Here is a 213,734-nt window from a genome sequence, read left to right as displayed (position 1 = left end):
TTTGATATTCGTAAGAATGGATGTCATGAACTGCTATATATATTATGACTATTAAGGTAAATACCGTGTTTGTTCTCTATTAAAATCTTTCATTTGCTAACTATGCCTATCAGTAGTTAGTGCCTTCCGTAGTTTGAATCTTTTATTTAGCTGGCAGTAGTGGCGCTCGCTGTATTGCAGTAGTTCAAGTAACGAAGATTTTTGGTGAGGTAAGTGATTTGTGAAAGGTATAGGTTAATGTTAGTCAGGGCCATTATTTTGTAGGGATTTTTGAAAGTCAGATTGCGTTGCGCTAAAAATACTGTGTGTCAGTTTAAGCACAGTCATGTATAATTGTTCTAAGGGGACGTTTCAAGTTCCTTATGGCCATTCTTATTTGTGCAATCAACAGTAAATGGAATGCCCAATAAGTCACAATGCGACTCTCTTATTACGATTTTGGCATATTAAATTTTCTTTTTGCTAACACAAATTTGGAATACTAATGTGCATGGTAGTCTGCGGCTTGCATTTATACCAAATCTACATGACTTGATTCTGTGCCAATGGCCTGTGCCCTGTCAAATTATGTTGTGAACAATTTACTTGCTTTAACCACTCTGTTGCTTGGTAATTTACTTTAACTTCCTGTCCAATTCTGTTTATCTCTCCTAAACTTCTGCAGCCTCTTTAAGCTTATTTTCAGGCACTACCTCAAAAACTCATACTCTCTTATGTGTATGGCTGTCTTTCGCTATATGTACTAGTCTTCCACAACTACAGCATTTTAAGCACTTGCATCCATCAGTCTCAGTAATATACTAACAGTCCACAATATCAGATTTTTCTCTTGCTGTTGCAAAGGCGTTCTTCTCTGTGAAGGGAAAATCAGCTGATTCAAAGAGTTTTGCACTGTCTTCTCTCATCCTCACTATCGTTTTAATTCAGTTGTTGTGAAGATCCTGTACAATTATCACTTTACCCAGTTTCAACACTGGAGAAATTCTACCAGCTAATTCAGTTTCCATTATGTTTCCTGAAACACTCGTTCTAAAATGATGGTGTAAAGCCCCTCTCACGTGGAGTAAGATTCCCTGCAAACTCACTTGCTGGCTCCCTTGAGGGAGCTAGCTGGTTGCCCTGCAGGGAGCTGTGCACGTTTCCCCTGATAGGTCCGGTGCTATTTTCCTTGTGAGGCCTGGTCTGGTTCCCTGCATGCTATCTGCACTGGACAGGCAGGAGTCCCATTTGACAACTGACGTCACAGCCTACAAGACAGGTACTCTCAGACAATGTCAGTTGACCCTCAATACTGAACAGAACGTCACATGCCTGCAGGCCGACCTGTGAAATTTTCAAACTGCTGTCTTTATTTATCAGCTTCGTAATGAACAACAGAATATTTTGTTAATGATTATATTTATTGTGATATTTTAAGATTAAGTAAACTACTGCAATAAGTTCAGAAAGTATGCAGTGAAAAATATAAATCGGAATGAATTTGCGTTTGGTGCGTGTTAGGTCATATGTTACTACAAATGAAAGGTAACTAACATATTAAATTTTCGTTTAAGCTTTGAAGGATATTTCTATCGATCACCAATCTTGAGAAAATGGATCACATGGAAAGTGCTTCATCCCGGCTCGCACGCACCAGTGAAAAAGCCAGAATGAAATGTTCCCAAAATTCCTCACATCTCATGAACAGTTTCAGATATCGAAAAAAGATTTTGGCAAATGGCAGTATGCAAAGAGGAGACTATTTCACCACATGATTAATACACGCAACTTCTTTATCTACTGTGATATTCAAGCGACTACGGATTTTTTCAATGACGTGATATAATATTTAAGCAACATTGATAGCTGGCAAAATGAGAATTACTGTAAGTATGGAACAATACGTGTGAAGAAATTACAGTTTATTTATATACTGAGAATGGGCATTTACATAAACTTCTGACATGTCTTAACATCAACTGCTGCTTTGTGATTCTGTCACACTTTCAGCTGTATTAGAATGTTAGTGAGATAAATCTTTATAAATTCAGGTGTATTTTGGTGAAAGAAACTGATTAATGTGGCAACAAAGAGACATATACATTGCTGAAAACTTGTCACTGACAACGTTTCTCTGAAGAAAATAAAAGATGTTGGTCATAAGTCTGGGGAAAATAAATCATTATTTCTGTTGAAATTTCGGCAAAATCCTATACCCCAGTATATTTTAATAACGAAAGACATGGATTAAACAGGGCAACGGATTTTATTTCACATCTCATTAATTTAAGAAATATGAAACCAATTAACAGTGCATAGCATGCCATTCTTTCTTTCCTATCCCTGAACTGTACTTTTTCATCATAAACATCTCTTAGTTTGTCAAAGATATTGTCAGTTGACTGGATTTTGTAAATTTAAATGTTTTCATATTCCTCAGATCATTGAGATACAGAAATGAATTTCTTTGGCCACTGTCAGTCCACATCATTCGTCACTGAAAACACACTGGGGTACAGGGTTCCATTAAATTTCAACTGAAGTATTGATTTATTCCCTTTAATTTTGTTCAGAGACACATTATTAGTGGCGAGTTTTGAGTAATATAAAGTTTCCTTGTTGCCACATTCAAATTTGCTTCTTTCATCAAAAGACAGCAGAGTTTGTAAGTATTCATGTCACTAACATTTTAATGTAGTTGAAATGGCAACAGAATCATAAAACAGCAACTGATGGGAAGACATGTCAACAGTTTATGAAAACACCAGTTTTTTGTATAAAAATAAAGTGAAATTTATTCTCATATGTTGTTCATAATCTACAGTAATTCTCATTTCACTGGCTATCAACAGAGCAGACTTAGAAGTTTTGCATATTAATCATGTGGCAAAATACTCTCCTCATTGAATTACAAATTGACAAAATATTGTTTCAATACCTGACACTATTTACAAGATATGAGGAATTCTGTGAATATTGCATTCTGGCTTTTTCGCTGGCATGTGAGTTTGGGATGAACCACTTTATATACGATCCATTTTCTCGAGATTGGTAATAGACAGCAATAGCTTTCAAAGTTTAAAGAAAAATGCAATATGTTAACTACATTTCATATGCAGCAACACGTGGCATAATGTGCGCCAAATGCAAATTCATAGCAGCCTCTATTTTTCACTGCAAGCTTTCCAAAATTTTTTCAGTAGTTTATTTAATCCTAAAATATAACAATAAGTATGATCATTAACGAAATGATAGGCATTTCAATATGAAGCTGACAAATGAAGCAGTAAGATGTGTGAAAATCAAATTTTTTTACCAAACAGTTTCTTTACAATCATTTGAGAAATATTGCAGTTTGGCTGGCTTGGGTGCCCCCATGTTCACAGAGCCAAGCCAGCCAACTAGCTTCAGTGCAAATCATACACTGTGTGAGAGGGTCAGCATGTGAGCTGTCAGCCCCATCGCCTAGCCTGTAATCATGTGCCCCATCTAGCAAACTTGTGCAGAATCTTACTCTGCGTGAGATGACGTTAAGACGTCCATACTTGAACCCCTCTGCACAATTCTCTCATCAGCTTAGAGATACTTAACCTGCATAGAGGTCTAATGTCCACTAGCAACATAATTTTCAACTAATATAGAATGTACAAAGGACCAAATGGTTCTTAGAGCTCTAAGAACAGTTTGCTTCTGGTACCTCCTATTATTTGTGCTTTAACAAACTTAAGCAAAAGCTCAGCTAATGAACTGTCTGATTGGTGGGATTGTGTAACATTACTGCCACTTGAACCTATGTATTCATTTCATGGCATGTTGTTCTGACAAGTTTTCTCACCTAGCTTCAGTGTCTTAGCAGTCTGTGCTGCCCTTCTGTTTTCCCATGCTTCCAAGACACACAGTCTGCACAGGTGGCTTCGCCCCAATTGCCACTTTGGGCATCTTGTCATATGACTCAGATTACGTTATCAATTCCTTGTGGGAAGTAATTTTTGTAGGCTGTTTTCATTTTTGGAATAAACACGTTATTTCATACTTTTGCTATTAGCTATATTTGCCTCCTTGGGCATTTTCAAGGTACCTTTGTTATTTGTGCTGCAGTGAAAAATGAGGCGCGTGCCACCAGACTCCAACCGCGTGCTGATGTAGTCGACGCCGTAGAGCTGCTACTGCCACAGCTCTCGTGGCAAAGTAGAGACACAATGCGATATAACGTCAGTCCCCGTAGATTAACGGGGGAAAAAACCTGAAAAACTTCCGAAAGGCGTTCCTCGCTTAGTCGCCGTATCTCAATTACAAGTCCGCAGCTTTTCCACTTATTCGAACTCGTATAATTGATGCTTTTTATTATTAATATTGTATTGTTAATTGCCCGGATTTGCAGTAGTTATTAATTCTTCTCTCGTTCGCATAGCACACACCACTGATTGCGAGGAAATATTTTGGTTAACAGTTTTTTTTTACGCTGTTGTCTCGTTGCTACGGAAGTGTTGTGCTGGTATGCACCGAGATCCAGAGATACTCTTTGATTCAGTCTTCGTAAGATTGCGTCGTAATACGAAAATATTTTAAAGTTCACTTCTCAACTAATGACGTGAATATTTGCACTTCAATGAAATAGTCTTTCATGAGTAGTCGTTGATTTAGTCATTTATCAAACTATTTAATGATGTAGTCCACACCGGGTATTTAACTGGTAACGAACAGTTTATTGTTATTTTGTCAGTAAATACTTATAACTCCCGCACCACACGCACACGGAATAGTTTAGTTAAGTCAGTCCGATTAAGTTATAGCTCCTTAGCAATTACCACAACTCATCACTTTAGCGTAATTGTTTTATCTTCATGATGTCGTGTACTTGGGTCCTACTCAAGACTAACTGTGTGTATTCTTTCATAGAATGTTCACTTCTCCTTAAGGCCCAACTAATTTAAAGTCAAGTCCAATTCCGCTATTAGATTTCAATTAACTCGTAGTGCATGGTTAAATGAGTCTATCTGTTCCTGTCTCAGTTCATAAAATCAGTTTCTTAAGCCGTGAATCCCGTCACACAACAAACACTTCTAAACTCGAAAACAATCTCGGCACGATTCGCAATCTCAATAATTCAGATCAGAACTGCTCTCGCACGTCTGCACTGGATGAGTTCTAGCAAGCGACTTCTTCTGTGGAAGAGCATTGTAGGCACATTGAATTTCTTTGTTGCGCTTACAACTCTCTTCCACATAAAAGTTATCTCTGATATTACTTTGAACTTAACTTTTGAGATATTAATTTCACATTTGTCACATGGATATTTGTCCATTGCTGAAATACGATCTTTCTTCTTTCTCTTTCGCTAACAAATATGCTCAGTGGTGTACAATGTAGTTGTTGACAAAACTCTTTCGTGTTAGCTCATCGGCAAAGATGACGTAACTGCCAAGATAACTTTCCCTACTTCATGTTCTTTCTTAATTGACTTTAAGATGGTCGTTGGGGCGTTACAAAAACTATGTTAACATAATATCTTACCTTCCACAGTTGTGTGTGTAGGAAACTCCATCTAATAGTGGCCTTAATAACTTTCCTATTATATTTATACTGCCTAGCACAGTGACGGTGAACTTTTGTACATCTACATCTACTCTGCAAATCATATTTAAGTGCCTGGCAGAGGGTTCATCAAACCACCTTCACAATTCTCTATTATTCCAATCTCGTATAGCGTGCGGAGAGAATGCACACATATATCTTTCCATACGAGCTCTGATTTCCCTTATTTTACCTTGGTGATCATTCCTCCCTATGTAAGTCGGTGTCAACAAAATATTTTCGCATTCGGAGAAGAAATGTGAAACTCTCTCCCGTATTTCGCGATAATACAAAATGTGCTGCCTTTCTTTGAACTTTTTCGATGTACTCAGTTAGTCCTATCTGGTAAGGAACCCACACCGTGCAACAGTATTCTAAAAGAGGGCGGACAAGTGTACTGTAGGCAGTCTCCTTAGTAGGTCTGTTAAATTTTCTAAGTGTCCTGCCAATATAACGCAGTCTTTGGTTAGCCTTCCCCACAACATTTTCTGTGTGTTCCTTCCAATTTAAATGGTTTGTAATACCTAGGTATTTAGTTGAATTTACGGCTTTTAGATTAGACTGATTTATTGTGTAACTGAAGTTTAACGCATTCCTTTTAGCACTCATGTGGATGACCTCACACTTTTCATTATTTAATGTCAACTGCCACTTTTCTCACCATTTCGATATTTCTTATAAATCGTTTTGCAGTTTGTTTTGATCTTCTGATGACTTTATTAGTCGATAAACGACAGCGTCATCTGCAAACAACTGAAGACGACTGCTCAGATTGTCTCCCATATCGTTTATATACATATGGAACAGCAAAGGGCCTATAACACTACCTTGGGGAATGCCAGAAATCACTTGTGTTTTACTCGATGACTTTCCGTCAATTACAATGAACTGTGACCTCTCTGACAGGAAATCACAGATCCAGTCACATAACTAAGACAATTTCTTCCAAAGAAATATTTATGTCATGATGTGCCATCATACTAAGCGTAGAACTAAATTTTGACACTGCAAATTAATCTTTTTTTCTGAAGTATTTTGTACATGCTTAGAAACACAAAGTGCACGAATGTTAGATATTTTAAGATTTATGGTGGACAGAAAGTTGGACTCTACTGATTGATGTAAAGAAAAGTCCATATGGTTTCGGAAAGTGTTTAGTTTTCTGGTATCTACACCCAATTCAAATTTCAACAGATTTGTTCCCTCAAAACGATGGCGATGGAATGCAGAGCCATACAGAATTTCGGCTGGGTACTCGGCTCCGAATGTGTGGAGCGCCACTGGAGACTTCTTTATAACAAAAAAGTTCTGTGAAAGTGAGCGCAGTAGTGCTGATATTTCTGTGACATTGCAATAGACAGTCTATTTTGATAAATGTATAGTTTTATTTGGCATTTAATTACTATCCGCAATTCATAATTTATGTTAGATATAAGTTTCTTTAAATTTAAAGCATGCTGCATCAACACCATTTCAAATAATTACACTATTGATCTGGAACTTAGGATATTTATGTTATTGTATTATGAATTTGTGTCTTGTAAATTTGGGTGTTACTTCATAACATATATGGCACGCCAACAAGTTATGAAGTGGATGTGTGAGGGTTAACGAGCATTTCCCTCATTTAAGTATATGGCCGAAAGAGTCAGCCTTCAGGAATTATGAAACAAACACTGTCGTCCAGGACTGTGTGCCACAAAGAGCGCAGCTTCGCCATCAGATAGGGAAATTCACAGGCGTCTATTGTGCTAAATGAGGCCTAAGCGCTGTAGTGTGCAAGAGAGACAGACGAGAACCTACGTCACAAGGAAACCCGGTAGAAGCTGTTTGTGGCCACGGAGTAGTAGCAGTTTTAAATATGGCGGATCTAAGATCGGCCATAAAGGGAAACATCTATGAAAATTATTTAATTCTGTAGTAATTCAGGGAATGAAGGCACAGTAATTTTAATCCACCATCCTTCATAAATGTTCATGGTGATCCCAATAAAACTTGAATATTAATCATATCTACAATAGTTTAGGATTTACTGTTAAAGTGAAGTTAACAAGTCTTATAACAAAGACCTGAATGCTAAAATCTGAACGCTTTGCTCGATCGTCACAATCGACATTTCATATAGAAGCGCATCATTAAAATGACAAATGTTGTAAATAGCAACTCTGTAACATTTGTTTAAAATATATAGTAAATTTAAATTATCAGTATTTTCATTTACGCGGTCCTCCACACAAGACATATTAAACGATGACAGCATGGCACCTTATTGAATCATTAGGTAATAGAATATTTGTCGTAAAGTTTAGTGCATAATAGTTACTTTTGTTCTTTATTTATTTATCAGAAAGCACATTGGTGCAAGGCTACTGGTCCTGACATTCCAAGTTAAGAGGAAAATTGTATTGTTCAAATAACTTACGGGTTTGTTGCCGGGTGACGTCGTCGAACACCGCCGATATTTCGACAGGAGCACACCCTGCCATGCTCAAGGCATTTGTGCTTTGAGAATGGCAGGGTGTAGTCCTGTTGAAATATCGGCGGTGCTCGACGACGTCACCCGGCAGCAAACCCGTATGTTATTTGAACATTTGATTCGCCGGTAAAAGTTAAGGTTTCAAAATTGTATTGGTTGTATGTAAAAGAATTTAACGTATATTATGTAATGGATATTATTGTTAATTTATTTAGAACGTGAAAGTGGTCAAGCTTTGATTATTTAAATATGTTAAAATGTAAAATAATATAGAATAAGCTGTAGCCAATCAGATGGATGGCTTCAGGAAAGGGAACTGCACTAGTCAGTTGACCGAGAACGTTTGGCACGCGAGAAACGCAGCCAGGCACGGGCAGGGGGACAGTGCTGGTGGAGATGCGAAAGTGGACGGTCGGTCTTTAGTTAGCTAGGGAGTGAAACAACTTAGAAAATTTCACGTTGTGTGCTATCGCGGGACTCAGTCTGTGAGCGGTGAGCAGCCGCGCGTATGGTGTGAACTCTTGACTTTTCGCGTAGTTGACGAGGTGGAGTATTGGTCTCGTAATTCGCAATGAGATTATGAATGATTGAACTGTCTCAAATGGGTATGCGCTCGAGTGTAATAGTAATTCTAAATACGACTACTTTACATTATTCTAATCGAATCACAACTGCATGGCCTACATCATTTATGGGTCGTTAATTTAGCTCCCGATATTATTGTTACTAATGTTGAGTGTTATATTAATGTTGTATGTTTCATACAATTTCACAAACATGCCATCAGTCAGACAATTTAACCAAAAATTCAGAAGTGTCTAATTTAGGACGTGTAATGCGGCATGTGCAGTTCAAATGGACGCCTTTCAGCCAAGACATTTCGATGAGGAGGAACCGCATGTGAGCCCGAACATCTTTGGGATTTTAGCTTGCAGCATACAAATAAGTTTGTGGCGTGGCCATGGGCACCCCCATGGCACCCTCCTATGCCAACTTTTGTATGGACCATCTAGACGAAATATTTCTAGCCTCCCTAAATCTTAGACCTTGTCTGGTTCAGGTTCATTGATATCTTTTATTTTATGATTTGGCCAAGACAACGTATCCTCATTTCTCCAAAATCTCAACACCTTCTCTCCCAATGCTTCATCTAGTTCTACTCAAACCAACACATCACCTTCCTGGATGTTGACTCCACCTCCCTCCACGTCTGCCCATATTAAACCCACTCTATTAGGAGCGCCCAACCAGTGTGATTTAGGAGCACAGAGTGAGTGAGTGAGTGAGTGAGAGAGAGAGAGAGAGAGAGAGAGAGAGAGAGAGAGTGTGTGTGTGTGTGTGTGTGTGTGTGTGTGTGTGTGTACATGTTCTGGCTCGGGTTTCTGTCCCTTTCATTTGAATCTGTTGACAGTTTAACACTTCTACTGTTCAGTGAGTAGTCTCCTTTGCTGCTTAATTATTTAGGACCGTAATGAAGGTTTCTTATGATTATTGCAAATGTGGATTCTATATGTGAAATGAGAAAAATCCAACCCTTATGCAGATTTAGTCACTGTGCCAGCATACACCACATTTAAATAGTGTGATGTATGCTGGGCACAGAGAGTTTTGGACCTACTCCTGGCCCCTTTGACTCTCATTTATAGAGGTACGATTGTACTCAGCCTGGAGCTACCTGAAATCGATTTATTTTTTCGGTGGTATCTGTTACGATTGAATTGTCAGCAACTGTCACAATAACCCATTTTGATGTATTCTGAATACTGTTCTGAAAAAATTTAGTACAGTATGATGACACTTTTAGGTTCCCAGAATTAATTTTTTCCACATGTTGAAGACATTTTTTATTGTTCCTGTCATATGTACTATGTTCACAATGTTAATTCACACCCAATTTTGTGATAATATATTTATGATTTTCTCCCTATTTACACTTCATGAGACAATGTTCATGGAAAAACACCTGATGTAACTGACATAATATGATGCTCACATGGTGTTGGCCTTCAAGTAGTGTTTACAAACATTATGTGGTTAAGTTTCTTGACACCACTGAGCTTTACTCAGCAATCTGAGTTGGTAAAAGTTGGAGCAATTCAGCTCTATTTCCTGCAACTGTCAAGATTTGCTCAGCGTGGTGGTGATGGGAGTAATTAAGGCTTTAAGAGAGGTAAAGATTCATAAAGCAAGTGGAATTGATGGATTACCAGCGAAGTTGTTTAAGAGCCTTGGAGTAGTGGTGTGAAAGAGCTAACTTCTCTATAAAACAATATATATATGAAAAAGTTGTATGGTGGGATCACTGTCTCTCAACAGTAATGACAGCAATAGAGAAGAAAAGTAATGCCAAGAAATGTGAGGATTTGAGAAGCACAAGTTGAATTTCTCATGCAACAAAAGTTCTACTAATTTTCATTAACAGAAGACTTCACAGATGACTGGAAAAAGGTAATGCAGAGGAACAGTATAGATTTAGAAGAAGGAAAGGTACTAGACATGGAAATAGACTGTTGAGAATTATATAGAAGATCTACAGGGAAAGAGAAACTAAAGTTTATACTCTTTTGATTGAGCTGTAGAGAACCTCTGACAGAGTACAGTGGAATCTCTCACAAATAATGTTTAATATATATGTAGAGTATATTATTTACAGATGTTTGAAATAAAAAAAGAGGAATGCGGGTAGGAGGTAAGAGGTTAGAATATATTCAATATGAGGAAAATACGGTGTTACTGGCAGAGAGTGAAAGAACTATCATTGGAATGTTAAAAGACAATAAAAACTGTGTGGAATTTGGAATGAAAATTAATAAGAAAAAGACAAATGTATAAGTGCAAGAAAAGTAAGAACAACTGTAAAGTTAGGATGTGAAGATATAGAACAAGTTAATATTTTCAAATATCTGTGAAGCATAATTGTGGTGTCACCGCCAGACACCACACTTGCTAGGTGGTAGCTTTTAAATCGGCCGCGGTCCGCTAGTATACGACGGACCCGCGTGTCGCCACTGTCAGTAATTGCAGACCAAGCGCCACCACACGCCAGGTCTAGAGAGACGTACTAGCACTCGCCCCAGTTGTACAGCCGACGTTGCTAGCCATGGTTCACTGAGAGTTACGCTCTCATTTGCTGAGACGATAGTTAGCATAGCCTTCAGCTACAGTTGCTACGACCTAGCAAGGCGCCGTATTCAATTGCTATAATATTTCTGTATCATCAAGAGCAATGTTCTACAAATGTGGATTAAAGTTAAGTATTCCAGAAGCTACGTACTTTTCTTTATAGCATTCATTACGTATCCTGTTTCAGACCTCACACCAGCCTGCGTGAGCTTATAGCGTGCAATTCGGCCTCCTCTAAAAACAGTGTTGGCAATTCTGCCGACACTTCAATAATAATGGAAGACATTAGATGCAATAATGAGGTGAAAATGTGTACAACAATTGCCAAGGAGGCATTTGAAAAGAGGAGGAGGCTTCTATGTGGTTTCACAGATGGCAATCTGATGAAGAGACTAGCAAAGTGCTTTATATGGAGTGTGACATTATATGGAGCTGAGACATGGGCACTGAGGAAATAGGAAGAAAGAAGAACAGAAGCATTTGACATGTGGATTTGGAGGAGGATGGAATGTATTCTTCTACTATCCTCCTCATACAGTGCGATCACAGTGTCCTTCTATAGACTATCATGGTTTGATACTGAATGCAAAATAGTAACTGAAGAAAAGAACAAATTTTTCTTCAGTTATTATTTTGCATTCAGTATCAAACCATGATAGTCTTACTTGTCTTGTCCCAATTCCGAGTATCTCTCTTGGCGATATCTCTACCGTCTTTTCTGTCACTTCCCATTGATCTTCGATATTGTTATATTCTCCAACATTTTCCAGAATTCGAGTTATCTTCTCCTGATACTGTTCTCTAACTTCCACTGATTCTAAAGTTGTTATATTATATTTCTGTGCCCTGGGTCAGACTCCTTTCGCTGCATTAAGATATCCTCGCCTTCACCCGTGACCATTCCAGAACATGATCTGTATCTATGTTTGGGCCTCTGAGACTCCTCACGTCCAATAGGTCTGATTTGTGTCTCAAATCTATCAATGCGTGGTCGATCTGGTTTACTGTATTTCCATCTGGTGAGTTCCATGTTCCCTTATGTATTTCTTTATGTGGGAACAGTGCTGATCCTATTACCATATTTCTAGATGCCGCAAACAGTATAAGCCTTGTTCCGTTCTCATTAAGTGTTGCATGTTTGCTGTGGGGGCCAATTATCGGTCTATAAATCTGTTGTTTCCCCATCTGAGTATTTTGATCTCTGGCTATTATTTTAATATCATGCCCTGGGCACTCATCATATACTCTTTCCAAAGATTCACAGAATACAGCTCTCTCTTCTTCTTCGGATTCTTCTGTTGGTGCATGGGCATTAATCATGGAATAGTTAAAGAATTTCCCCTTTATCCTGAGTGTTGATAATCTTTGACTAATGGGTGTAAATCCTATTACGAAATGCTTTAGTTGATGGTGTACAACAAATCCTGTCGCCAGCTCATGATTTCTTTCACTGCAGCTATAGAATATATTCGACTCTTTCTTTTCTAAAACTCCACTCCCTGTCCATCTAATTTCTTGTAGTGCTATTATACTTTGTTTCATATTCATTATTTGATCCTGCATTACTGTCAGCGCTCCTGACTGGTATAGGGATCTCACATTCCAAGTACCAATATATAGATCTGATCTATGCCGTACATTTTTCTTCTTCCTTATTTTCCCTCCTTCCTTTACTCGTATTCCATCCTCTTTGTTCTTTTCCATGGCAGGTCCGTCTTCCTTCATCCATCCGACTTTACTTTGTAGAAGTTTCGTAACAACTGTTTTTTACAGAGCGGGCTGTCAACTCTGCGTCCAACCCCTACTGGGGGATAGGTGACTTTTAATCAGGGTTTTCTTCGCTAGCCTTTGGAGACCCAACTCCCAACTGCAAGGCAGCAGTTGTTGTTTTGCTAGTTTTGATCAGCCTCAGCTATTTTATTTCCCTGGTGTCCACCATACCTGGTGAACATTCCCCAATCGCCACCTGGGGAGGCGCCCGAAGGGAGACTAGCAACTTCACACGGTAATGAAACGCTGCACCAATTACAAATTTTTTCACGCTTATCAAGATGTGTTTCAAGAATTTATTTTTGCTGTCAACTGTAAATATTTGTAGAAGTATTTTTGTGATGTTTCACAAACCAACAATGTAAGTTATGGTTTACGTGTGTGTGGTTTTCTGCATAATGGAGGAGGTACAGTGCATTACAACGTCAAAAGACGTCCACAGTTGCAATAGACACAGAACAACATATATGAAAATATCACACAAAATACTTACGTAAATTTGAGAATAAATTTTCAAAACACAGTATGTTGAGCATTTAAAGATATGTTACTGGTGCAAAATTTCATTATTCAAATAATGAATGACACAGCTGAAGGATTTCCACAAACATCTATTATGATGAACGAAATTAAGTTGAACATGTCTACTTTCCAGTTACCACTACCACTTACGTTAGCAGATGAACATGGTACAAAATTCAGATAACTTTTATTTGATAATACATAACCACATGATGAGTGTTTGGATGCTTATCATGTACATATATCATGTATAAACAACAAAAATTCAGGAGGAAGGGGATCCTATACATAAGTTTTTACCACTTAAAACATTATTTCCCACATTTTACACCATTTTTATAAAGTCCCTTGAAAAGCATAAAAGCAAGATTTCACTGTATTCTGTGAATTTTTTTTCCCTTGAAAGATGGCTATTTCCATACATTCTTTAAAGATTATGACTGGAACATTCTATATTACCTTCCACAGAAGGTAGGTAATTGCATTCTGCAAAGGAAAGTGTAGCACCTGCAAGTTGGAAAACTACAGATGTTACATCCCAGGTGGGGAGAGGGGAAGAAATATGCACTTTCTTTCAAAATACTAATCCTGCAACACCAAACAACATAGTTTAAAGTTCTTAGTACTGGTAACCTTATTTCCTCCAAAGTAAAATAAATAATCATTGGTCGGAAAACAGAAGAAGTGCAATATATTACTGTATATCTTATAATAAAAAAACAAACTATTGAAAAAGTATATGTATTGTGTACAGGTCTTTTTAATAAGTTTAACATTCTTTTTCTTTTGCAGTTGATACAACTGAGAAGTTTTGTCAAAACATAACAACTGAGAAGTTTTGTCACAACATATCTTAACAATGTTCATGTCCACTTTCTAGAATAGCTGAACACATGTCATCTGTTCATATTTTTCTTCTTTTTATTTTTTCCAAACATTCCTGTTTTGCTATTCTTTGCTCCCAGTCCTGGTTTTGTGCCACTTTTCTTTTGTTTCATCTGACCAAATACTTTGCCAGGTTTCTTTTTATTCAGTTTGTCCATTTTCTTCTGGAAGTTAGCTCTAGAAAAAATAGCAATAGTGGTATGTTCAAATTTAATTTAGGTGTCACTATACATAATTATCAATGTGTAATTACAGTAAGAAGATTGGTATAACAGCCAGAATTGGTAAAAAATGTGTGACAAACAAGGATACTTACTCGTAACGTAATCGTTTGGCTCCTTTCCTGCTGACATCTGTCAGGTCTTCAGCAAATGATGATTTTTTACGTTTCGAGGAACCTAAATATAACAAAATTCAGCTGTTGACAAAGTGCTTATGGACACAGACTATTTATTCTAATATGATTATTGTAATTGTATTTTCAATAAATTCAGAACTTAACAAATTACATAAAATATACAATTCACTTTTTAATCAAAGTGTATAAGATGCATTTCTTTAGCGCTCTCTCATACAAAATTCTCTGCTATCAACATAATATACCTCCCTTCATTATTTCTTATAATCTAAATGTTTTGCCTTCCCTGTGAAATTCTGTCAGTGGCTAAATTTGTTGACATCACTTTAATAGTTCCATTCCTAAACATCTACTGGAGCCAACTGACGACAACATGGCCAACTTAGAGTTTATGAGGAAAGGTGATCTTCAAAGGCTGTGGATCAGTTTCAGATCATGTTAACGACTTGTGCAAAATAAAGTCTCAGTGAAACAAATTGCTGTGTATAACTTGCTTTCCATGTAGTAATATCACAAAAGTGACAAACAAGGGATGAATTTATCTCTCTGAAAACTAATTAATATTGCAAAGAAAAATAATAGAAAGACCAGCAAGGAATAGCAGCAATATGTAAATGATAGATTGCTACTCACCACATAGAAGAAGTGTACATATGCAAGCACAATGAAAAAGACTCCTAAAATATCTAAGCTTTTGGACAAAGTCTCTCTTCTAAAATACAGGGTGATTCAAAAAGAATACCACAACTTTAAAAATGTGTATTTAATGAAAGAAACATAATATAACCTTCTGTTATACATCATTACAAAGAGTATTTAAAAAGGTTTTTTTTTCACTCAAAAACAAGTTCAGAGATGTTCAATATGGCCCCCTCCAGACACTCGAGCAATATCAACCCGATACTCCAACTCGTTCCACACTCTCTGTAGCATATCAGGCGTAACAGTTTGGATAGCTGCTGTTATTTCTCGTTTCAAATCATCAATGGTGGCTGGGAGAGGTGGCCGAAACACCATATCCTTAACATACCCCCATAAGAAAAAATCGCAGGGGGTAAGATCAGGGCTTCTTGGAGGCCAGTGATGAAGTGCTCTGTCACGGGCTGCCTGGCGGCTGGTCCATCGCCTCGGGTAGTTGACGTTCAGGTTTCATAGCTAACCTTTTTTGTAGGACTCTCCATACAGTTGATTGTGGAACTTGCAGCTCTCTGCTAGCTCTGTGAGTCGATTTTCCTGGGCTGCGAACAAATGCTTGCTGGATGCGTGCTACATTTTCATCACTCGTTCTTGGCCGTCCAGAACTTTTCCCTTTGCACAAACACCCATTCTCTGTAAACTGTTTATACCAACGTTTAATACACCACCTATCAGGAGGTTTAACACCATACTTCGTTCGGAATGCATGCTGAACAACTGTCGTCGATTCACTTCTGTTGTACTCAATAACACAAAAAGCTTTCTGTTGAGCGGTCGCCATCTTAGCATCAACTGACGCTGACGCCTAGTCAACAGCGCCTCACGCGAACAAATGTACAACTAAATGAAACTTTATAGCTCCCTTAATTCGCCGACAGATAGTGCTTAGCTCTGCCTTTTGTCGTTGCAGAGTTTTAAATTCCTAAAGTTGTGGTATTCTTTTTGAATCACCCTGTATATAACACACACACACACACACACACACACACACACACACACACACACACACACACACACACTAGCACAATTCACACACAAATGGCCATTGCCTCCAGTCGATGGAACATGATTGTGTCTGATGTAAGCAGAAATCTACTGGGGTGCGGATGGTGGTGAGAAAGTGGCATGAGGCAGGACAGCAGGACAGGGGTTGGGGAAGATGTTGTGCTGCCTCTGGGAACTTGCTTGGACATGGTGGGGACAGGACAGAGCTGCTAGGTGCCGTGCTTGGAGGCTGTGCTGGCAGAGAAAGGGGAGGGGGGAGTAGAGAAGAGGGGAAATAAGAACACTGGTTGGAAAGAAGGAATGTGTAGTGCTCAAGTGGGAACAGGGAAGGGGATAGGTAGGTGGATGGCAGGGACTTACGAAGGTTGGGTCTAGAGCAGTTATGGAAACAAAGGGTATGTTGTAGGCAGAGTTCTCTCCAGCACAATTCAGAAAAGCTGGTGTTGGTAGGAAGAATCCGGATCTCATAGGCTATGAAACAGTCATTAAAACAAAGCACATTTTATTGGGCAGTATGTTCAGCAATTGGGTGGTCCAGCTGTCTCTTGGCCACAGTTTGGCAGTTACCATTCATGCAGACATACACCTTGTTAGTCGTCATGCCCAAAAAGAAAGTGGCACAGTGGTTGCAGTTTAGTTTTTAGGTTAGATAGCTTCTTTCACTGGTAGTTCTAACTTTGATGTGGTAGGAGATGCTCGACAGGATTTGAGTAGGTGGTGGTAGGAAATGTATGAGACAGACCTTGCTTCATGGTCAACTGCAGTGATATGAGCCATGAGGCAAGAGGTTGGGAGCAGATGTTGAGTAGGTATGGACAAGGATATTATGTAGATTGGGTTGGCAGCAGAATATCACTGTGGGAGAGGTGGGGGGAATACTCCTCAGGGCATGACAAGAGGTAGTCGAAACTCTAGCGGAGAATATGATTCAGTTGCTCCAGTCCTGGGTGTTGCTGATTCAAGAGGGAAGTGCTCCTTTGTGGCCAGATAATGGATATGTGGGAGGTGAGATAAGATATGGGAGATCTGTTCTGGAACAAAGCTGGGAGGGCAATTTCAGTCTATGAAGGCCTCAGTGAGGCCCTTGGCAAATTTGGGGAGGGACTGTTTGTCACTGTGTATGTGACAACCAGGGTTGCTAGGCTGTATGGAAGGGACTTATTGGTACGAAACAAGTGGCAGCTGTTGAAGCAGGGGTATTTTTGTTGGTGGTTGGTGGGTTCGATGTGGATAGAAGTACCGATTTAGCCAATATCAAGGAAGGCGGTGGCTTACTGTGTTGAGTAGGGCCAGGTGAAGTGAATGGGTGGAAGGTGTTGAGGTTCTGTAGGAACATGGATAGGGTGTTCTCACCCTAAGCCCAGATCACAAAGATGTCATCAATGAAGCGATATCAGGTAAAAGGTTTGGGATTCTGGAGAGTTAGGAGGGATTCCTCTACATGGCCCATGAATAGCTTGGTATAGGATGGTGCCTTGTGGGTGCCCATTGCTGTGTCATGGATTTGTTTGTAGGAATCTTTTGTAACTTCCCAGAATCCCAAACAATAAGCCACTGCCTTCCTTGATGCTGGCTACATCATCAGTACTTCCATCTACACCAACAACAATAGGATGCTGAAGAAATGAATTAAAATATGTGCCATGGCTGGGACTTGAAACCGGGCCTCCTTGCTTACAAGGCAGTTATGCTAACCATTACACCACAACAGTACTATGGTTAACATAGCTGCATGCACTACCCTAGTCCAGTGCCCTCCCTAACACAAACTTCAATTCACATCTTCAGCTTCTTTTCCCCTTCTTAGATAATCACTATTGCCGAGGCTCTCCGGTATTGGAATAGCGCACCAGTGTCAGGTGTAATGGGAAAATTCTGCCTGTATCTTAGGCATAGCTGATCTATAGATCTGATGTAATTATATCTTCCTTGAGACATTATTGTAGATAAAGATGAGCCTCAAATGCCTCAAGGAAAATTTTATTAAATCAGATCTATAGACCAACTACATCCCAGGTACAGGCAGGATTTCTCCATTACGTCCAACATTGGGATGCTATTCCAATACCAGAGAGCCTCGGCAATAGTAGTGATCTAAGAAGGGGAAAAGAAGCTGAAGATGTGAACTGAAGTTAGGGAGGGCATTGGACTAGGACAGTCCGTGCAGCTATGTTACCTGTAGTGCTGTGGTGGTGCAATGCCTAGTAAGCAAGGAGTTCTGGCCATGGCACAGATTTAATTCATTTCTTCAGCTTCCATCATTATTGTAGATAAAATCCAAACTAATAATAATCAAAATCAATGGCTGTAAGATCAGAAGGATAAAACTGGCAGTGAGTCCAACTGGGAAGAAGTTGTTCCTAATGATAACCTACAGCTAGCTGTAAAACTTCAATGGTCTGAGCGTACAATGAGAAAAAAAGGAAAATTAAAGAAAAAATGACTAGAACTTTGAAAGCAGCTTTGGGAGGAGAAGTCTCCAGTTAGATAAAAGTTCAGAAAAAGAAAATGTGGAATCTCAGTCTATCCATATACTTATTGACCATGAAACTCTGCAAAATAGAAGAAGGAAATCACAAAACAAATCCTACTTTTAAATGTCACTGGAATGTGACTATAACATAGAGAAATACTTGGGGCTGGAATTAATAAACACTCAAAGGCCCTTCATAGCATAAAGGTCACTGGACCTGATATGGTACCTACCAATATTAAATACAGAAATGAACTTTCCCTTCATCCAGCATCAATCTATTATTGATCACTAGAACAAAAGTCTCGTGTGAACAGAAAAAGGCGCAAATCGTTCAATGCTTTAACCCTCCAGCTGTGTGCAATGCACACTTGTTTATTCAGATTTTTCTACACGATTCCCCTGGGCATGCTGTTACTGCGTAGGATATCATTTCTGGGCTGTTCGTATATGTTATAAGTCAGAAGACACTATTTTCCTCCCAGGTCTTTTTCTGATTCTTTGGAACACTGGAAATCATGTTTTACATGTTCCCAGGACTCACCCACCTCACATACAGATCTTCTCATGTCAGCAATTTTGTAACCATTTTTGTGAGCTTGTGTATGGAAACACACTTCAAAATGACAATGACATTTGTCAATTGTCATTCTCGGAGCATCCAAACATAGACACATCCATTGTGATATTGTAGACAAAACAGGAAATTCTCTGAAAGGACAACATGGTGACATGCCTCTAGGTGCATCACTCTCAACAAGCATCTCTTGTCTGAAATGATGACATGGTGACATTCCTCTAGACACACCACTCCCAACACACATTTCTCTGCTGCTGTGTCCAAGGAATCCTTAACAGTGGTCACTGTTCTCACAGTCAGAAAAATTTAAGTTTCTCCTCCTTTTATAATATTAAACACATTTTTACGTTTGCCACATTACATATGTTAAATCTCAATTAAAAATCACTTCTATATTCTGTTTTGGATTTCTTGTTACATTCTTTTAATACAATCCTTAGAACTATTCATTTGTTGTCGAATAAAATTGGTCCATGGTAATATAATGAAAAATCAGTAAATGACTCAGTTGCAGAGTAAAGAAGGATCAAACTGTAATTACAAAACATATTTTGTGCTTGTGAAAGGGAAATGAAACAATAGAAAAGACAGTTGCTCAACTAAATTCTCTCAGTGCACAAGCTCAAACCCAATTGTTTTGTGTGTCTCCTGCTCAATGCTTCCTCTGTATTATGAGTGGTAGTCCTTAGTCATTTCATTGCTTGTAAATCAATAATAACTCTCTTTATAGCATGTTAATTACAGCCAAACATCACATCATTTCTTGATTTTTTTGTGCTCTCTATTTCACAATGTGGCTCTCTCAATCTGCACTTCATCTCCATTATAACTGCTTCACAACTCCAAAGACAAGAACTAGTTTCAATACATACTTAGCACTTGGACATTTTTCATATTATTACTTACTACTGCTGCGTATCTTTCATTTCCATGAACTCTCTTTACAATATTATATCTTCTACTGTTTGTGTTTTGTTTCTACTCTGGCACTCATGTCACATAATTTACCTTAACCATGGAAATTCCTCACTTCACTGACTTTTCATGCCTGTCCTCTCCGTTTTCTTTCACTTCCAACAAGGCTTATTATTGCTTTCACAGGTTTTCTTCTTTACTACCCATTATGATGCTTAGGGAGCCAGCACCACATAAGAAATTTCCCACATTTCATTCAGCAGCTCCGGAACTTAGTTAAAAGTTCTGGAGCTGCTGGGCCAAGAAGACCCGTGGTGAGCATTGATGTGGTATCTCTTTTCACGGGGGTGCCTCTATGAGACTCCGTAAGCTTCCTAGGAGAAAAGTTTGGGCCTGCACTAACAAAGCTGTTTGAATTTGTGTTTACATCAACTTACTTCCTGATCGACAGAAATTATTATGAGATAGCAGACAGAGTATTGACGGACTGCTCACTGTCACCAGTGGTGGCCAATAAGTTTATGAAGGCATTTGGAGAAGAACAGAGTCGGCTGTCTACAAGATCTCAACTGCTACATGTGAATTCGTTGCACCAGAACATCAAATACATGATGACGATAAAGGAAAATCGTCAACTTTCATTTCTAGATGTGCTCATCACGAAGACCAGATAGCACACTAGGTCACACTGTCTACATAAAACGACACATACAGATTTATGCTTGCATGGCTCCAGCTGCCATGCATCTTCACAGTGAGGTGTCCTAAGCACTCTAGTGAACAGAGCATGTGAAGTCTCAGACAGTGACAGTCTAGCAGATGAAATGCAGCACTTACAGGCCATGTTCCGTACAAATGGTTACAGCAACTGCCAGATACAGTGTCCCTTAAAACCAAAGAAGCCACGACCACAGCCAGCTGAAGACGATAAAGTGGTCGCGACAGCGATTATTCCTTTCATCGCGAACACACCAGCAAAAACTGGAAGAGTACTCTGGTTATACAACATCAAGTGTTTATTCCACCCACCATCTAAGACAAAAACCTTATTAGGATCAGTCAAGGATGACCTAGGACTTTGGAAACTGGGAGTCTACAGTATCACTTGACAGTGTGGAAAAATGTATGTAGGCCAGGCTATCCGAACAGTACAGGAGAGATGTACTGAGCATACATGCAACGCAGACAATATTCAGCCAACAAAGCCCACTGTGGCAGAGACCTGCATCCCCCACAGACATACCATGAATTAAGATAGCACCAAGTTGTAGCAACAATCCTACAAATTCTGGGATTGTTCCTACAAATTCTGGGATTGTATTCTGAAAGAAGCTATAGAGATCCAAAAGCATGATGAACTAATAAATAAGGACAGCAGGTTTCAATTAAGCAAGGCTCTAGACACAGGCTTGAGCACCATGAGAGCATAGTGGCAGGCCCTTGACTGATGCCTGACACTGCGCTTCTCCACCACGTCTGCACCCAGAGTACTGGCTGGAGGAGCTGGAGAGTGGGGACTATAAACACAGATATCAGCAAAACATCACTGTCATCAGGAGTGCCTGAAGATGCCAAGCAGCCGCCTTACTGAAATATTGTGTCTTTTAGACACATCTGGCTGAATACCCAAGAACTATTCATGACATTATCTCATTAACAGTACACATACCTGCATATAGCCCATCTTCATGGATGGAAGGAAGGAAGATTAGAGTTTAACATCCTGTCAGCACCAAAATAATTAGAGATGGAGCACAATGTAGGATGGTTTCAAAGATGGGGAAGGAAATCAGTCATGCCCTTTCAAAGAAACCATCCAGGCATTTGCCTGGAGCAATTTAGGGGAATTATGGAAAACCTAACTCAGAATAGCCAGCATCTTCATAGAGATGAATTCAGATAGTTTAAGTAAATATTATGATTCCTGGCTGTCTTTGTTGTGTAAACTGATCCTGCTGCCTACCATAACTGCATGTGAGGAAGAGGTAATGGCCATTTCTGGCTGTAACTTTGAATATCTACAACTGTATGAAGCAAATCCAGTCATTAAATCACACTTTGAGGACAATCCAAAGACATCAGTCACCTACTAGCTTCAATCCCACCAATGGCTTGCCATGTCACAAGTTTTTGAAACTATTTTGCTGAAAAATTTCACCATCTTTACTTGCATCCGAGTGAACATCAGCACTGAATGATGACGATTTCTGCTACTCTGTTCCTTAAGTAAAGGCCTATTTACTAATGGTGGTTACGTGAAAGAAGACTGTATTACCTCTTCCTTTAACAATACCATCAGCTTTACCCATTGTAATCCCAGGCACAATATTCGTTCCATGATATATCTGCATGTTTTGACCAATTCTTATGATGCAACATGAAGTCAAGCAAGTGGCCTGCGACTATACAGTAAACTTGAGGAGACTTATGCCACTGCTGAATAGGTCGCTAGAGTAACTGGTCACTTGCTGTTCAAAAATTCTTATTTGTTGATGCAGTTCTGGCACAGTATCATCAGCACATCAAAAAGAAAAATTGTCATACAATATATGGAATCACATGTGTCAGGCATCATTATCTGTACTCAATGGACACATGGCACACATGACTCCATATATTGTGTAAAGAATTTTCTTCTTGATGTTCTGGTGATGAGCTGCACCTGAGAAGTTTCAATAAATAAGAATTCTTGAACAGCAAGTGACCACTTCTTCTAATGACCTATTCAGAGGTGGTGAAAGTTCTCAAGTTAACCAATTTTCCAGCTGTTCAGACCAGAGTGTATCAATAAATTCCAATAAACACAGGTATTGTAAAAGGCGTGATCTAAAAAATTATCTCTGTCGTGATGCAGCTGCAAGAGCAGTTATCACCAGCCGCAAGTCATTCCACTTTAATAACTGTCAAAAAAGGGATACAATCAATAAAGACTACAGCCACAGAAGACAATAAATAATTTTTTTCACGGGTCCTGGAATCTAGAAGCAAAGAGTTATCAATGATATTATTATCGTTTTTGTGCATTAAAGTAAAAAAGATGAAGTTATATAAAATAATGAAAAAGAAACCAAGTAGCAATCTATATGTTTCATACTATTGTCATTACTAAAGCATTGATTTTGGAAAAAGCGGGTTCCCAGCTACTTGAGAACCATAACAGGATGCTGCATTCAACCCACACAATTATAGCTTAAGTTTTAATCAGACACCTTGGATTCAGATATCTCCAGTTTCTCAGGAGTTAACTGCAGAATGAAACAGTGGATTAGATTGGGAATCAAACCTTAATTTGTAACATCACCCTTTTACAAACTTCATACTACTACTAAACTATACCCAAGGAAAAGTACAGGCTTTTGATCTAATATCTGAAGATTTAGTATCCTATGTTAGCACAAATTTTGCACATGTAAACAATAAAGCACAGATACAACAATAATTGTAAATATAAATCAACTGAGATTCATTTGCCAAATACATACTATTTTTTTGACCAATGGGCTGGCTTGGTGTGTCAACCAGAGTTCTTAGCTTTCGTGGACGGCTTTTCTTCTTTGCTAAACGAGCTTGCAGTGCTGCAATCTTACTCATCTCTGCCTGAACTCTGTCTTCAGGAGTTTCTTTCCGTTTACCCTTCTTTGCTTTTTTTTCAGCCTCATTATTAGCATTAATCTCATGTTCATCATCACTGTCATCTGCTTTTCGTTTGGTTCCTCGCTTTTTCTTTCCTCCTTTTGGATCAGTCAGTCTCAGCCTCTCTAAAACAATTGTGTTGTTTGTAGATCAGCACAGACTTCACAATATTGATTTTATATGAAAGCATGATTCAAATAGTAGCATGAAAATAAGATGCAAACTGAATGAGATTTTCACTCTGCAGCGGAGTGTGCACTGATATGAAACTTCCTGGCAGATTAAAACTGTGTGCCGGACCGAGACTCGAACTCGGGACCTTTCCAAAGATACTGGGAGAAGTAAAGCTGTGAGGACGGGGTGTGAGTCGTGCTTGGGTAGCTCAGTTGGTAGAGCACTTGCCCGCAAAAGGCAAAGGTCCCGAGTTTGAGTCTCGGTCTGGCACACAGTTTTAATCTGCCAGGAAGTTTCAAGATGCAAACTCCAGTTAAGAATACTTACTCTAGAAGAATACTAATGTTCAAGTTGCATTTTACGTAAGAGCCAGAAGAATCAACAAAAAAGACATTAACATCACACTCCATGCAAGTATAAAAAATGCCATTAAAATTAATTAATAAAGGATCATTTCTTACTTCATTGTCACAAAAGTATAACTTTTGCTCATTTGTATGCACTAGACTATTAAAATCATGGGAAAATTTTGCATGTACCGTGTGGCTAATTCACACAAAGGAGCACTCGTCTCATGACTCAGTAGCACCCAGAACTGAATCACATTCTCCAATACCTCAGGCTGTGCCCTGAAATGTGGAATACCCTACCCACTAACATTCCCACCCTTCCTATAGTGGTATTCCACAATCCACTTAACTTACGCAATATCCTTGTCCATCCCTACTCCATCTCTGCATTAATCCCTTGCCTCACGGCCCATATTCCTGCAATAGACCTACTCGCAAGGCCTGTCCCATACATCATCCCGTCACCACCACCTATTCCAATCCAGTTGCAGGAATCTCTTATCCTGTCAAAAGCAGGGCTACCTGTGGAATTAGTCATGTGATCTACAAACTAAGCTGCAAAAACTACGCTGCTTTCTAAGTGGACATGATGACTAACAAACTGTCTGGCACATGAATGGACACTGACAAACTGTGGTCAAGAGACAGCTGAACCACCAAGTTGCTGAACATGCTGCCCATCACAATGTGCTTCACTCCAATGACTGCTTCATAGCCTGTGCCATTTGGATCCTTCCTACCAACACCAGCTTTTCTTGAATTTTGCATGTGGTAATTCTCCCTGCAATATATCCTACTTCCCCATAATGCCCCTGGTCTCAACCTTTATTAGTCTCTGTCTTACAATTACCTATTCCCTTCCCACTACACTTTCCCCCACATCACCCTGCTACTCCCTCCCTCACTGCCCCATGCCTCCTCATTCCCTCCACCACCAGACTGCTACGCCCATCAGGCTCAGATATGAATCAGTCCAGCCACAGTGGCCAGAGACAGTGCTCAGATGTTGTGACTTGTGCATGTGCATGTGTTTTCTACTTCAGAAGAAGGCCTTTTGGCTGAAAGCTAAAATGCAGAGCAATCTTTTATTATTATCAGCACAATTTAAACAAAAACCAATAATGACACTCTCACCACACTAGCATTTAATATTAATGATGTTTTAAGATTTTATTTTTATCATTGTTTGTCTTAATATACTTCACAAATATTTATTTCTTTAATCACATCCACTGCTAATTAAATAGATTATTAATTCTTTATTTCATTTAACCTTAAGCTAGTGACCAAGTGTGCTAAAAAGGCACGCACATAGTTTCAGGGAGAGGGGAGGGAGGGAGTGGACATCTGTATTTGCGCTACTTAGCAAAACACTCGCCAGCAGAAAACTCAGCAGAATGATTACATTTACTACTCTATGAGTGATTACATTTTTATATTGCATCCAGAACTTTCCAGTACCAAAGCCTAATATCACCTGGGGCTACAGGTGTATCATGACTCACTTTTTTCACACTTCATTTTATTCACATCCAAATATGTTTAATATCTTAGGATTTCTTTCCAAAATTCTGCCTTTTCTCTTTCATTAAGAGCAATAAATTATAGTTGATTGCTATCAGAATAAGCTCCTTAAAACATATTTCAAGATTAAAAAATATTCTACAATCAAGGATACAATTTCAGTAGCCTTTAACTTTTTGTTTTGAATGCAATCTTCTTTTCAGACAGTGAGTTGATGTGGCAGAAAGGATAACGCGGAATGTGTCTAATTAAATTCAGTGCAGAGAAACAGCCACGTGAATCTTGACCTAGCTCTGTCATGTAAATGCAGTGGTGATGGTAAATATTCTAACACAGCAGTTTGCAATCTCCTTTTTTCAGCTTCAGAAAATGGAGAAATAATGCTAAACATATTAATCTGATAAATAAGATAAGTAGTCAAAAATGGAAACCTTTCTCTAGTCGGCGGTCCTTTTCAGTTTGAAACCATGAACGCTGTGATTTATCTCCTTTTCCTTCTTTCAAGAGCTTCTCGGCTCTGTTTACCTGATTCTCAGTTTTTTGAAGTTCCCGTTCTTCTCTTTCTTCTTGTAGAATTTTTTGAATGTCATCCTCAAGAGCATTAACACGCTCACAATACTTGCTGATTATGTCTGTAACAAATTGCATAGTTTATCATAATACTTGTTAACCAAAAAATCAAACTGTAATAGAACAAATATCACATTTCAAGCCCTGTTACCAAATGGTAATTGAATATGATAATGCTAACTTACCTGGAGGAATAATTCTATTTTTGGGGGGAGTACAAGCATTCTTGACAACTTCTTTGACTACTTTGTATTCTGCTTCACCAGCTAATGATACAGACACACCTGCACGACCCGCACGTGCAGTACGGCCCACTCTATGAATATAATGTTCCACTGTTGCAGGCATCAGAAAATTTATCACCTAAAAAGTAATTCATTATGGAAATGAAAATGATGTTACTATGGATGATCCAATATAACTCTCATGCCAAAAGATTGTAAGAATTAAATGGACTAGAAGCAAGGCAGCAACACATTTTTATTTACAAATAATGGCACAAATAGAAGCAAATACTATCCAGAACGTGTCAAAGGCTTCACTGCTCCAAGACTTGTGTCACATTAATGCAGAAGTATGACAATGCCCAATGTAGTAAATATATGAAGAATTTATATCAACATAATTTAATGCCATCTGCTGTTTGTGGGAAGACAGAAATGAATGACATTTCACACTGACACAGCAATAAATAATCATGTCTGAAAATTCGCTCCACCTTCTCAGTAGTATCTATTCTTTGCTGAACAATTTTTGCTGCTATCTGACTGCTGGCTCCTTCACCTGATAGTATACCCTTATATATTATTATCCAAGAAAGAAATACATGAATCGATATAAAAATAGTGTCAATTCAGACTTCCTGCTTAAAATTGTAAATATGAATGACTCAATAGTTATAAAACAAGAAAAATCAAGGTAGGAGCACGTATAGAAAGAAAGATACGGACCGGATTAATATGAAAATAGATAGCAGTGTGAATTTGTTCAGCTGAATGGTAACTGCTCTCTGTCATTATGATATGACAACAAATGCGGCACACTTCAAACGTAAGGGTGAATTAACTGAAAATAAGATTGACTGCAGAGAACAGTTTACACTTCCACAGTAGGTTGATGGACCCCCTATATGTGAGTAGCTGAAGCTATTCTACAACTTTTGCTTTTTCATTGTGTGCTAGCATCACAGACACACGAGGTATATTGTCAAGCACTTTTGGACTGACACAATTTAGGACTGATTTTATACTGGAGAGTCATTGTGTAATCTTACAGGGGGTAATAAGGCGACGATTTCAGGACTTAGTCATATTTGGTACATGGTCACCTACATGTCTTAATAGTAAAACTGCCCAATAGCACTGCCCTAACTCTAGTCATTTTTGATAAATATGTGTCTGAAGGGTCAAGGATGTGTAATTAATCATTAGTCAGGCATTAATTTCTGTATTTTCAGAGAGCAATTACTTAGTAATGAGTTGACCTACATACTTCAATTTTTAATGCATCTTGTATGTAGGCCACTAAGTTGATATAACGTATAATAAATATGATACATCATTCAGACTTTTTATGAAAAACACTGAAAAACATACTTGTTTCCATGCTGTGCTTTAAATTTGTGATCTTTTAAAAAGGCATAACTTTGTACAGGTTAATAGTACCGACCACAACTTGCACACTGTAACTCTGTAGTACTACTATTAAGTATAAACAATAACGAAAAGTGTTTGGCATTGCAAATAATAGTTCTTACCTTTACTTAAAGGTGAATCCATCGGGAAAAAACATTGAATTTTATAGCAATTTTAGGTGCAAAGAAGACTATCCTAACTCACTTTATGAAAATGCCACTTGCACATACCATCCACACTCGACACTACAGTGTACTAGGTAACAAAATCCATGTGTATTTCTTGAAAAATTGTACCTAAAATATATGCGGTTGACTTGTGTGACAGAATTGAAAACAGTTGTGAGCTGAAGAGTGTTAACAATCATTTTTCTTAATGTATTTGTTGTGTTTCACTGTTAAATGTCTTTTCAAGGTAAAGAATTACAAGAGACACCATGGGTGGACAAATGTGGTGGTATATCCTTATTCAGTTACCCTAAATTCTAAAGTATTTGCAGTCGACTTGTGTGACAGAACTGTAAACAGTTGTGAGCTGAACAGTGTTAACAATCATTTTTCTTGATTTATTTGTTGTATTTCACTGTTAAATGTCTTTTCAAGGTAAAGAATTACAAGAGACACCTTGGGTGAACAAATGTGGTGATATATCCTTATTCTGTCAGCCTAAATTAAAAAGAAACTTCACTGAAATAAAAGAAAAGATGCAAGCAATAATGAGTGATAGCAATAATTTTTTACACATATATCAGTGTATATAGACGTAAAAATTCTGCACAGAACAGTTTCATAAATAAATTCTGACATGTTTTTCTTGTCATCTTGATCGAAAAACAAAATAATTTTACTTAAATGTACAAGATAGAGTCTTTTTAATTCATTTATTGTAAAGTTTATACAACCATGCACTGTGACTTCATAATGATGGGACATCCACCTTGCAGATAACATTAGAGAAGAGGACACAAAAAGCATTTTGCCTACTGGGCCATGGAACGTATTGTGATTCAGCAGGAGACACACAGTTAATTTTAACGTTTTTAAATTCATGTGACAACTGGGAAATGTGTCGTACGTAGCAGATTTCATCTTACTTGAAAGCTACATACTGCCCAAACAACAGTGGTCTCATCTGTTACCTGTCGAAAGTCTCTTCATTAGAAAAGTGTTATCAGTAGTGACTAAAAATGCGTGGTGCGATAGTGTCCTGCAACTGTGCTCACTGTGCAGTACCTGTGTGCCAAGAAATTTTCATATGATTTGATACCCTACAAAGAAAGTAGAAAAGCCTTGTATTTTGTGGGGTGCCCATGTGAACAACACAGAACATTTTTCCAACATAATGGAGCTCCTCACTTAAGAATGAAGATGTTCAACTCACAGCAAGGAGATTCTAGTTTCAACACTAGTTCCACTTTCATGACTAGCAGCTACTTTCGGTGTCACAGAGCACATGGTATGTGTAGCAAGAAAAGTTAATGATATTAGAGGTGTAACTGCTTCTGCAAAATGGATAAGTGATTAAAGATGTTAACCTGAAACTGTGAAACAAGACATAGTGACATTTTATGAAAATGACAATTTTTGAAGACTCTGTGCAGGAAGGAAAAATTATGTTTCCACTATGGTAGATAACAAGGAGGATCACATGCAGAAAAGGGCTTATTATGAGTCATCTGAAAGAGCTGTCCAGAAAATACATGCCAACAACACATTCTTTGTTTCTTTGCAAGTTATCAAACCACATTACAGTTTATTGGAACAGAGGTAAACAATCACACCATGCACTTCCAGTCACTACTATTAACACCTTTTTAATGAAGAGACTTTCAACAGATGCAAATGGGACCACTGTTGCTATGGCAGCTCATCAAAATACTTTGTTGGAACAGCTGCATGCGGGATAGTATGTGGCTTTCAAATGAGATGAAAACTGCTATACAGGACACATTTCCCAGTTATCACATGACTTTAAAGATGTTGAGATAAACTGAATGTCTCTTGATGAATCACGATTACATCCATGGCCTAGTAGGAAAGATGCTTGTTGGGTCCCCTTTCCTAATGTTATATGCGAGGTGGATTCTCATCAATACAAAGTCACAGTGAACGGTTGCATGAACTTGACATTAAGTGCTATAAAAAGATTGCAATTCTTACATTTAAGTGAACTCATATATGTTTTTGGATCAAGATGTCAAGGAAAACAATATTATATGCAAGGTGGAGTTTTAAAAATACAATTTCCACCTTTACATTTGAATCTGTATATGTCTACATACACTGGCATACACGTAAAAAATTATTAATGCCTCTCATCGTTGCTTGCATCTTTTCTTTTATTTCACTAAAGCTATCTTTTTAATTAATTTATTTCACCACATTTGTTCGCCTTAGCTGCCTCTTGTAATTATTTACACTGAAGAGACATTTAACAGCAAAATACAATATATACATTCAGAAAATTGATTGGTAAGTCTTTTCAGCTCTCAACTGTTTACAGTTCTGACCCACAAGTCAACCATAAATATTTTAGGTACAACTTTTCAAAGAATGCACATGGATTTTCTTCACCAGTTCCCTGTAACATTGAGTGTGGGCAGTATGTGTAAGTGGCAATGTGAATAAAGTGAGTTAGGATATTCCTCTTTGCTCCTTAGATTGCTACCAGATATGTAAACATTTCAGCATAAAATTAAACTGAGATTCAATTGTCTATGCCCCCCCCCCCCTTCTTGAACTTAGAAGTTCATCACATTCGATATTTTTTCCCGATGGAGTCATATTTTAAGTGAAGGTAAGACTGTTAATTGCAATGCCAAATGCTGTTCATTATTATTTACACTTAATACTAGACTAAAGAGTCACAGTGCACAAGCTGTGGACTGTACTGTTAACCTGTACAAAGTTATACTTATTTTTTAAAAAAATCACAAATTTAAAGCACAACTTGGAAAAAGTGTGTATTTCAACATTTTTCATAAAAAAACTGAATGATGTACGCTCTTTTTTATATATTACATCACCTTAGTGGCCCACATACGAGATGTAAAAAAGGGAAGTCTGTGGGTCAATTCATTACTAAGTAGTACTTCATGTACCACATATGACTAATATCTGAAATCGTTACCTTAGGATCCATCAAAATATCTATGTTTTTACGTGGAATGACCCAGAACATAATCACTGATCATAAGCAGGCAATTATGGTGAGTGTGAGAGTTATTTCTTTGAAAAGAAGATGGTCACTTTTGTTCCTCATCCATGTTCTACATGAGCTTGTGTACAGTCTCCTGAGACCTTGTTGTAAGCTTTATAAAAATTAGTGAGACATCACATAAGAAGATTAATGCGAAAGAAATGTACTTCATATACAAGGTGCAGTGTCTTTGCAGTGAAAAGGTTCTCACATCAGCAATACCCAAACATTAAAAATATTCATTACAGATAGTTAAGAATTTAAACTTTTAAGCACAGAATGGAGACAAGGAAACTAAAATACAAAATTCCTTGAAGACACTTACAGTTTTTACTCCTCGAATGTCTAGACCTCGAGCTGCAACATCAGTTGCCACAAGAACGTCCAGCTCTTCATTCTTGAAACGCTTCAGAGCTTCCAAACGCTGAGGCTGTGTCAGATTTCCATGCAGTTCTCCAACCTATCAAAACCATAATTTAAATGTATATCAAACTGTCCATAAAGTTGGAATACTGGAATTACTGGCAATAAAACATAAGTACCATATGCCAAATAATAATGAATGGTCAACAGAAGGTAAAGTTTTCCTATCGGTGTTATTCTCCTAATACCTACAAAACAATGATAATGTCTGAAAATGAAACTTGCTACATGAACACAGATTCAAAATTACGACTCCAGTTGATACAGGGCAAATCTGTGTTGTGACTTGCCGATCATTCAAAGCGCCGCCGCACAATTACGTGCGTCCTCTACGTGCGGCGCTGTCTGCCAGCCATGCAGCAGCTGCGCCACCTAAATGGCCAGCTGAGCAGCGGCCGCTAGACTGGGACTCAGTGCTCTTTCAAATGCTAACGTGTACACATGTCTTGCTTGTCAGCTTACTCTGTGAATTATATGTGTTGTGTCGTTCTGAAATATATGTGTTAAACTTGACGTTATAAAAATTGGCGACGAGGTAGTGGATTTTTCCTCTTCATCGTTGACCCATAGGGTTCCATGGCTACTGTCGAGCAACTATTGCAAAATCTCCTTGAACAGCAAATGCTTCTAACAGCGGCGATTCGCAATTTCGTCGCGGCGTCAAATGCCGGGCGTTTCTTGTCGTTGGCTATACCTCCTTTTCCTCCTTACATCTACATCTACATCTACATCCATACTCCGCAAGCCACCTGACGGTGTGTGGCGGAGGGTACCTTCAGTACCTCTATCGGTTCTCCCTTCTATTCCAGTCTCGTATTGTTCGTGGAAAGAAGGATTGTCGGTATGCCTCTGTGTGGGCTCTAATCTCTCTGATTTTATCCTCATGGTCTCTTCGCGAGATATACGTAGGAGGGAGCAATATACTGTTTGACTCTTCGGTGAAGGTATGTTCTCGAAACTTTGACAAAAGCCCGTACCGAGCTACTGAGCGTCTCTCCTGCAGAGTCTTCCACTGGAGTTTATCTATCATCTCAGTAACGCTTTCGCGATTACTAAATGATCCTGTAACGAAGCGCGCTGCTCTCCGTTGGATCTTCTCTATGTCTTGTATCATCCCTATCTGGTACGGATCCCACACTGCTGAGCAGTATTCAAGCAGTGGGCGAACAAGCGTACTGTAACCTACTTCCTTTGTTTTCGGATTGCATTTCCTTAGGATTCTTCCAATGAATCTCAGTCTGGCATCTGCTTTACCGAAAATCAACATTATATGATCATTCCATTTTAAATCACTCCTAATGCGTACTCCCAGATAATTTATGGTATTAACTGCTTCCAGTTGCTGACCTGCTATTTTGTAGCTAAATGATAAAGGATCTATCTTTCTGTGTATTCGCAGCACATTACACTTGTCTACATTGAGATTCAGTTGCCATTCCCTGCACCATGCGTCAATTCGCTGCAGATCCTCCTGCATTTACGACGAGACGGCGGAAGACTGGTCTGATTATGAAAAGCATCTTCGACAGCACTCCTTGGCATTTCATGTCACGGATGAACAACCATGTAAGTCTCTGTTCCTTTCCTGGATTTCACCTCAAATGTATCAGTTGTTGTCGCAATTGGCTCCTTTGAAGGATCCTGCGTCTTTGTCCTTTGCTGAAATGTGCTCACTTCTGTCTGTCTATTTTCAAAAGCAAATGCATATGGTAGCCTCTCGTGTTGCCTTTTATCGTTGTCAAAAACAGCCACATCAATCCTATCGCACTTGGGCTGCTGAACTTCACGGCCTCAGTCGAAAGTGTCAATTTGTTACTGACGTTCACAAAGAATCCTATGCCGATTCCATGGTACGGGATGCTATTATCCAGTCGGCGCCCGACAAAGAACTTTGGCAACGTGCCCTTCAGTTGGCGAATCCGACTCTAGATGAAGTTCTCTCCATTGCGCAGTCTTTTGAAATTTCTTGCGCCACTGGGGCGCAAATAGAGGCGTGGGGTGATGTCGAGGAAATACAACCTCTGTGCGCTGTTGACGACGCATGCGGCGCGTCCCCGCCGGCCGACGTGGCCACAGTGCGCTCCCACGCAGCCTCAGCCTAGCCGTAAACAACCCGCTAAGAAACTGCAGCAAAACCCCTGGCAACTTCCTTCATGTATGCAGTGTTTTACGAAACATTCACACGAGGATTGTCTTCCGTTTGCAAATCCGACCGCATACATGATGTTCATGAACATGACGCTGATTCTGATTCTGTGTTGTCTGTCAATTGCACTTCTTCCCTTTCAGGGAAGTTATTCCTCACTGTCCAAATCCTTGGTCGAGATGTTCACATGCAAGTGGATACTGGTTCTGCTGCCACTATAATTAATTCTCAGACGTATCGTCAGTTGGGTTCTCCACTCCTGTCACCTGTCACTCGGCAATTACGGACGTGCAATAAACAGAAGATTTCTCTCTTGGGACAGTTTATTGCTGAGGTATCTTACAAATCCGTCGCTCGCACTGTTCCCATATTTGTGGTCGACCAGAGCAACGCAGAAAATCTTTTTGGTTTCGATGCCTTTTGCGTTTTTGGGTTCTCCATAGATGACTCTGTCAATATTGTCTCTGATGCTATTCCTTATGCTCAACTGGATTCCTTGTCGACGACATTTTCGTCCCTTTTTTCTCCTGGGTTAGGCCGTGCAAACGACTTTGAAGCTCATATCACACTCAAACCCACTGCTCGGCCTAAGTTTTTTCGGGCTCGGCCCATTCCTGTGGCCCTTCGTGATTGGGTAAAACGGGAGTTGTATCGTCTCACTACTTCAGGGGTCTTGCTTCCTGTCACTTCCAGTGAGTGGTCCTCTCCTGTCGTTGTCGTTGCTAAGCCAAATGGTGATATTCGTCTCTGTGGCGATTTCAAAGCCACTGTAAATGCTCAATGCCTCATCGACACTTACCCTATGCCCCGTCCTGAAGAACTGTTCACTAAATTTGCTGGAGGCCAGTATTTTTCTAAAATTGACCTGTCAGAAGCTTATCATCAACTTCCTCTCGACACTGCTTACCGGCAGTTTCTGGTCCTTAAAACGCCTTTCGGCCTCTATCAATACCAACGCTTGCCATTCGGGGTTGCTAGCGCCCCTGCTCTCTTTCAGCGATTCTTGGAACAATTATTGCTCCCTGTCCCCGGGTGTATCAATTACATGGACGACATTGTTGTCACAGGCTCCACCACTGAAGAACATCTTCAAAATCTCCGCACACTTTTTCATGTCTTACAGACTGCTGGTCTTAAGTGTAATCTTCAGAAATCACAATTTTTTCAGGCATCTATCACGTACTTGGGGTTTCAACTCTCTCGGGATGGTATTCGACCGCTTCAGCAAACTGTCGCTGCAATCGATGCCCTTCCTCGCCCTACATCTGTTAAGGAACTGCAGGCCTTCTTGGGGAAAATAGCATACTATCACAAGTTTTTACCGTCTGCGGCTTCGGTGGCTTAGCCGTTGCATCGCCTGTTGCATAAAAATGTGCCTTTTCACTGGTCCGCGTCATGCGAGGCAGCTTTCCAGAAATTGAAGACTATGCTGAAACAGGCCCCGTGCCTGGCTACTTATCGACCTAGCCAACATCTTGTTCTTGCCACAGACGCCTCTCAATACGGGGTCGGTGCAGTCCTTGCGCACCATTTTTCTGCCGGTTCGGAACAACCCATTGCTTATGCCTCCAAAACGCTACGGATGCCCAACAAAATTATTCTCAAATTGAGAAAGAAGCTTTGGCCATTATTTATGCTCCTCCTAAATTTGGTGTTTTTCTCTATGGCTCCAAATTTCATCTTGTTACGGATCACAAACCACTTGTTTCCTTGTTTCATCCATCAACGTCACTTCCCGACAAGGCTGCACACCGCCTCCAGCGTTGGGCTCTTTACTTGTTTCGTTTCAATTATGAGATTCATTTCCGGCCAACGGCTCAACATGTAAATGCTGATGCTCTGTCTCGCCTTCCCATGGGTCCTGATCAGGCATTCGATAGGGACGAACTTTTGTGTTTCCACCTGGATGTTGCCGAGCAGCGGGTTGTGAACGGGTTCCCCATCACTGGGGACCGGCTGGCGGCTGCTACGGATTCTGACCCTACCGTCTCCCGGGTTTTACGTTTCAGAAGGGTTGGCCAGATCGCCCGTCCGCTAAGACTTCTGATCCGTTGCAGAACTACTACGCTTTGCGCTACCGCCTCACGGCTAGGGATGGTGTTATCCTCCTCTCCACTGACAATGCTTCGCCGCGTGTTGTGGTACCTGCGTCTTTGCGTGCTTCGGTCTTGCACCTCCTTCACCAAGGGCACTGAGGTGTGTCTCGCACATATTCTCTGGCACGCCGTCATGTGTACTGGCCTGGCATCGACTCTGAAATAGCACACATGGTCGCTGCCTGCGGCCCTTGTGCGTCACAGGCCGCGGCCCCGAAGTCATCTTTGTCACCGTGGCCTTCGCCTGAGAAGCCCTGGGAGCGCATTTATGCTGATTTTGCGTGACCCTTTTTAGGTACTTATTGGTTCCTCGTAATTGACGCCTACTCTAACTTTCCTTTCATTGTCCGTTGCACGTCGCCTACCACTGCGGCAACCACCAGTGCTCTCGCCCGCATTTTTCCTTTGGAAGGCCTCCCCTCTACTCTTGTTACTGATAATGGTCCGCAATTTGCCTCTTCCGAATTTGCGGATTTTTGTGCTCGTCATGGCGTTATGCATGTCACAGCCCCGCCGTTCCATCCACAATCCAACGGGGAGGCTGAACGACTGGTCCACACATTTAAGGCTCAGATGCGGAAACTTCTGACTTCTTCTGCTGCTGATGATGCGCTTCTCCAGTTTCTGGCGTCTTACCGTTTCACCCCCATGGGCGACCACAGCCCGGCTGAGCTCTTACATGGCCGACAGCCTCGCACGCTACTTCATCTTCTGCGGCCTTCCACCTCACGGCCGCGGGTGCCTTCACTTGGCCGGTTCACCGCCGATGACCTCGTCTGGGTACAGGGATAAGGCAGGCGGCCAAAATGGAGCCCGGGCCGCATCTTAAGACACCATGGCAGACGCCTGTATGAAATCCAGACGGACACGGGTGTTGCAGTGCGTCTTTCAGACCAGCTTCGGCCTTGTGTGCCAGCAACGCCTGTTCTGAATGCCGCTACACCACCTTTGGCTCTACCTGATGCTCGGGATCTTTGAATCTCTCAATACTCACAACGCAGCCCTCTCACCGTCATCGCGATGCCAGCACAAGAACTGACGGAACATGGAGACGTGCCCATGCAGGAACCGGATGACCATCCTCTGTCAGAGCAAATCTACTCGCCTCCTCCTCCAACGGACACCGACACATCGCCCATATCTCCTGTCATATCAACTGGACTTGCCGCAACGGGCAGATTGGTGCTTGGGGCCCCAGCAGATTCGACCCCTACATCTCCTGTCATCTCGACCCGTTATCATCAGGTACACTTCCGTCCGTACGGGAAGCCTCCTCCTCGAGACTTTACGGCGAGTCAAACAACGCCTATGGACGTTAGCCATCTCCAGGACACCTCCATCAAGACCAGTGCAACAATTTCAAAGGGGGGAAAAGTGTTGTGACTTGCCGATCATTCAAAGCGCCGCCGCGCAATTACGCGCGTCCTCTATGTGCGGCGCTGTCTGCCAGCCATGCAGCAACTGCGCCACCTAAGCGGCCAGCCGAGCAGTGGCCGCTAGACTGGGACTCAGTGCTCTTTCGAATGCTAACGTGTACATGTCTTGCTTGTCAACTTACTCTGTGACTTATATGTGTTGTGTCGTTCTGAAATATATGTGTTAAACTTGAAATTATAACAATCTGTTCATTAACTAAAAATTTTGAGGAAAACAGTATGACAAAATATCATTTTCAAACCTCTCTTTTACACAGGGTTTCTATCCTACTGTCCGTCTTTCTGTTCAATCTCCTGTCCTCACACACATTCACACAAATCCACCAGCCTGTTATTTTAAATGTGGCTACATTATGCACTACTAGCTGTGCCACTCAGAAGCCAAACCAACTAACTCCAATTTTACAATTTTTCTACTTGTGATTATGAAACTTTCACAAACATTTATATTTTCAGTATCCAAAAATGTTTAACTCTATTAATTAATTCTTGCACCAGTAGGTGGCAATACTTTCTATGGCAACTTAATATTTCATTACAGCTTTGAGAGATCAAAGTTACTAGCTACAATTTTCAAACAATGGAGACTCCAGGTAGTAATATCAACAATGTAGGAAAAGACAGATTGCTACTTACCATAAAGAAGACACCTCAAGTTGCAGACAAGCACAATTAAAAGATACTTACATACAGCTTTCAACCACAGCCTTCATCAGTAAAAGAGAGACACAGCATTCACACACATAAGCAGGAACACCACACACACACACACACACACACACACACACACACACACACACACACACGTCATTCCAGTATCTTGTGCCAGAATGCAACATCATGTGGAATACAAGCAGCAATCTGGAGGGGGTTGGGAAGGGGAAGGGATTATGTACTGATGGGGAGAGAAACGAACACTGTCTGGTGGAGTGTGCACAGACTAGAATTCCGACAGGCGCAGAATCAGGAGGTTAGGGGGCAGGGATGTGAGGACAAATGGAGCAAAAATGGAGAGGAGTGAAGAAAGGTGGGTGGATGCATTGGCAGACAGCTGCAAATAAACAGGGTGAGAGATAAGAATGGGGATAGAGGAGGTGGAAACTGTTGGGACAGTATGTTACTGTAGGTTGACACCGGGATAATTATGGGAGTAGAGAATGCGTTGTAAGGATAAATCCCATTTGCACAGTTTAGAAAAGCTGGTGGTGGAGGGAAGAATCCAGGTGGCTTGGGTAATGAAGCAGCCACTGAATTCACAGGTGGCCTGGCCCCTATGGGATAGGATAAACTTGTGACAAGACTGGAATAGGAAGTGCTGGATGGGTGGATTGGGCAGGTTTAGCACCTGTGTCTTTCACAAGGATATGATCCTTGTGGCAAAGGGTTGGGACTGTGAGTGGCATAATGATGGACTAGGATGTTGTGGAGGTTGGGTGGGTGTTGGAACACAACTTTAGGAGGTAAGTGAAGTGTCTCAGGTAGGGTGTCCCTCAATTCAGGGCATGATGATAGGTAATCTAAGCCCTGGCGAAGGATGTGATTCAGTTTTCCAGTGCGGGGTGGTACGGTACTGTTTATTTGCAGTATTTGAAGTATTTGTGAAGGTTTTTAATTCCTTATGGTGAATCTGAAGAAATCTACAATAGGTAGCCAACCAGAATTTGTGAACATAAACACAGCTTTCCTATACTAAGTATTCGGCCCATCTGCCCAGAAAAGATAGCAGATCTCACATCCCTCCTAAAATATACTCCTTCTGTGAAGCATGACTGCTAAAAAAAGCTAGCAGTCACTCAACAGGAACACAATACTCAGCTGTCAGAGAGCTGTGATATCATTTATAGTGATGATTACATACATTAGAAGTTAAAGTGAAAATAACAAGTGAATTTTTTCAGTCAAAAATGTGACTAACTCCTGAAAAAATACAAATGTTATGTAGTTCTCAGTTCAGTTACTATCTATGTTGTGTTTTCTTCAAATTTGTACACGCACAAAATTATAATTATCATAAAATATTATGATGAATAGAAATTTGAGTCATAATTAAAGCTGATTGGAGCATCCAACGTGTAACTGTATGTGACATCTGATTTCTTGAAACCAAACATTGTCTATGAAGCATGGGATTTAATGTTCACAAATGTTTTCATCAGAATTGTCTTGACTGCAGAAATCAATAACAAGGTTGACTGGTTTCCACAGCTAAGCAAGTACCATCAGAACTAAAGACCAACTGAATACAGAGAATGGAAACAGTTACTTTAAATATGAGACAAAAGAGTGTTGTATCTGAAAGTGACACACAATTCATGATTTAAATTAAAAATAAAAAAATAAAAAAAAATGTTTTTAGCAGGATAAATATATCGCAAGTAAAAATCCTGTCAGGGACAAATATCTTCCTTTAGATGAGGTCTACTGTCATTTTATTTCCACATCTCTAGTCCATATTTGTCTGGTTCTCTCAACTTATGTAAGCTGAGCATGGTTCTGCAGCCTCTACTGATATTATTTTTACTGGTGTTATAAGTATGACAAGAAACACAAAAGATATTTTGTATTTTGTGAACATTAGTCTGACACATTATTCTGTAACGCTGAATGGGTATATGTAGCAACTTTTTATCTCATATTTTACAGTAAGTTTTTGAGAGATCCTCATGTGCCAAGAGGGATCTCCAACCAAAGGCAACTGGAAATTGTACAGCTCTTCTGGGTATTCCTCAGCAAGGTACAGATGAATGTGCACCTCTGGATGTCTGTTTCACATGTTGACGTACACGCCAGGTCATAGAGGAAGATAACCTGATGTCAACTAGCTTGCTCCTGTCAGTATTCACGCCCCCCATGGAGTGATTGGTGTTCATGATTCAGTGTCAACAATAGTAGCAATAAGACTGTGGAAGATAGGACTGGATACTGACTGTAGACATCTAGTGAACTTTCACTGTATTTCACTATTAACCATTGATTCTACTCTTATTATTCCATTTACGGGTCATCACTGACTGTTGTCACAGTATGATCTGTGTTTGGTCTTCACTTAACCAATAATGTCACAACGACATGACAGTGCTGGAGGCTCTTCCTGTATCATCATCAATTTCTGCCAAAAGGCAGGTTTTCACATGGTAGTTCTCCTGGCTGTCTGGTCTTCTGCCATCCTCTTCAGGTCTGCATAATTTCCTATTCCCTTTATGCCATCTATCATCTTGTATCTCCTTCTTCCTCTCAGTCTTCTCCCACAAACCAATCCTTCCAAAGCATTTGCCTGTAAGCACTCCCTTCTCAATGAATGCCCCAATCAGTTCTTTTTCCTTTCTCTTACAACCTTCAGCAGACATCTTCTCTCACCAACCCTTTCCAATACTCTTTCATTACTCACTCTTTCCATCCAGCTTACTCTCTTCCTGTATGCTTGGCAATTTGATATTATAATAAACCAACTACTTGAAACCAAAACAATATGCTTCATTCAAAGTCTATGAACTGTTCATAATGCACTCCCATAACACACTTCTCTTATTCGTACAAAGCAAAGTGTAATACAAAAATCACTCTTGCACCTGAGAATTGTCCATACATTGTTTGTAACTCCTCCAAGGGGGCTATTATATGCTATCTATATTTTTATTTGGCTGTCTTGAGGCGGTGTCAGGAAAAATGTAGAGAATACCCTCATCTCACAAAATGGGGGATATGTGCAGTTTAAACAAGGTTACACCTTTCTTATGTAATGGTAGCTAATTTCTGTGCTACATATTAAGCCAGCTGCCATGATAACAACAACTGTCAGAGCTAATCCACATCTACATATATACTCCACTAGCCATCAAGCAGTGTGTGGCTGAGGGCACAATTTGCGCCAAAGTCATATCTCCCCCCCCCCCCCCCCCCCATTCCACTCGCAGATTGCACAAGGGAAAAACGACTGTCTGAACGCCTCAGTACGAGCTCTAATTTCCCTTATCTTTGAATGGTCATCATTGCATGATTTGAAAGTTGGTGGTAATAATATATGTTCTACATCCTCGGCGAAGATCGGATTTCAGAATTTAGTGAGCAGCCCCTACCATTTAGCATGTCGTCTATCTGCAAGTGTGTCCCACTTCAAACTTTCAATGAAATTTGTAACGCTCTCGCGATGGCTAAATGTACAAGTCACAAACCTGTGGTTAATGCACTCAACTCACATTCAGAAGGAGTGAGGCTGATATCCTCATCTGACCATCCAAAATTTAAGTTTCCTGGGGTTTCCCTAACTTGATTAAGCCAAATTCCAGGATTATTGCTTTAAAATGCCAAACTAGTCCAAACAAAAAAATTGAAACTTCTTCCCTGATGCATACTACAACCTGTACTGCTTTTGGTGGCAGAGGGATTACTTCAACACTGTTTTTCAAAGAAGTGAAATAACAGCCTAGCAGGTCAAGAGACTGCTGTTGCTATGCAACTGCATACACAATAATATTAACTATGGAATGAGAAATATCCTTGATATGAGTTTGTGTTATTTCCAGATATGTTGTGTCTTGGGTCCTGTTAGGGATGGCAAGTGAAGGGGACAGGAATATAGTACCAGAGAAAGTTCATCCTGGCGCAGATAAACTGCACACGGAGGAATAGGTCACAGGGATTGGTAAGGAGTGTGAGACATCAGAGGGAAACTGCTATGAGAACAGTGTAAAAGAGGAGTCATAGTCTTACAGACATGTGCAAGGACCAGACAGAAATGGTGAGGAATAAGAGAGGAAGGAAGATAATGCTTCCATTAGTGGTGAGGCCTTGAGAGGTAAAATAAAGGGTCGGATTAGACAAGGACGGGGAAAGAAATCACTCATGTCCATTTTAAAGCAATAATCCTGGAATTTGGCTTAATCAAATAAGGGAAACTTAAATTTTGGATCGTCAGATGAGGATATCAGCTTCACTCCTTGTGAATGTGACTTGAGTGCATTAAGCACAGTATATGGTTGGAACGAGCACAGAGCTATGCAGGGCAAGGAGGGAAGGATGATGTCTTTTCTATGGACACAGTTTGGCTGTGGTCATTTATTTGAGTGTATAGGTGGTTTATTACAACACACAAATAAAAGAATGCACAGAAGTTGCGGTGGAGTTAGCATATGACCCAGATGCTCTTGCAGATGACCGTGGCTCTTAAGTGATGGAATATATCTGTCACAGGACAGGAGCAGCATATACTGGGTGGATGTAGCTTGAGATTGGCTTTGACATGGGTCAATGACACACATATGACCCTTGTATCAACAGGTCAGAACCAGAAGTAGCATAAGAATGAATATGTATATTTCGTTGTCATGTGAATTCCAGAATATCACTTTACAAAGTTAATACTGAATTTACATTTTCCTAAGAAGTAATCTTAGGAAAATGTAAATTCAGTATTAACTTTGTAAAGTGATATTCTGGAATTCACATGAGAAGTAATCCCCCCCATGAACCATGGACCTTGCCGTTGGTGGGGAGGCTTGCGTGCCTCAGCGATACAGATGGCCGTACCGTAGGTGCAACCACAACGGAGGGGTATCTGTTGAGAGGCCAGACAAACATGTGGTTCCTGAAGAGGGGCAGCAGCCTTTTCAGTAGTTGCAGGGGCAACAGTCTGGATGATTGACTGATCTGGCCTTGTAACATTAACCAAAACGGCCTTGCTGTGCTGGTACTGCGAACGGCTGAAAGCAAGGGGAAACTACAGCCGTAATTTTTCCCGAGGACATGCAGCTCTACTGTATGATTAAATGATTATGGCATCCTCTTGGGTAAAATATTCCGGAGGTAAAATAGTCCCCCATTCGGATCTCCGGGTGGGGACTACTCAGGAGGACGTCGTTATCAGGAGAAAGAAAACTGGCGTTCTACGGATCGGAGCGTGGAATGTCAGATCCCTTAATCGGGCAGGTAGGTTAGAAAATTTAAAAAGGGAAATGGATAGGTTAAAGTTAGATATAGTGGGAATTAGTGAAGTTCGGTGGCAGGAGGAACAAGACTTTTGGTCAGGTGATTACAGGGTTATAAATACAAAATCAAATAGGGGTAATGCAGGAGTAGGTTTAATAATGAATAAAAAAATAGGAGTGCGGGTTAGCTACTACAAACAGCATAGTGAACGCATTATTGTGGCCAAGATAGACACAAAGCCCATGCCTACTACAGTAGTACAAGTTTATATGCCAACTACCTCTGCAGATGATGAAGAAATAGATGAAATGTATGACGAGATAAAAGAAATTATTCAGGTAGTGAAGGGAGACGAAAATTTAATGGTCATGGGTGACTGGAATTCATCAGTAGGAAAAGGGAGAGAAGGAAACATAGTAGGTGAATATGGATTGGGGGGAAGGAATGAAAGAGGAAGCCGCCTTGTAGAATTTTGCACAGAGCATAACTTAATCATAGCCAACACTTGGTTCAAGAATCATAAAAGAAGGTTGTATACCTGGAAGAATCCTGGAGATACTAAAAGGTATCAGATAGATTATATAATGGTAAGACAGAGATTTAGGAACCAGGTTTTAAATTGTAAGACATTTCCTGGGGCAGATGTGGATTCTGACCACAATCTATTGGTTATGAACTGCAGATTGAAACTGAAGAAACTGCAAAAGGGTGGGAATTTAAGGAGATGGGACCTGGATAAACTGAAAGAACCAGAGGTTGTAGAGAGTTTCAGGGAGAGCATAAGGGAACAATTGACAGGAATGGGGGAAAGAAATACAGTAGAAGAAGAATGGGTAGCTCTGAGGGATGAAGTAGTGAAGGCAGCAGAGGATCAAGTAGGTAAAAAGACGAGGGCTAATAGAAATCCTTGGGTAACAGAAGAAATATTGAATTTAATTGATGAAAGGAGAAAATATAAAAATGCAGTAAATGAAGCAGGCAAAAAGGAATACAAACGTCTCAAAAATGATATCGACAGGAAGTGCAAAATGGCTAAGCAGGGATGGCTAGAGGACAAATGTAAGGATGTAGAGGCTTGTCTCACTAGGGGTAAGATAGATACTGCCTACAGGAAAATTAAAGAGACCTCTGGAGAGAAGAGAACCACGTGTATGAATATCAAGAGCTCAGATGGCAACCCAGTTCTAAGCAAAGAAGGGAAGGCAGAAAGGTGGAAGGAGTATATAGAGGGTTTATACAAGGGCAATGTACTTGAGGACAATATTATGGAAATGGAAGAGGATGTAGATGAAGACGAAATGGGAGATAAGATACTGCGTGAAGAGTTTGACAGAGCACTGAAAGAACTTAGTCGAAACAAGGCCCCGGGAGTAGACAACATTCCATTTGAACTACTGATGGCCTCGGGAGAGCCAGTCATGACAAAACTCTACCATCTGGTGAGCACGATGTATGAGACAGGCGAAATACCCTCAGACTTCAAGAAGAATATAATAATTCCAATCCCAAAGAAAGCAGGTGTTGACAGATGTGAAAATTACCGAACTATCAGTTTAATAAGTCACAGCTGCAAAATACTAACGCGAATTCTTTACAGACGAATGGAAAAACTGGTAGAAGCCGACCTCGGGGAAGATCAGTTTGGATTCCGTAGAAATGTTGGAACACGTGAGGCAATACTGACCTTACGACTTATCTTAGAAGAAAGATTAAGGAAAGGCAAACCTACGTTTCTAGCATTTGTAGACTTAGAGACAGCTTTTGACAATGTTAACTGGAATACTCTCTTTCAAATTCTGAAGGTGGCAGGGGTAAAATACAGGGAGCGAAAGGCTATTTACAGTTTGTACAGAAACCAGATGGCAGTTATAAGAGTCGAGGGGCATGAAAGGGAAGCAGTGGTTGGGAAAGGAGTAAGACAGGGCTGTAGCCTCTCCCCGATGTTATTCAATCTGTAAGCAGTAAAGGAAACAAAAGAAAAATTCGGAGTAGGTATTAAAATTCATGGAGAAGAAGTAAAAACTTTGAGGTTCGCCGATGACATTGTAATTCTGTCAGAGACAGCAAAGGACTTGGAAGAGCAGTTGAACGGAATGGACAGTGTCTTGAAAGGAGGATATAAGATGAACATCAACAAAAGCAAAACGAGGATAATGGAATGTAGTCAAATTAAGTCGTGTGATGCTGAGGGAATTAGATTAGGAAATGAGACACTTAAAGTAGTAAAGGAGTTTTGCTATTTAGGGAGTAAAATAACCGATGATGGTCGAAGTAGAGAGGATATAAAATGTAGACTGGCAATGGCAAGGAAAGCGTTTCTCAAGAAGAGGAATTTGTTAACATCGAGCATAGATTTAAGTGTCAGGAAGTCGTTTCTGAAAGTATTTGTATGGAGTGTAGCCATGTATGGAAGTGAAACATGGACGATAACTAGTTTGGACAAGAAGAGAATAGAAGCTTTCGAAATGTGGTGCTACAGAAGAATGCTGAAGATAAGGTGGGTAGATCACGTAACTAATGAGGAGGTATTGAATAGGATTGGGGAGAAGAGAAGTTTGTGGCACAACTTGACTAGAAGAAGGGATCGGTTGGTAGGACATGTTTTGAGGCATCAAGGGATCACAAATTTAGCATTGGAGGGCAGTGTGGAGGGTAAAAATCGTAGAGGGAGACCAAGAGATGAATACACTAAGCAGATTCAGAAGGATGTAGGTTGCAGTAGATACTGGGAGATGAAGAAGCTTGCACAGGATAGAGTAGCATGGAGAGCTGCATCAAACCAGTCTCAGGACTGAAGACCACAACAACAACAAGAAGTAATCCTGCTGTGTGTGTTTTGCCCCTTTTATTCTTATGTTGAGTGATGAACTGCAACGGTGGAAGGAAATTCGCCCAGTGCAGGTCATGAACTGGACATTATTATGCCTGCCATGCCAGCCAAAGACCCTAAGAAGAGGAATTTCAAGATGCTCCACAGCTGCTGCTCTTCAATTCACAACACTGTTTAATAATGTAAGACATTTGTAAAAAGGTCAACATTCATACTGATGTCCACAGAGCACAAGGTAACATTAGTGAAAGTATGATATTAAATTATCATGAAAACAAGAGATTTTAAACTAAGTCAATAATAAAAATTCAAATTTGGTGTTTTCAGTGTTGGCTGCTTTTTGAAAACAGTCACTAATCGTGTACTCAAAAATAAAGAGAAAGAAACATTTCACCATTTTACTGGGCCCAATGAATGACAGTCAAACTTCGAAATAGACGTGTTTTGACTGTTCTAGTATGTTGGGATATTGGGGTGCTAAAGAGGGCAGGGATTTCAAAGGGGAGGGGGGAACAACAGCAATCCTTTAAAATAATTTTAGCACTGTAATCATTTGCAAATCACTATTGCAAATCCTAATACATAAAGTTCATGCTTCACAACCTGCTCCTGCGAATTTTCACAAAATGCACAATATGTATGAGAACCACAGAAAAAAATACTGTAGAAGTTACGTCACACACCTTAATACCCAAAAGACCAAGGAGAATGTGCAGACGGTGTGCTTGCTTTTTTGTCTGAACAAATACTATGACATGGTCTCTGAAGGTACGACACACAAGAGCTGCCAAAATCGCTTCACGATCTCCTTCCCGTTCTTTTCTTATCCTGCATAAAATGCAAGGTTTAGAGTAGGATAAAACCCATCAATGTAAAACAATGAGATCACTAAAAAAATACTACCTTACAAATTCTTGGCGTAGATTAAAAGCTACATTTTGATTACTATCAACAAATATCTTAACTGGCTTGTTAAGAGAGACAGCAGCCAGATCTTTGACTTCCTCTGTCATTGTAGCAGAGAACAGCAATGTTTGTCTTGTCCTAGCACACTGCTGTATTATCTCCTTCATCTGTTCTGCAAAATTTTCATCCAGCATTCTGTGAAGAGTAATATCATACTGTATCTAAGGAACACAAATTAATTACAGATGTATCAAAACATAAAATCTACTGTATTAACTTACCGATCTGCTTCATCAAGAATCAAGACTTCAATACTGTCCAAGCTAAATGATGGTGTATTCTTCAAATGATCGATAAGACGTCCAGGGGTAGCAATTACAATATCTGGATTTTTTCTCAAAACATTCTCCTACAAAAATAATGCTATGTTTTTACAAATATGAGGACAATGGAAAATGCTAAAAAATAACAATAAGTTGATGACACAGATTTGTTACCTGTATTTTCAAGTCAAGACCACCAACAGATAATCCAACATCTACTGTAGTGAACTGTGCCAGCTGCTTCGTTACTTGATATACCTGCCAATAAATGTAAATATTTTGTACACTGCTGTGAAGATTAATCATGGAAGATTGTGCTGCATTATAAATTTTTTGCAGGAAAGCAGAGGGAAATATTATTATAACAATTCAAAGTGGAAAGAAAAAGCTGATGCTATTGTTATCTTCAGTTCGAAGACCGGTTTGATATAGCACTCCATGATAGTCTACCCTGTGCAAGGCTTTTTTCATCTCCGCATAACAACTGCAATCTAAATCCTTTTGAGCCTGTTTATAGTATTTAACCTTGTCCTCCCTCTACAATTTTTATGCCACACACACTTCCCTCAAGTACCAAACTGACAATTTCTTGATGGCTCAGGATGTGTCCTGGCAGCCAAATCGTTCTTTTAGTCCAGATTGGACATAAATTTCCTTTCTGACCAATTCAATTGAGCACCTACTAATTAGTTATTCGATCTATCCATGTAATCTTCAGCATTCTTCTGTAGTATCACATTTGAATAGGTTCAATTCTCTTCTTGTCTAAACCTGTTTACATTATGTGTTTCATTTCTTCACAAGGCTATTCTGCAACCAAATACCTTCAGTAAATATTCTGTGACATTTAAATTTATGTTGTTGTTGTGGTCTTCAGTCCTGAGACTGGTTTGATGCAGCTCTCCATGCTACTCTATCCTGTGCAAGCTTCTTCATCTCCCAGTACCTACTGCGACCTACATCCTTCTGAATCTGCTTATTATATTCATCTCTTGGTCTCCCTCTACGATTTTTACCCTCCACGCTGCCCTCCAATGCTAAATTTGTGATCCCTTGATGCCCCAGAACATGTCCTACCAATCGATTCCTTCTTCTAGTCATGTTGTGCCACAAACTTCTCTTCTCCCCAATCCTATTCAATACCTCCTCATTAGTTATGTGATCTACCCATCTAATCTTCAGCATTCTTCTGTAGCACCACATTTCGAAAGCTTCTATTCTCTTCTTGTCTAAACTATTTATCGTCCATGCTTCACTTCCATACATGGCTACACTCCATACAAATACTTCCAGAAACGACTTCCTGACACTTAAATCTATACTCGATGTTAACAAATTTCTCTTCTTCAGAAATGCTTTCCTTGCCATTGCCAGTCTACATTTTATATCCTCTCTACTTCGACCATCATCAGTTATTTTGCTCTCCAAATAGCAAAACTCCTTTACTACTTTTAAGTGTCTCATTTCCTAATCTAATTCCCTCAGCGTCACCCGATTTAATTCGACTACATTCCATTATCCTCATTTTGCTTTTGTTGATGTTCAACTTATACCCTCCTTTCATGACACTGTCCATTCTGTTCAACTGCTCTTCCAAGTCCTTTGCTGTCTCTGACAGAATTACAATGTCATCAGTGAACCTCAAAGTTTTTATTTCTTCTCCATGGATTTTAATACCTACTCCGAATTTTTCTTTTGTTTCTTTTACTGCTTGCTCAATATACAGATTGTACACCATCGGGGATAGGCTACAACCCTGTCTCACTCCCTTCCCAACCACTGCTTCCCTTTCGTGCCCTTCGACTCTTATAACTGCCATCTGGTTTCTGTACAAATTGTAAATCACCTTTCGCTCCCTGTATTTTACCCCTGCCACCTTCAGAATTTGAAAGAGAGTATTCCAGCCTACATTGTCTAAATCTTTCTCTAAGTCTACAAATGCTAGAAACGTAGGTTTGCCTTTTCTTAATCTAGCTCCTAAGATAAGACGTAGAGTCAGTATTGCCTCGCGTGTTCCAATATTTCTACGGAATCCAAACTGATCTTCCCTGAGGTCGGCTTCTACCAGTTTTTCCATTCGTAAAGAATTTGCATTAGTATTTTTCAGCTGTGACTTATATTTTATTAAAAAATTCTCTTTTGCAGAAATGCTTTTGTTGCTGTTACCAGCTTGCATTCTATATCTTCCCTAATGTGATCTTTATCAGCTACTGTACTGCCCAAATAGCAAAATTCATCTACTTCTTTTAGTGCCTCATTTCCTAATCTAGTTCCCTTGGCATTGCCTGATTTACCAATTTACCCAATTATAAGACACCCCCCCCCCCCCCCTTTTTTTAAGATACTTCTTGAGAAAAATTTTCTTTTTAACATATTCTGATTAATCAAAAGTACAAACTTTCTCTTTCTAAACAGTTAAGATAGCCTATTCTAAAATTATGCCATTTACTGATTGTCTACATTTTGATAATACAAGGAGAAATAAAAAAAGCAAAAAGAAACTGTTTACATTAATTGTTGTCTTCACTACCTGTTTTGTTTACTTCAACTACCATCTGTGGTATCACCATTTTTCATCATCATCATCATCATCATCATCATCATCCTTACAGGACATCTGTGAAACTTACATCTTCATTGTCACAAATATTTGGCTGTTTCTTCTAAATATGTTGCAAATGCTGCGGTTCTGATTCTGGTAGGACCTGAGAACACTACTGTCTTTTTCTTTTTTCCCCCCTGAAAATATAGCGAATTATAAAACATTACAATATCTCTTGCTTCCAAACATATTGTCTGCCCACCATCTCTCATTGGCTTTGACATGTCCCCAATTGTTCCCATCATACCACATGGTGAACATCGACAACATTGCTGCATGAAACATGTATGTACACCAGTGGCCCCAATCTAGACTTTTAGCAAATTTTACTGAAATGTATGTTACCGTTGAGCATTTGTGTAATTTCCAAATGCAAATGGATTCAGGCAAACTGCAGATTAAACATGCTAGATGTTAATAAAAAAACTGAAGTATGCGGTACACATTCCCACTGTTGGTAACGCTTGTTTCAATCTGTACCATTTCGTAGTGCTGTGCTTGAGCGACAGTGAAATGTGAACAGCTATATCTTCCAGAGTACAAGTCATACATAACAGCAGCAACTAATACGTAAACAAATGATTGCGATCACAATTCATTCCAATTCTCAAACCCGTGATGCAGTTACGTCTGTTGATAATATCTCCAAAACAGATCTGTCCACTATGATTTAGTCTTGCGATAACAATTCCAGTCAATATAATGTGATTTATTTCATTTTTTGGACATTTAATTCTGGATTAATTTTCTTTCTCATTTTGTCCAAATGCCATCAACTTGCTCCAAAGCTGATTAACAGCTGGTAACGTTTTTCCACGGTATTCTAATACCTGAACAGCGATCAAATTTCTTATTTGCAACTCAAGTGGCAATTAATTATAGTTTCTCATAAACAAATAAAGCTGACTTCGGTTCAGAATCAAGTAATGGTTTTTGAAGGAGAAGATTTTCGCCTCTGAATGTTGCCATTATTTAAAAAGCAGCATAAATGTTTATATATTGTACCCATATGTATGAGAAATTTTATTAAAAACTTTCTCAAATACCAACAAAAGTTTGTAAGTTGATAGAATTTAATATTATTTCCTCCAGTGTTTCACAAATTGTATGTTTTAAGCAGAGCATTAGGTTGTTGTACTCGCTAGTACAGAGTTTCTTGCATATCCCTTGTACTAGCGCCATGAGTGAAATGTCACATAACTGGTTGAGCAAGGTCAATACTGTATCGAGTGCTTCAGCGTACTGGGAAATCTTGAGCCTATTTGAAGGCTTGCATTGTTTGCTTCATGCTACCCTTTGTGATTGTTCAACATAAATTTGTATGAAACATCAATAGCCAAAGCTTCAGCCATAAATGTAATACGATTCGTATATTAATCTATTACACATTGTAAAAACATTGACCTCAGCAGCAATTGCGTAAACTGTGATCATAAGATGACATCATATTTTTTGAATGATGAATTGGAGGAGAAACCTCATCTTATAATCAGGTAAATATAATTTGACTACATTCAATTTTCTTTCTTTTACTTTCGTAGATGTTTATCTTATAGTCACTTTTCAAGACTAGTCATTCTGTCGAACTGATTTCAAGTCAACTGCTATCTCCCACAGAATTACAATGTCATCAGCAAATCTGAAAGATTTTATTTCTTGTCCCTTTACTACCTTTACAAATTTTCCTTGGTTTCCTTTACTGCTGGGCCAATGTACAATCTGAATAACACTGGGGAGAGAGTAAAAGTATGTCTTACTCCCTTGCCAACTACTGTTTCCCTTCACATCCATTGACTTTTAAAACTGCAGTCTGGTTCTATACAAGCTGTATATGACCTTTTGCTCCCTATATTTTACCCCTTGCAACTTCAGAATTTCAAATAGTGTATTCTAGCCAACACTGTCAAAAACTCTCCAAATGCAGCAAATGCAATAAACATATTGGTTTACCTTTCTTCACTCTACCTTTTGGTTGGTTGGTTTAAAAGAGGGGGCTAGGGACCAAACTATGAGGTCATTGGTCCCTTGTTCCTAATAAAACAATGCCACAAGTGTGAGAATAAAATGGATGAGACATATAACACAAAACGGAAAGAATGGAAAGACCACAAGAATGAAGGAAAGGCAACGAACACTAAAATGAACAAAAGAAGACAAGAAAACAACAGAGAGATGCAAGAAACAGTTAGAAGAGAATAAAACAAGGAATCAGATTACAGTGGCTGGCTGACAACAAAAATAAGAAGGAAAAGCCAGCCACCCTGCAACACATTAAAACCTCCATCCTAAAAGCACTAGGGTGGAGGACACAGAGGGGCAAAGGACATGCGTTAAAACTCAGATCGAATAATAAAACCCACCCTCACAGATGAAATGTAAAACTAAATCAGCCGATGAGGCATTGTCTGTTAAAATCAATAATAAAAAGTCCAGCAACCGAAGATGAAGTCACAGGGCAGCCGAAAAAGGACAGAACAGAAGAATATGGGCAACTGTCAACTGAAAACCAGACCTAAGGATTGATATGTCTTCCACTACAGTGAGTGAATCGTCATGAAGGTAAAGTTCTGGGTCTGGATGAACAGTACGACGTTGACAGAAGTGCACAACACATGACTTTGCGGCTGAAAACTAGAAGCCGTAGGCTACAGCCCATGAATGCGCCTTGTGGATGTCTCACTGTAGGTGACACTCAGAAACACTGGTACTGGAGTAGCAGTACGAAATGTAGAAGTCATCTGCATACCAAGAAGGTGAGACGGAGGGCCCTGTGGGACTCCATTCCCCTGGATATGGACAGAACTATGAGAGGCACCAACTTGGACATGGAAAGTACAGAGCGACAGGAAGTTTTGGATAAAAATCGAGAGCGGTTCCCGGAGACCCCACTATACAATGTGGCAAGGATATGATCTCGCCAGGTGGTGTCATATGCTTTGTGTAGATCAAAAAAGAAAGCAACAAGGTGTTGGCATCTGGAAAAGGCTGTTCGGACAGCAGACTCGAGTGACACAAGATTATCAGTGGTAGAGCGACCCTGGCACAAGCCGCCCTGACGTGGAGCCAGCAAGCCACACTGCAGGACCCAACCCAACTGCCGACATACCATACATTCCAGCAGATGATGATTAGTGTTTTAGGGCGCAGAACAATGAGGTTATCAGCGCCCGTTCCCAAAAGAAATGTTGACGAGTACAACCAAGATCTGTTAAACAAGGATCAATTCAGAGCCGATCTTTGCGAGAACTGGAAATGTGCAAATTGCAAGATTGGACACAGCACATCAAAACAGGTAGATAAAACTAAAAATAAAATAGCAGTACAAAACATGGTCGGACAGAATCCTTCACCACTCGCAACTTATTATCCCTCACTTCCAGCCACTGAGCCTCCCACCAATGCATGACCTTCCGAGTCACGAATGATGTTATTGCCTGCAGGGGGACGGAACAGCGAGCAGGAGGTGGGATGGAGCAAGCCTCCTTGGCAGCCGCGTCTGCAAGTTCATTTCCAGGAATCCCTATGTGCCCTGGAACCCAGCAGAAAATTACATCTTTACCCTGCTTTTGCAAGAACAGGAGTGTGTCCTGCACTTCCTGCACCATCCGATCTGCTGGGTACATCTGTTCAAGAGCGTGTACAGCACTTTGGGAATCGGAGCGGATGATGAATTTCGTGCCATGATGTCGTCACATATGCCCTAATGCTTGCAGAATGGCAAACAGTTCTGCATAGTAAACTGAGAACTGCTCTGGGAGCCCTATCCTACGGACAGTATCGGGAAACACAGCAGAGCAGCCCATAAAATCCCTGTTTAGACCCATCCGTGAAAACAGTAATAAAATCTGAATGGCGGTCTAAAATCTCAGTAAATTTAATTTTAAAAAGGTAGTCCAGGGTATAATACTTCTTGTAAGCAGCCAGATCAAGAAGTAATCTTGGCCTTTGTAGTAGCCAGCGAGATCCCCTACTCCATCCCTGGTGGATGACCTTAATGCCCTCCGGGTGTACTGACTCGAGACACTCCTTTGCACAGATGCCAAACGGCTTTGTTGCCTTCAGATGGTGGCAGAAGAGACGTTCCAGTGCCAGCTGTGAAAAGGTGTTGGATGCCAACGAAAGAGGAGTGGACTTAGCCCTGTATGCTTGCCGTACCACGAGGAGAAGACGCCAAATGGACAGCGGAGGCTCTCCAGCCTCGACGCATAGACTAGCAACTGGACTTGTGCGATAAGCCCCCGTTGAAAGCCTAAGACCCTTGTGGTGAATCACATCCAATATTTTGAGGTACGAAGGCCTTGCAGATCCATAAGCTTGACATCCGTCAGCGCCCCAGGACCTATGACTGACGCATTTAAGGACGTTTAAAGCCTTGAAACAGATCATTTAGGTATGGCAACCATGTGAGCTTCTCATCAAAAATAAGCCCGAGATATTTCACTTTTTGTATAAAGGTGAGAACAGTGTCTCCTAGTTTTAAAACAGGGAGATTAAAAAGAGAACGGGAATGGTTAAAATCTACACAAACAGTCTTCTCCAAAGAGAATTTAAAGCTTGTGGTCTTAGACCATTCCTCCAATTGCAGGATCGTCAGCTGTAATTGGCGTGTGGCAGTTGTAAGGGAGGAAGACGCACAGAAATGGAGAAATCGTCCACAAACAAGGAGCATTGTACGGGCCGTTGTACCGTGGACGCAATACTATTGATTGCAATTGCGAATGCTGTCACACCGAGGACACTTCCTTGAGGGACACCGTTCTCCTGCTTAAAACGGTCAGACAGGATATTCCCAACCTTATACCTAAAATACCTGTCCGACAGAAAGGATCTGATGACTGTGGGTAAACGCCCACGGAAACCCCACTCATAAAGCTGCCGCAAAATGTTATGCCTCCAGGTAGTATCGTACGCCTTCTCGGGGTCGAAGAAAACCCCGATAAGGTGTTGCTTACATAGGAAAGCATCTTGTATCAGAATCCACACCAGGCACCTATTGACCATACGCTCAAATGTCTTTCCTACGCAGCTCTTGAGACTAACGCTACGATAATTACTGGGATCGGTCCAATCCTTCCGTGGTTTTAAAAGTGGAATTAAAATCGATTCTTTCCACAAACTAGGAAAGTCACCTGTCTTCCAAATTTCATTAAAAAGTTGAAGGAGGACTTCCTTTGACCGCAAATCCAACTGCTGCAGCATGCTATACGATATCAGGTCTGGACCAGGTGCAGTATCCCGAGATACTGACAGTGCAGAGTCCAACTCCCACAAAGAGAAAGGCTGGCTGTATTCCTCAATGTTGTTTGAACGGGAATCAAAACCAGCCCGATCCTATGTACCCCGATAGCGATGAAATTCTGGGTCCTGGCTAGAATCGGCCGTAATAGTTTGAAATGATTCTGCCATTGCCCGGGCGATGTCTCTTGGAGATGTTAGGAGAGACCCCCGCTCACGTATAGCTGCTATTGGCGGTCGAGAGTATCGCCTTGAGATCCTCCTAATGGCTTCCCATACTTTTCTTGAAGATGTTGACCTATTGATGGAGTTCAGGAACTCTCGCCAAGACCTCTGTTTGCTCTCTCTAACGATTCTTCTCGCCCGCGCCCGTGCTATTCGGAAAGTTGCCAGATTCGCATCAGTAGGGCACCGATGGAATCTTCTCAAAGCCACCCTTCTGTCTCTGATTGCAGTATGACAGTCGTCATTCCACCAAGGGACAGGCTGCCTCACAGGTGTTCCCTTTGACTTTGGTATGGATACATCAGCGGCATGGTGCATCACCGCCGTAATGTGATCCACCCAATCCCGGACGACTTCACACTGTTCAAAAACAGCCAACTGCCTGTAGAGCGTCCAGTTTCCATTCCGGAACAACCATTCTGGCGGCTTTGCGACACGACCCATTTCAACTAGCAGATGGAGCCAGATAGGATAATGGTCGCTGTCATGAAGGTCGTCGTCTACGACCCACAGAGCAATGTCCGCAAGCACAGACGAACAAATAGAGAGGTCTATGGCAAAGGACGAACCTGAAGCGGTGCTAAAATGCGTGGCCTGACCTGTGTTCAGCAGTATGATGTCGGAAGTCCTGATCAACTGCTCTATCATCTGGCCTCTGCGGCAGGTGTTGTTTGAACCCCATAATGCATTATGAGCATTAAAATCGCCTAAAATGAGAAAGGGACGGGGTAGCCGATCAATGAGCTGTGTGAGGGCTTCACTGTCAATGAGCTCAGCGGGTGGTAAATACAAGGAGCATACTGTGACATTAACATGGGCCAGAATCCGAGCTGCAACCGCTTGTAGCGTTGTGGTTAAGGCCACAGGTGAGGAGTGGAATGTGTCTTTAATGAACACTGCCACCCCACCCTGCGCTCTATTACCAGTCAGGTCGTCTTTCCTGTACAAGTGATATCCTGTAAGTACAGGTGTGTCATTCTCTTTAAAATGTGTCTCTTGCAAAGAGATGCAAAAGGGGTTTTCCTGTACTAACAGCCACAATTCTTCAAAGTGAGTTCTGACTCCATTCAGATTCCACTGAAGTATGGGAGCCATATCAGCATTTTGGATTAGATTTCCCCCTGACTTTGCGCCGCACTGGTGAGACACCTGTGGAGCGAGTGGCAGCAGAGGGGCTGCCAGGTTCTGGGGAAGAGGTATCAAACTCCATGACGATTTCCTCCTCATCAGTCAGGGATGCCATGACGACATCCGATGGTGCCTTTGGCAGGTTTGACGCCAAACATCGTGCCCCTTTCCCTGGTCCCTTTTTCTTGGTGGAAGTCCGGGATGGGGGAAGTGGAGAGGCACTCGGGTTCTGGAGGGCCTTCGAAGTCTTCACTGTAGCTTTCTCTGCAATAGCATTTGGTTCAGCTGGAGCAGCCTGAATAGCTATATCTTTATTGGTTGTGCTCTGGCAGGTACAAACGCACGTACAGGTATTGGTGGAGAATACTGCTATGCTGGACATGGTCTGCGTCGAAGCGTCTACTTTTGACGCACTTTTTTGCACCAAGCAGGCATAGGATGTGGCAAAGACAGGGGTTTTGTCGCCTTATACTCTTTTTTGGCTTCCACATAAGGTGTCCTCTTAGTCACCTTTGTCTCCTGAATTTTTCTTTCCTCTGCAAAGATGGGGCAGTCTATGCTCCAGACGGGATGGCCCCCAGAGCAGTTGATACACAGTGCTGGAGATGTGCACTGGGTCCCAGCTTCATGAGCTGCCTTGCCACATATACTGCAGGTCGGTTCACCCCCACAACTCATCGTTGACATTTGAAACATCGCATAGGGTTAGGTATATAAGGGCTAACCCTAAGTCGGAGGAAACCAGCCAGAACGTATTCAGGCAAGACAGGCGAATTGAAAGTCACAATGAAGGTGGCAGATTTCTCAACAACTCCATTATTCCTACGTGTCTGTTGTTCCTCCACGTCTACAATCCCCATTCTTGCTTCAGCTCTTCTACCTCGATATCCATTAAATCACGGCAGGTGACAACACCTTTACTGGAGTTGAGGGAATTGTGCAGCTTGACAGTAATATCATACTTGCCTAACTTGGTTGACTTTCGAAGCAGCTCCACTTGCTTTGCCCTAGTAGTCTCAAATAACAGGGTACCATTCCTCAGGCATTTGATAGATTTCAGTGTACCTGCGAGTCCTTCTAAACCTTTATGTATATAGAAAGGAGACACTTTTTCAAATGAGCCCTCCTTCCTCTTAATCACGGTGAAAACATTGTCATTTATGACTCCATGAGCCCTGTTACTCTGTTCTTTCTGCTTATCTGGAGGACTAGCCTCCGTCATGCGCTTTACTGATTGCGAAGTTGGTGAAGGGAAATACGTGGTTGCCATGTGCGTCCCACGAGCAGCTAGGGAACTAAATGTCCGCCCAGATAGAGCCCCGCATGCCTGGGTAAGCCTTATACAACTGAGGTGCGGCAGGTTCCTCAGAGGTCGCCCGCTAGCGACTGTTCCACCTCAACAGCCATGCATCTTATCGGCGCGCAGCACACCTTAAGATTGAAGGTTTTTTTTATACAGGTATGTACCATCCTCGCGATCCAGGCAATCAAGCCAAGATCCCCGGTCCCTGTGACACACAACGTTCCAACGTTGCGCCACACGGTGATCGCTGAAGCATGCCCAGAGCTTACGGTGTCAGAGGACTGGCGGCGCACACCAGTCCACAGCTCGGGGACGCCAGGTTCGCCAAGCCTGTACCCAGCAAATGAATGCTGAGTCCCCTGAGGGGACATTCCAGCAGCTTACAGAGACCATTGGTGAAGCTGATGAGCTGATAGCTATCCACATCAATCAGGTTTTTACCATGTTTGAGCACCGGAATGGTGGTGCTCTCCCATCATTGTGATAGAAAGATGCCATCGCACCAGATCCGGTTGAAGATGAGGAGATGTCACTTGTAGTCAGATGAGAGATGTTTAATCATCTGGCTGTGGATCTGATCAGGCCCAGGAGCTGTGTCGGGCAATGTGCAAGAGCACTGAGGAGCTCCCACTCTGTAAATGGGGCATTATAGGATTCACTGTGGCGTGTAGTGAATGATAGGACATTCCCTTCCAGCCGCCATTTGAGAGTGCGAATGTCTGGGGGATAATTGAGGTTCGAGCAAAATGCTCAGCTAAGTGCTCGGCAACCGCATTTGTGTCGGTAGATAACACACCATTTATGGCTAACACCAGGAACACCTGTTGGGGTCTGGTTCACGAAGACGTTTGATCTTTGCCCAGACTTGGGAAGGTGACATATGGCACCCAATGGTCGAGACGCATCTCGACCAACATTCCTGCTTCCATTGTTTGAGTTGGTGAATGCAGGCACAGAGCCATTTAAAGGCTATGAGATGCTCCAGGGAAGGATGCCGTTTTGGAACTCGCTGACACTCCTTAATCGCTTCCAGCAACCACCAAGAGACTGCCTTACACCTTGGGCACCCTAAAGCGCGAAGGATCGTGTTTTCTGCCGCAGACACAATTGTTGTAGTCACCTGCTCAACCATCACATCGATGTTACCGTGTGGGGGAGATTCAATGGTGACAGCAGAGGTGAAAGTTTCCAAGTCCACCTCGTTTAAAGCCCATCTCGGCAGACGTACGTGGACCTGACGCCGGGGCAGTGACAGGGAGATGAGGAAGTGGTCGCTACCTCACAGGTCATCATGTGCTCTCCAGTGGATAGATGGGAGAAGTCCTGGGCTGCAAATTGATAAATCAATGGCCAAGTAACTATCATGAGCCACACTGGTGTGGCAGCCCCAGTAGTTAATAGGCAGAGGTCAAACTGAGACAGTAAAGTTTCGACATCTCTGCCTCGGCCAGTAAGCATGGTACCACCCCACCAGGGGTTATGGGCGTTAAAATTCCCAAAAGTAGGAAAGGTCTAGGGAGTTGATCAATCAGTGCAGCTAATACATTCAGGGGTACTGCACCATCTGGAGGAAGATATACACTGCAGACAGCTATTTTCTGTGTCGTCCTTATTATGACATCCACAGCTTCAAGAGGGGTTTGAAGGGGCACAGGTTCACTACATATTGAGTTTAGGACATAAACGCAAACTCCACCTGACACTCGATTATAGTCACTACAGTTCCTGTAATATTCCTTATAGCTGCAGAGGGCAGGGGTTTATAGCTGCGGAGGGCAGGGGTCCGCACTGACGGGAACCAAGCTTCCTGAGGCGCAATGCTGATAGCAGGTGTAAAGCTTAACAGTTGCCATAGCTCAGCCAGATGGATGAAAAAACCACAGCAATTCCACTGGAGGATGATGTCATCGTGAGACTGGGAAGACATGGAACATTCAATAAGGCAGTTTACACCGCAGGGTCACCTGCTACCACTGACATATTGCCTGAGCAGTCTATATCCATTGTGTCTGAGGGTCTGGCGAGATCTAGGTCCTCAGCGGACACCAGAATCTCCACCCCATCCTTAGACGCAGAGCTTGTATGTAGCATTAATGTGGGTGCCATTGCAATTTCCTTGGTCTTAGGGGTCTTCTTTTTGGACTTCTCTCGCTGGTCCTTGGCTTTCCCTGGTTGGGAGGACTTTGCTGGCTCAATCTCTGGCCCTGAGCATGAGCATGAAGCCCTACGACCAGCTGCTTTTGAGCTCTTCAGCCACTGGCAGGTGTCTTCTTTCCCACCAGCAGAAATCTGGAAAAGGAGTGACCCAAGGGACCCTTCCTAGTGAGAGAAGCTGAAGAAGACTTATGCTTCTCTGGCTTAGAAATGGGGACAGGCATTGGGGGTGGGGGTGGGGGGGTGGGGGGTGTTGCTCCCGAAGTAGGTGGTGCGGGAGCAACAGGGAGGGGATTGCCCCCCCCCCCCACCATCAAGGGGGCAGGTGTAGTCTTTCGGCTCTGAGAGGTGACTACTAGGGTTGGCGGAGCTGATGGTGCCAGAATTGTTGTAGCAGCGGCATAAGATGATGTCATACGTACAGGATGCAGGCGTTCAAATTTCCTCTTAGCCTCAGTCTAGGTCAGACGATCCAGAATCTTGTACTCCATGATTTTCCTTTCTTTCTGGAAAATTCTGCAGTCTGGTGAGCAAGGTATGGTGCTCTCTGCAGCTGACACAGATGGGACGTGGGCACATGGAGTATTGGGATGTGATGAGCGTCCACAATCTTGACATGTGACACTGGAAGTACAGCAGAAAGACATATGGCTGAACTTCCAGCACTGCATAGGGGTGGGGAACATAGGGCTTTACATCACAGTGGGAGACCATCACCTTGACCTTCTCGGGCAATGTGTCACCCTCAAATGCCAAGATGAAGGCACCGATGACAACGTGATTACCTCTCAGACCATGGTGGACAGGCCGGATGAAATGTACACCTCGCCGCTCTAAATTGGCGCGCAGCTCATCATCAGAATGCGAAAGAAGGTCCCTGTGAAATATGATACCCTAGACCATATTTAAACTCTTATGGGGTGTGATGGTTACAGGAACATCCCCCAGCTTGTCACAAGTGAGTAACATTCGTGACTGGGCAGAGGATGCTGTTTTGATCAAGACTGACCCAGATCTCATTTTGGACAATCCTTCCATCTCCCCAAACTCGTCCTCTAAATGTTCAACAAAAAACTGAGGCTTCATTGTCATGAAAGGTTCCCCATCAGCTCTCTAACATATAAGGTACCGGGGAGAATAAGCTTCACTGCCATCCTTAGCTTGGCATTCCTCCCATGGGGTGGCCAGGGAGGGGAATGGGGTTATTGGCACTGAAGATTGACTTTGCTCACTTAGAGACTGCTGGTGATTCACAACCAGCAAGAGATGATGGACTACGTTTCATCGCAGGTCATCTGCCCTGATGCCACCCACTCCGGCGAGGGGCCCTACCCATGGGCGCCACCCAGCTGCAGCAAAGGCCACCTGGTAGGAGGGCCATTGCCGGGAGACCCGATGCCCCAGAGGAATGGGCATCTACCCCTTGGCATATGTGGGGAGTTAACTGCACAGGCATCAGCAGAGTGATCCCTGTGTGGTCAGGGGGCTACAACCAACAGGGTACATGGAAGCCCCACCACAATGGACTGGCTACCATGCTGGATATCACGAGCAAAGAAGTCCATGGTCATCATTGATGCAGATAGCGACACTGCATAGTGTATGGTGGAAAATGCACCCAGGAAGGTGTCCTGGTCCAAGAGATGGAGAATGAGCAGGACTGAAATGTGATGACGAGAAAGTGGGCTAAAGATCTCAATGCACACTGGACCATGTAAGGCGCCCTTCCCCAATTGGCTTGCTCTTCAGGAAAATTTTGAAAAATGGAGGTCACACCCTACATGGGACCATCACATAAAGGCCGAAACATGTCAGACTCATTTTAGTTGCCTCTTACGATAGGCACGAATACCTCAGGCCTATTCTGACCCCCAGACCCATAGCGGGGAATCTACCTTTTAAAGTAAGTCATTTGGATCAGTTTTGTCTCACTTGTTCCTGAAATAGGAAATTAAAGATGATGTTTTTCACTGAAAATACGAAGTGAGAGGATGATATAACGATCAAATGTGTCTACATGATATTGTGAAATAGAACTTAATATAACTTGGAGGAGGACACGGACACACACACACACACACACACACACACACACACACACACACACACACACACATTCATAATGAACCACAACAAACAGGCCAATTACTCTCTGTCCAAGCTCAAAGAAACAGATCAATCACTTTCTCTGCCAGAACATGACTATCTTTTGCCAAGAGTTAAAACGAGAAATATTCTTCACAGGATATTTTTTTCACAGTTTGCTCGACAGGTATACTTCTCAAACTAGAAAGAAGGGTGGTTATGTTTAATGTCCCTCAAGGTCACTCGAGATACAACACTGGCTTGGAGTTGAAAAGATGATGGGAAAAAGTAGCTGTGCCAGTGTTGAAGTAATTCTCCAATCATATGCCAGAACTCATCTACAGACATCACAAAAAACATTGATCAGTATGGTTGGACAACGAATTTAATCTCATTCCTACTGAATTCAAGTCCATGTCATAAATGCTGTGCTATCTCATCATACTTAACAAACTGTATCACAATGTGTGGCAGTATGAACCTCTTATCAGTATTAGCTGCAGTGCTTCCCATTCTAATCATGAATGACATTTGGAAGGAATGAATGCCTACACACATATGCACTTACCTTCATGTTTACAATTTTATCACGTTTACAATTTTATCACTATGATTTCTACACAGTTTCTACAAAGAGGAGGGGATAGTTTGTTCTTACCATCTTCTATGAGGGCATGTCCCCAAAATTTTAAAAGCAACCTTTCACATCAACATGTAACACTAAACTCCACATGCACCTATTGTCAACAGATACAATTAAGACCTTTTGAAGGAAAGGTGCCAGTGTGCACGAAGGAAGTAAAACCTTTCCAATTAGGGTGCTCAATCTATCACTGTGGGCCTTCCAGCCAAATATGCCATATGAGTTTAGGTTACATTCATTAGAATACTTTTCTTGTAAAGTATCCTACTGGAGTTGCTGTATGTATCAGTAATACTTTCTTATGACTAAGTAAACAAGTTATCAAACACTTAACACTTCTTAAGTTGAATTTCTTTGGTTAATCCAACCCTAACACCCCCCTGCGGGTTCGGGGGTTAGAATAGGCCCGCGGTATTCCTGCCTGTCGTAAGAGGCGACTAAAAGGAGTCTCACATGTTTCGGCCTTATGTGATGGTCCCCTCTCGGGTTTGACCTCCATCTTTCTAAATTATTCCGAAGAGCGAGCCAATTGGGGAAGGGCGCCTTACATGGTGCACTGTATTCGTCGTGCATTGAGACCTTTAGCCGGCTTTTTCGTCGTTGCAATGGTCTCCCGCTCGTTTTCCATCTCTTGGGCAAGGATATGTCCCTGGGTGCGATTACCATGCTGCACTCTGCAGTGTTGCTTTTAACTGTGACGACGACCTTGGACATTTTTGCACCTAAGATCCAGCACGGTAGCCAGTCTGTTGTGGTGGGGCCGCCATGTACCCTGTTGGTTGTAGCCCCCTGACAACACAGGGATCGCTCTACTGATGCCTGCGCTGTTAACTCCCCATGTATGCCAAGGAGTAGATGCCCATCTCCCTGGGGCATCAGGACTCCCGGCAATGGCCATCCTGCCAGGTGGCTATTGCTGTGACTGGGTGGCGCCCATGGGGAGGGCCCTTGGTCGGAGTGGGTGGCATCAGGGCGGATGACCCGCAATGAAGCGTGGTACATCATCTCTCGCTGGCGGCCAGCCACCAGCAGTCTCTAAGCGTTCGAGGGCTCATTTTAAAGCTAACGTTTATGACCCCAAATCGTTCCCATCCCTGGCCACACCATGGGAGGAACGAAAGGCAATGAATGACAGTGATGTGTATTCGCCCAGGTATCTCGTCTGCACCAGAGCTGATGGTGACTCGTTTCTATCCATGAAGCCTCAGTTCTTTGTAGAGCATTTAGAGGACAAGTTCGGGGAGGTGGAGGGTTTGTCCAAAATGCGCTCTGGGTCAGTTTTGATAAAAACGGCATCCTCTGCCCAGTCACGCAGGTTACTTACTTGTGACAAGTTGGCCTCACATGTCGCGATTGTGGACGCCCATCTCATCCCGATACTCCATGTGCTCCGCCTCCCGTCTGTGTCAACTGTGGAGAGCCTCATTCCCCTTGCTCGCCGGACTGCAGTATCTTACAGAAAGAACGCAAAATCATGGAATATAAGACCCTGGACCGACTGACCTACACTGAGGCTAAGCGGAAATTTGAACGGCTACATCCCGTGCGCATGATGTCATCTTATGCCTCCTCTGTCACTCCTGCTCCAGCTCCTTCAGCTGCAAGACATACAGTCAGCTCTCAGAGTCAGAGGACCTCACCTGCCCCCTTGACGATGGGGGCCACTTCTCTCGCTGTTGCTCCCACACCATCTACCTCGGGAGGAGCACCCACTAAACCACTGGGGGCACCAGTCCCCACTTCTAAGCCGGAGAAGCGTAAGTCTTCTTCGGCTTCTCTCGCTCGGAAGGGATCCTTTGGGTCATTCCCTTCCCAGGTTCCTACCAGCGACACAGTAGACACCAACCAGTGGCTGAAGAAGCCACAGGTCGCTGGTCGACGGGCTTCGCGATCCTCTTCGGTCCCGGAAACTGACTCCAATAAGCCCTCTCAACAACGGCAACCAAAGGAATAGCGAGAGAAAACGACTTTGAAGACCCGTAAGACCAAGCCACCTGCGGTGGCACCTACTCCACCGCTACCTAAAAGCTCTGCGTCTGACGATGAGGTGGAGATCCTTGTGTCCACTGAGGACCTCGATCTCGCCGGTCCCTCAGATGCAATGGATAGCACTTGCACGGGTGCTCCATCGGAGGCAGCAGTTGACCCAGCGGCGTAATCTGCCTTCCCAGTCCCGTCATGCCTTTCTCCGCCATGGACAATACCATCCTCCAGTGGAACTGCAGCGGTTTCTTCCACCATCTAGCTGAGCTCCGCCAACTTATCAGGCTTCACCCCTTCTTCTGCATTGCTCGTCAGGAAACTTGGTTTCCAGTAACGCGAACCCCCGCCCTCCCTGGCTATCGGGGTTATTATAAGAACCGGGCAGCATATGAAAGGGTGTCTGGTGGCGTCTGCCTCTATGTCCTTCACACTCTGCACAGTAAGTCTGTCCCTCTCCAAACACCTTTAGAGGCTGTCGCTGTTCGGGTGTGGACGCCACAGGCTGTTACCGTCTGCAGTCTTTACCTTCCACCGGATGGTGATGTCTCGCAGCATGTCCTGGCTGCGCTGATAGCCCAATTGCCGCCACCTTTCTTGCTACTGGGCGACTTCAACGCCCATAACCCTCTGTGGGGTGGGTCAGTGGCAACAGGTCGAGGCGCCACCGTTGAGCATTTATTGTCGCAGCTCGATCTCTCGATTTTAAATGGCGCATGGCACATACTCCGCCATTGACCTTTCAATCTGTAGCCCTAGCCTCTTACCGTCTGTCCAATGGAGTGTGCATGATGACCTGTGTGGTAGTGACCACTTTCCGATCTTTCTGTCACTACCACAGCGTCACTCTTCTGGGCGCCCTAGCAGATGGGCTATGAATAAGGCTGACTGGGACTTGTTCTCCTCCACTGCCGCTATTGAGCCTCTCTCTAATGATGAAATTGATGTGGTGGTTTAATCGGTCACCACCGGCATCGTTACTGCCGCCGAATCTGCCATTCCCCGTTCCTCTGGGTGGTCGCCTCAGATCGCTGCAGCGATTAAAGATCGCTGGCGGGCGCTACAGCGTCACAAGCGACATCCCTGCATTGAACACCTCATCACCTTCAGACGGCTGCGTGCGCGGGCCCGCCGCCTTATCCGCCAAAGCAAGCAGGAGTGCTGGGAGCGGTATGTGTCCACCATTGGCCTCCATGTCACTCCATCGCAGGTCTGGGCCAAGATTTGATGCGTCTACGGCTATCGGACCCCTGTCAGCGTCCCTGCGCTCTCACTGAATGGAGCAGTTTGTACTGACTCTGACGTCATTGCAAACCGCTTAGCCGAGCATTTTGCTATGAGTTCCGCTTATGCGGATTACCCCCAGGCCTTCCGCTCCATTCAAGAGCGGATGGAACGTCGGAGCCTTTCGTTTCGCACCCACCACCCAGAATCTTACAATGCTCCATTCAGTGAGTGGGAATTCGCAGTGCCCTAGCCGCTTGCCCCGATACCACTCCTGGGCCAGATGGCGTCCACTGTCAGATGCTGAAACACCTTTCAGTGGACTGCCAGTGACGCCTCCTCAACCTTTACAACCGTCTTTGGGTCGAGGGGGAGTTTCCGTCGCAATGGCGGGAAAGCATTGTCATCCCCGTTTTGAAACCTGGAAAGAACCCTCTGGAGGTGGACAGCTACCGTCCCATTAGCCTCACCAACGTTCTTTGCAAGTTGCTTGAACGGATGGTGAGCCGGCACTTGAATTGGGTACTGGAGTCTCGGGGCCTTCTGGCTCCGTCTCGGGGTGGGTTCCGTGAAGGCCGCTCCGCCACCGACAATCTGGTGAACCTGGAGTCGGCCATCCGTACTGCCTTTGCCCGCCGTCAGCACCTGGTCGCTGTCTTTTTCGACATGCGGAAGGCATACGATACGACATGGCGTCATCACATCCTTTCTACGCTTCATGGATGGGGTCTTCGGGGTCCTCTGCCGATTTTTATCCGCAATTTTCTGTCGTATCGTACCTTCCACGTGCAAGTCGCAGCCTCATATAGTTCCTCCCACGTCCAGGAGACCGGTGTGCCACAGGGTTCTGTTTTAAGTGTCTGCCTGTTTTTAATAGCCATTAACGTGCTCGCTGCGGCCATGGGAAATTCCGTCTCCGCTTCCCTGTATGCTGACGACTTCTGCCTTTACTACAGTTCTACTGGCATTGCAGCTGTTGAACGTCAGCTACAGGGCGCTATCCGCAAGGCGCAGTCTTGGGCTGTAGCTCATGGGTTCCAGTTTTCAGCAGCCAAGACCTGCGTTATGCATTTCTGCCGGCGACGTACTGTCGACCCGGAGCCGAGGCTTTCTCTTAATGGCGAACTTCTTTCAGTGATGGAATCACACAGGTTTTTGGGGGTGGTTTTCGATGCCCGGTTGACTTGGCTGCCTCATATTCGGCAGCTTAAACAGGCGTGTTGGCGGCATCTCAACGCTCTGCGATGTTTGAGCCACACCAGCTGGGGCGCCGACCGATCTACCTTGTTACGGCTCTACCAGGCGTTAATCAAGTCCCGTTTGGATTATGGGAGCCTGGCTTGTGGCTCCGCTTCCCCATCTGCGTTGCGGGTACTGGACCCAATACTACACAGCGGGATACGACTTGCCACTGGTGCCTTCCGCACCAGCCCTGTGGACAGCATACTAGTGGAGGCAGGTGTCCCTCCCCTGCGGTTACGGCGCCAACGTTTGCTGGCCGCTTATGCTGCCCATGTTTTTAGCTTGCCCGGGCATCCAAACTATTACCTCCTGTTCCTGCAATCGGTCGTCCATCTGCCAGAACGTCTGCCCCGGTCTGGTTGTACGATCGCGGTCCGCGTCAAAGAGCTTCTCTCCGGGCTTAGGGTTTTCACTGTTCCACCTCCTTTCCGGGCCACTTTGCATACATCCCCATGGTGTGTTCCTCGCCCTTGCCTTCGGCTCGACTTGGCACAGGGCCCGAAGGACTCAGTCCCTCCAGAGGCCTTCCGCCGCCGCTTTTATTCCATCCTGGCCACGTATCAGGGCTCTGGCATTGTTTACACTAACGGTTCGATGGTTGCTGGTCGTGTCAGGTATGCGCTAACTCTAGGGGACCATTCCGAACAATGTTCCTTGCAGGATGGCTGCAGCGTTTACACTGCTGAGCTGGTCGCCATCTTTCGTGCCCTACAGTATATCCGCTCCTGCTCAGGTGAGTCCTTCATTATCTGTAGCGATTCCCTGAGCAGTTTACGAGCTCTCAACCAGTGTTTCCCTCGTTCTCGTCTGGCGATGGATATCCAAGAGTCCCTGCATACTCTTGCCCGTTGCGGCCGCTCTGTGGTCTTTGTGTGGACCCCCAGTCATGCCGGTATCCCGGGCAATGAACATGTTGACCGCCTGGCGAAAGAGGCCACGAGTCAACCATCTCTGGATGTTGGCCTCCCACAGACTGATTTGCGGGCAGCCCTCCGCCGAAAAGTTTTTGCGCTTTGGGACACTGAAGGGCGCGATCGGATCACGCCCAATAAACTCTGTGCCATTAAGGAGACGACGACTGTGTGGCGGTCATCCATGCGAGCCAACCACAGGGACTCAGTCGTCCTTTGTCGGCTCCGCATTGGCCACTCCCGGCTGACACAGTTATTTACTGCGCCGGGAGGACCCTCCTCTATGTCGCGGCAGGGCGGCTTTGACAGTGGCCCACATTTTGTTGACCTGCCCCCTTTTAGCTGTGGCCAGGCAGACATTTGCGCTGCCTGATACGCTCCCTGCCCTTTTATCTGATGCCCCTGTTATGGTTGGCTTAGTTTTACGTTTTATTCCGGCAGGGGTTTTTTATCGTTTACTCTGAGTGTTTGTTATGTTCTTTTGTGTTGGTTCTGGCCATTGGCCTACAATTTTAATCTGAGTTTTTAATGCGTTTCTCGGTGGTTGGCTTTTCCTTTTTTGTTTCTATGGTCGGCCAACCACCTTCACACTCTGTTTGATTTTAGTTTGTCTTGTCTGGTCTTTGTCTAAGTCTCTCTTGTTCTGTGTTGTCTGTGATCTATTCTGTTACTCATTTTTATTCTCTGTGGGTGTTTTTAGTATTTGGAAAAAGGGACTGATGACCATCGCAGTCTGGTCCCTTTAATCCCACAAACCAACCAACCCTAACAGATAAGCAGCATTCAAATGCTGGTGGCACAAATGTCACATAAAATACTGCCTTCAGAGAGAAGCTACACATCCATGAATTCTTCCTATGAACCACACCCTATAATCTTTGCAACAACTACATAGCACTGTATATGTGCATGACAATCTATCAGATGTCATCTGAGTGGCCAGTGTCAAGCTGTTTCAGCAAACTAGACCACTCTACTGCACAGCCTATGGCTCTGCACAACAGTATCTGCTTCAAAAGTTCTCAAGTTATATGCACCATCCTCCAGCTCCGCACCAGATACTAAGAGTTGCCAAGGTGAGAACGGTTTGTTCAAGACAATACTTCAAACTGGTGGTCCAGAATCTCTGCTGATTCCCTTGTTTCTAATGCATTTACTAATGTTCCACTATTCTTCCCCAGACCCTCAACAGATTACTCTTCCTCTTTCGTTCCACTCTGCTACACAGTGTGCAGCTCTGTATGACACATCCTGTTTTGATAGGTCTCAGTTTATATGCTTGATCCTCCAACTCTACATCAGATACTCTAAGGCAACAGGTAAGTCACTCCCAACCTATGGACTAAGATGCCTACACCTCTTCTTCCTTTTCCAATCTTCCCCAACCGATCCTCCTTTCCACTCAGAAGAAGGAACTTAAAAGTTTGCAAAGACAGGTTTAGTATCTTCTACTTCAAGCATTTCTTCTTCAATCCCATTAGAATTATTTTTGTTTGTAACACAACATACACTGAATTGCAAAAATAATGTTTTGTTGCACACAGAAAAACAAATGGACAAAAATTTTGTTGTAGGCATCACAAACTTACCTGCACACCAAGTTCTCTTGTTGGTACAAGAACAAGGACTCTGGTTACTGTGGTTGCTCCTAAAGGTCTGTAAAGCAACCTCTCCAGAGTTGGCAACATATATGCAGCAGTCTTCCCTGTTCCAGTTGCTGCACAACCACATATATCACGCCCCATTAGTGCAATAGGAATGGTTGCTGCCTGTATTGGTGTTGGGTGTACAAATTTCAGTGCTGCTACTGCCTGTAAGTACACATAAATTATATTCACTGCAAAGCTATTATATGTAATTAAGAGATCAATGTGGCACTATGCCACACATTTAGTATAACAGATGTACTTAAGGTGGTGTCCTCTACTATTTAATATCATTCATGCTTATGGAGGCATTCAGAGCTCTAAGTCAGATAGCAAACTGAACACTGTTGCAAACAACAAATGTGGTTGCCATTGGAGTGGGGTGCAACAGTATTTTATTGTTTTCATTCAGAACTTGCTTAAATGATAAGTTAAAAGATTATGATAAAAAACAAAAGATATGCAGTGCAGATTATAGGAATAATGCTTGAAACCTACAACAGAATTATGTAACAGCAGCAGTAAAAGGGGGAGAGGGATGAAAAGGAAGAGGAGGGGCAGAGGGATAACAAGAGATCATGGGGGAAGTGGGTTGAGAGGGAGTGATGGAGAAAGTGAGAAGAAGAAATGATGGGAGGGAAGACAAACGGCAGACAGGGGTGAAGGAGTGCAAAGGAGGGTGAGTGAGTGAGTGAGTGAATGAAGGAAGATAGGAAAATGAATGAGGGTTGGAGGTTGGGCGAGAGATGGATGGTGAATGAGCATGGGAGGGTGGATCATGATGGGAGTGTCACTCAAATGCACACTAGCCACTTGCAATATCCAAAGTTAAGGACAGGGAGTAATTACCATTTACAAGACCTAGTGTATGAAGGAAAGTAGGTGCCATTATGTAGATATGCAGAAGATAGGCAAGACAGAGTTTGCTGAAGCAGAGAATTTTGCGTAATATTCTTCTTCCCCCCAGACCCGAGCATCTGCCTGTTGCAATTTCCCCTGATGTTGACGAAAACTTGACAATGTTGGGCTCTATAATAGTGGCATCTGTTCTTCACACTACAGGGCAGCATATTTTGGAGAGTGTAACTGGCTGAGTGGGGATAGAGCCAATGATTAAGAGTTTTAGTAAGTAAAATAATTGGCAATGTATTTCAGTAGTGGAGCAGTCTTGGAAAGAGGCTCACTCTCATAATGTAAGGCCAGCATGCTTAATATTAGGACAAGCACACATGGAGTCTTACTCAGAGGAATGAGTACTTGACAAAATCAATCTCGTGGGACAACAGAGTTTAAATTTGGCATGCACTATGTAAAAAGTTAATCATATTTTGAGTCATGCAGTGGGAATGAGCTGCATGTATTAGTCAGTACTGAGAAGAGAATTTTAACCTTTGTTCATAAAGAAGGGTTGTTTATAACTGCAATTTGAAACTATTTGCTAAGACTTGAAGTGGACACACAGATTATTATTTTTAAGTCAAAAAATATTGGCAATAATTAACAGTTTTAATAAAGGGGCTACAGAAATACTAATTCTATGGTCTCAACCACCAGTCACATGTTTTTTGTGTTGTGGTGGATGCACATGTGTGTTGTTACAATGGGACTGGAGTGGGATACGTGTGAGGTTAGTAATATAAAGCAGGTGCAAGGAGACAGACGATCTTGAACACTGAAAATGCTCTGTTTTGAATACATAGCTTTCTCAGGATTAGGATAAGTACATTAAGCTCCAAGATTGATATTTCATTTCCCGATGTTACTAATGTGATTGTGAGATGTAGGGTATTCAGCATAAATGGAATATACCGATCAAGACTGCTGCTGCTGAATGCTGTCTTTCCTAAAGGAAAGGCTGTTTATAAGAGCCAAGGAGCAAAAGGGCTTTTGCTACTCACCTGACAGAGGCAGTGTTGAAACGGAGACAACCACATTTAAAAGAAGATTAAGCTACTGGACAACATTTTCATCAGATCTGGAAAACCACCCATACACTCACTCACAACCCCCCCCCCCCCCCCCCAACACACATATTTATACATTCATACAATGACATCTCTCACACATATGGCCACTGTCATATCGAGATGCTGAATCGGGCTCCACTGCCTGCAGACGACAGTGGTTTGTTTGTTCGTGTTTGTGATTTGTGTGTGTGTGTGTGTGTGTGTGTGTGTGTGTGTGTGTATTTTTCTAAATTTGATGAAAGAATCTTGAATCATGAAAGACATGGTTTAATAGCTTAGTCTACTTTTTAATATGCCTGTCTGCTGCTCAACACCTATTTATATTGTGAGAAACAAATCTGTCCTAATTCAAATTGTTGAAATCTATAAAATTTGCTATGAGAAGCAAATTTTTTGTGGTAGGATTAATATCAGAAGATTCCAATAATGCATTGTGAAGCACTTTTACTTGGATTCGCACTTGTTACATTAGCGAATAAATCTGAGCAATCTATGCAGTTGTCTACTGTTTAGCTTATCTAACATTGTTCTCGACTGATGAATACCAATTGGTTTTGATAAATGGATGGCAATTACAATTTGAAAATTGCCAGTGAAATATTTCACCAAATTCAAAAAATTATAAAAGGAATTACAAATATCTTATGATTGCAAAGACAACTTCGAAAAATAATTTATAAAAAATACAGAACGAAACATCACCATGACCTTGTTATGCAGCCAACTCCAAATTACAGCATATTTCCAAAAAGCAATAGTATTGTTCACAAGAACTATTAGTGCTGCATTGTGTACCAACACTTCCCATGGATAAGTAAAATGGCAACAATTGTCCTCATACTTATATTTATTTGTTTATTAATTTGCTGTCCCTATAACAATGAGGTATGGATTTCTTCCTCCCAAGAACTACTGGTCAGGCTGGCAACAAATTTTTGACATTATTTTCAATAGACTAATTTACAACTATCAACCACATTTCTTAAACCCAGAAAAAATTCTCAGAACATACACTTAACATCAATTACAACTAATTTTGCCTCCTTTATGACTCATTAATATCTGCACTTCCCACAATAGCCACTTTGATACTTAACATAAGAGCCCACTTAATGATTACTATTTTTGTCCCAACGTTTGCACCTCTCTTCATTCATATTATTTTGCATTTGAAGTCTGTAAATCTTGCAACTTATAACAACACTTTTTGTGGTGGTAAATGTCTCACAACCACGGCAATCCCGCCTATTTTATGGAGACTTGTTTTATTTGGAATTAAAGATTTTACTGTTACTTATTCTCAGCTTCAGTTAGATTTCAGTTCCAAGCACTATGTGGGCCCATGGTGTGAGAATTCTTGTCATTTACCCTGAGCACTTCCGGAGTTACCAATGGGATAAAAAGCTTTTGCAAACTGTTAATACATCTGATGTCATAACAGTTTATATCTAATACTGGGAAAGGTATGAAGTCTGCAAGTATTTCATATGGAACAAACCCAAATAAAAATTTAAATTCATAAACAAAAACAAACAGTAAAAACTTTACCTTTAAAAGTGGGCGTGAAAGGTTCATTTGGTAGAACGAAGCATTCTCTTCAAAGGGTGGGGCATCTTCAAAGAACTCTTTCTCTGCTTCCTCATCAACTTCAATATCTGGCTCCTGTTTCATCTTCTTCTTTCCTTTCAATTTCTTTTCTTTAACTTTTATGTCATCTGGTTAAAGAAAATGTTTCTTGTCAAATAGTAAATATAAAATAAATAATTTGGAGTAAAGATATCAACACACTGAATAGTAGAAATACTGTATCATTGAAAGGCACATAAACAAGACTGAAAACTTTGCTAGCTTTTGAACAAATCCTTTTTCAAGCTAGAGTATGAAATACACACACATGCACAGGGAGAAGGATAGCAGGTGCACGGGATAGGAACATGGCAGGGAGATGTAGCAGGTGCGCAGAATAAGAATGTGACAAGGGCACTGGCATCACCGAATCCTAGCTGTGTGCGATAAAAACAGCGTGGAGGAATGATCGCTGGCACGGGGAGACAAATAAGAGGAAGGGTGCACTGTGGGCGAGACATTGTGGGAGCTTAACAAGTGAAGTTAGGGTCCTGGGACAGAGAGGAGGCGGGCGTGCGGAAGGCAAATGTAGAAGTTTGATATGAAGACTCCACAAATGAAAACTTCACAATTTCACGGATTGAACTTCCAGAACCAAAACTGTTTTCCCTAAACACATTGCCTGAAATAAGTAAATAAATAAATATTTAAGCACCCAGAAGGGAAGAAGGAAACAAAATGAAACTTCATAGGTTGGGAGAGTATGTGATGTTATTGCAGTGGTGAAAATAGTGAGTCTAATTTGTAAAGAACTTGGCAATATTGTAAAGAACTTGGCAATATCGGACCTTGTCAGTATGACGTTGTACCCCCTCTGGCCTGGACCAATGCACTGATTCAATTGGCAAGGATGTCATAAAGCTACTGTATTATCTTCTGAGGCAGGTTGGCCCACAATTATTATTGTAATTCATCCTTGATATCCTGGATATTGACACTGCCACAGAGTTGACATCAGAGCTGGACCTATGCAAGTTCCATTGGGAACAGATATGGGGACCTTTTTGGCCATGGCAGAACCTCAGCATCACACCGACAGTTCATAGGTACACACAACACATATGGATGAGTACTGTCCAATTCAAAAATGGTACCACCATTTGCATTACGTTAAAGGCAGTCTAAACACGGGACACAGAATGTTACAGGAACTCTGTTACTTGTTCTTGGATGGCAGGTGCTCGGCTACCTCAGCTGTTAGTTATAGGTCATCTGCATATGACCATTAAAGTCTGTAATCTAACTGTTTGGAGCACAACATTGCATGGCAGTGAAGCATGGACTGTGGGAAAACCAGAACAGAAGAGAATTGAAGAATTTGAAATATGGTGCTATAGAAGAACGTTGAAAATTAGGTGGACTGACAAAGTACGGGAATGAGGAGGTTCTCCACAGAATCTGCAAGGAAAGGAGTATATGGACAATACTGACATGAAGAAGGGACAGGATGGTAGGATATTTGTTAAGAGATCAGGTGCTAGAGAGAGAGCTGTAGAGGGGGAAAAACTGTAGAGGACAACAGAGATTGGAATACATGCAGAAAATAATTGATGGCACATGTGAGGAGTTCGTGCCAGGCTGCATCAAACCAGTCAGAAGACTGATCACTCAAAAAAAAAAAAATCTAATTGTTGAGTTTTGTTATTGTCTACTTCATTTTTCTATGCAGTATGTCTCTTTCGAGGAAAGTTTGAAGATAACTGTGAAATTGCTTAGGAATGTGTACATTAACAGGGAAGTTATGAACATACTAATTACAGAACTGCACAGCTTATACTGACAGTACCAGTACACATTTTACATTCTGTTGCTGTCTGTGAGACTTCTTTCAGCTGAGATGAATTTTGTTATTCAAACACGCCCCCCCCCCCCACTTTTTTTTTTTTTTTTTGCAAACTGTATGTTGGTAAACTTATCACTTGAAAATGCCATACACATCAAAACTGCAACTGTGAGATAAATAAATCAAATGAGTTCCTTTACAGTGAAAATTGGTAACATAATATAGCATTGGTTTCCATCAGTGGCAGGCAATCATCATGTGCTAGCACACTGTAAATAATGCACTAAAATTATGCCATTCTGCTTTGAATGCGAGCTAGAAATTGCACTAAAATTATGTCATTTCTCTTCAAATATGAACTGGAAGTTGCATAAAATTATGCCTTCTCTCTTCGAATACACGATGGTATACAAATAAATTAGACAGAAAAATGTTTCGCAGCACTCTCTCCACAATAATTAGAAACCAGTGTCAAGTGCTGAAATTACAGTCAACCGTGCTACAATCAATGCAGAGAAGCGACACAGCTGTCTGTTCTTTTACTGTGCCTGTCATCCCTTCTGGCACTACAAGTGCTACATAGCTCACAGGACCAGGTGAATATATTACTTTGAAATTGCATGTAGCATATATGGTGCGAACCTGAGCATGGAGGACTTTCTAAAGAACCGTTGTCATGACAGCACTGTGGGCGAATGGTCTAAAGTGCAGACTTGTAATTTGCAGACTAGGGTTCGATTAATGATGATTCCAACATTTCTCTTTTTTGTCCCCCCCCCCCCCCCCCCTCCTTCCCCTCATAATCTACATCTACATCTGCACCTATACTCTGCAAACCACTGTTAGTTGCATGGCAGAGTGTATGTTCCACTGTACCACTATTAGGGTTTCATTAGGGTTTCTACCTGTTCAATTCACATATAGAGCACGATAAGAATGATAGTTTAAATGCCTCTGTACATGCAGTAATTATTCGGGTCTTATCCTCATGATCCCTAAGTGAGTGATATGTAGGCAGCTGCAGTATACCCCTAGAGTAATCATTTAAAGCACATTTTTGTCCAATGCAAGACAGATAGGTATGATCCACACTTAAGACATTAAACGAGTCATACCAGGACTATTTGCAGTCAGTCCATACATCACTGCCTAACAAAAGAAGAAAGTTTTGTAAGCAGATACTTGATACACTTGTAACACCAACGCCGTATCTCATTCCTTATTTTCTGCTGTGTACAAATGTTTTGCAGATGTTTTATGCATATTCTGTCATTATTTATGTTGAATTCAGTTTTTGTGCCAAATACGAACCATTTCCATACATTATACAGTCTCTGAAAATATTGTATGGGTCACTCTTTGGTCCACTTATAAGATCAATAGGACTGCAATGATAGGACAGGAGAAGCTGGAATAAATCCCTTAGTGTTAATGACACAAATGTGTGATAATGGAAGAGGTGGAAGATGCACAGAGAGTGTGACAACTGAGAACAAAGCACCAGTCAGTATTCTTTGAAAGAGTACATAGTGGCATATTCTTTCAAAAAATACTTTATCACTGTGGTTCAGCATAACTGAAAGTCAGTTGTCAGCCCTGATAGTGGACATTCAAGGTTAAAATCTATAAAACTCTATGAAAATATAGCCTAAGTTCATTTATGTTTACTTGGGTTTATGGGACGGTATGTAAAGTAGGGCTGCAGATTAATTTCCTTGGTTATTTCAGATGCAGCTTAGCTCAGAACCAAACAGAATATAATTGTAATCATTATTGTGAAATTTCAAACATTCGTGAGTGGCACGAGAAACTAGCACTATTATCATCGACTGTAGGCTTAAACTAAAGTGTGTCCTCCTAAAGTTTTTGAGAACAGTAGCCTATCCTCATTCAAAACAACTGTTCTCTAATTTCATTGTACAATTACATTAGAAATATGTTAGTTTGAGAATTTCTGGGCACTTACAAAACTGTGCACAGTTTAGCCAAAGAATATATCATTCCTAATATTTATTGTGTATCAACACAAATAAATGCCCATTCTTGAGAATTTTTGTAAGCTACCACTGTTCTCTGCATTATCTATGAGCAATTTATAGCAAAGAAGTGTTTGTGATTTAGTTACTGTAGCATACTGCACCAACCAAAATGCAGCCCTACTGTGAATGCTGTTCTGAAACATAGGATGAGTTGGTTGACATTTGTAAGCAGCTGGAAATCACCCTAAATACTGTTAAATGATTAGCAGCTGCTGTGAACCGGTGTGTTGGGAGAGCTCCTGTGAGTTGTGTACTCGCAATACCTACCAGAGGTGCCTCAGGTACTATCCTCTCCTGTTGATCTTGTCCCCTCTGCAGAAAGTACAGGATCTGTCAATACTAGTCCTCTTGACTGTGAGTGGCATGTGAGTGGTAGATCTAGGCATACTGTACAGGGTGGGCAGGGACCATGGAGGATTAAGGGTGTTGTAGAGATTCCCCTAACCAACAAGTCTGAAGTTCTGTCTTTCATTGAAACTGAGTCAGTGCGACTCTCATCACCTATTTTGTCTGGTGTCAGGAGGAGGCAAATGCAAAAGGGTAGAGGTCTATTAATTGTTGGCAGTTCAAACACACAGCGTATGCCGGAAAAGACACCAGGTGCACTTAGTCTGTATGCTTGCGGGGCCTCATTCAATGTCAAAGAGGCTATTTCGGCAGCCACTGACGGAACAGGGTAAAACCAACTGCAGCTGGTGTACATGTTGGAACAAATGATGCCTGTTGTCTTGGCTCTGAGGTCAATCTTGCTTTTTCTTTGTTTTGTTTTAGGGTGCAAAAACAACTTGGGTAATACGCGTCCATATCAAAACTGTACAACACAAAGACGAAGAGAGGAGTTAAAAATGACTACACGTAAATCCCAATTGATGGATGAGAACACAGCTAAAAATAGCGACGTGGAGAAAGGTATGTAAAATACGTCATAGAGAACAGAGGTCCTGAACTAAAAATTGTATGGCCTTTGCCATATTGCTCTGACAGATAAAAAGTAAAATGCGGTCAACAGCCTGTGCTTCGTTCACTGAAAAGTCCGATAACTCAGACAGCACACACACACACACACGGGAATGTACGCGGTTAAAAACATGACACTCTATCATGAAATAGCAGACAGTCAAACGTTGAGCGCAGTGTGCACAAAGTGGAGGAGCAACACTTAACAAATGGCAATGGCTAAAGAGACAGTGCCCAATAAGCATCCTAGTTAAAACAATCTCCTCACGGCGAGAGGGTCGAGAAGTGGTCATACAAGCCGCTGGGGAAGGCTTAATAACCCTCCATTGGAAGAGAGTGGAGGAGGCTCAGACGATATCCTCCTCTTCTCCAAATCATGAGTGCTACAATACCGCCTTTAGTATGAAGGAGCTAGATCATGCCCTCTCACTTTATCCCAGTCCTCCACCCCAGTGCCTGATGCTGTTCACATTTAGATGTTACAGCACCTTTCCCTTGCAGGCAAGCACTTTCCGCTTAATACATACAACCGCATTTGAGCAGAGGGCACATTTCCCAGATACCAGCGTAAAGCCACTGTCATAGCTACACCTAAACCCAGTAAGAACAAACACTTTCCTTCTAGCTACCACCCCATTTCTCTCACCAGCTGTGTTTGCAAGGTGATGGAACATATGTTTCATGCCCGGCTGGTATAATCGCTCGAGTCTCGCAATTTACTAACCACTGCATTTCACAACCAAGGTACTGAATTTTAGGATGCATGTCTATGTGGCCATGTCCTTCCTGGGGCAAGATGTAACAAGAACAGCACTGTAGGTGCCAGATGGTAGAACGCAGGGTTTCCGACTAGCCAACTTCCGAGCGATCTTCTGGATGGTTCGCTCTCGAGATACATGGGACAATTGCAGGAGGCGGTGGGATTGACGCCATTGCAGTTGATGCAGTGGGAAGAAGGAGGTGGACAATCGCCCTCCTGAGTATCCCTACCACAGGTTACACATGTGGCTGGGTGACAACAGGACTCTCGGGTGTGGTTGAAATGATGACATTGGTTGCAGCACATCGGGTTCAGAATATACGATCGGACTTTGATAACATCAGAACCTGCTTTGACCTTTGACGGAAGAACCATTCTATCAAAAGTGAGCAAGAGAGTGCGCATGGGCACTAAGGAGGCACCTACTTTATTTATCACCTGATCGACGACAATAACATCCTGATCTGAGAGGTACATTTGGATTTCTGCCTTCATGAGACCATCGAGCAGTCTAGTGTAAATAACACCACAGGAAGAATTCAGCATTCAATGGGCATTGAGATGAACAGGATAGCCATGGAGGAGTGAACTCTAAGCAGTTATTATGCTTGAGAATCAGTAACAATCTCCAAAAGCAAAGTCCCATTCCGTAAATTAGAGGAGGATTTCACAGGGATATCAATTGCATCAACACCTTTCTGAATAATAAACGGATTTACCGGAGCGAAGGACTGACCATCTCCAGTATGTGTAACCAGGAGGAACCTCGGTGCAGGCTGAGAGGGTCTTTGAATCGTTAGCCTCATTCTGTTTACGTTTCATAGCTGTTGACTGTGAAGATGATTGGCTCATTGCAAGAAAATCCCCTCTGATTGCCAGCACATCCGATGGCGTCATCCTTCCAGTTGTGGGCCCCCTTCAGAATTGGATGCGCCCACTTCAGATGATAGTTCACACCACAGGTTACACCTCCAGGACACCAGACAGAGGGACCAATCGACAATCACCCCTCCCATGAACCTGGTCTGTACCAGGGGATACTTGTGAACCCTACCTGTTGACTCAGGGCTGGGAATTAAGTGTTATCTAGTCACCTGTTATGCGCCAGATGTGTGGACCAGCCTTCAGGAGTGCACAGGGAAGAAGAAAAGGATGATCCTCAATCACTGAAGTGTTGGAAGGATTGGAGAAGGCGAATGAAGAAAGAAAAAAGGAACATTGGAGAGCATTCTGATACTGACTACCAAAAATGCATAATACATTTCCAGAAATAGCCCAGAAATGTTCCGCAAGTTGGGGAAATAGGACAGCAAGAGGATAGAGATGCAGCACGGAAGGGAAAGGATGCTGCAAATGCTGAGGCCCTGTGGCAGCCAAGCACGAACCCATCAAAGAACAGTGAGGCACTTGGGGGGTCATTTTGGCATCATTTCAGCGACTGACAGAGAAGGCTGACAATACCAATCTTGTGCACAGAGTTTCAACGAATCTCATAATTTGCAGTATTGTCCCCATAAATGACCATGGCCCTTTGTTTCTGAGTTGGGTGGAAGGACTGATCCAGTGACTTCAAAGGTTCTGTGACACACTAAGCTATGACTTCCTAGATTTGCGCCATAGGGTTGAGAACACGTGTGCACTACACGTTAGAGGCTGCTACTCAGGCAGATGACTGTGTGTGGGGTGCACACAAGAGTTTTTTTTAGATTAGGCAACTCTCCATCAAACCCAAATAAGGACAGCTGTAGGAAACATAGAAGTATCAGTATAAGATTGAAAGAAATGCCACACCTGGTGAGAGTATTAAAATCCTAATGGTTAACTGCCAGAGCATTCACAACAGAGTACCAGAGTTTGAAGTGCTCTTGAAAAGCAGTGAAGCTCACATGATACTAGATACAGAAATCTGGTTGAATTGATAGCAGTTAGATTTTTGGGGAAAATTTAAGTGTGTATCAAAAGCATAGGCAAATGGGAAATGGAGTTGGTGTATTTGTTGCAAGAGACAAGAAACTCACATCCACTGAGATAGAAATTGAAGCTGCATATGAGACTGTTTGGGCAAGACTCGGTATCAGGGGTGGGCATAAAATGATAATTGGATCCTCCTATCACCCAAAAGACTCATCTCCTGATGTAACAAAAAACTTTACAGAAAACCTCAGTTCACTTGTACGCAAGTTCCCCGATCATACTGTAATCACTGGAGGAGACTTAATTCATTCCACAACCTGTAGAACTTCACTAAACGCCTTCTCTAGAAACTACCTAGAACAGATTGTTAGTAACCCCACTCATGATGGAAATGTATTGGATCTAATGGCAAAAAACAGACATGACCTCATTGAGGATGTCCACATAAAAACTGGTATCAGTGACCATGAAGCAGTTGCAACAATGATTACCAAAGTACAAAGGATAACTACAACAAGTAGAAAGATACATATGTTCAGAAATCTAGATTAAAAAAAAAAGCAACAGTAGTGTCCATCTCATTGAGGAACTTGAAACTTACAGCACACGTCAGGAGCACATAGAGGAACTCTGGTTCAAGTTTAAAAGACTAGCTGACCATGCACAGGATAGACATGTACCCAGTAGGGCAGTTCATAATGGGAGGGAACCTCCATCATATACAGTCACTGTAAAGGAACATCTAAAGAAACAGAGATTACTGCATAATAGGTGCCAAACAAAGTGTAGGGCTAAAGATAAAGAGATACTGAATGAAATGCATCTGGCTGTCAAGAGAGCAATGCGTGATGCCTTCAGTGACTACTGTAGCAGAATAGTGCCAAATGATCTTTCACAGAACTGAAAGAAATTCTGGTCATACGTAAAGGCGGTTAGTGGCACCAAAAATAGTGTCCAGTCCCTAGCGAATGAGACAGGAACTGAAACTGAGGGTGGCAAAGCAAGAAATGAAATGATTGATTCTGTTTTAAAATGCTCCTTTCCAATGGAAAACACAAGAGAACTGCCCCAATTTAAACCTCATACTACTTAAAAGATGAATGAATAAGTATTAGTGTCAGTGGTGTAGAGAAGCAGCTGAAACCGTTAAAACTGAATAAAGCTCCAGGCCCCAATCGAATCCCTGTCAGACTCCATACTGAATTTTCAGTTGAGTTAGCCCCTCTTCTGTCATAGATCCCTTGAACAAAAACCGCGCGTAGTTCTTGGAAAAAGGCACAGAGCACACCCTTCTACACTCCTGGAAATTGAAATAAGAACACCGTGAATTCATTGTCCCAGGAAGGGGAAACTTTATTGACACATTCCTGGGGTCAGATACATCACATGATCACACTGACAGAACCACAGGCACATAGACACAGGCAACAGAGCATGCACAATGTCGGCACTAGTACAGTGTATATCCACCTTTCGCAGCAATGCAGGCTGCTATTCTCCCATGGAGACGATCGTAGAGATGCTGGATGTAGTCCTGTGGAACGGTTTGCCATGCCATTTCCACCTGGCGCCTCAGTTGGACCAGCGTTTGTGCTGGACGTGCAGACCGCGTGAGACGACGCTTCATCCAATCCCAAACATGCTCAATGGGGGACAGATCCGGAGATCTTGCTGGCCAGGGTAGTTGACTTACACCTTCTAGAGCACGTTGGGTGGCACGGGATACATGCGGACGTGCATTGTCCTGTTGGAACAGCAAGTTCCCTTGCCTGTCTAGGAATGGTTGAACGATGGGTTCGATGACGGTTTGGATGTACCGTGCACTATTCAGTGTCCCCTCGACGATCACCAGTGGTGTACGGCCAGTGTAGGAGATCGCTCCCCACACCATGATGCCGGGTGTTGGCCCTGTGTGCCTCGGTCGTATGCAGTCCTGATTGTGGTGCTCACCTGCACGGCGCCAAACACGCATACGACCATCATTGGCACCAAGGCAGAAGCGACTATCATCGCTGAAGACGACACGTCTCCATTTGTCCCTCCATTCACGCCTGTCGCGACACCACTGGAGGCGGGCTGCACGATGTTGGGGCGTGAGCGGAAGACGGCCTAACGGTGTGCGGGACCGTAGCCCAGCTTCATGGAGACAGTTGCGAATGGTCCTCGCCGATACCCCAGGAGCAACAGTGTCCCTAATTTGCTGGGAAGTGGCGGTGCGGTCCCCTACGGCACTGCGTAGGATCCTACGGTCTTGGCGTGCATCCGTGCGTCGCTGCGGTCCGGTCCCAGGTCGACGGGCACGTGCACCTTCCGCCGACCACTGGCAACAACATCGATGTACTGTGGAGACCTCACACCCCACGTGTTGAGCAATTCGGCGGTACGTCCACCCGGCCTCCTGCATGCCCACTATACGCCCTCGCTCAAAGTCCGTCAACTGCACATACGGTTCACGTCCACGCCGTCGCGGCATGCTACCAGTGTTAAAGACTGCGATGGAGCTCCGTATGTCACGGCAAACTGGCTGACACTGATGGCGGCGGTGCAGAAATGCTGCGCAGCTAGCGCCATTCGACGGCCAACACCGCGGTTCCTGGTGTGTCCGCTGTGCCGTGCATGTGATCATTGCTTGTACAGCCCTCTCGCAGTGTCCGGAGCAAGTATGGTGGGTCTGACACACCGGTGTCAATGTGTTCTTTTTTCCATTTCCAGGAGTGTAGAAGAAGGGTGGTAGAAGTGATCCACAAAACTACTTTCTAATAATACTTGACATCAATTTGTTGTAGAATATTAGAATATATGAGCTCAAATATAATCAGGTATGTTGAACAGAATGACCTCCTCAATGCCAACCAGCATGGCTTTCAAAAACAACGATCATGTGAAACCCAACTCGCACTTATATGAAGTCTTCATGGGTTGTCAGCCAAGTCAGGCAAAGATGATGGAGACGCATTCCATCGAAACGTTGCTATGAGACGACGACGCTACTTGGCTCACAACCTGTGAAGTCTTCATATATGACATTCGCCGAGAAAGCCTACACTCACCAACTCGCACTTTTCTCACATGACCTACTGAAAGCTTTGGATCAAGGCAGTCAGGTAGATGCATTATTTCTTGATTTCTGAAAAGCATTTGATTCAGTACCGCACCTAAGCTTATTGTCAAAAGTATGATCATATGGAGTATCAATTGAAATTTGTAATTATATTAAGGACTTCTTGGAAGGGAGGACACAGCATATTATCTTGGATGTGGAGAGTCACTGTCTGATATAGAAGTAACTTTGGATGAGCCCCAGGCAAGTGTGTTGGGACTCTTGATGTTCATGTTTTATATTAATGACTTTACAGACAATATTAATAGTAAAATCAGCATTCTGCAGATGAGGCAATTATCTACAATGAAGTACTATCTGAAAGAAACTGCATAAATATTCAGTCAGTTCTTGACAAGACTACAATGAGGTGCAGAGATTAGCAACTTGCTCTAAATGTTCAGAAGTGTAAAATTGTGCACTTCACCTCACAAAACAAAAAAATGTTAGGATCCTATGACTGTAATATGAATGAGTCACTGTAGAAATCAGCCAACTCATACAAATATCTGGGTGTAACCTTTGTAGGGATATGAAACGAAATAATCACATAGGTTCCGTCGGTTCTTGTTATAACAACATTATAATAAACGAAAAGTGCTGGTTTAAAATGATTGATTTTCATTTAATCTATTAACAAAGTTTCAAGAACTGACTTTAATAATAATTACTCTAGAATATACGACAACCCATATGTATCATTCACATAGGGATCGTGAGGATAAGATCAGAATAATTACTATATGCACAGAGACATTCAAACAATCATTCTCCCTGCACTCCATATATGAATGGAACAGAAAGAAACCCAGATGACTGGTACAATGGGACATACCCTCTGCCATGCACCTCACAGTGGTTCACAGAGTATAGATGTAAATGTAGATGAAATGTGTGTGATCTGAGGTTAGTGTCTCGTAGTAAAGTATGTGACATGTAAACGTTGATTCAATAGCTTTCTCATTCAACAGTTCATGTTGTTGTTGTTGTCTTCAGTCCTGAGACTGGTTTGATGCAACTCTCCATGTTACTCTATCCTGTGCAAGCTCCTTCATCTCCCAGTACTTACTGTAACTGACATCCTTCTGAATCTGCTTAGTTTATTCATCTCTTGGTCTCCCTCTACGATTTTTACCCTCCACGCTGCCCTCCAATGCTAAATTTATGATCCCCTGATGCCTCACAACATGTCCTACCAACCGATTCCTTCTTCTGGTCAAGTTGTGCCACAAGCTCCTCTTCTCCCCAATTCTATTCAATACCTCCTCATCAGTTATGTGATCTACCCATCTAATCTTCAGCATTCTTCTGTAGCACCAAATTTCGAAAGCATCTATTCTCTTCTTGTATAAACTATTTACTGTCCATGTTTCACTTCCATACATGGCTACACTCCATACAAATACTTTCAAAAACGACTTCCCCACACTTAAATCTATACTCGATGTTAACAAATTTCTCTTCTTCAGAAACGCTTTCCTTGCCATTGCCAGTCTACATTTTATATCCTCTCTACTTCGACCATCATCAGTTATTTTGCTCCCCAAATAGCAAAACTCCTTTACTACTTTAAGTGTCTCATTTCCTAGTGTAATTTCCTTAGCATCACCCGACTTAATTCGATTACATTCCATTATCCTCGTTTTGCTTTTGTTGATGTTCATCTTCTATCCTCCTTTCAAGACACTGTCCATTCTGTTCAACTGCTCTTCCAAGTTCTTTGCTGCCTCTGACAGAATTACAATGTCATCGGCGAACCTCAAAGTTTTTATTTCTTCTCCATGGATTTTAATACCTACTCTGAATTTTTCTTTTGTTTCCTTCACTGCCTGCTCAATATACAGATTGAATAACACTGGGGAGAGGCTACAACCCTGTCTCACTCCCTTCCCAACCACTGCTTCCCTTTCGTGCCCCTCGACTCTTATAATTGCCATCTGATTTCTGTACAAATTGTAAATAGCCTTTTGCTCCCTGTATTTTACCCCTGCCAGCTTTTAGGTTTGCCTTTCCTTAATATTTCTTCTAAGATAAGTCATAAGGTTAGTATTGCCTCACGTGTTCCAACATTTCTATGGACTCCAAATTGATCTTCCCCGAAGTCGGCTTCTACCAGTTTTTCCATTCGTCTGTAAAGAATTCACGTTAGTATTTTGCAGAATTCACGTTAGTATTTTGCAGCTGTGACTTATTAAACTGATAGTTCGGTAATTTTCACATCTGTCTACACCTTGTAACAACGACAATGCTGTACTATTGTACATATAAGTAATTTTCTTTCCGTCCGATTTTTCGTTAAACTTGTGTAATTGATGTTCTGATTTCATTTCTTTTTTGTTTCATGCCATTGTGTTAAGAAAACTGTAAACAAGTTTCAATGTGAAGCTTAATGTTTATGTGAAATGTCAAGTAATATTGTGATAGAATTAAAATGTAAAAAATTTTGGAACTGTTGTAAGATGTTTAAAATTGTAACTGTGCGTCTGGTCCATACGTAGGCAATGTGTTAGGATATGTAGAGTGCAAAACCTTGGGTGAATACCTTGTCTGTAAGGGAGTGGTAAAAGGTGGATGGCAGGCGAGTGCGGGAAAATGTGCATGAGCACTGCACGGCGCAACGGGCTCAGCAGCCGTAGTAGTTGGAGTTTGGCATTGGTCAGAGTAACACCTTCTGGGGCGAGGAGGCTCTCCTGGAAGACGTAGTTTCACTGAGCCTCGGGTATGCCGTTCCAACGTCCACACAGCATGGCAAAATTCCATAGGCACTAAATGGAAAAGTATTGCGACGCTAAGAAGAATTAAAGTGCCGATACGTCAAGAGCCATAGCTGTTGTTGTATGTGTGCTCTGTGCCTCGCCATCTCGCCGCCCGCCAACCGCCGCATCGATACAAGCAGGTTGAAACTTTTAGCACTGTATTGGTATGGACCATAGAGTGAACTGTTCAATAATAACCTAAATTTTACCAGAACTTTCCCATCATTTAATTATCCTCACAACTAACCTAGACAGGGTCCTTTCCAAATGTTGTGCAATCCGAGTGTCCCGAAATGAAAAATTAAATTTTGTGTCAATAATAATTACTTGGAGACCTAGCTATGTTAGAATGGTGTTTAAAGAACTGTTTTGTTAATGAACCAGTAAATGAATAACGAAGGTCTAACGAAGTTGAAAGATAACTTTAATACTGATATAGTAATGAAGTTTAATTATTTCGAGACAGATATAAAGGTATTTAAATGAGCAGTAAATAAGATGAAAAGAGTAGTAACTTATATATTGGAAATCTTGAACGCATAATAAATTCAGTAATCAATTTTTTTAATTCAGTGATCGTAACAGTTTCAGGAAACCGCCACCCCCCCCCCCCCCTTTTTATTCATTTGAATTCTGAAGTGTTCTAAATTGGTTTGACCAGCAAAAGTTAAAGTCAATATAAAAGTCAAAATTTATCAGTATTTTATCTTTATCAAAATTGACATTTTGTGTGTGTCACGAAAGTGCTATTGCTAGGGTAACCTATGCCGAATTTTAATCAGATTAATAGACAGTATAAAGTTTTGTAGTATACATTCTAGTGTAGGGTTAGGTATTCACGGTTTTTCCATATCAGTACAGAACGTGAAACTATCAGTTCAATAGATTTTCCTGGTTCTAAAATTCTACTATATTATGCAGTGTTACTACTTGTTGTTTTGCATGAATATCTACCAACTTATACAGGGAAGAAACTCAGTTAATGCCTAATTAGGCTGGCGACCGTATTATTATTAAATTGGTAGCATCTTCAGTGTTGCTTTTGGTCCATCCTGACGTGTAATTGCATTTCGGACTTGCTTGACGGATCATTGTTATTATAGGGTGGGTGTAAGTCTGATTTGCCACCATTTAGGTACACACGGTCGATATCTGTAAGAAAATCCTTTCTCATAAGGTGAACCCCGTTCAGTTACCATAGCACAGGCTTTAACGAGTATTGTGTGCCCCACGCGCACGTTACAACCTGCTTTCTTTGGGATTGGAATTATTATATTCTTCTTGAAGTCTGAGGGTATTTCGCCTGTCTCATACATCTTGCTCACCAGATGGTAGAGTTTTGTCATGACTGGCTCTTAGCTCTCCCAGGCCGTCAGTAGTTCTAAGGGAATGTTGTCTACTCCCAGGGCCTTGTTTTGACTCTGGTCTTTCAGTGCTCTGTCAAACTCTTCACGCAGTATCGTATCTCCAATTTCATCTTCATCTACATCCTCTTCCATTTCCATAATTTTGTCCTCAAGTACATCGCCCTTGTATAGACCCTCTACATACTCCTTCCACCTTTCTGCTTTCCCTTCTTTGCTTAGAACTGGGTTTCCATCTGAGCTCTTGATATTCATACAAGTGGTTCTCTTTTCTCCAAAGGTCTCTTTAATTTTCCTGTAGGCAGTATTTATCTTGCCCCTAGTGAGATAAGCCTCTACATCCTTACATTTGTCCTCTAGCCATCCCTGCTTAGCCATTTTGCACTTCCTGTCGATTTCATTTTTGAGACGTTTGTATTCCTTTTTGCCTGCTTCATTTACTGCATTTTTATATTTTCTCCTTTCATCAATTAAATTCAATATTTCTTCTGTTACCCAAGGATTTCTACTAGCCCTCGTCTTTTTACCTACTTATTCCTCTGCTGCCTTCACTACTTCATCCCTCAGAGCTACCCATTCTTCTTCTACTGTATTTCTTTCCCCTATTCCTGTCAATTGTTCCCTTATTCTCTCCCTGAAACTCTGTACAACCTCTGGTTTAGTCAGTTTATCCAGGTCCCATCTCCTTAAATTCCCACCTTTTTGCAGTTTCTTCAGTTTTAATCTACAGTTCATAATCAACAGATTGTGGTCAGAGTCCACATCTGCCCCTGGAAATGTCTTACAATTTAAAACCTGGTTCCTAAATCTCTGTCTTACCATTATATAATCTATCTAATACCTTCTAGTATCTCCAGGATTCTGCTATGTATACAACCTTCTTTTATGATTCTTGTACCAAGTGTTAGCTATGATTAAGTTATGCTCTGTGCAAAATTCTACCAGTCTGCTTCCTCTTTCATTTCTTAGCCACAATCCATATTCACCTACTATGATTCCTTCTCTCCCTTCTCCTACTCTCGAATTCCAGTCACCCATGACTATTAAATTTTTGTTTCCCTTCACTACCTGAATAATTTCTTTTATCTCATCATACATTTCATCAATTTCATCATCATCTGCAGAGCTAGTTGGTATATAAACTTGTACTACTGTAGTAGGCGTGGGCTTCGTGTCTATCTTGGCCACAGTAATGCGTTCACTATGCTGTTTGTAGTAGCTTACCCGCACTCCTATTTTTTTTATTCATTATTAAACCTACTCCTGCATTACCCCTATTTGATTTTGTATTTATAACTCTGTATTCACCTGACCAAAAGTCTTGTTCCTCCTGCCACCGAACTTCAGTAATTCCCACTATATCTAACTTTAACTTATCCATTTCCCTTTTTAAATTTTCTAACCTACCTGCCCGATTAAGGGATCTGACATTCCACACTCCGATCCATAGAACGCCAGTTTTCTTTCTCCTGATAATGACGTCCTCTTGACTAGTCCCCGCCCGGAGATCTGAATGGGGGACTATTTTACCTCCGGAATATTTTACCCAAGAGGATGCTATCATCATTTAACCATACAGTAAAGCTGCATGCCCTCGGGAAAAATTATGGCTGTAGTTTCCCCTTACTTTCAGCCGTTCGCAGTACCAGCACAGCGATGCCGTTTTGGTTAGTGTTACAAGGCCAGATCAGTCAATCATTCAGACTGTTGCCCCTGCAACTACTGAAAAGGCTGCTGCCCCTCTTCAGGAACCACACGTTTGTCTGGCCTCTCAAGAGATACCCCTCCATTGTGGTTGCACCTATAGTATGGCCATCTGTATCGCTGAAGCACGCAAGCCTCCCCACCAACAGCAACCATGGTTCATGGGGGGCAACAGTTCATATAGATTGTTAATCAGCAATTGACATTTAGGGTTCAATTATTCCAATTGCTTTCCTCATTAAGATGCTTACCTGACAGGGACTGGCAAACATAATTTTACCTTTCTACAACAAATAATTGCAGACTTGTGTAAACTAATAAAAGACTTGCAACCCACATTGTTTTGCACATTGATTATGGTATGTTTTGGGGAAAGCGACCTAATTTTGAGTCTGATTGTCAACATTAACCATTATTAACAATCATGCTAAGACAGCTTCTTGTAAAATGATGTCACACAACTTGTCTAGTAGTGTTGTGTAAAAGAGAGAGTGTTACACGCTTAATTCCCACAGACCAAAGTCTTTCTTTAAGCATGATACCTGGTAACAACATAGCAGAATTAATTTGATCCAAAATCACAAAATTGAAGACAGCAAAAGGCATTTCTTAACTGTAACAGAACAAGGCCACACATCCACTCTTGAGGACGATAGAACAACAACCACATCTGTATTTTCTGCAGAATGTCTTTAGATGGGCCACTAGGCTTGATCCCACAGAGATTTCCTCAGAGTAATGTCACGTTTCATATAAGGTGTCATATGTACTCATAACATATGTTACTGCGCAGAGACAACACATCTTATGATCACAAACTGTAAGAGATGGTATAGTTTACCATCCATTGACAAACAGGTCATTAAGAATGGATACAAGTTCACATGCACAAGAAGTTAGGAAAGAACTGACTCTGATATTTTTCAACAATGCATCCTAACATTTTCCTGGAGGCTTGGATGCAGATTTTAAGCCAGATTCTCCTAAATAGTTGCCTAATGCCTTGACAATTTTAACCATTGTGACACCTCATTTCGTATAAACAAATGTGTCTGCCCCCTTGGTCCTTCTGTCACTTTTATGACAACAAGATGACAATTTTGTATGTCCAACACTCACTATCTTTGGAATAAGTATCACTATGTTGCTATGAGGATGCTTTGGAGGGTTTCGACATGTCAAAAGCATCAAAGAAAATTGTAATAATTTGTTGCCAGCTACATAAAAGATTTAATAACAAGCAAAAATGTGATTTCATGTGTGTGTGTGTGTGTGTGTGTGTGTGTGTGTGTGTGTGTCATACACAGACTTGATTTTCTGTATGTGAGTCTATAATTTTTGAAAACAATTTCTGCATTTACCCCCGTCACAGCTGTTTTCCATCTTTCAGTTTTCTTGGTTATGAAGAATATTATTGTGATGTCAAACTGCTCTTCAAATAATAAATATGCCTAACTGATCTACATACCTTTCTTCAGATCACTATCAGACAAGGAAACATCAGAATCGGTGTCGGAATCAGAATCTGAATTTTCTTCATTGTGTTCTTCTTTGTCTTCCTGCTTTATTTCAGCATCTGTCTGGAATGAAAAACGAAAGGAAGAAATCGAACTAGAAGAAAGTCCCACACCATTAAGTCTACAGTCAATTTCAAGATCTCTACCGTTCACACTTTAATACGAATTCCAAACAATACGTACCTCTTTTTTTTTCTGTTTTCGAACCTGCTGAATTTTATCATCAACCTTACTTTTTGCTTTCCGCTTAATGTACTTAGAGATATCATCCCATTTATCTTCTTCAGTGTTAACCTCATTTACTGTGAATGAGAAATCTGTGTCAAAATCTATCTTTCTCTTCTTCTTTTGTTTGCTTGGTTGAAACTGAAACATAAAGTACACAAACTGTATACAAAAAGCATACAAAACGAATTGTTTTCTAGTAAAAGAAAAAAAAAAGGTGCAAGGAAAAAAGGAAAAGAGACAATGTCAGTGTAGTATCCATATTAGATGGTTATCAGCACACACGTTAGAAACCCTGACAAAACACCTGACGCTGCAAAGTGGAAGGGCCACTTGCAAAAGAGAATATGACATCAAGCAGTAGCCAAGCTAAATATGGCTGATTGATGGCGGACAGTACACAGACAAGGAGTAGACCAAAGCAACCTACATAAACATCATAGTGCAAAGTGGAAACCTTCACCACAATGATGTCAACAGGCCAAGAGCCAAGAGAGAGACAATCTGAATTGCAACCAGAGAGAAAGACCAAGGGACAAGCGAGGTGTTATCCGATAGTCCATAGTACAGTGATGATAGTAACTGACTTTATCAGACACAAGTATGGAACTGACCGTTTGCTGGGTGGCCGTATTTATATTGACCACGATGAACACTATTGGCTAGCGTATTCACGTGCGAGACAAGTGGCATGCTCATGTTGCAAGTGCAGCCACCTAACAGCCGTCTAGATCAAATACCTCTGGTGGGTTGGTTGGTTGCATTAAAAGAGGGGGAAAGGGACCCAACTATGAGGCCATCAGCCCTTGATCCGAATAAAACAATGCCACAAGTGTGAGAATAAAACAAATGAGACTGACAACTCAAAATGGAACGAAAGGAAAAATCACAAGAATGATGAAGGGCAACAAAACATGCAAATGGACAAAAGGGACAAGAAAACCAAAGAAACGCAAGAACCATGATGAAGAGATTAAAACAACAAAGCAGATTACCATGGCTGGCTGACCATGAGAACAGAAAAGAAGAAGCCAGCCACTCTGCTACACATTAAAACCACCACCCTAGAAGCACTAGGGTGGAGGATACAGCAAAGGACATGCGCTAAAACTTAGATCAAATGATAAAACTCACCCTCACGAATAAAACATAAAAATAAATCAGCTGATGAGGCATTGTCAGATAAAATTAGTGGCAACAAGTCCGGTAACCCAAGATTTCATCGCTGGGCAGTCAAACTGGGACAGTGCACCAGAATATGGGCCACTGTCAATCGGGCGCCGCGACAACACTCAGGCGGGTCTGCACGGCACAGGAGGTAACCGTGGGTCGCCCAAGTGTGGCTAATGCGGAGCTGGCAGAGGACAACAGATTTCCTGCGAGAGGCCTGCATGGAAGTCTTCCGCACATTCGTGGTCTCTTTAATGACTCACAGTTTGTTGTGTGTACCATTATGCCATTCCGTCTCCCAAAGCCGAAAAACCCTACAGCGTAAATCAGAATGCAAGTCAGGTTCAGAGATGCCCATCTGCTGAAGCGGTTTCTGCATAGCCTGTTTGACCAGCCTGTTGGCAAGTTTGTTGCTTCGGATGCCGACGTGTCCTGGGGTCCACACAAACACCACTGAACGACGGGACCAGTCCAGGGCATAGATGGACTCCTGGATGGATGCTACCAAAGGCTGGCGAAGGTAGCACTGGTCAATAGCTTGTAGACTGCTCAAGGAGTCAGTACACAGAACAAATAATTGCCCAGGGCATGAACGGACATACTGAAGTGTGCAAGAGATGGTCACCAGCTCTGCAGTGAATACACTGCAGCCACCGGGCAAGGAATGCTGTTCAAAATGGCCCCTGTGGACGTAGGCGAAGCCAACATCTCGATCAGCCATCGAGCCATCAGTGTAAACCACTTCAGAGCCCCGGAACACGTCAAGGATCGAGAAGACGTGACAGCGGAGAGCAGCAGGAGTAACTGAGTCCTTAGGGTCATGCGAAAAGTCCAGACAAATCTGTGGCCTAAGTGTACATCATGGAGGTGTATGCGGACAGACCTGGATGGGAGGTGGTAAAGGGAAAGACTCCAGTTCAGACAGAAGGGATCGCACGCGAAATGCAATCGTTAGCCCTTACCTGGGCTGGGCCACTGATGCAAGACATGATCTGCTGTGGGTGGAGAAAGGGGACAGTAATTCGGATGCTCAGAAGAAGTACGAATGTGTGCAACCTAACTGGTGAGCAGTTGTGCACGTCGGATCCGCAATGGAGGGATTCCGGCCTCCACCAGGACACTGGTCACCAGACTCATTCTAAAAGCTCCTGTCGCTAGGAAAATGCTACAGTCGTGCACAGGGTCGAGTATCTGCAACGCTGAGGGTGCCGTCGAAGCGGAAACCAGACTACCTTAGTCAAGGTGGGATTGAACAAGGGCTTTGCAGAGCTGCAACAGAGTAGAGCGATCTGCACCCCAGTTGGTGTTTCTCAGGCAGTGGAGGCCATTGAGGTGCTGCCAACACTTGTGCTTAAGGTGACAAAAGTGAGGTAGGCAAGTCCTAAGAATTGATATGTCTCCACTACAGTGAGTGGATCATCATTGGGCTAAAGTTCTGGTTCCGGATGAATGTTACGACGCTGACAAAAGTGCATGACACATGACTTATCGGCCGAAAACTGGAAGCCATGGGCGAGAACCCATGACTGCATCTTGTGCATGGCTTCCTGAAGGCACCGCACAGCAACATCAGTACTGGTGGAGAAGTACGAAATGCAGAAGTCGTCTGCATAAAGAGAGCGGGCCTACAGCTGCTGCTAGACCTTTAATGGCCACAAAAATTAGTGATACACTCAATACAGAGCCCTGTAGGACCCCATTCTCCTGGATATGGGGGGGAGGGACGACTATGGGAGGCACCAACTTGTACACGGAAAGTATGGAGCGACAGGAAATTCTGGATAAAAATTACGAGCGGGCTTCAAAGACCCCACCTGTATAATGTGGCAAGGATAGGATGTCGCCAGGTGGTGTCATACGCTTTGTGTAGATCAAAAAAGGTGTTGGCATCTGGAAAAGGCTGTTCAGATGACTGACTCAAGGGACACTAGATTATTAGTGGCAGAGCGCCCTGGCGGAGGCCGCCCTGACATGGAGCCAGTTGGCCACGTGACTCCAGGACCCAACCCAACCACTGACACACCATATATTCCAGCAGATTACAAAGAATGTTGCTGAGGCTGATGGGCCGATAGATATCCATATCAAGCGGGTTTTTACTGGGTTTGAACGATGGAGCTCTCCAGCCATTGCGATGGAAAGATGCCGTTGCACCAGATCCGGTTGAAGATGAGGAGGAAATGGCTCTTATAGTCAGACGAGAGATGTTTAATCATCTGACTGTGAAACCGATCTGGCCCAGGAGCTGTGTCGGGGCAATGTGCAAGTGCGCTGAGGAGCTCCCACTCCATAAATGGGACGTTACAGCGTTTATTGTGGCATGTAGTGAATGAGGACTTTCCTTTCCATCTGCTGTTTGAGGGTGCGAAAGGCTGTGGGGTAGTTCTCTGCCGCGTCGGTACATAGCATGCCATTGATGGTAACGCCATGGACACCTGTTGAGGTCTGGTACCCAAAAAGATGTCTGATCTTTGTCCAGACTTGGGAAGGTGACATATGGCACCCAATGGTTGACACGTACCTCTCCTAACACTCCTGTTTCCATTGTTTTATAAGCTGGTGTACGTGGGTACGGAGCCCCTTAAAGGCTATCAGATGCTCTAGGGAAGGGTGCCGCTTATGTCACCGTAGAGTTCACTGACGCTCTTTAACTGCCTCAGCAACTTAAGGCGACCACCAAAGGAATTTCTTTCGCCAGGGGCACCCTAAAGAGCGAGAGATCGCGTTTCTGCCACAGAAACGATTGTGGTAGTCACCTGCTTAAGCATAAAATCGATGTTACCATGTGGGGGAGAGTCAACAGAGACATCAGAGGTGAAAGTTTCCCAGTCCACCTCGTTTAAAGCCCATCTGGTTAGGCGCCCGTGGGCCTGACGCCGGGGCAGTGACAGGAAGCGGGAAGATGGGAAGTGGTCACTATAACACAGGTCGTCATGTGCTCTCCAGTGGACAGATGGGAGACGTTCTGGGCTGCAAACTGATAAATCAATGGCCGAGTAACTACCTCGAGTCACGCTGACATGTGTGGCGGCCCCAATCTTTAAGAGACAGAGGTCGAACTGAGACAGTAAAGTTTCAACATCTCTGCCACGGTCAGTAAGCATGGTGCCACCCCACAAATTTTCGATGCCATCTCCAATTTGGGATTCTCTAAAAATAACAGAACTACTGATTTAATTGTGTTCCAATGAAAGCAGTCTGTCACCCTCAACATATAATACCAGCAAATGAGAACAAGAACAGACTTTCATTTGTGGCATTCTGGGAAGGAATAAAGGAGTCAGCTATAACTTCATACAAGAGTGAAACATAGTTTAGTTAACAAAAGAGATGGTAAAGGGTACTGTAGTAAAAGTAATATGGAAGTGTCATGGACCCAAGTTGGGCACCAAAATGGAGTAATACTATGATGGATATGACAGGATCCCATTTTGAGTGTCAACAATGTAATAAATTCAAACTGATAAAGCAGGGAAAAAATACATTTATTATAATTAGTCATAAATCATTACTCGGTAACTAGGCATGCATGTGGGTTTAATCAGTTTACCCCACGACGGAATCAGTTGTATATGTAGATGTGGGCAGCTGGTGTGATGTTGGCACAACATGTCTATGTCCTGACAAATTGCTTATTATTGCGTGGTTTTTGATTGACAGCCAGCAGCTTTTATCTTCATATACTGCAGCTCCGGGGCACCACTCAGAGAAGCTGGATTTGTTTCTTGTTTCTCACTTCCTGCCTAATTGTTCGCCAAATAAAACCACCATTCAGAAGCTAATTCAGTTCTACTGTACTCATCACAGGGACCACTTCCAAGCTCCCAATGCACACATGGTGTCTACTGTCTGCAATAATTAGGTAGTACCTACATCAAAATATTACTCTGCAAGTTAAACTTAACTGTTTGGTAGAAGATTTATAGAATCACTTTCAGACTATTTCTTGACCATTCCACTCTCAATTTAAAGTTTGCGAGAAATATGAACATGTAAAGATTTGAGTGTGACCTTTGATTTCTTCTATTTTATTGCAATGGTGAGAGTGACAAAATATTTCCTCACTTGGATGACAAAATATTTCCCCATTTGGACAAGAAAATTGGGAATTGAAATTTCACAAAATAATTTCGCTGTGATGGCAAACTCCTTTGCTCAACAGTAATGAGTGAAAATCTGCACCAGACCGGGAACCGGAAATGGATTTCCCACTTTATGTGAGACTTAATCACCTCTGTCATCTGGATACGCTATTCATCTGACCCAAATTCTCAAATTGTGATATGCTCATGGTGACCACTGTCCATTAATCCCTTCGCTCACTACAAGCACAGGGGGTAAAGGACAGTGGACCTATTAGTGTGTGCCAAGTTGAGTATTTGTTCTGGATGGGAAGCATGTCCAGATGGCCAAGACCGTTATGGCACCTGCTCACATAAAGCAGGAAATGCGGGACTAACTCCCGGTCTGATACATATATTTTCACTTGTCACTGTGGAATTTATTTCACACACACACACACACACACACACACACACACAAGCGCGCGCGCGCGCCCACGCAGCCATTGTGATGCCCGTTCTGTCGAACACGCCTATATAATAGTAAAGTCCTTTGTTTTATTGATTACCACCCCAACACTTGCATTATATCTAAAACAATATCTCTGCTATTTTGCAATAATACAAAATGAGCTCCCCTTCTTTGATTTTTTTCCTCACTTTCTCCGCCAATCCTGTCTGGTAAGAATCCCATTCTGAGCAGCAATACTCCAAAAGAGGACAGACAAGTGTAGTGCTGGCAGTCTGTGGGTAGATTTGTGGCATTTTTCAAGTGTTCTGCCAATAAAACACAGGTTTTGGTTAAATTTCCCTCCAGAATTTTCTATGTTATTTTTCCAACCTAAGTTTCTTGTATTAGGAAGTTGAGGTCAGAGGAGGGGAACAGTCGGATGCTTAAAGATCTGAGGCTTGGACAGCAATAAAGACCCTCTAACATGGAATGGGAAATGATGATGTCACAAATGACAATGCACATCAGAATATAGGGTTGCCACAAGTTTCCCGAAGTGAAATTTCCTGATATTTCCCTGATTTTAGCATCTCTCCCTGACAAATTTTGAGATCTCAATGATAAGTTATGGCACAAGTTGACAATCTGTCTTTGCAGCTATGGTACAAGAAACAATAGTGCAAACGAGGAAATGTCTAAAAAAGACTTGCAAACAGTTGGCGTTTCCTGATGCAAGCAAAAATCTTAAGTACTAATATCAACATCTTTTCTAATGAACTGTTGTTAGAGGGAGAAAGCAAACCAAATGGTATGTGTGTTTCATTAAGACAAATGATATTATTTTATTTCAATAACATGAAACACATTTGGTAACAAAAATATGCAGCGAGACAGGTTTAAAATACCTTCACTGATTTCAGTAATAGCCTTAGAAAAAAGTAGGTATCTTCAAAGAAGTGCATAAGGCAGGGAAGAAATGTGTAAACCAACACTGTAGGTGACTGGTAACAAAATGTTGGTTCTAATATGTTTGTTAATGTTGATTATGACCCACTGTGTTATATATATTAGTTTACAGGTATTGTGTAATTTTTCTTTCAAGAAATATACCAGTAGATAGTGTTCAAACTGCCAGCGACTGACACAGTTTCCTTCTTCTTACTGTCCATACTTTCTAACATACAAACTACTTTTGAAGCGCCAAAATGTACTAGAACAAATAAAATGTCTATAAAACGCCACAGTGTACAGTGTATTTGTGGTGAGACAGTCGCAATTCCTGAAATCCATCATCCATGGTCTCTGGCGTGCTGAGGAGCACCACAGTCCTGCATCCATGGATAAACCATGAAAATCCGCTGCATTACGCCACAAGCAAACAGACCCGCCCTGAGGGCAGATCATTGTGGCTAGATCTGATGGGCCGGGCCTGCACATTAATGGCTTCGGATTGGCAAGCCTAATCCATTACAGATACCTGCAGAAACAGCCTGCGGTTTTGGTTCATCATGGAAATCTACTCATGTGGCCAGCTATTCATGAGCCACACACAGCATGTTAATGAAATGAGACCATAGTGATCAATCCATGGAACAGGTAACTTGTTCAAATACTCTGAGAATCAATAATAATGAGAATAGACAGCAAGTTATCATAAAGATGATTTCTGAGCCACAGAGAGGCATGTAGAAAAGACAATCACATTCTCACAACTAAATTTTCAGGCATAACTTTTGTCAGAAAACGAGAGCACACACACATTCACACAATCACTCAGACACAACTCACGCACAGATGCCCGCCGCCTCCGGCTGCTGCGTCTACAGTCTCTGAGAATCAGATCCAAACAAACCACTCCTCATTTCTCCCTGCCTCTCGTTGGCTGCTGCTAGGCTAGCTGCAAGAATTGGGGGCAGCAAGCTGAGGAGAGTGGTACGAAGGCGAGAAGCAATAGGAATGAGAGAGAAGGTAAGCGGTGCATGTACTTAGCTGCACCCAGCCAGCAATGATGTATGACACCTCAGTAAACAAATCACTTCATCTAATGAGACAAATATGAGAATTTTCCTGTGTTTTCTTTTCTATTCTTTTTTTTCAAATTTCCCTGGCGTGCTTGAAAATCCCTGAATATTTCCTGATTTCCAGAACCTGTGGGAACCCTGAAAATAAATGCAGGGATCACATTCAAAGTCTGAAAACTGAGTACAAAGTACACTAACATGACTCCAGGAGGCAAAGTCAGAACTCTCTGCATGAAACAGCATGCAAATCACTTAGCACATGACATTTTGTAATGAACCCCAGAAGTCGAAGAATGTTTTTCTGATCACTCCAAATGAACCACAATGAACTTCAAATTATCTCCAAAACACTTCTAAATCTGAACCAGAATGAATCCCAGCCTGCCTCTGCTAAGTAGTTTTGTTCTTCTTCCCTCATTCTGTCCCTTAGAGTGCTGAATTTCACATCATATTGTCTCTCAGCTCGGTTTCCAGTGTTACCCAATGAACGATTGACACTGTATACCTCTCCCTGCCAGTCTTGATACATGGTGTCAACTTTTCAAATCTTTCTTTCAGAATTCCCTGGCTAGTGTGGACTGCAGGATTCAGGTGAGAAGGACACAGCTTAAAAACAGGCCCATTTCTTCATAATTAGAAGGCCCTTAAGCCTGCCCAGCTCAAGTGTTTCAGGTCCTTAGAACTCAGCAGCGTCCCTCAGCTGTCAATCAGTCTTCACAAGAGATACCCCTTTCAGAGTGAAGCACAACACTTAAAAACTGAACTTGCTTGTCTTTTGTGGCTTTCAGGAGAGTCCCTCAGTAACCTAGTGCAACTTAACTACAAACCTGTTTGTGCAGAGCATCGGGTGACAATGTATTACAGAAACTCTCCTATGGGAATACGCTAAGAATTCATTCATTGACGGGTGTCAATCTACTGCAAGGATATACAGTAAGAAAATAGGCCACAAGTTTCAACAAACTCTGAATGTCTTATTACTCATTCTTACAGAGTAACTGCCAGTTCTTCCAACTGTTGAGTCCTGCATCATCATCATCATCATCATCATCATCATCATCATCATCATCATCATCATTTAAGACTGATTATGCCTTTCAGCGTTCAGTCTGGAGCATAGCCCCCTTATAAAATTCCTCCATGATCCCCTATTCAATGCTAACGTTGGTGCCTCTTCTGATATTAAACCTATTACTTCAAAATCATTCTTAACTGAATCCAGGTACCTTCTCCTTGGTCTGCCCCGACTCCTCCTACCCTCTACTGCTGAACCCATGAGTCTCTTGGGTAACCTTGCTTCTCCCATGCGTGTAACATGACCCCACCATCTAAGCCTGTTCGCCCTGACTGCTACATCTGCAGAGTTCATTCCCAGTTTTTCTTTGATTTCCTCATTGTGGACACCCTCCTGCCATTGTTCCCATCTACTAGTACCTGCAATTATCCTAGCTACTTTCATATCCGTAACCTCAACCTTGTTGATAAGGTAACCTGAATCCACCCAGCTTTCGCTCCCATACAACAAAGTTGGTCGAAAGATTGAACGGTGCACAGATAACTTAGTCTTGGTACTGACTTCCTTCTTGCAGAAGAGAGTAGATCGTAGCTGAGCGCTCACTGCATTAGCTTTGCTACACCTCGCTTCCAGTTCTTTCACTATGTTGCCATCCTGTGAGAATATGCGTCTTAAGTACTTGAAACCGTCCACCTGTTCTAACTTTGTTCCTCCTATTTGGCACTCAATCCGTTTACATTTCTTTCCCACTGACATTACTTTCGTTTTGGAGATCTAATATTCATACCATAGTCCTTACATTTCTGATCTAGCACTGAAACATTACTTTGCAAACTTTCAATCGAATCTGCCATCACAACTAAGTCATCCGCATATCCAAGACTGCTTATTTTGTGTTCACATATCTTAATCTCACCCAGCCGGTCTATTGTTTTCAACATATGACCCATAAATAATATGAACAACAGTGGAGACAGGTTGCGGCCTTGTCTTACCCCTGAAACTACTCTGAACCATGAACTCAATTTACCGTCAACTCTAACTGCTGCCTGACTATCCATGTAAAGACCTTTAATTGCTTGAGAAAGTTTGCCTCCTATTCCATAATCTCACAGAACAGACAATAACTTCCTCCTAGGAACCCGGTCATATGCCTTTTCTAGATCTATAAAGCATAGATACAATTCCCTGTTCCCCTCATAACACTTCTCCATTATTAGCCGTAAGCTAAAGATCTGGTCCTGACAACCTCTAAGAGGCATAAACCCACAATGATTTTCATCCAATTGGTCCTCAGCTAATACTCGTACTTTCCTTTCAACAATACCTGAGAAGATTTTACCCACAACGCTGATTAAAGAGATACCTCTGTAGTTGTTACAATCTTTTCTGTTTCCATGTTTAAAGATTGGTGTGATTACTGCTTTTGTCCAGTCTGATGGAACCTGTCCTGACTCCCATGCCATTTCAATTATCCTGGGTAGCCATTTAAGACCTGACATTCCACTGTATTTGATGAGTTCCGACTTAATTTCATCCACCCCAGCCGCTTTATTGCACTGCAATCTATTGACCATTTTTTCCACTTCCTCAAATGTGATCCTATTTCCATCGTCATTCCTATCCCATTCTACCTCGAAATCTGAAACATTACTGATCGTATTTTCACCTACATTGAGCAACTCTTCAAAATATTCCCTCCATCTGCCCAAGGCATCCATAGGATTCATCAGCAGTTTTCCTGACCTGTCCAAAATACTTGTCATTTCCTTCTTACCTCCCTTTCGAAGACTGCTAATTACACTCCAGAATGGTTTTCCAGCAGCTTGACCCATAGTCTCCAACCTGTTTCCAAAGTCCTCCCAAGATTTCTTCTTGGATGCTGTAATTATCTGTTTGGTTTTGTTTCTTTCTTCAACATAACTTTCTTTGTCTACCTGAGTTCTAGTATGTAGCCATTTTTGATACGCCTTCTTTTTCCTTTTACAGGCTACCTTGACTGTGTCATTCCACCAAACTGTTTGCTTCATCCTACTTTTACACACTACTGTTCCAAGACATTCTTTAGCCACTTCAAGTACTGTGTCCCTGTACCTTGTCCATTCCTTTTCCAATGACTGTAATTGACTACATTTAACTAACTGGTACCTTTCTGAGATCGCTGTTATGTACTTGTGCCTGATTTCCTTATCCTGAAGTTTCTCCACTCTTATCCTCCTACATATGGACCTGACCTCCTGCACTTTCGGCCTCACAATCCCAATTTCACTGCAGATTAAATAATGATCAGTGTCATCAAAGAATCCCCTGAATACACGTGTGTCCTTCACAGCCTTCCTGAATTCCTGATCTATTATTATATAGTCCGTGACAGATTTGGTTCCCCTGCCTTCCCAAGTATAATGGTGAATGTTCTTATGTTTAAAAAAGGAGTTTGTGATTACTAAGCCCATACTGGCACAGAAATCCAAGAGTTGTTTCCCGTTCCTGTTGGCCTCCATATCCTCTCCAAATTTACCCATAACCTTTTCATATCCTTCTGTTCGATTTCCAATCCTGGCGTTAAAATCACCCATGAGCAGAACACTGTCCTTGTCCTTTCCACATCAGTCATTTGTTTACATACCTTGTTGCAACTACGCTGGGTTCCATTTATTTCCTGATGTAAAGCCCTACACCCCATTGTGCTATTCCTGCTTTGACTCCTGACAGGTAGACCTTGTATTCTCCCACTTCCTCTTCTTTCTCACCCCTTACCCGAATGTCACTAACAGCTAAAACGTCCAGCCCCAACTTACTTGCAGCCTCTGTCAGCTCTACCTTCTTCCCAGAGTAGCCCCCATTGATATTAATAGCTCCCCATCTCATTACCATTTGTTTGCCAAGTCGTATCTTAGGAGTCCCTGGTTTGTCAGTTAGAGGTGGGACTCCGTAACCTCCAAAGGTCCGAAGCATTTTGCTCTGATTGTTGCCAGCATCATATTTAAAGTACCAGGGAAGCAGGTTGCTAGCCTTACTTGCCCCGAGTCCCATTGGGTTTTACCCCTAACGGTTGAGGGACTAACCGGTGGATTTGGTAGTCTTTGCTGTATGAGCACAAAGGTGACCACGACTCAGAATATGTCCGAGATGCCCAGCCTTATTCCAAAGTGACTGGTATCCCGACTGTCGGGACCACTTACTTGGCCACTCATACGTTGCCCGTGGTTCATGAACTAGGACATGACTACAGGAACCCACACCATGAACCACGTTGAGTCCTGCAAATTAACATTATTTCCTCACAAACTGGAATTGCATCATCTGTATGGGGACAGGATACTGACTGCTTTGAACAGGCATAGGATTTTCTGATAAAAAAAGGGCAATGTAGGTTTGCACTTTTTGTGAACCATACAGTTCTCTCGGTGAATTTTACATTGTAACACCACAAATACATCACTGTGGCACATTTTGCAAGGTAGAAATCTTTATTTTGTTTGTTGTTTTGAGACACAGGGAATCTTCTGTCCGGGCTGCAAGAAGTTTGATAAGCTTCTCCATAAGATGACCAACATTTGTCCTAACAGTGCAATGAAATCTAACAAAGTCTACAAAAATTTTTTCCAACAAATAGTGTTTTGGAGGATGAGACTTCACAGCAGTTGGTTCTTAAGTCCACACATTGAAATTATGACCACTGCCCATTGCGAGAATGAATGCCACCTGGTGGCAGTATGGGCATACGACACAGTGTGGAAAGTATGTAAGTAGCAGAAAAAAAAAGAGTGGAATCACTCCAGCATTGATTGATACAGGTGGGTCATAAATGAGGAAATCCTCTACTTTAACAAACGGCAGATTGTTGTGGCCAAGTGCCTAGAAATGCGCATTTTGAAAACAGCACAGCTAGTTGGCAGTTTGCTTGCTGGTGTTGTCAACATCTATGAAAAGTGGTTGAAGAACAGTGAAGCTACAAACTGGCAACAGAAAGTGAAGATTTAGCCCCCTCTATAAAGCAGAACAGATGGCAATATGTGGCAGATCTGACAACAAAGAATGAAGTGGCACAGACACATGAGCTCAACAATCGTGAACATGGGCCTCCATATAAGAAGGTCCCTATCTGTTCCCAACAACATTATCAATTACAAGTGCAGAGGGCATAGGATCGTCCATATTGGACCACTGAAGAATGGAAATGTGTCACACTGTTGGATGCTTCATGCTTCTTGTTACACCAGATCAACGGACTTGTCCAGAAGTGCTGTCGTCCAGGGAACACCAACTCAAATCGTGCACTGCATAACAGATGCAAGTCAAGGAGACTACTACACTACAGAGGACAATCTCGGGTTTCCGTGAGACCTGTGGAGTAACTGAAGGCATCACGATGACTGTGTTCCATGTGAATATTATTGCGGACCCCCTGCATCCCTTCATCCTTTATTTCTTCCCTGACAGCAAAGGCATCTTCCAGCAGAATAACTATCTGTATCACAAGGTCAGAATTGTACTATGGTAGTTTGATATACGTGTGAAGGGCTCCTTGAAACATGCACCACGTGTGCAAGTGGCAAAAATTCGCTGCATCAGACTTGTTTCTTGTGTTTCAGATTTTGGACATATGACTTTTTCAACTGACTTCAGTATAATCCTGCAGAATCAAACACCAATATAACTTTGGATGGGGTAAAACACTTGAGATCACAGACTTAATAAACAAAGAGCCAATTACTCCAAAATCATTGTTTGAATTTACAATGATACCATTCAAATTGCAGATGACAAGCACCTCTGAGAGAACCACAGACATCTCATATCTCACTTAAATAAGTAGACAATGTGTTTCTTTCAATCACTGGAAAATCTGGGATGGAATAATGTATTTATTTTGCACAGAAGACACTTCACATTCTCAAAAACACTGACAATGCTTTACAGAGGTTGTGAATTTTTGTGTTTGAATTACCTGTGATTGAACTAAAATTAGGATGTATGTTATCTGACATTTATTACATGCCATTACAGAGCTTGTGAACAACTTTGTATTCGTGTTACCTGTGGTCAAATTAAAATTACCTGTTAGTTGACACCCATCGCATGCCATTACAGTGTTACAATGGTTGTGAGTTCCCCACACATTTTAGCTTGGCAAACATCAGAAAAGCAAAACGTTAGTGTGGATAAATTCCACTGTTATCTTATGGCAACAGTCAGACAATGAGCTACTGAATGTATCAGTTGCTGTGTACTAATTGGACACTGTAAGTGAACTTATGATTTATTGTTCTTTACTCATCTTAATAATGGAGTGTTATTACAGAATGGAAGAATGAATTAAAAGTAAATTAGGAGAGGACTGGTTTCATTTCAGGAGAATGAGGGGCACAGGTGAAGCAATTTTATCACTGTAGTTAATAATAGAGATGATTTAGCAGAAAATATGGGCTCATACATTGCTTTCATAGATTTGTAGAATGATTTTGATAACACTGAGAAGCAGGCAGGTGCATCCAGCGCTGACAGAGTGATACAACAGAAAAGCTGTAAAGACAAAGATCCTCACTGTCGCCACTGATATTTCACTTATGTATTGAAGACGCAATAAGGGAAGTACAGGACTATCTCAATGTGTGGGTTGTTTGTCACGGTCAGAAAATCAACATGACACCATTGTTAACAATAAAGCAGCGGTCATTGAAAGTGAACAGTAACTAAATCAGTGCTTAATGAAATATGCTACTTGTAAAGAAACAGAATGGGACAACATTTAACAGAGAGTATGACAAAGACCTGCCCAGACCTGATACTATCTTGGAATGAATATGCTAAGGTCTGTAACTACATGAGCACACATTGTAACATTAATGGTTAACTAAATTCATGAAACTAGGGTACCATGTGCATAATGATAATGGAACTGTGGTACTATGCCCACAATAATAATGAAATACAATAAAATTATGATGAAATATATCCAAAAGTATGTATAAAAAATAAAACCAAATGTTAAAACTTGTATGCATAAAATTCGTGCAGAGAAACCTGATTGTAACTATAATGAACCTGATTGTATTATTCAGTTATGTATAAGAACCCAAGATTTATGTTAGTATATCAAAATCAAATCTGTATTTAAAAAGTTATAAGGATTTCTAAAGTAAAAATTATTGTGGAAAGGTATTTCTTGTACACCCTAAAATAAGAAAAGGACACAATATGAAGAAATTATACAAATAGCACAGAAATCGGTAGACGTGATATACATGTACTGGCAAACAAAAAGGGTTCCTCGTCTGAGAATTCTAGGGTGGCCACTCAAGAGATTGTACTGATTATTTTTGCCATTTCTCCTGTTTTTCAGTATGTGTGCACACGTTTCTGTGTTGAGCCAACTTGGATTTGTGTGGCTGCATTTGGATAGTAGGGGTACATGTGTTTATACTCATAACTGCGTATTTCCTGTATTTTGAGACTGGTGATTCTTTTTATAAATTTTTTGGATGTGTAGTTAGTTGCATGTAATCGTGTTGGATTGTGATTGGTAGATACTGTGGAGTTTGTTTTACCTACGTTGATGAGGTTACATTTTTGGAATTAGGTATATGAGATAGTTTTGGTGCTGTCATTCTGCAGACTTCATTTTGGCAATATAGGTAAAGTGAACTGTTTGATACTTTGGAGCCATATGCGGGTTAATGGAACTGTGGACTTTGTTTGAGCTATATAGATCATGTTAAATTTCTGGTTCCTTTTTCTTGTTGCTTTGTTTTGGTTTGTTATATCACATACTTACTTTGACTTGTGTAAGTAAAGCATTTCCAATACCAGTTCTTATTAAGTTTTGTTGACCATTGAGGATTTCCTTTGCTTTATTTTTGTGGAAGTACTTGTTTTGTCACGTTTTCATTATTAGGATTATTGTACATTTAGTTTGTTCCTGCCTAAAACCATTTAAGTCCTGCACTTTTCCCGTTGTTTCATGTTATTTTTTCCAATTCAATATTTTTTGCAGTGTTTGTGCCTTTTCCTGTGCGTAACGTTCCCATATTGTATAAGCTTGTAACAGGGGTGTTCACCATCTTGAATACATCCCAAGTCAAAGCAAACAGGTGGCGCCACGAGCTCCAGAAATCCTCAAAGGCATTTTAATTTTTATACATCGTATTAACCAATACATTTGTGGATTAGTGGAGATAATTATCAGGTGTTAGTCTAGTTTACAGGTGCTAGTTAACAACACTAGCCATCTGTACATGCTTGTAGAATCAAACTTAGATATGTTTCTACGAAGTTTTTGTTTATGTGTTTAAGTTGCAGATGTAACTCATCTGTTTGGATTGCAACATATGTAGGTCAAATGAAGATGAACAGTGTAACGAACATTGTGAAGCTGACATCCTGTTTTGCCCAGTGACATCACTGTTGGCACCTGTTTTTAAAAATTGGAGATAGATGTGTACAGTTGCCCAAGTCCTATCTTACACTGGAAGGTAATGAATGTCACAACAAAATCTACTGTTACTAAACAAAGATTGTCTAACTTGAGTATTACAGTATATTGGCTTAGAAGGTGACAACTTGGTTGTGAAATGATGAAAACAACAAAAATCTCCTGACGATTTCTCTCTCTCTCTCTCTTGTGTGTGTGTAGATACATTTACATTAATGTATTCCAATTTTTTGAAGTTGTTGAGTATTTGGTACACAAATTTCAATATCTACTAAGAAAGGAATTTGGTGGAAAAATCTGGATTCTTATTTACATTAAGACACTGTTCACTTATCACACTGCGCTCTACATCTGATCAATGCTTGTTACAAAGCAAAAGCTCAGTGACGTATGAAAATATTGTACAAATCAGAAATTTGTAGTACTAGTATTAGAAGAAGTAGAAGCAGAAGTAGTAGCAGTAGCAGAATTATTAACCCCTGGACTGCAATTGCAAGGACTTTGGGCATGGTGTATTACAATTTAAGAACAAAATGTGTGAATTCAAATATACATGCATTTACATAGTTGAAACTTCCTGGCAGATTGAAATCTCATTATATTTACATAGTTACTTGTCTAGTTCGACAAGGTAGGGACTGTCTGTTCGCAATGACATCATAATAAGAACTATCTTGGCATCTGCCTGAAATAACTTACGAAAATCACAGAAAATCGAAATCTGGTCGGTCAACAAGGCTTGCTGCCTCCACCCTTTACAAATTAAAAAGCAAGAAAAAATTTTCAAAGCAGTGGAATAATTAAGTACTCAAGGTATTAGTCCAGATTTTGTTGCTGATTGTACACTTCGCTTAGCGCCAGGTAAAATAAGATGACAAGGAAGTTTAATACTTGTTTAATGTTCCACTATTGATTAGTGCATTCCATTGCGATTCTCAACTGAAAAAATGTAGTGCAATTTGGAACATATTTAGTACATCGAAATATGTGACACCATGAGAGATAAAACAAACGATATAGGAAAATCCTTTTATTTACTGGAAATGTTTTATTGATCACGCAGAAAAATACATACCTCTTCCTCTTCATCAGAATTTTCCGAAAAATCCGGTATCTCTTCATCATCACCAATCGTTTTAATTAAATCGTACATCTCTTATGTTTTTAACCACGCACGTGCTCCGTCAAAACAATAACAAACAACACATCACACAACCCACCGTAGTATCAAATACCAATATCAAAAGTTGTATTGAAACAAATGACTGCACCAGACTGTGGTCGTACCAACCGGTTCGTAAAACATACAAGATAGTATTCTTTTCCATGTACCTTGCAAATTTTTACACGGTTTAGTTAAAAAAATTGTTTGGTAGAAAAAGTATTAGGCAGAAAAAGTAATAATAAATCTCTCGTCAGCAGATTTCTAGCTTCGCAACGTAACATCGATGTCAAATCGTATTGATATTGGTCGTCGATATTTCAGTCGATATGTAGAAGTTCCCGCGCTCATGTGGGTTTGTTTACTGTCAATTAAACGTGAGTTAAAGTAGCAAGAATGGGAATTTTAGGATTAGCGAAAGTTATTGCTGATATCGCACCTAATGCTGTAAAGGAGAGTGAAATTAAACATTATTTTGGTACGTATAATTAGAACATATTCATACCTGATATATTTGTTGAGTGAAACGCGTTTTGTGAGGTTTACATCGAAAAATTCGTTGCAGGTAGGAAGGTGGCAGTAGACGCGTCTATGAGCCTATATCAGTTCTTAATAGCTGTTAGAAGCGAAGGAGCGCAGCTAACCTCTATTGATGGCGAGACAACAAGGTAATTCATTCATCTTGTGTATAGTGCGTTTTGCGTTCACTTTCTTCACTTCCCCGAAGCAGTAGTGTTCAATATTTCGCTTTTAGTATATCAGAATATTGGCTTCTAGTTAACTATAGAAGAACGTAATAACGTTTTATGTTACTAACACTGTCTCTAATGATACAAGAAAAATGAATTACAAAGGGGAAGTGCTATGAAAACATTGCACTCTGGAAATGCGCAGCGAATGACAGTAGAATGTATATCCTTTTTAGTGACGATCATCTTGACAGGTGAAGCCACAGAAAATGTGAAAGGAAGAATCAATTTGTCCTGTTTGTATTATTTCAATCATCCGAAAACCATAGTCACTTGCCACTCAAAATCTCTTGTTTATACACTGGACGAAATACGTAGTTCACATCATCTCACTGAAGTTGTTTAACTCCCTTTAAATATACACAATAATTTGTTGCAGTTAGTCTTTTTTGTGCCTGTATTTAATGTTAAAAAAGTCCATGTGTATAGAATACGTTTTCTGGCAATGTTTCAAGGGACCCAATTTCAAAATACAGTGTGCACTTAACCAATAGTAACCAGGTGTACTTCAAATTAGTTAAACAATTTTTTAACAGCAATAAATAACAACTTGAAAGGCCATTATGTGAAGTTAAGTAAAGTGAAACTCTTTTCAACATGAAGGTTGGTTTGAACACTCAAGTGCTTTACAAACTGTGATCCTATTGATGTGATACCGTTTCTACACTGTTTCCATTCATCGACAGTGAGCAGACTTACTGGGACAGTTGCAGGACCATCTAAACAGTTTAACCTAGTGGAATAGGTAACAAGTATGAAAAAAGTGTTCTCGGAAGTTCAGGTGAATGGATTTATAATCTACAACATATGCACGGTCACATTAGTGCATTAGAATAGACTGGACGGACAACCACAGAGGAAGGGGTGAAAATTGTATTGGTTAAATGAAACAGGAATGGAGATTATAGCGTGTGCTGAGGACCTGGATCTCGCCGGACCCTCAGACACAATGGATATAGACTGCTCATCTACATCCATACTCCGCAAGCCACCTGACGGTGTGTGGCGGAGGGTACCCTGAGTACCTCTATCGGTTCTCCCTTCTATTTCAGTCTCGTATTGTTCGTGGAAAGGATTGTCGGTATGCTTCTGTGTGGGCTCTAATCTCTGATTTTATCCTCATGGTCTCTTCGCGAGATATACGTCGGAGGGAGCAATATACTGCTTGACTCTTCGGTGAAGGTATGTTCTCGAAACTTTAACAAAAGCCTGTACCGAGCTACTGAGCGTCTCTCCTGCAGAGTCTTCCACTGGAGTTTATCTATCATCTCCGTAACGCTTTCGTGATTACTAAATGATCCTGTAACGAAGCACGCTGCTCTCCGTTGGATCTTCTCTATCTCTTCTATCAACCCTGTCTGGTATGGATCCCACACTGCTGAGCAGTATTCAAGCAGTGGGCGAACAAGCGTAATGTAAACTACTTCCTTTGTTTTCGGATTGCATTTCCTTAGGATTCTTCCAATGAATCTCAGTCTGAGGCAAAAAGTCAGTGGCAGCAGGTGACCCTGAGGCATAAACTGCTTCCTTGAATGTTCCATGCCTTCTCAGTCTCACAATGACATCATCCTCCAGTGGAATTGCGGCAGTTTTTTCCACTGCCTGTCTGAGCTACAGCAACTGTTAAGCTTTACATCTGCTTTCTGCATTGCCCCCCCCCCCCCCCCCCCCAGGAAACCTTCTTCCCGGCAATGTAGACGCCACTTCCCCATCTTACTGTAACTGCCCTGGCATCAGGCCCATGGACAACTTCCCAGATCGGCTTTAAACAAGGTGTACTGGGAAACTTTCACCTTTGCTGTCACTGTTGATTCTCCTCTGTAAGGTAACATCAATGTGATGGTTGAGCAGGTTACTACAACAATCGTTTCTGTGGCAGAAAACATGATCCTTCGCTCTTTAGGGTGCCGACGGTGACAGGCAGTCCTTTGGTGGTCGCCGGAAGTCGCTGAAGCAATTGAGGACTGTCAGTGAGCTCTACAGCGGCATAAGCAGCATCCTTCCCTGGAGCACCTCATAGCCGTTAAACATCTCCGTGCCACCGTTTTCCAACTTACAAATGACGGAAGCAGGAGTGTTGGGAGAGATAAATCTCGACCATTGGGTGTCATACGTCGCCTTCCCAAGTCTGGACCAAGATTAAATGTCTTTTCGGGTACCAGACCCCAACAAGTGTCCCTGTCCTTAACATCAATGGCGTGTTATCTACCAATGCAAATACGATTGCTGAGCACTATGCTCGAGCCTCTTCGTTGGAGAACTACCCCCCAGCCTTGTGCACCCTCGAACGGCGGATGGAAAGGAAAGTGCTCTCGTTCACCACACGCCACAGTGAACCCTATAACACCCCATTTACAGAGTGGGAACTCCTCATTGTCCTTGCACATTGCACCGACACAACTACTGCACCAGATCAGTTCCACAGTCCGATGATTAAACATCTCTCATCTGACTACAAGCGACATCTCCTCATCATCTTCAACCGGATCTGGTGCGATGGTGTCTTTCCATCGCAATGGCAGGAGAGCACCATCATCCTGGTGCTTAAACCTGGTAAAAACCCGCTTGATGTGGATAGCTATCGGCCCATCAGCCTCACCAACGTTCTTTGTAAGCTTCTGGAACATATGGTGTGTATTAGCGTTTGGGTTGGGTCCTGGAGTCACGTGGCCTACTGGCTCCATGTCAGGGCGGCTTCCGCCAGGGCTGCTATACCACTGATAATTTTGTGTCCCTTGAGTCCGCCATCCGAACAGCCTTTTTCAGATGCCAACACCTGGTTGCCGTCTTTTTTGATTTACGGAAAGTGTAAGACACCACCTGGCGACATTATATCCTTGCTACATTATACAAGTGAGGTTTCCGAGGCTGGCTCCCGATTTTATCCGCAATTTCCTGTCGCTTCGTACTTTCCGTTTCCAAGTTGGTGCCTCCCATAGTTCCCCCCATATCCATGAAAATGGGGTCCCCCAGGGCTCCATATTGAGTGTATCTGTATTTTTAGTGGCCATTAATGGTCTAGCAGCAGCTGTAGGGCCGTCCATCTAACCTTCTTTTTATGCAGACAACTTCTGCGTTTCATACTGCTCCACCAGTACTGGTGTTGCTGAGCGGCACCTACAGAGTGCCATCCATAAGGCGCAGTGAAGGGCTCTAACCCCAGTTTCCAGTTTTTGGCCGTAAAATCATGTGTTATGCACTTCTGTCAGCATCATACCGTTCATCTGGAACCAGAGAACGTTACCTTAATGATGATCCACTCACTGTAGTGGAGACATGTCAATTCTTAGGAATGGGTTTTGACACCCGATTAACTTCACTTGCTCATCTCCGTCAGGTTAAGCAGAAGTGCTGGCCGCACCTCAATGCCCTCTGTTGCCTGGGCAACACCAACTGTGGTGCAGATCACTCTACGCTGCTGCAGCTCTACAGAGCCCTTGTTCAATCCTGCCTTGACTATGGGAGTGTGGTTTATGGTTCGGCGGCATCCCGAGAGTTGCATTTACTCGACTCATTGCACCACTGTAGCGTTCGCCTAGCGACAGCTGCTTTTAGGACGAGTCCGTTGACCAGCGTCCTGGTGGAGGCCGGAGTCCCTCCATTGCAGGTTAAGCGTGCACAATTGCTCTCCAGTTATGTTGCAAATGTTCGTAGTTCTCCTGTGCCTCCGAATAACCATCCCCTTTTCCTGCTCACAACATTTCATGTCCCTCATCGGTGGCCCAGGTCATGCATTACAATTGCAGTTCGTGTGCGATCCCTTCTCTCCGAACTGGAGTCCTTGCCTTTACCACCTATACTTGAGGTTCATTCATGAACACCTCCATGGTGTACACCTAGGCCACGGCTTCGTCTGGACCTTTCACATGGCCCGAAGGACTCAGTTAACCGTGCAACTGTCAACTGTCATTTCTCGACATGTACCGGGGCCATGAAGTGATTTACACTGATGGTCACATTGGCTTTGCCTATGTTCATGGAGGACATATAGAACAGCACTCCTTGCCAGATGGCTGCAGTGTATTCACTGCAGAGCTGGCAGCCCTATCTCGTGCTCTTGAGCACATCCGCTCATGCCCAGGTGAGTCATTTCTCCTATGTACTGACTCCTTGAGCAGCCTACAAGCTATCGACCAGTGTTACCCTCGTCATCCGTTGGTAGCGACCGTCCAAGAGTCCATCTATGCCCTGGAACGGTCCAGTCGTTGAGTGGTGTTTGTGTGGACCACAGGTCACATCGGAATCCCAGGCAATGAACTTGCTGACAGGCTGGCCAAATAGGCTACGCGGAAACCATTTATGGAGATCGACTTCTCTGAAACTGACCTGTGTTCAGTATTGCACTGCAAGGTTTTGCAGTTTTGGGAGACGGAATGGCATAACCACAGTACGCACAACAAGCTGCATGCCAGTAAGGAAACTACGAATGTGCAGAAGGCCTCCGTGCGCGCCTCTCGCAGGGACTCTGTGGTTCTCTGTCAGCTCCACATTGGCCATACGTGGCTGACGCATGGTTACCTTCTCCGTCGCGGGCACCCACCTTGGTGTCAGTGTGACTCACGAATGACAGTTGTCCATCTCTTACTGGACTGCCCACTTTTAGCCCCTCTGCGGCAGACTTTTAACTTTCCCAGCACCCTACTTTTGGTGTAGGGCGACAATGCCTCAACAGCAATTTTAGTTTTACATTTTATTCATGAGAGTGAGTTTTATTATTTGTCCAAAGTTTTAGCACATGTCCTTTGTCCCTGTGCGTCCTCCACCCTAGTGTTTTCAGGGTGGAGGTTTTAATGTGTTGCAGAGTGGCTGGCTTTTTCTTTTTATTCTCATGGTCAGCCAGTCATGGTAACCTACTTTCCTGTTTTAACCTCTTCTACTTGTTTCTTGCGTCTTTGTGGTTTTCTTGTCCCCTTTTGGCCATTTAAGTGTTTGTTGTCCTTCAGTTATGGTTGTGGTTTTTCCTTTCATTCTGTTTTGTCTTATTCTTACCCTTGGGGCAATGTTTCCTTCAGAACAAGGGACCGATTACCTCATAGTTTAGTCTTTTCCCCCCTCTTTTAAACCAATCAATCAACCTCCATACTGTCTACACATGGCGCTTCCGTGCCTGCATGGCACATTTCCTTCATGAATTTTTAAGAGACAGAATTTTCAAGTTACATGTTGTTTCTGCATCGTTGGACATCCTTGTCCAGGAAAATGGTGCACCTCGGGCTTCCGTCCTGACTGTCAACCTCTTTACTATCACCATTAACCCTATAATAGCCTGTCTCCTGCTGGGCATCTCCAGCTCTCTTTTCATTGACGATTTTGGGATCAATTGCAGTTCTCAGTGGACTTGTCTCCTCGAGTGGTGTCTTCAGCAATGTCTTGATTGTCGTTACTCCTGGAGCATCAACAATGGCTTTCACTTTTCCACTGTCAGAACTGTTTGTATGTATTTCTTGTGGCATAACTGGTTTCTTCCACCGTCTTTCCATCTTGGGCATGTTGCTCTTTCATTTGTTAGAACTATGAAGTTGCTGTGGCTCATGCTCAATAGGAAACTTCCTTGTTTGTCCCTCGTGTCTTACCTGGCTGCCCACTGTACACGATCCCTCAATGTCCTACACGTCCTCAGCGATACTTCCTGGGGAGCGGATCGGACTACCCTCCTCCGTTTGTACCCAAACTATACTATGGGTGTTTTGTTTATGCATCTGCACGTCTACATTTCTTTCTCTGTCCCTCTTCTGATGTCTCAGTGCTATCCACCGTCTTGCAATCTGTTTGGCCACTGGCACCTTTTGCATTAACCCGATTGAGAGTCTGTATGCAGAAGCTGCCAAACTACAGCTGCCATACCCCTTTACTTTCGCCTCAGAAGATACACACTCTGTCCGTCTGCCATGCCTGGCCACCTATCCTATGCCTCCTCTTTCAGTGACTCCTTTGGTCGCCGGTATGGGGTGCGTCCTTCTTCTCTGTTACCTCCTTGAGTTCACTTCCGACTCTTGCTCCGTCAGCTTAACTTCATGCTACCTGCCAGTTTCCCGATGTGTGTGAACCCTTCACCACTTTGGCTTCATGCTGTAGTCCATGTTCACTTTGGCCTTCATTCGCTTCCTAAGAACACTACTCCAGCGTCACTCTCTCTCTTTCACAACCTTCACACGGAACTTTGTGCTGGTACATTTGTGTTCACTGACGGCTCTCGGACTGACTGTGGTGTCGGGTGTGCCTTCGTCATTGCTCCAACGATTTTCGGTATTGGCTTCCAGAACAGTGCTCAGTATCTACTGCACAGCTCTTCACACTGTATGAGGGCATGCAGTACATCTAGTGACACGGGCTTTTCAATTGCTCATCTGCTTCAACTCTCTCAGTGCATTTCAAAGCTTCTGTGTGCTGTACAAAGTCCATTCCTTAGTGCAACAGGTCCAGGAAAGCTGTCACTTGCTCACTCTTGATGGAGACACTGTGGTGTTTATGTGGGTTTCTCGTCACATTGGTCTGATGGAGATGAGGCCACTGATGCTGCTGCCAAGACTGCAGTCCTCGTACCTCAGCCCGGCAGTTCTTCCATTCCCTCCATTGATCTCTGTATTGCCGTCTGTCAGCAGGTGGTGTCACTTTGGCATCACCACTGGTCCTCCCTTCATAGGAACAAGCTCTGGGGAATGAAGCTTCTCCCAGTGGCTTTGATGACCACTTCTTGGCCCTCTCACCGTGAAGAGATTATTTTAGCTCGGTTGCGTATTGGAGGCTACCTCTTTAGCCATCTCCATTTGTTAATTGGTGCCCCCCCCCCCCCCCCCCCCCCAATCACTTTGCATTCATTGCCCTCAACCTTCTATGGTCCGTCATTTCCTGATGGAATGCCTTTTTTTTTTTTTTTTTTTTAAACCACTTACATTTTCCTTTATGTTTGCTGTCTTAGTTATCGGCCATTTTAGCAAATGACGCATGGGCTGTTGACCATGTTTTGCTTTTTATCCTTTGTAGCAATATGGTGAAGGACATCTAATCTTTAGTTCAGGACCTCTGTTTCTCTATGGCGTATTTTTTTGGACCTTTTTCCAGATCCCTGTTTTTAGCTGTCCTTCCGTTGATTGCGCTTAACATGTAGTCATTTTTAACTCCTTTTTTGTCTTTCATGTTCTACAGTTCTGACGTGGGCGTGTATGACCCTAGTTGTTTTTTGCGCTCTATAACAAAACAAACAAGTGAACAAATCCCCACCAGTGCGCCACATCACCCACTGCAGACCATCCTCCAGAATGCACGACACAATCAGTACAGTGTGTTCATTTCCCTCCATGCTTTGTGGACAGTAGTCTGGTTCCTCTGAGGGGGCTGATTTAGCATCTGAGATTACGGTCCTTTTGCAGTGTCTTGTGGTCACAAGCACATGCTAGTATGTGTGTGTGTGTGTGTGTGTGTGTGTGTGTGTGTGTGTGTGGGGCACACATGTTTGTGTGTTTATTTACATCACAGCTGTCGTGTGTGCTGGGGGTGTGGGGCACACATGTTTGTGTGTTTATTTACATCATAGCTGTCAAAACATTTTTCGTGGTAGCTGCCAGAGGCGCTGTTTTATTTCTGTTGGGAATATACTTATTCTTAGATTTGTTATCTGTTGTTTTTCAGAAGTATGTTCATGACTTACTTGGTTATGCACTAATTTAGATTTATTCTTATATCTCAAGAGTAGAATCTATATGTTCATAAATCTTCTCTGAAGCTGCTGACTCTTAATAAGTTTCCATTTTCTGTGCCATGCAATAAAGCTTGTTCATTCCCTGCACGAGTGTTTATATTTTGTATGCCAGCCAGTCTGGATCTCGACATGCAAAACTTAAACAGTTGGACGGCGGATAAAACAGTCAGCCTGACAATTTAAACAGAATGAATAGTATGTTGAAAAATGGCCATACGATGAAAATAAACAAAGGTAAAATGAGGGTAATGTGTAGTCAAATGCCGAGGGGCTTAGATTAGTAAATAAGACACTAAAAATAAGTTATGTGAGTTTTGCCATTTGGGCAGTAAAATGATGCTGGCTGAAGTCAAGGCATAAATCCATTCTGGCAGTGACGAGAAGGGCATTACTCAAAAAGAATTATTTTAACATGTATTAGTTTTCTGAATGCATTTGTGTGGAGTGTAGCTGTACATGGTGTAAAATGTGGATGGTAAACATTACAGGCTGTAAGGGGGGAGTAAAGCTTTTGAAATGTGGTGGTACAGAATACCGAAGGGTAGATTGGTAGATTAGGTAGCAACTGAAGAGGTGTTAAAGCACTTTGCAAAGTTACAAATTTTGAGGCACAACTGGACTAAAACAAGGTATCTACTGATAGGACAGATCTTGATGGCATAAGGAATAATTTGATAATGAGAGATGGGACAAACATTGCTAGGAAAACCAAGGCTTGATTATACTAAGCAGGTTAAAGTGGATGTAGGTCGCAGAAATTATGCAGAGATGAAGTAGCTTGGTGAAAGTATTCTTACAATGTCAGCAGTGGTTGCATTGCATGCCAATGTTGGTAATAATTTGTATGGTGAACACTGGGAAGTAAATAGAACAAACTGTGAGTCTGTTGTTGGTAGGGAATCAGAATGCTTGTTCCTAATTTGTATGGTTCCTAAGTAAAGTCAGGTGATATTTTGTTCTATTAGATTAGAATTTGTTCACATCTTTTTTTGGCAAGATCCGAAATAAGACATACAGGGAGAAATCAAATATAAACAGGGTTTTTGTTCCTGAACATCAACAGTTAGAGGACTGGCCTCACACTTAGGTGGGACCATTAGAAGAGACGAGAGCATGCTGTTAGATATTTCTCGTTGTTTCGTCAGTAAAACTCACAAAGTATGAGCAGCAGGTGCACCCCTCCATTGTGCAACTCATAATTATCAAATTTCTTGCTTGTAAAAGAGTTACAGTGGCAGAAAAGTGCCAAAGATTGACTGCACAGTTCAGTGATAAAACATTATCAATAATGCGTGTGTTTGCCTGGCATAAAAAGTTCAAGGAAGGGCAACGTGTGGAAAATCAGCAACATGATCGTCGTCATCGGACGAGCATCACAGACAAAACCATTTGTGCGGTTAAAGACGTTATTGATGTTGATCAGAAATTGCACAACAAGTCGGAATCAGTTATGGAACCTGTCAAGCAATGATCACAAATGATAAAGTTTCGTAAAGTGTGTTCCAGATGGGTCCCTAAACTTTTGACAGAAAATCTGAAGTTGAGACATTAGGAGGTCTATCAGAGGCTTAAGGTTTGCGGAAGAAGGTGATGCATTTTTTAGTCGGTTCATCACCTGGGATGAAACATGGGTTCACCACCACACTCCAGAATCCAAACAAGCCAGTTAGGAGTGTTGGAGGAAAGGGGAGGCAGCACCAGTGAAAGCCAAGACTCAACTGTCAAGTGGCAAGGTTCTTTCAACCGTATTCCCCCCCACCCCCATCAGCGAGGCATTTTGCTGATTGATTTTTTGCATGAGTAACGTACAATCAGTGCTGCTTACTGCGAACTGTTGAACAAGGTGAGAGTTGCATATCGTCGCAAAAAACAATACCAATCGATTCGACAGGTCATCCTCCTCCACGACAATGCGCAACCCCATACTGCAGCTCTAACTGTCTCCAAGTTACAGGAAATGCACTGGACTACACTTGATCATCTTCCTTACAGCCTGGACTTATCACCCTGTGATTTCCATTTATTCGGACCGCTTAAAGAAGCTCTTAGAGGGCGACGATTTGAAGATGACGAGAGTGTGGAAGACTTCATGCGCAATTGGCTGGTGACACGACCCAGTTCTTTTTATGATGAGGGCTTTTTTTTTATAGTAAAGACAGCCCACTGGTTTTATAGTCGCATTGACCATGGTTTCGACTCCTAAACTAAGGAAGTCTTCATCAGAATTTATATTACATATGTAAGAAGTTGAGTATAACAGCTCTCGTCACACAATTTTAATATCAAAAAGGCCACATTGGCGTTAAAATTGTATGACGAGAGCTGTTATGCTCAACTTCTTACATATGTAGTATAAATTCTGATGAAGACTTCCGTAGTTTAGGAGTCGAAACCATGGTCAGTTTGACTATAAAATCCATTGCAACCAGTGGGCTGTCTTTACTATAAAAAATATTTTCATGGTTGTTGCACACAGCTATGTTTAAAGTTGTATATGAGGGCATCAAAAAGCTACCCATACGCTGGGACAAAGGTGTTTCCAAAACAGGAGACTATGTGGAAAAATAAATTATAATTGCCTTGAGTTTTTCAATAAATGAATTTAAATAAAAAATAAAATCCCATTTATATTTGATCCCCCCCTCATACAGATAGGATATTGTAGTGATGGATATTTATCTGGCTACACTGTATATCAGTGTATTATGGCTATCATATTTTAGTGTTGAGATTTGTTTGCTTTACCAGCTCGCAGCCAGGTTGTCACATTCCAACATAACCTAGGCCTCTGGCTATGCTACAGGTTACTGTGTCAGCACATTTTGTTCATTGCTGCCTCCTTTTAGTAGAATTGTGTTGTCATGTATCATGTGATAGTTTTATGTATATCAACATTTAAGTTTAGATCATTTATGTACACAGGAACATAAGGTGTCCCATAACGGATCCTTCAGGTACATCACGTTTAATTTGTCAGATAAGTGTTCTGATACAGTTTTTAGTTTGATATTTGTGTGCTTGATGCACACTGCTTATGATTAGTCAGGAAGGAACTGGTCCAGTTGTTGGACAGACCTCGAATACCATATCTTTCAAGCTTTGATAGCAGAGTTTTATGATCCACCATGTCAAAAGCTTTTGACAGGTCAATAAATACTTATTTTCCCCCCATCCGGTTTAGGATGGACTTGATGCACTCATAAATAGCAGTTGTCATTGACCTGTAATTTCTGAGTACATGTTGTTCATTACATAGGATGTTGTTTTTATTAGTAAATTTCTTAAGTTTGTCATAAATAACTTTTTCTAGTACTTTTGAGATGCAGGAGGAAATTGTGATGGGACTGTAGTTATTTACATTATCTTTCTCACCTTCTCTATATGCTGGAATAACTTTTGATGTTTTCAACACATCAGGGGAAGGGCCTGCCTGAAGTGAGCAGTCACATAAGAATGTGAGTATTTCAATTAGGTTTGATGCACTCTTCTTTAATATTGTTGCAGGTACACCATTAATGCCTGCAGAGTTGGAATTTTTTATTCCCTTTATTACTTTAGTTACTTCACTTGTGAAACAGTACTGATTTACATTGATCCACTACATGCACTTATTTTATATTCATTTCCTGGGTGCTCTAATGTCAGTTTGATTGTAACATATTAACAACAACATCTGTGAAAAATTTGTTAAATGTGTTGGCTACTTCTAAGGGGTTTGTTACTTTTTTATTTTTGTGTGATAGTGTTATATTTTTGCAAGATTGTCTGTATCCTCCAGATTCTTTTTTTTTATAGTACTCCACATAGCCTTTGATTTATAAGCTGAATTATAAATGTATTCATCAGTGATCATTATTTTAGGTGTTTTTATTACTTTTCTTAATATTTTGGAGAATTTTTTTATAGTATGTGTGTACTTCAGGTGAGGAATTTTTTGAGTTGCATATTTCATGAAGTAGCCTTTTCTTCTGGCATAAAACCCTTATTCCTCTTGTGATCCAGCTATTTGTTCTAGAGTTCCTGCGTATGGCTACAGTTTTCAGTGGGGATGGAATTTGAAAGAAATGGGTTAATGTATCAATGAAGGTGTTAAATTTTTCATTTATATCATTCATTTTCTCCAGTTCCGACCATTTTTCTTTCTGTAATAAGTTGTTGAAGTTGTTTACATTATCCTGATTATAACTTCTACAAGACGTTCTTAAAGACATGTTGTTAATAATACTGACTTTTGCTTTGATGCTTAACATTTGAGCAAGATGGTCACTTGAATCTGCATTGAAAATTTGTAGTGAAGTGTTGTGTAAACTCTTCTTGACTAGAAATTGATCTAGAGCTGTTTGGCAAGTTTCTGTTACTCGGGTAGCAGCTTTTACTTCAGCCTTTAAATTATAAGATGTTGCAAGGTTCAAAAGGGTCTCTCTATTTTTATTATTTGTGAGTGAATCATTATTGAAGTCACCGCAGATTAACAGTCACAGTCCATTTTATTTACTTTATTTAGCAATGACTCCATTTTGTTTAAGAAAGTTCAAAGTTTTCAGATGGTGAAAGTCAGGTAGGGCAATAAAATCTACATATTCCTTCGGGCAAACTGCCATCCCCACCCTGCTTGCTGTTTCCCCTGCAGTAGTAAGAAGCCGAAATGAATTTTCGTATTCTGGATTTATTTTGGGTTAAGCCAGTCCTCAAAAATGCATAACACTGAGATATCTTTAAGTTCACCTGCTAGCAGTAAATTAATTTTATTGATGTTATTACACAGGGATTGCACATTATGGTGAAAAATTTTTAGACGGACGTATTCATGATTTGATAATTGGGAGTCATATTTACAGCGTCACATATCTTTAGTTTAAGTTAGGATTTTCAGTAGTGTTGTGTTACAATTGGTAGTGATGTGCACCTTCGATTTGTTCAGAGGACTGATCAGCATGAGGTTAGACCATGTAGTGTGGAATTTTGTTGTTAGCACCACATTGGGTACTGTTTTATGTATTGATACTTTTGTTTACCCTTTAACTGCTCTGGACATGTTAACGCGCATCTTCGTACCTGTCCCTGTGTGCTCTGGACATCTTTACGCGCGCCACCAGTCCTTCTACCTGATACTCTGAACGTGTCTACGTGTAGACACATTCAGAGTACCAGGTAGTAGGACTGGTGGCGCGTGTTAACATGTTCAGAGCACACAGGGACAGGTACAATGGCGTGCGTGTTAACATGTCCAGAGCAGTTAAAGGGTTAAAGGAGCGCATGGAAGGAAGCAATAAATGATGTGAGTTATTTGTTAGTCCCACTTTAGAAGTTAAAGTGATGATGGGTTTCACATACTCTTTGGCTTGAAGGGCTAATTTATACAAATTATGTTTGTTAATGAAAAATACTTGCTCTTGAGTGCACCATTTGCAGTCTCACATAAAAAGTATTAGATTCATGAGATGTAGGAAAGTAATTAAAGTACATTTAAATCAATTTTTGTTTTCACAAAATTTATCTTATTCTGGACCGCAGCTCTGAAACAGTCAGCATCTTTCCATACACACAAAGATTTTTTTGTAAAAAAAAAAAAAAAAAAACAGTTTTTCATTGTATTCATAATAACATAAGGGTACCACTTATTACTTTGAAAAACATGGCACATTGGCAGTCAGACTTACTATCCCCAGATCCCCAGCCCCCCCTGCGGGTCCGGGGATTAGAATAGGCCCGAGGTATTCCTGCCTGTCGTAAGAGGCGACTAAAAGGAGTCCATCCCCCTCACGGGGGTAGTTAGCGCCTGCGTCCGGAGACGGACGGTTCCACGACCTATAATTGTGGTCTTTCTGGTTTTTCACTTCTCGTTTCTTCCTTCCTTTTGTTGATTCCTTTCTTTGCTCTTCTCCACCTCACTGTCTTCCTTACTCTTTCCCTTGACTTCACCTTGCCTTCTCATTGCCTTTTTCTCCTTGCCTTCTCATTGCCTTCTTCTCCTTGCCTTCTCATTGCCTTCTTCTCCTTGCCTTCTCATTGCCTTCTTCTCCTTGCCTTCTCTGGTCTCCGCCTCGGCGTTTGAGACAGTCTGTCCTCTTTCTCCCTCTCTCTCCTTTTTCCTCTTCTTCCTTCCTCCCTGTGCGTGCCTGAAGGCCGACCACGCGTTCGCACGCGTAGCCGGTGACGGGGTAACGCGTAAGTCCCCGCCCTGGGTAGACATGTAAGGCACGCGCGTACCCCCTGGTAAAGGCCAGGCCCGGGGAGGGGTGATTGCCTGAGCTGATACCTTCTGACCATGCCGATTGGTCCCTCCGTCTGTTTCTCGGGAGGTGTGACCTGAGGTGTAAACATTCACCTAAGGCGGGAGTGCCCTCTGAGAGGGTCCCCACAAGGAAGGAGCGCGCCATCGGAGACGCTGGCAATCATGGGGGATTCCTCCGCAATGGATTCTACTCCATCGCTTTCGACTTCTGCCCAAAAACGGAAACGTGACCAGCCACCAGTGACAAAAGTACTACCGCCTGCCCCACAGTTCCTCGTCGTTTCTCGATCTGAGGACGGAAAGGATTTTTCCTCTGTCAACCCTTTCGTTATCCAGAAGGGCGTAGATGCCATAGCCGGATCTGTCAAATCTTGTACCAGGTTGCGTAACGGTACCTTATTACTAGAAACTGAGAGTGCCTTTCAGGCACAAAAACTGCTTCGGGCCACACTCCTGTACATGTTCCCTGTCCGGGTGGAGGCCCACCGAACTTTGAATTCGTCTCGTGGTGTAGTCTATACTAGCTCCCTCGACGGATTGACTGACGAGGAGATTCAATCTTTCCTCGCTGAGCAGGGCGTGACGGCTGTACATAGGGTCATGAAAAAGGTCAACAATGACCTTGTACCGACCCGGACACTTTTCTTGACCTTCGATAGTGTTAAGCTGCCATCGCGCATCAAGGCGGGCTACGAGGTTATTTCTGTTCGCCCCTATGTCCCGACACCTACGCGCTGCTACCAGTGTCAGCGTTTCAATCACACTCGACAGTCTTGTTCCAATGCGGCTAAATGTGTCACTTGTGGCAGGGATGCCCATGAGGGTGACTGTCCACCTCCGTCTCCTCGTTGTGTGAACTGTCAGGGTGACCATGCCGCATCCTCCCGCGACTGTCCTGTCTATAAGGAAGAACGCTGTATCCAAGAAATTCGGGTCAAAGAGAAAGTGTCCACCTCGGCTGCTCGCAAGCTATTGGCTAGTAGGAAGCCCGTGCTGCTCCCAGCGGGGAAATACAGTACTGTCCTCGTCTCTCCTCGGACTACCAGGGAGGTAGCAACCCAGACATGCGATCTGACCTTCAGCACCACGGTCGTCCGTTCGGCCAGTGCTAAGATCGCGCGGTCGACGTCTCCTCTTCCTCCCATCACCCCACAGACACCAGCCCCTTCATCAGCTTCTGCTAAGACGAAGACCCCGAAGTCAGATGCACGGGCCTTCAAGAAGGAACCATCCCGTGCAGACTTCCTACGTTCCTCGACATCCCAGCCTTCGACCGGTACTTCCACCAAACGTCCTTCCAAAAAGGCTCATAGGAAGCACAGTTCTCCTTCTCCGCCACGGCGCATTTCTTCTCCTGCGCCACCCAGCGGTTGCCGCCCCAGGCCGTCATCTGTTTCGCCTGGCCGCACCGCTGGTAGCCGTACATCTGGCCGTTCACCGGCGGAGGAAGCTCCCCCTCCCGGCCATCCTCCCGAGATGGCCGATGAACCTATGGACCCAATGGACGATGACTGTCCGCCTACTGATAGTGGCGGCGGTGCTCGCTCGAAGCCATGCCCTCAGCGGCCTTCGAGGTGACCCCTTTTTTCATCTTCCTTTTCTTATGATGGCACTTATTCACTGGAATATTCGCAGCATTCGCTCCAACCGAGAGGACTTGCGCACTACACCTCTGTGCGTTTTGACCTACCCCCTGTGGTAGGTGTCCCAGCTCATGGAGGGGTTATGTTGCTGGTCCGGGATGATATTTACTACGATCCCATCACGTTGCACACCGGCCTGCAGGCAGCTGCCATCCGCATTACTCTCCCCACTTTTACGTTTTCCTTTTGTACCGTTTACACTCCATCGTCATCTGCCGTTACCAGGGCAGACATGATTCAACTTATTGCTCAGCTACCTGCACCATTTTTGTTAACTGGAGACTTCAGTGCCCACCATCCCCTTTGGGGCTCTCCAGCATCCTGCCCAAGGGGCTCCTTGTTAGCAGACCTTTTCAACTAGCTCAATCTTGTCTGCCTCAATACTGGCGCTCCTACTTTTCTTTCGGACACATCTCACACCTATTCCCATTTAGACCTCTCTATATGTACTCCCCAACTTGCACGCCGGTTTGAGTGGTATGCACTTGCTGATACATATTCGAGCAACCACTTCCCGTGTGTTATCCATCTTCTGCAGCATACTCCCTCTCCGTGCTCCTCTAGTTGGACCATCTCCAAGGCAGACTGGGGGCTCTTCTCTTCCAGGGCGACCTTTCAGGATCAAACCTTCACAAGCTGCGATCGTCAGGTCGCACACCTCACGGAAGTCATTCTCGCTGCTGCTGAATATTCCATCCCTCACCCTACTTCTTCTCCACGTCGCGTACCGGTCCCCTGGTGGACCGCAGCATGTAGAGACGCTTTACGTGCTCGTCGACGTGCTTTACGCACCTTTAAACGCCACCCTACAGTGGCGAATTGTATTAATTATAAACGATTACGTGCTCAGTGTCGTCGTATTATTAAAGAAAGCAAGAAAGCCAGCTGGGCTGCTTTCACAAGCACCTTCAACAGTTTTACTACTCCTTCTTCTGTTGTCTGGGGTAGCCTGCGCCGGCTATCTGGCACTAAGGTCCACTCCCCAGTTTCTAGCTTGAAGGTCGCAAATGACGTCCTTGTGGCCCCTGAGGCTGTCTCCAATGCCTTCGGCCGCTTTTTCGCAGAGGTTTCGAGCTCCGCTCATTACCACCCTGCCTTCCTCCCCCGCAAACAGGCAGAGGAGTCTAGGCCACCTGACTTCCGCTCCTCGAATTGTGAAAGTTATAATGCCCCATTCACCATGCGGGAACTCGAAAACGCACTTGGCCGATCACGGTCCTCCGCTCCAGGGCCTGATTCTATTCATATTCAGATGCTGAAGAACCTTTCTCCTGCGGGTAAAGGTTTTCTTCTTCGTACATACAATCGCATCTGGATTGAGGGACATGTTCCCGCATGCTGGCGCGAGTCTATTGTTGTCCCGATTCCTAAGCCAGGGAAGGACAAGCACTTGCCTTCCAGTTATCGACCTATCTCGCTTACCAGCTGTGTCTGTAAAGTGATGGAGCGAATGGTTAACTCTCGATTGGTTTGGCTGCTCGAGTCTCGACGCCTACTTACCAATGTACAATGTGGATTTCGTAGGCGCCGCTCTGCTGTTGACCATCTGGTTACCTTGTCGACCTTCATTATGAATAACTTCTTGCGGAAGTGCCCGACCGCGGCTGTGTTCTTTGATTTGGAGAAGGCTTACGACACCTGTTGGAGGGTGGGCATTCTCCGCACCATGCATACATGGGGCCTTCGTGGTCGCCTCCCTCTTTTTATTCGTTCCTTTTTAATGGATCGACAGTTCAGGGTACGTGTGGGTTCTGTCCTGTCCGACACCTTTCGCCAGGAGAATGGGGTGCCACAGGGCTCAGTTTTGAGCGTCGCTCTCTTCGCCATCGCGATCAATCCAATAATGGATTGCCTCCCAGCTGATGTATCAGGCTCCCTTTTTGTGGACGATTTTACCATCTATTGCAGCGCGCAGTGTACACGTGTCCTGGAGCGCTGTCTTCAGCGTTCTCTTGACCGTCTTTACTCCTGGAGTGTCGCCAATGGCTTCCGTTTTTCTGCCGAGAAGACGGTCTGTATTAACTTCTGGTGCTACAAAGAGTTTCTCCCACCGTCCTTACGACTCGGTCCCGTTGCTCTCCCAATCGTGGAGACAACCAAATTTTTAGGCCTTACATTTGACAGGAAACTTAGCTGATCTCCACATTTGTCATATTTGGCCGCCTGTTGTACCCGTTCCTTAAATGTCCTCCGTGTTCTTAGTGGTATGTCGTGGGGAGCGGATCGAACTGTCCTACTTCGTCTATATCGGTCGATCGTCCGCTCCAAGCTGGATTATGGGAGCTTCGTATACTCCTCTGCACGGCCATCCATCTTACGCCGCCTCAACTCCATACAACATCGGGGTTTACGACTTGCGATCGGAGCATTTTATACTAGTCCCGTAGAGAGTCTTCATGCTGACGCTGGCGAATTGCCACTCACCTACCGGCGCGATATACTGCTTTGTCGGTATGCCTGTCGGCTACTGTCAATGCCCGACCATCCGTCTTATCGTTCCTTTTTTGACGACTCTCTCGACCGTCAATACGGGTTGTATGTCTCTGCCCTGCTACCCCCTGGAGTTCGCTTTCGTCGCCTCCTTCAACACCTTAATTTTTCACTCCCTGGAACCTTTCGAGTGGGCGAGAGCCACACGCCACCTTGGCTCCAGGCTCAGGTCCGCGTTCACCTTGACCTCAGCTCGCTCCCAAAAGAGGTTACCCCCGGTTCGGTCTACCACTCCCGTTTTTTGGAACTTCGTTCGAAGTTCATCAACATGACTTTCATTTATACAGATGGCTCTAAGACCAATGACGGGGTCGGGTGTTCCTTTATTGTCGGGGCACAAAGTTTCAAATACCGGCTCCATGGCCATTGTTCGGTCTTCACAGCTGAGCTCTTTGCCCTCTACCAGGCTGTTCTTTACATCTGCCGCCACCGACATTCTGCTTATGTCATCTGCTCCGACTCCCTGAGCGCCATCCAGAGCCTCAGTGATCCGTACCCGGTTCACCCTGTCGTACACCGGATCCAACGCTCTCTTCAGCAGCTGGTGGACGTCGGTTCTCCGGTTAGCTTTATGTGGGTTCCTGGCCATGTCGGTATCCCTGGGAACGAAGCTGAAGATGCCGCGGCCAAGGCTGCGGTCCTCCAGCCTCGGACAGCTTCTTGTTGTGTCCCTTCGTCCGATTTTAGCAGGGTCATTTGTCGGCGCATTGTGTCGCTGTGGCATGCCGATTGGGCTGCACTTACAGACAACAAGCTTCGGGCCTTAAAACCTCTTCCCGTGGCTTGGACGTCCTCCTCACGCCCTTCTCGGCGGGAGGAGGTAGTTTTGGCCCGGTTAAGAATTGGACACTGCCGGTTCAGCCATCGCCATCTGCTGACGGCTGCGCCAGCGCCGTTCTGCCCATGTGGGCACTTGCTGACGGTTCGACACATTTTAATGTCCTGTCCATATTTTAACACACTGCGTCTAGATTTTAACCTGCCAAGTACTTTCGATGCCATTTTAGCGGATGACCCACGAGCAGTTGCTCGTGTTCTTCGTTTTATCAATTTGACAAACCTCTCTCAGGACATTTGATGATGCTGTTTTTTAATCCTATGCCTGTCAGTCTGTCTTTTATCGTGTTTTCCCTTTTAGTTGTTGTTGTCCACTTGTGCCTCACGGTGCATTCTTAGAGTAGTCAGGGCGCTAATGACCATTGAAGTTGTGCGCCCTAAAACCACAAAAAAAAAAAAAAAAACCCAGCATTAACAGGAATTATTCTGTGTTTGCCCCTACAGCAAAAAATCACAACCAACCCCTGAGCAGGCATACTAGGGTTATGCCAGAAGTTTTCAGCAGAATATTTTTTTTATTTAGAGTATAATTGTTACAACTTTTCAATCTACTCTCCATGTGCACCTACACATTTTTGTATCCATTGGAGCCACTTCAAAATGTTCCAGTCCAAGCTTCTAGAGATAAGTCACTTAGAGCACTATTGAATGCTGTGATAGCCTCTTCATTGAATGAAAAATACTGCCCTTGAATTTTTTTCCTTCGTCTTTGGGAACAGAAAGAAGTCACACAGAGCCATGTCATGTCCATAGATTGGGTACATAACACTCGCACGTTTTCCTCCTTCAAGGAGTCCGTTGTCTGGCAGCTGTGTGTGCTGAAGTATTGTCTTGATGCAGAAGAAGTTGCCTGCTCCTCTGCTTTGGCAGACATTCAGTCACATACTACTCAATATTGATTGTGCAGTATGTGTCCCAGGTCACATAGGTGATACCACCCAGCTTGGTGAAAAAAGCTGCTCCTCCAAACTTTTGGTGGTGGTGCTTCACCTGGAGAGCACCATACTGAAGACTGTCTCTTTGTTTCAGGATCGTAATTGTAAACCCATGTTTTGTCACCCGTGCTGATATTGTAAGTGTCTTTGGAGCGCTCTTTGTTAAATTTTTCAAGAATAAAACAGTACCAATCCATTGCTGTGTTTTTTGGGCTTCTGTCAGGAAATGTAGCACTCAATGGGCACATCTAAATGATCGTAAATGATGATCTGCACCACAGTTGATCCAATGTTTAGGATCACAAAATCTTAGATGAGACATCTTCAGTCATTTACCTCACAGTGCCAATGTTTTATAGGGTCACAGCTGTTGATTGTCGGCTGAGATGAGGTTTGTCTTCAAGAGACTCCGGAACGCATGAAAATTTAAAATCCAATTTCGAATAGTGGACCTCAAGAAGCAGTCAGCATGATAAGACTGCTAACTTGCATGTCGTGCTTCTTTTTTTGCTGGAAGACTTTTAAGCATTTTAATATTCAAATTTTGATTGTTTAGTAATTATTTGGTTTGCACACTTGAGTGCAACAATGGGAATTGATGATATGAATTAGGAGCGTTTTGCCATTGCAAGAATGTATTGCAGATACCATATAATCACCATTATTTCACATTAATAGTTCATTTAATAAATAGAAGTGTTGAATTTTACGTGACCAAAATTTAGGATCCAATGCTGATCATGTCAAAATAATATTGTATACAGAATGTGGTGTAAAGGGAGAAGTATGATATCTACTCCTATGTCTTTGGATTCAGCATTTCATCCCATTATCTATGTGCCAGTGCTAAAGACAATTGCTTGCATTTTCTGTGGTGCACCATGACAGTTGTTTCCTGTCTGGCATGGTTCTTCGCAGTGTTTACTACATTGTGTAATTTTTATTTACAAATAAAATTTTTTGGATTTTATGTGCCTGGTGCCGCAAATAAGTTGTTTCTTTTCAGGAAGACATTATTAAGTTTAAATTTTAAGTAGCCTGCATCCTGCAGCTTTACAGCTTCAAGAATGTAAAGAGCCTATTCTGATTGCAGATGCCTGTGATAAAATACAGTTACAAGTGAGACTGCAGGCATTGTTTGTGCCCAATATTGTAAAATCTTTTTACATTTTCAGTTCCATTTTAATGCCAGTGACACCTGCCTATTTGATTTATACATTGATGTCATAAGATGTACTACTTCTGACTGCACATCATTAATTTTTCCATTGACACAAAGACAAGAAATAAACCGTTTTAGAGAAAATATATGTATGTTATGTAAAGTTTCACATTTTCTCTTGTTTTCTAGTGAGTAGCTGATCAATGTTTCTGATTTGAGGTTTTATGATAAATCTGTCACACTGTTCTGTAATTGTTTTATTGTAGGTAACTTTGAACAGTAGAATAAATGAAGCATGAAAATCTGGGTAGAAATGTATGGTAAAGTCATTCAGTTGTGTGTGTGTGTGTGTGTGTGTGTGGGGGGGGGGGGGGGGGTGGACAGAGTGAGTACATAATAAATTGTGAAAGATACAATTTCTGTAACTATTTCCTTCACTTCTTATCATATTCCTCATTCTCTTTCTATTTCTTACTTTGTAATTCTGGAAAAGCACAAACGCACACTAGAAACGTTAAGATTCTTCATCTAGAACTGTGACAGTTTCTGCAGCATTGATAAAGAAGTGAGTTATGTGAAACTCGTATGTCATCTGTCTTTTTGTTGTTTTCCTGTCATTTGTGAAATTTGTCTTTGTTAGTTTTAAAGACAGTTAATTTTTTCTAGCCATCTTATGGGAACATTTTATCGTACAATTCGTCTGATTGAAAATGGTATAAAGCCTGTATATGTATTTGATGGTAAGCCACCGAATCTGAAATCGGGAGAGCTTGATAAACGTGCTGAAAGAAGAGAACAAGCACAAAAGGAATTGGAAAAAGCTGAAGAAGCAGGTAATATGCCACACAGTCTTGTCAAATGTTTCTTTTATGCTAATGTTGTATTTATATGCTGTTAAAATGTTCTTGCTTTCTTTATCAACAGGCGATGTTGAACAAATAGACAAATTTAACAGAAGATTAGTGAAAGTGACAAAAACACACACAGAAGAATGCCAGCAGCTTTTGAAACTGATGGGGATTCCTTACATTGTGGTACTTTTGATCAGTTTATTTGTTTATACACATTAATGATTTTGTTGGTAGATACTTGTACTGCTGAGTTCTGTCAACTCTTAGTCTGCATTACTCAAGCACATTGAGAAAATGGTGACTTTCAAGTTGATAGTAGATAGGGATGGGGAAAGGATAGTTTTTAGGATGATCCCAGTCACAGACAAAAAAATTATGTATCTTAAATAACAGTAGTCAGTGGCAAAGTGTGTTATTAGCTCTTGCCAACTTTGATCTTCCATTCATTTGATGATGTCAAATTCACATTATTATTGAAAAGTGTGCGGTTAAAGATAAAGCTACTATGAACCTAAAGGTTTGAATACCACAATGTTTCACAATCATTCTCCTCCTCCTCCTCATCCTCATCATCATCATCATCATCATCTTCTTCTTCTTCTTCAATATATATAAAGTCTGCAGCCAACTGGTTGCATAAGTTTAATGTAAAAACCTTGACCAGGTTTCAATACCATTGAAGGTATCTTCAAAATGGTTCAAATGGTTCTGAGCACTATGGGACTTAACATCAGAGGTCATCAGTCCCCTAGAACTGAGAACTACATAAACCTAACTAACCTAAGGACTTCACACATATCCATGCCCGAGGCAGGATTCGAACCTGCGACCGTAGCAGGCGCGCGGTTCTGGACTGAAGCGCCTAGAACCGCTCGGCCACAGCGACCGGCAGGGTATCTTCTTCAGAAGGAAAGTCACCTACAATGTTTTAAACATGTTGTGAAACAAATGTCTAAACATACTTGACAACATTGAAAAGGAGAACATGGTAAAACTGGTACTTGCATAAATTACATTATGTTAAAATTGTAAACATAGAGCTGAGGAACTCAGGTCACAGTGGAAAATGTAGAATGAGAAACAGTAATAATAATAATAATAATAATAATAATAATAGTAATAATAATAATGATATTGTAAACTTTCGCATGAGGTAAGTTTTTAAAATATAAAATATATGTATTAGGAATAGTGTTCAAGGCTGCTTATATGTCGCGCGTAAGTGACAACGTGACAGATTGCAGTAAACCGGTGCTTTTTACCTACACACTGCAGTATTGGTGATTTTTATGAATGTCCTTAACCGCAGACCATCTTTGTCACTTCTCAAAAAGGACAAGGTTGATAACACACATACTACATTTAAAATGTTTACTCAGTTTTTAATGTCGATACGAGATGCTGCCCAAAATATCTGAGATTTTCCATTGTACCGGTCAAACCAGTAGCAGTAAGACCTTCCGCCATTCGCTATCTTGAGGTACATGTCTTAGCTACTGCGGCAAAAAGTTGTGTTATCTTTGATGCTTGCAGCTGCGAGTTGTAGTGGTGCGTGTCACGATGTGTTTAAGTGCTTCTGCGAATTGTGAAATGGATGACATGAAGGAGCAATGGATTTACATGAAATTCTGTTTCAAGTTGAAGAAAACTGCAGCTATAAACCATCGCATACTGACAAAGGCATTTGGTGAGAGAGAACTGAATCAAGCAAGAGCATTTGAGTGGTTCAAGCACTTCAGGGAAGACTGAGAATCTGTGGAATACGACAGACATTCTGGTCAACTGTCAACACACACACACACACACACCAGAAATGATCATAAAAGTACTTGACGTGACTGACAAAGACCGAAGACAATGTTTCTAACAGGCTTGGGCTGTTGTATGGCACAAGTCAACAAATTCTAGCTGAGGAACTAAACATGAGACAAATTTCAATGAACCAGAGAATTTGAGTGTCCGGTACACTTATCCAGAGTCATAGCAGCTAATGTGTCTTGGATCTACAGCTATGACCCTGAAACAAAGCAGCACTCGTCACTATGGGAAACACCATCTTCTCCAAGGCCGAAAAAACTCTTATGAGTTTGCAACAACATGAAGTCAGTAAGTCAGTGCCCCCCCCCCTTTTTTTTACGTTTGGGGATAATGAATAAGGAGTTTTTTCCACCTGATCAGACTGTCACAGTTTTCCTGCAAGGTTTTTTGAGGCAAATGAGGGAAAATGTTCGGCACAATTGGTTAAGAGGTGTGGAAGAAGAAAGACTGGTTAGAGCACCATAACAACATGCCCATGCACATCTTGCACATTGTGAAGGAATTCCTGGCCAAAACCAGCAGGGCAGCATTCCTGTACCCTTCCTACTTGCCAGACCTAGCCCCGTGCGACTTCTACCTGTTCCCAAAGATAAAAAGCACGTTGAAAGGGCAATGTTGTGTCTCAACTGAAGACATCCAAGTGGAATCGTAAAAAGTCCTGGACACCTTTAACCCTGCGGAGTGCTTCCAAAATTGGAAACAATACTGGGATTGTTACATATATGCCCAAGATGACTATTTTTGACGATGACCGAGGACATTAGGATGTAGGACATTAAGGCTTCACAAATAAAAAAGTGTATCACACTGTGACTGTAATATCAATGAGTCACTGTTGGAATCTGACAACTTGTCCAAATATCTGGGTGTAACACTTTGTAGGGATATGAAATGGAATAGCAGGTGGTAGACTTGGAGTTATTGGTAGAATACTGGGGAAACGCAGTCAGTCTACCTAGGAGAGAGCTTACAAATCACTCGTGTGTTCGCACATGGAGGAGATACTGAGAGACAGGAACTGTTGATGACATGCCTCGCTCAAGCAGCTACTGCTGCAGTGGATGACCGTTACCTGTGGATTGTGGCTCGGAGGAACCCTGACAGCAACATCACCATGTTGAATAATGCTTTTCGTCCAGCCACAGGATGTCATGCCACTGCGCAACTTCACTCCGAATGTCCATGGTGAGGTCCATCTTTGCAACCACAACACCATGCAGCGCAGTACAGATGGACCCAACTATGTGCTGAATGGACCGCTCAGGTTTGGCATCACATTCTCTTCGCTGATGATTGTCGCTTATGCCTTCAACCAGACGATCGTCAGAGATGTGTTTGGAGGCAACCTGGTCAGGCTGAACGCCTTAGACACACTATCCAGCGAGTGCAGCAAGGCGGATGTTTCCTGCTGTTTTGGGGTGGCATTATGTGGGGCAGATGTACGCCACTGGTGGTAATGGAATGCGCAGTAACGGCTGTACGATACGTGAATGCCATCCTCCGACCATTAGTGCAACCATATCGGCAATATTGGCGAGGCATTCGTCTTCATGGACGATGATTCTCGCCCCCATCATGCACATCTTGTGAATGACTTCCTTGAGGATAACGACATCGCTCAACTAGAGTGGCCAGCATGTTCTCCTGACACGAACCCTATCGAACATGCCTGGGATTGATTAAAAAGGGCTGTTCATGGATGATGTGACCCCACCAACTGCTCTGAGGGAGCTACGCCGAATCGCTATTGAGGAGTGGGACAATCTGGACCAGCAGTGCCTTGATGAACTTGTGGATAGTATGCCATGACGAATACAGGCAAGCATCAATGCAAGAGGTCATGCTACTGGGTATTAGAGGTACCAGTGTGTACAGCAATCTGGACCACCACCTCTGAAGTTCTTCCTGTATGGTGGTAGAACATGCAATATCTGAGATTTTCCATTGTACCGGTCAAACCAGTAGCAGTAAGACCTTCCGCCACTCGATATCTTGAGGTACATGTCTTAGCTACTGCGGCAAAAAGTTGTGTTATCTTTGATGCTTGCAGCTGTGAGTTGTAGTGGTGCGTGTCACGATGTGTTTAAGTGCTTCTGCGAATTGTGAAATGGATGACATGAAGGAGCAATGGATTTACATGAAATTCTGTTTCAAGTTGAAGAAAACTGCAGCCATAAACCATCGCATACTGACAAAGGCATTTGGTGAGAGAGAACTGAATCAAGCAAGAGCATTTGAGTGGTTCAAGCACTTCAGGGAAGACTGAGAATCTGTGGAATACGACAGACATTCTGGTCAACTGTCAAAAAGGGTGGAAATGATGTTTATGTTGATCTCTCTTCCAATTTTCTGTACAGGTTCTGGAACTCTCGGAACCGAGATGACACAAAACTGTTTTTTTGATGTGTGTATAATCCCTACATATCCTCACATAGGGATCATGAGGATAAGATGAGATTTATTACTGCAGGCACAGTGGCATTCAGTCAATCAGTTTTCTTGCACTCCATATGTGAATTGAACAGGAAGAAACCCCAATCACTGATACAGTGAGACATACCCTCTGCGATGCACCTTGCGGTTTTTTCAAAATGTTCATATAGATGTAAGCATAGTTTTCTGATTTTTACTATGAAATTCTCGGATATTTTGGGTAGTGCTTCATATATTATCGTTCTTTGCCTTCAGTGCCCGTATCTGTCAGTGTTCAACAGAGGCTTTCTGCTCTTGTCGCTGTTGTTGTTGTTGTTGTTGTTGTTGTTGTTGATGATGATGATGATGATGATGATGATGATGATGGAATGATTGATGAATTTCATTTCAGTTAGTTATCTATGTTGGTGATGAAACTCACAGTATTTGTTTGATTTCAGATCTAATATTACGGATCTGTATGAACATAGTTTTTGTGTGTATGTGTGTGTGTGTGTGTGTGTGTGTGTGTGTGTGTGTGTGTGTTCATCTATAGTATCTAGCTATTTATCATGAACTGTTAGTAAACTGGTGTTTTGCATATGCAAGAATATATTCTCATATTCTCCTCTTAGTCACTGGGTTGGGTTTTAGGCACCTTGTGAAGCTGAAGCACAGTGTGCAGCCCTTGTGAAAGCAGGTAAAGTGTATGCGACAGCAACTGAAGACATGGATGCTTTGACATTTGGATCAAACATTTTATTACGACGGATGACCTTCAGTGAAGCACGGAAAATGCCAATTCAGGAGATTCATTTAAACAAAGTTTTGGAAGGCTTGGAACTCTCACGGGATGAGGTATGTATTCCATCAGCTGATAGTCAGTAGCATATCATTTAAAACTCTTGAGAGATGTTCTTCACTTCTCCATTAGACATTTGTTTTGCATCTGTTTTTAATAAATTGGTTTGTTGTTGGTAATAACTTGCACACAGAACTACTCGGTCTTTGAGAAGGTGGTAACATTTCTGTAACCAACAGTTGTGTTGTTAGAGGGGGATTGAAGCTCAATCCCTTAACAATGGAGATCCTCCATGTTTGCTAGCAGAAAAATTTAGTCATATGATATGTTTAAGTTTTGGAGAATGTAATTTGTAAAAGGAACAAACAGTATGTGCAAAATGTTTGTTATAGGTCAAAGTATTTGTTTGCAGGACAGTCTCGGCTAAAGCATTTATGGTGGTAGCAACTTTCCATAGCATACTGCTATCGGCAATTCATTATTGTTGGTCATAGCCAATCAAGTGATAGTAAACGGTAGTGAATGAGATTTGCTCACTGTTATAATCTTGGGTATCAATTATTTTGACATTTTTGTTTTAATGAATGTGTCACGATCTCCGAGTGTGTATTTAGGTTGGGACTTAATAGTACAACTGTAATTGCTGGGAGCAAAGCAAGCAGCAATAATATTTATAATGGTTGCCACAAATATTTGGCTGTTTTTTAAATATCACGACTTCTGAGTTGGGGTTAGGTAGGGACATAATAACGCAGCTTAAATTGCTACAAGTGAAACAATGTACCAGCTAACACCATCTACAAAGCAAAGGTAATTACAAATGAAAATATCACTGGCATTAAGCAAACTTTTTCATTCTCTCTTACAATTTATTATTGTACTGATGAACATGACATAATACCTACAGCACAAGGTATTGTTGTATAGTCGGGAAGTTGTTGGTCTCATTACGTACCTAGAAATGTATCTTTTTTTTCCATTATAAATTAACTTGGGTTCTTCCTCCTTTGACACTCTTCACAGTATTTTGCACCATTTCCTGTTTTCACCATCTACCCTTATACAGGTTGTCCATAATTAAAGTTCCAGTTTTGAAACATTTTAGAAAGAGAAACAGTTCTCAGATTGAAGACAAATTTGAACATCATATTATTGTCATGTGGGGAAACATCATGTAGCAACAAAAATTTAACAGACTTCTGCCATTAGGTGACAGTGTGAGCGTCATAACATAAATGGGGTTGGCTACAAATGACAGATGAATCACAGTATGATGCATATGCTTTGATTTGCACAGTACACCATCCGTATTGTTCAATGTGCATGACTGTAAAAATTCAGCAGTCAACAGTTGTGGCACTGTTTGTTAGGTAAACTCATCTACCACAGCAAGATTGTGCCATATCGGATTTTTAATTGCCCTGGGGCCAGAAACTGCATAAAAAGCACGCTGGCATCAATTTCTAAGTGTCATGAGATTGGCCCAAGACATGTTCAATATGAAACTTCCTGGGAGATTAAAACTGTGTGCAGACCAAGACTTGAAACTTGGGATCTTGGGTATATGATAAATCGCACAAATCTAAGGGCTGTCAATTCGACTAAATACCTAGAAATTACAATTACGAGCAACTTAAATTGGGGAGACTACATAGATAATACTGTGGGGAAGGCAAAACAGACTGTGCTTTGTTGGCAGAACACTTAGAAGATGCAACAAACCTCTAAAGAGACAGCCTACATTACACTTGTCTGTCCTCTGCTGGAATATTGCTGCATGGTGTGGGATCCTTACCAGGTAGGATTGACGGAGGACATCGAAAAAGTCCAAAGAAGGGCAGCATGTTTCGTGTTATCGTGCAATAGGGGTGAGAGTGTCATTGATATGATATGGGAGTTGGGGTGGCAGTCACTGAAACAAAGGCAGTTTTCTTTGCGGCAAGATGTATTCATGAAATTTCAATCACCAACTTTCTCTTCTGAATGTGAAAATATTTTGTTGACACCCACCTACGTAGGGAGAAATGATAATCATAATAAAATAAGAGAAATCAGAGCTCGAACGGAAAGATTTAGGTGTTCCTTTTTTCCTCACGGGAATGGTAGAGTAGTAGTATGAAAATGGTTTGATGAACCCTCTGCCAGGCACTTAAGTGTGAATTACAGAGTAACCATGTAGATGTAGATTTAGATCTTTACCTTCTGTGAGCAAGTGCTCTACTGTCTGAGCTACCCAAGAACGACTCACGACCTGTCCTCACAGCTTTACTTCCGCCAGTACCTCATCTGATACCTTCCAAACTTCACAGAAGCTCTCCTGCAAAACTTGCAGAACTAGCACTCCTGCAGGAAAGGATATTGCGGAGACATGGCTTTGCCACAACCCGAGGGATGTTTTTTATCTAAAATGAAATTTTCACTCTGCAGCAGAGTGTGTGCCAGTATGAATCTTCCTGGTAGATTAAAACTGTGTGCCCGCAAAAGGCAAAGGTCCCAAGTTCGAGTCTCAGTCCACACATAGTTTTAATCTGCCAGGAAGTTTCTTATCAGCACACAGTCTACTGCAGAGTAAAAATTTCATTCTGTGTGTCCAATATGATATGCACTGTTTTCTGACACAAGTTGAAATAGTTGAAATTGAGAAACACTATGTACCACAAGAGATCAGAGTATCTTGGAGGTCATGTTCCGAATGTGGTGCACATAGCAAGCCTTCAGTTCAGGTACGTCTGTAATTGGGGCACAGAAGATTACTTCTTTTGGCTGACCCACAACCAAAAGTCACACAGATTAAGATCAGGTGGTTTGGGTGACCAGGCTGTTTTCTAGCATTTTCGAAATACCTCTGCAGCAGCCACTTCACTGTCTGTGCAATGTGCTTGGAATGATGTTAGTGTGCAAAAGACTCACATGACATTTACCAGTGATCAACAGGGCCTACAGGACTTATCTCCTCAAAAAACTACAGCCCTACAATAAATTTTGCAATCAACCGACACCACACAGTCCTCTTTTCAGATTGAAGTGGTGCTGGTTGATGTGCATGTGAATTTAGTTTTGCCCATGTTCTGCAGTTATGCATATTGATATGTCCTTGGGGATGGAAATGGGCTGTGTCTATATGTTTCATAGGATTTTTTGTACCATGCTTTCAGGCATGTCCATTGTTCGGGCAGTCCCCCATGCACAGCATGTTTACACACAATCACTTGACCCCAACTGCAATGCTGTGGCCACATCTTTGATGGATGACGGATCAACTGATTTCCACTGCCACACTGCACTTCAAAAAAACCTTTCTTTTCAAATTCTGTAATCATTTCTCCAGGCACTTAGCAGACATTAGACCAATGCCTTTTCTCATGCGCTTGAGTGTTTGGAACTTCTGCAAGGGCTACTGGCACACAGTCACCGTTCTAGTAAAAGAGCTTTACAAGCAGCACACAATCCTTCATGGAGTCGATCATAGTGGGTGTCTTGATGCAAACAGAGGAACACAATGTGCCTCGTGTCTGGTGGGCGTTAATAATATGCTCTTCAAATTTGGTGTCATTCTGAATGGTGCTTCTCTTTCTACAGCATTTTGATATTTCCACTTTAGTCATGAACACTTTGTACACAGGGTAAAAAAACTGTATACAATAGTTTAGAGTTAGATGAGACACCGTAATCCTCTTGTCCGCTCGCAACACATGGCTACATGACCATGCTGATAGTTGATGCAGCATCTTATATCCCACATCACTCCCACTGACACAATTAATCCTGTATCTTCGTGATGCATATTTTAGCATGTTTTTTACCTTCCTGTCCTTGTCCTGCCAACCACCCAACTCCCCCCCATTTTTCTCTTCTCTTATTCCAGTATGCACATACTGACCGTAATACAGTCACATCTGGTGTCTCTCTTCCTTATACATATCACCTCACTGACATGCGTCCCACATTTTTTTATCACATTGTGTTTTCACGTAAATTTGAGTTTGTTTTTGCCTTTATTGTTAGCCCTGCTCCATCGTGTTTCACCTTCTTTCCCCATACTTCAGTCATTCCGTTCTTTTTGTCAATTTTTCTACATATTTTGAATTTTTTGTGAGTTTTTAATTTTTTAGGTAATTTACTTATTTTTATGCATGTTTATTCTCCACCATGGATCCGTTCTCCTTCCATCTGCACCAATATAGAAGTTTCGTTATCTGTAGTTAGAACCCAATCACACATCCTATTCCTATGTTATTGCCTGGCTCTTTGAACCCCCTCAACAGCCTTACCCACAAATTAACCATATCCGGCTGCAACCCCTCATTTCACAATGACCTTCTCCCTCACCAACTTAGTGCTACAAAACAATGAAAATCAGGCCCAAACCTCCTTGCAGTACCTCCTGTCCGTCTGTCAAATTCTTCTGTTTTGCAATTCTACATTCCCAGTTCCTATCTCACACACTGAAACTCTTGCTCTCCAAGAGCTTAAGCAGCATGTACAACACTACGTCATAAATCTTTCCAACCTATTCACCACCTACTTCCACTTGGGACTAACACTATCCATCACCTAAACAACAACCTCCAACCCCTCCCCTCCATATCCCCTCATACCTGACAAAACCTACTACATTTACCACATCCACAGAATCTCCCTCCCACCATCATACAGAATCCAGAACCCAAACAGACCCAAAACACAGTCATGAACCATTCCTCCAAAGGCCTTTGTCTCACGGAAGTATTAGTCTCTTTCAAAGGCCTTGCTGTCTACCCACTCCCAAATTAAATCAGACTTACTTGTTTAAGACCTTTTCTCCTTCTCTTGGACCCTGCAGTGTAAAGACCTTTTCTCCTTCTCATGGGCCCTGCAGTGGAAATACTTTTTCTCCACCAACTCTACCAATCAGACTCAACCCAAAACCAATGTTGAATGCTGCCTGACTCGTTCACTTCTCCATCTAGCTGTGATCCATCCCACTACACTCAAATCACCCCCTGTTAACATTACAGAATTTCTTAACCTCAAACTGTGCCTCACCATCTTTTGCTAAATCCCTCAGCATGGAAACTCACCATACAACTACAAAAAGAACTTCAATCCACCACCTAAAAAGTGATCCAGACTTAGACTCCACCACTGCAGTTTTGAACTGCAGGGATTACCTTGTGGATGCACTCCATCAGTTGTCAGATTTGTCAATCTACAAAACCTGCCACAGTGACCCTATTCCAGAAATCCAACAGGATTTTTAGTCTCTTCTCAGATCCTTCGGCACATCCCAGAATCTCTCACCAGAGTCTATATTTCCCTTCATGCCTACTACTTCCTGCACTCCTACCTTCTAAATGCTTCCTAAAGCCCATAAACCCAACCAGCCAGAACCCCCCATTGTGTCCAGTTACTGTGATCCCACTGAGAGAATCTCTGCTCTCATAGACCAACATCTTCAGCCTATTACCTGTAACCTATCCTCCTGTATAAAGGACTCCAATCATTTCCTCCACTGACTTTCCACAGTTCCTATTCCTTCACAGCATAGCACAGCACCTTGCTCATCTCTGTTGATGCCATCTCCCATTACACTAACATCCCTAATGCCCATGGCCTTGCTGCTATTGAACACTACCTTCCCAAACACCCAGCTGATTCTAAACCTACAACCTCCATCCTGATTACCACAACCAACTACATCCTCGCCCACAGTTACTTCTCAATTGAATGCATCCCCTACAAACAGATCTGTGGTGTGGTAATGGGCACCCACATGGCATCATCCTATGACAACCTTCTAACACTTTAGACGACAAGAATAGATGTGGAGCTGATTTGCCAACTTCACACTGTTCTCACATCAGTTGACTTACTTGGTATGCACAGCCGATCTTCCTCTCTGTATAGTCGATCTCCAAAAACTTCTTCTCTGAAGAATAAAGCTGATAAGGGAATTTACCCCCCCCCCCTCTCTCTCTCTTCCCCCCCCCCCCCCCCCCCCTCATGAAATAAGTGGATACTCGCAAAATACTTTTAGTTTAATTTTGGCATATTTCAACTTCCACAAAGAACAAATTCACTATTTCTCACATAAATATTCGAAAGTTTGCAAGTCAACCATAATTTATGAACTTTTCTTGCTTCTAGCAAGTCCAACTCATGAATTACTTGAAAGTCTAACCTCATTTCTTCATTTGTCCTTAAAAATCATCACAGTCACTAAAAGCACAGAATAATACATAAATACTCCTTGTTCTTCTCTACTCATACACTGAAATTCTATGGGTCATACAGCAAGTATTCGTCAGCCGCCGTTCGGCCGCCGTGTCCACATTTTGCTCGTGACTGTTTTTAGACCTGCACACACAAACATATAAAGTGCAGTAGGTTGGATTCGTCTCTCTCACACTTCTATTTAAAATATCGTGTGTTTGAGACGGAGGAAGGCCAGGTGGTTCTAGAATTTAGGAAGAAATTCTTGAAGCACTACATATCCCCCCCCCCCCCCCCAGATCGAACACGCGATATACTATACACAGTCATTGATGATGATGATGATGATGATGATGATGATGATGATGATGATGTCCCATACTCCAAGCAGCGTAGGGGATGACGCGGGAGACCCGCATCACTGTACTAGGCAAGGTTCTAGTGGAGGAGGTTTGCCATTGTCTTCCTCTGACTGTAATGATGATGATGATGATGATGATGATGATGATGATGACACAACAACACTCAGCCATCTTGAGGCAGGAAAAATCCCTGACCCAACCGGGAATTGAATCCGGGACCCCATGTGTGGGAAACAAGAATGCTACTGCAAGACCACGAACTGCGGACCATACAGTCATTATGTACATTTATACCACGTGTAATAACAATTTGTATTTCAACAGTATACCTTGTTCTTTTCATAACTGTGAAACCCCTTTTTTTATTATTTAGCTAGTCCATATTTTTCATTTTACTTTAATTATAAAACGTGAACATTTCAATCAATGTTGGAGTTCGTTTTCTTATATATAGGAATCGTGAGGATTAAACCTTTAGTTTCCAATCCTAAGCTCCAGGTGTTCATGACACTTGAGTACTTTATTTTTTGTTCTAATTCCTTGTACTATTTTTTCCTTAGTACGTGCTAGTATAATTATTTATAGTAGTTTGTAGTGTGGAGGAACTCTGGGCCAATGAAAGTGTTCTTTTCGACACTTGTAAATTCACATAAAACATAATAATGCTAGTGATATATAGAATTCAAACTTAACAGAATAATTCCTATTACATGTGTGACTTCTGTCAGATACTGTCCTTCTCCCATAGGATCAGTACCTATACCTTACATGTGGGTTGACCCTATGAGTTCACTTCCTCCCTCCATTCTGGTAGGTACGCCCCTTTGTAATACATCGCTGTTCATCAAGCCACAGGTCATCCTCTCTCTATGTAGGTAGGCCTGCCTTATATCCTTAGCAAATGGCGGGTACGTCCCCCTTATCCTGTATGAGTAGGCCTCATGGTTTGTTGCCCTATTATACATCTTAATGTACACTATAATTAAATATTTCCTGGTAAAATAAAAATCTATTTTACACTTCACTCTCATGTCTTAGCACTTCATTTAATACCCTAGAGTCCTCCTCTACTTTTCAGCTTCTACAATCTTAGTAGATACTGTGTATACACATATTATTCAACTCATGATAGACACTATGTCTACCTATTTTGTTCAAGCCCTACTATCCTGCTATTTATTAATTTATCTGAGTATTCATGGTGTGGGTTCCTGCAGTCATGTCCTAGTTCATGAACCACGGGCAACGTATGAGTGGCCAAGTAAGTGGTCCCGACAGTCGGGATACCAGTTACTTTGGAATAAGGCTGGGCATCTCGGACATATCCTGAGTCGTGGTCACCTTTGTGCTCATACGGCAAAGACTACCAAATCCACCGGTTAGTACCTCAGCCGTTAGGGGTAAAACCCAATGGGACTCGGGGCAAGTAAGGCTAGCAACCTGCTTCCCTGGTACTTTAAATATGATGCTGGCAACAATCAGAGCAAAATGCCTCGGACCTTTGGAGGTGACGGAGTCCCACCTCTAACTGACAAACCAGGGACTCCTAAGATACGACTTGGCAAACAAATGGTAATGAGATGGGGAGCTATTAATATCAATGGGGGCTACTCTGGGAAGAAGGTAGAGCTGGCAGAGGCTGCAAGTAAGATGGGGCTGGACGTTTTAGCTGTTTGTGACATTCGGGTAAGGGGTGAGAAAGAAGAGGAAGTGGGAGAATACAAGGTCTACCTGTCAGGAGTCAAAGCAGGAATAGCACAATGGGGTGTAGGGCTTTACATCAGGAAAGAAATGGAACCCAGCGTAGTTGCAATAAGGTATGTAAACGAACGACTGATGTGGATAGATTTGACAGTCTCTAGCAAGAAAATTAGGATTTAAGCTGCAGAGAAATTGGGATTGTGAGGCCGAAAATGCAGGAGGTCAGGTCCATATGTAGGAGGATAAGAGTGGAGAAACTTCAGGATAAGGAAATCAGGCACAAGTACATAACAGCGATCTCAGAAAGGTACCAGTTAGTTGAATGTAGTCAATTACAGTCATTGGAAAAGGAATGGACAAGGTACAGGGACACAGTACTAGAAGTGCCTAAAGAATGTCTTGGAACAGTAGTGTGTAAAAGTAGGATGAAGCAAACAGCTTGGTGGAATGATAACAGTCAAGGTAGCCTGTAAAAGGAAAAAGAAGGCGTATCAAAAATGGCTACATACCAGAACCCAGGTAGACAGAGAAAGTTATGTTGAAGAAAGAAACAAAGCCAAACAGATAATTGCAGCATCCAAGAAGAAATCGTGGGAAGACTTTGGAAACAGGTTGGAGACTATGGGTCAAGCTGCTGGAAAACCATTCTGGAGTGTAATTAGCAGTCTTCGAAAGGGAGGTAAGAAGGAAATGACAAGTATTTTGGACAGGTCAGGAAAACTGCTGGTGAATCCTGTGGATGCCTTGGGCAGATGGAGGGAATATTTTGAAGAGTTGCTCAATGTAGGTGAAAATGCGATCAGTAATGTTTCAGATTTCGAGGTAGAATGGGATAGGAATGATGATGGAAATAGGATCACATTTGAGGAAGTGGAAAAAATGGTCAATAGATTGCAGTGCAATAAAGCGGCTGGGGTGGATGAAATTAAGTCGGAACTCATCAAATACAGTGGAATGTCAGATCTTAAATGGCTACACAGGATAATTGAAATGGCCTGGGAGTCGGGACAGGTTCCATCAGACTGGACAAAAGCAGTAATCACACCAATCTTTAAACATGGAAACAGAAAAGATTGTAACAACTACAGAGGTATCTCTTTAATCAGCATTGTGGGTAAAATCTTCTCAGGTATTGTTGAAAGGAAAGTGCGAGTATTAGTTGAGGACCAATTGGATGAAAATCATTGTGGGTTTAGGCCTCTTAGAGGTTGTCAGGACCAGATCTTTAGCTTACGGCAAATAATGGAGAAGTGTTATGAGTGGAACAGGGAATTGTATCTATGCTTTATAGATCTAGAAAAGGCATATGACTGGGTTCCTAGGAGGAAGTTATTGTCTGTTCTACAAGATTATGGAATAGGAGGCAAACTTTTGCAAGCAATTAAAGGTCTTTACATGGATAGTCAGGCAGCAGTTAGAGTTGACGGTAAATTGAGTTCATGGTTCAGAGTAGTTTCAGGGGTAAGACAAGGCTGCAACCTGTCTCCACTGTTGTTCATATTATTTATGGGTCATATGTTGAAAACAATGGACTGGCTGGGTGAGATTAAGATATGTGAACACAAAATAAGCAGTCTTGCATATGCGGATGACTTAGTTGTGATGGCAGAGTCGATTGAAAGTTTGCAAAGTAATATTTCAGAGCTAGATCAGAAATGTAAGGACTATGGTATGAAAATTAGCATCTCCAAAACGAAAGTAATGTCAGTGGGAAAGAAATATAAACGGATTGAGTGCCAAATAGGAGGAACAAAGTTAGAACAGGTGGACGGTTTCAAGTACTTAGGATGCATATTCTCACAGGATGGCAACATAGTGAAAGAACTGGAAGCGAGGTGTAGCAAAGCTAATGCAGTGAGCGCTCAGCTACGATCTACTCTCTTCTGCAAGAAGGAAGTCAGTACCAAGACTAAGATATCTGTGCACCGTTCAACCTTTCGACCAACTTTGTTGTATGGGAGCGAAAGCTGGGTGGATTCAGGTTACCTTATCAACAAGGTTGAGGTTACGGATATGAAAGTAGCTAGGATGATTGCAGGTACTAGTAGATGGGAACAATGGCAGGAGGGTGTCCACAATGAGGAAATGAAAGAAAAACTGGGAATGAACTCTATAGATGCAGCCGTCAGGGCGAACAGGCTTAGATGGTGGTGTCGTGTTACGCGCATGGGAGAAGCAAGGTTACCCAAGAGACTCATGGATTCAGCAGTAGAGGGTAGGAGGAGTCGGGGCAGACCGAGGAGAAGGTACCTGGATTCGGTTAAGAATGATTTTGAAGTAATGGGTTTAACATCAGAAGAGGCACCAATGTTAGCACTGAATAGGGGATCATGGAGGAACTGTATAAGGGGGGCTACGCCCCAGACTGAACGCTGAAAGGCATAATCAGTCTTAAATGATGATGATGATGATGATGATGATGTATTCGCTACACTGACTTTTCTTAAATGAGCATCACAATTTACTCCAATCTGGCTTGCATTCTCCTTCATTGCTCATTCTTCCTCCTTACGTATACTCTTAAGATGATCATAGTTTTTCTGAGATGCTGAGTCGCTATAGGCAAAATATAAAGAATCACACAATTTTAGCTTTCGGCTATTAAGGCCTTTGTCAGCAGTAGACACACACATACACACACACACACACACACACACACACACACACACACACACACAAAGACTGATCCCATACATCTTCCCACCACCACTTACCCCAGTCCAGTCACAAGCGTCACCTATCCCATCAAAGGCAGGGCAATCTGTGATGCACCCAGTGAATCCTTCGGTAGTCTCTGCCTGTCGCCCACCTATCTCTATCCCTGCTCCCATTCCAGTGCTCTGCAGGCTTCTATTCTACCAACACACCCACAGTCTTTTGTCCCCTCCATTTCTTTCCTCCTTCCTCTTCCCCCGTGTAACCTCCTGACTTTGTCTAGCTGCCCTACCCTGTCCCAACTATGTTCCTGCGTGTTCCCACAAGCTGTTCTTTACTGTTCCCCACCCGTACCCTATTATCCTTCCCCCTCCCTGCCCCAGTCTTCTCCTTATCTTCACCACCCAGACTGCTTCTTCTATCGTGCTGAGTTGCTTACAGTCTGTCCTCGGTGGCCAGAGACAATGGTCGTGTATGTGCGAGTTGTGCTTGCATGGATATTTGTGTGTGTGTGTGTGTGTGTGTGTGTGTGTGTGTGTGTTTCTACTCGTGATGGAGGACATAGTCCAAAAGCGGAATATTTGCAGCAGTTTTTCTTGTTGTGCCTATCTATGACTCGACACTGTATGGTGTGAGTAGCAATCTGTCATTTTCATGTTGTTATTCCATCCTGGACTTTCCATTGTTTTATTTCTGCTCAATAAGTCTTCTTCCTCCAGTCCTAAATTAAAAAGATTGGTTCTCACTTCCCAGAATCATTTTAGCTTCATTTTCTGTTTGTTGAAGAAGCTTTTAATTTTATTATTAGTCGTGCATCATCCAGTCTTCATGAATAACCATAAAACTATGATCTTCTCTTTACTTTCGTTTTCTTTACTTTTTCTTGTTTAATCCATGAATCTTTATCAGCTGTCACTCAAGTCTTCTAATGCAGATATTTGGTAGATCTAAGCCAGTTCTTCCAACCATTCATATTTGGATGAAAGAGTTTTGGAGCATCTCTATCACTTGTTTTTAATGTCATCCGTACCTCTCCAATCATGTCTATTGTTTCTACCAAATCAAGCAGTCTAATTTGTTAATTGTAGCTACATATTTTAAATTAGACCTTTATAACACTTTCTTACTATTGCAGCACTTAGCAGATACAGATTCAAATTTTTGTCATGTACTCTTTAAATGATGACTGTCTCCCATACTTTCTTCTGTTATTTCCCCTAGATGTGTGGAGCTCTCTATTCTTCTGATTTTCCTCTTTTGATGAACCAGTTCTTTATTTTGAAGAAGATTTTTTTGTCCTTTTTGTATCAATAAGTTGTAAGAATGTGTTTAAAATTATACCCTAGTCAGCTTCAACCTTCTCCCTGTGTTAGGCTAGAGGTAGGATCTTCTTTAAAAATTTGTACGCTCATGCACACACACACACACACACACACACACACACACACACACACACACACACACACACAGCATCCATTGCTTTTAAAATTACCACCGTGACTCACATAAAAGCAAATTTCACATTTTTGAATAGTACTGAAATTATGAACTTTTTCTCTTAAACTCTCTCCCAACTTCATAGTGTATGGAGGAATCTTTGAGTGACATAAATAGCTTTATCATACGAGATTTGTAGGTTTATCGTTTTTGTTACCCTTTGGAACTGTTCAGTTCTTTCGTTTGCAGTTTCCGACTCACCAGAGAAGATTGCAGTGTCACTTGCATATGCCAGACAGACAGCTGGGATGTTTGACTTAGTCTTAGCTTCCACTTTATTTGTAAATTTCTGTTTGTTATTACGATAATTGTTGTGTGGCTGACGAATTACCTTATCTTGAGACTCCACTTACAGTTCCCTTTGCATTTTCTGCCATTGTTGTGTCTCGCTATGTTATAGTCTGCAATAAATGATGATGTGATTAATAAATCAAAGGAATCCCATCTATCTTCTACAACATTTATTTGCATATTATTTCTATCAAAATTCATTATTTTTTCTACAGCAGAAGTAAATCTGATGGTATTAACTTTTAGACAATAAAATTAGAAAAATTTTTGACTTTTCGGTTGTATCTAGCTGACTTTAATACGAGGGTTGGAACTTAAATAGTGGCAACTATTTATTCACAACCGATACAAAAGAGTTGCATGTTTCCACCTGTTACTGTCCTTCAAAGTAGTCACCAGCATTGTGTAGAACCTGTTGCCAGTCATGTGGAAGGTGTAGTATACCCTTAGCAGAGCCTGTTCTGTTGATGGTGTGAATGGAGCAGTCTAAAGTTATGGTGATTCTCTTGTACGACTGTGATGGTATTATCCTGATGCATTATGTTTCTCCACAGCAACCGTCAATGCACAGTATTACTGTTCGATTTTTGGAGCACCAGCTGCGACCAGCTTTGCGAAAGAAGCAGCAACACTTTCTGTGCAACACACCCGTTATTTTGCACGACAATGGGCGGGTGCATACTGCGCAAACTGTGGCTGCTCTGTTCGGTCAGTGGGACTGGGAAGTACTGTACTATCCACCATACTCCCCGGACTTAAGTCCTTGTGACTTTGATTTGATTTCGAAGGTGAAGCAACCACTTTGTGGCATTCGCTTCAGAACTGTTCCAGAGAGTCAACATGCAGTAGACCGCTCCATTCACACCATCAACATAACAGGCTCTGCTAATGGTATACTACGCCTTCCTCATCGCTGGCAGCAGGTTCTACGCTATGCTGATGACTACTTTGAAGGACAACATGTAACTCTTTTGTATCGGTTGTCAATAAATAGTTGCTACTATTTCAAAGTTCCAACCTTCGTAATTATCATCTTGGTTCAACCACACTCATTATTGGGCTGTTGAACTTGCCATTAGGGGATAAGTAAACTAGAAAGCAGTAATGTCGTTGAGGACAGTTGAATTGTGTTTCTGAACATTTACTGGTTGTGCATGAATTATTCAGTGAGACATTTTTTCTTCATAACTGTTGTCAGAATAAAACTGTTTTCATGATCCCATTCTGACATTTCTACAGTAAGCCAATAATCATTACTATATGTGAACATCGGAGACAGTGGAAAAATTTCTCTTATACTTATGCTTTTGTTATCTCAATACACTTATGGAAGGATGGGTGATGTGCACACTAGCTAGCATGTGTTTGTCCAGGTAAGAATATAGGTGCTATGTTTCTTCAGTAAAAATTGGTTGATTATGGACTTGAAATCAACAGTTGTAGGAAGAGGCAGGGAAACTGGATGAGTATTGGCTACTTATTCAGTTGTATTCACATGGCTTAATACTTAGACTTATTAGTTTGTAAAATATTTAAACTGTTATGATCTACATTTACATGACACATGAATATGGACATTGTTTTGCAGTTTATTGACCTGTGCATCTTGTTGGGATGTGATTACTGTGACAGTATCAAAGGCATTGGCCCCAAACGTGCCATCGACCTTATAAAGCAGCATCACAGTTTGGAAAAAATTCTTGAGAATATTGATACAAAGAAGTACCCACCACCAGAAGGGTGGATGTATAAGGAAGCAAGGCAACTGTTTTTAGAACCAGATGTTGCTGATCCAGAAACTATTGAGGTAAGGCACTCTGTTTTTCAGTAACCTCTTTTTTTTTTCCCCCATTGTTAAACCAGTGTTGTTCAGGTATCTGAAGATTTGCTGCCATTCATACCTCTTGCAGCAATAGCAGTGTCATTTGTATAGTGGAGCAATCCATGTTGCTGTTATTTTTACACATGTGTCCTTTGAGATGATCTTACTTAAAGGTGTTTTCCATCTTTTAATGTCTTTGTATACAAAGTGCACACTTACGATCTGTAGTGGTTGAATGGTCAATAGAAAGAAGTTGCTCAATTGTATTGTTACTGTTAATACTTATAATAATGTTGCTAGCAGGAGTCACTAAAAACAAACTAGATGATATGTATGTGATTTATGATTTCCCCCCTCGTCCCCCTCGGCGTGTACAGGGTGACTCACGGAGATATGCGAATATTTTAATATGTTATTCTAAAAGTAAAATTAAAAAAAAGGGTCATATAAACTTAGGTCTACAAATGTTTAGTTATGGCTAATAAAAGATTTTGCCTGAAATTTAGCGCGTAGAAATGTACGAGGTTAAAGTAAAACACGATTTCCACTTAGTTTGCTGTTGTTGGTGTGGTGAATCTAATAACACATGTCCCAGATGTGTATCTGCAGTAGTTTACCAGAACATCCAGAGAAGCAAAGATTATTATACAAGTAAATTTGTTTACTTTTCATTAAGAATGTAGATATGTTTGTCATTGTTGGCAACCTTCATTGAGTTGTTTTTCGTTTCCTATCCTTGAAGTGAGTTGATTTTCCATATTGTTCAGTGAAAGAACATAATAAAACCAGTGTATTTAAATGAAACCACTTAGTAACTGTTGTAATATGTAATAATAAAAGCAAATTATCTGACACATTCATACAGTCTCAGTTAACGTTATTACCTTTTTCCAAAATTAAATTCTCTACAACTTCTGTTAAAAACTTTGTGCAATTATCTGGAATTTAAAAAACAAATTGGGCCAAGTAGTTAATAAATTAAAATTTTTTATGAAACTACGTCTTTGCCTCTCTGGATGTTCTGGAAAGCTATTGCAGATATGTGTCTGGGACATGTTTTATTAGATTCATCAGATCAATAACAACAAAATTAATGGAAATTGTGCTTTACTTTAACCTCGTATAGTTCTGTGATGGCTCCATATTAGCAAAGTTACTAAATTTCAGGCAAAATCTTTTATTAACTGTAACTCCATAGCTAAACATTTGTGGACCTATGTTTATATGAACTTTCTTCTTTAGTTTTACTTGTAGAATAACATACTAAAATATTTGCATATCTTTGTGAATCACTCTGTATGTGTACAAAATGTTCTGAGACATAATTTTCTCATGAGTGATTTGCTGAATACTTCAACAGCCGAGCCTGTTATCATCTGGCTGTCTGTTGAATTTATGCACATTATAATGGTCCATGTTCTCTTATCTTCCCATTTATCTCAGTGATGGACCAGGCATTCTATTCTAGGTTCACATTCCACTTGACTCATTGTTGCCTTTTGTTGCAACAAAGCATTTCTAGTTCCATCTTGTTATCGGGCCTTAACTTCTGCTCTTCTTTAAGGGGAGTGAGAAATGGGATTCCAGGCCTTTCTTGCAAACAAATCAAAATGATGTACAGGTACCAAAAGTACCTCTAGTGTGAAGTTCCTGGGTGGTCCAACTATGTAGATGAGTTAGTTGAAAATCTCAGATTTGCCTTCTGTGCACTCAATAACTCTCATTGTCTTGACCTGAAGACTTTCACTTATTATGCTATAGGAGAGTATTATCGGGTGTTTTAAAATGAATATTAGGTTTTTAATACTTTGTAGCATTTATTATATTCAACTTGCAATTATAAATAGTACATCAAATGAAAGAGCAAATTGACCAGTTTTTCTTTTAAGTGTTCAATGTGAGCACCATCCATCCCACAGCATACATTGAGTCAATAGATGAGTTCTTCCCAAATCTTGTCTGGAGTAATTGTTGCAACAATTGCTTCAATCCTGTTTCTTAAATCATGTAGATGAGCTGCTAGCAGAGGCACATACACATGATCCTTTATGAACTCCCAAAGGTAGAAATTGTACGGCCTCAGATCAGGTTAAAGTGGATACCATGCAAAACTGTCATCTGGCCTCTTGTGACCAATCTAGCGGTCACGTACAGTGTCTTTTAACCAATCTCGTACTGAGTTTAATGCCAGTGAGGCAGTGCACCCATGTTGCTTCAGCAAAAAGAAATGTCCATAAAGTTTCTGCCGGGATGTGGCACAAAAATATTCAATTTACGGGAGTCTCATTGCAACTTACAGTCTCGTGGGAATTTGCTGACCCCTAGGTGCGCACATTGTGTGTTTTCACATTTCCACTTAAGAGAAATGTTGATACATCATTGAAGATGACACAATCTAGAAAATCATCTTACAGCAACATTTCATTTGCTAAGTTATCACGTAAACTGTAGTCTGTAAACTTTAGAGCTTGTAACAACTGCAAACAATAAGGACAAGTCTTTTGTTAGTGTCTTCTTGAAATGAATCAGCATCTGCTCCAGTTGTTTAATAAATTTATTAAGTCCACACGAATGGTTTCAGTCTTTACATTAGGCCATTATCGAGTGTATCTTAAAGTTTCAGATACACTTGATAATGGTCTAAATCTCGGTTCGCACGACAATACTGGATTGTATCACTCATTGTGTGAAACGAGTTGCACGCAAATGCTTTCTTATATCTCTTGTGACACAATGCCACCAGTGTACGCTTGAGTTTCGTCGTTTTGTGAGCACTGTAGTTTTGTGTAAAATTTTGGCAGCTGTAAGCGTTGTGCCCAAGTTAATGCTTATTTGTGTGAAATCTCTGCATATGACAAAAGAAAAAGAAACTTTTGGGTTCATGACTGGATAAAAAGAAGTTACTGAGCAACCTTGCTGAAAGAAATTTCAGTGGAAGACCTTAAAAGCTAATTTAATCATCTGTTGTACAAGTTGTGAATGGAAAGCACTGCTGTGACATTTTTAATAAAACAATATTGAATAAAGAATTCACCTTTCCAGATTTCTGTAGCCTTTCCTTGTACCAACTATTTTCCTTAAAAAAAGACACTGCCAACACGAAGCTTGAGATTCTGCCAACACAAACCATGATATTGTAGTCTTGTAGACGTGGGCTTTTCCAAACCAGATGTTTTGCTAGCCTATATTTTTCTTTAATTCATTTGTATATGTGCTCCTAATTGAATGAATTTTGCTCTGCAGCTCATATATAATCAACCTAATCACATACGGCCACAAATGCAACAACACCTCACTCCTAGTTTTTGTAAACAGCATCATTAAAATCCTACAACAACCTTTGCATAGCATAGCACCCAAAAAGTGACCATTCCTCCCTTCCCCACTTTATACTTCAGTTTGTTAACACACTACTGACACCTCTAACCTCAAAACCAGTGTAGCTGCTGTCGGCAAGTTGAAACGAGCGAAGAGTGTTTAGTTTCAGCAACAAGTAAGTCTCCACACAGACATCACTAGAATTGCTAATTCATGACTAGTCTTCCAATCTTATTTCTTGGGGCTATTCATGGAACACTCAGTCACTCATTCAACGCCTCCAGTCACCCTTTATCATCCCATATTCTTCTCTTTGCAAAGATAGCCGGTATCTTCAAACTGTTGATACCATGTACAGATATTACCACTTGCAAGATTACAATGGAACATGTGTTTCACTGTAACAACAGATTCAGACCTTGCGAACTGAAACACAAAAAGCTTTCTGTTCATTAGTTTGCAACTTTGCTACTAGCACTTTGTAACAGAAGGTGCAGGAAGCAGAGCAGGTATACAAACAAAGCTGTTTGAGTTACTCCTTCATTTGATACAATTGTAAATAAAGCAAGGTGAATCTAATAAATGGTGGTGGTGGTGGTGGTGGTGGTGGTGGTGGTGATGATGATGATGATGAAGACGACACACCAACACCCAGTCATCTCAAGGCAGGGAAAATTCTTGACCCTGCCTGTAATCAAACCCGGGACCCCATGTGCGGTAAGCGAGAACGCTACCAGAAGCTGTGGGCCTATGAAGCCTTAAAACCCTGATACTTATTTTGAAACATTTTTTATAATCAGCATCATTAAAACCCCACAAAAACCTATGCATAGCATAGACACCCAAAAGTGACCAATTTCCTCCATTCCCCACTTCATAATTCAGTTTGTTTACACTCTACTGAGACACCTAGCCTCAATACTGGTGCAGCTGGTGCCACCAAAGTTGAAACAAGCCAAAAGTGTTCTTGCACGATTCAGAAAAGCTGGTGCTAGTAGGAAGAATCCAGATTGTGCAGGCTGTCAAGCAGTCATTAAAGTGAAGCCTATCATGTTGGGCAGAACATTCAGCAACTGGGTGGTCCAGTTGTTTACCTTTCGCCCCACGCTCAAATTCAGTCGTGCTGGATTCATCAGAAGACTTCCTCTCCTTCTCTTGGTCCCTACAGTGGAAACACTTTTTTTTCTATCAGAGGCAGCTGGACCACCCTGTTGCGAGACATGCTGCCCAACACGAAATACTTCACTTCAATTATTGCTTGACAGCCTGTCGCATCTAGTTCCTTCCTACCAATGCAGCTTTTCTGAATTGTGCAGGTAGGCAACTATCCTACATTTCTGTGACCCCCTGGCCTCCATCTACCCATCCCCATCTCTGCTCTCTCTCCAGTACTACACAGCTTTCTATTCGACCAGTGCACCGACTAGTTTTTTCCCCATTCTCCGTTTATCTCCCTTCCGCTCTCTTCCCCTCCCCCCCCCCCCCTCCTGCCCTCCCTCTCCATCCCAAACCACTCAACTGCACTTGGCATACCTACCCTGTCTCCACATCGTCCCTGCACACTCCCACAAGCAGCACTACACCAACCCTGCTCATACAGTGCTACTCCTCATCTACTGTGCCCGGGTTTGTTGGAATTTACATGCGGATATGAGAAAGAAAAATGCAGGAACAGTGCAGAAAGCGACAACGGATGTGTAATTTGGACTGACTAGTGAGGGGTCACTTGCACTTTGCAGTGATATTTTGGGGGTGCTGTGGACTCCAAAGGAGGAAGGAGCCTGATAACAGTGGTTGAGGACGATAGAAAAATGAATGTTGTTATATAGACTCTATGATGTGTTATCTTGAATTAATTATGGACTTGTGGATTTCATCAAGCATTGAAGCATCATGCATGTCTGAAAATCTTTGTTAATTATCAGGTATTGTGAGTTGAGAACTTAATAGAATTCAGAAGAATTATGGAAACCAGGTGATTTCATAGTGAATTGTTTAAATGTATAAGTTCTCTTGTAGCCATTGCCCCTCTGCAATTGGAAAAGAAGTCAGCAGTCAGATTCATGGCACTGCATAGCAAGGCCACAACATCAAGAGAAAACAAGACAGTTACCAGGAAATTTGGAAAATAAGGTAACTGTTACTACAGGGAATGAGTAAAGACTTGGCATCTCCCAATATATCAATCCTTAAAATGAACCCACAACAAGAAAAACACCTCATGTTATGTCCTAAGTGAAAGACACACACAAGAGGAAATAAAATAAGAGCTATGACAGGGAATTAAAACTAAACAAGAAATTAAAATTTAAATTTTACGGAAAACAGTAAGATGTCCGATGCTGCATAGGGCGACAGAAATAAACAAGCCATCAAGAACTGTATCATAAGCACATACGTTGTAATGGTGCAAACAGCAGCAACACTATTGAAACGAAAGGGATTGTGACTTTAATTAAACCCAAACAATTTAGATTGTCACAATCTTCAACAAAAGGAATACCTGTTGGCCATAGCAACCAGGTCAACAACTAATATTATTCCCGTGTTGGATTATGTTCTTGGCACATAAATCATGAGAAGATAAGCCGACTGAAGAGAAGATTTGTGCAATATTAGTGGAAATTATAAATAAACTTAAAGCATTAGAAAAAGTAGGGGAACCATCTCAAAGCAGCAAAAGTCAAGCAGATAAACTAGGGGAGCTATCTCCAAGTAATTAAAAAATTAGCTGACTTAGCCACAAAAAAGACAGAATTTCCAAATTAGAAGAAACCTCAGGTAGCTTACTTCAGGAGTTCTAAATGAAAATAGTTGAGCATTGTTGTATATATGTAATAAGAGTGAGGTCCAGAAGTTGTGGAAAGAATTAGAAGACACTGAACATGAACTTGGATGGAAAATAGCTACATCTAACATAGGATTATCACCAAAATTATTAGAAAAATTACAAATAGGAAGCAGAGTTAGCTGTGCTAAGCAATTTCCAAAGTTTAAGCCAGAAGGAGAAGTACGCCTGACATATTTCTTAAGAGTATTTTCTCGATCTATGCTTCAGAAATGCGATGCTACTTAAAAAAATAAAATAAAAAAATTGGGCTAGGACATTTATTAGCTGATGCAGCAGAATGGAGAACAGCTCATTCAGAGGAATTTAAATCGTGGGAAGACTTTCAGGAAAAATGTAAGAGAAAATATTGGTTCACAAGAAAAACTTATGCTACAGTTATTAGAGCCTAAGTATCATAATGGTTCATGGGGCACATATAAGAAGCACATTGAGTGGCATCTGACTAGATCTAAGTATTTAGTATTTAGATAACCCACTAGATGAAAAAATTTGGTTCAAGTGCTGGTAAGGAGATTGCCTTATTTTGCAAGTAAAGAAATATATAGTGGGTGGACTAATACAGAACAGTTATTTTTATTTGTAGGTTTCGATACTCCGAATAAAGAAAGAGGGGCGATTTTAATCATGCAGAAAATCTGAATGCAGGAAATGAGGTAGAACGTTACATATCTAAATTTTCCAGGAAGTAAAAGAAAGTAATTTTTGTTGTATAGATAGGAGACCAAATAATGATTGCAATAGAAAGAGAAATACAGTAAAACTTGCTCAAATCGGCACATGTATAATTCGGAAATCTGCCCAAACCGTACAAGTATTTCAGTCCCGACGCATTCAGTGTGCTTCTGTATGCTGATTTTTTTGTATAAGTGGAATGCAGAATACACTATGTGATCAAAAGTATCCAGACATCTGGCTGAATATGACTTAAAAATTTGCGACGCCCTCCATCGGTAATGCTGGAATTCAATATGGTGTTTGCCCACCTTTAGTCTTGATGACAGCTTCCACTCTCACAGGCATACATTAAATCAGGTGCTGGGAAGTTTGTTGGGAAATGGCAGCCCATTTTTCACGGAGTGCTGCACTGAGGAGAGGTATCGATGTTGGTCGGTGAGGCCTGGTATGAAGTTGGAGTTCCAAAACATCCCCAACGTCTTCTGTGCTGGCCAGTCCATTACAGGGCTGTTATTGTCATGTAACCACTCCGCCACAGGCCGTGCATTATGAACAGGTGCTCAATCGTGTTGAAAGATGCAGTCGCCATCCCTGAATTGCTCTTCAACGGTGGGAAGCAAGAAGGTGCTTAAATCATCAGTGTAGACCTTTGCTGTGTTAGTGGCATGCAAAACAACAAGGGGTGCAAGCCCCCTCCATGAAAAACCTGACCACATCACAACACCACCATCCCCAAATTTTACTGCTGGCACTAAAGACACTGGCAGATGATGTTAACCGGGCATTCGCCATACTCACACCCTGCCATCGGATCGCCACATTGTGTACCGTGATTCATCACTGCACACATTTTTCCACTGTTCAACTGCCCAATGCTCCTTACACCGAGAGAGGCATCGTTAGTCATTTACCGGCGTGATGTGTGGCTTATGAGCAGCCGCGCAACCATGAAGTCTGAGTTTTCTCATGTCCCACCTTACTGTCATAGTACTTGCAGTGGATTCTGAAGCAGTTTGGAACTCCTATGGGATGGTCTGGATAGATGTTTGCTTATTACACATTATGACCCTCTTCAACTGTCGGCGGTATCTGTCAGTCAACAGATGAGATCGGCCTGTACGCTTTTGTGCTGTACACGTCCCTTCACATTTCCACTTCGCTATCACAATGGAAACGGGGGATCTAGGAATGTTTAGGAGTGTGGAAATTCAGCTTACAGACATATGGCGCAAGTGTCACCGAATCACCTGAGCACGTTTGAAATCCATGAGTTCCGTGGGCGCCCCATTCTGCTCTCTCACGAGGTCTAATTACTACTGAGGTCACTGATATGAAGTACATGGCAGTAGCTGGTAGCACAATGCACCTAATACGATAAACATATGTTTTTGGGGGAGTCCGGATACTTTTGTTCACATAGTCTACTTAATAATTTATTGTATAACGCAGAAAAAACCTATACAATACTACTGTATTACAGTTCATTAGTTATTCATGACTCCACCACGACATTACTTTGGACACCTCTGTTAAACAGCGCAAATCCAAGAAAAGATGTTCAGCGCAGTGCGGTGCTACTGGTGTGGACCAAAAACTGCGCTGATCTGTGAAACAACGTATAAGTTACGCTCAATGTCAGTACAGTACATCAAAGCAAATGGTTCATTCGTCAGCGCTCTGTTTGTGAGCTCTCTTGTTTTCCTCATTATTGACGCACATCGGTGCATATAGGAACATTGTTGCACCTCTACCAACACTATGCTGCAGTGTGTGCAGTGAAAGAGGTGGGTATTGTTCCATTAAACAATGGTTTTACCCAGCAAGGTCATTATTTTCTGCCAGTTTCAGTTGACTAGTAGCACTTTAAGAGATACAGTAACATGATGTCAAATAAACGGTATGTATCGTTAACACTTAACGAAAAGATTAATGTAATCAAGGCGAGTGAGAAAGACAAACTCTCTGTGTGCAAAATTATGTTGTGTTTCAAATGCTGTAAAACAGAAATGGAAATGCCATGTGGCTAGGACCTCTTGTCGGGTAGACCGGTCGCCTGGTGCAAGTCTTTCGAGTTGATGCCACTTCAGTGACTTGCATGTTGATGAGGATGAAATGACGGTGGTAAGGACAACACAACACCCAGTCCCTGTGTGGAGAAAATCTCCGCCCCAGCCGCGATTCAAACCCGGGCTGTTAGGTATGACATTTCGTCGTGCTGACCACTCAGCTACCAGGGGTGGACAAACAGAAATTTATGAGACTTTAAGAAACAAGGATAAGATTTGGATGAAAGGGAATGGGCAGATGTAAAGAAAGGCAAAGAAGACCGGAAATAAAGAAATTAATGAAATAGTGTGCGAATCGTCTGTAAGTGCGCGGGCAAAAAACTTACCTTTGTCTGGACCCATGTTGCAGAGTGAGGCTCTGAAAGTTGCTAAAGAACTTGGAACTATGGAGTTTAAGGCATCCACAGGATGGTTGGACAGTTTCAAAGCTAGGCAGAACGTCATGTTGAATGAAGTGTGTGGGGAAGCCAAGGATGTGCAGGAAAGTGTAGCAACAGAATGGAAGACAATACTGTCCAACTTCATTTTGAATTATGACCCAAAAAATGTGTTCAGTGCCGATGAAATGGGACTGCTTTATTGCATGCTGTCTTCAAAATTGCTAGCAATTTGAAGTGAAAAGTGCACCAATAGGAAAATGTCCAAGGAAAGACTCACTGTACTGCTGTGTGGAAACGTGTTAGGTGAAATAGAGAAGCCACTGGCGATTGGAAAGGCAGCACAACTGCATTGTTTCAAAAATGTAAACGTCAGTAACATTCCATTCACATGGCGAAGCAATAAAAAGGCGTGGATGATGAGTGGTCTTATGGAAGACTGGCTGTGCTCTTTCAATGCCAAAAACGAAGAAATGAAATCGCCAAGTTCTATTTTTCTAGACAATGTAACCTGTCACCCGAAAGTAACATTATCAAACGTGAAATTGGCTTGGTACCCTCCAGCTTAAACCTGCCTCACACAACCCATGGACTAGAGGGTTATTTACACATTCAGGTGTCCTTATAGGCGATTACTGATACAATTTCTTATTCTTAAGTGTTGAAGAAGCCAAAAGTGTGTTTGCTCTTGCATGGTCAGTTTCTGTCCTGGATGCAGTAATTTGAATTGGCTTGGCAGTAAAGGAAATAAAGCCTGAAACTATCACCATGTGCTTCAACAAAGTGGTGTTTGGGGGTCAAGAACAAGATGCTTGTTTGGCCATCAAAACTCAAGAAAATGCAACAGCAATTGCTGAATTAATGAAAATGTGAAACATTTCATGTAGTGCAGATGATTACATTCAAAGTGATGACTTTCTTTCAACTCACCCCACTTTCACTTCAGCAACAAATCTAAAAGAAATCTGCAACATAAAGGATGATGAAGAAGAAACGAAGAAGAAGAAGAAGAAGAGGAGGAGGAGGAGCAGGAGCAAAATATATCCCTAGAAAAATTAACACGCCTGAAGAAGCCATTGCATGCAGAAACAATGTTATGCAATTTGCAGCACACACAAATTCTCCCAAGTTGTTGGAACTATTGTATGGTGCAAAAAATTGACTATAAAAAACAATTTTGAACATGGAATTAAAACAAGTTTCCCTCCTTGATATGTGGTGAAAAAAGTGAAATGGAAAGCAAATAAACATGGTAATAATATGTATGTACATACAATAATAAATGAATTTAAAATTTGAGTAAAAATATAGAAATGCCATGTTATTTATCAATTAGTGTAATAGTCAAGTGTTCTGTTGTCCAATATACAGTAAATGAACATCTACTATGCTGGAATCAAGGTACATAAATACAGTATACGCATAATTATAAATTTTTACTGTACTTTTGTGCCTGATACTTGACAAATTTTACGTAGCCCAGTGAGTTTTGTGTAATCCAGAAACCTGTTGAATTTGGAAAATTATTTTAGTCCCAGGCACTTCTGTTTTGAGTAAGTTCTACTGTAATAGTGAAAGGAATAATTCACACATTTTTATAATCAGTGACCCCCATGAACCATGGACCTTGCCGTTGGTGGGGCGGCTTGCGTGCCTCAGTGATACAGATAGCCGTACCGTAGGTACAACCACAACGGAGGGGTATCTGTTGAGAGGCCAGACAAACGTGTGGTTCCTGAAGAGGGGCAGCAGCCTTTTCAGTAGTTGCAAGGGCAACAGTCTGGATGATTGACTGATCTGGCCTTGTAACAATAACCAAAACGGCCTTGCTGTGCTGGTACTGTGAACGGCTGAAAGCAAGGGGAAACTACGGCCGTAATTTTTCCCGAGGGCATGCAGCTTTACTGTATGATTAAATGATGATGGCGTCCTCTTGGGTAAAATATTCCGGAGGTAAAATAGTCCCCCATTCGGATCTCCGGGCGGGGACTACTCAAGAGGATGTCGTTATCAGGAGAAAGAAAACTGGTGTTCTACGGATTGGAGCGTGGAATGTCAGATCCCTTAATCGGGCGGGTAGGTTAGAAAATTTAAAAAGGGAAATGGATAGGTTAAAGTTAGATATAGTGGGAATTAGTGAAGTTCGGTGGCAGGAGGAACAAGACTTCTGGTCAGGTGACTACAGGGTTATAAACACAAAGTCAAATAGGGGGAATGCAGGAGTAGGTTTAATAATGAATAGGAAAATAGGAATGCGGGTAAGCTACTACAAACAGCATAGTGAACGCATTATTGTGGCCAAGATAGATACGAAGCCCACACCTACTACAGTAGTACAAGTTTATATGCCAACTAGCTCTGCAGATGACGAAGAAATTGAAGAAATGTATGATGAAATAAAAGAAATTATTCAGATAGTGAAGGGAGACGAAAATTTAATAGTCATGGGTGACTGGAATTCGAGTGTAGCAAAAGGGAGAGAAGGAAACGTAGTAGGTGAATATGGATTGGGGCTAAGAAATGAAAGAGGAAGCCGCCTGATAGAATTTTGCACAGAGCACAACTTAATCATAGCTAACACTTGGTTTAAGAATCATGATAGAAGGTTGTATACATGGAAGAACCCTGGAGATACCAAAAGGTATCAGATAGATTATATAATGGTAAGACAGAGATTTAGGAACCAGGTTTTAAATTGTAAGACATTTCCAGGGGCAGATGTGGACTCTGACCACAATCTATTGGTTATGACCTGTAGAGTAAAACTGAAGAAACTGCAAAAAGGTGGGAATTTAAGGAGATGGGACCTGGATAAACTGAAAGAACCAGAGGTTGTACTGAGTTTCAGGGAGAGCATAAGGGAACAATTGAAAGGAATGGGGGAAAGAAATACAGTAGAAGAAGAATGGGTAGCTCTGAGGGATGAAGTAGTGAAGGCAGCAGAGGATCAAGTAGGTAAAAAGAAGAGGGTTAGTAGAAATCCTTGGGTAACAGAAGAAATATTGAATTTAATTGATGAAAGGAGAAAATATAAAAATGCAGTAAATGAAGCAGGCAAAAAGGAATACAAACGTCTCAAAAATGAGATCGACAGGAAGTGCAAAATGGCTAAGCAGGGATGGCTAGAGGACAAATGTAAGGATGTAGAGGCTTATCTCACTAGGGGTAAGATAGATACTGCCTACAGGAAAATTAAAGAGACCTTTGGAGATAAGAGAACCACATGTATGAACATCAAGAGCTCAGATGGAAACCCAGTTCTAAGCAAAGAAGGGAAAGCAGAAAGGTGGAAGGAGTATATAGAGGGTCTATACAAGAGCGACGCACTTGAGGACAATATTATGGAAATGGAAGAGGATGTAGATGAAGATGAAATGGGAGATAAGATACTGCGTGAAGAGTTTGACAGAGTACTGAAAGACCTGAGTCGAAACAAGGCCCCCGGAGTAGACAACATTCCATTGGAACTACTGACGGCCTTGGGAGAGCCAGTCCTGACAAAACTCTACCACCTGGTGAGCAAGATGTATGAAACAGGCGAAATACCCTCAGACTTCAAGAAGAATATAATAATTCCAATCCCAAAGAAAGCAGGTGTTGACAGATGTGAAAATTACCGAACAATCAGTTTAATAAGCCACAGCTGCAAAGTACTAACACGAATTCTTTACAGACGAATGGAAAAACTAGTAGAAGCCGACCTCGGGGAAGATCAGTTTGGATTCCGTAGAAATACTGGAACACGTGAGGCAATACTGACCTTACGACTTATCTTAGAAGAAAGATTAAGGAAAGGCAAACCTACGTTTCTAGCATTTGTAGACTTAGAGAAAGCTTTTCATAATGTTGACTGGAATACTCTCTTTCAAATTCTAAAGGTGGCAGGGGTAAAAAACAGGGAGCGAAAGGCTATTTACAACTTGTACAGAAACCAGATGGCAGTTATAAGAGTCGAGGGACATGAAAGGGAAGCAGTGGTTGGGAAGGGAGTAAGGCAGGGTTGTAGCCTCTCCCCGATGTTATTCAATCTGTATATTGAGCAAGCAGTAAAGGAAACAAAAGAAAAATTCGGAGTAGGTATTAAAATCCATGGAGAAGAAATAAAAAGTTTGAGGTTTGCCGATGACATTGTAATTCTGTCAGAGACAGCAAAGGACCTGGAAGAGCAGTTGAACGGAATGGACAGTGTCTTAAAAGGAGGATATAAGATGAACATCAACAAAAGCAAAACGAGGATAATGGAATGTAGTCGAATTAAGTCGGGTGATGCTGAGGGAATTAGATTAGGAAATGAGGCACTTAAAGTAGTAAAGGAGTTTTGCTATTTGGGGAGCAAAATAACTGATGATGGTCGAAGTAGAGAGGATATAAAATGTAGACTGGCAATGGCAAGGAAAGCGTTTCTGAAGAAGAGAAATTTGTTAACATCGAGTATAGATTTAAGTGTCAGGAAGTCATTTCTGAAAGTATTTGTATGGAGTGTAGCCATGTATGGAAGTGAAACATGGACGGTAAATAGTTTGGACAGGAAGAGAATAGAAGCTTTCGAAATGTGGTGCTACAGAAGAATGCTGAAGATTAGATGGGTAGATCACATAACTAATGAGGAAGTATTGAATAGGATTGGTGAGAAGAGAAGTTTGTGGCACAACTTGACCAGAAGAAGGGATCGGTTGGTAGGACATGTTCTGAGGCATCAAGGGATCACCAATTTAGTTTTGGAGGGCAGCGTGGAGGGTAAAAATCGTAGGGGGAGACCAAGAGATGAATACACTAAGCAGATTCAGAAGGATGTAGGTTGCAGTAGGTACTGGGAGATGAAGAAGCTTGCACAGGATAGAGTAGCATGGAGAGCTGCATCAAACCAGTCTCAGGACTGAAGACCACAACAACAACGACCCAAACACCATCGACACTGGTAAAACAGGATGTCAACCAAAGTACGGGTACAAATAATTATCCAATACTAGTATCACATCTTGGGACATAGGCCAATGTCTAGGATTTATCAAAACTATTGTAGGCCTGTACAATGAACAAGTAATTGAATTCACTCATTCAATATCTACAAGAGAATGGTTATCACAAGAAGGTAATATAGAAGATGAAGAGCAATTAAAACCAGTGATTGAGGCAAAGGTATCACATATAAACGTAGATATTTATATATATAATAGAGGGAAACATTCCACGTGGGAAAAATATATTTAAAAACAAAGATGATGTGACTTACCAAACGAAAGCGCTGGCAGGTTGATAGACACACAAACAAACACAAACATACACAAAAAATTCAAGCTTTCGCAACCCACGGTTGCTTCGTCAGGAAAGAGGGAAGGAGAGGGAAAGACGAAAGGATGTGGGTTTTAAGGGAGAGGGTAAGGAGTCATTCCAATCCCGGGAGCGGAAAGACTTACCTTAGGGGGAAAAAAGGACAGGTATACACACGCACCCATATCCAACCGCACATACACAGACACAAGCAGACTTTTGTAAAGGCAAAGAGTTTTGGCAGAGATGTCAGTTGAGGCAGAAGTACAGTGGCAAAGATGTTGTTGAAAGACAGGTGAGGTATGAGCGGCGGCAACTTGAAATTAGCGGAGGTTGAGGCCTGGCGGATAACGAGAAGAGAGGATATACTGAAGGGCAAGTTCCCATCTCCGGAGTTCTGACAGGTTGGTATTAGTGGGAAGTATCCAGATAACCCGGACGGTGTAACACTGTGCCAAGATGTGCTGGCCGTGCACCAAGGCATGTTTAGCCACAGGGTGATCCTCATTACCAACAAACACTGTCTGCCTGTGTCCATTCATGCGAATGGACAGTTTGTTGCTGGTCATTCCCACATAGAAAGCTTCGCAGTGTAGGCAGGTCAGTTGGTAAATCACGTGGGTGCTTTCACACGTGGCTCTGCCTTTGATCGTGTACACCTTCCGGGTTACAGGACTGGAGTAGGTGGTGGTGGGAGGGTGCATGGGACAGGTTTTACATCGGGGGCGGTTACAAGCGTAAGAGCCAGAGGGTAGGGAAGGTGGTTTGGGGATTTCATAGGGATGAACTAAGAGGTTACGAAGGTTAGGTGGACGGCGGAAAGACACTCTTGGTGGAGTGGGGAGGATTTCATGAAGGATGGATCTCATTTCAGGGCAGGATTTGAGGAAGTCGTATCCCTGCTGGAGAGCCACATTCAGAGTCTGATCCAGTCCCGGAAAGTATCCTGTCACAAGTGGGGCACTTTTGTGGTTCTTCTGTGAGAGGTTCTGGGCTTGAGGGGATGAGGAAGTGGCTCTGGTTATTTGCTTCTGTACCAGGTCGGGAGGGTAGTTGCGGGATGCGAAAGCTGTTTTCAGATTGTTGGTGTAATGCTGCAGGGATTCCGGACTGGAGCAGATTCGTTTGCCACGAAGACCTAGGCTGTAGGGAAGGGACCGTTTGATGTGGAATGGGTGGCAGCTGTCATAATGGAGGTACTGTTGCTTGTTGGTGGGTTTGATGTGGACGGACGTGTGAAGCTGGCCATTGGACAGATGGAGGTCAATGTCAAGGAAAGTGGCATGGGATTTGGAGTAGGACCAAGAGTTCGTCTTCACTGTGAGTCCAGATCATGAAGATGTCATCAATAAATCTGTACCAAACTTAGGGTTGGCAGGCTTGATTAACCAAGAAGGCTTCCTCTAAGCGACCCATGAATAGGTTGGCATACGAGGGGGCCATCCTGGTACCCATGGCTGTTCCCTTTAATTGTTGGTATGTCTGGCCTTCGAAAGTGAAGAAGTTGTGGGTCAGGATGAAGCTGGCTAAGGTAATGAGGAAAGAGGTTTTAGGTAGGGCGGCAGGTGATTGGCGTGAAAGGAAGTGCTCCATCCCAGCGAGGCCCTGGACGTGTGGAATATTTGTGTATAAGGAAGTAGCATCAATGGTTACAAGGATGGTTTCTGGGGGCAACAGATTGGGTAAGGATTCCAGACGTTTGAGAAAGTGGTTGGTGTCTTTGATGAAGGATGGGAGACTGCATGTAATAGGTTGAAGGTGTTGATCTACGTAGGCAGATATGTTCTGTGGGGGCTTGGTAACCAGCTACAATGGGGCGGCCAGGATGATTGGGTTTGTGAATTTTAGGAAGAAGGTAGATGGTAGGGGTGCGGGGTGTTGGTGGGGTCAGGAGGTTGATGGAGTCAGGTGAAAGGTTTTGTCGGGGGCCTAAGGTTCTGAGGATTCCTTGAAGCTCCGCCTGGACATCAGGAATGGGATTACGTTGGCAAACTTTGTATGTGGTGTTGTCTGAAAGCTGACGCAGTGCCTTAGCCACATACTCCCGACGATCAAGTACCACGGTCGTGGAACCTTTGTCCGCCGGAAGAATGACGATGGATCGGTCAGCCTTCAGATCACGGATAGCCTGGGCTTCAGCAATGGTGATGTTGGGAGTAGGATTAAGGTTTTTTAAGAAGTATTGAGAGGCAAGGCTGGAAGTCAGAAATTCCTGGAAGGTTTGGAGAGGGTGATTTTGAGGAAGAGGAGGTGGGTCCTGCTGTGGCGGAGGACGGTACTGTTCCAGGCAGGGTTCAATTTGGATAGTGTCTTGGGGATTTGGATCATTAGGAGTAGGATTAGGATCATTTTTCTTCGTGGCAGAGATATGTTCTGTGGGGGCTTGGTAACCAGCTACAATGGGGCGGCCGGGATGATTGGGTTTGTGAATTTTAGGAAGAAGGTAGAAGGTAGGGGTGCATCTAGAAAGCAAAATTTCACATGAATACCTGCTCACTCTTAGAAATAGGAATAAGTGTCCCGCATTACCAGTAACAGGAGCATATATTGTAGGAATAGCAGGTCGTAAAGGAAAACAACTTAAAGAGGAAACTCGGCTGTCATTAGAGATACGAGCTGTTGAATTTATGTGGACTGTGTTAATGTGAACCTACAGGTACTGTTTGGCCTAGACTGATTATTGAAATATAGAAGTAAAACTTAGTTTATGATCATGTTATACTGGACCAAGGAAGGCTCTAATCACATTACACCATTTAAAATAAGTAAATTATTAACTAATAGGGATTTATTACTAGTTGCCACAGCTCTGTTAGTGGATGATGATAAAGAAACAGAAAATCTGCAAGGGTATTGGGAACAAATAAAGATTAACTCTCAGGTATCTGACCTATTAACTGAAGAACAAGAGATTTTCATATGATCTTAATGAAATAAAGGAGCATATTTTCTGAAAAACCTGGAGCGAATGTCGACTATGAAGCCTTTTTTTGCAAATCTTACTCAGTTCCCAAAAGTTTAAGAACAGCAGTATATAAGGAAATCAGAAAATGGTAGCTAGTGTTATACTTTAAGCAAACATATAGAGACAGACCTATATCCATTGATGATTTGTTAACAAAATTCTATCAAGGAAGGTACATTAGTTCAGCTGAGTTGATTGCCAGTTATTATCAGGTCAAATAACACAACCATTGATGCCACTGGCAGCTGTAGTGGGTGTAGCAGCATCTGATGGCCGCATCCATACAGAAGTTCCGCCGGTGATGGTCCGTCTTGTGGGTGGGAGCGATAGGATGCAAGAAAGAGTTGCAGCACTTGGTCCTGTGTCTGGGTGGTGCCAAGCTTGGCCATCTGTTGTTTAAAAGTGCTTATGAAATGTTGTGCTTTGCTGTTGAACTGGGGGTGAAACGGAGCACTTGTTTGATATCGAATGCCATTTCATTCACAAAACTGTTCAAAAATACGTGAACTGAACTATGGTCCGTTGTCTGACACAAGTACTTCTGCCAAACCTATACAAAATATGGAGGACATTGCTTGAATGGCACTAAGCGATGTGGTAGAAGCCATAGGCACTGCAAAGGGGAACCTTGCTAAAAGAGTCTACCACTATGAGCCAGTGAATGTTACAAAGTGGTCCTGCAAAGTTTATGTGCACTCATTGCCATGCAGATTGAGTCTTAGGCCAAGCTGAGAATGCCTGTGGCAGAGCAAATTGGTTTTTCACACATGCGTAACACTGTGATGTCATCTGTTCAATATGGGTATCCATGCCCTGCCAGTGCAATGCCATCACACTAACTGTATAGTGCAAACAAATCCCCAAGAGATCTGTGTTTGCTTCCGTGGCTTGTGCAATTTTTCTGTAGCGAAAGGGAAGAGATTCCAGCAATTCAGAGTTCTGCACATTGATTTGGCAGCAGGATGTGGCAGATATATCAAAATCAGAGCCTGGGCTATTTGTAAGGCGGGATAGGGCATCTGCTTTGCCACAGGTCTGTACACAATTTCAAACTGATACTGCGAAAGGAACAAGAGCCAAATGTTGCAATTTTTTTTTAACAATGTGTGTAGGAACTGGCTTTGAACGTTGAAACAGGAACTGCAAAGGCTTGTGATCTGTCAGTAAAAAGAACTTGCAACCATACTTGATGGAATTGAGTCAGACCATACACAATAGCCAGAGCCTCTTTTTCTGTTCGAGAATAACAGCACTGGGTTCGAGCTAACAACTTTGGCACAAAAGCAATAGATCTGTCTTGTGCACCAGTTCTGCACGAAAGCACAGGGCTGATTCTGTAGGAAGAAGCATCGACTTGCCGAACTACTGGCTTGGCAGGGTAAAAATGCGCTAAACATTTGTCACTGATCAAGGCTTTTTGAGTTTCTAAAATGCATTGTTACACTCTTTGGTCGACATGAAAGGCACATTTTTCTGATGCAAGTGATGCAATGGAGCCACGATCTGAGCAGCATTTGGTATGAACCGAATGTAGTACGTCATCTTGCCTAGTACTGACTGCAGTTCAGACACATTGCGAGGAACAGGCATGTCAAATGAGATTGGAGGGGGAGGACACCCTGAATGTTTATCACATAATCAGAGTATTTTTGTTTTTCTTGTAACAATGCTATTTGTGAAAAGTTGCATATTTACGAAATAGGCTCTGTTTCCTGCTTGTATTCTTTCTCTTATTGCCTTTCAAATGCTGTTATCATTTGTTATTACAGCTCCCAAGTAGTTAAAAGAAGACACTCCTTTAAAGAATTCTCCTTTGATGTTTAGGTTCTTTATGGGTTCTTCCTGCCTCAGATTGTGATATTACAATATATTTTCTTCATTTACTATGAGGCCAGTTCTTAATGCTTCTGTTTCCATTGGCCAGTATGTTTCTGGAAGTGTATTGATATTTCTTCCTTCTATAACAATGTCATCAGTATATGCACATAGTTTTCATAAATATGGTGCCTCTTTTGTTGATTTTGTTTAACAAACTATGCAGGGCTATATTGAATAGTGCAGTGGAGATACTATCACTTTGCTTCACACCTTTATCAAAGCCAAAGCTTTCACTTGTTCTTTTGCTCTTGTCTCTGTCATTGTCGCTCTGATTAATCTTATTACTTTAGGGGGGACCCAAAAGAAACCAGACTCCGAGGGCACTGCCACTCGTAGACGTAGTGCAGGGTTCTTACGATAGATGGTGTTAAAAGAGACCTTCGTGAAACAGCTGTGCAGACGGTGTCAGTGCAGAGCTGAACGTGCAAGTGTGGGCATTGTGTTTCTCTGACTATTGGCAGGTTACCTCTGCGAAGTCGTTATGGCAACTTTAAAAGAACAAAGAGTGTGTGTGAAATTTTGTTTCCTGCTTAAAAAAAACTGCAACAGAGACACACCAAATGCTTCAGGAAGCATTCCAGGAGGACACTATGAGCCGCACACAGGTTTTCGAGTGGTTGGGGCGTTTTAAACGTGGTGTGATGTGTGTTGAAGACCAAGCTCGTTCTGGACGCCTTTCAACATCGCGGAATGAGGAGAACATTGAAAAGGTTCGCCAAAAGATCAACGAGGATCGTCGCCAAACGATTGACCAAATTTCAGCAGAGACAGGAATCAGTTGGAGCTCGTGTCAGTGGATTTTGAGTGAGGATTTGCACATGAGACGTGTTGCTGTTAAATTTGTTCCACTCCTTCTCACACAGGAGCAAAAAACCATCCGCATGAATGTGTGTCAAGACTTGAAAACAGAGATTGCACATGATCCAAACTCCTTGAACAACGTCATTACAGGGGATGAGAGTTGGTGTTATGGGTATGACCCAGACCAAAAAAAGCAAGGCAAGTGAGGTCAAATGCGAAGACGATGATCATTGTCTTTTTTGATGTTCGTGGAATTGTGCATTGGGAGTTCGTACCCCCTGGCCAGACTGTTAACCAGCACTTTTACTTGGATGTTTTAAGGTGTTTCCGAGAGGATGTGAGGAGGAAATGCCTGGAACTTTGGCGATCAGGTGACTGGTTTCTGCATCACGACAACGCTCCAGCACACACACAGCCTTACGAGTGACCTACTATTTGGCATCTCAGAGGTGGTCTGTCGTTCCCCATGCTCCGTATTCGCCGGACCTAGCACCGTGTGACTTTTTCCAATATTCACGAATGAAAAAAATGCTAAAAGGGGAGCGTTATGACAATGTGGAGGCGGTAAAAACAGCTTCGCAAAGGGCACTGGACAATATCAAACTTGAAGAGTTCCAAACATGCTTCCAACAGTGGGAAAAGAGATTTGACAAGTGCATCACATGTAATGGAGAGTATTTTGAAGGTGACTGAAATAATTTTGTAAAAAGGTTCATCAATAAATTTTTTTGGCAACAATCCGGTTTCTTTTGGGTCCCCCCTCGTACACCAACTTCTTCCAGTACTCTGTATAGTACTTGCTGGTATGTGCTGTCAGAGACTAGTTTGAAGTCATTGAATAGGAAATGCAGATCTATATCATATTCATAGAACTTTTTCATCACATGTCTTATCACAAATATTTGATCAGTTGTTCCTCTGTCTGGTCAAAAGTCGCACTGATATTCCCCTAGTATGTCTTCTGCGCACTTCTCTATCCTTTTGTTTAGTATACTTCTGAAGATCTTATAAGCTGTGGTTAAGAATGTTACACCTCTATAGTTTTCAGTGTTAGGTTTTTCACGTGCTGTTCTATCCCCTTTCTTATAAATGGCAATTATTATTCCAGTTTTCCATTTGTCTGGCATAGTTTATGTTTCCCATATATCTGATATTAATGTGTGTGGTTCCTTTATTACAGCCTCTTCACCAGCTGTTATTAATTCAGGAAGTATGCTGCCTTCCCTAGGGGTTCGGTTGTGTTTCGTCTTGTGCACAGCCTGGGTGACCCCTTGTAGTTTTGGCTTTCTTGTCTTGTTGGCATCATTGTCTACTTCCAGCTCCACTCTTTCCTCTTGTGCAGCTGTCTCTTCTTCTTCTTCTTCTTCTTCTTCTTCTTCTTCTTGGCTTGCATTTAGTATATCTGTGAAATAACCTGTTTGTCCTCCTATCTGTTCTTCCTCTCTTATCATTTTCCCATCTTTACTGGAGCATGCCATTATTTTTGGCTGGGATCTGCTCTCTATTTTGCCTGCAGCATGATAGAAATTTCTTATTTTACTCTGTCCCTTTGTTAGCTCTTCTCCTTAATTCTCTATATTGTTCCAAATTATTTCTAGTTTCTCTCTGCGGCACTTTTTTTCTTGCCAAGATCTTTTCCGCTATTGCTGACCTGCAATTCTTGTCAGTTCATTCCTGCGTTATTCTCCTTCTTATGCCTATTATTTCTTCTTCAGCATCTTTAACGGCTTTTCCAATCCTTCTCCATCTTTCATCTACTCCTGCAATCTCTTCACTGCTCATCTTTCTGCTTTGTGTTACTTGGTATTTTTTTACTTCATCAGAGATTTTCAGTTTGTCAGTATTCTAGTTAATCTTCTTTTTTATTCCGTTGCTATTTGTTAATGACAGTCTCTCCCTGAAGTCTGATTTCATCACAAAATGGTCTGAGTCACAGTTCAGTCTTCTGCAACCCGGTACATCCATCCCTCATATTTATTTTCTAGGAATCTTGTCAAGAAACCTAGAAGTTTAGTTGGAGGGCACAGTAAGCTAAAGCTGAGATCAACGCGAAGGTTAGTTTGAACATCACAGTGACTTAAAACGAATGGTCCCACTGGAAGTGATATGCTGTTGCTTTCCTTCATTATGTTCAAACTGCCATTTTCAGCCAGTTACACAACGGCCTACATGGACTCCAAACCAATGTGCTACCTGACATTTTTCACTATTAGTACTAGAGGTGAAAGAAGTAATATGACAGATAATAATCCTAGCAGTGACCAGGTATTGAACCCAAGACCTGTGAATAAATAGCATGACAGTTTACTGCTGAACTCAAGAGCCACTCGGAGTACTAGTTAAAGAAGCAAGGTGTATGAAACCAGAGAGCAACTTGTGTCAAATAGGGAATATCAAGGCTCCTGTAATAATGGTAGTTCTTTGGACACAACAATGGAAAGAAGAGTTTACAGATTTTCTCAGTTGTGCAGCAAGTGTTTAGTTAAAATACAAGTAATCTACCAGGAGAAAGATATATTGACAGGTCATGGAACGTGTGCAGCAGTATGTAAAAGATAAACTGAATTAATTGATATATTTGTTAGTGTGCAGAAATTCCAAATCAGGTGGTATGGAAGTGCACTGGCCAGTCAGTAACAATATAATATGGTATGATTTTCTTTTGGGAAAAACCAGTGCTTGGCATATTAAGAAAGAAACGCTGTAGCACAAATTTATTCAAATAAGTAAGGGTTTTCTTAGAGGTATTAGAAATCTGCGTGGAAGAACAGTAGTGGCAGAAATCTCAGCATACACTATGCTGAAGCTGGTAACAGCTATATGACAGATAGTCAGTTTCCAGGGAACTGACTGGCTGCAATAGTGGGAGGAGCTGTTATAGAATACCATGGACCTGTGATTTCTTGGACACAGAGAAGCCTCACCAAATAGTAGTCAGATGAGTTGTGTAGTGCAAAATACAAAACTCTTAGAAATAGTAAAGTAAACTATATAAAAAGTCATCATACCACTCCCCACTCTCCAAAACAAGAAAGAGTTTGTAACCAATTAGTGTACAACTGTTTTTCAACCTTTGTGCTGTGCCTAGTTTCATAAAAATCAGTGTTAATGGGACAACAGTTTACTACAGCCATGTTGTTTCACCCCACTGGGAGACAAAAATGGCAGAGCATCTGCACGACTTCACAGAAAACAACATGCGAAAATGTATGCAAAGAAATGAATGCATGTGTGTGTAGACCCAAATAGATCCTACTTCAGCACTAATTGAACATTAAACTGCAAATTGACAGCCTCAGAAGTTTCTTTTATGTCAACCTTTATACATTGTTAGTATTAAATGAGGAATACAATGCATTTCAAAATATCTTACTAAGAAAGTCGGTGTTCAGCAGTATACTTCATTTAAAACTTTTTCCTTGTGTTAATTTTGTAATGTAACAATTTGTGCCACTTGCTTTTCTTTATTAATTACTACTTTTCAGCTGAAATGGACTGATCCAGATGAGGAAGGTTTGGTGAAATATTTGTGTGGTGACAAACAATTCAATGAAGATCGTGTGCGTAATGGTGCAAAAAAACTGGCAAAGGGCCGGTCAGGGACAACTCAAGGTCGCCTTGATACATTCTTCAAAGTTTTACCCAGTACGAACAATACCTCGCAGAAAAGAAAGGTATGTAAATATCACTTGTCTCTTGGTTTTGTGAGGGACTTACGAAACACAATTTTTCCGTCTTGCTCACACATTATTATTTATGATTCTGATTATGTGTTTCATTTAACTGCAATCATCAGATCTCTCATGAGATAAAAAGTAAAAACATAAATACATGGGCTGTACAATTCTTTGCACATATTACAAGAATATTTTTCATGAGAAAAGAAAAATGTCCATAGGATGCATCTTATTCTGATAATCACAGAATATGAAGTATTTACAATTAATAGGGTACAAATACAGTAATATACGTGAGTAATACATACCAAATACTTTAATATATTTATGAGATGTATACCCTCAAACAGCTCTTCCTCATATGAGGTGTAGGTGCATAGTGGTGGTGACAGTCACTGATAGGAAGGTAAATTATTCAACCGCGATCAGGTGACTCTCAAGCCACGACGGCAGCGCACTCTGTTATAGATGAGATATAAGTCCAAACATGAATAAAAGGTAAATTGGATTAAAAGCATAATTACCATTTTTGTTAATGTGTTAAGCAAACATTAAAATGATAAACCTCATGGACTAATAAATGTGCATCTATACAGCTCTCATGAGATTTTAACAAATGTGACGTAACATAAGAGTTGCGGCTGTGTAGTTGCCAGTTCGCACCTGCAGCTCGTACAAGTATGACTATTTGATGTTATACATTGTATTAATCATTTATATTACTGTACCCATAATATCGATCTTAGACATCTTTCCATCTGTGCTGAGGACTGTGTAAGTTCATCATACAGGGGTTGGAGTGGCTCGTGTATCGCATCATACTGGGACGAAGACTTGGTCACACATTGCTAGATCCTTGAAAACAAAAGGACAACAAGTGAGTTGACCTCACAATGAGACAGGACAGAGTTGTCAGATTTGTGCTTGCAGCTTGGAGATCTGTGCTCGAGGAATTTGTCTGGTGGTTGAATTGATTGGCCATACACAATTTCAGCTACTCTAGCATGGTGATTTTCCTTGATGGATGCATGAAGGCCTAGAAACACAATGGGTAATGCTCCCTTCCAGCACTGCAAATTGTAACGTCTTAATGCTGCCTTCAATTGCCGGTGCAGTTGTCCCACAAATCCATTGGCTGCAGGATGGTAAGCTGTAATGCAGATATACTTCATGCCTATCAGTGTGGCAAGTGATGTAAACAAATACGGCTCAAGCTGTCAGCCTTGATCTACGGTAAAAATGAAGAGGCAAATCAAACTGGGCAATCTGTCCCCAAAAGAATGGAGTTGCCAGAGTTTCAGAGATTATATTACTCATAGGGAAAGCTTCTGGCCAATGCTAAAAGCAGTTGATACCCAGAAGTCGGTAAGTGGAACCTCCAGATGATGGTAATAGCTTGATTATGTCTAAATGGATGTGCTCAGATCATTGATTAGGTGGTAGAAATGTGCCATGTAATGCTTTGACATGTTGAGTAATTTCATTCCTCCGTTAAGTTGTGCACTGGCGCTCAGCTTGTGATCTGACCCCGGGCACATGAAAGTGTTCTTCCCAAGATTCAACTTACTGCAGATCCCTGGATGCACCAATGATGCATTTAATGATGCAATGGTTTAGTGTCAAAACGGCAGAGGGACCGGCAGTCATGTCTTTGCTGTTGAAATGTCATAATACATCCATATGTTCGCCAGTGGTAGTGGGTCACATTGGAGGTGCAGGCTTGTTGGTTGCTCCAGTAATGCATGTAACTAATGGATTGAGCCATTGTGGCTTAGTGGCAGCCTCTTAGTTGATAGCAGTTGTAAGTGTTTTGACATGAAAGAGAGAGCGCGTCTTCTGGAATGTTCATATCACCCTAAATGTGAATAACATGCATAGTAAATTAGCCGTTATTATCTAGGTGGCGTTGATGTCGTGGTGATGCCTTGTCTGGCATCTGAAGAAAGACAGACATCAATAGCTTGTGGTCAGTGACCAAAGTAAATTGCTGCCCTTTGAGTATATGATGCAACTTTTTTATGGCAGTGTACACAGCATTCAGCTTGCGATCGCATGTCGACCAGCCTTGCCCCGTTGGTAAAAAAATTGTGCCTGAAAAACATGAGAGGCTGGCAACACTGCTCTGTTTGCTGTTGTAGTATGGTGCCTGTTGCTGATGCCGACATGTCTGCCATCAAAGTGAAGGGGGACCTAAGCAATAGGATGCACTAACAGCATAGCTTCAATGTTGCCAGTTTTCATTTGGTGCAAGCTGATTCTGCTTCACTAGTCCATAAGATTTCATTATTCAGTTTCGAAGCATCAATCAGCTAGCCAGTCAGTGGTGTTGTCAACAATGTATAGTTTTGTTCAAAATGGTGATAGAAATTTATTACGCCTAGAAATTCTCACAATTCCCAGATCATGACCAGCCTCGGGTATTTGACTATGGCTTCAACTTTCTCTTGCTGCGCTCGAATTCCTTGGGCGTTGATGGTGAATCTGAGGAATTGCAACTCTATCACTTTGAATACACAGTATGAAGTGTTAATAATCAGTCCCTGCAAACTGAGGTGGTTGAAGGTTTGATGCAAATGCTCCATGTGATCTGATTCTGAAGAAGATTTCACCAAAATGTTCTCGATATATATGTAACAAAATTAAAGGTTGCACATTATCTCATCCATAAGACGTGGAAACATCTGTGCAGCATTACATATTTTGAATGGCATTGTCATATAGTCAGAGACTGAATGGAGTAATAAAGCAATTTGGCTGTATCTTCGGGTGCGACAGGTATCTGATGATGCACACGTACTAAGTCAGTGGTAGAAAAATGCATGTACAATGTACATTGTGTGCAAAATCTTCAATGTGCCACAGCGGATATCTGTCAGGAATTGTTCTCAAACTGAATTTTTGGTAGTCACCGCACAGATGCCATCCATTTTCTTCTTCGGCACGAGATGTAATGGCACAGCCCAGCTACTGCATGAGTGTTGACAGATCCCTTGTGCTAACATTGGTGAAAATTCTTGCTTCACTACCCTCAACTTCTGAGGTGTTAATTGACAAGGCTCTGCATGGATAGAAGGTCCTGGATTAGTGAGTAATAATGTAAGATGATATGTTGTATAGGCGTTAGCACGGGTGTGCTTAGGAAAGTTCTGGGAACTAAGTATGGAAATTCTCCTGTGATGGTAAATACTGTACTACCAATGATACATCATAGTTTTCCTTGGCCGGTTAAATTAGTAGTAGTATCAAGGAGACAGTGATGCCAGAGGTCTAGTAAAACACCATTTATACAACAGGAAATTGGCTCTGAGGATGATGTCTAATATCTGCCACAATAAACTGCCACTCGAATTTGTGTCGTAGACCTAGATTGAGAAATAGTATCACACGACCATAAGTTTGAATCGATGATCCATTGGCAGTGAAAAGACAGCAATCATCTCAGCTGTGGTGTGCCAGTCAAGTAGCTAGGCACACAAACACTTCAGCTCCTGTGTCTACTAAAAACTACTGCTTCGTGTATCTCTCTGACAAAGAGGCTTCGATTGCCATTGAGAGAGCCAGTCACCATCATCACTCACTTCACGCCAGGTTTCTCATCTCACACGAGGGTTGCATTTTTCATGCTTCCGCGCTGAACTTTTGGTGATACCAGAAGATCTTTGCTGCCGATGGCAATTGATTGGACCTCCTCGCTGACCAGCCCTGTTGTGGATAGTGACAGGAACACAATGTTATCAAATTGGTTACTTGGGCCATAAGCTTGGCAATTTGTGCTTGTTAAGATGTGAGGGCTGCCATAGGGTTGCTGTCCTTCTGTGGGCCTACAGATGCAATGCTTGTGTGGTAAGATAAACTTTTGAACTGCGATCTGCAGTCTGGGCGAAGGTGCGTACTGTTAATATTTTCTGCGCATCAGATGGTAGGCATGATACCTTGCTATTCTGAAATATGCCTTGGATTGCAACAGGCGGGTAGTTAAAGCATTCTTGATCGTCGCATACTGATCGGTCCTCAGCTGGACAGCTAGAATATCTTGCATCTCTGTAGCCATATCTACATTTAATGCTGTGAGAACATAGCTGTATTTAATCTGGTCTGCTGTCACCTATGTTAACATGAACTCTCACTGCAACTGAGCAAACCGTAAAATAGAGATTTCCTGCCAGAATAGAGGGGGGGGGGGGGGGCCTGATCAAGACACTGCTGATTATTATGCCCATAGGCAACTTGATCATAGATGGCGTGTCTGGCATAGTGACATGATGATGGGACTGGTAAGGGACATGCTATACAGTGTGGCTCATGTGGTTTTTTCAAGTACATGAGGTGGTTGGCACTGTTTTTATAGTTTTACTTTTTGTCTCTTGACAGATCTGATGATGACAGTTTGCCGAAATGCACAATCAGAATCAGCAACAATAAAATGTGACAAAGATTGAAAAATTTTGTGTGTTTACACATCATTACGGCTGCTAGCCTATATAAACATATCCTGTCTGCTATTTTGAACATGTCAAAGCCTGAATTCAAAAATTATTAATTTGAAAATGTAAATAATCTGAGGAGTAAAGCCCCCACACACATACAAAATACCTATATGGCTACATTGTACCACCTGACTACCCTATGCCAGCACTGCAGCTTGACTTGAAAATATGATGCCCATGGGTTTCACCCTCTATATGTTTTATATAGTTTTCCAGTGTGTGTTGGAACAGAGCTCATGCAAAATAAATTGACTCATGCACACAGACGTATTCTTGTCCTCTTTGCTAGGCAAAGCCAACCTTTTGCTCCGAAGCCTGCTGTTTTGTGCACTTTGTCCATTATGAATGCAACATTCTTTGTCCACTTTGGTGCAGTTGACAACCAGTTCACTACACAGTGTGACCGGCTGTGTGCATGCTGGCTGTTCAGTAAGCTTTCTCACACAATGTTGAAGAAACTACAGAGTAAAAAAGTAGTTTTTTCTGCCTTATTTGTTAGCTTCACAGGAGGAGGGTTTTTGCCATTTTTTAAAAATGTGAAACTTTATTTACCAGGATATGTGACTACTGAAATTGGTACAAAAAGAGTGATTGATTTATGCCTTTCTTGTTAACCTTTTTTCTTTTAGAGAAGCATCAGTGGCAAATTCTGAGTAACACCCATGTTTTTCTTGGTGCTGTGGTGTATTGTTTCTATTAGCAAAACACAGCAGAGTTTACAAAGCTTCATGTAACTAACATGCTAATGCAGTTGCAATAGCTGCAGAATCCTAAAGTAGTGGATTACACTGTTCTACAAAAAAAACCTTTTTTTCTATTTCTGATAAAAAATATTGTGATCCTAATTGTATTTTGAGTGCTGAATTGAAAACTGTTTTTGGTTTTTTTCTGTCAGGGATAGTTTATGAGTAATCGCAATTTTATTTCTCTTTTCAGTTTCTGATATAGTGCAGCAAACGTGAGGTGAAATTCGACAAACAAATGCACGCCTTTATGATGTTATAAGTTCATCACATTAATGGAGGGTGGAATCTAACATATAACACAGTAACCTTTGTGTATACACTTTGAAGCATTTATTTGACATGAGAAATTACAGAAAATTGACAAACAATGAGCCACTGCCTTGTAATGCACATCACTTTTTTCTCTTGTATTGTGAATCTTTCTTCTCTCGAATGATATTCCAGCAATAATCTGCTAACATAGAAGGTACCAACTTTCCTTCATAGCGCCTTTCTATGGTAGAAATGTCTTTATGGAATCTTTCCCCATGTTCATCCGATACGTCACTACAACTCTCTCTGATGTACTCCAGATGAGAGTCCATCATATGTACTTTCAAAGACATATTACACCCCAAATCCTGATATGCTTTGATCATATCCTTCACCATTGCTTTGTAGTTAGTAGCTCTTCTTCTTCCGAGGAAGTTTTCCGACACCATCTCGAAACAGTCCCATGCGGTTTTTTCTTTATCAGTTAAACATGCTTCAAAATTTGCATCTTTCTGCAGCTCCCTGATTTGTGGGCCCACAAATACACCTTCCTTTATTTTTGCAGCTGAAAGACGAAGAATTTTGTAGCTAGATATGCAAACTCACAGCCTGTTGGATCCATGGCCTTCACGAATTGTTTCATCAGGCCAAGTTTGATGTGAAGCGATGGAAGTAGTATATATTCAGGAGCTACCAGACTTTCACGTTGTACATTCTTTTCGCCGACTTTCCATCTTCGCCTAGGCCATTTCTTTTTTACGTAGAGAGAATTTCGGTCTCGACTATCCCACTCGCAAAGAAAACAGGCATACTTTGTGTAGCCTTGTTGCATTCCCAGTACCATAGCAATTACCTTGAAATCTGCACATATTTTCCATTTGTGTTCATTGTATTTTAATGAATTTAGCATCCTTTGTACGAATTCGTAATTCTCTTTTGTCAAACTAGCGTAAGCTACTGGAACAGAGGATATTTTATTTCCGTTATGGAGCAAAACACCCTTCAGACTTGTTTTCGATGCATCTATGAAAAGTCTCCACTCCTGTGAAATATAAGTGAAGTTCAGCACTTTCATCAGGCCAGGAACGTCATTGCAAAATGTCAGTGCTTCGTCAGTTGAAAAATAAGAAAGAAAGGCATGTTCTCTGTGCCTGAACACACTGATTTTAGTACTTTGGTGCAGTAGATTATACTCTTGTAATCTTGAACCAAGCAGCTGTGCCTTTTGTTTACTTAGTCCTAGATCACGTACTAAATCATTTAAATCTGCCTGTGTTAACAAATGTGGCGATGACTCACTTGTGCAGTGATATAAAGGATCATCATCTGTGATTTCTTCAGTACTACTTATTTCACTGTCACTCGGAATTTGACCTCGAGCTCTTGAAGGTATTGGAAGGTTGTCGGAATGCTGCACTGGCATTCTCGCTGAAGGCAGATCTGGGTAAACAATGTGCCTCTTCGACTTTTTGTTTGTAAAACCCTGAATTTTTGTTAGACAGAAATAACAATCAGTAACATGGTCCTTAAGCTCCCTCCACACCATGGGAACAGCAAACAACGCCACATTCCCTTTACTTTTCCACCACTGAATTAGTTTGCAGTAACATGTAGCACAACAGAAATGTGGTGCCCATTCTTTATCTTGGTCTTCTACCTCTACTCCAAAGTAATGTTTGTATGCTTTCTTTATGACTGAAGAAATTTTCTTCCTATTTCTGGCAAAAGTGAACTTCCCACAGATGTAGCAGAAGTTGTCCGGCTTATATCGACATCCACGACGACGTGGCATTTCTGCAAATTTAAAAATACCACTTTGGTAATACACCTGTATCAAATTAATAGTAGGGAACTAGAGGAATGCTGATGTGTAAAGACAAGCAGTCGTTTTACCTTCAGCACCAGGCTCAATCAATTTACACACAGGAACTAAAAAATTCAATCGTGCTCGGAAATATGACAGACAGTTACTTGTCAGCCAAAATACCCACTCGTTAAGACTGACACAAATTGCGACTAACACCCCTAGGAGGCGTGAAGCTTTACTGCCGAGGCAGCGACCGGCTGTCGCCGTTCGAGTTAATGAGATGTTTCAGGTGGTCTTAATGACATAGGTGTGGCGGGGGATAACCTAATGATGTCTGATTCTTCCCACCTGCTGTTGCACAAGAAATTATCACGTTCTATCACTACATGATGCGGCAACATACCTGTATTTCTCTATAATGTCTCTGTGTTTGCCATGAATTGTGAATATACATATATACACATATTACATAAAAAGTATCCCTGACAACGATATTTTGTTTACATCTTTGAATTTCCCATGGTAAAATGGTCTAGAAGCACATACTTTAATATCAGAAATAGAACCCATGTCGAACAGTGTTATTAAACAACCAGCTGAGGACAAGACAGGGCAATAATTTATGAAGAACTTAACTTTCAACATAAAAATAAATATGTAATTTCTTCACATATACTGTTGTAAACCCCCAACAAATTCTCATTTCACCACCTATCGATGGCTCTTAAAAATTGCATTATTCTATTGAAAACTGCTGTAGGTTCTTGTGCACCATGTTAGATAGGAAATTTCCCATGTTAACCATATGGCAAAATAGTCTCCTCTTTGCAGGCCTTCATATGCTAGAAACTTGGTTTGATATCTCAAAAAAGGTTTATGAGATACAAGGGGTGTCATGAATATTTCATTCTCGTGTTTTATTTGTGTGCACAAGCAAAAGTGAGTGCATTGCATACAATCAGTTCTCTTGAGATTGAAGACAAATACATATGTAGCAAATACAAAGAAAAATTAATTATGTTCATGTCATACACAGTTACGTATAACCTAACATGCACCACACACAAATTCATAGTGACTTCTGTTTTTCATTACAGACTATTCTAATTTTGCATGAGGGGTTATTTAACATCAAAATATCACAGTTGCAGTTAACAAAAAGATAGGGAGCTTACCATGAAGCAGGCAAACATTGGTGTATGTATATATTCCATTGGTGTCCAGTGCTGTACTCATTTTGGCAGTCGTGTATCATCCATTCTTTCTGGGTGCCAATAACAAAGTAGTCTTTGTGATTCAATTGCCTGTATTATGGTATTTTCATCTTCCATTTTCCTCTGTTTTTCCTTATTTCTTCTGTGATCCAACTTCACAGAACTACAGACATTAGTATAAGATTCAGCCATTTCTACCTGACAGTTCCTTTAAAATAGTGTGAGAAAGATTGCGTGTACACACCACAATTCACTGTACAGTTACGTTATTTTCATGCATTTAGTCACTAATATGATTCATCTTATTTTCCTTCACTCTGACCAAAATTTCTCAAGGATTTTTGCTCCTCATTTGTGGCTTTTCTTTTCACAGTCATATATCGAAGACCCATTATATGAGGTGCATTCAAGTTCTAAGGCCTCCGATTTTTTTTCTCCAGACTGGAAAGAGATAGAAACATGCCTATTGTTTTAAAATGAGGCCGCGTTCATTGTCAATACGTCCCAGAGATGGCAGCACCGTATGGCAGATAGAATTTTACCGCCAGCGGCGAGAATGAGAACTGTTTTAAATACTTAAAATGGCGACGTTTTCCTTACTTGAACAGCGTGCAATCATTCGTTTTCTGAATTTGCGAGGTGTGAAACCAATTGAAATACATCGACAGTTGAAGGAGACATGTGGTGATAGAGTTATGGATGTATCGAAAGTGCATTCATGGGTGCGACAGTTTAATGAAGGCAGAACATCGTGTGACAACAAACCGAAACAACCTCGGGCTCGCACAAGCCAGTCTGACGACATGATCGAGAAAGTGGAGAGAATTGTTTTGGGGGATCGCCGAATGACTGTTGAACAGATCGCCTCCAGAGTTGGCATTTCTGTGAATTCTGTGCACACAATCCTGCATGACGACCTGAAAATGCGAAAAGTGTCGTCCAGGTGGGTGCCACGAATGCTGACGGACGACCACATGGCTGCCCGTGTGGCATATTGCCAAGCAATGTTGACGCGCAACGACAGCATGAATGGGACTTTCTTTTCGTCGGTTGTGACAATGGATGAGACGTGGATGCCATTTTTCAATCCAGAAACAAAGCGCCAGTCAGCTCAATGGAAGCACACAGATTCACCGCCACCAAAAAAATTTCGGGTAACCGCCAGTGCTGAAAAAATGATGGTATCCATGTTCTGGGACAGCAAGGGCGTAATCCTTACCCATTGCGTTCCAAAGGGCACTACGGTAATAGGTGTATCCTACGAAAATGTTTTGAAGAACAAATTCCTTCCTGCACTGCAACAAAAACGTCCGGGAAGGGCTGCGCGTGTGCTGTTTCACCAAGAGAACGCACCCGCACATTGAGCTAACATTACGCAACAGTTTCTCCGTGGTAACGACTTTGAAGTGATTCCTCATGCTCCCTACTCACCTGACCTGGCTCCTAGTGACTTTTGGCTTTTTCCAACAATGAAAGACACTCTCCGTGGCCGCACATTCACCAGCCGTGCTGCTATTGCCTCAGCGATTTTCCAGTGGTCAAAACAGACTCCTAAAGAAGCCTTCGCCGCTGCCATGGAATCATGGCGTCAGCGTTGTGAAAAATGTGTACATCTGCAGGGCGATTACGTCGAGAAGTAACGCCAGTTTTATCGATTTCGGGTGAGTAGTTAATTAGAAAAAAATATCAGAGGCCTTAGAACTTGAATGCACCTTGTATTCTTGTAAAGGTAAGAACATATACGTCTACATCTACATGGATACTCTGCAAATAATATTTAAGTGCCTGGCAGAGAGTTCATCGAACAACATTCACAATAATTCTCTGTTTTTCAGATATCATACAGCACGCGGAAAAAATGAATACCTATATCTTTCCGTGAGCTCTGATTTCCCTTATATTATCATCATGATCGTTTCTCCCTATGTAGGTCAGTATCAACAAAATGTGTTCGGAAGAGGAACACTTGCAATGCTTTAATTTATAGTTGACTGATGCTTTGTGTGAAGGATATTGTTTAAGATGAAGCAGCTAATTATTATACACAGTGTATTAATCAAATATAAGAAGGGAATACTATAGTGAAATATAGGAAGCTATTAACAATAAAACATCAAAAGAATTTATCACAAAATTAAAATTGATTGTAGAAGAATTAGCTCTGATAACTCACAGAAACATAAATGAAGAATGCGACCAGATAATGAATAGAAGACACAAGAGTGGATAAATGATCTAGCTCAGAAGTTAGAAGAATCAAATTTGGAACAAAAATAACAACATTTAATTCATAAAATTTTAAGACAAACAATACATAAACATCTCACAATCATCCTTGATAAGATAAAAGAGAATTTTCAGAAAAAGCAACAGGGAAATTTTTACAAAAATTTTAGCAGATATCTTCAAAATATAAACTCTTAACATCTATACTGAGAGAGAATTTGCGAAAGTTAGCCTCTAGTAAACAAGAAAACGCAGAGATCCCCATGTATGTTTTCAGCAATCTTTCACATTGTGATGAGTCACAGGAACATTCAAAGTAAGCACTGACATACCTGCTGTAACCATCCATGATAATAAACTCTCCAACCATTAAGGGGGTAGAAATCACAATAACTGGACTTAAGAATTACAAGGCAGGCAGTGAAGACATAGTCTGTGCAGAAATCTGGAAAAAAGTTCGAAAATCTGATTATGAATCTCCACTAACATCTAATTCAGATGTAGATTTTCAAATAACCCATCCAATATTTTAAAAAGGAGATAAATTGCAATAGGGACAAGAAACAGTCTGGCACTGAAACTTTATGGATACCAAGAAGAATTTTGCACATATAGAAGCTCTCCAGAGCAAATTCTCAGCCTGAAACTAATAATAGATGTTAAAAGTATAAAGATAAACAGTTCCTTGCATCATTCATGTATTTTAAAGAAGCATATGATAATATCCATAGACTCACTTTTAAGAATTCTCAGAGCAAACAATGTTCATCCAAAATTAATAAAAGTTTTGAACGAACTTTAACCTACCAAATAAAGTTCAGCGGAGAAAGATCCAAGTCTTTTACTATAAAGGCTGGCATCAAAAAGGTGATGGATAATCCTCACTCCACTTCATTGTAGAAAATCAAAATGTGCTAAGTAGGAGCAAAACTGCCAACAAGAACAAACTGCTTGAGGTTTACAGGCACTCTAGGCTTTGGTTTAGAGGTGTTTTTTGCTAAGATTATCAGTCTACAAAAAATCACACTGAAATCAAAGTACCATTTGAGACACTGATATTATGCCTGTGAAACTTCTTGAGTAAGTAAATCGACATAAGTGATCAGAAAATGAACACAATGCTGCAATTTTAAATACAATGCAGAAGTCACCACACACAATCTAAGCAAGGAGGCAATGTGGATAAGTAGAGTCAACAAAATGTAATGTCAGACAAGTGCGAGTAGTACTTGGTACTTTGATGACTGCGTACAAATTTAATTATGTAAATAATGATAATTATTATTATTTTGTGTGGCTCAGTGGCCTGGTGCAACTGTTTCTATTGGATGCCACTTCAGCAACTTGTGTGTCCATAACCTACCGCAGTTATCCAACCAGGGAAAGGGAACAGTTAAACATGGAATCTAAATTGTGTGTTTTTTCTGGCAACTCCTCACATTGTTGATACCTGATGGCCAGGTTAAGACCTCTGTTTCCTGGCACACACTTACTGCTAGCCCACCAGGACTGACATTTACATAGATAGTTCATTGATAGGTTTTGATGAGTGAGTTTGCAAATATCAAAATATTTGATACATATAGCCATATCTTTTGATTGCATTGACTTAAAGCTTGAGTTATTTAAACTGCCAAAGGAATGTTAACCTTATATCATTTTGCATAAATTTCAATGTGACACCTATACCTATTCCTGAGAAGGGGAATCTTGACAGACGGATAACAAAGATTCTATAAGAGTTCAATTTTTACCTATTGAGATATGGACCCTAAAATGGCCAGTTAGTGTTCAACATATAATTAAAGATGCTTCTCAGTAGATATTAAGATCAAAATTTACAGGATGTCCCAGGAGAAATGGTCAGTATTCAGTTGCATGAGAGGAATGATCATTCGAAGCTAAAAAGTCTTATAAACATGGGCTCTAAAGTGCATATCTTAAGAGCTGAAAGTACTTCTTGATTTTCGGTACTGCGAAACAAAATCTTCTACTTAAAAATCTTCATTTTCCATATCATATGGGCCAAAACTAAAAAAAAACATGTTTCCTGTAAACATGGACTCTATATAGTGCATACCTTAATAACTATGAGCAGTTTTTCATCTTCACTACTTTGAAACACATCTCTTCTATTGAATAAGTGCTCGTAGCTCTTAAGATATGCATTCAGAGCCCATGTTTAGCAGACATTTTTTGCTTCAATGAATGTTTCTGTAATCTGTGAATATTGACCTTTTCTCCTGGAACTTGTGTTATAATATAAAAATTGGTGTTTTGACCTTAAAGAGCGCAGTTAGACTAAATTCCTTTTGCTGCCTTTCTTGCTGCCCAAACTTCCCTGATTCTCTCGCTGTGTTTCTGTTACCAGTCCTCTGTCCATGCTTCTTGTCCACTTCTTGTCTTCGGCTTCATCTTGGTTGCCTTTTTGGTTGCCATATTTCTTTCATCTTGCGGCTGTGATCTTGTTTGCATTCTTCGGTTCATTTTACGCCTGTTTGTTTGTCATGGCGTATCTCATGTAGTTTACTTTTCTTAATGATGTTTCTGAATGTTATTCTGTCATTTATTGTGTCTGGTGTGATGTTGAGTTGGTTGAGGTCGTTTTATACCTCTGCCACCCATTTGTTGTTTCTAGTGGTTACCCAGTCAAAGATCTGTTTGGTCAGTCTGTGTGATGGCATTCTGTATAGCTGTCCATAGAATTGTAGTCTGTGTTTTCTAATCTTTTCTGTGATTGTCTCCATATGTTTGTATAGTTCCTCTGTAGGTTTTTTGATCCATACTCCATTGTTGTTAGTTGTACCAAATATTTTCCTAAGTGTTTTCCGTTCTATTTTCTCTAGTTGTCTGATACATGTATCCCCTAGGATTAGTGTGGTGTCTGCTGCATACAGTGCTTCGGGGAACACCACAGTGTTGTAGTGGCATAATTTGACTTTTTGTGAGATACACTTCTTGTTGTAATGATTCCACACTAATTTGTATGCGTTTTCCAGTTTAGTTTTTTTTTTTTTCTTCATTTGAGTCTCTGTTATGTCCACCCATTTGTAGTGTTTCACCGAGGTATTTGAAGTTTGCTGTTTTGTAAATCATGCCATACTTTGTGTTCAGAGATGAGAGTTTCTTTGTGCTCATAAACTGTGTTTTTTCGTAAGAGATCTGTAGTCCAGTTTTGGAAGCAATGTCATGTAATTTTTCAGTAGCTTCTTTTGTTTCGTTTATACCTTTCGTGACAATCACCAAATTGTCTGCAAAAGCCAGGCATTTAATCTGTAAATTTCCTAAGGTTATCCACTGTTGTCATATTTCCCATTCTTTTATTACCTTATCTAACACTAGATTGTAAAGGAGCAGTGAGAGTCCATCACCTTTTGGACACCTGTGTGAATTTCAAAGGGCTCTGATAGCCCCCACAGAGCTTTACTTTGGAGGTTGTGTCAGTCAAGGTTTGCTCTATGATAGTCTGTGTTTTGTTGTCTACTTTGTATTCAGCTAGAATTTTGAAGAAGTTTTCCGGCGATAGAGTCGTACGCCTTTTTGAAGTCAACAAAGGTAATTATCAGGTTCTGTTTATGTTGTAAAATCATTTCCAGGTTCCAAATTTGTTCCGCACAAGACCGCCCTTTACGGAAGCCTGCTTGGTATTCCCCAATCGAGTGATCGGTCTGGCATCCCAGTCTGTTTAGTAAAAATTTAGAGAGGATCTTGTATATGACTGTTAGTAGGGATATTTCTGTGTAGTTGTTCGGGTCAGTCTTGTCACCTTTTTTGTGTTGTGGGTGAATCAGAGCAATTTTCCAGTCATCAGGAATTTTCATGGTTTCCCAGATATCTTCTAAGATCCTGTGGATGTCTTGGGTGAGTTCTGGGTCTTTCCAGATTTCCACGATGATGCCGTCTTCTCCTGGTACTCTACGATTCTTGAGTAACTTGATTATTTCTTTAACTACTTCTAGAGTTGGAGGTTCACGATCTGGATTGTATGTGCTCGTTTATGTCATCAATTCTTTCATGGGGAGGTCCCAGTTGAGGAGTTTTTCAAAGTACTTTGCCAGAATGTCACAATTGGTTTTGGTATTGGTTTCTAGGGTTCCATCCTGTCTTCTGAAGCACAAGTTGGGGGGTTGATATCCACTCATATTTTATGTGAACATTCTGTAGAAGTTTTTTGTATTGTTTTTCGTGAAGTCCGATTCGATCTCTGTCAGTTACAGTCGACTTCGCTGATCTAGTTGCAGATGCAGGCAGCAGAGGACCCAGGGATACCGGTGCCTATTGTAATCACAAAAAATCCACTTTCTTCATTTTTCTCTCCCCTTTATCTCAATAAATAAAATGCTTGATACATTCTTCATGTATTAGTCACTCATACAATAGAATACATTGCTATCACAGTACCTCATCCAGCTACATACTCGGAAGTCTGACTGTCTCTCTTAAAACAAAAAACAACTGTACTAAAAATTGAATGATAAAATGTATTCTTTTGTCTGCGCCTTATCACACATTCATAATTAATGTCTTTGCTAATGCATCCGTTCGATCGGTGTTTCATTTTTGCTTTATTCTTAAATAAATATTAAGTTAGCGGCATCCTGGGGGGTCTTTCATCATACCTGTACAATTGCCTCCACACAGTACGTTGACACGTTATGGAGATGTACAGTCCCCACTCCACCCCACCCAACACCCCCTTCCCAATAGGGATTGCTGTCCTTTATTGTCTTTTTTTTTTTTTTTTTTTTTTTTTTTTTTTTTTTTTTTTTTTTTTTGTACATGTTAACTTATCCTATGTACAAGAAATTAAAATATTATGAATATAATAGAAGGAAACATTCCATGTGGGAAAAATATATGTAAAAACAAAGATGATGTGACTTACCGAACGAAAATGCTGGCAGGTCGATAGACACACAAACAAACACAAACATACACACAAAATTCAAGCTTTCGCAACCAACGGTTGCTTCGTCAGGAAAGAGGGAAGGAGAGGGAAAGACGAAAGGATGTGGGTTTTAAGGGAGAGGGTAAGGAGTCATTCCAATCCCGGGAGCGGAAAGACTTGCCTTAGGGGGAAAAAAGGACAGGTATACACTCGCGCACACACACACACACATATCCATCCGCACATACACAGACACAAGCAGACATTTGTAAAGGCCTTTACAAATGTCTGCTTGTGTCTGTGTATGTGCGGATGGATATATGTGTGTGTGTGTGTGTGTGTGTGTGTGTGTGTGTGTGTGCGCGCGCGCGAGTGTATACCTGTCCTTTTTTCCCCTTAAGGTAAGTCTTTCCGCTCCCGGGATTGGAATGACTCCTTACCCTCTCCCTTAAAACCCACATCCTTTCGTCTTTCCCTCTCCTTTCCTCTTTCCTGACGAAGCAACCGTTGGTTGCGAAAGCTTGAATTTTGTGTGTATGTTTGTGTTTGTTTGTGTGTCTATCGACCTGCCAGCATTTTCGTTCGGTAAGTCACATCACGTTGTTTTTAGATATAAATTAAAATATTACATACATAATATATGAGTCCATTACATATTTGAATTTAGCGCAGTAACAATAATGTCCAGTTTGTTTCATTCTCACTGTCGGGTTCACGCTGGCTGATTGGACGGACAAGAACTAGTTTCCAATGGTCAACATGCTATATGCTGCCGTTGCACGTGCGTGCACTCGTTTTCTTGGTGTTGATGTCACACTGAGTGCCACACTTTCACCTGAGTGCTATGTATCAAAGAATTTTGGTGGCGTTTGTTTTTATGCTGGATGCAGTGAGTGTGTGCTTTTTGTTCAAAATCCGACGCTGTGGCAGAAGATATCTATTTTTACAGCCCGGACGTCATTATTACCTGTCGTACTCTCATTTTCTGTGGAGAGAACCGTGACCAACAGAATCTGTCAATGAGGTAAGCATCTGCTTGAACAACTGTGGCTCACTTGTCCATGTATCAAGCGTTGTGAGCCACGATACTTATTTCATTGCACACACATGTTCATGTCATTACACTTAACCGTGCACTTGTTGAAAGACATATATAGCTGTCCAAAATATTGTATAAATTGCTTGTCTTTTAAGTTCATATATAGAGTTTGATTAGCAATAAAATTCATACAAGTATCGAGTTACAACAATATACATAACATGATAACTTATACCTATGGCTGACATTCCATCCATTGGTTATATTACAAACATAAATTTCTAAAGATTTAACGTGTCATAAAAATTTTTTCATTAACTGGTTTCTATCACTACAGTTTGTTTTTAGCTTCGACTCATCTTCATTCATATCACATTTTTGTGACATAATACAAGCATATGATATTAGTTGGAGGAAGGCGAAAAAAAATTGGAAATAGTACTAAAAACATCGCAGATTGCTGGCCTTAACTACGCTTGACACTGCCTCCCTTGTTTGGAAGGGGAGGAAAGGAAATACTCATCTACTGGTTCAAGGATTTATGAAGAAATGTTACTTGTACAATCATGGACTAATTGTCAAGGAACTTTGGTTCATTTAAATCATGTGTACCAGCTAATCATTGACAAAGTGTCTGGTTGATTCTTCATGTGTTAGTGCTGTGTCCTTCAATTCCTGTGTCGCTTAGTGTAAAGTCTCATGTTTTCACCAACATAGACTTTTTGTTGTTGTGGTATTCAGTCCTAAGACGGGTTTGATGCAGCTCTCCGTGCTACTCTATCCTGTGCAAGCTTCTTCATCTCCCAGTAACTACTGCAACCTACATCCTTCTGAATCTGCTTAGTGTATTCATCTCTTGGTCTCCCTCTATGATTTTTACATTCCGCGCTGCCCTCCAATACTAAATTGGTGACCCCTTGATGCCTCAGAACATGTCCTACCAACCAATCCCTTCTTCTAGTCAAGTTGTGCCACAAATTTCTCTTCTCTCCAATTCTATTCAATACCTTCTCATTAGTCATGTGATCTACCCATCTAATCTTCAGCATTCTTGTGTAGCACCACATTTCGAAAGCTTCTATTCTCTTCTTGTCTACACTATTTATCGTCCACGTTTCACTTCCATACATGGCTACACTCCATACAAATACTTTGAGAAACGACTTCCTGACACTTAAATCTATACTCGACGTTAACAAGTTTCTCTTCTTCTGAAACGCTTTCCTTGCCATTACCAGTCTACATTTTATATCCTCTCTTCTTCGACCATCATCAGTTATTTTGCTCCCCAAATAGCAAAACTCCTTTACTACTTTAAGTGTCTCATTTCCTAATCTAATTCCCTCAGCATAGACTTATCTTTCTTAAATACCTGGAACTGTCATTACTCAAGCTTTCATGTAACATGATAAAAAATTAACTGGTTTTTGTAAAATCTCGTGCTTAAATGTTTGTGTACTCTGCAGTGAATAGGTAGTGATAATTGTCACGGAAACATAATGTGATGATGCATATTTCATTTTCATTTGCCTTATGACCTTTGTATAATTTTCCTTATAACTAAATTGTTTACCCGAGGTGCGGTCCGTTTCTTCATTTGGTACCTGCTACACTTGACGTAATTCTCTTTTTCTGCGCCATGACGATGCACTGGTCACTGGAAGAAAAACTTAAAACTAACTGCATTTTGTAGCTCAATGGCCACCGATACATTTGGTCGTTGCATACGTCTGCAGATATTTCCATACCTTGTTTAAATTCATAGACTTCCATGTATTCTGTTACCCATTATGATTATTCACTCTGCAAAGAAAAATTACTTGACATATCTCACGGTATTTTGTTGTTAGACGTTAGCTTACACGTCAGGTGTGTTTGTGAGGTGTGTATGTCCTAATAAACTGGTTAAATTCTTTAAAGATTCTTTCTACTGAGCTTGCTTCTGGGTGAAATAAGCTTACTGATATGTGCTTTATGCCCTGTGAGGTCATACATTGTTTCCACTTTAAAAATAACTTAGTATTTAATTACATATACATATATCAATAGGTTCCTTAGTTCTTTGACAGTAGATGTATTTGCGCAGTATTTCCGTTTACTTTGTGTTTAGGTTAGATATACATTGTCTCCTCTCCTGCTACTGACGTCAGCGTGTATTGATGAGTGCGGACTGTTGAGCCATAAGCTAATTTTGTTTGTACTTACGCTTCACATGAAGCATGTGTCACCTTTCATTGCTGTTAATTTTTGTGCCTATGTGTACAGATCAAAAGAATCACTTATGCCTATATTCATTACTTTATCTTAAAATACTCTCTAGAAGAAATATTACACTTAGAATTATGTACACTATGTACAATTATCTAGTGATAAAAAAAAATTACCATGCTTCATCACTCTGTAAAGGTTTTTATATCTTTGTGATGTGAGGGTAGAGGCCCTTGTCTCTTCCGGTTTTCTCATAGGCTAATCTGTACGTCCCCGGATATGGCCCTGAATAGAGTAATTGCCACTTCTTATTTAGCTTGCCAATTTTTGTTGATTTAGGGTGAGTTCGTAAGAGGACTCGTTGCCCTTCAAAAAATTGTGTAAAATGTTTCAGTTTATTGTTATAAATTTTCCTTCTATACTCGGCCCTGTTTTCTAGTTTAACTATGGCTTGTTTGATTTTGTCTTCCAGTGTCATTTCTGTAGTGGGTACCTTTGGTATGGGTGACACCCACTCATTCATTTGTTTTGTCCGGAACATCAGTTCATTAGGTGTGAAACCTGTTGAAGAATGTGGAAGGTTATTGACAACTTGCATGAAAGGAGTTATGTATTTTACCCATCAGGTGTGTTTGTGAGGCGTGTATGTCCTAATAAACTGATTAAATTCTTTAAAGACTCGTTTTACTGAGCTTGCTTTTGGGTGAAATAAGCTTACTGATATGTGCTTTATGCCCTGTGAGGTCATAAATTGTTTCCACTTTTGCCCAATGAAATATGAAGCGTTATCAGTTAGTAGTATCTTGGATTTATCTACTCTTCTCAAATAGTCTCCCTCAATTCTTCCTCTGATACTTGTGGCTGTTGCATTTTTAATGGCATACATTTTGACATGTTTCAAGTAAATGTTGTATAGTACTACTACTTGGATATGGACCAGCTATGTCCAGGGATACTATATCTAGAGGTTTTTTTTGTGAGTATTGGTTGTAGCTCAGTTTATTTTGACACATTGGACTGTTTTGACTCTTGACATATTGCACAATTTCTTATTACCTGTAGGACTTGCCTTCTCAAATTCGTAAAATAAAATAACAATTTTTTCACTACACACACACACACCATTGATTAGATTTTTCTTGTTTCCTACTAAACAAAACACCCTTGTACTCCTGCTACCATTTACTTACCTTTCCACCTTCATCTTTCTTAAGGTTTTGCATACTACACTCCATCTGTGATCTTGCTGTTGTATAATTTTCATCTGCTTACAAAACTTACGAGAATCAGACTGTTGTGTTGTACCGTGCGTTAATAATGTTCTGATTTCTGCATCTTGCTCTGTTAATTCACTAAATTCCTCTGAACCTAGTAGTAGCCTAGACAAGGCTTCTGCAGTCACATTCTGACTTCCTTGCCATTGCCAGTCTACATTTTATACCCTCTCTACTTCAACCATCATCAGTTATTTTGCTCCCCAAATAGCAAAACTCCTTTACTACATTAAGTGTCTCATTTCCTAATCTAATTCCTTCAGCATCACCCGACTTAATTCGACTACATTCCATTATCCTCATTTTGCTTTTGTTGATGTTCATTTTATAACCTCCATTCATGACACTGTCCATTCCATTCAACTGCTCTTCCAAGTCCTTTGCTGTCTCTGACAGAATTACAATGTCATCAGTGAACATCAAAGTTTTTATTTCTTCTCCATGGATTTTAATACCTACTCCAAATTTTTCTTTTGTTTCCTTCACTGCTTGCTCAATATACAGATTGAATAACATCGGGGATAGGCTACAACCCTGTCTCACTCCCTTCCCAACCACTGCTTCCCTTTTGTGTCCCACGACTCTTATAACTGCCCTCTGGTTTCTGTACAAGTTGTAAATAGCCTTTCGCTCCCTGTATTTTACCCCTGCCTCCTTTAGAATTTGAAAGAGAGTATTCCAGTCAACATTGTCAAAAGCTTTATGTAAGTCTACAAATGCTAGAAACGTAGGTTTGCCTTTCCTTAATCTTTCTTCTAAGATAAGTCGAAGGGTCAGTATTGCCTCACGTGTTCCAACATTTCTATGGAATCCAAACTGATCTTCCCCGAGGTCAGCTTCTACCAGTTTTTCCATTTGTCTGTAGAGAATACGCGTTAGTATTTTGCATCCGTGACTTATTAAACTGATTGTTCGGTAATTTTCACATCTGTCAGCACCTGCTTTCTTTGAGATTGGGATTATTATATTCTTCTTGAAGTCTGAGGGTATTTCGCCTGTCTCATACATCTTGCTCACCAGATGGTAGAGTTTTCTCAGGACTGGATCTCCCAAGGCCATCAGTAGTTCTAATCGAATGTTGTCTACTCCCGGGGCCTTGTTTCGACTCAGGTCTTTCAGTGTTCTGTCAAACTCTTCACGCAGTATCGTATCTCCAATTTCATCTTCATCTACATCCTCTTCCATTTCCATAATATTGTTCTCAAGTACATTGCCCTTGTATAGGCCCTCTATATACTCCCTCCAACTTTCTGCTTTCCCTTCTTTGCTTAGAACTGGGTTTCCATCTGAGCTCTTGATATTCATACAAGTGGTTCTCTGTTCTCTGAAGGTCTCTTTAATTTTCCTGTAGGCAGTATTTATCTTGCCCCTAGTGAGATAAGCCTCTACATCCTTACATTTGTCCTCTAGCCATCCCTGCTTAGCCATTTTGCACTTCATGTCGATCTTGTTTTCGAGACGTTTGTATTCCTTTTTGCCTGCTTCATTTACTGCATTTTTATATTTTCTCCTTTCATCAATTAAATTCAGTATTTCTTCTGTTACCCAAGGATTTCTACTAGCCCTTGTCTTTTTACCTACTAGGTTTTCTGCTGCCTTCACTACTTCATCTCTCAAAGCTACCCATTCTTCTTCTACTGTATTTCTTTCCCCCATTCCTGTCAATTGTTCCCTTATGCTCTCCCTGAAACTCTGTATCCAGGTCCCATCTCCTTAAATTCCTGCCCTCACGATTTTTGCAGTTTCTTCAGTTTTAATCTACTGTTCATAACCAATACATTGTGATCAGAGTCAACATCTGCCCCTGGAAATGTCTTACAATTTAAAACCTGGTTCCTGAATCTCTGTCTTACCATTATATAATCTATCTGATACCTTCCAGTATCTCCAGGCTTCTTCCATGTATACAATCTTCTTTTATGATTCTTGAACCAAGTGTTAGCTATGATTAAGTTGTGCTCTGTGCAAAATTCTATAAGGCAGCTTCCTCTTTCATTTCTTAGCCCCAATCCATATTCACCTCCTACATTTCCTTCTCTCCCTTTTCCTACTACCGAATTCCAGTCACCCATGACTATTAAATTTTCGTCTCCCTTCACTATCTGAATAATTTCTTTTATTTCATCATACATTTCTTCAATTTCTTCGTCATCTGCAGAGCTAGTTGCCATATAAACTTGTACTGCTGTAGTAGGCATGGGCTTCGTGTCTATCTTGGCCACAATAATGTGTTCACTGTGCTGTTTGAAGTAGCTTAACTGCTGTAGTAGGCATGGGCTTCGTGTCTATCTTGGCCACAATAATGTGTTCACTGTGCTGTTTGAAGTAGCTTACCCTCACTCCTATTTTTTTTATTCGTTATTAAACTGACTCCTGCATTACCCCTATTTGATTTTGTATTTATAACCCTGTATTCACCTGACTAGAAGTCTTGTTCCTGCTGCCACCGAACTTCACTAATTCCCACTATATCTAACTCTAACCTATCCATTTCCCTTTTTAAATTTTCTAACCTACCTGCCTGATTAAGGGATCTGACATTCCACACTCCGATCTACAGTTTTCTTTCTCCTGATAACGACGTCCTCTTGAGTAGTCCCCGCCCGGAGATACGAATGGGGGACTATTTTACCTCCGAAATATTTTACCCAAGAGGACGCCATCATCATTTAATCATACAGTAAAGCTGTATGATTAATTACGGCCGTAGTTTCCCCTTCCTTTTAGCCATTCGCAGTACCAGCACAGCGAGGCTGTTTTGGTTAGTGTTACAAGGCCAGATCAGTCAATCATCCAGACTGTTGCCCCTGCAACTACTGTAAAGGCTGCTGCCCCTCTTCAGGAACCACACGTTTGTCTGGCCTCTCAACAGATACCCCTCCGTTGTGGTTGCACCTATGGTACGGCTATCTGTATCGCTGAGGCACGCAAGCCTCCCCACCAACGGCAAGGTCCATGATTCGTGGGGGGCTCTTTTGTCAAATCTTATGAAACATGTTTGTAATTCTCCCTTGCCCCAACTTCCTGAGAGGTCAATAGCCTGGGACTTTACTACGACAAGTTGGTGTTTTCCAACAGCGTAGTGTGATTTAGTTCGTTACCTGGAGAAATTTCGGTGAGTTGCACCTTGTGTGTACTTTGCCAGTTTGTGTCGTTAGCCACTGTGCAGTTATTTTGCCGCCCAAAAGTCAACTGCGGTACTGCGTAAGGCATGGCATTGTTGCCGCACGTCAGCCACTACTGCAGCTGACTGTTTCTGTTTATGTTCGGCATAGGGCCTTGTGATGGTGAATTGTAATTTGCTCACACATTGAAGTTACCCATGTTGTTTTGGAAATTTCTTTTAAATCGTTTGTTTTGTCAGTACACTTTACAGTACTCTTTACCTCTAGGTATGCAATTTTGGTGTTGTGTGTACCAGCCTTGCTGTGTGTTTAAATCACGTTTTACTGACTGATTTACGTGATCATGTTGTTATTGTCTGAAGTTCTGTTGCGCTATGGGGTACAGTTCTTTCCTCATAGATTAAGTCGATAGAATCGAGCACTGACAGAAAATATTGAGTGTTGTGCTCAGGCATTGACTAATTTTTCTCTAATGTGCGATGGTAAACGACTTTTCAAAATTTTTAACATGTCTACCTGCAATATTGGGTTCAGTCAGTACATCTACATCTACATCTACATCCATACCTGGAGAAATTTCGGTGAGTTGCACCTTGTGTGTACTTTGCCAGTTTGTGTCGTTAGCCACTGTGCAGTTATTTTGCTGCCCAAAAGTCAACTGCGGTCTTGTTCAGGTATTTCTGTAAGTATCCACAAAGACTACCGTATTTGCCATTGAATGGTGCAGGGTAGAAAAGCTTATGTCTGAGTCTTTCTTGCACTGCCTCAGACCAGTATTTGTTGAGAAAAGCTCATTCAAATTGGGTATAAGTGCTGCAACATTCGACCATTTCGGTTGCCCATTAGAGCACATCACCTTGCGTATATCTCACAACAAAACTTATTTTCTGTGCTTCCGCCCAGTTGCGTGGAAATACATGACGAAAAGCACTGATAAATACTACAGGATTCATTCTCTTACTTTCAGTAGTGAATGTAGGAAACTGTCGATGTCTCAGCAAACCTTTGTCTGCAAAAATAGTTGATAAACACATGGCATTTTCGGTCGTATTTATGTTATTATTGTAGCTACCTGTAATTCTGGCTGGTAATTGTTCAGGTCTAGGAGTTGTGGGTATATTTATATTTTGTAATCTACAACTGTCACTGGTACCTGCTGTGGGACTCGTGACAATTTGTGAATAGATACCAACAGGTTGTGGTATGTGCACTGTAGCCTGTGTATTATTTACGTGCATAGTTCGAGATGCGGTATTATTTTCTTCCAAAAGATTGCAGATCCTATTTTCCGCATCTTGTAGGTTAATGTTTACCTTGTTCACGATTTCATTTTTCTTTTCCAGACTAGCCTTTTCGACTACATCTGTGTATAACTTACAATCGGTTACTAGCTTCTCTGCAATGGTGTTACCCCATCTAGCATATCTACTTCAGCTTCACTAATCATATCACTCAGAGTTGCATTAATCTTCTCTGTCTCCTTCTTTGCACATGCTGAGTCAACTTCTAATGTTGCTACCCTTAAAGTGAGCTCCTCTACAGCTAGAGGTACACCTTCATAGTCTTTATTTAGTTTGTTAACGACAGTGGTTACCTTTTTTACTGTCCAAACCAACTGGTTTTGTGTAGCTTCAATGTGTGTGTTTGCGTCTGTGATTTTCTTTATCTGTTATTCTACTAGATTGTGAGGGTCATTAAAAGAATCTACCTTCTGTTTTGACTCCGTAATGTTACTGTTAACTTCAGAAAGTACTTCATGCTTTACCTGTGTTTTCATATCATTCAATTTTTCATCTATTTCAGTGCAAAAGTTTTTGGTTGCGAAAGTTTTTGGTTAAGTCATCGAATTTCTGTGAGACCGTGTCTTGCAAATCCTTGAATACTTGGTTCTGTTCTTGCTTCATTGTATTTAGATCTTGTGTAACAGTGTTTTGCTGCTGTTTTACCATGTTCAATACTTGTCATATTAGCAATTTTGGTATTCATATTTTGTTTCATATTACTGAAATTGGTGTTCATCTTGTGTTTCTATCATCAAATTTCGCATTCATGTTAGATAGCAATTGCCATAGCAGTGCGTTAGTTGTACTACTGTGGTTGCTGTCCGCAGTGCTTTCCAAGTTAATGTTTGTGTTGCGAACAAGTGGTATTTGTAACTTGTTGTCACGATTCATATTTTGGTTGCTCTCTAGTATTTCATTCACAAGCGGTATGTCGCTTTGGGAGATGCGTGACATTGTCTCTTCATTTGTAAACAATGTGTTGTCAAGATCATTCTGCTGTGGAGCGTCGCTATCATTTGTCACTCCTGCGACACTCATCTCTGATCTACTTAAACCTTCTGCAGTAGGCATGCATTGCGCATGAACTTCAGTTGTTTGATCTCACAGCCATCTTGGCTGATTGCATTTTTGCTATTGTTATCAAAAATAGTCTTATATTTTTCAGCCATGTTATATTAATTTGTAAGAAATAAAAATTTCACAAAATGTTAAAATTTTCCTACATTAATTATTACACTTGATAAATGCAAATTATGAAATGTCAAGGCCTGTTTTTTTCATCTGTTATGATGTTCAAACTATTGTGTCACAATTCTTTGTTTTACTGACAATTCGTATCACACTGAAAATTTCCTGTAAATTTTTCGCAAGAGGTGCTACCAAGCGTAACCATGCAAGCAACTTGCGTAGCCGTCCTACCTTTACTGCACCGAATAAAACAACTTACTATGGAAAATTTTACATGACCTGCGTCCAATTCTTATTCCTTTCCAAATATTTCTCCTCAATTTTTGCACTTTTCTAATGCTTGCTCCCCATCGTGATTCATGGAAACAGAAAATACAGACAATTAATTTTTATTATTTATTACAATGTCATAGAAATTTCTGACTATGACAATAGTTAACAACACTATTAACCACAGGTGCCCAAAAGTTCTGGCACAAAGGACGCCAGTTGTAATATATTTAAATAAAAATAATAATATATTAAACTTCAATATACGTATATCTGTTTGTGCTTATCTCAATTTCGTTTAACAATCAGACTTCGCTGATCTAGTTGAAGATGCAGGCAGCAGAGGACTCCTGGGATACCGGTGCCTTTCGTGATCACAAAAAATCCACTTTCTTGATTTTTCTCTTCCCTTTATCTCAGTAAATAAAAATGCTTGATATATTATTTAACCTTGAATTATTCACTCATACAATAGAATACATCACTATCACAGTATGTCGTCCTGCTGCATACTCATAAGTCTGACTGTCTCTCTTAAAACAGAAAACAACAGTACAAATAATTGAATGATAAAATGTTTTCTTTTGTCTGCGCCTTACCGTGCATTCATAATTAATGTCTATGCCAATGTGTCCATTCAATTGATGTTTCGTTTTTGCTGTGTTCTTAAATAAATATTGTTAGTGGCATACTCAGGGGTCTTTCATCATGTTCCTGTACACCCCATCCTTCCTAATTGCATCTATTGTCCACATTAGTCTCTTACGAAGATTTGAGAGGAGTAAAGATTACAATAAACTTTCTAGTTTACCTAGCTTTCCATGTAGAGTTGGCTCCAGTTCTTTTTGTCTAGGGGTCTGATTCTTATAGCTGAAAATGTCATTTTAGGTCCTCACTGTTGGATTGATCTAAATAAATTTGAAGATTGTTGTTGCAGAATTTTTGTTTTTAGGTAATTACTGCAGAATTTTTGTTTTTAGGTAATTATATTTTCTCACATTTTAGTGTATCTTACAGTTTTAAAATTTTTACATTAACAAAGCCGAAATTACGTTATTCGCACAAAATACAAAAATATGTCCGATCACATCAGAAGCATGTTTATGACTCCCACACTCTGCTGAAATAACCATATTCCAAAGGGTTTACAATTTTTCTTAACAAATGAATTTCCTAGTTTGTTACATTATTAATTTTGATTATTATTTCATAAATAAACCCAGAGATAAGCATAGTAATGAGTACAGTGTTGCCAGTAGTTCATAATTTCAAATGTCTCAAAAAGATAATTTTAACTGTACATTCAGAAATAATACTTATTATAACATCGAGAGTAAAACATTTTGTATAGTAGTTCATTTCCACAAATTTTGGATAGAAATATAACGTACAGTGTATAAAATTATTTGAAAATTTTTAGAAAAGCAACTGAGATAATATTGACCTGTCCAAGATTCGAAAAATAATACTGGTATCAACAACTACTGTTGAGGAAAAGTAATGCTAAAGGAAGATGACCCGTTACAAACACCATGTATAAAACTGTGACTCTCTCAGAAGGTATTTATTCTTAAGAAACTCTGTACCAAATTTAAAAAAGAAAAGAAAAAAAAGGAGCTGAATTGCTCCTTAAAACTGAAAAAGTTATATGAAAGTACGTCCTACGACTGCTAGAAAACAGACGTGTAATGACAACTAGTGATGAGAAATCTGGAAAAGTGGAAGGACAATGGAAGCAGTTGAACTCGAAACAGCAAATATAGAAGACAAAGATAAAATTAACATCCTTTGAAGACATACAAATTTTCAGCAGGAAGGACTGCATAGAAAGGCTATAGAGGTTTCAGACAAATTGAAGTGACGGTTGGAGCAAATGAAAAGTACTGGGCAGATCAACTTGACCTGTAAAAAATAATGTGAATGTGGAATGATTTACATGCTCCAGTGTGGCTAATAGCGGTGGTGTCAGTGGTAGTAATAAATGGGTGTGTTCTTTGGCCATAGTGTTGACTCAGGCTATCCATTATGAAAAGCTCTTGAGTTTTGTATTGACAATCTTCAGTCCCAATGAAAATGAGAGATGGCACGAAGAAGAGTGTCAAAAAATGAAGTGGACAGGCAGTGGCACTCTCTCATCCTTTTCTGGTTTGGGTAAAAAGTTTTGGTTAACTTGCTGTGTCAAAAGTTAACCATGAACCTTATATCTAGCCACACTTCTGGTCTTGTGTACATATTTTGTGATCAGTTCTACCTGTTCTCTCTCTCTCTCTTTAAAAAAAGGGTGAATACAGTGCCAGAAAATCCTGTGTGGAATACGTTCATTGTACAGATACTTAACAATGAGCGGTGGCTAGTCACAGAGAAATAACACTGAAAGAATGTAGATCAGCCTATGAACATGTTTCATGATATGTTAGCAGAATGTAGTTTAACAATCAATATTTTCATTCCAGTCACAATGGTTTTCAATTAAATGGCAATGACGCTGTTCTTAATAACTTTCATGTTTTAAAAGTGAGTGAATTTCTCCAATTTTATCTGAGTGTTTCTGATAACAATTGTTTAAATGTGGCTGGCTTACCTTTTTTAGTTTTTAATGTATATGTCAGCTTTATAATATAGTACTTTGTTAATTGCTTCATTAGCAACTCGGACGAAATGAAATGTATGTGTGCTTGAGTCTAATGTGATCTCTCACATTCTGTGTGAGATTGTTTTTAGTTTATTCAATACTTAGTAATGAAAATTTAAATATTGGTGTTATACTAACCACGATGTAGAGCGTTGAGTGGTAGTGGAAGCGGTAGTGGCATTTAGTGGTATTTTCATTCAAGTTGTTCAAAAACTGAATAATGTATTCAATTTTTACAGAGTGAAGAAAAACCAGCTAGTGCAAAGAAGGCAAAAGGAGGAGGAGGGAGAGGACGTAGGCCAAAGTAATTCCACTGTACTGTTGCCTAACATGTCCAAAATAATGTTGCTCTTTATTGAAGATGTGTCTCCGATTTGTAATCGAACTGTAAAATTTGAAATAGGACTAAAACATATTAAATCACTGTGTCTGTGACATATATTGAAGTGATTTTTGTGATCTCATATCTTTTTGTAATGAATGGCAATCTCTTCAATCATGTTGATTTTTAATTAAATTAGACATAAAAATTATAATTGGATCTGAATTTAAAATTGTGTGTGAATGCTTTTAGATGTGTCGTTCAGATGTAGGTATTTTGACGTTGTTATAGTTACTGTAATGCAACACAATAAATAACCTTTAAGTTCACCAACACTTCCTGTAATGCAGGAGTTTATTTTGGAATGAAAAGCCTAAAGAACCCTAAAACATCAAGGCTACAATTGGGTAATATCTGAACTTTAATAACGTTTAAGAAATAAAAATAGCATTTATGAAAATTAGTTTTGCAGGAGCGGATGCTGTACAAAGGATTTTGTAGCTGTATAATATTATAAATAAATAATTAAATATGTTTTTAATATTGGGTTTAGTAAGTTACGGTGATGGTGAATGAAGTGAAAATATTATGTAGGAAAGTAGGTGATTGTTGATAATACTGCTGACAGTTGTAATTTTGTATATTATAGAATAATTCATTTTAAGCAATGATTCAGTTGACAGACAATTACTCATCTTTAAAAAAAGTATGATGACTAAATGCACATGAACAGTGTGTGCTGCTAGTTTGTCTTTTGCACACATGCCTTTATTTCGAGAGTAGAAAGTTCATCCCTATTCACATAGCCTTTAATCCCACTGCAGCAGTATATTTTTGTCTTTGTGGGTTTCAACACTTCACATAAATCGAAGATAAATCAAATATTACTCTTAAGTTTCTCTTAAAGACATCTGGTTGTTTATCATATTAGTCACTGTTTATATTCCACCAATAGCCTTCTGTTATAATAGTTTGGACACATTCAACTACATTTTTTAAACAAAGATATGCCAGACAACTATTTTTTTATGTTTTTCACATACACGATTGGTTATGGAAAAGTGCAAAACTTTTGTTCAAAGCACATATATTATACAGTCAGTCTCTCATGATTCAGTTGTGCCCGACACACCACAAAGAATTTGTCCACGTGAAAATTAGCTCTATATCTCCCACATTCAAATTAGATTTTTCCACAGTGCTCTCTGTCAACACCACTTACATTTTTCAGAGGAAGCGTTCATTTTCACTGGAAAATGTCCCCAACTCTTGTCATTTGGATCTTTAGTGGGTTTTTCTGTTTTTCTGGATAGTCTGTTAGGCATTATCAGAGGGCATTGCATTCTTAAAGAGCTGCCCCATGATACTGAGCCAAAGCATTATGCACTTCATTTTTTGGGTGCTATGTTCAATATATAGACTGTGGGATGGCAGACTAGAACACACTAAGTAGGGTGTTATAACACACACAAGTCACAGAGTAAGTTGACAAGCAAGACATGTGTACACGTTAGCATTCGAATGAGCACTGAGTCCCAGTCTAGCGGCCACTGCTCGGCTGCCCGCTTAGGTGGCGCAGCTGCTGCATGGCAGGCAGACAGCGCCGCACGTAGAGGACGCGCGTAATTGCGCGGCGGCACTTTGAATGATTGGCAAGTCTCAACACTTTTCCCCCCTTTGAAATTGTTGCACTGGTCCTGATGTAGGTGTCCTGGAGATGGCTAATGTCCATAGGCGTTGTTTGACTCGCCGTAAAGTCTCGAGGAGGCGGCTTCTCATATGGACGGAAGTGTCCCCGATGTTAACGGGTCGAGATGACAGGAGACGTAGGGGTCGAATCTGCTGGGGCCCCGTGCACCAATCTGCCCATTGCGGCAAGTCCAGTTGATATAACAGGAGGCATGGGTGATGTGTCGGCATCCGTTGGAGGAGGAGGCGAGTAGATTGGCACTGACAGAGGATGGTCTTCCGGTTCCTGCATGGGCACGTCTCCTGGTGGCGTCCGTTCTTGTGCTGGCATCGCGATGACGATGAGAGGGCTGCGTTGTGAGTATTGAGAGATGCCAAGATCCCGAGCGTCAGGTAGAGCCGAAGGTGGTGTAGCGGCATTCGGAACAGGCGTTTCCGACACATGAGGCCGAAGCTGGTCCGAATGACGCACTGCAACACCCGTGTCCGTCTGGGTTTCATACAGGCGTCGGCCAAGGTGTCGTAAGATGTGGCCCGGGCTCCATTTTGGCCGCCTGCCTTATCCCCGTACCCAGACGAGGTTGTCGGCGGTGAACCGGCCAAGTGAAGGCACCCGCGGCCGTGAGGTGGAAGGCTGCAGAAGTAGCTTGCGGGGCTGTCGGCCATGTAAGAGCTCAGCCAGGCTATGGTCGCCCATGGGGGTGAAACAGTAAGACGCCAGAAACTGGAGAAGCGAATCATCAGCAGCAGAAGAAGTCAGAAGTTTCCACATCTGAGCCTTAAATGTGCGGACCAGTCGTTCAGCCTCACCGTTTGATTGTAGATGGAATGGCGGGGCCGTGACATGCATAATGCCGTGACGAGCACAAAAATCCACAAATTCGGAAGAGGCAAATTGCGGACCATTATCAGTAACAAGAGTAGAGGGGAGGCCTTCCAAAGAGGCGGGCGAGAGCACTGGTGGTTGCTGCAATGGTAGGCGACGTGCAACGGACAATGAAAGGAAAGTTAGAGTAGGCGTCAATTACGAGGAGACAATAAGTACCTAAAAAGGGTACCGCGAAGTCAGCATGAATGCGCTCCCAGGGCTTCTCAGGCGAAGGCCAGTGACAAAGATGGCTTCGGGGCAGCGGCCTGCGATGCACAAGGGCCGCAGGCAGCGACCATGTGTGCTATTTCAGAGTCAACGCCAGACCAGTACACAAGACGGCGAGCCAGAGATTTTGTGCGAGACACATCCCAGTGCCCTTGGTGAAGGAGGCGCAAGACCGAAGCATGCAAAGACGCAGGTACCACAACACGCGGTGAAGCATTGTCAGTGGAAAGGAGGATAACAACATCCCTAGCCGTGAGGCGGTAGCGCAAAGCGTAGTAGTTCTGGAACGGATCAGAAGTCTTAGCGGACGGGCGATCTGGCCAACCCTTCTGAATACAGCATGAAACCCGGGAGAGGGTAGGGTCAGAACCTGTAGCAGCCGCCAGCCGGTCCCCAGTGATGGGGAACCCGCTGCTCGGCAACATCCAGGTGGAAACACAAAAGTTCGTTCCAATCGAATGCCAGATCAGGACCCATGGGAAGGCGAGACAGAGCATCAGCATTTGCATGTTGAGCCGTTGGCCGGAAATGAATCTCATAATTGAAACGAGACAAGTAAAGAGCCCAACGCTGGAGGCGGTATGCAGCCTTGTCGGGAAGTGACGTTGATGGATGAAACAAGGAAACAAGTGGTTTGTGATCCGCAACAAGATGAAATTTTGAGCCATAGAGAAAAACACCAAACTTATGAAGAGCATAAATAATGGCCAAAACTTCTTTTTAAATTTGAGAATACTTTTGTTGGGCACCCGTGAGCGTTTTGGAGGCGTAAGCAATGGGTTGTTCCGAACCGGCAGAAAAACGGTGCGCAAGGACTGCACCAACCCTGTATTGAGAGGCGTCTGTGCCAAGAACAAGATGTTGGCCAGGTCAATAAGTATCCAGGCACGGGGCCTGTTTCAGCAGTCTTCAAATTCTGGAAAGCTGCATCGCATGACGTGAACCAGTGAAAAGGCACGTTTTTATGCAACAGGCGATGCAACGGCTGAGCCACCGAAGCAGCAGACGGTAAAAACTTGTGATAGTATGCTATTTTCCCCAAGAAGGCCTGCAGTTCCTTAACAGATGTAGGGCGAGGAAGGGCATCGATCGCAGCGACAGTTTGCTGAAGCGGATGAATACCATCCCGAGAGAGTTGAAACCCCAAGTACGTGATAGGTGCCTGAAAAAATTGTGATTTCTGAAGATTACACTTAAGACTGGCAGTCTGTAAGACATGAAAAAGTGTGCGGAGATTTTGAAGATGTTCTTCAGTGGTGGAGCCAGTGACAACAATGTCGTCCATGTAATTGATACACCCAGGGACAGGGAGCAATAATTGTTCCAAGAATCGCTGAAAGAGAGCAGGGGCGCTAGCAACCCCGAATGGCAAGCGTTGGTATTGATAGAGGCCAAAAGGCGTGTTCAGGACCAGAAACTGCCAGGAAGCAGCGTCGAGAGGAAGTTGATGATAAGCTTCTGACAGGTCAATTTTAGAAAAATACTGGCCTCCAGCAAGTTTAGTGTCAGTTCTTCAGGATGGGGCATAGGGTAAGTGTCGATGAGGCATTGAGCATTTACAGTGGCTTTGAAATCGCCACAGAGACGAATATCACCATTTGGCTTAGCAACGATGACGACAGGAGATGACTGCGGAAGTAGTGAGACGATCCAACTCCCATTTTACCCGATCACGAAGGGCCACAGGAATGGGCCGAGCCCGAAAAAACTTAGGCCGAGCAGTGGGTTTGAGAGTGATATGAGCTTCAAAGTCGTTTGCATGGCCTAACCCAGGAGAAAAAAGGGACGAATGTGTCGTCGACAAGGAATCCAATTGGGCATAAGGAATAGCATCAGAGACGATATTGACAGAGTCATCTATGGAGAACCCAAAAACACAAAAGGCATTGCAACCAAAAAGATTCTCTGCGTTACTCTGGTCGACCACAAATATGGGAACAGTGTGAACGACGGATTTGTAAGATACCTCAGCATTAAACTGTCCCAAGAGAGAAATCTTCTGTTTATTGTACGTCCGTAATTGCCGAGTGACAGGTGACAGGAGTCGAGAACCCAACTGAAGATACGTCTGAGAATTAATTATAGTGGCAGCAGAACAGGTATCCACCTGCATGCTAACATCTCGACCAAGGATTTGGACAGTGAGGAATACCTTCCCTGAAAGGGAAGAAGTCCAATTGACAGACAACACAGAATCAGCGTCATGTTCATGAACATCATGTATGCGGTCAGATTTGCAAACGGAAGACACATGACCTTTCTTTTTGCAATTGTGACACACAGCCCAACGTTGGGAACAATCCTCGTGTGAATGTTTTGTAAAACACCGCGGACATGAAGGAAGTTGCCGGGGGTTTTGCTGCAGTTTCTTAGCGGGTTGTTTACGGTTAGGCCGAGGCTCATCGTGGGAGCGCACTGCGGCCACGTCGGCCGGCGGGGACGCTCCGCACTCGTCAACAGCGCACAGAGGTTGTATTTCCCCGACATCACGCCACGCCTCTATTTGTGCCCCAGCGGCGGGAGAAGTTTTAAAAGACTGCGCAATGGAGAGAACTTCATCTAGAGTCGGATTTGCCAATTGAAGGGCACGTTGCCGAACTTCTTTGTCGGGCGCCGACCAGATAATAGCATCCCGTACCATGGAATCGGCATAGGATTCTTCGTGAACGTCAGTAACAAGTTGACACTTTCGACTGAGGCCGTGAAGTTTAGCAGCCCAAGCGCGATAGGATTGATGTGGCTGTTTTTGACAACGATAAAAGGCAACACGAGGGGCTACCACATGCGTTTGCTTTTGAAAATAGACAGACAGAAGTGAGCACATTTCAGCAAAGGACAAAGATGCAGGATCCTTCAAAGGAGCCAACTGCGACAACAACCGATACATTTGAGGTGAAATCCAGGAAAGGAACAGAGACTTACATGGTTGTTCGTCCGTGACATGAAATGCCAAGAAGTGCTGTCGAAGACATTTTTCATAATCAGACCAGTCTTCCGCCGTCTCGTCGTAAGGAGGAAAAGGAGGTATAGCGAACAACGAGAAACACGCCGCATTTGATGCCGCAACGAAATCGCGAATCGCCGCTGTTAGAAGCATTTGCTGTTGAAGGAGATTTTGCAATAGTTGCTCGACAGTAGCCATAGAAACCTGTGGGTCAATGGTGAAAAGGAAAAATCCACTACCTTCTTGCCAATTGTTATAACGTCAAGTTTAACACACATATTTCAGAAAGACACAACACATATAAGTCGCAGAGTAAGTTTACAAGCAAGACGTGTACACGTTAGCATTCGAATGAGCACTGAGTCCCAGTCTAGCGGCCACTGCTTTGCTGGCCGCTTAGGTGGCGCAGCTGCTGCATGGCTGGCAGACAGCGCCGCACGTAGAAGACGCGCGTAATTGCGCGGCGGCGCTTTGAATGATCGGCGAGTCACAACATAGGGTATGCCTCTCACAGTGGTGGGGTGATTCAGTGCATCTGTTAGTTACAGAGTAGGACATATCCTTTTGAAAGCAAGTATTGGATAAAGTTTGCTACTGGGGTAATTCCAGTTACGTGGACTTGAAGTTGGCTCAGTGTAAGCTACACACCAGGTAGCCTTATTGTGCCACAGACATGGCTTGTTTTTCGATGTGTGATTCATTTGAACACCCCTGCTCACAGGCAATTGACAGAGCCATATAGTCAAACAACCTAAATGTCTCCCTCCACCCGGAAATGGAACGGAATCTCCTGTCATGAAAGAAGTGAAAATACAGCAAACAGTCTCACTTTAAAACAAAATCACTGCCACATCAACACAAGTTGTGTTATTTTCACTTTAAGAGCTACAGGTGCTTAAAGACAAATAATTAATATAAGCATTGCAAAATTAATGATAATAATTTAAAAATTGCTCCACTGACAAAGTGTGCCAGCTGTTAGTCACTAAGGAATATTTTTGTTCTTAATCAATGTACAAGGGTAATCCCAAAAGTAAGGATGCCTATTTCTTTTTTATGAGTAGATAGACCTGTTTATTTCTAGAATGGTTTACATCAGTTTACAGCTTGAAGATTTAGCTACTTTTCGACATAATCACTATTTCTGTCGATGCATTTTTGTAGACGCTGTGGCAGTTTTTGTATGCCCATGTCATACCAGCTCGCCACCATGCTGTTCGGATAGTTATGAACCTCTTCCCTTGCTCACCTCCTTCACTTACCATGGTGCTTGGGTTTGTAATGTTCTTCATAATGGATCTCTTAGAGCCCTTCCAGTTGCCTCGTAAAGTCAATGTACAGTTCTGCAGCATTCTTGGTAGTGTACCTACAAACTGTGATTTGTCCGCACTGCACATCAGCTGGTGTTGTTCACTATGTGTAACCATTTAAAGGGAGATCTTCAAGGATTTGTTTCTCACAAAAGCAGTCAGTTGTATGAATGCCAATTCACCAAACAATTTCCCATACCGACACCACTTCTTTCAATAAAGTAACAATGCACATATAGTCTAAGCTGAGCAGGACCCTTCTTACATGTTGGCAGACCAAACTGCATACAAAGCTGTATTATTCTTTTCACAGTTGGAGACACAACACACACTAACTGAACACCACTGAAAATGCAGGAAGCTGTATGTAGTGCTTTCCTGTGGTCAAAAGGGTGTTGAGAAAGATGTATCTAGAGAGGGGGATAATAAACTATGCAAGTCATGGATGTTGTGTCAAACTTATTTTGAATGGTTTAATTTACTGGTGCATAGATATTGTTTACATGAATTTTTTCTGTCATGTCACATCATTGTGACTTGTGGAAATCACCGCCACTACAAGTTCAACACGATTACATTAAAAAGTTTTCTGTGTTTTTACATAAGCATTCCAAGATGATCATTTAATAAGTTCAAGCATGGGTAACTGTGCTAATGTAGTAAATTACTGTGCAGCCTACATTCATATTCTGTAACATTTCATTTGGCCATATAGTGTGGTTAGAAGGTGAATTATGAACATATACAGTGAGGCAACAAAAGTCATGGAATAGTGATATGCACAAATACAGATGGGGGTATTTTCATGTGCATAAGGAAAAAAAGGGCAGTGCATTTTGGCAGAGCTGCCATTTGTACTCAGGAGATTCATGTGAAAAGATTTCCGACGTGATTATTGCCGCACAAAGGAAACGTGTAATGGTAGCTGGAACTAGATGCATGGAACATTCCAGTTTCAAAATTGTAGGGAATTTAATATTCCAGGATCCACAGTGGCAAGAGTGTGCCAAGAATACCAAATTCCAGGCAGTATCTCTCACCACAGTCAATGCAATGGCTGACGGCCTTCATTTGATGACTGAGAGCAGCAGCATTTGCATAGATTTGTTATTGCTAACAGACAAGCAGCATTGAGTGAAATAACTGCAGAACTCAATATGAGACAGATGCAACCTGGTGGTGGCTACATAATGGTGTGGGCTGTGTTTACATGGAGTGGACTGGGTTCTCTGGGCCAACTGAACCAGTCATTGACTGGAAATGGTTATTTTAGGTTACGGAGACCATTAGCAGCCATTCATGGACTTCATGATCCCAAACAATGATGCTATGTTACTGGATCACAAATGTTCACAGGTAGTTTGAAGAATATTCTGAACAATTCAAGTGAATGATTTGGTCACCCAGATCGCACTATGTGAATCCCATCAAACATTCGTGGGACGTAATAGATAGGCCAGTTCATGTACAAAATCCTGCCCCAGCAACATTTTCATAATTATGGATGGCTGCAGAGGCAGCATGGCTCAATATCTGTGCAGGGACTTCCAACGACTTGTTAAGTCCGTGCCATGTGGAGTTGCTGCGCTACACTGGGCAAAAGGAGTCCAATAAGATACTAGGAGGTATCCCATGACGTTTGTTACCTCAGTGCATATTATAATACAAAATAACCTTCTTCATCCATACTAATGTATAAAGAGCATACTGGTGTTAAACCATTTGTCTACAATGAGAGCTTCAGTCATAATATGAGGTGTCTTGTTCCAGTATAAGCCGTGACGGTGTACTGCTCCAGGTGCATACTCTTACTTGGCATAATATGGATAATTATATGCTTTCCTCTTCAGTGTCCCATAGAACTGTGCACCCGTCACTGCATAATAGACCTGTATTCTTCCTTCATACATATTAGAATGTAGTTAATGTCCTTTAACTAGCTTCTTTCATAGATATAACTGTCCACGTTAATTAGCAGGAGTACACTCCATACGAATATTTCTTCACATTTATTTCATGTTGTTCTTAACAGAAAATGGATTCCTGTAACATCTTATGTACAGCAGGATCATGTAGTCTGCCTAGCCAAGAAGGAACTACTTCAAAAACTTTATGTCCAAGAATTACCTTTGCTGTTTCACAGAACAATGACACATTGTGTCGTAGAATACTGTTTTGAGTGGGCTGCTGTATAATATTTAACCTGAGGGTGGGCGAGCCATGGCATAAGCTTTAGTTTTCTGTTGGTGTTATCAGTAGCAATCTAGTATTCAGTGTTCATCATAGTTGAAGTGTGTGAGATCACACTTGAAACTGGACTTGGTCATTGTTTAGTTGTAACACCTTTGTTAACTAAAGTTCAGCCTCTGCTGTGTAACTGCCACCACAAACATAATCGTGTGAGTGTATGTTCGACGTTTTATGCTTACAATTTGTTGCTCATATTTTCAACATTTATTCGTATTTGCAGTTTTAATTGGTTGCATTATGGGTGTATTTATTTCCAGGGAAAAAGATATTGTAATGAACTCTGAAGAAATTCTGTAGATACTAATGGAAATTCCTGAAGATAAGTTGATGTGTGATGCATCTGATGATGGTTTTGACATGGGAGAGGAAATTATTTAAGCTGGTGACCAAAGTAATAAATCTAAACACTCATAGAAAATGACAGTAGGGAAACTGCTGTACATGATGTTGCAGCCAGAAACCACACATTAAATTGGAAAAGGCAATAAAACTGTTGGATTAGTCATCCCGTAAGCACAGGAAA

At 41.5% G+C, this 213,734-nt stretch overlaps 2 protein-coding genes across 2 annotated transcripts; one reads left to right on the top strand and one right to left on the bottom strand.

The window, feature by feature from the left end:
- Nucleotides 1–14,169: 14,169 nt before the first annotated feature.
- Nucleotides 14,170–109,166, bottom strand: LOC126092246 (probable ATP-dependent RNA helicase DDX27). The gene is made up of 15 exons (XM_049907755.1): nt 108,843–109,166; nt 91,573–91,755; nt 91,341–91,452; nt 73,418–73,584; nt 69,846–70,067; nt 47,699–47,782; nt 47,483–47,610; nt 47,199–47,396; nt 46,979–47,123; nt 31,765–31,899; nt 26,793–26,970; nt 26,469–26,669; nt 23,839–24,114; nt 14,646–14,727; nt 14,170–14,506 (listed from the first exon to the last, which is right to left on the bottom strand). The coding sequence occupies exons 1-15, from the start codon at nt 108,918–108,920 to the stop codon at nt 14,341–14,343; spliced, it is 2,355 nt and encodes a 784-aa protein (XP_049763712.1). The 5' UTR covers nt 108,921–109,166; the 3' UTR covers nt 14,170–14,340.
- Nucleotides 109,167–109,252: 86 nt separating this feature from the next.
- LOC126092247 (flap endonuclease 1) lies at nt 109,253–204,268 on the top strand. Its single transcript, XM_049907756.1, has 8 exons — nt 109,253–109,407; nt 109,495–109,597; nt 131,346–131,512; nt 131,604–131,713; nt 136,415–136,618; nt 150,849–151,067; nt 174,770–174,958; nt 203,840–204,268. The coding sequence occupies exons 1-8, from the start codon at nt 109,326–109,328 to the stop codon at nt 203,906–203,908; spliced, it is 1,143 nt and encodes a 380-aa protein (XP_049763713.1). The 5' UTR covers nt 109,253–109,325; the 3' UTR covers nt 203,909–204,268.
- The last annotated feature ends 9,466 nt before the right edge of the window (nt 204,269–213,734 follow it).

The sequence above is a fragment of the Schistocerca cancellata genome, chromosome 7, assembly GCF_023864275.1.
Source record: "Schistocerca cancellata isolate TAMUIC-IGC-003103 chromosome 7, iqSchCanc2.1, whole genome shotgun sequence".
Classification (NCBI taxonomy): Eukaryota; Metazoa; Arthropoda; class Insecta; order Orthoptera; family Acrididae; genus Schistocerca; species Schistocerca cancellata.
This window is presented reverse-complemented; position numbering and strand designations above follow the sequence as displayed.

What these genes read in the sequence shown, in the direction of transcription:
- LOC126092246 (XM_049907755.1), bottom strand. Translation starts at nt 108,920, where the DNA reads ATGTACGATTTAATTAAAACGATTGGTGATGATGAAGAGATACCGGAT. An exon ending in TTTCACGCCCACTTTTAAAG is followed by an intron (nt 70,068 to 73,417) that starts GTAAAGTTTTTA and finishes GTGTACTTACAG; the next exon opens with GCAGTAGCAGCACTGAAATT. An exon ending in AAATAGAATTATTCCTCCAG is followed by an intron (nt 26,670 to 26,792) that starts GTAAGTTAGCAT and finishes AATTTGTTACAG; the next exon opens with ACATAATCAGCAAGTATTGT.
- LOC126092247 (XM_049907756.1), top strand. Translation starts at nt 109,326, where the DNA reads ATGGGAATTTTAGGATTAGCGAAAGTTATTGCTGATATCGCACCTAAT. An exon ending in TGGGGATTCCTTACATTGTG is followed by an intron (nt 131,714 to 136,414) that starts GTACTTTTGATC and finishes GTTGGGTTTTAG; the next exon opens with GCACCTTGTGAAGCTGAAGC. An exon ending in ATACCTCGCAGAAAAGAAAG is followed by an intron (nt 174,959 to 203,839) that starts GTATGTAAATAT and finishes CAATTTTTACAG; the next exon opens with AGTGAAGAAAAACCAGCTAG.